At 46.8% G+C, this 281,146-nt stretch overlaps 8 protein-coding genes across 32 annotated transcripts; 5 read left to right on the top strand and 3 right to left on the bottom strand.

The window, feature by feature from the left end:
- Positions 1-30,509: 30,509 nt before the first annotated feature.
- LOC126048936 (galactosylgalactosylxylosylprotein 3-beta-glucuronosyltransferase 1-like) lies at positions 30,510-59,829 on the top strand. Of its 4 annotated transcripts, XM_049824512.1 has the most exons (8): positions 30,510-31,031; positions 48,808-48,864; positions 49,008-49,293; positions 50,489-50,637; positions 50,963-51,501; positions 52,812-53,108; positions 53,614-53,721; positions 57,347-59,829. In XM_049824512.1, the coding sequence occupies exons 4-7, from the start codon at positions 50,526-50,528 to the stop codon at positions 53,698-53,700; spliced, it is 1,035 nt and encodes a 344-aa protein (XP_049680469.1). In that variant the 5' UTR covers positions 30,510-31,031; positions 48,808-48,864; positions 49,008-49,293; positions 50,489-50,525; the 3' UTR covers positions 53,701-53,721; positions 57,347-59,829. The 4 variants fall into 4 exon arrangements, with proteins under 4 accessions (XP_049680469.1, XP_049680468.1, XP_049680467.1 ...); XM_049824511.1 differs by lacking the exons at positions 48,808-48,864; positions 49,008-49,293 and having other exon boundaries at positions 50,493-50,637; XM_049824510.1 differs by lacking the exons at positions 48,808-48,864; positions 49,008-49,293 and having other exon boundaries at positions 30,511-31,031.
- A 4,348-nt stretch (positions 59,830-64,177) lies between these two features.
- Positions 64,178-85,715, top strand: LOC126048935 (beta-1,4-galactosyltransferase 3-like). 6 transcript variants are annotated; one of them, XR_007509045.1, is made up of 10 exons: positions 64,178-64,805; positions 71,746-71,981; positions 72,893-73,083; positions 73,277-73,399; positions 76,223-76,327; positions 77,315-77,896; positions 78,894-78,982; positions 83,084-83,374; positions 83,467-83,489; positions 84,274-85,715. XR_007509045.1 is itself a non-coding variant. In XM_049824507.1 (6 exons), exons 1-6 carry the CDS (start codon positions 64,568-64,570, stop codon positions 77,454-77,456), a joined length of 1,035 nt encoding a protein of 344 aa, XP_049680464.1. In that variant the 5' UTR covers positions 64,178-64,567; the 3' UTR covers positions 77,457-78,014. The 6 variants fall into 6 exon arrangements, 3 of the variants coding, with proteins under 3 accessions (XP_049680464.1, XP_049680465.1, XP_049680466.1); XR_007509044.1 differs by lacking the exon at positions 83,467-83,489; XR_007509043.1 differs by lacking the exon at positions 84,274-85,715 and having other exon boundaries at positions 83,084-84,236.
- On the bottom strand, positions 79,027-110,861 carry B4GALT4 (beta-1,4-galactosyltransferase 4). 10 transcript variants are annotated; one of them, XM_049824497.1, is made up of 8 exons: positions 110,781-110,841; positions 110,375-110,520; positions 92,100-92,579; positions 90,294-90,526; positions 86,583-86,770; positions 82,805-82,927; positions 80,156-80,260; positions 79,027-79,727 (listed from the first exon to the last, which is right to left on the bottom strand). In XM_049824497.1, exons 3-8 carry the CDS (start codon positions 92,365-92,367, stop codon positions 79,586-79,588), a joined length of 1,059 nt encoding a protein of 352 aa, XP_049680454.1. In that variant the 5' UTR covers positions 92,368-92,579; positions 110,375-110,520; positions 110,781-110,841; the 3' UTR covers positions 79,027-79,585. The 10 variants fall into 10 exon arrangements, with proteins under 10 accessions (XP_049680454.1, XP_049680455.1, XP_049680456.1 ...); XM_049824498.1 differs by having other exon boundaries at positions 110,375-110,530; positions 110,781-110,837; XM_049824499.1 differs by having other exon boundaries at positions 110,375-110,489; positions 110,781-110,833.
- Positions 110,862-118,610: 7,749 nt separating this feature from the next.
- On the top strand, positions 118,611-139,758 carry TMEM39A (transmembrane protein 39A). Of its 4 annotated transcripts, none has more exons than XM_049824517.1 (9): positions 125,843-130,090; positions 130,887-131,080; positions 132,612-132,834; positions 134,217-134,300; positions 135,755-135,897; positions 136,360-136,708; positions 137,528-137,715; positions 138,240-138,360; positions 138,908-139,758. In XM_049824517.1, the coding sequence occupies exons 1-9, from the start codon at positions 130,052-130,054 to the stop codon at positions 139,139-139,141; spliced, it is 1,575 nt and encodes a 524-aa protein (XP_049680474.1). In that variant the 5' UTR covers positions 125,843-130,051; the 3' UTR covers positions 139,142-139,758. The 4 variants fall into 4 exon arrangements, 3 of the variants coding, with proteins under 3 accessions (XP_049680474.1, XP_049680475.1, XP_049680476.1); XM_049824518.1 differs by lacking the exon at positions 125,843-130,090 and adding an exon at positions 130,246-130,755; XM_049824519.1 differs by lacking the exon at positions 125,843-130,090 and adding an exon at positions 130,246-130,786.
- Positions 139,759-140,101: 343 nt separating this feature from the next.
- LOC126048937 (uncharacterized) lies at positions 140,102-157,939 on the bottom strand. Of its 2 annotated transcripts, XM_049824515.1 has the most exons (20): positions 157,725-157,939; positions 157,585-157,641; positions 155,984-156,021; positions 154,600-154,740; positions 152,951-153,013; positions 151,675-151,795; positions 151,191-151,283; positions 150,053-150,213; positions 148,857-148,942; positions 148,556-148,639; positions 147,292-147,354; positions 147,073-147,150; positions 146,892-146,980; positions 146,111-146,147; positions 144,691-144,839; positions 144,414-144,476; positions 144,016-144,091; positions 143,289-143,373; positions 143,023-143,110; positions 140,102-142,443 (listed from the first exon to the last, which is right to left on the bottom strand). In XM_049824515.1, the coding sequence occupies exons 1-20, from the start codon at positions 157,878-157,880 to the stop codon at positions 142,333-142,335; spliced, it is 1,839 nt and encodes a 612-aa protein (XP_049680472.1). In that variant the 5' UTR covers positions 157,881-157,939; the 3' UTR covers positions 140,102-142,332. The 2 variants fall into 2 exon arrangements, with proteins under 2 accessions (XP_049680472.1, XP_049680473.1); XM_049824516.1 differs by lacking the exons at positions 155,984-156,021; positions 157,585-157,641; positions 157,725-157,939 and adding an exon at positions 154,821-155,616.
- Positions 157,940-158,016: 77 nt separating this feature from the next.
- On the top strand, positions 158,017-189,490 carry CHD1L (chromodomain helicase DNA binding protein 1 like). Of its 3 annotated transcripts, XR_007509061.1 has the most exons (24): positions 158,017-158,153; positions 159,504-159,616; positions 160,383-160,489; positions 161,749-161,863; positions 164,019-164,050; positions 166,195-166,276; positions 167,375-167,537; positions 167,875-168,030; positions 169,265-169,357; positions 169,819-169,915; positions 171,342-171,415; positions 172,519-172,629; positions 174,243-174,357; positions 174,794-174,947; positions 176,047-176,212; positions 177,553-177,698; positions 178,071-178,234; positions 178,942-179,150; positions 180,219-180,317; positions 181,076-181,146; positions 181,405-181,519; positions 181,769-181,877; positions 182,579-182,923; positions 183,851-189,490. XR_007509061.1 is itself a non-coding variant. In XM_049824655.1 (23 exons), exons 1-23 carry the CDS (start codon positions 158,057-158,059, stop codon positions 182,655-182,657), a joined length of 2,667 nt encoding a protein of 888 aa, XP_049680612.1. In that variant the 5' UTR covers positions 158,017-158,056; the 3' UTR covers positions 182,658-182,927. The 3 variants fall into 3 exon arrangements, 2 of the variants coding, with proteins under 2 accessions (XP_049680612.1, XP_049680613.1); XM_049824655.1 differs by lacking the exon at positions 183,851-189,490 and having other exon boundaries at positions 182,579-182,927; XM_049824656.1 differs by lacking the exons at positions 158,017-158,153; positions 159,504-159,616; positions 160,383-160,489; ... (1 more) ...; positions 164,019-164,050; positions 183,851-189,490 and adding an exon at positions 164,793-164,876 and having other exon boundaries at positions 182,579-182,927.
- Positions 189,491-189,976: 486 nt separating this feature from the next.
- VANGL1 (VANGL planar cell polarity protein 1) lies at positions 189,977-234,990 on the top strand. 2 transcript variants are annotated; one of them, XM_049824726.1, is made up of 8 exons: positions 189,977-190,057; positions 198,447-198,738; positions 200,518-200,644; positions 203,480-204,087; positions 222,428-222,561; positions 225,898-226,030; positions 228,062-228,296; positions 229,560-234,990. In XM_049824726.1, the coding sequence occupies exons 2-8, from the start codon at positions 198,656-198,658 to the stop codon at positions 229,818-229,820; spliced, it is 1,581 nt and encodes a 526-aa protein (XP_049680683.1). In that variant the 5' UTR covers positions 189,977-190,057; positions 198,447-198,655; the 3' UTR covers positions 229,821-234,990. The 2 variants fall into 2 exon arrangements, with proteins under 2 accessions (XP_049680683.1, XP_049680681.1); XM_049824724.1 differs by lacking the exon at positions 189,977-190,057 and adding an exon at positions 197,552-197,710.
- A 9,699-nt stretch (positions 234,991-244,689) lies between these two features.
- Positions 244,690-278,848, bottom strand: CASQ2 (calsequestrin 2). The gene is made up of 11 exons (XM_049824551.1): positions 278,470-278,848; positions 264,549-264,633; positions 262,972-263,072; positions 260,690-260,801; positions 259,253-259,326; positions 258,656-258,786; positions 254,264-254,309; positions 251,755-251,809; positions 250,948-251,048; positions 250,508-250,582; positions 244,690-246,767 (listed from the first exon to the last, which is right to left on the bottom strand). The coding sequence occupies exons 1-11, from the start codon at positions 278,701-278,703 to the stop codon at positions 246,567-246,569; spliced, it is 1,215 nt and encodes a 404-aa protein (XP_049680508.1). The 5' UTR covers positions 278,704-278,848; the 3' UTR covers positions 244,690-246,566.
- Positions 278,849-281,146: the final 2,298 nt, after the last annotated feature.

Below are 281,146 nucleotides of genomic sequence, written 5' to 3'. Positions count from 1 at the left end.
TTGACCTTTGCTGGCACCCTCCTCCTAGACTCTGCCCAGTTGATCCACAAACGTTTTGAAGTGTGATGCCAGTTGTCGAGCTGCGTTCGTACCAATACTAGTGCTGAAGGATTACTTCCCAAGTCATAACAGGAGTCTAGCCATACTTCTTAGTATGGTCTTACACATTTTCACAACAGTGTGACATTGATGATTCACAATCTTATTTTGATCTGGTGGAAACCCTTCCCACCCACCCTTTTCTCAAGTCCCTCTATACAGGTCTGTTACATAGACGGCAACAAACAGTTGCTTTTCAGTAACTAAGGGACTTGCTTCTCTTTGAATGTTACTGACTTTCCCATGGGAGAGATGAAATATCCCCTGTAGCTCCCAGATACACCTTAGAAGAGCAATCTCCAATATCCTCAAAACCATTACACCAATTTGCATAGCCATTCAGATAAAGGCTTCTCCATGTGAGGTCCTTTTAACCCCTATATGAAGCTTTCACCCTGTTTTGGCTGGCACTAGCTGGGTCTTGGCCCTCCCTGGCAGCAGAACGGAGCTCCCTCCAGCAATGGACAGGTCAGGAAGGGCTTGGCTTGAGCTGCAGCATCCCATGAGTATGAGAGAGAGTTTTGTCACCCGTCCTGCTGGAAGGGAGGACCCAGCACAGTTTAGAGGGAGAACACTTATGAGAGCCCCTCGTTAGAAAACCAGTAGTACAGTTAGCATATTATCTTCTCTTGTTGCTTCATCATGCAATGGTGAGCTGCAACGGTCCCTTTAACATTTCACTGCAGCTTCAAGGAAAGGCGCCTCTCAGTGTTGTTCCAAGAGCTTCAGAGCAGGCCAACAAAAACAGGCAGGGATGATTAAACTACAGACCAGCTGAGGTGAGCTTGACACAACTGCTGATGTTCAGGTCAGCCAGTGCTTGTCTTCCATCCAGAGGCTTTTCCCTTTGACAGAGGAGGGTCCTGCCTCCAGTCACACAGCTTGCTAGGCTGAAACAGGGAGACAAAGCTCAGAGAGGAACTCCTCAGCGGCCCAGGGAGGCGGATAACATCCAAAGGGGCTGCTCCACCATTTTCATGACTGATAGTGTGTGTACGTGGCTGGAGGTGAGTGCTCAGGGGAAGGTCCGTAGCAAATGCTGGCTCGATGGCAGTATGAGGAGGACGTGGCAATGCTCTGCACAAAGCAATAGGTGGGTTACTTCTCATCTCCACAGTGTCATGACACCACCAAGAACATCCTACCTGCCTGTGGACCCCCCCTTCCCCTCCCCATGATGCTCAGCCAAGTTCTTTGTCCTCCACACTCCCCACTCGGCTGACAAGAAAACAGCCCTGCAGCAAGGCTGAAGACAACGCAGAATTGTCAGCCTCCACTGCTGGTGTCAGGGTCAGGCCAGCTGGCGGACAAGGAATCATTTGAGCTCCATTCTTTGGCAAGCCAAATGAGCAGCGCTGGGATCGATCACACACAGGCCTGTAGATATTCACCATGGGCTGGATGCACTGTTCCCAGAGGATGGTGCTTCACACGAGGGGCATCCCTGTCTCAGCCTCTGTAGTTAAAGAGCTGGAGTTGGGGAGAGGACCTGAACTGTATGGAGAGACTTCCAGGAAAGTTAATGCCCTACTATCTTTCAAAAAAACTTTTTTTTCTCAACAGAAAATCTCTAACTCTTTTAAAATGAAGTTAGTTGCTGATCTAATTCCAAATGCTCTCTGCTTGACTTGAAAGTGATTTCAGCAACGCTTTGATCTACACCCAAAAGCCACTGGGAATAGCACCAACTGCTCAAACAGGCCAAAGACAAGAAAGGAAAGGACCCCTACACTTAAAAAAAAAAAAAAAGGCATCCTGGTTCCAAGGCCTCCACCAGAGTCACCCTGCACCCAGGCAGACTCACAGGCTCTTGGGAATGCTTCTGTTCAAAACCAGCAATACCCTCTGGAAGGTCCTGTGCTGTTGGGAATATTTCCCTTCTCTTTCTAGATCACTCTATCCAGCCTTCTAATTACAGCTGGCTAGATTATTTTTACAAATAAATTATCCGACTAATTCAACCCTTTATCCAGCTCATGAATCATTAGCAAACAGACTTTGCTTTTTGTTGCTCTTGGTAATTATTTCATGAATACTTCATGCAAATAAACTTCAGTCTGTGGGAGGTGTCTGCAGCTTGCTCCCCTCTCCTGTTCAGGCCACATAAGTGGCTCCCTCACCGATGTGCTGTGCTTTACTGCTCTCAAACTGCAAGTCAGAATGCTTTTAATTACAAGATTTCTCCTTCCTCCTGTAGAAAATACCCCTGCCACAGCTGTGTCCCAAACGTTACATGCCAGGCAGAACCCCATTCACACCAGTCTTTATGAATAAGAAACAAAAGAGAGTGGGGGAGGAGTGGAGACGAACAGCTGTGCAGAATCTGAATAAATATTCACTGATTCCCTTTTCTGCAGCATCTGCTGTCTACGTCTCCTTCTCATGTGCAAATAACACATGAAGTGTGTGCAGGGAGAGCTAGGAGACAGTGGTATGCCACATTTTTCTAGGGGCGGGCCCACAGAAGTTAACAAGTCCTAATAATGTTTCCAGACAGAAACAAAGATCCTTCTGATTATTATAATCCCTGTTGCTGCCTCATCTTCACACCTTATGTTTTCGGCTCCACCAGCCCCATCTCCCTGGGGCATGCAGCTTGGAATATCCAAAGGAGCCAGAGGAATAGCAGAAGTTTTCATGCTAGAGCAGCTCTGTTCATCATCTATCATAGTATCCTCTCCTGAAAAATGATCAGACAGATGTGTTCTAAGATGTAGTAAAATAGCTAATGACAAATCTCACGTTTTCATGTATACTTTGGAAAGAAACGCCTTCCTGACAGTGATCCACTTAGACCTTAACACATGACAATTGGAAGCCATGGTTGTTTTCACCTACTTGGTAGCCCTGCAAATTCTGCTTTTGCACAGGCTAACCTCTTCTCCCCCTGCCTTTGATTCCTCCCTAATATACCTTGCTGTTCTGTGTTGAATCCACAGCTGTTCTGCTGAGTGATGTGTATCCTTTGTGCCCATGTATTACTGCCTGCAGCCCAATGCAAAAAGAAAATGCTTTCTGCCCTTTACAAAAAAATATCTGGTGGGTTGGGGGAGAGAATCAGAAGAGCAAAAGGGAGAAAACTTGTGAGCTGAGATAAAGACAGTTTAATAGGTAAAGCAAAAGCCGTGCCCACAAGCAAAGCAAAACAAGGAATTCATTCACTACTTCCCATGGGCAGGCAGGTGTTCAGCCATCTCCAGGAAAGCAGGGCTCCATCACGCGTAATAGTTACTTGGGAAAACAAAACACCATCGCTCCAAACATTGGCCCTTCCTTCTTCTTCCCCCAGCTTTCTATGCTGAGCATGACGTCCTATGGTCTGGAATATCCCTTGGGTCAGTTGGGGTCAGCTGTCCCGGCTGTGTCCCCTCCTGACTTCTTGTGCCCCCCCAGCTTCCTCGCTGGTGGGTGGTGTGAGAAACACCTGTGTAAGCACCTGTGTAAGCACTGTTCAGCAATAACTGAAAGATCCCTGTATTATCAACACTGTTTTCAGCACAAATCCAAAACACAGCCCCATACTAGCTAGTATGAAGAAAATTAACTCTATCCCAGCCAAAACCAGCACAACTTGGAATAATCGATTCACACTGTATATAGCCCCTATATGCATTGCAGCCATTCACAGAGACATTTCTGCCATGGTATAGGGATTTCTATTGCACAGTAGCCCTAAGTTGGAGGTGGGATTGTGTCTTGCAGAAGCCTTGTAGGAGCTTGCTGTGCCCAGTTTGTCAGTCCATAAAAAGCCATCACAGGCAGCTATCTGTTTTAAGAGGTTGTTTGGCTCTTTTTGCTTCCAGAGGGTTTCATTTATTATTGTGGTTAGAGTGAGCTGCCAGTATGTTCATCAAAGGCTTGCTTTTTTTTTTTTTCTGGACAAAAACTGGGTTTTCAAAGGAACGGATGCTCATGAGAAATGTTTGTTCCCTTAGAGATTTTAATTCTTCAGAATAAAAATCCACTTGATTCTTCTCCAATTTTTTGTTTGTTTAGGCTGAGGAAGGGGTATTAAAACAAACAAACATTTTTCTATTAGAACTGAAATAGGATGAAATTGCTTGATATGACTGAAGAAAGATGGTCCACGTGAAATGAAACAAATTATGATTCAGTGTTCATTCCTAAGTGAAACAAAGTTGGGGGTGGGGGAAACTTTGGATAAAAAAGAAGGCTATATATTTGTGGGGGACTTCATGCATGGAAAACAGCCACCATATTTTGCTAGTCCTAATAAAAGGTAAATACATTTGGGTAAAGTGATGGGAGTTTGTAGTTACTGTTCATCAATTTTAGTCCAACCTCTGGCTGTGCATTTCACAGCCGCAGACTCCCTGTTGATATTCTTTTTCTAGACCTTTGGCTTCATTGAATGCAGAATGCTTTCAAAGTGTACATTGCAAGGAGTGAAACTAATAGCAAGATTGCAGACAGCTAAGGAAGCATGCCAGACTGCGAAGATATTCTGGCATCAGAGTACTGATGTGGGACCCTGGCAACAGGATCTGTCAGATAGCTCTTACTGAGTTGTAGGCTCTTAGATATTGCAGATTACTCTTGTCCCGTCCCGCCCCCCCCCCCCCCCCCCAAAAAAAAAAAAAGGATCATAGGGTAATTTAATTCAGGTTGAAAGGGACCTCAGAAGGTCGTCTGGTAAAATCTCCTGCTCAAAGCAGGATCAACTATGAGATCAGATCGAGTCGTTCAGGGCTTTGTCCAGTCTGATCTTGAAAATGTCTCCAAAGATGGAGACTGCACTTGACCCATCAAACTAAGGGTTAATGACCTGAACCATATCATCTTGAACCATACCATCCATTGTATGCATCTGTTCATCTACTCATCTTCCCACCACAACAATGTATCTGATCATAGCAGGAGAATGTGATGCTAAAAGAGCTGTTCAGAGAGGAACTGTCTCTAGCAGATAGCTACTCTGCCGACTGACCGCACTTCCCTGCTGTCTCACTGCAGGATTTGCATGCATTCACTGTTAAATATTCAGACTCTTTGGTGATAAACATGAGCAAGATCAAATAAAAGACTGAGCAGCTCTCCATGTCACTTTAAAATGCATCATGTCTAGCAAACTCTCTAAGATGCTGTTTAATCCACAGGCATCTGCATGAAGTCCTAACCTCCTTAGACATTACTTTTTTAGATCCGTGTAACCACCTGTACTGCTTGCTGATAGGTAGGCTGACATCAAATACGTGCTGTGTAAAATTCAGAGGCACAACTGGTCTTAATCCCAAAGATACACTGAATGTTAGAGATCCATATTTCATACTTGCAAGTCCATTATATAAGCTCAATGCTTGTTATAAGCACCCTGGGAAGATCTTTGTGTATAGGAGACCTGTCTAACACGTGTGGTGTCACGAGTGAATGGTAAAGTTCTGCAAATTCCTCATGTTCATTTCTGTAGTCATGGCTATAATGGAGGTTGGCGTTACTCTCCAGGCCTGGATTGGTTCTCCACCAATACCAATAACTTCAAGTGGCTTTCAATAGCCAAAAAAAGAAAATTAGCTGTGTCATTATTCACACAGCTGCCTATTTTTATTAGGACTAAATCCTGAACCAATTAGTGGACCATGCAGTATGGCTGTACACTGAGAAACTGTAGTATTGGACATGGGAGAGGACAATAGATGGAAAAGTGGATGCAAAGTCATCTTGCTGCCTGTTTCATTACATCCTCCGTGAGACTGGCCTCCAGGTTCGTGAGGGTGATCCTTGTTGTCTAGAAGACACTTGGTGATAATGACAACGGTTACATTTTTCATTTATTTCTTGTCAATTGGCTCTAGCAGACAGCTTCAGCACATAGTCATATACTCTTTTATCTACACTGGCATATGCCAAGATAGATAGAGTCTAAGTGCCTGTATGTCTAGAATCTTCATCCTTAAGTCCTTACAGGAGCAGAAAAATCTGAGAGTCAGCAGGAAGGCTGCCAGCACTCAGTCCAAAACTGCCCGTGAGGGTGTCTGCACTTCTGCTTTAGGGACACAAGGAGCCTGCTCCCCCTGCTCTTAAAGTCCAGCTGCACCTTTTAGGGATCCAGAGGCTGGAGAAGAAGAGCCTGCCAAGAGGTGGCCAGAAGGAATCAGTGACTCTTGACTGCCTAAAAGTTCTGGATTTTTTTTTCCACACGATACAGGGGCAGGGTTTCTCCCTCCTTTAAAATGATTTTTTTTTTTAGCCCATAACAAACTTTTAGTCTGCTAATGTGTTTCATACCCAGGGCTGGCATATTCACAGGGGTGATTCTTAGACAGACAGAAATTTCAAAACAAAGGCCCTATAGAAAAAGAGGTTTCTAATACCTAATCTGAGTGCCTCTGTACATATTCTGGCACTGGTTTCAGGAATTCAGAGTTGCTATATATTTTTATGCCACCATATTTATAAGACATTATGTTATGGGTGACCCATATATTCCATACAAAAGAAAAATCCTTTGTTAAAACAGTTACAGATGCCTAATGCTAAAATCCACCTACATAAATGGTTACTGGCAAAGAAAGTCCTTTATCATCCCCTTCTTTAACATGTCTCAGCCCAATAAAAGATATTCACATTTTCAGCTAACTGAATCCCACCTCCATAAATAAGAGACAGGTACTTTGAAAATGTGCAGTAACACAATAAATGCCAACTTTCTTGAAAGTCGCACTGAAAGTCAAAAGTTCACGTCTCTGAAAAGTCAAGATGGATGTGCACTTTTTGCAGCATAGAGGGTGTCAGATGTGTTACTTTTCCAGGGGGAAGGAAGAGATCGTACTTGAGATTTTCCATTTTAGTGCATTTGAAAGACATTTTTTATCCATTTACTCTTCTAGCATCAGTAGCAAGAAAGTGTGCATGAAAGAGATTACTGAAAATATAAAGCCATTCAATAAATCAATAGTGTGCTATCACTTGGAATATTGTGTTCAGTCCCAGTCACCAGCCATCAAGCGGTTGCAGTAGAAATGGAAGAAGTTCAGAGATGGGTGACATGAATGATTATCTGCTTGGGAGGCTGCTGCTAAAAAAAGATTGAGAAGGATGCGATCCTTTAGTTTAAAGAAGAGGCAAATAAGAATAGTTAGGTTAGGGAAATATAAAACAGCAAATGGAACAGGAAAAGTAGATTTAGCATTTCTTAAGACTCTTTCCATTAAGACAAATGCTGTGAAAATTCCCAGCCTGGGTCATTTTTACAAGTGCTTTATTATATACTATTATAATAACTATTGCTTCATACAGAATCATTTAAAGCTGTGTGCTTTATAGACAGACTTAAAGACAAGAAGCACCCCCTCAGCATTCAGACTCGCCGTCCTGCAGGACAGTTGTAACCACCCTCGGTCAGCACAAGCCACCACAGAATGAAAACTCTGCGATCACAAACATGAGTTTCAATAAATATTTCTGCCAACATCTGTGAAAGTACTGTACCCTTTTTCCTTCCTCTGTCTGTTTGGTTTTGACTAACACTGCAATGAAGCACAAGTTTTCAATAACCTGATCGTCAGAGACAGCTAATCTAGGTCCCGTAACATTTAAGGCTCAGTGAGATGATTCCTTTGAACTTGTCAGTGTTCAGCAGCTGAACTTTCTCTGCCACTACGGCAGTTTTTGCCTCTCTTTGTTTAGATGCTTCAAAGTCTTTCATAGTCTTTGGTCTTATATTATGTGGGGGTCCAAGGGAGAGAGGGGTCAAGCCAACATAGCTACTTGGGACTTGCTTAGTTTATAGGAAGCATTGTGGTACAGTTGCTTTTGTTAGCAGGAGCTAGGTTAAGTTGCCCTGGAGAAGTTTTGCATTCATATGTTCCTAAATTATTGCACACCTAGCTGCAGAATTTTCCAGCTGTCTAATTAATAAAGTGTGTCCAATATGAAAGCCTGCAGCATTTTGCCCCCTTCCAAGCTAAACTTCTGGTCATATTCCTGGTTCTTCCTGCTGCAGGCTAAACATCTGACCCACAGGACAGTTTACTTAGTTTCCTTAAGTGTTATCTGCTATTTCTTTTATTCACTCAGCTTATTCCCTCAGCTGTCCTGCTGAAATAAAGAGAGCCACTAGTGATGGAGCAAAGTACAGCTACATGCTGGGGGAAGTGGTGGAATTTGTAAGACCTAGTTGAAAACGCAAATTTGTCATATTATCTCAGAGTCTGGTAGAATAACTCTTGACACTTCAGTCCTGAAGGCATGGAGCACATTTGCACAGGGAGGCTTGGGGTGCAAATCGCGCTTTGCTCAGAGCTTAGGCAGTATGAACTGTGGTGCCCGTGTCCTGAGGTGGCTCCCTGCAAGATCTCTCTTTGAGCACCACCGAGGCATGCTGCAATGCAATGCCGTGATTTTTTTTTTTTTTTTTTTGTCTGTAGTCTTCACTGGGACATCAGGACCCCACAGCTCTGAGGGCCAGGGAAGGTAACAGCCACCTGACACCATATCCCCATCAGCCCAAGATTTCACTCCAGAACCCCCCGCCACCATCGGGGAGCCCTAAGCTTTTGTGACAAATATGTTTCTCTTCAGCCACACTACTGTTAAACCTTTTTGCCTGTAGCGCTGCTGACAATCCAGCCCTGATTAATACTGTTCAGATGGAGCTGAGCTCCTCTTCCATTTTATCATGCAGGCAGCAGTATGAAAGGCTGAGGAAAGAGCTGATGTGCCCCTTCCTCTGATGTATTCTCTGTTAAATGCTTGACTCAGCTGAGAGGTGACCAAGCATCTCCCAAATGATTTGCATCGGAGCAGGCACCTGAGATTTTCCTCAGCCCAGAGTGACATAAGTGCTGGTACTTGGTGACTTGATTCTCAAAATGTGTTGAATGCGACAGGGGAAGAGAGGAATCACAGGCAGGCAGAGAAAGTGGTTGCAATCTGGAGCAAAGGAATAAGGTACATAAGGTACCTATCCTGACCTATGGTCAATGGCAATGAAAATTATGGCTTGCAGCAAGCTGGACAACAATATCCCATGTGGTTTTGCACAGAGGCTGTGTTGTGTACACACACTCGAATCAGATTTTAGACTAATTGCCATTTTACACACTGCATTTCCCAGATAAACCACTCATTGCCCTCCTGGGTGTTTACTGTTTGTTTGTTTATGCTGTACAAGAGCAAGCTGAGGCATATGAGCAAATAAGATCTCCGTCTGTTGTTGCACTTAGTGATAAAAATGTCAGAGATTGTGGCTGAGAGTCTAAACTAATGGAAAGCATGGACCAAGAGCAAGTTTCTGATAAAGGTATGTGTTGTGCTAGGGAGATTGGTTTGTTCTTGCTTTGGTTTGTTCCCTATTAGCCACCGCTGGAGGAACACCAAGCAGTGTAACCAATGAGTCTTTCCCTTACAGAAGAGGTGAGGACACTGGCTGGGTAGATGCTTGTCTTGCTTCAGGCAGAACTAACGCTGGCTCTCTCCCCGCAGCCTGCTCCGGGAGAACCCAACAAGCCTGCTATGGGTTGGGAAACCACTTGTCAGTTGAGTCAACTTCTCTTTCCTGGTGATCCCAAGGATTCGAAACTGATGGGTGACATCACATCTGTGGGATTGACTCTTTATAAAAACAAGAAATTTTTCAAGGCATTACACTGAAATTTTAATCTATATTATCACTCTCTATGTATATGACTATCAGCATTGCAAGATCTCCCCTCTCAAATTCATTATTTAGTATTTGATGTCATCTGCTGCAAAGATCTTTCTCCCATCTAACTGTCTGTCGCCTGCTTGGCAAACAGTCCTTGTAACCCAGGCCCCAGGGAGGCTACAGAAGAGAGATCCTGTTATGATGGGCAGTTGCTCATCTGCCTCAGAAGTTCCTGCCTGCATGACTTAATACACTTCCCTCTGAAAACCCATGGGAAGATGGACAGATGTCACTGATTCCCAGTCTATCGCTAAACAACTACGCATGTGACATGGCCAGCACCACTGGCCCAATTGCAATGAACCCTGCGATATTTAACTAGAGGGAGAGCAACTCAGGCAAGCAAGACATTTAGCTGGAGCATAGAGGGAAATAATCTGACTTGCCTTATGGCTACTAGCTAAGGGACTCCCTGCCCTCCAGAGCGGTTGCACAGATTCAGCTGCATCCTGGACTGTTTATCTCATCATCTTTGGACCAAAGTACAAGAGGTACCTTTTCCACTAACTCCCCACAAAACTCCCTGCAGCCGTAAAAATGAGAAGAAGAGACATTTTTGCCTTCCTTTCTTTAGTGCGTCTTGGCATTAAACATCATATCATGAGCTTACTGAAGACAGACAGACTTGACAGGTGCCAAGTTCCAATGCAGTAGTGTTTATGGTTCTTGTAGGCAAAAGAGAAAGCCGTCTCCAAAGCTAGCCTCTGGCACTGTTATAAAACAAGGATGCTGATACAATCCTGATACCAGATCACATACTCCACACCCTGAGAGTCAAGCTATAGAGCGCAGGAGTGAAAAACTGACATTGAACTCAGCTCATCACAGATAAACTGCACTGATGTGGCAGCGTATATGGGAAGAAATGTTTCAGCTGCTCATGTTGTGGTGCAAAGAGACTCTGTAACAAGCAAAAGAAATTAGAAATTCTCATTGATATAATTGGCATTGATGAAACCTGGTGGGACAATTCGCATGACTAGAATGTTAAAATCCATGGGTTTAATCAGTTTAGGAATAAGCGAGCAGATAAAAGAAGTGGAGGTGGCAGTCTGCATTAAAGACATCATTACTTGATTTAGAGTTATTGATAATCCAGAACCAAAGGATGTTGAATGCATACGGATTAATGTGTTACCTAATAAAACCCAGGAGGCATGCTGGTACAGGGATGTTCCAGACTGCTAAATCAAACCAGAAAATAAGGTGAGTTATTCTTTAAGCACCTGTCTCTTCTTCATACCTACTGCAGAAGGAAAAAAATGAAAGCACTGTTTTAAGGAGTTTTGATTGTAAGGTTATATGCCGGAGCTGATAGAGTTTAAAGGTTTCTAAAATTACAGATTATAATGACTGTGAGATGATTACATTAAATGTGGGCAAACAGAGGGCAGTTGCAAAGAGCTAATTTTTCAACAGTAGAAGAAAAATACAAGCAAAATTGATGGGGGAAAAATTAGGCATGAAAGATGAATGAAAATTGGCAGGTCTTACAGAAGAGTTTGTTAGAAAAAAGTACGGCTTTGCAATCAACAAAAGACATGCTTTGGCTGAAAGCTCATCATCCTTATTCAGCTGCAAAGTCAAAGCAGCAATCAGGAATTGGAAAGACATGTCTGATAAATGGGTTATACTGTTTCAAGAAACAGACGGCAGTCAATATAAATTAGAAGTTATGAATATAGAAAACTGATAAAGGAAACTAAAGTTGAAAACAAGTGACTAGTAGAGCTAAGGACAATAAGGAGAATTTTAAGTGTTTTAGGAACTAAATAAATTCTATCAGTTGCATAGGTTTGTGACTAATGGAGGTAATATTTTATTATACATTGGAAAAAGGGAGACTGACTTAAGTACTTCTTCTGATCTGTATTAAAAAAACCCCATCATACGAGGATGAAGAAGTACTTTCCAGTCCATTAGTGTCTGAAGATATTAAACATCACTTACTAAGGTTAGGTATTTTAATGTCTCCACATCTGAACGACTTGTACCCAAGAGTCCTAAAGAGTTCGCAGTGTTACCTATTGATTAGAGACGGCAACCTACAGTAAACAAATCTTGGCATGGAGGGAAGATCTCAGAAGACTGGAAGAATGCTAATGCCACGTTAATGTAGCAAAAGATGCAAGCAGCTTGTTCCAAGTAATGGTAGGTCAGATAGCCAGACGTCAGCTGCTGACAAAGTAATGAGCAGAAATATAATTAATGCCAATCAACATGTTCTTACTGAAAGAGAACATGTCAAACCTGTTGTGATTTTCTTGGATTCGCAAGTTTAGCTGATGAAGATAACCACACAGGTTTCTGTTCACTTAGTAGCGCATGATATTCTGATTAAAAAATAGACCTGTGATGATTTTGCAACATCCATAAAGCACATCATAAATGGATTAAGAATAAACAGCTGTAAGACCTCTAAAAAGAGTTGTCAGGAAGAACAACTCTTCAAATGGGGATGGTATCTCACACAGCTCCACAATCAGAACTGGGCCTGATGCCTAATGATCTGGAAGTAAATAAAAAATTGCAGCCAGCAAAGTTTATAGAGACATAAAGTTTGGCAGACTAGTAAATACAAGAAAAAAGACGGTCATGGACCCTGAATTGCATTCAATAGCAAGTGGGTGCCTACAGACAAAATGCATTTTGATGTGGTTCAATGCAAATCTAAGAAGAAAGAGCACATGCCATCCCTACCAAAAGTGCCTCTGCATACACTGACTGAATAGGATATAGTGGCTATGCCAGACAAGCAATGACTGTCTTGTACCATCCTGTGATAAAGGGGGCTAATATGAGCTTCGAATGCAGAAGGAAAAAATGTTTCTTACTTCTCTGGTGTAGAGAGGTTATTTTATGTTTGTGTAACAGTATTAGTGAGACTAAGCCTAAAATATGTTCAATTCTGGCGTCCATCTCTTAAAGGATGCTGAAAAATCAAAGATGAAAGAAAATAGCCACTAAATGTTTAGAGTGCTGGAGAAAGTGCCTTACAATGGGAATCTCAGTGTTTACTTGTGACCTGAAGTGCAACATACAAGTACCTTCATGGGGAGAAAATGCCAGCTACTAAAGGAGTCTGTAATCTAGCAGAAAAAAACAGAGCAGGAGTCAGTGACTGGAAGCTGAAGCTGGACAAATTTCTGCTGGAGATGAAGCATGAATTTCAACAGGGAGGGTGGTTAACCACGAAACAGCCACTGGCATAAGATACGGACGTCCCATCCCGTGCTGTCCTTAAATCAAAACTAAATACTCATCTGAAAAAGAGATGTTTTCATCAAACACAAGTTCTTCCTGTCATTACAGCGGCAATGGAGTAAGAATGCAAAAGACCCGCAGTGCACAAAAGGTCAGACTGCTTGATCAAACTGTGATTCCTTTTAGGCTGAAACTCGGCAGAACCAGGAATTGCATTTGTGTTCACCTGGTCAAATGAGCCATGCTGTAAAAATCTGATCTCCAAGAAATAAAGAGAGGGTCTATCCCTTTACTGATCGTCTGCTGTGGAAGCAGAAGGGGACCTTGAAGAATCACAACTAACACTGTGCTGCTCCTTCGTCTGTCTTCCTTTTTGTTGCCTTTAGAGGTATGGGTAGCTATCCCTAAAAATCAGCAAAACATGAGCATAAGATCATCTGTGGTGTAATGTTGTGGAGAGTGTTGCACTCATTTCTCTCATCTGGAAGACTGTCTTTAACCAAAACCCTTTGGTATTACTCGGTAATACTGCCTTGTGCTGTAGTGTAGCAGGGAAAGAATTTGTACAACGCAGGACCAGCAGAGCCACGGAACGTCTTTAATTCCCAGGACGAAACAGCACTGCAGTCCAAAATAATACTTGCAAAACAGTTTGGGGCTGTTTTAGTCATTGAGTCAGACTGGCTGCATAGCACAGACCATAGGAGGGTAAGAATTGCTTAGATTTGGGGGGGATCTCCACCACTGACAGACCACGTACTGGGGTGCACTAGCCAGAGGACACTGCACCTCTTCTCCTATTTGAGGCATAAACGCCTGTGTACTGTTTCTCTGCCTGCCAGCCCAGGGACTGGCTCCTGCAGGTCAAACTGGCTAACTTCTCCCTGCAATCTCAGCAAAGGGAAAAGAATGGAAAAAGCCAAAGGGAAGAAACCCTCAATTCCATCTTGCAGCTAATTATTAATCGTATGCGGTTTCCCAGCATTTCCAGAGTGGTTCCTTAGTCCCCTCAGGACTATGCCTTAGACTTATGAATCAGAAAGAAGCTTTTCTCTTTCCCTTTCTTTTGTCATGTCTTTTCCCATTCTTTTGCCTCTTTTCGCCTCTCCATCATCATACACCTTCATTCCTTTCTCTGATCCTTCTTTCCCCAGCGCCTACTTTCCAGTTTCTCTTCCCTGTATCTCCTTCTCTTCCATCACCTCTTTTGCTCCATACTGTTTTCTCTCATAGTCCCTCTCTCACAGCTCTACGACCGCAGTGCCCTGACACAGAAAAAGTGATCTGTTCCTATAAGAATAATACAGCTGCAGCCCCGGCCTATTTAATGAAAGCCTTGAGTACATGGCAAGAACGGCTTGTGAGTCCCTGAGGTAGAGGTAATATTTTGTATTAATATTTGATATCTTATTTAGGATGCTAAATCAGATGCATGAAATCTCCCAGGAAGAATTGAAGGCAGGGTTCTGTTTAAATGATATAGTGCTAAGCCAGGCTGCCGGACCACCCCTTCTTGTCTTCCAGCCAGACCTCTTTGAGCTGCCCAGGTTTTAGATGGAGCACAACCTGCTGTCAATCTGAGAACCAGGGGAATATTATTTATGAAGCTCTATATTGCTTAGGTTAAAATTCCCTGCAACTGTGTTGTCCTCCAACTTTTGTCTTGAGTTATTTCTTTCTCTGGTGGAGTGCCTAACCCCAAATGCTGAGTCAGATCCCTTCCCACATACTTTAGATCAAGCAAAGAAGATGATTGTGCGTTTTTTACTTTCTGTCTCTCACACACACATGCAGAGGGGCTTCACCTCCTGTCTGCATCCACATATATGTGGCAGGGGGAATTAAAAAAACCCTATCATTCACTGTTTCAAAATGCACAAAGCCAAAGTGATTTGGCCCCTGTTGAAGACGAAGAGTTCCCAGCTTTCCCCTCAAAGCTTCATCCAACTAGTGCTTTTACCTTGCCTCGTGTTATCCTCAAAACCCATATGTGCGCCCTTGCCTTTCCTGCAGATGATCTGGAGACCTGCAGCTCCAGAGCAACCTCATTCTTCCAGATCTGCTCCTGCAGCTCCTGGCTGAGCTCTTCTCTCCCCTTTCTGAAACCCTGCATCTCAAGGTGGCACTAGCAATTGAGGTAGCTCTGGGCATGTTTTTTCTCATTGCATTTTTCTGTACTTGGAGGGGTGGGGCCGAAGGTAGATCCGTTCTCTATTTGTCTCTCTTCTACCCCTACCTTGAAAAATATCTCCTTTTTTCCTGAGAGAAGATGATGGGATGGGAGGGAGTAACGAACTGGGGGCAGAGGCAGAACCTGCCTCTCATTGCGTTTTCTGCCGCAGGCGAGATTGGGGAAGATCAGTCCTTCATGCCACAGGCATGGCTTGTGTTCAGACAGGCACTGATGCTGCAGGACTTGTCATCAGACAGGAATGACGAGGCTTGGGAAAAAAAAAATTTCTGTGGCCTGGAGTTTTGGTCTCAAGAGGTCAGATCTATAAGAAGCTATGATCTTTGTGTACTGCTTCTTGAAGGTAATGTTCCCATCTACTCTGCCCCAGAGAAGCCCTAGCACAACGGCTCCTCGCTGTGTGTCTACTACCCTTCACGTAGGCACTTTCCAAAAATGCTGTACCTGACCGGGTTCCTTTCTTGAGGATGCAGAATCTCAGCATAAGAGCCACCTCAGCAAATGGGGCAGTGGGAGAAGGGAGGTTACCTGCCCCACAAACACCCAGAAGGGCAGTAACAGGAGCAGCGAGAAAAAAACCATGCTTTTTTTTTTTCTTTTCTTCTGGGCTTGGGCAGACTGACAGGCACAATGAAATGTGTGGGTGTCACTTGGCAGGTGTGAATCATTCAGGCAAGCTACAGTACACATATTTAGTTGTTTTAAACTGTCTTCATACATCAGACCTCGCTGCCCCTTACACAGATTTATTGCTGCAATCTTTCATTGAAAGGATTAATGTCATCCAGACCTGGCTGCTTTGGACATTTGCATCAAGGCTGCCAGCCTGGTAGTCGACATTTCCTCCATGGCCATTTCTTTCCCGAGCCATTTAGGAGATCAATGCAGGGAAGGGGAAATTCTGGCATCCTTCAGGTGAAGCACTGTCCTGTCAGTAAAATGACTGACTTTCTGTGGCCCCTCTCTGCTAATACATAGTGCGTTGCCAGGGCTGAGTACAGAAATCCCACCCAGGGCCTGGGGACAGGTTTGGGGAAGAGGTGTAGCCAGAGGTCTGGGCACGCATCCGGAAAATCACACGTTCTCTCGTTAAACTCTCAGGCTGACTCACTGCATGACCCTTGCAGGCAAATCATCTGCCTTTGCTCAGCTTGTTTTCCTGCGTGTGAGTTAGGGCTGAGGGCAGTGACACAGCTAGGTGCAAGATGGGGGGTCTAAACTTACTATTGTGAGCAAAAAAATCATTGTTGAGCAATTAGGCGTGTGTTTGTGTGTGGTGGTTGGCAGAGTCTGGCATTAGAGCTGGCTTCATACAATCAGAGGATCTTTTTTTTTTTCCCCCTGAGGAGTAGTGATCAGTTTTATCTGAAGAATAAATTGGAATAACTTTCCAGTTCTTCTAATTTCCTTATGGAAGCAACACAAATATTTTCCCACCCCAGAGCTAGCACTTCCTTCTCTCTCTTGTTCACTGCTGGCTACGCAGGAGCCGGTAGGCAATTAGCTTTCTTTTATCAGGCTGCCTGCCAGCAGTTCCTCAGCAGAACCATTACACTTTTGGGGAAGCAAAAAACCACTGCCACCGCGGACAGGCAGCCCTGCCTCCCTCGCTCTGCACAGTGCACCCGCACGGTTGCTCCCTGTATGCACGGATTATGTCCTCCCCGTGATTAACCATTTTTACTGTGGCTTCTTCTTTGGTTTTTCACCTCAGGACTGCGAAACAGAGTGGCACCTTGTTATATGCGCATCCTTATCTCTCTGTGTATTTAAGCAAGCCAGAGGATGCTGGCTTCTCACTACGACAAGCACAGACCTGAAGGCTCTGCAGAACTGTGTTACTGCCAGACAGCCTCTCTACAATACTGTACCATAGCTCCCAAGGGCACATTTTCTTCCTGATATAAAATACACTGTTCTTCATGTCCTTCTCTTGGCTACTGCTCCCAGTCCTATTTTGGTCATATACATTTGTGCTATAAATGGTCTCCTAAAATCAGAGCTTATCAACATTGGCTCTGGGCTCAGAGCTTCTTTTATTGCATCAAAGGTGCATTGACATTCTTCCATCTAATTTACTTCTCTTCTTTTTGGCTTTTTTTCAGTAAATTGGTCAGAGGCACATGGTAATAAGCAAAAAATTCAAAAATAGATCACTGATAATAACCTTCTACCCCTAAAATGGTCTTGCTTTTTGAAGCTAGGAATTCAGCACTTCCCCTACAACTCCCAACTTTAGAAACTACTTGGTTTTGATTTTCCCAGTGCCCATCGGATACCTTAAGTATTGGCTTTCTGAACTAGCCAGTGTATGTTTAGCAGGGAAGGTAAAGAAGGCAGCAGCTGATAGTCATGCCCACTTTGACTATTTAGTTTTTGAACTAATTTCACTGGGGTCGAACACTGCTTCCATCAGTTCTGTAAGAGATTATGTCCTCTACCTGGGCTGCCATACCCTCCACTTGGAGCTGTAGAAATAAATCCATGAGGTGCTGGAAGGCTGTCTGTGGCCCCCAGAGTCCAGAGAGCAGTGTAGCCTTTTAAAGGCGGCAAAGCAGATTTGCATTTGCAACCCCTACCCCAGGGCAATCGGCCATACACACTGGCAAGGTCCAGTACGGTAATGTATCTGGCTCTGGTTTGCAGATCTAGCAGATCATTTAGGTGAAGCAGAAGGTAACTGGTGCTTCAAAGCAGAACTTAGCTCTTGGGAAGCACCGAGTGCTGTGAAGAGACAGCAAAGGCAGTGATTCTGTTAGCTGCAGACATCAACACCTGCACTGCTTCTTTTCTTCGCCCAAGGTTTGGAGGACTGTTGGTGGGGGGGAAGCATGTATTTTTGATATCACGCATTGCCCTGCATCGATCTGCCTTTGTCTACATACCAACACCTTGCTAAACTTGTTAAGGCTGGGAGCTCTTCCCGCTAGCTGTCCCTTCGGCTGCATACCCCCCATTCCCCTGATCGCTGTGTGCTTCCACCTACAAAAATTAAAAAAGGGAGGGTCTTGGGTTTTTCCACCTCTGAAGTACAGTTCAGAGCTTCCTGGGATTTCATTCAGGCCAGAGTCATAGTAAATCAATTTCCAAGATTCTCCTCCCTGCTCAGCCCAAACAGATCTTGCCATTTTGCTAGTAGTTTATCTTCAGTTGCAGGTAGTAACAACAAAGCTCTTCCTCATTGCCAGCCTGATTAGTTTTATCAGCCAGCCTGCCTTGCTGCTTTTGTCTGAGATTTTTCCCCTACAAGCTTCTCTCTCTTATCTCTAAACTGTGGTGGAAGCGTTTGGGGTTTAGCTTTGGACTGAGGTCCAGGAGGCTTTAGGCTATCAGCCATTCGATACATAAAATGGAGAAGATCCTGCTGCATCCTGCGCAACCTCCCAGTGGACAAACAAAATGTAGGACAAAAATCACCTGAGCTCCGTTCACCTGCTTACTCTTCTTAGGGCCTTTCTACTAATTTGCCCATCCAGTGATGATCAAAAGACATTCGAATGGCTTTTCTTGGGGATGGAAATCCTGGGAGTAGTCCTCTACTCCGTCAGAGTTTCTCACCTACTCAGAAATGTTTAACCAAGTCTTGCAGAGCTCTTTCTGCTATAGTGCTGTGTAATGGAGCTCCCTCTGGCCATCAGGTCATATTATCACAGACAATCAGAGCGTATCAGTTTCACACAAAGCTCAGGCAGACAAGCAAGACAAGACAGTCTCCAATGCACCATGAATCTCTCACTCACATCGCACATCATTTTGCTTTTAGCAAGACCACCCTGTCACAGCATATAATGTACAGTACCCATCTTACAGGGCAGCAGTGAAAATCAGGTTGTAGCTGTAAAATGTTTTATTGCTAAGGCCTATTTATTCCTTTTATCCTTATTCTGAATCAGAACATCTCGATATCTATGTTTCTGTGTTTGTTTCAGGTTTTTTTCACCGTCATGCCTCAGAAAATACTTCCTTCTGCTCAGTAACACCAGAAAACAAGAGTTTTTCAGACTCCAGGAGGGAAGGAACCAGTGTGCCACAATACTGATGATCACAAGGCAAGGAAACGTGGCCAGGAACCAACACAGAGTGCGAGAGGATTCTTGCCCAAAGGGAAGTCACACGGAGGAACAGGGTGAACCTGCACCCACCTTCCTCTCCATCTTTGAGACTGCAACGAGCAAGGAAGGATCGTGTGGGATCACAGAGACGTGGTGGGATGTTACTCACAACTGAAGCCATGGTCACGGATGAGTTACAGGTTGTTTAGGAGGAACAGGCCGGGGAGAAGAGGACAAGGAGTTCAGTCCTATGTAAAGGAGCTCCTTGACTGCACAGAGCTGCAGTCAAGGGAAGTGCAGTCAAGCTGCAGGGAAGTGAATGAGGCTTTCTAAAAACACCTAACAGAGGTCTCCTTACTGCAGGCTCTGATCTTCCCAGGGGATGTCAACCACCCAGACATCTGCTGGGAGGGCAATAGGAAACCCAGGAATTTCCTAGGAAGCTCAAAATGCAACAGGGACAAAGCGATGTTCTTCCTTCTGCTCACAAACAGGGAAAAATGGTGAGAGAGTAGTTTGGACCACAGTAAGCATACAATAATTGAGTTTAAGATCTAGAGGATGGCTGGGAAGGTAAACAGCAGTTAATACTCTGGACTTTCATAGAGCAAACTTTGCCTTTTTTTAGAGACTTTCTAGGCAGAATCACACTGCCATGAGGGGTTAAGATACCCACGAGGGCTGACTGATTCTTAAAGCGGAATTATTGAGAGCTTAGGAGCAAATGATCTTACTGGGCAGAAAGACTGGGTATTTCAGCATAAGGCCCACTTGGATAAGCAAGGAACTTCTCAATGAATTAAAATGCAAAAGGAGAGCACACAGGCAGTGGAGACAAGGAAAGACATCAAAGGAGGAGTATAGAACCATTACTTGGGTCCTTGGGGATGAAATAATGAAGACCAAAGCAAATAAGGAACAGAGAGAGAGAGAGACTGGAAACCTCAGCAAAATGTCCAGATGGGAGTCATTTTAAAAAGTCAAGGCTAAAATATTGCTAGCACATACTCAGCAAGCAGAAGATATGTGAAATGTTTCTGGTAACAGCATAGGTCCTGGGGAGAGGAAGCACCAACTAAACAGAAGGGTTTAATATAAAAATTTGCTGAAAATGGTCCTTGTTGCTTTGGGTGCCTAACAAAGATGGGGAAAAATCTGACTCTGGCAAGAGTTTACATCAGCTGTTCACTTGTAGCACTTCTGGCAATTTCTGGAACCGGAGATCTGAGAAAAAATGATGAGACCAGTCAGAGGGCTAGAAGGTCAAATTTACAGCAAGTATTACAGAAGTTAAATCTATATCTGTGGGATAATAGATGACCAAAAGCGAACAGAGCTATTCATCAATAGCTAAAGGGCAAGGCTGCTTAAGGAGGCAGGGAGACAAACTGGCATAAGTAGGAGCAAAAGAGGGTATTTCTGACTTGGTGTCAGGAAAGCTACGTGACCAAAGTTGCACTGGGTCATGGAAAAATTTCCTGTGGGCAGAGACGGAAGCTCTCTCTACTTCGTTTCATTTGTATGGGGGCCTCTGCGGTGGGTAACACAGAGTGATCTGTGCCAGCAGTGGGTGGGAGGTTTTGGAGTCAGGACGTGAGAGGGGCAAGGAGAAAATGGTGTCAGGTCCTAAGAAGGGAACAGTGCCACTACATTTGATTGCCCTGGGTTTCTGCCCACCATATGCTGCTCTTCCACCTTCACCTGAACCAAAACATCCACCAAGGATTGCTGGAAGAAATCAGGGTTTGGCTCAGAATACACACCTGATTTCTCATAACCCTTATCTTTTGGTCTTATTGTAACAGAACTGACTTATCTCTACCCAGAATGACACAGCACAGCAGGAGCTACAACCATCTCCCATGGACCCATTTCCCCTCTCCAGGCAAGAGCGTTAGTCAAGTCCCTGAGTTCCTTCACAGTAAAGTCCCATTCAGTCAGATGACAGGGACACAAACAGGATTTGGATTAAGAAGGTGTTGGAAAGGACTCGGGAAGGGTGCTGGATGTCTGGGAGAAGTGAATCCTTCCTCACTGAGGGCCATTTGGGGAGGAAAAATCAAAGTGGGGCCATATAGACGTAGACCCCAGGAGCCAAGACCTGCCCATTTGGGGTGAACTGAGAGCTATGTCAGGTAAGGAGAGGCTGCATCATGGTTCCCCAACCCCGTCCCCTCTCCCCACCACATACACCCCCTTCCCAAGGGGCTGCCTACTAATAATTTGCATCCTATCTCCTGGCTCTTCCACAGTGGCCCTGCGACTGCAGATTTAACTCTTAACACACGCTTCAGAGAGAAGTGGCAGCTTTGGGTAGTTGCAGTCTGGTCAACTGGAAAGCTGCCCTGCCCGTGCGGATGGCAAAAGGTGGGTGATTTCCCCATCTCCCCCGGCCGGCTTCACACCTTGCGGTGCCCTGACTGAGCGTCGAGCTGCCAAGAGAGGAATTCCTCACTCGCCCCTGACAACTGCCGAGCCGTTAGAGAGAAGAGCACTCGGTAATGATGTGCATGCTTTGCTCTGTCAACACAAAGATTTGTCCCCCTGCTCCCCTCCCCAACCTCACCCCGCGGCTGGATTTCAGCCAGCGGAAGCCCTTTAGAAAATGGAAATGGATGCATCTTTCGCAGTCATTAGTGTGGATTGTGCTAATGGGATGTCATGATAAATACTGACAGTTAGCTGAGGGCAGCGGCGTTCACTGTGAGACTCCAAATGAGAGGGCAGCAGATGCTACAACAAGCTCAAAGCGTGCCTTCGGAGGGGGAGGATGCAGTGGGAAGGCAAAGGCAAGCTGGCGGGCAGGCGGGCTGGTGACGAGATAACACAGCTTGCCGCTTCAAGGTCACCAGCCTGAGAGCGGTCCTGGGTGCTAGGAATGCTGCAAATGGAGAGCAAGGGGAGGGGATTTTGCGTATTAGAAAGGCGAGGTGCTGCCGAAACCTCAGGAGGATCCCGCGTTAACAACAGATGTTAACACATGTGCGGGGAGCCCGGGAAAGGCTGGGCAAGGGGCTGCAAGGAAGGAGGGGATACGGGCAGGATCACGTAGGTGCTACCGAGCACCGCTAGCGAGGGTAGTTTCAGGGAAGAGATGAGATGCTGATGTTCAGGGGAGAGGATTACTTGACTTGCATTATCATTTAAGCTCGCATGCACACGAAAAAATGAGCTTAGAGCTTTGGTACCTCAGGGAACTGACCAGCATAACTATAGTTAGATAATTATACCATTAAATCTATGCTAATACTACTAACGCTGGTCATGAATTTTTTAACAAACCAGTGTTTCACTGGAAAATAGCAACTGATTTTATCAAAGATGAAACTTTTCTCAAGGACAAGCACATTTCAACAAAAAAAAAAAGAGACAGTAGGAGTCAGAACACACACTTTGTATAGTGAAGTGTTTTCAGGACATGTGTCTGCAAGCATGATTTCCAGGTAAATGTCCATCCGTGAATCAGACAGCCAAGGGACCTCAAATGGTGGATCCTCCACCCATTGCAGACACTGATCAGCAGGCTGCTAAGGAGCTCTTCCTCACCACTCTGATTAATTTTCCCTAAAAAATCTCAAAAAAATGTGATTTTCATTGTGGTGCAGATCAGAAAACAATTTTTGCATCCTAAAGTTTGGTAAGGCAGGAAAAACTAGTTCAGCCTCTGTTCTTAGTATAATTCACCCTCGGGGAAATGCTGTTCTAGAATAAAAGCATTTTCTTACTTTGGAGTAATTACTCCTATTCCAGAACAGATTATGCACATGAGGGAGTTAAAATAACATAGCTAGAGCAATAACTGTTACTCTATTGCCACACTATATATTCAAGTCTTAAAGGATACAAAAGTACTTTTCTTATTGAGAGTATTAGCTCTCCTTAGATCAATGTTGCATAGAGACAAATGTTCCCTATTGACAAAATTAGTCTTGCCTGACAAAATTAGACCTGCAAAGACAAGGTGAAGGATGAACCATGACTTGTTCGAGGAGTTAACATCGACTTGACTTCTTGAGCAGCGCTGGGGTGCAGTATTGGTGTGCACACATGTCCACATATGGACACACGTGCGCGCGCACATACATGAAGCCTTTGTACATTCGTGCATATTTCATGTCCCTGGCCTGATCCTTGGCTGATTCTGAGATGGGAAGCGCAGAAATAACAAGGAGGCCTTTCATCACGGATAAGACTGAAATAAAGAGGGGATACAAGGTGCATGTGGTGTCAGCACATTACGTTACATCCACCCATCATTTTTCTCCCAATATTTCTCACTGGAAGTAGCACTGAAGATACCACAATAATGACTATTGGCAGGATTTGTGTGGGCGAGGTGCTGAGAGCCAAACAAGCCCGAAGTCTGAATTGCCGTTTGAATCTCCCACGCAGAGTGGCCTCTTCAGCGCTGAGATGAGGTCAACAGATGGAGGAGGATGGAGAGGAAGGGAATTCCATATCAGTGCTCATGAGCTCACCCCATTTCTTTGCACAGAGAGTATTTCCACCTGTTTGAGGTCGGGTGGGACTGCCTCTTCTTCTTAAAGGCAGCCCATCAGCATAAGTATAACCCATGGAGAGGATTGTCCAGGGGTCTGAAGGTTTTCTGAGCCCTCTTATAGCATTGTCACATCCCGTTGTCCCAGCACCACTTTGTGATGCTCTATTTCAAGCCAAAAAGAGAGTTTCATTTTGCAAAAACTACTTAATTGGCCATGCATTACAAGCACTCAAAAGTGACAGCTTCAAGGTTGAGATGCCTTTAACAAAAAGCCCAGCACAGTGGCCTTTCCATTTGCTAGTGTAGCAATCACCAAGAGTCCTTAGTTCATCTACAGACCCTTACACTTGCAGCCTGTTGTCCTATTCAAGTCCTGGGTTTGCCCATGGACACATACTTCTTCACTGCTGATTGACGTGGAAGCAGCATGTCTTGGCATTCTACTCTTTTTTTTTTTTCTTTTTTTTTTTGCCACACCACTCAGCATGGCTGTAATCACCTTGGCCTGAACAGGACTCAGGAGATTTCCAGAAAGCAAGTGAGGAATGTTAAATGCTCTGACTCAGTAATGTCCAAGCTCTCTCCCAAACAGAAACCTAAGCAGGACTACATCGGAGCGGTGGAGGCTGTCCACGCTGAGGGAGAGACGCAGGCTTAGAGGAAATCACGTTGCAAAGCAAAACACACACCATATACTTCTCTGCCTTGACAAATTCTGCTCTCTCATCAACAGATTCAGACCTCCCATGAGGGAAGGCTCTGCCCAGGCTCAGCCTCGCAAGGCTGGTGTCAGCAGCTGGCATAGCCAGAGGGACCCATATGCACAAGAAGACTGGATGAACAAACATCTAAGTGTGTACCAGCAAAGACCAGGATGCATCTTTCTGTGTGTCCATAACCCACAGCAGGAGGCAGATTCTGTTCTAGCAGAGGGTGATCAAAAACTTCGGTCGCATTTGTGAGCTCTCCTTGCACACTTGTTTTGGAGGAGGCATGCAGCTGAACTCAGAGAATCCATAGGGATTCATGGCTGCCTCTCATTTAAAGACCAAAAATCACAACTAGAGCTGTTATCCAGATTGGAACACCACCACATCGAGACAAATTTCCCATCTGACCTCCCAGCATTGGGCTTTCATACGGGACTTCACAGCTGCGAACTCCACCAAACCACCGGCACGCTCAGATTCACATCCAAGCACTAACCCAGCGAGCAGGTGGTGGGGGACAAACACCAAGCGTGGAAAAGTCCCGCTCGGCCAGTGGATGTTGCACGGTCGCAGCGCTGGACGTCGCAGAGGGCAGCGCTGCCCTGGCATTTGCCTCTTTCCCCGCCTGGAGGTATGGGCTCTGCCCTCCAGTGTCCAGCGCCAGGAGGGGAGACAGCCTTGGGGGCACATACAACTGACGGTGATTGTGTGTCTCCAGGACAAGCCCATACTGTGTGAGGCAGGTTCCAGCCTGTGCAGGCAGTGCTATTTGACCCTTACGCGGACCATTCATTCCCCTCGTACAAAAGAAAGTCTTGTTTAATTTGATGTCGATGAAAGACGGGGAGCGGAGCGAAGCTCGGAAACAGAAGCCACTTTCTCATATAGCCGAGGAGCTGGGTGACAACTGCCCTCTGTTCTCCACCCCCAGCCTCCCTCCGCCTCCCAAAGGGAATAGACAAAGGACGTGTCATGATCCGCTTTTGGAAAAAGGAGGACTTGACAGCGCTGTCAGTAGAGCGCTTGGGGAAAGCAAGGCCCTTCGCATCCTTCTGGACACGAGATTAATATTGGCTGTTAGGAATGGCGACGCAGAAAGATCTGCTGCAGTCGGTGTGTGTTGAGTGGCAGCGTCTCCTCGGCGAGACCGGGGTCTGTACGACAACGCTTTCAGAAGCTACTCCTGCATTAATTCAGGGTAATGGCACGGAGGATCTGGCCTGTGCTTTCAACAGATAGCTCACTTAAGATGCAGTTTCTTATAAAAGCAGTTACTTACCTTTATGGAAAAGCCTTACTGAATTTAACAGAGATGAGACTGACAGAATGGCATAGAAATTATTCTTAAAGCTGACATTTTAATAGAGAGTGACTTTCTTTCTTTTTTAAGCCATCCTATAGAAATCAACCATCAGGATATAACTCTCTGCTCAACATTACAGGATGGCTCATAAATCGATTGAAAGGGAAATGCATATTTTCCCTCTGCAGAACTTTTCCAGAGGGGCAGGATGCTGAAGTGCCATCCCCCGGGTGCACATGGAGCCCGTGCCCAAACAGCTCAATAGTTCAGGGAGACCAGAAGGGCTGGCTGCCTTCAGGTGATAGCTATGTATCTTCAAGTTTCTCACCTGCTACTGAGGCTAGGGAAAAATTCAATCTGAATTTGTCGCCTGAGCTTGGGTTTCTTTAAACTTCTCCATCAGTGCAACACTCTTTCTCACCACCCCACTCCCATCCTGTTCTCCCCCATCACACGGGAATATTCCCTGCTGCTGGGGTGAGACCAAAGCTTGAGACTTTCTTTTCTCCTGCATTTCTTTGGCTGGTGGGCAGGAGTGACTTAGTTTTGTGGGATCTGGGGAAAGGCAGTCACTCAAGCTCTCTCCAGCCTTTCACGGACAGACCCCATCCCTTGGGTGCAAGGTACGCGCAGAGACAGGCAATTGCTTAACCCACGCAGAAGGTGCGTGAAGGCTCCGGCATGCACGTCAGCGACCCTTACACATGCTGTGAAACTGTAAGCCGATTTCCAGGATTTTTTTTTGCAAGCTTGGAGTCCCTCCGCAGCAACGGTGCCTCACGGATGGCTAGGAAGGAGGCAGAGAGCCCTGGGATCGCCGAGCCGAAGCCTTGTCGGAGGCTGCGAGCCCCGACCTCGCAGCGGCTCCTTGTTGTACCTTTGGAGTTGCGCTGCCGAAGGAGCCGCCTCCCAATTGAAGAATAACAGATGCGTTTACCATACATCAATATGTCTCTGTCTGGGTCCTTACCCGGCCCCCATCATCATCCTATTCAAGAGTCTGTAAAGTATTTAAAAATAGCATTAACACTAACAATCTCTCTTTCTTTCCTCCCCAGCTTGTAGCAGAAATAGCTTGATTAGTGTATGGTTCTGGTGCTTCAAGGGGGAGAGAAATGAAACTGCAGAGCTTGCAGAGCGGCTTTTCAGCTTTCTTCAGGCAGCAACTGCCGGCTGCTTCGCTGAAGCACAGGCTCTTCAAAGGATGGCAGGTTTTAGATCAAGGACTGCTTGTTCTGTCACACATCTTCTGAGGCAGATTTACAATGAGGAGAGAGGCACTGCTGCAGCTTTGGACCTTGGAAGAGACATACCTGACCCCCCCTCCCCACCTCCTGCCGTCACTCCTTCACCACCCCCAGAAGGCTGGGAAGAAAAGGAGTTGGGAAGGGGCTCTGTCCTGGGGACAGAGGACTGCCTAGGCAGAAGGTAGCTCAGCAAGCCCTCTGAAAACACGATCAGGCCGTAGCCTGACCAGGGACTTGGCAGACAAGACCACCGGTGCGTCTCATCGCATCCCTCAGATACGGATTTCAGGGGTGACTTTGAGGGAACCGCTTGTCTTCTCCGGGGCTCGTCCTCACTCTCGGCAGAAAGGGGGTGCTACCTCCTCCACTCCCAGGGAAGGTGTCACTCGCTTAAGTACCTGCAGTGTTTTGAGATTTGTATTTACAGAGGCAGCGTGATGCCGCTCCCTAGAAATGCTTTACGGGCCGTGTCAGCTGCGGGCACGACTCTTGACTGACCTTTTCAGTAGTGCCTCCACATCACTTCTCTGCCCTCCTCCAGGGCTGCTGGAGGCTCTTCCTCACCTTTTGTTGGTGAAATACACCACGGCAGCCGGAAAACAGCAACAACTCTGCTTGCTTCTCCCCTACCTCAAGTGCAATGAAGAGGCAAGTTCTCAGCACAGCTGCTACCAGACGGGTACCCACAGCACAACATCACACACTTGCCCTCAGCAGAGGACACCGTCAAGGTCCCTGCTGCTGTGTAGCCAAATCCCTTGGCAAAAGGGAGGGTGGAAAACTCACTCCCCCAGTCCTATAAGGTGCCTCAGACACGCACGGTGCCACGCATTACTTGTAGGAGCAGCAGCAGGAGAGGGGAACTGGGAGAGCTGGGAGCAGCTGCAGCCACTCAACCCAGATGGAATAAGACCTCGGGAGGCTGACGGCGCTGAGGCACAGCTTACTCCTTTGCAGCACGAGTCAGGGAACGTTTTCCACAGCGGTTCATCTCCTATGACTTACTGCTGCGAGATTCAGGGATGTGGTCTGTGGGTCTGCCTCAAGGCTGACACAGCATCAGGCCCCTTAGGGCACGGCAGTGAAAAAGCAAGTTGCAGGAATAAATTGTGTACAGATTGCAACAGTAAGCTACCCTCGCCGGCAGCATCTCTTCCAGGATCTCAAAGCGCTTACCGCTTGGGAAGGAGATTAGCTTTTATGGCAACCTCAGGATGGAGGTTTCATGGAGCTCTTCACATCATGTTGTGACACCCAGAGCACTGGGGTGCGGGTACCTGCATTTGTCTGGGCTGGACACAGCTGTGGAGGCGGTGGAAGGAGGAAGATCTTACCAGTGCAGCAACTCCACTGCCATGTGACTGGGAACACAGATCGCCCCAGGCAGTGCTTTCAGGAGGGATAAAGAAGGTTGTGGCACACTGGATACCCCACTGTCCCCTCCAATAAATCTAATCTACTCTGGCTGTTCTAGCTGAGAGAAATGGCTCTGTACTGACAGCCGCCCCCCCAGACCTGAGTCCCAGTTCAGACTCTTTTTGGCAGGAGCCGGTTCTGACAAGGTGGGGGGAGCATATTCCTGCAGCGCTGACCCTCAGCTCAACCATGGGATGCACTGCCCAAACTGTGGCTCTGTGTGCAGCAGTGAAACAGTCGTGTCAAAGGTTGTGGACACAAAAAGGGAGAGCCTGGAGCATGAATAAGCAAAGCCTGAGTGGTTTGGGCTTCCAGAGTTGCTGGCAGCCTTGGATCTGATCTCTTCTTCCTGCCTGTACACTCGGAAGAGATCCTCAGGAGTCAAAGTCCTTCTTAACCAACCTCTCCCAGAGAGGTCCCTGGGGTTAGGGTGTTCACCCAAGGATCCTCTCCAACTCACTGACCACACAAGATATCTGTGGCTAATCATGAGTCAATTATCTCCTCCGCAAGTCCCTTCCCCAGCCACGGAAGGAGGATAAAGTCTCTGTCCTGTCTTGGGGGATGCCAAGAGACTCAATGCCTCGCAGGGTTAGGCAATCGATTTCTTTGGTGCAGTTTGCCTAAAATCAAGGTGCTGCAGAGCCGGAGCACCCCAGCTAGCTAATTCCTGGAGCAGGGTAATGCTTCTGCCAGTATTGCCTGAGTAATTCAGGCTTCTGCTGAGCCATCTGCGGGGAAGCGTCTCGCCATTTCCTGACACCCACACGCTGGCTTTCAGCCCTGAGCGCACAGGACTCTTCTGGGCCGACCGTACAACCTGGGGACTTTATACCTCCAACATTGAGGATGGCTGGGTGGGTGGGTGGATGCCTTCCTCCCAGTGAAGGCAACCTGGGATGCCAGGGCAGGATAGTACCAGCCCTCGACACACTTGGTGAAGAAGAGGGGTGATTCATGCCCCGCTCTGGCCGAGGTGGACGTGCACGAGGACACAGCCAGCGGGTCCGCAGGGCCACGAGCACGGCAGCGGTGAGCGTGGCCGTCGGTCCTGCTGCGTGCCGAACCCATCCAGCTCAGAGAATCCCTTTGGCAAGGGGAGAATCAGGTGAGGGAAGGCACTGGCACGCACGCGCCTGCCGCTTTGCCTGTGTTGGGTTCGACTCTGTGTTGCACTTTGTAAATGTCATTTGGGCTGTAAAATGTCACTTGATGTCTTTCTTTCCGGGGTGTTTTCAGCAACGTCTGCTCCAGAAACGTGGCCGAGACCTGCCAGCTAACCCGAGAAGACAGACTTCTCTTGTTTTTCTCCAAGAGCACTTTCCAGCCAAGGATCTCGAAACATTTTGCCCTGCTTAGTGCATCCCACAGCGGGAGCTTTGTTACCTGAAGCCAAAACTCGATCAACAAGCCCCAGCCTGAGCCTGGGACTGTGCTACCTTCTGCACCTCATGGTTTGCTGAAAGCTGTGGCAACCTCTTCAGGAGAAACTCCTGGGATGTGGCAGTCACAACCCTCAGGAGAATAAGCGAGGGAAAAGATGTCTGCTGCCCAGCCCTATGCGAGAAGGCTGGAAAGAAGTCTCAGAGTAGGGCTAAGGTTTAACAGCCCTTACTTCTCCTTCTGCCCTCTGTGCGTTCAGCCCCAGCTGAGAGGCTGAAAAATTGCTTCACCCCCCCCCCCGCTTCAAGCAGCGTGGTAACTTTATGACCGGGAGACGCAGCTCATAAGGGAGGCAGGCAGGCAGGGCGAAACCGAAGCGGGCCTGTCTTCTGCTCCCACATAACCTGCTCCGAGGCAGAAGCTGCCGGACAAAGTGTTGGCCGTGGCCGCTCACGCGGCCAAAGCGAGAAATCATCCAGCGGCCACCGCAGTGGGAAGCAGTTGCCCTAACTAACACTCCTTGCCTAGCCCAGAGCTAGAAGGGAAACTGAGGCACGCAGCAGTGACGCGAGCCATCAAGCAGCCAGCGGGGAGGCCGAAGCCCAGAAGCATTGTGGCCCCCCTGGCCCCGTAGGTTGCCATATCGTCCGTCAACCCTCACTGCCTGTAGCGATGGCAAGTGGCTTCTCCTTAGAGCAGCCGGAGCCTCGGTGGGGAGCGAGAAATCAACCCAGCACCCTTTTAAAAGCAAAACGAGCCACCCGGGGATGGGGAAAAAAAAAAAAAAAAAATTAAAAAAAAAAAAAATCCCACCCCCTCGCTTTCACCGGCCAGGGGAAGGCAAACGTCCTCCTTCGAGGGAAAAGGCCCCCTTCGCCTTCCTCCCCCCCATCATCCTCATCCCCATCCCCGTCGCCCCTTCCCGCCTGGGCTCGCCTCCTCGCCCCTTCCCCTTTTAAGGTGGCCCCGCGGGATACGCGGCTACGGGCGGCCCTCGGCTCTTTCTCCCCCCCTCCCTCCCGCCCAGGGTGGCCTTAAATCGGCTCCGCGCCGCCCGTAGCCGCATCGCAGGCGCCGGTCCGAAGGCGGGCGCTGCCATCCGACCGTCCCGGTCCCGGTCCCGGTCCCGGTCCCGGTTCCAGGGCGACAAGGAGGACACACCTCCTGCCCGGCTGTGGGTGATGCTTCCCCGGCAGCCCCCGGTGCGGTGCCGCCCCGGTGCTCCGGCATCTCCGCCGTGATCGGTGCATCTCGCCAGGTAAGAGGGAATCCTTCGCGTTTCGGGTACCGGCTTGGGGGGTTTTTGTTGGTTGGTTGGTTGGTTGGTTTTGGGGGGGAACGCCAGGGATGCAGGGGTGACCTTGCGGTCCCATGGGTGCCCAGCGGTTGGCGCTGGGAAGGGGGGGGGGGGGTCCCCCAAACTTCACCTGCGCTTCACCGGGACCCCCCACCCCCCCCCCCACCCCCCGTCCTTGCACACCCTCCCCCGGGCACCTTCCAAAGGAAGCATCATCCCATTCCCAGGCTGGAATTTTCCAGCTGGGGGGGTGATGCCCCCAGTCCTGGTGTCTGTCCACCCGTGGCTGCAGCAGCCACCGAGTCAACGCTTGCCGGCATCTCCGACCAGGTTACCAAAAAAAAAAAAAAAAAGGGTCCCGGGCAAACAGCTGCCCACCTCCAGTCTCCCTCCCCCGAGAGGTTTTACGGCTTCTCTTCGTGATAGATACAGGGGAAAACGAAGTAGAGAAGGGCAACCGGGTTTGCGTGCAGGCACACGCAACCCCCGTGGGAACCGACCCCCGGGTGGGCATCCCCTGTGAGGAGCTCTGGAGAGATGGGCTGGGGAAGGTCTCTGTCCCTTTTCACCCCTGCCTGGCACACGGGGTGGCTGCCGAAGGGATGCGCTTGCTGGTTTTCCGGAGCAGAGTTTGGGGTGGATGTTCCTAGGTGAGTTGGAAAGTACTTTTTTTTTTTTTTTTTTTTTGCCCTCCCGTTCCTGCCACTCGCTCGCCCAACCTGGGGACAGGAGAGGAGGAATAGGCTCAGCAGCTAGTGAATGAGAGGGAGAAACCCCCAGGTGCTGCAAACCTGGAGAGAAGCACCTGGTTCCTCAGTAACAACTCCTTAGGCAAACCTGCCAAGGGGCAATTTCTGTGCGCGCTTGGGAGAAGGGGTGCTCGGTTCAGCGGGGCAGCACCAAGCATCTCTGTAGCAGAGCAATAATGACAAGCAATAAATACCCATCCGGCAACTTGAAGCCCGCACAGCTCAGCGAGTGAGTGGGGGAGCATGAACGACGCAGCCTCTGCAGGTGCTTTCAGCTCTTTTCCTGGACCCGGAGGCCTCCTTGTGCAAAGCACGTATGCAGAGAGCGTAGCAGGGTACAGCGGCTTCACGCACGACTCTGATCATCCACCTCTGCTTGGGCTTAAATCTCATCTGGTGCAAAAAAGGAAAAATAGATGGTGAGGTTCATGCCTTGCATCCGCGGACCACCAAACAGCCTCAGACAGGGTTAGGACCGGGGGCCGTATAGCAAATTGGGAGATGGGTGCACACAGACAGCAGGACGGGATCCTTGCAGAAGGAGGCCGTCGTTACTCCGAAATGAGATACCTTGGTAGGAGATTATGGGCAGATCGGTCTCAGGTAATGGAGAGGCTTACAGGGCAGGAGGGGGCCACTGGCAGAGCTGCATCTGACAGCCTGTGCCGCATCTGCTTGCAGCCGCGCGCGCCGCCAAACCCCTTCTCTCCGTGCCTTGAAGCGGGATGCGGGGGCCGGGATCGCATTCGGTCGGCGGCTTGCTCCGTGGTTTCCTGGAAGCTATCTGTTAGCGGGCGCGCCTGGGACACGGACCGAACGTGAGTGCCGGCGGCCGAGGGCACGCTGTGCCGGCCCGGCGTGAGGCCAGGAGCTCGGTGGCTGTGATTCCTTGTCTCCCTCCCTCCTGGGAGCGACTTCAGTATCGCTTTCAGGGCACTTCAGTCTGCACTGAGTTAAGGCTCCGCAGGGCAGTTAATGTACAGAGGTAGATGCGCTGAGCAGCTAATGCATGGTATCGGATATTTCAGGAATTGGATGAGATCAAATCAAAGCTCTTGGCTTCTTTGACATTTTCAGCGTAGTAATAATAATAATAATTACAATAACTGATAAATCGTTTAGGCAATCTTGTCATCCCAAAGCAATTCAGCCAGCTGACACAGAGCACAGCTGAGATGCGGCCACCTTTACAGCGAAGGGCCTCAGCCTGACTTGCAAGACACTTAGCAGCCACGGGATAGAAAGTAAAGCGGTTGGGCGGAGGACACTTGCTCCCATGGCAAGGATTTTTAATGAACGAGGTTCCCGCACCTCTGGGCTTTGTTACGGTGTCATTTGGGAAGACTGTTGCCTAGGGAGCTGCACAGAGCTATAGAGCAGCTAAATGTATGCAAGAGAGAATTTACTTCCACGATGTGCAGCCCTTAAATTCACATTCTTTCCATGGTTTGGGAACGTCTTTGTGACTAGTGCTTGTGTCCTCGAACCACATCTTCCCTGTCGAGCATCCGAGGGGGTACTGGACAGCTCAAGGCTGTGTCTCCTGCGTACCCAGCATCCCTTCTTCTTGCCTGGTGCCTTCTGGCAGGGAACTTTTCCCTCCGCTTCAGCGGCAAGCCAGGAGATGTCCTTAGTATCAGAGAGCAAATTCGTACCTAGCAGGCAGCCTGCTGGCAGGAGCCTGGAGTGGATTCACTCCGGCCGTACCCCTGGATGGTTTTCTTCCCCTCTTCCCCATGGTAATCACCTGCCAGCGGCACTGCCCTGCACAGACCCCTGTTTCTCAGTGCCATCACAGCTCCAGCCCCCCGCTGCCCCTCTGCCTCGGGGGGCTGGTGCCGCTGGCACGGTCACCTCCAGCTTCCCACCGATGCCTCGGGAGGCAACATTGCTGTCCCAGCCGTGAGGAGCCACCTCACAGCCCCATCCGACACCCAGAGCTTCCTCCAAGGTCTCTTCTTCCTCCTTTTCAGCGCTCTCAATTGTCTTTCCTATTCCCAATATTTGGGAGCAATAAAGAGATCTCCTGACGTGTGCTGCAAGCCTTCGTACGTATGCCTACGAGGGATAAGATATTTGATAGGCTCCAAAGATGCCCTTTACTGAGCATGCAAAATTGCTCTGGGAAAGCTCTGCGATTATTCTGCAGGATGTACACAGGAAAGATGATATCTGTCCCCTTCCTCCTTGTACTTAATTGTTCCTAATAAAAGAAGAAGCCTAAAAAGGTGGTAATAAGCCAGACTGGAAGCCGGGTCCCACATGCCTGCAGGGCCCTGGAGAAGTCTAGAAGCGCTCTGCCCTTTTTGCTCCTGGCCTTTCTGTCTAATAATAAGCATTATGCTCGTCTGCGCCGCTTCCCATCCCGAGATCTCAAAGTACTCCGCATACGTGATTAAGAGCACTCCCTGCCCACATACAGAGCTGTTTGTCAGGATGACTACCCCCACTTTACAAGGGAGACACTGCAGCTGATAGCGTCAGAGCTGAGACAGCCCCAGATCGTCTGTCTCCCAGGCAAGGCCCCTGTATCTCTGAAAAGCACTTGCTGGGAAGCAGCTCAGCCTAACAGGACTGCGATTTAAAATCTACCGGTACCATAAGAGACCAATAAATAAGCGCGCGGATGAGATCTGTGGCTACCGACGTCCTCCTCTCAGGCGCAGGCACGAGTGCCTGAAGCCTGTTTTTTGAAAGGGACGGTGGTCAGACCCTACCGATTTCTCCGGGTCGGGGTACGTTTCCAAACTGCAACGCGACCCATGGTGAGCACGCTTATAGAAACTTGGTCCTTTATCCTTTCACGCTGTTTTAAGCTGTGCAGGCTCGTAATTAAGAGCTTGAAGTCTCTTCTAGCTCACTCTCATGTGACATTAGTGCTCCCGAAGGTCCTTCCTTAAGAGCTCGAATTTATCTACTTTGCCAATGTTCCCAAGTGTTCAGTCAACTGCCTGGCTGGCTTCCCCTGCCGCGCAGTGGGGGGGGGGGGGGGGCTGAGATCCTTCTCCCCGAGATAGATAAAAAATATTGCACTCTGCAAATTCCTCAGATTTATAAAATGTGAGCTAAGTTTCCTTGGGAGACACGGCCTCCCAGGGCTGTGACACAGAACTGGGATCCACAGCCTCAGCACAGGGACCTTTAGAGTTTGTTTGCTGCTCATCCCTCCTCTGAGCAGGTAATCCCACTAATGCCTGATGCACGTAGAGAGATTCATTAAGATGGGGCTAGTTGGCTCGGGGAGACAAACGAGGAGGGACATCGGGGTGAAAAACAAAGCAATCAACAACATAGAAGAGGGAGAATGAGTGCTTCTCTACATGGCTTTTCTTAGTAGAGGAACTGGATCGCATTCAGGAAAACGTGAAAGGTAGCAATTTGATGATAAAAGTAAGTATTTTCACATGCTGTGCATAGTGGCATATGGAACTCGCTGCTACAAGATGCTGCTGGTGCTGAGTGTAGGATTCAGGAAAATCGGAGACATTTTGATGGATAATAGATCATTCATCACTGGACAGGACAGTCCATTTGAAATAGATCTAAATCTTCAGGCTTCAACCTCTCACAATTGTCTAGCATAGGATTTCTTGTACCTTCCGAAACCCACAACATCGATCAATGTAAGAGAAAAAGGACAAAAGGAGACAGACATGTTTGAGTGAAGATCACTGGGGCATATTTTCATTTCCATGCAGAAGCAAAAAATATGTGTTTTGCAGCCTGTGTGCTGACACTTAGCTCTCACAGGTTTGGTTTCTGTCAGCTGGAGCAGGTTCAGGTTAAGTTCTGATGAGATTTGAGCTGGTCCAGTGGTGCTTACGCTGCCGTTTCCCCTGCCTGTGCTCTTGATTTTAATAGACTGCCAGCATCCTGGCAACTTTGTGTGGTGCTGGTTTTTGAATACTGCTGCATTACAAAAGAAAATTGTATTGTCCTATTCTTTGGATGTTACCCCTTGGCAATGAGAGCAAGGGCATTTATTCCCAGGACAGTCAGCCTCTAGCCAAGCAAAGTGCTGGGATTACTTAGAGCTGAACAGGGTTAGCAGTCAGACAATCTCGGCTCCGGATAAAAGATTTTAGAGCAGCAACGTTGCCTCGTTCTGTAAGTTCACGTTTGTGGGTTTGTGTGTGGGAGTACAGGGCACATGGGAACTGCGTTTTGCTAGCGAAGCAGGATTGCTCCTCGGCAGCCCTTGTGTGGGAGAACTTGGAGAAAAAGCCAAGGACCGGGCAGGCAGCAGTAGCTTGCAGACCCTGCTTCCCCTGAGGTGATGCTCCCCGTGCGGCACTGCAGGGCAGCCTGGCTCCTAAGGTCCGTGTCTCTAAGGGCAGGGGTAGAGATGCGGTTTTAGCAAGGTCCTCTGTGACCCACTAAAACCTCCCAGTACCTCTTGCTAGAAAGAGCACAGTTGATCCTTGCCTGGCAGGAGCAGAGGTTGCTGGCTCCTCTGCCCCTCTGTGCCCCAGTCGTTAAATTAAGATAGTTAATATTCATCTCTGCCTGAGCCTTCCTCATTCCGAAAGCGTGCTAAAAAACCAGCTGTAAGGGGATATTTCTCCACTGACCGGCAGATTGAATTCTTACGGTTATGTCCATAGCTACGGGGCAGGCAACAGCGAAAGCCCTGGCTGTGACCACAGCTATCGCTGCCATGTATTACTGCCATTCATCGGGGCAAAACTGCGCAAAGTGCCACCTCGGAGACCGGTGCTGGGCGAACCTGGGTGCCAGCAAGGGATCTCGTCCTCTCTGCCGTGCTGGGGTGCCTTCCTCACAGGAGGTGGTCCAGCCCGGCACGCTCGTTGCGTCCTCCCCTTCGCTTTCTCCGGCGCAGATCGCCAAGGTGGTCTTAGCTTTCTCCCGCCTGCTACCCCATCCCCTGGATCCTTCCCTCCCGCGGCCCTTCCCCCAGCCCAGACCCACACAAAGGTGAAAAGGAAGGAGGCACCATGACTTTCCTGTATCTGCCAGCTTCCCTCTCCACCTCTGACGTGAATGAGGCCCTTCATGTGCTCCTCTTGAGCAAACACAGATGCTTTTGTTTTATGGGCTGGTGGGACGGGATGGAATTAATAAATCAGAGCGCCAGTGCTGCGCTGCCACATTCCTGCAATTTTAAGGCCAGATCACACACACAAAAAAAGGCAGAAGCAAAATAGGCAATCTCTTCAGAGAGAGCTCAGATGCTTTGACTGTGCCTCCTGCTTGCTGTCCCACTTGGTCCCGTGCTCCCTCACCCTTGTTCATTCCTCCTTCTCCTTTCTCCCACTCTCTCATTCCCATTAACCTCATTTCTCCTGTTCCCTCTCCCTCCCTCAGGAGCCACTTTCAGTCATACCTTAGTAACCCACCTACATCCATTTGTCTTCCCTCACCTGCCTTTCATCTAGCTTCCCTCACCCCCACCCCACCCCAAGGTCTGCCCAAAGCTTGGGCATTCAGGTATGAAATTCAATGTCCCGCACGCAAGCCCAAGAGCCAGGAAAGCTTCGGCTCTTATACCATGGACCGAAATATCTCTTTTTATACCTGCTTCCTCCACCCCGCTTCAGTTTCTCCTCATAAGGCGAATGGTGCTGCCTGGGAGATTCAATGAATGACTCTGGGAATAAACCACACAAATTATTGCTGTTCTCCTCTCAGACATGGTATTTAATAGTGTTACCAGGAGGAAAATTAGATCCCACCCCAGAACTGGTGGGCCTTCTTTCTCCTTGAAGGGTAACCAGAAATACTTTGCCAGGCTTTGCCCAAAATTAATTTTTTTGAGCCCGATAGCAAATTTTTAACATCTCTACTTGGCTACCATCAGGTGGTAAGGGGCTAGGAGAAGATCTTTTTCCTCCCCTATAATTAGCTAACTGTATATCAGGCTTCAGGAAGGCAATGCGAACCGCGTGGTTAGTATAAGCTACTGTCAAGGGGCTGAGACACTCTTTATTCACTGCAAGGGTGGTTTTTCCTCTAATGAGCTTAGGCACTTGAAAGTCATTTCCCCAGAGTGCTTATACATTGTTGTGCTTATCTCACCTGTGGGGGAACTGAGGCACTGAAGCAGGTGAAATGATTTGCCCAGATCCACATACTTACGCATAGTTGAAGCCAGAAAAAGAACGAAGAAATCTTGTTTCACAGTTGAGTGCTTTATCCTCTGGCCTCGGAGGAGGCCAGCAAAGACCTTTATCTTGTTTAGATGAGGGGATAGTTGTTCTAAGAGGATGCCGGGGCAAGGGTATCTTTCTGTACTAAGACATGTCTTAATGAGTCCTGTTGCTAAGCGGCTTCAATGATAGATCATGCATCTTCTTCACTAAGCATTGAAATAATTTTTTCATCATTAAAGCTAATACAGAATCCTCAGAAACATCCAAAACTCACAGCAGGGGCTCAAATTAGCAAGCAAACAGAAACCAAATCCTGATTATCCTTGTGCACCTCTACAGAGCCCACAGGCAGCATCAGCTGAAGTCAAACAGGAGCCCGGCTGAGCCGTATCTCGGGGCTGGGCTGGGCAGTCCGAGGCAAGCTGGCAAATCCTACCGCTCGCAAGGTCCACAGCAAGTGTCTTTCCGCCCGCAGACATGCGTGCCAGCTCCTTATCTCTGTGGAAAGGAGGTAGGGGTGTTAACTACTGACTCCAGGTAGCTGAGGTGTCCCCTGGCGGGTCTTTAGAAAGGAGAAATTATCTGCATTTTGGCAGATCTCAGCCTGGCCAGCATTTCTCCCCCACCCTGTTTGTTTCCCCCCCCCCCTTGGAACCGCCTCCTCCATCCTACTCCCATCAACCTCTTGCAGCCTTTATTTTGTCAACAACTAGGTATTTCAGGTGTCCTCTCCAATCCAGCCCCCTGCTCTGCCTTCACCCACACGTCTTCCCTCCACGGTGGGATACCAGCACTTCTTGCGCTGTAGCAGCCCATAGGCTTCTCCATAGCTCCTCCAGTAATCCCAGTCCATTTCCCGTTCTGGTTAGCAACTCTCATGCCATTTCCCGTTTTCCTCAAACCTACGGCGCTTGGCAGCACGTTATCAAATGATAACAGGAGTTTTCTTTACAGCAGAAATTATGTTTCTAGCTTCTATCTTAGAACAGGACTCTTGGAGCATTAAGGGAAACATAACAAACCTCTTATTACTCGATAGGCATCAGCAGCCCCATTACAAGGGAAGGCACAGGACACTGCTAAGCACTTTGCTAAGATCCAGTCATCACTGCTGACCACTATGCTAAGAAGACTTTTGTGGGTGAATATAGTTTACCCCAAAGGATAATTAAAGGAAATTAAAAATTGCTTCCACCACCTCCACGAGCCTTCATGTATGGCGCACCCTTCTCTTGTCACCCTCTTGACAACAAATCCGGTACTGTTCACGTATCGTGACCAGTGTCTCCACTTGCGCTCCCAGTCACATCAGCTTGCACACTTCATCTCACCTAGCAGCCTCTTCTGGAGGTGCTGCAGAGGACCCTTGTGACTCTCCTGTCAGCACCTACTCCTATTCAGCGGTAGATAAGCTGCCATCAGCAATTTTTGTTCATAGTCCAGCAAGTCAAGCCGTGCTTGGATTGTAGCTCCCTGGAAGTCGAACCAAGTCCTGTAGCTGTTGAACACTGGTGCCAAATAGTCACTGGGCCTGTTTTCTGCTCTTTTGTACTCCCTTCTGCATCGCACTTACCAGACAGCTAAAATCTGATACTAGGTATTTCTCTCCTAACCCTAACGTGGGTCCTGACCTGAGCATCAGGACAAACACGAATGGCCTAGAAATTAGTTTCAGCAGCAGAACTGGGAAGCCAGTTTCTTCCTTCTTCCTCCCCAAGAGGTTTGGGGATGTTTCCCCTGCCTAGGAGCTGTTGCTGGCCCTTCGGGTGTATGCTTTGCAGAGCTGGTAAGGGATGGAAATAGTTCACACGTGCGTGTGGGAAGCTGGGAATGCCTCACTTGGCTTGTTGACCTCCACAAACATCTTCGCAGTGAACTGCTGTTGGCCTTGTCCTGCTGTAACTCAGAAACACCAAGGCGTCTGTCACGCTGAGGACACACTGACAAGACGACCGTGGACCGGCATGCCAGGCTCCAGCCAGAGATGCAGGCTGCGTGCACGCTTGCAGGGATTTGGGAAGGAAGGGGGTAGGATCAACCTTAGTAACACCATCCTAAGGTTAGCCCAGTTTGGGTAACACCCAACATCCCTTTGCTGGGAGAGAGTTAATAAGTTGAAGAAGGAGACTTGGCTGCAGAAAGAGAGAAAAGACTATTCACCAGACACATAATATACAGAATCTGTTTAAGGACAAAGACTGGGAAAAGCAACCAGAAGTGTGCTCCGTGGGTGGGAGATCATTGTCCAGCGAGGACAAATCAGACCCCTGTTTTAAGAGATTCCTGAGTTTCTAGAGATCCAGTTTCTAGTTCTGCAGCTGCCACTTTTACCAGCATTGCTGTCTGTGGGGAGACAACGCACTGACCCAATGCTCAGGAAGCTTTTCGACAACCAGAGGGTGCTTTCCTCCTCCCAGCACAAGAAGAGAGCTAGATACACCCCCAGAACCAGGAAAGATTCAGATCCACTTCTAAGATTTGTAGCAGGAGCCCATTTCTTGTTTCAAGGAGAGACTGCTCTTTGTCTGCCCTGATGTTTCAGACCAACCTGATCTGCCTTTGAAGTGAGCTCAAGAGAAGCTTTATAGACACCACGTGCAAAGACCACTTTCAGCCCAGGCTACCTTCATGTGCCATCAAGGACCACAGCAGAGAGCAAGCCCTATACAAGCAAGCCCTATGCACTCTTAAGAGAGAGAGCAGAGTTTGTTTCTCGTGCTGTGAGCTAGTCCGCTCTCAGTTCCCTCACAGCCTTCCTTGCCTTCCCATCAGACAAGCCTCTTCCATTTTAACGTGAGAGACGTGGAAAACCAGAAACCAAAACCTACACCTTTCCTTCCCGGTAGGACTGGACTGTTGTCAGAAAGGGGCATTTGGCTTTTGCTACTCCTCAGCTCCTTTCCTTCGTCCCAATGCATCCACCGTGTACTTTTCCTACAAAGAAAAGCTTTTTTCTACCATGATGTAGGGTTATCTTCTGGCAGCTGCTGCCAGTGCCTAAGATATTTCATCTCTTGCACTGACTGCTCCCCTGCCATTCCCAGAAGGTGGGAATTGCATATGGGTCTCTTGATCTCAGATGCCCTGGCACCTAATTTGGATGTGGGCTGCCTGTGGTCCGGAGTCACCAGCTTCCCTGTTAGGACAGGGAAGGACAGCAGGACAACCTCAGCAGGGCACTGGCCATCACCTTCCTGCCCCTTCTTTCCTTCGCTCCCTTCCTCCCTTTTCATTTCATATGCAGCAGGCAGAAGAATAAACACTGTAGTCTTCTGACTCTCTAATTTTCATTCCGGTGTTTCTTTTCATCAAGCCCAAGCTATACAGATCGGCTGTGGCATTTAAGGTACAAATCAAGCAGCGGACCATAACGTATATCTATTGCAAAAGACAATTCTCTAGGCGCCACTTTATTTCTCAATTCTACATTTGTTTTTCGAAGTGTCTGCATGACACTTGGATGCTGCACAGCAAGTGGCAAATCTAATGAGTGCTGATGATTTATTCGGAGGAAGAAATCAGAATTAGCATTTTGGACCATCTCAGCTTGTTATGGAGTGAGCGTATTTCACACAGCTCAGAGAGCTGCAACAGCAAAAACGTCCATCAAGGAGACCAAAGTGGTGTTTCTCCTCTTTCCACTTCTCACTTAACCAACGCCTGCATGATGTGGTGGCAACTCATCGGTGCTGGCCAGCTGTTAATCTGTGGAGTGGCCACCCATGAAAAAGTTCTGCCCAAATTTGTTGTTTGCTTGAGGCTTTTATTGATCACATAATTCAGCCAGCGTTCCCAAATAAAAACTCCAGGGGATTGTTGCCCATACACCGCACGCACCCTCTGTGCAATTTGGGGCCTGGACTCGGATTCTTCAGGGTGCCAGCACACACGTGTAACCGTTAAAATGTCAGTATTTCCACAGGTTTTGGGAAGCTAGTAGACATCTTTAGCTATGTCTGTGTCTTAAATGGCATAATTGCTATTCCACTCATTTGCAGTGTGATTTCAGCCAGAGCAGCTTCTCCTTCGGTTTCTTTTGCCCTCCCTAGGAGTAACTGGGAAGTCCAGCAGGGAAGAGCATTTCGACATTGCCTTTGAAAAGTAGGAGGAAAACAAGCTGTCTAAATCAATCGAGAGTGTGCATTAGTGATAGTATGTTCCTCCGGAGGTCTGCATTTGATGTCATATTGACACATAGCTAAGATCAAAGCCCATCTCTGCACCCTGGCTGCTACCAGAGGAACAGCGTTGGCCTTTGGGCCCCGGATCTTTACAAGGAGCTTGTGATCAATGTGATTTCCCCCCCCCCCCCCCCAAAACAAGCACCTGTGAAATGTAATTATCCATCAAATAATGTCTAATGCTTTTTTCTCTGAAAAAGTAATTCTTCCCTGTCTTTGAAAATGTTCTGGAAGCAAATACTATGGGTTCTTCCTTTCTGCTTTTGTAAGAAACCTGTAAAATGACAGCTCCCACTCCCACCGAACAGGCATCAGCTTTTAACTCAGTAGGGAAAGCTCTGGATGAAATGTACAGATACTTTGGAACAATCCGGTATTGTTTTTGCTTCCTTAGAATTATTTTGCCTCCTCGGAAGAAAGAAAGCTTTTTTTTTTTTTTTTTTTTTTCCGGATAATGCAGATATTGGGCTGATTCACGCTGATACGTTTGGAATGATTATTCTGTAATAGTCATCAGCGTCTAAAAAGCACCGCGGTTCTGCCAGAGCTTGGCAGCAGGGGAGAGAAGCCGATGTTTGAATAAGCCCCCGACTTCCCTTTCAAGAGAGGGTAACTCGAAGCAGAGAGGTCTCTCAGGAGAGAGCTGGCTTTCTCAGGAGACATCTGGTACCTCCTGCTTCTGTTTGGGCCTGAGCTGCCAATCTTTCTCCGGGTATTTCTGGCACCCCTGGATTACGGCTCTGCAGCGCAGGAAAATTGGGACGGGGCGGAGGGCTGTGTCCCTCTGAGTCACAGCCCACCTTTGCCAAAACTCAGGGGGACGGGAAGGCGGTGACGGGTCGCGCGGGTCAATCGGGAAGGACGTTTGGGTCCGGGCTGATTAAAAATAACCTCATTTAGACCTCCTTTTCCAGGCTCTGGAAGGCTCCCTGCATAGCTGGGCTTTGCAGCCAAGTTCAAGGTCTAGTCTATATCCGAACTGGGTTATCTCCATTCCTGCTGATAGCCTAGATAGTGCCTGGATACCCTTGATCTACCTGGGGATAGCAGGCTGAGCCGTACACTGTCTCAAAAGTATTGGCTCCCACGGGACCTAGCCAGCAGATTTAATTAGCTTCGTCAACGTTTCTTTTTTGTTTTCTGTAGGGGTTTTTTTGCTTTTTTTTTTTTTAGCTTGGGAACAAAGCACTGTATAAAGCATCACCCTCCCCCACTCCGTGCTGCTCAGACATGAGCCACACGTCTGGGATAAGGATGCTCCGGGGAAAGGTGCCGTGTTGAGCTGTTTATGGACCAAGGTTGGAGAAAGATGCTTGACTTGGGTTCACGCGGGCGGTGGAGGGATGGGGGGGGGCTGCGCACGGCGCATTCCACAAGGATGAGCCTAGTTTCTGGGCTGAAGGAACTGCAGTCCCATATGGCGAAGGGATCAGTGCTGGCAGGGAGAGGATGAAGCCTTTCTTTACATCTGAGGAAGAAGCACGGGGGCTTGGGAAGGACGGCTGTTTCACTGGGAGTGACTCACTTCCCAGGGAAGTCGTCCCCGCAGGAGCCCGCGCACCGAGTGACAGAGTGTAAATGGGGCTGAGCCTTGAAACCCCACAGCTGCTGGGAGCTCCGCTCTCCCTGCCCTGGGGAAGGACCTGGCCACCCTTTCCCGTACTGCTTTATTATTTGTAGTTCTCTGGGTTTTGTCTCTCCGGGGGGCTCGATTAATTTTGCTTTGCCCTCTGTCCCCACAAGCGGTAGGGAAGTGCTCACCTCATTCAGATGGCCGGCCTCGCTTGCCCAGAGCTGTTCATAAGGTCTGAGGCAGAGGGGCGATCAAAACCCCAGCAGAAGAGCACCCTTCCACCTTCGGACAGGACCGCAGTGGTCTGCACTGCCTGTGCTACTGGGAGGTCAAGATCCCAGTTGTGGGTTTAGGAAAGAGCCTTTCCCTTCCCTGTTCCATCATTAAAATTTCCCTTCCTAGAAAAAAATCATAGAATCGTAGAATCATTTAGGTTGGAAAAGACCTTCAAGATATACTCTTCCTTCTTTTTTTTCCTTTGCTTTTCAGCCACCCATTTCGAGCAGTTTAGGGGAGAAATTGCTATTTATTGAGCAGAAAACCAACCCTCCCTTTTGCTCTTCTGTTTCCCACCCCCACAAGAAATACAGCTGGATGGGAACCCTCGGGCACTGCCCTTTAGATCTGGCCTCTCCTTTCCTACATCGATGCCATTCCTGCAGACCTGTGTCAGGTTCAGAGGAGTCCCTGCTGCTGAGAAATGTCCTGTTGTGGCTGTGTTTGCACAGTAATTACCCCTGCTTATCCCAGAGCAATAGCCCATTCCACCCACTGCTGTGGTTCCTTGAATCCATCCTCCCACTTTATTCTGCACGTCTCCAACAGGCAGGAGACTGCCCGGCGAGGGGAAGCGCTGCAGCATCTTAGCCTGTCTCAATTTTAAACAGTATTGAAGTTTCGGCTGAAGGCTCTGATGGGCCCGAGGGAATGGAGGGAGAGGGGACAGCCGCTTCCCATGGATTTCAGCAAAGCAGAGACAGAGCCGTTGCTGATCACCACAAATACTGGCGCTGCCATGAATTATGCATTCCTTGTTTAAAGAGAGGTCGCTCTCATCAATAATTGAAAGCTCCCTGCTCTGCCTTCAGCATCACATCTCCCACACCGGGAGTTAGGGAACTCATGAAATCTGCATGGACTTCCTCAAGGTGGCTAGGGGCTGACGGAGAGAGGCAGCAAAACGCAGGCAAAACAAACCCAAAACCTTGCTGATGGTTTCGGTGCGTGAAATTAAGAGTCGGCAGCTCTGCTTCAGTTCTGCCCCTCACACCCCTCTCTCCTCCCCTCTCCACGCCTCTCTCCTCCCAGGGTACGCACAGAACGGCAGGTTTGCAAACATGGTACAAACCAAGATGAGAGGGTGTTTCTTGAAGCTTTTGGCTCCATTAGCTGAGACTAGTTTGCTTTGGGTGCTTGCCTAGAAAATCTCTACACTGGATGGCGGGATGTTCCCAGGGGACGGTTTGAACTGTGAAATTTGTCCCTCTGGGAAGATAATGATCCTTAGAGTCTGTGTCTCAGACTACAGACATACAGTCCTGAGGCTGGGCTTGGTCCAACGTTCAGGGTCTTGTAAGCCTGGCTCAGACAGGCTGGCTGCCCTGATCCGGAGGCTGCAAAATCATCTTCCTTGCAGAGCAAACTTTTCAAAAGGTTTGGTTCTCGTGCTGTATCAGGCAGGTGGAGGGCAGAACTGAAACCTCAGAACAGAACTACCAAAGCCCACGTGATTCTAACCGTTTCTGAGTTACCAAAGAAGATGTAAATTGAGCAGCGTTTCGACAGGGCTCTAGGAAAATCACAGGCACCTGAACTCACACGTCAGCCTTATAAAACCCAGTCAGTTGGACCTTTCCCCAACTTTCACCTTTCTCTACCATTCACCCGACATGTCCTTTCAAACTATTCTGCAACTCAGGGAGAAAGTTACATATGTGCCCTCCTAAAGTTGTGCCTGAACGGTGAGGCCGGCTGGGATGTTCTCCAGCCTGGGAATCCTTATCCCTCTCCCAACACCTGAGCTGCCCTGCCTGGAACAAATTGGTCCCTGTTGGTAATTTGTCAACAGCAGATGAAGGGATCGGTCACATACGATGCTCTGAGCCTCAGCCAGATCTTACTTCTCCTCAGCATCAATCTGGGGCATCCAGGCTGGGGCTGGGCTCTTCCTCCTGTGTGTTTCTTTCATTCTCTTCTCCTGCATCCTTTCGGATTAATGCCCCCTGCATGAGCACATGAGCTTAAACAGAGACGGGATGGTGTTGTGTCCCGGGAATTGAGAAGTCTGACGAAGCAGCGTGAAGCGACAGTAGTACAAGAAACATTTTGTCTCTATCATACTCAGCTTTGTGCTCTGTGTGTGTGTGTTTGTTTATTTTTTAATGGAGAACAGAAGATTGATGGATGAAATTAAGAAGAGGGATGTGTAATTGGAAAACAGCTCAAGAAGGCTACAGGCAGCATATTGAAGGCATCCATCAAACATTCTGCTAATGTTGTTAAGGGTGTGTAGCACAAACGAGGGCTGCAGGAGGCACTGGGAAAGAAAGAAAAGGGAAGAGAAAGTGGGATAGGCAGGACAGGGGAAATAGCAAGGGAGGAGAAGAGCCAGCAAGAGACTACAATCAATAATATTTGTATTGCAATCGCATCCAAAGACTCCTCCTGTTGGGATCAGTGCAGGACTGTACAAGCACATTAAGAGACAGTCCCTGCCCTCTACAGCTAAAACCCAGGAATTACGGGATGATCGCTGGAGATGCATTTAGAAGAACACAAAATTTTCTTCTGATCTTGAATCTCATTTAATAGCATCTACTCTGAACGGGTTTAAAGGCAGAAGGAAGGTAGCTGCTTGTGCCAAGAATACACACAGTAATGCCTGCCAGCCAGGCATGCAATTAATCTGAGCCACTTAGGGGACTTTGTTTTTAATTATAAAAAGTAGGTAAAATATGTGCAGTAAACCTCTGTAAGCCCCACTGGGGCCATCAGCAGGCTACCCGGAGGCACTGACATGTGACTGGGTTTGGATGCTGTGTTTTCAAAAGGATGGGCTGATGCTTTAATGGACCACTTTGTGGGAAATATTCCATGCGGGGTAGACATTAAGAAAATGCAAAGGGCCTTTGTGTGGGGAAGGAGAGAAGACAAAGGCTAAAATTATTAGTAGGCCAGGGGATTCCTCTAGTCCTGGAGACAGGGAAGAAGGCAGACTCTTAAGGACTGAGAAAAGGCAGGTGAAAAATGTAAAGAAACAGAGAAAAGCAGAAGCATGATGGATGCAGGGGGTGGCAGTGGGGGAGAGAAGGTAACGTTTTAAAAAGAAAATAAAGTAATCCAAGACAGATCTTCTGAAAACGGGGTTAAAGTCAGCTCCTCTGTGAGGTTCACAAGTGACCTGGTGCTTTATGTGGGGTTTAACTTCTTCAGCATTGCACGCTTTGGAAAAGCAATAGAGAGAAGGTGCATGTAGAAATAAATGAGCAAGGAGCACCAGGGGTATTGCACACGCAGACAGCATCTCCACTTGTTTGCAGCGTTCGGGAAGCATGAACAGGGCTGGCTGTGAGGAGGAGGAGGAGAAAGAACTAGAAAGGGAATTCATTAAAGCTTTTCTAACTCTGATCCGCTCTCCTCTGTGCTCTCTTGGTAACACAGCTGCCACCGCCGCCTCCTCCTCTGCTTCCCTCCAGAAGCGACCTGAGTTTGCAGCAGCGGCAGGCCCGCTGCATAGAAACTGTGCCTGTATAATTAAGGCCCTTTATTAAAGGCAGAAAATGCTGGCTGCCTGATCCTAGTGCAGGGACGTTTGTAATTGCGAGCGTACTAGAGGAAGGAAGGATCTGCGATGCCCCTGGACCAAGGTGCCTGCTGCCCTTACGAGGCAGCGCAGAGCCCTCCTTGGATTTCTTTGGTGGCTCCGTTCTCACGGTCCCGGACTGATGGGAAGCTTTGCTCTGTGCTGCTAAGGGAAGGGATTTCCCGGAGGGCAAGCAGCCCCTGGTGTGGGTAACACCATCCTGCCCTGCGTCCAGCCTAGATCTGGAGCTTACCAAACACCTACGCCTTCGGCGCTAAAGCTTGAAGGTGATTCTTGTGCCTGCCCTGGACCCAGCCATCAGAAAGCAATGGAGTTACGCAGAGCCAGCCTTTTTGCTGCACAAGGCTCCTGCTGGCATCACCAAAACTCAGCCACACAGGTTCCTTGGCCCACTTCTTCATCGGTTTTTCCATAGCTTGAAAGTAGAGGAATGGGCACCACGGTGTTCCCTGAGCGAGGAGGTAAGAAGCATTGGAGATTATCGCCATGAACGGTTGGTTTGGGGAGCAAGAGAGATAGGTTCCCTTGAGGGACTGCTCCAGCGTGGTACTAGCGGTGTCTAACAAGGAATGAGCTCATGTTGCAGCAATTTCCTTTATAGGGCTTGTGAGTATCTGCTTGACTGCCAGAAGATTTGCTGAGACGTGCTAGTCTTCTGTCAGATTTGGCTGAAATGGGTTTGATGGTTATTGGAGGCGGTAGGGCACTGATGAGCCCTGCAATCACATAATCCTTGGGTTTTTTCAGGACACCAAGGTAAAATGTCAGGGAAAGAATTAAAGACAGGTCTTAAGAAGGTCCCAGAGGATGAATTTAGAATAGCATCCCCTGGTATCTTCCAGGAGTACCATGTGGCTGCCGTCACTGCAAAGCAGAGCCCTTTCGGACCAGTCGTCTGCTCTCACACAATTCTCTAAGGCTGAAGCAAGGCAATCCTTCCCCTTTGGACAGATGAGAAGCTGCCGGGCGCAAATCCTGGGCAAGCAGTTCCCTTTGCACAAAACGTGCCTATGTCCCTTTGAGGACCTTGGTTTTAGGCAACTGGCCTTCAGCACACCTAGAAAACCCCCGACAGAGCAGGGATTTAGAGGCAACCGATTTAAACCTCCTTTCCATCCTTTGTATCGGTGTGATGCCATCGCTCTCTTCCCTCAAACTGCCTTCAGCCTAGGACAGAGAGCAAGAGGGCCTGCTGGGGCTGTGCTGTTCAGCAGCGTTCCAGTTCCCAGGGCGTGCGACTGTAGTTTCCCAACAGAAATCTCTCTGCAGGAGCTTAATGAAAGTTTTATGCTCCCTTTCAGCCTCCTAATGAGCATCGCTGTGGTAGCGAGGAAGGAGAAGTATTTGGCATCAGAAAGGTAATCCCAGAGGAAACGGATTACAGATGTTACCAGGAGGGAGAGGGGAATAAAATCCAGCTATCAAACACCAGGCAGCCTGCTTGGAGCGATAGCAGAAAGTCCTCAGATGGTAACAAGTGACTTTGCTCTGTACCCTTCAGTTTTTCCCGAGCTGCTGTTCCCCAGCAGCAGAAGTGGACCCCTCTTTCTGGAGCACTGCTTTTGTTGCCGGTGTGCAATAACAGTATCGGGAGATTTCATACCCAGAGAGGGACCAAAGCAGAAGCTAGAAGTTGGAGGAAAATGTTCCTGACCGTGCCAGAGCCATACAGAAGGCAGCACGTGCACTAGGCAAGCCCATTTGATGTTGGACTTCCAGAAGTCATCTCTGGGATCTCTTGCTTGTATGACTTACTGCACACAGGCTGTTAGGGGTCTTTCAAACAGGTAAGCCAGGACTGGGATCTCATCACACTATGACTTAAACCAGGAGTGAGTTATGTCCCTGAACAAGTGGTCTGCAATAGATGTCCAAATACATCTGTATTTTCCAAACTGATCATTAATGTTGGGTACTTTGTTGAAGGCAGGGCTACCTTGAGAAGCCAAGGATCTGATTTTCAGACAGACTGACTGCTCATAAATCATATTAACTAGTGGGAGCTGAAAGCGCTCAACAATTGTGAAAAATCAAGCACAGGACTACTGTAGCCTGGGCCATCTGTAAATAAGCCACCCCCTGTTGTCAATTATTCCGGATACTTTGTCTTTTATTGGTCTTTATTTTCTTTTAGTTCCTCTCACCTCATAGAAGGAGTTTCGAAAACAAAGGTTAAATGTTGCAATTCCTCAGATATCATGATCCTGTACATTACAGAAATGCTAAGAAAGAAATTAAAGTATTCTGAAGTCTGTGATTTAAACTAAATGCTGCAGGGACCAAACACTGCAAGCCAGGAGTAGAAAGGGATGTGGAATGATTAAACTTTCAGCAGGCATCACCAGTACTGTGGAATGACTGAGGCAGGGATTTTGCGGAAAACTTAGTAGGTGTGCATCCTAGCATGCATCCCGGATTGCCTCAATGTGTCTGCATAAGGAGGATGAACTAAACCTGCAGGAGTGAAAGAAATGCTGGCTGTCTTGAGGATGCCTAACATTTTCTGTTTTGTCCACTCGCATATGCAGGAACACAAATCTTGCACACGGTTTTAAAAAATTCTACAAAAGAAGCAAGTTAAATGGTCACCACAAAGCTCAGGATGAATACCAGCCCCGGAGAGGGGGCAACTAAAAGTCCTCTCTGGCTTCAGAATCGGCAACATGAACAGCCCTACGTCAAGGACAGTGGGTTCATCACGGGGCAGCGGGAGGTTCTTTATAGCAACATAAATAGATAAAAGCTTCTATTCGATAGCACAGGAATTGGCTGGGGCAGCTGGACAATGATTCGGGCCTGCAATGTTAACGGGGCTCCTTGTAAACTTAGACAAACGCTTTGCTGGATCGGGGCCCAACATTTATCATGCCTCCCTCCAAGCAAGCCGAACTCAGTCCATTAACTTGGCCTCTAGACTCACTGTCCTAATGTTTGTGGTGACCGATATTTCGGAGGCCTTACTCTTTTTTTCTGCTCTGAAAGGTAGAGAGATGCCTGGGCATTGGAAGCTCTCTGCAGCATGCTGAGGAGACGTAACCTACTGACCACGCTCCTGATTGCCTTGCCATGGGCTCTTCTCCTAACCTTGTGGCACCAGTACCCAACCACCCACTACCTCAGCCTGCTGAGAAGTAAGTGCAAGAGTTCTGCTGTCAGCGTCCCGGTGGTTGCGATGATTGCCGGCGCGAACCCTCGGTAGGAGATGCTCTCTTACGGGACGGGTTAAACAAAGACAAACTTGCCTGAAGGACCCCTCAGGGTTTGCCTACAGCAGGCACACAAACTGTTCTTAAGAGCGCGTTAAACACGCACCTTAGGCTGGCTTTGGGGAGAGGATGCTGATGTGCTGAGCACCGACTCCAGGCAGATGTGTCCCCAGCACTCCCTGGAGAGGAGGCAGCCCGGCAGTGATTAGTTCTCTAACATCTTTCTTCTTCTCCCTTCCTTTTGTCCCAGAAGAGACAGATGAGAACGTGACTTCCAAAGCTCTCCTCAATGGTACATCTGCACTGAGAGAAGAAGGCTTCCCATCATGCATTCGGCAGCAGCAAAGCACAGGGGCGACGCCTAAAATCATCCAGAATTACGTGTACTCCAGGCCTCCCCCATGGTCAGACACCCTGCCGACCATCTTCGTTATCACCCCTACCTACACCCGGCCAGTGCAAAAAGCTGAGCTGACCCGTCTGGCCAACACCTTCCTGCACGTCCAGAACCTGCACTGGGTGGTGGTGGAGGACTCGCCCCGGAGGACCAACCTGGTATCCAACCTGCTGGAGAAGGCAGGGCTCAACTTCACCCACCTCAATGTGGAGACGCCCAAAAGTCTGAAGCTGGGGCTGTCCTGGATCCCATCCCACACCCCGAGGGGGACACTACAGAGGAACCTGGGGCTGCACTGGCTGAGGGACAGCTTCAGCAACACCCCACCACCAGAAGGGGTAGTGTATTTTGCCGACGATGATAACACCTACAGCCTGGAGCTCTTCGAAGAGGTAAGAGCCGTAAAATTACACGGGACGGAAAAGCAGGATGCGGCCGCAAAGCCTCTTAAGGCCAGGCGCGCTTGCAGAGACCTCTAAGATAGGGCTACCATGTGGACTTCTACCATCGGCTGGGAGAGAAGGGCTCTGGCAGGCTGCCTAGAGGCTTCCTCGCCTGCCCTGCGCTCAGTGGGAGCTGGATATAGGCGAGACGCAAGCCTATAGTTAGGCAAACCCTGCAGCCATGCTCTAAAGGGCTGAAAGAGCAAAGAGCACATCTGCCATGGTGTAGGCTGCAGACGGGAATAGCCACTCACGCACCATTGCAACAGCTTGAGCCCCTTTTGCCAGGGGCCAGAGGATATATAGTCCAGAATTTATACCTCTCCTCAGGGAGAGCTGACCCGATTTAAATAAGCACCGAAGACAAACTTCTGGCAAAGCATAAATCTGCACTGTTGTAGGGGTGTGATGGGTAGAGGATGTTAGAAAAGTTGACTGACTTTCCAATCCACCGTTTCTCCTTGGCTGCCCTTCTGTACTCCGAGTTCCAGCCACCACAACAGGGCTGTGCCCCTGGGATCACTGAAGCTTGCCCAGACTTCTGCTGGAAACCTGGCTTTTGTGAAATGCCAAGCCTATTGTAAACTTGCAAAAATTCAGTAAACTCCCGTGTCACCAATTTGAGCCAAACTGTACAGAGTTATGCATCAGAACATATTTCCAGTTTTCAGAATTTTTTAGATCTCTGCTAAGCTCATCCTTTCTTACTTCTTGCCAGGTCCTTTCTGACAATTTCAATAAAAACCCACTCTTTCAGGCAGTAGCCATGGATGGAAGAACAAGGGTGGGAGGAATTTGCAATAAATGAGGACAAAGATGCACCGGTCAGGGAGGGAGATTACTTGCATGAGGGTGAAGTTGGACTGAGTGGAGTTGATAATACGGAGCTAGAGGCCTGGTAGAAGTTGTGTTTGGCACTTACAAAAATGATAACATTTTACAAAAAAAATTATAAAAGTTCAGAGGAGAACAGAAAACCAAAGGGGTTCCTTCTTCTGAAGGACTGAACATGGGCACGGAAAAGCAGTGAGTTTGGTGTGCAGAGAACGTGCTAAAACAGCCTTGTGGCTTTGCAAGCTGTAGGTCTTCAAGCCGTAGCACAGGCGAACAAGCGCTCGTGCTGCCGAGAGCGACGCGACCGTGTGGGCAGTCAACGGGGGAGGACGGGTGGCAATGAACGCAGAGGATGGTACGCTAACGAGCTGGGACAAACGCGGCGGGGTTGAATTCTCACAGCACCGTTTCTTTTTGGCACACAGATGCGCTACACGAGGAGGGTGTCAGTCTGGCCAGTGGCTTTCGTTGGGGGGCTGCGATATGAATCCCCAAAAGTGAGCCCAGCAGGGAAGGTGGTGGGCTGGAAAACTGTCTTTGACCCTAACCGTCCCTTTGCTATTGACATGGCTGGATTTGCTATAAGCATCAAGCTGATTTTGGAGAAGCCTCAGGCCAGTTTCAAGCTGGAGGGAGTTAAAGGAGGCTACCAGGAAACCAGTCTGCTGAAGGATCTGGTGACCATGGATGGGCTGGAGCCCAAAGCAGCCAACTGCACAAAGGTGAGTAGGACAAGAGACCTTGAAGAGACATTCTCCTTGCTGGCTCCTGGCTGCTTTTACAGTCTCCTGCCATGCTCCTCCACCTTCCACCGTGCCTGTCCTGTGCTGGCACATGTCAGTGCCAAACAGTGCTGGGACAGATGGGCAGAGCCTGCCAAATTCTTCACAGGCGCAAAGCTCCTGAGAGAGCACTGAGGAACAGTTAGTGCTATGCACTCTATGTTAACAAAGAGCCTCGGATGTATAATTCGTGCCCAGATTGCTTCTCCAAAATCCAGGAGGATTGGAAGAGGGTTGAGTCTGGGGTTTCAGTCCAGAATGATCCCTCCTCCTTGTCACTGATTCACACACCTGTGAAGACTCTTCCAGGTTCAACCCCTTTGAATCATGATGTCCTTCAAATAGCTGCAAGCCCTGGGTTGCTAAGGTTCCCAGCTGATAGACGCGCTGCTCTTGGTGTTTCTGTTGCATCCAGAGCCCCTGAACTCTTTGTGATTCCCTCTAGGTGTTGGTCTGGCACACAAGAACTGAGAGGCCCACTCTGGTTAACGAAGGCAAGCGTGGATTTACAGACCCCAGAGTAGAGGTGTAAGCAGAGAGCCAGCTCCAGGGTGTGAGTACCTTTGTCTTTATTTGTTTTGGCAAGGTAAATAATCTGTACCTGTTTCCTTATTTATGCTATTATTTCCTCAAAGACTGCGTATACGATTGTCCCAGTAACTCCTTTACCATGCCACCCTTTGCACAAGAAGTAGGTCCTGATCTTTACCTACTTATGGTCTGCATTTCATACTTATTCAAGCACAAGAAGTAGATCCTGATCTTTACCTACTTATGGTCTGCATTTCATACTTATGCAAGCCTCCTTGCAGTCCACATGGAAGCTTTGCCTGCACAGACTGAGAGAGAAAAGTGGCAGAAGAATCCCATGGTTTCACTCAGTAATAATGACAAGCCAAATTCCTTGCTCCCCTATTTCTGCCAGCTCGAAACTCTCTTTAGTGTGGGAGTTGTCCTACAGTGTGCAGAAAGAGATCACGCTCCTGCAGAGGAGCTTTTCCCCCAGCAGCCCTGCCACCTCTGCCATGCTCCATGCATCCACCTCCAGCTTTTATCCTGCAGGAACAACTGCTGTGTGTGTGCAGCAGGGAAAGGCTGATGGGACACTTAGACCACTTCAAAACGGGAACCAGCAAAGCGCAACCTGCATAGACTCTCACAGAGTTTGAGGGTCTTGGTACCAATATTACCAGAGCTAGGAATGCATCTGCTGGTGAGGAGAAATAGTGAAGCCACCAGCAGTACCTCTGTGGTCCACAGGTGAGGGCAGGAATGTATCTGAGATCAGCGATGTGTTCTCAGAAGTAGAGCTTGATGCAGAACAGGCTTCAGAGGAGCTGTGACCTCCTCTGCCAGCTGCCCTCTGATCCCAATGTCTGCCCTTGGCAGATTCCTAGCCCCAAAAGAATAAAGGTCTCCAATTTGGCAGTACCCAGTTCTGTCTGGAATGACTCCTACCTGTGGCAGAATACGGGGTGATGAATGATTTACTCCTACTTTGGAAGGTATTCCAGGGCTGCTTTCAGTCCTGATCCCAATATACACCTCAGGTCAGCTCTACCAGTGGAAGCAAAACTGACAGCTTTTATACAGGCAGTCATGAGTATTTCAACTTCTGCACTGCTCTGCTGTGTGCATTACTAGTAGCTGCACACAGCATTTCCACGTCATCTCCTCATCTCTGAGCGAGAGCCGTACAGAGTGCAAAGCAATCCCAGCGCCCGCACACCCAGCAGCAGATGGGTCACGTTGCCTAAACACAGACACCTCGTGCCACCACAGGGACCCTGGGGGAGTCTACCCGTAGGGCACAAACTCTGTACTTTATCTGCCAGCTCTTCATTAATATCTCAGATAACCTAGCAACCCATAAATGATGCTAGACACTTATACTCAGGCAGCAGCCCTTCTTTTAACCTGTGCTTCTGTGAAATCCACGGGCGGTGGATCCTTTTACATACCCACCCATGCTGCCTCTGCAGTAGGCTAAAGCTATAATTGCCCAAATTCAGCTCATAAGGACTCAGAATCCGGTTAACTGGTCTGGAGGTACCACCTACTTTGTAAAGGATGAGCAGGCTTATGAAAACTCAGACAAATTAGACCTGCCTTGCCTACTTGAGGGGTTGGCTGCTCCACTACAGGTGCAGAGTGTGGATGTGACATTTTCATAAATGTGCCGTTTATGTATTGGCACTTTTGTCCTCACCCTCTGTCCCCAGCCAAACATTCAGCCATCCTCCACAAGAAATGCAACACACCTCCTATGGATTCTCGTGGGAATGGCTCCCCATAAATCATTTCTTGTGGGAAAGGGAAGCACCCGGTCTGAGAGATCAAGACACAGCCGCTCATTCACCAGCAGGACTTGCACCCTTATCTAGAGCCATCCTCTCTGGTGCTTTCAAGCCAGAGTGTCGGCTGGGCCAGCTCTGGATTTTGAAGGAGCTTTCCACTTGCATTAGCAGAGAATTTGACCACAATCCCTTCTGCACCACCGTCTGCCATGTGGGCAGCTGCTCTGAGCTGCCAAGTGGGCAGGTGGCATCTACTCCGGGAGACACCTGCAAGGTAAATTGCTTGACTGGGCAGTCAAGGAAATGATTAGATTCTCCCCCTTAAAGTTTTAAATTGAGATCTCTGCTGACGGCTACAGTGTTTTGGAGGTCCTTACTATCAAGGCTGCTGAGCTTCAGAACCTTGACAGACATGATCTAGATAAGCCACCACTGAGGAAAAAAAAAAAAGAAAAAAAGAGATAAAATTGCTCCCCTGAGGATGTTCTATTCTTAGACATAACAGGGAGAATATATCTGTCTTTCCCTCCTGGCAATTAGCCCTCACTGAGGGTCAGATCCAGCCAGTCAAGTCCCAGACCTCCCAGAGGCCACTTTCCCCTTTAACGCCTGCAGATGTGAGCCAGGCAGATGTTGCCTGGTGCAGGATTTGGTGCTCTTGTTAATCTCTAGTTGGACCACTTGCACGGCTGCTTGGCACATGTGCCTACTCGGTGGATTGCCACAGACACCGTGTAAAGGCACCTTCTGATCATGAGAACTGTGAAGATCGGGCTTCGACAGGTGCTGCGTAAATAGCAGTTATTTTCTCCCACCTGGAATCCACTCTCTTCCTTGCCCGCATTTCTTCCACCCTTAGCTGTGTCCAGCTGAGTCTGGGAGAGAAAACTCTGTGCACCAAATCAGAGCAGGTCTGCAAAGGGGGAGCAATAAGACACATCAGGGTTTTGCTTTTCACGAGAGACAACAAAAAGAAGAGCTCAACATTTAAAAAAGGAAAGTGTTTTTCTTTTCTGCAGTAGAAATTCTGCTTTTTTTGCTGCCCTGGGAACAACCGGGCAGGGTCTGAGATGTGCTGGGATTGAGGACCGGGGGTGAGAGCCTCAGCTACTTCTCCAGCCTCTTCACGCCAAGTGGAGGAGCAGGAGGGACAAAAAGGGGGTCTCTGAGCCCATCCTCATCTGGACAAAGGCTTTCACTGTGAAGATGCTGTGGAAAATGGCCGTAAGCCTGGTCTCTGCGAAACACTGTGGGGACATGCAGAGTAGGAAGGGGAATGTGGAGGATGGGGAAAATCCTTGGGATTGTCTGTATTGCAACAGAGGCCACAGAGCAACCAAAAGCTGTCACAGCATACGTCTCTGCCGAATGTATTGAAACCTCCTCAAAATGCAGGCTTTGGCTTCTGAGAGCAGGAGACGGAAATTAATTTCACTTCATATTTTTCTTTGTTAAAGCCCTGAAAACTATCACTCAAGACTAGTGTTATACAACCCACCTCTTCTTATTGCTAACTTCTATTTACAGGCATCTGAAAGAGAACAGTTTGCTTAGATCAGCACAGGACTCTTGCTGCCTTGTGATATTTGGAAACAGGGAAAGTTCATCTGCATTTCAGAGCTTCCAGACAGACTGAACAAGGATCCTCAGATCTCACCCTCCTGCTCTTTCTTTAAAAAATTATCAGAGAGGTTAAAATAATGATTTTAGGGAGAGAAAGCAAAAAATCCTTCAAAACCTTTTTCCAGTTCAGAAATAAAATCTCCCAGCTGGGACTCTGCAGTGCGGATAGAACAAGCAGCTCTTCAGCCATATCCCAGCCCAAAGCTGTGCGTAGTATCTCTGTCTCCTTCTTACCTCATTTTGTGTTCGTTTTGACAGCGGCAGCGGGCAGCGATCGTTCCCGAAGTTCGTCAGCAACCACAGCAGCTGCGCGCCCTGCCTGTTCTGCCCGGCGCTCTGCTCCATCGCTGGAGGACGATAAACATCCCCAAAAGTCGCCACGCCGATCAGCCCCCACTGCCCAAAAGGTGGTAACGAGCAGGGACAGAGCTGACGTGGTGCCCTGCGATCCTACCGCTCTTCACCCTTGACTTCGTGCACTGGCTCCGTTCCCCAGCTGGGAGAGGAGTGCTTCCCTTCCCCTGCGGGCTCTGTGTTTTTAACCATTCGTTAAAATTTATTAGACGCGTTCTCCATTCTCGGCTGTGCCAGCTCGGTGGCTGAAATCCAGGATGGGTGCTTCTGAAGGTCTCTCCTGGCGTATCGTAGAACCTGAGCTTCGGTACAGGGGCTGCGAGCTGCGGTGGTCCAAGGACAGGAGTTGTCGCAAAAGCACAAACGCAGACCTGTCGGCCTGAGGCTGGTATGCTCTCAAAACAGCTTTAAAACAAAGCTAGCCTGAGAGAGGCTCTCCCTCTGAAGGATGCACTCGGACACCTACACGGATCAGCCTTCAGTGTTGGAGAGGGAGCTGTGCTGAGACACCTCATTTGGGGTTTGGAAGTTCGGATGGGATCCGGTGCCTACGCCTCGGCTGAGAACTTGAACTGCCCTCACGTAAGGTTGTTTTGGAAAATGCCGGCCCAGAGCCCTCTGGATAAAGTTCCTCTCCTGCTCAGGGAGACCCGGCGGGTACTGTACCTCAAAGACCATGCCTCCATGTCTCGCTGCAGAGACCAGAAAGCAGGGGAAAAGGTGGGTGGACTTGAAGGCGTTGCTCCTAGCCAGGAACCCTGCTGCAGCACCACCAGGCGCTTCAGTAGCGTCAAATCACATATACGGATTTGCTTCCTAGACCTCCAGAGAGGAAGACACCTTTCTGAGGTGGAGGTGGGTGAGAAGTCCTCAGAGAAGAGGAACCCTCAGCCTGCACCCATCTCCTGTGAGAACGTCGAGGAATGCGGCGAGGCATCGCTGGGAAACATATCTTGAGCACGTAGACGACAAGTGAAATAGCAAACGTGACGAGGTTTTCCAGCTGAACTTTGGAAGGCACGTATGGCACCGTGAAGAGAGAGGAGATAGTGTCATGCGGATGGGTTTCCCTTTCCCTCAATAAAACAGGGAGACAGCCAGGTGGAAGGCAGCCCACAAAGGAGGAGGTGGCAAACGAGGACTGAAGGAAGGATGCACTGGATTAAAAGCACAAGTGTTGGTACCATGTGTGTGCGTGGGGAGTGGTGTCGCTGTGACTTTTCCAGGAAGATTCCTTGAATGACCCAGAAACCCCTCTGAGCCTACCCTGAAAACCGTCTTCACTCAGGCCCTGAGAAACAAGGCTTTAGCCATTCGAAACACATCGAGGATTTCACAGCTGGGGGAAAGTTATGAGCAATTGAATCATTCCCCTGCCCAAGAAATTCTGGGGTGGCAGGAAACTTATTTATTTGTTGATTTATTTATACTAGAGTTCTTCTCTGCCTACTCCTTGTTTAGTTTTGGTTTTTTAGCTTAGATCACCTGACACGTTCATGAAGAAAGAATATTTCCCCCCTCGCCCCAGAACAGTAGAGCATGGCGTTGATCGATGAATGTCCTATGTTCTGCGCTCCCTGGGGTTTCTTTAAAATGGTGTCTTAAACTGGCAAAATAATCAGAAACACAGCAAGGAGGGGAATACAGCGAAGGGAATTACGGTTCCTTTATGCGAGAGACGTGGGTGGCACTAAGTTTCTGGCTCCCGAGCAATGATGGTGAGGTAAAAACATGTGCAAAGGAGTGCCTCACTCAGCAGATAGTCCTCATGGGATCTCAGGAAGCCTCCGTGAAGGGGGCTTTTTGAAGGGTATCTGAGAGAGGGAGTCGGCCTGTGTTCCCTCAAATGGGAAACGAGCGGCCGCGCATCCTGCTGTAGGAGGGGGGGGTTAAAGTACGGGAGGGGGCAAAGGGGATGAGATGCCTCCGGGCCCCAGAGAGGTCCTTACACAGCAAGGATCTGGCATACTGGCACTGGATAGCATGAAGGAAGCCCGGCGCCCGCAAAACGCTTTTCATTCTCCATTTGTCAGAGCTTTCTGTCCCGTTCTCTGCAGGAGGTAACAGGCTTTTGCACTCCAGTGGGCTTTGCCAACCCATCCTGCCACCAGGCAGGTGGGCTCAATGCTTCCACCCAGTATTAAACCAAGCTTAAGTCCCCTTCATTGTGGTTTCGATGAATGAGCAAGAGCGAGGGAATAAAGGAGCTGATTTATCATCCTCCATTTTCTCCTCTGAGATGGGCAGGGTTTCTGCCCGTATGAACAGGAGGGGGTATGGTGATAGATTCCCTGGCCTTTAATCTCGCGCAGGTCCTACATAGGGTTTTGGCACTGACGGTGGGCATTTGTAGCAAGAATCTATTCCCATTGCAAAGGATAGCCTCCCCCCCTTCCCCCCCCCCCCCCCCCCCCCCCCCATGTTTTTAGAGAGTTGTCTCTGCGTCCCTATAAGAAAGCAAAATTATTATTCCTGGTTTTCCCACTGGGGACCTGGATTCCAGTGATATGTACTACGCTGTTCATTCAGTGCCGGTCGGAGTCTGCTCTCAAGACCAGCCCTATCACACCATCTCCATTCTTGCCCCGGTCTGACCCTGCGGAGAAGAGTTTCTGTGAATCAAGAAATCAAGAAATTCTGTCCGTCACTAAATTGTGCAGGACCAAGACCTTGAATGGACAGCGTGGGTGTACGCAGCTGATATTCCAGGCTAGCAGATGTTTGGACCTGTTCAGCACAAACACTCTTTTCCCTGTAGAGCAGCCTAAGGTCAGCAAGGACTGCTGCTGGCCAAGGTGTATCAGCTAAGGGTGGGTGAGTAACAAACACCACAAGTTACAACGGCTGTTCGTTAGCAGAGCTAGGTGGGAGAGCCCAGGAGGGGAGCAGTGGTCAGAGTTACAGGCTTCAGGCAAAGTGAATGCAATAAGGAGGGAAGCTGCAGATCAAGCCTGAAGTATTCGAAGAAGAGAAGGCATCCCAGCGCCTGGTTTTTACTAGCATATTAGTATCTGATATTCATGTTCTTTGAGATTCATCCAATTCACCCACCAATGAATATTACTAACATTTCCTGTTGCAGAAAATACTATTGACGAAGGAAAGAGAATGTCAAGAAAGTACTTTTTAATGGTTATTTATTTATATTGAATGCTACTAGAGCGTAATTAAATATGATGTGAATAGTACAATATTGCACCGTTGTCTTGTCTTGCAGCGCTAGTGCTTACTCCTTTTACAGGAAAACACAGTGGACTCTGTAATGGAGAATGTATCGGTTTTAGTTGTTCTCATTTTAAGGGTACTCACTTCAGCCTTCATCTGACCCAAATGCTACAATAGAAATTCAGGCAAAAACATTTCAGGTCCCTGACACTGGTGCCTGCATTATGGAGATAAAGAGACAGAAGGAGTCAGGAGAATATAGCCTAAACTCTGTAGTCTCATGGCACCTCTAGATGTCATTTTGGTGACATGGCGACCATCCCTACTCAGATACTGCTCTGCAAAGGTGCTGACCACAACTCAGAAATGAGTGGTGGCCAAAACGTAGGGCAGGCAGGCAGTTCTCCATCACAAGGGAGAGAGGAAAGGTGCCACAAGCTGTCTGCTGGGTGACGTTATTGAGCTCTGCTCTGCAGGGTGCACCGTATCCACTCGAGCTCTGTTGGGCCAGGCAGCTCCTCCAGCACCCTGTCCTCCCCTCTGGGAAGAGCCAGGACCAGCTCTCCTGGCAGCAGTACGGTAAGACATAAGGGATCTCCTGCAGGAATGTGGTGCCACAGTCTCTCCCAGTTGGTTCTGGGGGTCAAGAGACGTTTTTCAACTTCCTCCTGGAGGATGATCGGTTATTTAGGAGAGCATGCGATGGGAAACGGGCGAGGGCAGTAGCTCGTGGTCCTCTGCAATACAGTCCACTGCATCTTCTGGGCAAGGGGGGGACATCCAGGAGCAGCACCAACAGGGTAAGGAAGCGCCTGCGCTAAGTCCTTACAAGGTCCAGTCTAACCAACCGCACGCCGTTTCAGTCCCTGCTTCTGCCAGTCCCTGTGAGCTACAATCCACTGGGAAAAATGTATGAACTGTCATTGGGGCAGTAGGTGTCAGTGCAATGGGATCAGGTAGGGAAACAACTCTAAGTCTCTTGGTTCTTCCTTCTCTCTCTCCAGACCAGAGGAGAATGGATGGGCCTATTTGACAGGAGCCCACTGTTGGCTAATCCACAAGCTGGGAGAAGCTAGTAGACCCAGGTCCTGTTTCTAATGCTCTCCCTGATTTACTCTGCCATTTGGCCAAGGTACGTGACATCAGCTATCTGGGGGGTTTTTTAACAACAAGGGACCTACCTCCCAGAAACATGGAAGCACTGCTAAAAATTTAGCATGCTAGAGTACAAGCCAAATCCATACCTCTGTAATAAAAAAATCACGTTCACAAAACTGTTGCTTAAAGTGCAATGTGAAGTTTACGAGCCAAGATCCTGCGAAAGGCTGAGAAAGAACTGCCGTGGCCAAAGGTACCCAAAACATCCACCCCACTAGAAAACACAGTCACCCCCCCAAAAAAGAGGGACAGCTCTGCTTGGCTGTAGTGGCTGGAGGCTTCTACAATGCCTGTACGAGGTCTAATGCTACCTTCCCCTTCCCTTGACGGAAACCCTGGGGACCGGGAGGGCAGTGGATAAGACGCATCGGCCGACACTGCATGAGCACCCTCCTTGATATCACTCTGTAACACCAGCACATGGTTCCTCCCCTCCTTGGGCTCTGCATTTTCAAGGCCAAGCTTTCCCAGCCGCCCTGCTGCAGGGCCCAGGAGGCAAAGGAGGAGAACGGGAAAGAGAAAGAGCAAGCAAGAATGAATCTTATTAAATGGAGCGAGGTACTTCTCTCCGTCTCTCATCATGTTCGGGGCTGATTGGAGATGAAATTGCACTTCGAGGGAGGGGAAGCCCCCTCCCCTGGGACATCCAGAGGCTCTCGCACAAACTTAATTTCAAGCTCTGTTGAAGACGGTGTTTGTCTTTTTTTTTTTTTTTTTCTTTATGCATTCAATTTAATTTCTCAGGCAGACGTGTGAAAATGAGAAAGGCAGACCTTTGACTGTGAAGACAGCCCAGTGCCTGCTTCTTACAGATCCAGCCTCACATTGTTTTCCTCCATCACTGCCCTCAATAAATCTGTGCACAGGGGTTGCTAAAATGCCCGCCACCTCCCTTCCACGCTTCAGTAGAGACAGTTAAATTATTATTTTTTTTTTGCATTTAAGCTATCTGATTCATTTTTAATTCAGAACACACCCCAGCTTTCCACAGCTCTGTTTAAAAACAGGAGAGCTGTGACCTTGAAAAGGCTCGGGCCTGCTGGCACCACGAAGTTCTGATCCGAACTCTGCTCTCCAGTCCATGCTTGCTTGCTCTCTTGTGAGAAAAAAGGCTCGTGGTGGTTTCTGATCCACCCATTTTGGTGACGATGGCTGAAGGGGAAGGAGAGGAGCTGCATTTGGTTTTTGGAAGGCTCCTGAGGGGGCCGTTCTTGGAGATTCAGCTCTCCCAGCCCACACAAACACACGCTCTTTGGCTCCTCTGCAGACAGTTGATCTGGCTAATTGTATGTTAGTTTTCCAGTCTCAAGAGCATATACACACACAGGTGAGAACACACATCGGGGTAGACTGTTGCCTTTCCAGCCGACCTGCTGCTTCTGCCCGGGATCTGACACAGGGTGACCATTTTTTACTTGGTTCCTTTATTTGTTTCGTGGTTGACACAGGGATTAATTCTTTCCTGTCCACGGCATTGTACTCGCTGGAGCTTTCGGCAGAACAGTAAGCGTTGCTTTGTTTTATGGAGGAGAAGACAAGAGGGTGGGTTTGCCGTGGTCACGGAGGGAATAGCACGGGGGGAAGGTAAACGGTAGAGACTCCCAGCAGCGTGCAAGAAAAGCAACCTTTGCACCAGCAGCATTGGAGGGGGGGTTTCAGTAAAGCAAGACTTTGCCCAGCCAAAAAAAAACGTTAAATACATTTATTTTTTTATTATTTTATCAGTGCAAACCCAGCCGCTGACTTTTCTTGGAAAGCCCGTAGGAGTTTATTATCTGGAAGACTGCTTTTCCTCTGCCAAATTTAAGGGAAAAAAGGCGACGCGTTAGGAACCCGTTACGAGAGCAGGCGGGTGGACTGAGCGCGCAGTCTCATAATCCCCAGCTTATTAAGAAATCAGCCACTAAAAGCCAAATTTTTGATGGGCGGTGCGGCCATGTGAGGAGGCCCCTCGCTGTGGAGGCTACGCTGCCGTAGTCCCTTCTGGTGTCGGAAGCTAGCAGCGTATTAATTAGCCACCTCTGCCCAGTTCAATAACAAATTTAGGGTCGGGGCGGCGGCTGTGGGTTGAGAGAGGAGAAAGGCCGCGGTACGGCTCGGCGGCCGCCCCCAGTCCGCGGACTACAACTCCCAGCATGCCCCGCGGGGAGCTCAGCCCGGCTGGTCTCCGCCCTGCCCCGCTTTGCATGCTGGGAGTTGTAGTCTCGGCGGAAGGCGGGCGAACGGCGCCGGGGGCGGGGCGGCCGCCGGACGGTTGGGTCGAAACGAAACGCGGCGTCGGGCTGGGGGGGGGGGGGGGGGAGCGGTAGGCCGGGCTGCTGGGAGCCTCTGGGAGGCGGTTACAGCTGAGCATTCCCCCCCCCCCCCCCGCCCCGCCTTAGGTGGGCCGTCCCGCCGGGCCGCACCGGCCGCCCGCCGCTCGGTCGCCAGTCGGTGGGTTCTGTCAGCGGGCGCGTTTCCCGCCGTCGCCTCTGCCTCAGGGAGCCTGTCCGGCCGGGGTAGGCGTCAGGGTGTGTCGCCGCCGCGGTTCTTCTGCCGTGAGGTGGCCTTGAGGGGCTGCTTCTACTCCCGCAGCCCGCCGTGAGGAGGTGGTAGCGGGAAGGGGTGGGTTGGCGCCGAGCCGCCTGACGAAGCTGTGGTGGAAGAGCGGGCTGCCGCCTCGGAGAGTGTGAGGAGGAGGAGGAGGTGGAAGAAGAGGCGGCCTGGTGTGCCCAGCGATGTAGCCCTGAACGTAGAACAGCAGCTTGTGGAAGGCGGTTAAAACTCCTCACCGGTCTGGTTCCAGAGCATGGGCTAAAAGCTATGTCCCTCTCTCGTGTCGAAAATCCTTGCTTTCTGCTGTTTCTGTTTGTCTTCCAAGCCATATTTATCCTGATCCTCTACCGAGGTGGGCCTTCGAATGTGTTGCGTGGGTTTTTAGACTCGCATCAGGTTCTGGATTACTCCAAAACTCATGATGTGTATACAAACCTCAGCTTGTTCACCCAAGCTCCCGATGAAGAAGCTATGCCGTACTGCTCAGCACAGTCACCGATATTTGGTAGGTATGAACCGGTAAGTGCTTGAAATAACTGCTTTGGTGCGTGATAACGTTGAACACTTTGCAAGTTGTACGTTTTTCAAACTTTCCCACTTTTTTAAACTGGTATCCTGATGTAATACTTACTCTGGCAAAACTTTCTTGTGTTAATTAACTCATTTTTATTGGTTATCCGAGGAAAAGTATTTTACTGATCTAAAACCTGACAATATTAAGGATTTGGCTATATAGAGATTGTAGAAGGAGTGAAAACAGCGCATGGTCTTAATACCAAGTTAGTAACACTTTTTTGTTGTTGTTCTTGGCGGTCCTGTATAAAATATGCCAAAGCTTGTGCTTTGGTAAGTGCATAGTTTTGACCTCTGACTCACTGTAACTTCTGGGTTCTTCGTCTCAGCCTTATATCAAGCTCATAGTTCGATATAAATTGATTAACTGATTAAGTTGGCTTTAAATATCGTTTGTATGAGCATGTAGCTTGGCACCTTGCTCTTCGTGGTGATCTTTTTGGTCTATGATTGTTTCACATCCTTTAGACTTAGAAACTTCTCCCTTAAAGTCTGGTCGCAGGTTAATTTGTATTTACACTAGGACCAAATTAAAGCTGATCCTAGAGGCAGCATTCATCCAGCTACTGCATTACTAGAACAGTTGGGAAACTTTAAGTAAATACAGAGTCACACCTGTAAAGCATGCTTGTTGATAGTAAAGTGGTGCATCTCCGGTAATAGTGAATCAGTTCGACTGAGCCACCCAAGAATGGATGAGTTCTGTAAGCATGTGCTTACAGCTGGTTTGGGGACACCTGCTTCTTAGAGTACTGTGTAGTAAGTTACCCTCATCTGGTTTTCCATACTACACAGGTTTCTGCATGTGTAAGTCTTGCATATAACTAGTCTTGGAGCACTACTTAGTAGTTGTCCTGCTGTTCTAGGAAAGCTGATCACCACATGTGGAGAACAGTTAAGAGCAAATGGCTGACCTTGGTTCACAGGTGGAAGTATTGTGGAAAGTCAATGCTGTGGTTACTCTTGTGTTGAGTTGCTTAATTCAGTTAGAGAACTCTGCTGGGATGCTTTGGATGAGCCTTTTTAGACTGCAGTCTTCATAACGATGCTTGTACTTCTAGGAAGTTTTCTTTCTTCCTCTGTTGCTGAAGTTAAATGAAATACATGCAATATGTATGATGAAATTGTATGATAACTTTTGGGTATATGCCTCAGCATTTCCCTTGGAAACAGCTCTACTAAGTAACTACTGACATACTAATAGGACAGACCCTTTTTGCACAGGTGCCAGTTCTAATGGTCTCAGTTAGTCTCTGTTCATCACTAGGTACAGCCCATTGGTTCCTTTGGGAAGCTACAATTCTGTGTTTCTGACTTAATTGTTTTATTTGAAAAAGAACAGCAGAAATGTGCCTGTACCCTGCTTGACTCTTTTCAGGACAGCGGATTCTCATCAGTAGTGGAGACAAATAATAAAGCTTTGGTCTCAAAAAAAACCCACCACAAACCACCAACAAAAACGAAGAACCCCACCAAAAAAAACACCAAATCCAAAACTAGGTGCAATTCTGTGCAGCTTGCAGGCAAACCATCAGATAAGCAAGAGTAGTGACGTATATAGAGGAGGCAGACGCAGGGTAAAATTACACCAGTCAATGCTCTTAGAGCTGTGAAGTCTTTTTAAGACCTCTTCTTCTGCCCATCCCTGAGAGTGCTGAGAACAGAGGGGATTGGCCTGTATGTCATACTTTGAAGCTAAAATGAGAATGTAGTGTTACTTATAGACAGAAACAAACAGTAAGTTCACTGGGAGAAAAAAAAGAAAACAAAGCAAAGTAATTGTGGAAGTTTTGCTGCATAAATTTAGAGTTGAGCATATGAAGCATTGTTGCTGTGAAGCACAAATTATTTGGAGTATTGGTGCAGATTCAGCTTAAGAAAAATGAGCAGTCTGCTACAACTTAACTTTTACTCAGTGATATTCCCCTTTAAATATGAAGTAAATTATTCCTCCTGGTATTACTATATACCAGCCTCTTCTGGGTGATTTGGGTTTTTTTAACCTGAGAAATGCATGCTGCTCTGCAAGGTAGTTGCCCTTTGTTTTGTATGTGATGGGCACATATGAATAGATGTATAAATACTTTACAAATATCTTCATTGGTTGTTATCGTCTTCTCTCGTGGGACTGATCTCTCTTGGAAGCGTTATATCAGAGATAACAATGTCTTTTAATTTTAATTTCATAAATTCCATTAAATGAGATTTCAAATCAATTCTTGAGGACTCCAATCTCCAATTCAGAGCTGGTAATAAGTCACTGTGTCCACTCTAAAGTGTGTTAAAGTCGCTGGAAGAATGCCAAATGGCTTAAATGGTTTCTTCATCAGGGCTTTTATGAAGTGCAGCACTTTTTCCACTTATGTATATAGTAGATCATTTCAATAACTGTTGGAATGTAAGATTAGCTTGCAGTTCATCTGTCTTTTTCCTACCTCCTGAATCTACAGCATCTTGGTTCTTCCAGGGCTGTGAAGCAGGAAAGTGTAATTGCTAAACACCTCTGCCTTGGATGAACTAGGCGCTTGCTGACTAATGTTACTTTTTTAATGCTTAGTGGTGTCCATTGAATCTTTCGTGACCAACAACTTGAAAAGCATTGTACTAGATATTCAGTGTCTTCATTAATATTGTGAATAAATTAGTCAAAGGTGAATAAATTACTAAAAGGTTGAAGTTTCTACACAAATATCCAGTTGCCTGTTTCTTCCTCCTTTGTTTTTGGAAAAAGCAAAGTGTTTATATGCTAAGTTATATGCAAAACTTAACAAAGTAGCATTTAAATTCAAAATCTGACTTTCTCACATTGCATGCAAGATGTGTTGTTTTGGTTCATCTTTTCCTCTTACCAGGAAGTAGCTTGATGGTAGAAGACGCAGATTTAAAGAGGTACCTTACTTTATGCATGGTATGTGCTGAATGAGTTGCTTTGGCCCTTGAGGACTTTAATAGTTGAAAGTTCTGACTGTAACTCCGCTGTTTATCATTTGCTCATGTTAAGGAAGAATTTTTTTTTCAAGCCCTTCTTATAGTAGTTACTGCCTTTCACTCCCATCTGTCATAACCTTTTAATGAGTGTGACCATCTGTTGTGGTAATGAGTAGCTCCTGCTACATTTTCTGAGGGATACTCTTCTGCTAGTTTCTTCTCTCAGATTTAAAGAGAAGTAAAAAGGTGGTAATGCTGAGACTTATTTTCAGCTGTAGTTGAGGCAGCCTTGTATTCTGTCATTAGAAACTGGTGCTTAAATTAAGGCTATTGGTCTGGTGTTTTTTTTTACCTATCATTCAAACAGTGGTAAAATCATACAAATATGACTTTATTAATGTAGTGTGTGGTGCTGCACTTTCTCAGTGAGGTATTCATCCATGGTACTGTTACCGTTCGTTTAGCTTTTGTAAGTTCTGCTTATTCTGGTTGAACTCAGTAATTATAGCTGCTAACTCTAAATGTGTAGCAAGTTGTTTAGAAATCATATAGTTTCTTTCTTAAGATGGGACAGATCTGGTCAAAATCAATAGATCCCCCGATAGTCAATTATGTTGCCTAGAAAGTAAAGCAAGCAGGGAGTATGCTGTCACTGGCACCAGCTAACAATACAGACGGGGAATCGCGAGTTTTAACTCTACACACTAAAGTTTCATATTAATTAAACACCCTGCGTGTGATGGTACAGGCACAGAAAGAGCTTAGGAACCAGGCTACGGAGAAGTTGCTTGGACGTGCCAGGGTGTTGATTCTGTACCTTGTCTGAATTGGGATCCTGTGCTTTCTAGAACATCTAAGACAGGGTTTTCCTCCTTTCCCAAAGCTGTGCGTTAGCAGTTTTGTTTTTCCCTATTTGGTACAGCCTGCAATGGTTCTGTTCACATCTGGGATTTAATTGGATTACAGTGCATTAGCCTTTTGTTAGTTGGGCAGGAAGGAGATCCGAGAGCCAGAATTTAGCTTGTAGCAAAGGATGTAGGGCAGCCAGAGTTTTGGGGCTATGTCACAGACTAACTTTTTTTTCTGTGTTTCCTTGGCGTATACTAGATTGAATTTCTGAGCTGAGTTTGAGGTATGGAGCCAGGCAGGTTGGGAGAACATGGCATCTTGAAAAACCTGAAAAGTGCAAATTTTACCCTCATGAATCGTATGCTTGGGTATGGAAGGAGGCAACAGAAGTGAAACTATTGCACATTATCTTACTCATGCCCTTAAGTCTAAATTTAGATTTCATTTTTTTGGAATTTAAGGATTATCGCTACAAAATCTTACTCTGCAATACAAAGAGCCCCAATTGCTTTATAGGAAACAAAACCGTGCTTTTGTGGGAGAACAAATGGGATTAATTCTCTTTTTTACACCTTCCTTGGAGCAATGATCTGTAGTTGAAATCCAATCTGAATGTAACATTTCTTTAGCAAGCTCCAGTTGTCATCAAATCAGTGGTTAATGGTGCTTTAGTTAAAAGATCTGATAATCAGGCAGTTCATAAATCTAAAAAGCAACATAAACTACAGGTTAAAAACAATGTTGGACTGAAACGTGGTGGTCTTAAAGGCAGAAAAGGAAACTGTCTGCACAGAAGTAGGTAATAACATCATAAAATGTTAATCATAAGTGTGACCTAGATTCATGGGCCCACAACATGATTCTCTGAAGAGCTGCTCTTCTGTTTCGGGTACAAAGGTATAGCAATGCACTCCAGTTTCCTACTGGGGGTAACACAGTCAAAATCAAATACCCCCTGCATTTCAGATACTTGGGGAAGGACTGAAAAGTGATACTTGAGAGTCAGCTATTGCAAGATCTTGCTGACAAGCAAAATTCAGGTTTTCCTTTTAAAAACAAACAAGCAAAAGCCAACCAACCAACAAAAACAAACCATGAAGTGGGATTCACAGTGGCTAGACCTTTTTGACAGCACGAGGAATGGGGTCAGTGCTTGTTCAGACCAACCTTCAGGAAATGCCATTATGTGTGTTCCTTGAGGAAGAAAAGGACACACTTATTGAGTATCGGTTTGCCTATCACAAATGTGAGGTATACCAACATCCACATACTAGCAAAATGTTTCCCAATTCTGAATGGACAGCTTGAATCTTATGCCAAATTTAGTCCCTAAGCCTTGTTAGTGCTCAAAAAACCCCAACCCCCCAAACCAGCGGAGGAATGTTGCTTTCTTCTGTGTCAGTTAAACAGGATGTGGGTGAACGCAGGCTCAATTTTCTTCGTTAGAATTGTAGCAGAGACTCGAATGCAAAATGGGCTGGAAGAAGTATCTTCTGGACTCACCTGCGTAAATACTTAATTAGATGTAAGACACACCCATACCTTTCCCTGCTCAAATGAAAGCTAGAAACACCAGGCCTAAATATTTGCTCTTTCTCTCTCAGGCTTCATTATCAGAAGTTTTTTGAGAGAATAATTTATTTCAGTGGTTTATGAGGGAGTCTGATTTCCAAGATACTGAAAACTTAATCTTTAAGACAGCCATAGCAATAACTGTGAGCTTGGAAGGAAAAGAAAATCTTATTTGTAGCTATTTAAAAACCAACAACAACAATAAAACCCCAACAAGTTGCCTCACAGGCTTCTGGTGCAAAAAAATATTTTGTCTTTGGGTAGCATGGCCTGCAGAGAATTGTTGGTCCTACTTAAAACTGTCATTTGAAATTGTCACCTTTTAATTGTGATTTAGGTGAAGGTTTCTTCCTTGTTCATTTAAGTCATAGATTTTAATCTTGTTCTGCATTTGTGCTTTATTTTCTTAGAAATTGACAGTGGTGGGAAACCACTAAGACACACTGGTCTGTGTATAAATATAACTCTTCTGCCAGTTCTGGAATCTTTTTTCACTACCCAGAAGGGCAGGCATTTAAATAATTGTAGAATTTGTTTATTCCTACTGTAACAATATGAGACTTGTGTTAAAATTGTGATTGACGCTTTATATTAATTCTTTCTTACTTGTGACTTGTCAAACTTTTTCCATCTGAAGAATGGAAGAATTCATATAAAAACACAGATTTTTTAATATTTTTTTTTATTAGATAAAAACTGTTGAACATACCCAGTATGTTTTGTATTTAAAATTGAGGTGCTGAGTAGAGGAACTGTCATACATAGTTTCTTTTGCTACCCTGTGCCTGTTCCTGAAAATGTAACATCTCTCTTCTTCCTTCTCATTTCTGTCATCTGATTTTCCCAAAACTTTGAAGTACTGCCCGCTTATCACAGCGTATATAATTAAATTATATAGCCAATACAGATCTTGTGGCATGTGATTATAAAATCAACTTGAAACTTTTTTTAAGATAAAGCTAACATTTCCTAAAGCATTTGTATTCATCCAGGCTTTAAACTATTTCTCCCCCAACCTGCTGAATATTCTTTTGGACATCTTTGTCCTAGAATCTCCTCTGAAAGAGGCTTGGAGACTTTCTCCATATGGGTGGTAAAAGCAGATACGTCTGTTCATCTTGATTCCTTTTCAGTGCTATTCTTACAGTGAATACATTTATTCAAGGATCCCATCTAAGCAACACAAGACAGGAGGTTTGCTTGTGTAGTAGGGAGCCAATACCAGGAAAAAGCAAGCTGTGCAGGAGCTTGGTGAGACTTGCTGGCTGTGCTGGGACTCGGGATGCCTCTGGCAGGATGAGTGCTGTCCTGGTGCTGAGCCCGGCACCCCTCGGTGTGGAGCTGTGGGGAGGTGACCAGCAGGCAGTGGTGGAATTCATGATGTGGGCACATCTGCTTGGTGGTGTTAACTGTTCTGTGGTGGGGCTGGTGTCTTCAGTAGTAAACATATATATAGGTTTGAATGAAGGTTGAGAAACATCACTGATCTTTTTCTTTTTCTTTTTTTCTGTCTCTCCTTACAGTTGGTCCATTAACCATCACCTTCAGGGTGCTCCCTAGTGAAAAAATGATCATCAAAAAAAATCCTTTTGTTCAGTCGGGTGGCCGCTACAGGCCACCTCACTGCTTGGCCCGCTACAAATCGGCCATCCTTGTAGCATACAAGAACCAGGAGAAGTACCTTCACCATCTTCTCTACTATATTCATCCTTTCTTGCAGCGCCAGCAGCTCAGTTACAGTATCTACTTGATTCAGCAGGTAAATCTAAATCACATGTGCCTGATGGTGTAGCTGAACTTCCCAGTTAAGGGTTAGGTTCTGAACAAGAAATGGGAATCTTCTAATGTGGAAGTACCATTCAACGCATGGGTTTAGAGCAGGTTGGTTATGTGCTGTCCCATCTCCATGGCTGCTAATGATTGATATGTCATACCACTTGTTAAGATCATCATCCTGCTATTGATTTGTTCTGCCTTTTTTTTTTCTTCTAGAGGGATAAAGTTGTCATTAAGTGGTAACTTGTATTTTCAGCTGTTCAAGAGTTGGATGTGGTTTGTCTTGTAGCTTGTCAGTGTGGCTACTGAGCAAAACTGTTGAGACTAAATGCTAAAGTGAAATTGGCTATTTTTAGTCTGTATCAGATAAAAACATCTGGCTTGACTCTGCTGTGGGGCAGGCCTATGCAGTTCAAACAGCCGTTTTGAACTGACGTGGACTGGTGTTGGAAAAGATCAGTGGTGTGAGAGCACGTTTTTGATTCATTAATTGAAACTGATGGTTGATTGGGAGGGAGGAGAAGCTTTTTTTTTGACCCAGATCTTTTTTTTCTTTTTTTTTTTTTCCTCATTTCTAAGCTTTAATAAGCAGTAGTCAGGGCAAAAGTGTTGATGTGCAGATGTACAGCTAAGGATTGACTTACTGGTCTCCTAAAAGTCAGCCTTCTTCAGGAGCCTGCGGTATATAGCACCTGACACAGCAAAGCTCACAATTGCTGAGAATATTGTGAAGAGAATGGATGAAAGTTTTAAGAGTCTGGGGCATGGAATTTGTAGCCAGTATTGATTCATTCCAGTGTCATTCATTTGAATAAGGCTTTTTGACTAACATAAATTTTAATCGAGTTATCCTCTTTGTTGTTTTGGTGAAGAAATGTAGGTTTTCTTTTCCAGGTGGGGAATGGTACATTTAACCGAGCAAAGCTGCTTAATGTTGGCGTCCGGGAAGCCCTGAAGGATGAAGACTGGGACTGCCTTCTTCTGCACGATGTCGACCTAGTACCTGAGAATGATTATAATCTCTATGTTTGCGATGAATACTATCCCAAGCATATGGCTAGTGCCATGGATAAGTTTCAGTACACGTAAGTGCCCCCATGTGCTTTGGATGTACGTATCCCAACTTGTTCACTTTCTGCATAGCAAGTATTGAATGGGGACAGTGAAAGATACAACCTTTAAGAGGTTTTCTGTTAGTTTTGCAGTAGTGACTTCACCAGAAAAGGGTATTCTTGCCTTCAGTATTGAAGCTTTTTTTTTTTTCTCTTTCTCTTTTAGTCTGCCATATAAGTCCTTTTTCGGGGGTGTATCTGCTCTGACTCCAGAACATTACATGAAGATGAATGGGTTTCCAAACACATACTGGGGCAGTGGTGGTGAAAATGACGACATTGCTACAAGGTACTAATGCACAGGACAGGCTCAAAATAGAAGGGAGCTGGCTAGTTAAACACGTAGCATTACTCTAAGAAAGGAACTAAGATGTTCCTTAACATGCTTGCAGTATCATTATAATCCAGAATGCTGTTGGCATTGGGAATGGTTAATGTCAGAAGATGTTCAGAATATATGAATCCACCCATTGTGTGCTGGGAGGACAGAATGTTACTTCACATCCTTGCGCCTTCACTCGCTCTGGAGTGCACCCAAGGGATTATAACCGCCCGTGGTTGACAAGTGACTCCACTGACATTAACAGCCCCAAGGGAAGGGAGGAATCTGCAAGCTTGACAAATAAGAAAACCAAGAAGGTACTTACTAATTTTCAGACAGTTGGGAACGTAAGTTATGTTAAGGGCATCTAGGTTGCTCCAAGTATTAGCTAATCACCAATATGTGGATTAAGGAACACAAGGAATTCTAACTTCTGTCTTCAGTGCTGGGTGATGGAGAAGCCTGTGTACTACTGTGAGTCAGTGACAGCAAGATCTGATGTTTTTTCTTATGCTTGAGTTGCCATGGCAGCAGCATGCTATAGAAGTGAATACAATGAGTTTAGTTCCAGGTACTCCGCCTAATGCAAATTCTTCAAGTACAAAATCATAGCTGTAGCTTCTTTATTCAGCTTTGTAGTTGCACTGTGCACCTTCATCATCCTGCATTGAGGCAAGCTCACGGGCAGTTCATAAAACTAAACTGATGATAAAGGCCTTGTGTGTTTTTTGGTCTTGCACAGCATGACAAGTTACACAGTTTCAGTGGAATGTTGTATTTGAGGACCGCAGGAGTTTTTACAAAGCACTATTCTGGGAATTGAAAGTCAGATTTTCTAACATACAATTCCTCTTTTTCCTTTCAGAGAAACCTAACTAAAAGGGTGTATGATTGTTTAGAGATTCAGCATTTACTAAAGGAATAGAATGCCAGGAAAATAGATTTTTTTACGTCAAACACTACAATGCTGGGTCTATTCAGCTGTTCTTAGTACAGCTTAGGCATCTGTTGGGGTTTTCAGTACCTGTGGTAGTCATGCCAGTTATGCACAGGAACGTTCTTCCTTACAGAAATCTCCTAAGGCAAGTAGGTTATGTAGATCCCAAAATAGCCCTTTCTTGAAGGGATGTAAATCATGTGTCATTTCTCTGAAAACTTATGCTAATGATTAGCAGTGTTCTGGCCCATAGGTACATGGAGGCCATGGACAGTGCCTGCTCATGATTTAATCACACACTGACGTCTCAACCTGGAGAAATTAGGAATGGGCTGACTGTTTTTGAGTAGCTAGGTTGATGCACCTACTGGGACTTGGATTTTAGGAGGTGCTCAAGCACTTCTTACCATGTAGCAACAAAATTAATTAGTATTTGAAATTTGACATTGAAATGTCAAAAACCCCTATCCTGTGTAAAGATTTTTTTGCTGGGATACTGCTTATTAAAGCAGAGTTAGTGAAAAAACATGCTGACTGCTATTTATATTGTACAGTACTGCAGCCTGATAACTATTAGTCCTAGCAAACACCAGGATCTACCTTTTATTAGAAGAAAATACTAATTGGAACCACTTACGTGTTAACATTATCAACTACAGGAAAGTGTTGGTTTTTTCTTAACAGTAAATGAATGTATTAACTGTTTCATAATATGCTTTTAGTTTAATCTTGCAATGCAAAATCTGTAACAGCAAAGCTAGTTTAGTGTTCTTGCTTTTTCTTGTCTTTTTGACTGAATGTGCAATAAGCTTATGTTCAGAAAACAAGAAACCTTGTCTAAAACTCAATCTGAAATAATAGTATGTCATACTGTCAGTGAAGTGTTGTAATCATTTGATGGCTCTAGACTAGCAAATATTTTCAGTTCTGTAGCCTCTTTCAGCTTTTTAATATTCCTGCTTCAGTGCAGCTTGCTGCTGTACCAGATCTCCGTGGAAGGCAATCACATGTTGCAAATGTGCAGGTTAGATAACTGCAGTTGAGCAAACATTGATTCTTACATTCACAGGAATTTTCTCTGTGTAAGAAAGAGCTGCCCTGTGATAACAGAGGTTTGCTAGCCCTAGCACTATTACAGGCACTTTGGTAAACTAACACAGATGCCATCAGCAACGAGTTGCTTGAAAGTCACTCAGAATGCTGTTTTTAGGAGCTCTGTTCTGGAATTCTAAGCCTTCAGTTCACTTTTATCTAACTGTCCTGCAGCTGAGCAGCTCACATTTGTTTGTCTGGTGCCTGTATTTATCACTAATCTCTTATGAAGCCAGTCCTCTAATCAGGCCAACTGAATGAACGGCACTTCTCAAAGAACAGAGAGAGGCTTAATCTGGATCTGAAACTCAGGACTGGCTTCCTTTCAGAAACTGCAAGTTTGGTGGTTTGTTGGGTTTTTTGGTTTTTTTTTTTTTTTTTAAAGTTTAGGTGATGGACGTCTAGGCAGTAAAAGCTCTGCTCTTACAAGGAAGTGAAAATAAAGCCCAACTGTCAGATTCATGGGAATTGCTCTTGAATGCTCTGTATGCTGCTGTTCTTTCCCTGCTTGCTATAATCCTCTTTGTACCCTGTTGAAGCATACTGCAGCTGGGAGCTTTCTAGCCCAAGCCCGGTTAGAACCTGCTAGAGAAGATAATGCGGCACTGTGGTGGTGTTAAACTTTGCTCCCTTTGGCTTCTGCATTTTGCTTTGATTGCATTAACACCGAAAATGATCTCTGACTTTGAACTTCCCTATAACTAAGCCTAGAAATGGCATCTTTATGCCTAAGCAAACATTTTTTTTTTGTTGTTTTAAAGGATTCAGCTAGCAGGAATGAAAATAGTCCGGACATCACCTCACCTTGGACGCTACAAAGTGATGGACTACAATGAAGAGACAGAGACTCAAGAGCCTTGGAGAAGGTAAGTGTTTGGGGGGAGCAGTTAGGAAGCTGCTCTGAGCCTTGTGGCAGGTTGACTGTTACCATCGTCTTCCTCAGAACAGGCAGTAAGTACACCTAATGCCACTGCTTGTTTTTCTGCTTTAATGTGGCCATTTAAAGAAGGCTCCCAGTCAGTTTCAGCTAAATCATTCTGTATCTGTCTCTGCATTTGAAGGGTTCCTCCCAGTTTCCTACTGTTAAGGACATGTGCTAGCTAGGAAGCTGACACATATCAGACTTAAGCATCAAATTATTCGGGGAATAAAACTTAAAAAAAACCCCACCAGTGCCTGCCTTGTAAATGGGTAGAGCTCAGTTTGAGGAGGCACTTTGCTACAACTTCCCTGTAATAAAAACTTGTTCTTCAATTGGTGTGGATTTACAATGTACCATTAAAATAGCAGAAGGTGGTAATCTAGCTTGAAGACATGAGGAAGGTCTGTGAGACCTTAGCAAAGACTCAGTTTTATATAAAAGAGCTGGAGGAGGGTGTTGGGTCAAGTGTGGTGGAGGCTTCTCATACTGACAGTGCAGACTTCCCTCTGTCACCTCAAAACCCAGGTTTCCATAACAACGCTGTCTTAAAACCTACCTACAGCAGCCTATGTACACCACTGCTGCAAGCCTTGGTGTTGCACTCCCAGGTCTCTCTAAGCTGCTGACAGTTTCTTGTTTTTTTTTGTGGACTGTAGTTGCTACCTCCCTTGTCAACCTGTCTGACAGGTTCTAGTCCAAATTGTCCTCCTTGTTTAGAATAGTCAGCATGAACTTACTCTAATCTGTTTAGTCTTATAAAATGCCTTCTCTCTCTAGTGTGTATTATGTGAGAAGAATTTTCTTGGGGCTTTTCTGCTAGCAGTTTTCATCTGCTAAGACCATGCCACCTCTGGAAGACTACTTCTTCTGCAGCTTCAGCTGTAACCATCACCTTTGCTCTATCTAACTGCAGGTATTGTTCCTTTTTCAGGCCTACTTCTCGACACAACACCAGAAAAACATGGAAAGATGATGGAATGAATTCATTGGAGTTCAAGCTCCTTTCCAGGACAAAGCATCCTCTTTATACCAACATCACTGTGGACATTGGATACGTTCCCCCCTTTTCTTAAGAGAATGAAAACAAAACCAGAGTTTGGGCTCAGCGTGGCAGCATGTGTATGGGCATTCAGCCTCTACCTCCTGTTGTGGTGTGGAGTCTGCACCACCTGAGACTAATCCTATTGTCTTTCATGAATTTCACTTTTCTTCTTGCTGTTTTAGAAGAAAAGGCCTTGAGAATAAGGTACGATAGCAAATAAACAGGCTGTGGCTTACTGTAAAAATTGTCAAAGCGCTGGAAAACTTAACTACTGAGCCAGACCCACCTCCCAGCCTTTGGGATCAAGGTCTCCTTGACAGTAAGCTGACCCAAGTTTTCTGGAACTCGTTCCAAAGCTGGATAGCTCTGTGCTGCTTTGTACTGAAGTGTTAATTGGGATGCAAGCCATTCTGTCAGATGGGCTTCTGAAGTGCTGTACTTTGAGAAAGTGTTGAAGCCAGTTACCGTTCTGTAAGTATCTTTTGTGAATTTGAGTAGAATAAATTGAGTAAGGTGTTTGGATTAAGATTTTCTAGAATATTTAATAAGAGTGTAATAAACAAGAAAGTTGCCCTGAAATGAGGCAACACCAGAGCTTAAGTCTTTGTTTTTTCTGGCCTGATGCACCTGTGTTTAAAAGTTTCCCTTGTAGCTGTAACTAACTCGGGCTGAATGGGGCCTGAGACTGTCACCTAGTCTAACCTCCTGCTCAGAGTAGGGAAATTAATCTGGTATTTCAGCTGTTGCTCAAACATTATCTTTCAAGGTTGATCTGTCTTCAAGATAAAACACTAGTTTTCCCTCTAAGTCAGTCAAACATGTCAACAGTGGAGCTGTGACCCTGGCAGGAATGCATTTGTACTTACCTGACTGTGAGACTGACACAGTCTGCCCAAGACCTTGCCCCTTCTGTAATCTTGCTTTCCCTATAAAGTCAGTCAGTAGCACTGCCTACCACATCCAGTTATTTTGCAAGCATGACAGGGTATTTTTGCTTGATTTTTGCCCTGTTCACTGAAAAGCTGCATCTGTCCCACTAACACTTAAGAAATTATTTAAAGCTTTGGTCTTCTCTACAGTTGGACTAATGTGTCAACCAGCTTCAATATTTTACAGTAAACAGAAGTTGCTTTTTGTAATGTAATTAATATATTGTGTCCTAAAAGAAACTCTCTCAAACCTGGCTTCACGTTTACCTGTAAGGGATGCATAACTGACAAGCAGGTGTAAGGACAGTTAAGTATAATGCAGCAAGGAAAGTGAGCTAATTAATTAAGATTTTAGCAGAAATGCTGCAGCATAGTGGAACAGTTAGTTATCCACAGACTTTCACCAGTCTCCTAAAAGAAGAATCACAACTAATAATGGCCTGGGTATGTATACAAATATGCACTCTAAGTGTGCTCCAAAGCATTAAACAACACAGGAATTTCTCTGTGACACACTTGGCCACTGTATTTCCTTCCAGATCTCTCCAGAATAACACGCAGCCTGCAGCCTACTGCAGAACTGAGACTTTCATTTTGCCACAGGACACCTCAGCCATCCTGCAGCAGGGTAAGCTGAGCTCATGAAGGACAAGAGAAGCCTTTTGAATGCAATGGGGTGTATTTATTGTGAGAGTTTTAACATCTCATCCATTACTATTATTGCCCTTCCCTCCCCCATAAGCAGTTTTTCCTCAGGCTGGAAAAAATTAGCCTTTCTCAGCAAGTTTGTAGTTGGTGAAGAATTCTTGTGCTTTTAATGAGAAAAGACTGGCCTGGTCCTTTTGAAGTCATGGCAGTGGTGGCAGTGCTAGGCAGCCTTCCCCCTACAACAAATAGGAAGTTTAAGAATAGTTGCAATAACAAATGTTTTTCCAGGAGAGTTAGTTCAAGTCCTTCCACTGGACCAGCCCAAACAAGGACACTTTTGCAAATGTCCCAGCAGAAAGTCCATAGAAGAATGTGAGGACCTGTTGTCCCTCGGGTCAGTCCATAGCCCCAGTCCTCACAAAAGGAAATGACCAATCAATTAGATGCTGTCAAGAGAAAAAAAATATCTTTCTTCTGTGCTACTGAAGTACTCGTTCAAGCAGAATGACAGGAGTCATCTGCTGTAACAGCAACCACAAATGAGATCTGTTGCCATTTCCTGTAACCTGGGTGGTGCTCACCCTTATGAGATCTTGGGCTGCGTGCTGAAATCCACTGTGATGTTGACATATAAAGGGTTATGTTCCACTGAGAGCAGTTTATATGAACATGAGTTCAGCCCATCTGTTTTCCACGTTCTCGATACCTGACGTAGAAGCTTCATCCTGAGGACAAAGAGGAGAAAAATCTTCATTGACAAGTGTAAGAGAGGAGTTTTGAGCTCTTTCCCACTACTAGTAAACTTGGAGGCAGAGCTAGTGCCTGTCTGTATCTACTGGGAACATAAAGTCATGCTTTTCCTGTCCTCAGCATGGACAATTGGACATGGGGAAAAAAAAAGTCCTTTGGTTTAATCTCTGAAATCATATGCTCAAATCATATCCATGTAACTAACTTTGGAAGTTTCTCAGGAACATCACCCAGTCAGTTCTAGGCAGATCTCGCGTACAGAACGCCAGCTGTGAACAGTGGTGTCGCAGGGCTGTCCCCCACAGCCCTCTGGGTACCACAAAACACCAGTTTTGGCCCCCAGGTGCCTGGCTCCTACCCACACACTAAGACAATGCAAGGTGGAACACTGTTCCTGACTCACCTCTCTCCATTCTCTTCATTGCCATGGTCTCGTTTGTGGAAGATCATAGTGTACCTGGCTACATCAGCAGACGGCCTCACCACTCTCATTTTCTGTATCTCAACCCTGGAAGAAGGAATAGTGCATGAGCAAGATGTCACCTATAAACAAGCTCTTAAGGAAAAAAACCCCAACATTTGAAGACTCATCGCTTGTGGATGCCATGGAAGCAAGCACAGAGAACTGTAGGAAACTCATCTGCATCTCTTCTACAACCCATTTTGCCAGAGCAATGGGGCTCAGGGTTGCGTTTCTGGAGAACAGGTCCAGTAGGGTGGCCTTTCTTTGAACAGAAGCAGGTAGCTACTACAGCAGAAGTCACATAGAGCTTTAAGTACACAGTATACAGCAGAGTACATTTAGATTAGTATTGTCTGGTCTAGTTTGTACTGCCCTGTATTAAGCTAGGAGGTCTGTAGCAAGATTCCACCTGTTTTTCAACAAGTTCATCTCAACTACGGCAGTAAAGCACCTATACTTGATAGTTCTCCAGTTAAAAAAAGAAAAAAGCAAGCTTGTTTTCTTTTTTAACAGGTGGCAGTCAGCTGCAAAATTTTTACTTGTTCACATAAAGAAGAATTTCTTTCCGAGAACAGTGCCAGAAACACTAAACCCCATGCAGACATCAGGCACTTGATTGGAACTTTTGGCCTTAAACGTATCTGTGGAGCACAACAGTTTTGCTCTGTCAGCAGAAAGGGTTAACTTAATGACAATAGAATTAAGGAATAACCCAGGTCTTTGCCAGTCACATCAGCAGCTGAAAAAAAGCAATAGAAAACAGAGAACTGAAGAAACTGAGCTCCTTACAGATTTCCTGTGACTACTTGTAGCAGTAAATTATCAAAAAAATACAACAGATGATCTGAAAAATCTCTTTGTGATCCGCACCTTAGGAAGAGGCCCAAAAGAGACAATCACATTTAGAGAAGCAAAACAGCAGGACCCAAGAGCACTCCGGCCCGAGTTCTTGAAGATACTGAAGGGGATGCTGCCATCTGCCGTCTTTGCGGAGGAAGTCTGCAAGGATCTGTCCGTACAACAACCCACCGAGACAGCAAGCTTCCCATTACCCACCACTGCAACCTCTGTAACCAGCCCCGTCCAAGGTCCACCCGAGAGGGAAAGGCGTGAGCCAAGCCCAGTTGCAGCGTGCACTCCGGGTCATACAAATTGGTTGCCACACCAAGACCTCAGCAGCTGCAAAGTTACGAGGTACCACACACAAGCAAGCATCACTTTTGATTCCAACCATTTGCAAACATTGTAGAGACCCTCAGTAAATCCTGCAGATCTGCACAGCTGCTTCTCTGCTGCCCACAGGAACATTTGAAAGAACACCACTACCACCTTTGCTCATTAACGGTGACACTTCTCAGGAAGCTGGGGAATAAGACAGTACCAAGCTATCCCCTACCACAATAAAAGCCATCTCCCAAGAGGTCACAGGGAAGTTGGTGTCTAGCTAGGGGTGGGGAGGAAAAAATAGTTATGATTAAGAAGGGACAGAAATCCATGTCTCCAGCAGAGATTTTAGATTTCTTGAGGTACAGCTGGCTGATCTGCTGAACTGACACCAAGAAAAAGTTTCATTTGGAAGTTCCTAATTTTAACAGACTTGATTTCACCACTGTAATTATTTACCATCACCAGGGATACGAATTCTATGTAAACAAACATTTAGGGGACATATTTAAGCAACTGAAAAGGATAAACACTTAAGAATAACAGAGCATACCCAAGTTACAAATTGACAGGCTCTGCCAGCAGAGCTTGCAGGGTTGTGCGTTTTTTTCTGTTGGTTTTGGTGGGGTTTTTTTCCCTTCCTTCACTAACAGCAATGCAGGATTAGAGGTTTCTTCCTGGGCAAAAGATCAACATAAAAGTTTTGTTGACTACTTTGTCCCACTAAACCTCTCAAACTATCAAGTTTCTCCTACTTTGACAGGCATGTCTGCAAAACAAGTTTTAACAAGAGCAAAGGGCATATGCATATATATGCAGTCTTTCTAAAACTAAAGTTATTCACTATCTTAACTATAATCAACACCACCTACATACAGACTAAGCCCTGCTTGGACTAAATCATGGGAGTCAATGAGTGCAAAAAACCCAATCCCACCAAAACACTCCCACGCTCTTGCAAAGTATTGGAACACAATACATTTGTGTCTCTGGTTGGCTTGTTTTGTTTTTGTCTCAGCCACACAGTATTTGTATTCTTGCTTCGAAGCCGGTTATAACGGAAATGGCAAGATTGAAGTCTGGCATTTGATTTGCCAAAAAACCAAAACAAAACCAAAAAACACCAAACCACAAAAACCCCCACACCCAACCAACAATGCTGTCAAGAGGAGCAGCAGGTCTCAAGCGTGCCTAACCTTTGCAAAGAGGAAACTGTTCACAGAACTGCATCTGGCACTCCAAACCCCCACTGCAATACTGTTCTGAACTAAAGGCTCCTGTAGTGCTCCACCTTTGGAGACTAGGTGTGAAGTCATGCCAATTTTTTTTTAATTTTTTTTTTTTTTTTTTTAAACCAATTCTTCCACCCTTTAACATCCATTTCCCTCTAGCTTTTTTTTTATATATAAATTATTTATTTTTTACCTGATTCGAAGGTCATCATCTTCTCCACCCCAACCCCAGTACTTGTTAGAGAATCCATTCACCTTGGAAAACTGATCTCTTGTTAGAGCAGTTACACCTCCAAAATATCCCCGGTACCGTAACCTAGAAGTACACAAGAAGAGAGAATGAAGAATTAAAAGTCAAATTCTACCAACAATGAAAGTATCACCCTGAAACTCTGGATCTAGACTTGTCTTTAACAGAGTTCAGGGTACACAAATCCATGAGGTTGGTCTTGTTCTCTTCCTCTTTTCACAGAAAGATGATTTGCTTTAGGCCAGAAAAAGTCAGCTCTGTGAGAACATGGAGCCTTCTTCAGGAGTTTCTCTCTCTCTTTACACAATTCCCCTTGCCAGCCAAAAAGACGCTTCACCTCAAGGACTCTGATGACTAGAAAAGCAACAAAGCTATGCACTAATATAGTGGAAGCTTTGCAATAATGACAGCAAGCCACCATCTATCTTAAGAGCTGAATCTGAAAATCTTGGAATGAAATCAGATCCCAGCAAGGGGGCATGTGGTATGGGATATTGCAGGACCAATTCCAAGGTAAGGTACAGTGCAAGTTACTTAGTAACCTAATGTAATGGAGCTCAGCTCTAAAGGAGATTAATTTCTAACTTCTACCTTCCCTATCCTAGAAACTGCATCTACTTTAAAAAAGGTATTGAGATACCACGCTTATTTATCTTCTTATACCATTTTGCTAATTGCTTTTCACAATACAATACCCTCCTCTTTCTTGGCATTACAACACAGCTTCTACTATGTTGCCACTGCCAGCTTCAGAGGTGATGTGCACATGGCTGCAGATCACATTTTGATTTCTAGATGTATGTGAATCTAAACAGATGGACAAATTGCCAGGGCTAGAAAGTATCCATTATGGCAATTTACATGCCAGACAAGCCTCACAATGACAGCCATCAGTTCCCTTCGCACTCATGGATACATCCCATCAGGTAACATGGTTTTATGGTGTACACCCAGTTCAAGTATTCCTTAACTTGATCCTCCTCTACCAAGGGTAAGTCTTGGTAAGTCCAGACTTTGCCACTGGTATCAGATACCTGGGATTCCTGAAGGCAAATCTTGCCAATAAGGACCAAAGCAGATAAGGCATTGAATATCTTGGCCTTTTTCTTGTCTTTTGTCACCAAGTCCCCTGCCACACAGCAGGTACACGTTTTCCCTAGTCTTCCCAGCAGCTGCTGTACGTGTAGAAGCCCTTCATGTTGCCTTTCATGTTGCTTGCGAGACAACTCCAGAAGGACTTTGGTTTTCCTAACACCATCCCTGCACGCTTAGACTGCATCTTGTGTGTCCTCACAGGTCACCTGACTGCTTCCACTTCTTTCATGCTTCTTTTTTCTGGATTTTTTTTTCCCCTCGGGAGCTCCTCGTTGCTCCATGCAGGCCTCCATTCACCTTTGCCTGACTTTCTGCAGGTGGGAATGGACCATTCTTGAGCATGAAGGAGGCAAGCCCTGAAGATCCACAAGCTCTCCCGAATCCTTCATCTCTCCAGGTTCATCTCCCAAGTGATTCTTCCAAGCAGATCCCTGAACAGGAAGACGGGGGTTGTGATCCTGCTATTCACCTCATTCCCTCCTTGTTTCTGACATTCACATCCCTGACCAGTTCTTCCTTGTTTCCAAGTATAAAGTTTAGCAGAATTAATGCAGAACTTTATGCACCCCATTATTCCCCTCCACCACTGGAGAGGCAGACACGGAAGCAGCCAGAGCTGTAACCAGGACAGTGCTGCCCACTCAACCCTCCTCAGGCAGAGCAGAACTGGCAGGGCCCAGGCATATCTTGCTCCTAGGTGACATCGTCTGCAAAAAATGCACGTCTGTAACACTGTTCAACCACCTCTTGCCTGAGGACAAGAGAATATCAGCTCCTTTGGGATTTTAAATATTGGACTGAAGAAACCATACAATAGAAACAGTCATTAGGAACGGATGTTGTGCTGGTCTCAAGGAAATAGCTTAGCTAAGAGAAAAAGTTTTCCCACCCTTACCTCCAAAGTTTTAATATATAAACCTTTTTTCTAAAGAATCTAAAACTGAGTTGTAGTTTATGTAACTAAACATAAGGTACTTGCTCTCCAAAGGAGCATGGCTGCTAAGATTACCACGCACTGCATCACCATAGAAAATATCCCCCCTGGAAGAAAAAAATAAACAAACAAAAAGCTCCAGGAAACCCACAAACCCCCCACATTCCTGCCCAGGATATTTTGTGTTAATGCAGAACACGTATGACTTCAGTTTTCTCAACCTTGTCTGAGTAACATGTCTCAGTACGCTCACCTCAGCCTAAGCAAAACAGTGAGGTCACCCAACTGGGATTTCAACCTGTGGTCTCAGCTCAGTTTAGGTACCATTCTTGAGCTCAGGCTCTGAATTCCTTCAGACGTACCCAGGAATTCCTTTGGAAGTAGAGCATTATTATCCCCACTTCCCGGATGCATAAACAGAGGCAGCAGACACAGAAAAAGTATGAATCAAATTCAAACCACCAGTGTCCTAGTGAATACTGGTGCAGGGCATTCACAACAAAAACATTTTGTCCGTACTCTTTAAAGCCAAAGCTTAAAGCTGACCTCTAATTAACAGCTCCTTTCCAAAAACAGGAGAAACCTGAGGAAATTAATAGTAAGAAGATCCCTTAGTAAAAGCAAGAATCCATCTGCATGCTTAAGTAAGCAAAACACTTGCAGTTACTAAGGCACAGAAGGTTAAGGAAAGCACCTCAAGCTTTGCGCCATGTTATTAGCCTGGATTCTACACGCCTGTCAATTAACAAAAGCAGCATTTCTGTTGTTTTGGTGCACTAACGATCCTGGAGGCCTCAGTGTTCTCTCTGCAAGACACAGCGCTCCAGAAGCCTGTCATGAGCCTAGTTCATTTGTGCTTGTTCCAGTTTTCACTAAATGACTGGGAAGTGAATATTATTCTGTATAAGAATTTGCACATCCCACCTCTTTCTCATATATTTAACAAAGGAAACCCAGAAGTGAAGCAGAGCTTTACTTCAATGTACTTTGAGATCAGCTTTTGAAAAGCCCACTTCTAATTAATATTTAGACTGACATAAGAGGCAAGTCTTCAAAGAAACAAGTTCAATGAAAACACTCTAAGTCATTAAATTCACCAAGCTCAGAAGCCCTTTTTCTCTGAGGTGGACTGAACCTGACTTTTCACTTTAAATTATTTATATCATACTGGCACTTAGGGTACCCATTTAAAAATCAGAACAATCCTGTATTAGACACTGTCCAGCCAAATAATTAAAGGACGACCCTATCCTTTGGCAAATTCTCATACTTGAGCTCTCAATATTAGCTGTTACCTCTTCAACAGCAAAAGGTAAGGGGCAAGTTTTATTATAGTAAGATCACACCCTCAAATCACAGGACCAGGAGACTGCAAATGCATTTCTAGCTCTGACAGAAGGTCTCTGCACAACCTCTGGCATGTTGCTTTCCTCTCAGAACACCCTCGACCTCACCCCAGGAACCAGAACGATGACAATGATCATTTGTACAGGTGACCACGGGGCGGACTTCAGAGATGTCCGTACAGTTCTCTTTTGTCAGAAGGCACTCCAGAAAGGCAAAGCATTACCACCAGAAACTTGGTGCCAGGAGAGAGGGTAGATACCAGCATATGGCTCCATCAGAAGAGGAACATTATCAGTAACATGGCATTGCCCAGTTGGTATTCTTTCCATATTCCTGGTTTCCTACCTGTATCCAGTATTGTTCCTGCCAACTACAAGGTGCTTTGGTTGTCTGTCACACATGTAAATGTTAAAGTCATTTTCTGGCACCAGATCCACATCATGGAAAATGAAACAGTCCCAGTTTGCTTCTTTTAGGGCCTCTAGGTATCCTACATTCAGCAGTTTAGCTCGATTAAATTTGGTGCTGCCAGCCTGTGGAAGAGAATGGAAAAAACCTCTGAAGAAGGTGTCAAACCTTTTGAACCAGAACTGCTCCAGGGCATTTGTCCTGATCACGTAGTTTGCAACCACGTTCATGTGTCACAGCCTTTACAGACAGTGGGTACAGCATCAGAGCGGCCAGCGATGCAGTGTTTCTTCAGTTTCTACTTATCATGAACAAACACAGCCAAGGCCAGGAAAGCCTACGGTTATCTGGGCACCAGAAGTATGCATGCTGCAATTTCACTACTATTGCTGCTCCTGTCCTGGAGTTCCCATCGGGCTACAAATGAGGCATCAGCAAACAGTTTAGAAACTGGTGCTCCATACAACTGTGTCAGTAAGGCTTATGGAAGTTTTTTAAAACAAAAGCCAAAAACAAACAAACAAAACCCCACCAAAAAAACATTATTCCCCATACTAATTAGTTTATAGATGTCAGAGCACCTGCCACAGATGATTTATGCTTGTCCACTCAGTTTAAAGGACAGCAATGCTTAAAGAGTTCACTGTATTTCCTCAGGTCACACAGTAGGTGGCAGAGTGGGAAATAAAAAGCAGGTCTCTTCATTATTAACTCCTATCTATAACCTAATTATTATGCTGCACAGGGACTCCCCCTAGCACAGAGCTTCACCTGACTTTTACTAGTCTTCATTGTTTGCTTTTGCTATAAGTTAGTGTGTTTTGTTTCAAAACTATCCTTTTTCACTTCTGAGATATACATATATACACACATACCTGGCAGTTTTGTAAGCTTACCGTGTCACCATTCACTCTATAGCATGTGTCACATTTCACTAAGGTATGCTTATCTTGCTAGGTATCTTTTACTGGGCTGTACACACGTGCCAGCCTGTAGAAGGCTTTCTGCTCCTTGAGGACAAACAAGGTGGTGAATTGCCTCAAGTTCCCACTTAGGAGTCAGAGGGCCAAACTCTGCGCTCCCAGAAATTGTCAGGACAGACATTTTCCAGAGCTAGGAACCTGATGTACTTGAAAGAATAAAAAAGCAATTTTCAAGAGAAAGGGGTCATTTGCTAGAAGGTGCCTGGACTGAAAGAGGCTCCATGGAAGATGAAAAAGAAGCTGGCCTTCCCAGACTCAGGGAAGGTTAGGTGTAGGTAAAAGCAGTTGTATACAAAGCATGTTTTATTATTCTAAAAAGTAACGCTTTGCTCTGAAGCAGCAATTTGTTCACCATCACTAACGGCCATCTGCTCCTGCACAAAGAAGATTCCTGGGATTTATGGCTCCATACCTGCAGGTAGGGAAATACAGCCCAGTGACCACTCTGAAAAAATTGAGAGGGATAATCAGTTGCTTCCATTCTCAGTCAGAGAAGGACTTTTCCAAGGAAAACTTAGATACAATTCACCCAAAATCTATGATCAAATTTGAGTGATTTTTTTTGTTGTTTTTTTTTTGTTTGTTTGTTTGTTTGCGGTGGCGGTTTGTTGTGGTGGTGGTTTGGTTTTTTTAAAGTGTCCTGTATATGAAGATATCTGTCAGATAATCTTCTCCTGATGATGAAAACATAGGTTATTGAGTGAACAGAACAATTCAGGTGACTGGTAAAGAACATGCGAAGAACTTCAGTTGTATCGGGTATCAAACCCAGCCTAGTTCAGCAGCAGCGTCTACCATCTGCTGCAGTTGTCTCCCCCTATCAGTACAGTCAGCCACCACAGCCCACCTCCTGCACGAAAGTAGGCAAACAACAGCTAAATTGCTTTCCAGGAAGGGCAGTTTTCAACGTTAGACCATATACTGAACAAATAGCAAAGTTTACTCTCATCTTTTATTGAGAAGAGAGTTGTCATCCTCTGTTTCTATGGAAGAACACCACTGACCACAAGACAAACTTACGTTGAGAAAGAAATTATTCACCCTTTAGGGATTACAAACTCACTTTTTTCAGCACTGCACCCACATATGCACACATTTGTGCAGAGAAACACGATTTTCAAGATGTTACAAGCAGACCATAAAGAAGAGATCTGGAGTACGCCCTTCAATGGCTCACAGAGAAAAACATAAAAGGCTCACTTCTTAACCTTCCTCCAAAGTAAACTCTACATTTTAACAGTTAAATACTGGTTTTAACCATTTCTTTCCTCAAAAGATACTCATAACAAGTAACAACATCACAAATGCAGAGTGAAGATGGATTTGCCATTGAAGAGTTTTGGTAGACCCACTTTCAGTCTTTGGGTATGCCTATTCCGGCTAAGCAAAAGCTTCCAATCTTCCAAGTAAAAACTCTGATAGAACAAGTCCAGTCTCAACATTGCTGCTCCCATCAAACAAAACTTTCATCCTTCTGTATTACTTTTTGCTAACATGACAACAGCCATTCTCCACCTCATGTTTCAATAAATAAAGAGCGTATGCCCATTCTCCCAGTGATTTATTACTAACCACCGCTTCCTAGCTGAAGTGAGCCATTATACGTATGGTTACAGTACGTATCAATGCAGAAAAAAAGCCTCCGTTTTTCCACTCTACGGGCCACATGATGACTCTAAACAACAAAAGAACAGTCTATTCCAACTGAAAGTATATATCCTGCCATGACTTTTGTTGCTATTCTGCTGTGCCACTGAGGAAAAGTGTAAGCTGTCACCTAGAATGCACTGCCTCATACTGGTTAATTGACTCTGGCCTCTTTAGACAGAAGGGAAGAGAAACTATTATTAATTTATCACCTTTTTCTCCTGCTGTCTGAAAAGTCTGTTAGAGTTAAAGCAGAACATATAAGTAAATGATAGTAAAAGAAAGCAAACACAATAAAAGATCAAGACAAGAGACATCTAAACTGCTTTTAGCTCATGTGACTAGAACATAAGCACCTTAGATGAAAGACAACATAGCACAAGTCTGTATGTGCAAATTTTAGCCACTGACTCAGCAGAGCTAGAAAGAATGCAAATAAAGAAATTAATAAATTTTTCAGGAACCAACTGCTCTGCCATGACTACTTCTTCCCACAGCTGTTGCTGAGCAAGTAAAGCATCTACAAGCCGTAGCTGTCGCGTTTAGTTTGAGACAGCAGAAGTAAGTACAACCACATGATACACACAGCTTATAAAGCACGACAGCCAGCAAGCAGATGGGAGAGAAAAGCTAGGTACAAACTGAGGCCTTTGATCCAAACAACTCCAAATTTAAAGACAGAAAGCATGTCAGCCTAGCTAAGCATGTGTATACTGCAAGAAAAGCAAGTTGCATTAGTAATGCAAAAGATGCTAACTCAGAAATAGTAAGTTAACTAGACTGAGAAATGGATACCAGTTAAAGACACTGTTAATACTTCCCAGCTTTGCTAACAGCAGCTGAGATCCTGTAGTGCTACCAGCAATGGCTGGTGGAATGTTGCATCCCTCAAGAAGTAGAAGTGTTCGAAGCAGGCTTGGAGGACTGATGCTAGACAGCAGAGGCAGCAGCATGCCTCTCCTCAGACTGCAGACCACTGACATCCCTACCCAAACATGTCTCTGCACAGTTGCCTCACCTGGTGAATAACGTAGATGCCATAGTCCAGCTGCTGCCTTTGTAGGAAAGGGTGGAGGTGCTCCAGGAGGTACAGCAGATGCTTCTCTCGATTGCGGTGTGGGATGAGGATGGCCACGTGCTGCAATGCTGAGCACTCTGTAGGGTGATACCGGCCCTTGACTACCTGAGGGTTCTCCTTTTGCACTTCTTCTAGTGTGAGAGTTGCTTTGAAGGTGAGTTTGCTGGCACCTCCTGTAGGAGAAGCACAAGAAGCTTTCCTGAGTCATTTCTGGTTGTGGCTAGTCCAGTCACCTAATGAGGCACTCTGTAACCAGCATAAAAAACCCAGGTTCAAGCCCCAGCTGGTTTCCCTGCCTTTCCCAGAGAAAAGTACAGCTACAAGGATATTATGTGGGCAGCAGCAGGAGAGGGTATCGAGCGTTTAGTTGCTTAAACCAATTATAGAGTAGTGATGATAAAAAAATACACTTAAAAAATAATCAAGAGAAGTTCCACCACACTGCAGGAGGATTGGCCAGAAACAGCTGCCAGGGCAAAGCAGAGGAGGGGGAAGTGGAAAGAGGCAGGACTGTGGCCATGAGAAGTCATCTCTACTTAAAGCTTTAACAAAAGCATCACAGACTTCAGGCTATAAATGTGTAAGATAAAATGTACCAAGGCTTTCTGTAGCCAAATGAAATTTTTATCACTTCTCTTGCACTGAGCTATTGTTCCAGACCCTCCGGACTTGGCAAAACCATGAAAGAGAACAATGCAGGCAACTGTGATAGCTATGGCCACAGTGTGTTTACTTAAAAAAAATATGTCTTGGGGGCAGGGGTGGGGGTGTGCAGCTAGACAGCAGCTTTTCGGACTACATCAGGGAAGAGGGAAGAATCCAGCTTCCCCAACAAATCCCTAATCAGGTTCACAAAAAGGAAGAGGAAGACGACAATGACATGATACTGCAAAGCAGAAGCCTGGTGCTGCTACCAATACCAAGACAAAAAAAAAAGTGGGCAATTAAAATGGCCAAACCAAGGAAAGAGTCACCTATTTAGACCTTCATCATAACTAGTGCTAACCCCAACACAGCTGTGCAGTCCTTCAACTGTCAAGATAGAGAGGTGAAAGTACATCTAAAATTGAAAGGGCAAAAAAATTAAGGAAAGGTGAAAAAACTTGTGGTTGAGATAAAAACAGTTTAATAAAAAAAGCAACTGCTGCACATGCGAGCAAGGCAAAAAGAGAAATTCATTCATTACTTCCCATTGACAGGCAGATATCCAGCCACATCCTGGGAAGCAGGGCTTCAGCACATATAGTAGTTGTTGAGAAGACAAAGACTGTAACCATGAACATCCCCCCCTTCCTCCTTTCCCTGAGCTTTTATTGCTGAGCATGATAAATGGTATGGTCATATGGTCTGGAACATCCCGTTGGTCAGTTGGGGTCAGCTGTCCCAGCTGTGTCCACTCCCAACCTCTTGCCTACCAGATTTTAGGGGGCTGGGAACAAGAAAGACGAAGCCTCAACAGTGTGCAAACACCGTTCAGCAGTAGCCAAGTCACTGGTGCGTTACCAAAGCTGGTTTAGGCACAAAGACAAAGCACAGCACCATACCGGCTCCTATCCCAGCCAGACCCAGCACAAGCACTCTGTGCCACAAGTCGCTTCCTCACCCAGAAGCGTTTACTGCAACTGGTTGCGTTATACTTGTTTCACAAGAAAAGTATCTAACTAAAACGGCTAGGAAGAAAACCAAGTCAGCAGTACCAAAGCAGATGTAACTTGTTAGAAAAGAGAGGAAAGCACCATCACTTACGCAGGTATGGAGACAGAGTGGGGCAGTGACCCTGAAATGACTCCACCGTGGGAACTTTTGCAACTGATTCAATCTCCTCTTCCTTTTGACTGTCCTCCAGGCTAGTTACCTTTCTGAAATCTTCCACCATGCTCTTAGCTTTAGAAATGTCATGTCTGGAGTCCACAAAGTAACTGAATGTGGCCCATAGCACCATCAAACACAAAGTGACAAGCACCAACACTTTGAACTTATAGAAGAGGTGAAAGACATACAAGCTCAAGGCCATGGCACTCTCTGATCCACAAACTGCTTCCTCTGCTCTGATGCTGAGGCAGGCCACTGTGCACCCAGTGGAAATGAAACCAAAGGTCCCGAGAAGAACGTCACAGTAAGGAAGAAAAGCTGGAGGTAGGGAGGGCTGCCACACTTCCTGGGGTTTTGCAATTCATGGAGCTGTGGTGCTGCTTGCTCGTCAAATGTCAGAAAATACAACTTAACCTGGACAAAAAAAAAAAAAAAAAAAAGAAAAAAAGGTGTTAGTTTCTACCACTCTTCACTCCTGTACCTTCACAGACTTCATGAAAATAGCTTATGGCAAAACATGAAAGGAACAGCAAGTATGAACTACTGGTCAGAAATTAAGACACTGAGCTTTGGTCCTAGCTCAGCCACAAAACAGCTGCATGATTTTAGGCAAATTACCTTCGTGCTTTGTTCTCCACTCCCAGTCTTTTTTTTCTCTCTCTCCCCCCCCCCCCCCTCCCCCCAGACCAGAAAGTGCAACTGCTGCCCCATGTTATGTCTGTGTACAGTGCCTGGCAATACACAGGCTTTACTACTACTATTCCCACCAAAATTAACAAAAGGTGCAAGGCAAGAGGTTCTCCTGGCTATGAGTAAAGTTAGGTCCCCCCCATCAAAATGAAAACCACATCAATCTCTGCAGAATTAAACTGTTTTCTTCTGAAAAGAGAGCATTACTGATGCTGTGCTGCTCTGCACAACACAGTGTGAACCCCACAATACCTGACTGGCATCAGAAATCATTCCTCCGTGTTTGCTGCCTGCCAGTACCACCTTGTGGATCTTTGCCCAGTATGCCCTTTCACATGCTGCTGCAGGAGGCAAATACTCATGTTTTTCAAGGGGAAGGTTTGTTTTTTCAGCGTTAGGTCTGTGATGATCCAATCCTTTGTTCTCTTCCCTGCCTTCTTTCAAGAGCTCCACTTTCATACAGCCTTTCACGGCCATCATACTATGAAGTTACCATGCTAATACTTTTGGCTGTTATTATCATCTCACAGCAGATAAAGAATGAAACTTCAATAACAGAGAGCTTTGATATGGAAAACACACAAGAAAACTGCCACCTGTGAGAAGAACAAGGACTGAGGCTAAGTGAAGCAAAGGCAGTGATTAAAGACAATGCACACGGAACAGGCTGGATCAAAGAGAAGAAACACAAGAACGTGGAAAGTTATTTTATAGCAGCTTTCAAAATATACACGAGACCCTGGAGAGATATCACAGCCAGAAGGAATACAGTAACTCCACATTCCCACTAGTTTAGCCCAGGCGTCTTCCGGAAAAGTTTGCTGATTCACAGGGATGTACGTGGGAGCCAGACCTAGGACTGACAACACGAACTACTCAATGTACTGCCCGAGCTTCTCGAGGTTCATTGGGAATGATAAGCTGCTGTCCCTCCTAGCAAGCACCACACGGAGTGGCTAAACTGCTCTCTCCATCCACATGCAACGCACAGTGCTGCTCTAAGGAAGCGACAGAAGAGTTTTCAGTGCCATTACCACTAACAGTGAAGATTCCCCACATCCACTTCAACCTCAAACAGAGAAGAGAACAAAACCAAAACAAACAAAAAAAAGAGATGCTACAGCAGAGAAGAGAATTTTACTTACAAGGAAAGGGGGCAGAGGGGACAGGGGGGGACAAAAAGAGGGAAGGGGAAAAAAAAAAAATAAGAGAGGAGAGGTTCTCAAGAAGGAAGAAAAAAATTAGTATGCAACCATACTAATAACCTCAGTTTTTTGAGGGGTTTTGCTGGGATTTTTTTCCCCACCTGGTCTTCAAGAACACAAGGCCAGAATCACCAAAACAAACAAGAAGGGAAGCCTGAGTTCCTCTCAGTCCTCCCCTCCTTGTCTCCCAACCCTCAAGACCACATTTTCCAATGAATTCTTTCTGTTCTTAGATAAATTACACTGGAGACCACATAGGCATCTGCCTCATTGTTTTAAAACACACAGAAAAGTTAGCTTAGTGCTCTCATTTACATCCTTTCCCCAGATTTTCCACATGTGAAATCATCAGTATAGTCTGTAAGGTATTGATAGCATGGGTCTCTACTACTCTCCACAAGAAACCTGAGAGTGAACAGAACTAGTTTTTTTTCTGTTGATACCCATCAGCTCTGTTGTCAGAACAGGAAAGAAAACACCAGCAACAGAGCAACACCTAACATCCAACTGACCTACAAAATAAGGAATCTACACAATTCAGGATAGCTATATAAATCTAAAAAAACCCCAAACGAACAAAAAAACCACAAGGATCAGCAAATCTAAGTTGCATGCTGACAGCACACACTACTTTTTACCATCAGCTTGTAATAAACAACTGGAAAGCAATTCTGAGGGGCAGCCGGTAACACATTTCACAGATACAGTAAGCTTGACTACTTGTTTCTGAAGGTAATTCATTTTATAATACTAAGAGGAGTAAAACAGTATCCAGCTTCTACACTATCCAACAGAACAAACACAGACTTCAGATCCAAATGCAAACAAGTCTCAGCCTCAGTTATAAAAAACTTTACACTCACTTAGCACACCTCCTTGGTGTATTTACATACATACTGGGGTAAAACCATACCTCCATCAATTCTCTCTCCTATGCAGCCAACAATGACAACAGAAAAAAGAAGTAGAAACTTTTTCTCCTTCTGCACCACAAGAGCTGTTCAACAAATTCTTACTACAGAATTAGATGGCAGAGGTCTCACATACCTGTAGAAGAGCACTGCTCTCACTGCTGACAGCTACCCCAGCAAGCCATGTTTCTGCAAACACTCAATACTCCTTTCACCACAACCCTGGGACAAGCAACATTCAGCCTCAATATCATGCTATGTACCACCACCACTCTGGCAGGCACAATACAGTCTTGTACTAAAAATACACATAGGAAATAGTAATGTCTCAGAACCACCACACACCCCCCAGAAGAAGCCCACCCCAAGTATTTTGCGGCATGCTTTTTGACAATCTGCTACAGATGCCAGATGATGCTAACCCTGAGCAGCATGCATGTGAGCCTGTCTGCACCAGCTCACCCAGCAGCCTAATTCTCTTTCTGGTACCTGTCACACAACCTTTGTTACTTACAGCACAGGGTAGACATGCTGATTGAGCACTGGGGAGTGTACTACCACCACTGTAAAACCAATTCTCAAGTCTCCGATCTTTCCGCAGCACTCAGCAACTTTATCCCGAGTATTACAAACAAACCTGGACCAGAATGCGACCAGATGGAGAGATTAATGGTGATTAATAGTCACATAGCTATCCGAAAGCTTGGAGATCAATGCAAGAACAGCAAGGATTTGTCGCCCGTATGATTTTCCCCCTCAAAAGGGCACACAAACCTTCTTTTGACCTGGTAGCCTTCCTAGTGGTTCTGGGTTTTGTGAACAACTGTCCTAACACAGCCTTGGTGGTATTCAGAACAGAATTCATTAATCCAGAGAGATAAGGAAGATGGCAGCAATGGACAGGGATTCTCCAGCTTCTACCCTTCAAGGGGGAGATGTGACAGATCTGTTCTACAAAAGCTCCATCACATTTTAAAAAGCGTGGTGGTCCTCTGTATTTTAAAACCAGTGGTTGAAACGGACACCTCACTCCACTCTTCCCTACTAAGACCAACTACAATCAATCATTAGTCTAGGGTCCTGCAAGATCAGAATCTCCATAAACTCCAAATACTAGTTTGTTTTAACCACTTTTTTTTAAGTATTCCTGCAGTTGCTGTCAGTAACCAATACTATTTATTCTGACAGTCTTTATTCTGCTTTTCTTCACAACAGCTGTAGGCTATAGCTGAAGTATTGACACAATATACAAAACACACTACTGGGAATGCGGGCAGATGGGGGCAAGGGGACTAAGATATGAAAAAGCAACAGGAAAAGAGGGAAGAAGAAAATCTCAATTAAGGAGAGAGAGAGAGAGAAAAAAAACACAGGGGCATTCACTTTCCAGCAAACAGGACCCTCCAGTTTGCCCAGGAAAACAGATGAGAGTTATCACTGTTTTACAGTTAAGAAAAATTAATCAAAAAGTTTGAAGTGGGCTCAAGCAGAAAATGGATTAAACCCAGTTAAAAAATCTCCCCATGTTATTAGAGTCTCAATTCAATCAGTCTCTGCAACAGGTATAGAGGAAAAGTCCCCCAACTAAACAGGAAAATAAAAGTAAGTAGAAGGAAATCAAATGGGAAAACTACACGAATGGAAGGGAAGACAAAAATGTTGAGATTTTCAATGAATGTATTTTGTTTCAGCAATTAATTTTACTTCTTACATTTTGCTGAGTCTTGCTGGCAGACATGCCGTAATAATATAAAATTAGTAGCCATGGTGCCCTACAAGATGACAATAGAAATATCATATTGCTACACTTTGAGTTAAATAGTTCCAGCTTTTAGCTCAACTAATGAGCAGTAAACAGGATAACATTTGTTTTTGACTATTGCCAGCTGAAACATCAGTGAGTGCCTTTCAGCCCAGCATTACTTCCTAGTTTGCTGTCATTAGCTGTCATACCAGGGAAAGACTTTTGCAGGACAGAAGTGATTCTGAACTGCAGCTTTATTCAAATTTCAGATAGGTTGCTTAGGACTCCAATTCACAACTGCAGCAACTGAGGACATAATGGTCCAAAATGCTTTATGCTATTACCCCACCATATAACATCACCAAAACAATAGGGATTCAAATAAAAGAGAAAATGTCCCCCGCCCCCTACCAGTTTATACTCTGCAATACTTGCATACAGGAAATCAGTGATAAGCTATAGGAATGATCTAAGAACAGTAAATACTGTAGACCCCATGGGTAATATCAATGTGTAATAATTAAATCAAAGACCTTGTAATTTGCTCATTGCAGGTTTCTATGGAATTATCTAAATTGCTGCCTTTCATAACTTCTCAGTTACTGCGCAGTGTTCAGCAGGTGAAGCACTTCCCCTAAGGCGGGTAATCTCTCCACAATAAATCAAGGGTATCGTTACACAAAGTGCGTGCATGAAGAGGGAATTTCCTTCTCCACCACCCAATCTAAATGTGTTCCAGATTAATCTGGGCTGAAAAAGACAACATAAAGTTAAGATACTGAATGACTATCAACAGGTGTTTGCTAAAAATCAATTTCTTAAATTCATAGCCTCCCACTTTATCAGAAGTGGACTGCATCCTTAAAGTTAAGACAGTTGCTTGCCTCTGATGCACAGACTAGTGCAGATGGGCCATCCCCATAAGAAATTATTTTTTTCCACAAATAAAATAAAAAAATAAAAATTAACTATCCGTGGAAAAAGACATAATGAAATATCAGGAAGCAATCAGCATTATTAGTCAGAAGAACAAGCATCCAAAATACTTTTTTTTGTAAATGTCAGGAAGAGCACACAGGTGTAAAATTGCTAAGGTACAAGATGTTAAACTATGAACATAAACTCTGAACTTACTGCACTAACCTTGTTTCTACCCTCCTTCCCTACTATTCAGTTCAGTGATATCTCACACATACCAGTTTCCTTTGTCAGATGTGCGAGATTCCTTTATAAGCAGATGTTACTAAAAGTTCACAGTACTGGCCTCTGACAAATATTCAGACCGTACTGTTGTCAGCATGAATTATTTCCCACGATAACTAAAACCACATCTCCACTGAGTTCTATGGCAGTGACAGAATGATGCTCTTGCTTAAAATACACGTGAGCACTTCAACAGAGCAGCATAAATACACATGCACAATCACAACAATTAGTCACTTTCAACTCATCACAACACACACCCAGAAGGGCATAATTCATGTTTCATAAACTTGCAGTTTGGTATTTTGATGTATATGAATATAGTATGTATTTCAAAATTTGGAAAGCATCAAGATATTTTGGGTATCTTAAATGGAAAAACATACATGAATCAATTTACCTTACATTATTACTTCATAGGTTAAAAAGTGTTCATTTTTTTTCCCTGAAACACAAGAATGGCATGTGCACAGAAAGGCATGTCTGTATCTACTAACAAATTATGAAGATCTGTACCCTCATGAATGAAGGCAACTGAGAAGCACAGTGAAGAGCTGGCACTTCTACGACTCCTGGCAAAGATGAAGAACTCGTGAACTTAAGAGGACAGTAACTGGAAATAAAAGGACAAGCAAGAGGTTAAGCCTCAATAAAACTTGTCTGTCAGAGAAACATAAGGAAAGCTTGATCATTGCCCCTCTGGAGGGTCTATGCTTGGAGAAGTAGTATAAAAGCCAGCATTGTAATACTTCCATAAAATCATTATTAATGGAATAGTCTTAATAAAATACTGACTAGAATAGTCATGCAGAACCTACCTACTCCAACCTTAATAAAACCAAACAGCCATTCTGCAATTCAAAGAAAATAACGGAGCAGATGCTTTGCACTTTGTAACTGCCAATTAGATAAAATTAAACCCTTACCAATTAAGTAAAGGTTGAGGACAGGCAAAGCACAACCACAGAATGGTTGAGGTTAGAAGGGACCTCTAGAGCTCATCTAGTCCAACCCCCCCTGCTCAAGCAGGGCCACCTACAGCCAGTTGCCCGTGACCGTGTCCTGATGGCTTTTGGATATTTCCAAAGATGGAGACACCACAGCCTCCCTGGGCAACCTGTGCCAGGGCTCAGTGATCCTCACAGTAAGAAAAGTGTTTCCTGATGTTCAGATAGAACCTCCTGTGTTTCAGTTGTGCCCATTGCTTCTGGTTCTGGCACTGGGCACCACTAAGAACAGCCTGGCTCCATCCTCTTTACACCCTCCCTTCAGGTATTTATACACATTAAGAAGTTCTTCCCTAAGCCTTCTCTACTCCAGGCTGAACAGTCCCAGCTCTCTCAGCCCTTCCTCACAGGAGAGAGATGCTTCTGTCCCTTCATCATCTTCACAGCCGTTCATGGGCTCTCTTCAGTATGTCCATCTCTCTTATACTGGGGAGCCCAGAAATGGACATAGGACTCCAGGTGTGGCCTCACCAGTGCTGCGAATGGAAGGATCACCTCCCTCGACCTGCTGGCAATACTTTGCCTATGTAGCCCAGGATACCACGTGCCACTTTTGCTGCAAGGGCACACTGCTGGCTCATGTTCAGCTTGATGCCATCACCCTTAGGTCCTTTTCTGTCAAGCTGCTCTCTGGCTGGGTGTTCCCCAGCATGTAATGGTAAGTGGGATTGTTCCTCTGACCCTCTGGCGTATCTGCCACTCTTCACAACATGGTCCAGTCTGCAAACGTGCTGAGGGCACACACTGCCCCATCATCCAGATCATTAATGATGATGTTAAGACAGGACTGGACCCAATATTGACCCCTGGGGTACAGCACTGGAATTCATGCTGCTGATAACCACCTTTCTGGTCCTGGCTGTTCAGCCAGTTTTCAATCCGCCTCACTGTCTGCTTATCCATACATCAACAGCTTGGCTATGAGGATCTTACAGGAGAGAATGTCAATGGCCTTCCTGAAGTCCAGGTAGACAATATGCACTGCTCTCCCCTCATCTACCATGCCAGTCATTTCATTGTAGAAGTTTATCAAGTTAGTCAGCATGACTTCCCCTTGGCAAATCCACACTGACCAAGGGTACAGCTTCCTTACTCCAGGCCTTCACCCTGGTTTCTGGGACCTGGGATTCCTGAATCCCAGTCCTGCTAGTAAAGACTGAGGCAAAGAAGGCATTCAGTAGCTCAGCCTTTCCCACATCCTGCGTAACCAAGTCCACCATCTCACTGAGCAACGGGCCCACATTTTCCCTCGTCTTCCTTTTGCTACCTATGTACTTAGAGAAGCCCTTCTTGTCATCTTTGATATCCCTAAATCATGGCCGATATATTGGTTGGTGGGTGAAAAAAGACCACCCAGTCAGACATTAAAACATGCAAACAATAATTCAACCAAAAATTCAGTACTAAACAAATCTTGTTATAAACAATAATCTGCAAGACACTGGAAATGTGGTTCTTCCTTCTTCTGGACTTTGTAATTCAGGGTGGCTAACCCTTAAATATGGGTGGCAAAATGCCTGTGGTGCAACTAAACTCTTCTCATAGCTCTCAAACCTGACTCTAGCTAGATCTGACCTTCAAAGGTACCAAGAAACTTTCATCGGAATGTAAAGCACAGCTGCTCTTGTGAAGTAAATTCTCAGTGAAGCATAACCAAACCTAGTTTAGAAAGTTATAGCTGACTAGAAGGGCACAGCACTTCAGGCCACAAGGTTAAAAACACCATGATACCCATTTCAAAATCCATGAGAAAAAAAAAATTAAACGGAAAAAACCCAGTTACTAAAATATGACATCAGCCAGAATTCCAAAATCAATGAAAAATGAGAAAGGTCTCCATCTATATGTAGACATACTCATATCTAGACAAGACACTTCAAACGCACTTCTAAACATATCCATGATCATATTGAGGCACATAAATACTGCATGATCTCTGCTCCCCAACATCGTAGCTGTAGCAGTAACTGCCCCTGTGCTTTGCAGCTTGTCTGCCAGCTCAGGTTCTGTAGCCTGCTACATGTTTTGAAACGCATGCCAAATCCTCTTTGCTTGCTCCAAGGTTCCTAGCACTGTTCAGAACAGGCTACCTGTAGGAGCCGATGAGAAACGCAGTGCTGTATGACTCCTCCATGAACAGGAGTGTTCAGTTCTGATCCTTGAGCCTGCTGGCACGAACACAAAGCCCTAACTTGCCCCTCTCCATCCAGGAAGGCCAAAATAATAAGCGAGGTTCTAGCATGGACAAGACTTCTTCCAAAGCAAACTAGGAAGATCAGAACCCCATCCCTTTTCATTCAAGGTTTTCCCCAACAGAGATACACGTGTGTTGGAGTCTGACATGCTGTGCAAGCACAGAGCAAGGGAGCAACGTAGGTGCAAGCTGGTTCCCCAGGTAAGGGCTGCAAGGTCATCTACCCATTTGCCTAGCAGCCTGATTGAAGCCACTAGCATTACCAAGCTCAGAGATACCCAGAAATTCTAGACTAAAGGCTATTCTTTTCCATCTAAGCAAAACTTCTAGGTAGACAAAGACAATATCAGCAGGAAGACTGGTTACTGGTAGCCCTTATCTAGATATTAGTGAAGGAAAGCAATCTTGTAAACAGAATTGAATATGTAATTGGAGTTGATAAACACTCATTTTCCAAACACTTATTTTTCCCTGATACGTTTTTAGATAAAAGTTGTCATTATAACTATGCTAAAGCCTAGATTCACATGATCACTTCAAAACAAGTTAACATTTAACAGTATAACTAATCAGTGAGAACAAGCTGCCTAAATTTTATTTTTCATGTATTTGTATTTAAAACAATTCACCCTATATGGAACATCTGCAGGACAGCTCCTGAGAGATACTTTAATTTGGTGCATGGAAAATTAATTTTTCATTTACACAAACTAACTTTCTGACTCTACCTGTTTCACAGTGCCCAGTAAGGACAAGTTTCTTACCATGCAGGATTTTCCAGAAGCCTCTGCAACCTCCTCAAGCTCACGCACAAATTCCACAGACAGCAGAACAGGTTCAGCAGCGAAAAAAACTTTCAACAACTTTAAAAACCCTTATAAGTTCAAGCAGGAAATGAAGCATGAAAAGAGTTCCTGGGGACTGCATTTATGAGCTCTGTACTATGCAGACTACTATTTAGTATTTTATCTAGGCCAAAACCAAAAGCAGCAATAGGTTAGCTCTGGGAGTATCTGAAGAAGTATAGCAATCTTCATTAAGCCTTCCAAAAAAGAATTAAATTCTTTACAACTGACAAGGTAGAAAGACCACTGTACAGCATCAGCTTTTCTACGCAAGACCTTCAAGTCCTCAAGTTTTACAAGAGTCTAAACCTGCTCCTTTCACAGGCATTTCCTTCTTTTCAGCAGATTAGTTTTTCAGTAGGGCATTAAGCTAATAGTTTTTAGCATCTCTTTTATACAACACTTATAATCCTATTACCTCTTCCTATTAAAAACCTCACCAACTGCACTGCGAAATGGTGAATTCATGGGCTATTTAAAAAAACCCACCAAACAAAAGAAATCCAACCCTCAAACACCCTTTCCACTTCTCAGGATTTGAAGCCAAATGAAGCAAGCACATTAAACCACTCACTGCTGCTGCCACATCCCTCCTTCCTGTAGAGCAGTGACTCCAAAAAGTATGGAGAGTGCTACGCAAGCAGCAGGCACTTTTCATCCAGGAAACCCCACACCATAAAGAGACCTCTGTTACCTCTCACATGCTGCAGGAAAGAGTCAGCTCAAAACTCACAGGATGACGGGAAAAAAAAAAAGAAAAGAAAAAAAAAAAGAAACGAGCCAACACATCCCGCTTTTCCCCAGCCGTAAGAGGCTCCCCAGTGCCATCCCACACGCCACTCCCCCAGCTCATGTCCCAGCCCGGGATGGCCAACAGCCTCTCTCCTTTCCTCCTAGCACAGCAGAACCAGGCATATCTTGACAGTGCACTGTGCCAGAAGCAATACTGCATACAAATAATTACTGTAACAAACCATCCGACCGGAAACAAAGGCTCAAAACTTTGCTCCTGAAAGCAAATCACAATTTCTAGTGCAGCCCTTTAGGCATCTGCTCCATTTGGAGATTTTTAACGATAGAGATGCCGTTCTTCTTGCGCAGATCAAGCTGCCCACCCTCTTGTCCATACCTGTGGAGAAGCCCAGGCACTCCCACTGTACTCCTCTCTGTTATCACCCAGACATACCTGCAGATGACAGCAACGTGTACTTTTGCAAGGGTGTTCCACCAGCCTGGCTCACGGACCAGTCTTTTCTCAACAGGTAACTTAACTATTACAAGGCTGTCCCTCACTGGTGCTTTTTCCACCACTCTGCCCCATAACACTCCTCTAGCAACTTCACAGAATCAGCAGGATGGAACCAATGGAGGGTGTCTCTTTGCCATCTTGCCCATCTGGGGCTCTCCCAGGCTACCAGGACAGCAGCTCCACAATGTTAGCTGTCCTTACTGAGCTCTGGTCCGGTACACAGCTGCCTGGAAAACTTTTGCTGCCAGCCTACCTAAGCCTCCTCCCTAGCTGCTATATATTAAGCTAACAAACACACTTCCTTCAGTAGAATTGCACCTATGTTAGAGTAATTTATGAGCACATCTATGCCAGGTAAGGGTGGGATTTTCTCATGCTTCCAGTCAACATTACTGATAATGACAAAACACCATAAAAAGGACAAGGCCTGAGTACACACAGGCTACATGGCTAAGATGGATTGCCTTAGACGTGGGGAGAGAAAGGATAGGTACAGCCTCGTGACAAGTGTTAATCTCCTGTAACTCAAACCTGTTTGAACTCTTTGTGCAATACGTACATTCCAAGCAGGTAGGTGTTTCAAAGCTTCCCCAGTAAGCCTCCTCTATGCCACAAAGATCTTATTTATTATTAGGACTGCACAAGAGTTTTGGGGAAAAAACTTTCCTGTTTCAGACACCTAGTAGCATAGAAAAAACCTTCAGGACTACTGTGTGCTTTAACTGGTCAGCCACAAAGTCAAACGAGTCTGGATCTCGACCATCACTGTCTCACCTTCCTCTCCGCTCCAGTCCCCAAACTATATTTTCTCTGCACCGGCATCGGCTCTCATGAAAACATGGGGTTAGGCAGATCAGGAGGCAAGCAGTATTTCTAGCAGCCTTCTGTGATCCTATGCCTACCCCTCCCACTGAAGAATGTCAGAAGACCTGGTTCTGTGATTCTATGACTACCAGCAGAAAAACAGTAGCTCAGCTTTCAGTTGAACAGGAAGGGTTATTTTAGGAAGATAACAATATACATTACCAGCCACTAATGGGTAGCATTCTACAAACTGCCTTGAACCAGACAATTTTAAAGAGGAAAGGTACGAGTTAAAAAGAAACAGACCAAGGTGCATTTGTGGGGCCTGATCAGAATAACAGCTACTGCCAGCTAAAACATTCCAGTTGTGTCGAGAATACAAACAGATGTGCTGGCTCCACACTTTGTCTTGCTATTTATTACTTGATAACTGCTTGATACTCAATGTAAAAGAACAAAAGTACTGGCAGCTCCAACTCCCTGAATTACAAACTAAAAAAAGATAAAGAATACATAACACACCAGGAAATAACCTAGATATTTAGCTTACGTAACTTATTGTCTCCATGCGTGTGGGCATCACAGAAGAAGTGATTGCAACAGATGTAAATGAGGAAAGGCTTGGCAGGCAAATACAATAAATCCATTTCCTACAAAAGGAACATCATGGCAGAAAAGCACTGAAAGAGGACTCTCCATACAGCTTTAACTCAACCATGCAGGACAGAGAAGAAAATAGGAGCATCTCAGAATCTCACGTAACAGGGATGCCATTGTTCTTCCACCCAACATTACCCCAAACGAGCAGCGCTATTCCTGTGTTCCAACCTGCTCTGGTTTATGATTGAAGAGCTGAACAACTTGCTCCACAAGGAACACACTGGGCAAAAGCAGCAGTCCCTGTGTACTGGTATGTGTAAAGCCTATTGTCCTTTGAATGTGTTTCACTGATTTTCCAGCTGCTGGACACCCACCCAGCCACTCTTTCACTTTCCCCCTCCCCAATAGGACAAGGGGAAACAATAGGATGAAAAAGCTCATGGGTCAAGATAAAGACAGGGAGATCACTTACCAATTAGTGTCACAGGCAAGACAGACTTGACTTGGGGAAAATGAATTTATTGCCAATTAAAAGTAGAGTAGGATAGCAAGACACAAAAACTACAACACTTCCCCTCCACTCCCTTCTTCCCAGGCTCAACTTCACTCCCTCATTTCCACCTTCTCTACTCTCCACCCCACAACAGTGCAGGGGGATGGGGAATGGGGGGTCAGTCCATAACAGCTCTTCTCTGTCACTCTTTTCTCCTAACATTTTTCCCTGCTTCAGCATGGGGTACAGTCCTTCACAAACTGCTCCAGCACGGCTCCCTTCCATGGGCCACAGTTTCTGCCAGAAAATCTGCTCCTGCGTGGGCTCCTCTCCAAAGGCTGCAGACTCCGCCAGGAGCCTGCTCTGGTATGGGCTCTCCATGGGCTGCAAAGTAGGCATCCGCTCCAGCATGGTCCTCGCCACAGGCTGCAGGGTGGACATCTGCCCTGCACGAGGAGTGCCTCCTCCCCTCCTCCTTCTCTGGACCTTGGTGTTCACAGAGCTGTTTCTCACTTTTTTGTTGTTTTTTTTTGTTTGTTTCCCCCCCACCCCTCTCTCTCTCTTCACCCCTCTCAGAGCTGCTGGGCAGCATTTTGCCCTTTCTTAAATACGTTTCCCCCAAGGCACCACCAGCTTGGCTGGTGGCCTCAGTCTTGGCCAGCGGTGGGTCCATTTTGGGGCTAGCTGCAACTGGCTGCGTTCAGCACAGGTGCAGCCCCGGCCTCTTCTCACAGAGACCAGCTCTACACCTACACCACTGCCAACACCTTGCCACCTACACCCAATACAGTGTTTCATTAGCTGAAGTGAAATACCAACTTTAAAGTGGTTTAAAAGATCCAGTGCATTGCTTGATACGTAGGGCTTCTTAATAACTCATACCTATTTACTCAGAATATACATCATTTTCTGACTAGTACGCCCAGGTGACAGAGTCCTCTCCACCCTGTACCTCCAGCCACAGCATGCACACACCTGTGATCTACACCTCTGAGCTTCGTTGTCCTCTACTGATGTCCAGAATAGTAACTACTTACTTCTACTGCCTCAGATTAACCAACTGACACTTTCTGACTGTTAATCTAGACAGCCATTCTACATGGCATAAGTATCCTGCCATAGCTATGCTAATCTATCTTCAGGCAGACAAACCTGAGGCAACAAATTCACCAATCCAGAAGAAATTTCAGTTCACTTAATATAGGGCCCTAGAGGAATCTTGGCTTTAGCATTACTCTTGTTGCAGTGCTTTACATCTATCTCAAATATTAGATAGTGGATATACTTTTAACATATCCAGACAATCTGGTGAGCAAGGAGCAGACATTTTTATATAGTCACATTTCACTTCTAAAACAGAGGCCTAACTCTTGGCAAACACCCAGTGCCTAAAACATCACATTAAGATTTCTGAGATTACCAAAGGAAAAGCATGTGCTTTCTTTACTAAGCAAGTACAGAGCCTTTGCTGCAAATGACTCAACATCATTATCAAGCACAGGCCAATCGAGCAGGTGCTACTCCAATACTCCAGTACAGTTTTCAGTTTGCTAAGATGTAATGAACTCTTATTTTATGCTAGGAAATGCAATCTAACATCTCCAGGCCAAGACACACATTTATGAATGGCCTCTCTTGTTACACAGCTACAGCTGAGCCTCTGACCTCACTGTAAAAGACACAGCACTGTCAGACTGAGTGCAGTCAAAGAGATGGAGCAAGGCATACAGCAAACAGCACTGGCACAGCCTGTAACTACCTAACTGCTTACCACATAAGTTGTCTTTTAAAAAAAAAATACAGCACAATTTAAAAACATCTTCCCCCCCAAGTTCAGTGGAATATCCTGAAAAAGCACATGGTAAAACAGATTTCTGTGAACACAGTAATCTCATGTATAATGGAAAGCTAAGGTCATGATTCAACTCGGCAATACCCTATCTTTTTCTGGCAGCTGCTGCCTTGCTGGAGTGGATGCCAGATGTCAGAGAACTTGCCACTTTACAAAAAAACCCCAACGAAACAGAAGAAAAAAAAATTCAACACATTTCTGGCCAAATTCCTCACTCACCTCTCTGCTGCACAAAAAAATAACATCCAAGAGAAATACTATATTAAAACAGCACACATTCTTACTTTAGCTTTAAGTACTTCACAATTAATTTTTTTAACCAAAGTGTCAACCACTGATAGCTAAAGCAATACAGGACAGAAGTTGAAGTAAGTGTATAGACCTGTGGCTACTTAACACATTTATATTTTTCAGTTTACAAGTGTCTACAAACAAAATCGTAAATAAATGAAAACTAATAAAGTTGTAAACATATTATGAATGCATAACTAAGAACAGAATCCCATTATTTGTTTCTCATGGAGGTACTTCAGCATGAGAACTGCACCAAAGACATTCCAGTTGAAGCTTCCTTAGGCATGAAGGGATTTTACTTTTTTTTTTTTAATTTTATTTTTACAGTCTTATCTCAGTAAGGATTACAAATTGTCAGTGTGGACAGCTATCAAGACACTGTGTAGGCAGCACGATTTTGTTAAGCCATTAAATGTATGGGACCTTTTCAATGTTAGAGCACAGTTTACATCTATGCAGATTTTCAACCAATCTGCAGATGGATTTTTATGCAGGAGGAAAGTTTCAAACACACAATTTAAGAACTCTAACTCACATCCTTTGGAAGTGTTATGGCCTAGAACAGCACTTGACAGAATTCAAAACTGTTCCAACAATCTAGTTCAACCTAGCAACAAGCAATTTTAATCAAATGCTTGTGGAAGTAATTCTAAAAATATATCCTCTGAGAATCAGGATACTATTAAACCTTTTGGACAAGCAGCGCAGTAAAATTCCAGGCAGTCGGAGATAGTGTATCATTCTTCCTCACACTCAGTTACTCATCTCTTTTCCCCATCTCACTGGATCTTGCTGGGGGGTCCAGAGAACTAAAGGTGAGATGTGATATGGACTCCTCCTCTCCTACTCGCTCAGGGTTAAAGAGCTCCCGTTCCTCTACAACCCTCCTCCTCTTCACTCAAGCAGCAGCCAGGCTTTAGCTCTTTCCAGGAACAAGAGAAGGTCAAGGGGGATTGATACTTCACTCAGAAGCAGAGTAAGGGAAAGTGGCTCCTTTCCAACCCTTCACTTCTCATTACTGTGCAGGTGTTACCACTCCCCATCTCACTGAACTAGCTGGAAGAGTTCAGAAGTCAGCTACAGGACTGAAGACTGAGGCGGACACAAGATTAGTGCTGCAGATGCCCCAGCAGCATCGGATCCAAAAAATTTGCTATTATTTATAATTGCGTACATTTAGAATCATCATGGTATCAGTTTAAAAGGGTTATCTTAATTATAATGCATGATAAATTTATCCCACAATTCACTGCCTGATGAATAAATATTACCCAGTTGTTGCTCCCAGCAGCAGCACTGCATATATGCTAAAAAAAATTAAATATTTAAGGACACCAAGATGACATAATCATAGCTGTAAGGCATGTTACTTGTAGGTATGCCAAAGCACTTCCAACAGAAAAAAACAAAAGCACAGAGACACAATACTTATAAAAACCCCTAGATATGTCAAAAACTATAAAGAAAAAAAGTGATGGAAGCTCTCTTCCATTGTTTTACAGTATTTTCAAGGTCCCATTTATCCACAGTTCAAAAAACACAACCTCTGAAGCAAAAAACCACACTAGCCCAGTTGCACACCTGCTGGGTGTCTTTTGGACTAAGTATTTGCCTAAACAAGTAGGTTTTTAACAGAACTCTTTCATCAAAGCAGGCAGTCATTCGACCAGGCTTCAGAATCCCCAGGCATACCACCTTCAAACTAGCAAAACACAAGGTCACCAAACTCATTCATGCAACTTAGATTTAGGATCATATAATAAAAACCAGAAGTCAAGCACCCCTCAACTTCTATTTTTTTCCTACATATCATTTAAAAGAGAAGAACATGGCAACTCAAACCAGAGCAAAAAAGAAAAATGCAAGCCTTCCTAAGCTGAAGTAACCAATTTCTTACTTCTAACTGAAAAGTATTTGTGAAAATGAAATACAGCTGTTACAAAAATGACAAGGAAATAACTACACAAATCAAGAACAAGATCGATCACACTTAAAGCATTTACCAAGAAAACTCATTTACAGTATCTTGTATGAAAGGTGATATAATTCAGTGTTAAAGAAAGGTTCATGAAACATTATCAAAGTTGAATAGTGACAGAGACTAATACGAAACCCCAAAGCTGTGCTTTTCAGTATTCTAAATTTAATCAGAGTATTTGTATTTAACAACAGAAGACTTACAGAGTCCTCACTGAGTTGAAAAGAAAAAAAATCTTTAGAGAAATAACATCTCACATAACTGCCAACCTGATAAAAAGTGTAAATATTTATAAAGAATGTGAGCAGATCCTAAAGTGTATTTCTTTGTTTGGTTTTTTGTTTGTTTGGGTTTGTTTTTTTTTTTTTTTTTAACGTTAGCCATCTCAAAGACCTCAAACTTTCACCTTCCTTTTCTCTAAAACCCTCTGTTGAAAACCAAGCCCTTCTAAACCAACTCTGATGTCCTTTGGGAACTTCCTTAGCTCCTAAGTAAAAGGGTGGAAAGAACGTTAAATCCACAAGAGATCTTCACTATTAAGTCTTTGAGACAAGCACATACTCGTAAGGTATTCCCCTTTTTGATTATTGCTACACCATAGTGCTGTGAAAGTCTTAAGTCCTATCAGGACATTTATCAGGACTTTAAAGGCATTTGTATTATGACTCAGAAACCAAACCTTCTCAAACACTCTCACTAGTAGCCCCATTTCTGCTTCCCCTCAAGACCTGCAAACACATATCCATCATCACCTGCAGCACTGTCATCAAATGAGGGCCCTCATAAACCTGTGCAAGTCCCCTCTCAAGCCCTCTGATCACTATTCTCGTCCAAAATAACACCTAGAGCAATGAGTGAAGAAGTTTATGTCTTATCAGTGAGAAAATTATAGCAAACAGAATGACTTGCCTGTGCTCCAGGTTTCTCCACGTGTGAAACGGAGAAAATAATACCAAGTACTGAATTTACTTTGCCACAAAACTGTTAAAAAGCTTTCGTTAAAGTGAAAACTCCAGTGCTCTACATCTGGCCTCCTGACTTAGGATCTCTGAGCCCGACAGAGTAAGTACTTCCACCTGGTATGTAATGTCTAGATAGGGCACTGTTCCGACTTAGTAACCCTACAATGAAATGACGTACCGGCAGGCTTATCTGCAGGATCGCAACCTCAGGTCCTGCCTTCGATGTTCACAAGGGATGACTGCAGAGGGATGGATTCCCTGCGTACACAGCGGACTGCCTATGAAGCGATGAGCTGCAGAAATCGGGCCAAATATTTCCTCCACCTACCAGATGCTCAAAAGTACGAGGCACAATTAATCACACACACCCCCTCCGCTCTTTCGCTAAGGGTTTAGAACCGAAACACCGTCCGGGAATTCGTTACTCCCACCTCCTCACCCCTCTCACCACAGTTTAACCCGGCCCCGACACCCCCCGCTCCCGCACCCCTCCCCGCCCGTTGGCGACAGGCTCTCACCTCACCGCCCGGCACCCTCCCTCCCCTCAAAAAACCCACTTTTTTTAACCGAAACTCGTTACTTACGAGGCCGGGACGCCTCTCACCCCCGGCGCCACACAGACGGACGGACTGACGAAACACCCGCTCCCCGCGCGCGCCGCCTCGGCACAACCGCCACCCTCGCGCGCAGGCGCCCTGCCGCGCCCGCGCGCCCCCCTCCCCTCCCTCAGCGCCGCGTGCCGGGGGCGGGGCGCGACCGCCGGGCGGCTGAGGGAGCGGCGGGGCCGGGGCGTGAGGCGGCGGGGCCTTCCTTCTTTTTTCCTTCCTTCCTTCCTTCTTTTCCTTCCTTCCTTCCTTCTTTTCCTTCCTTTCTCTCTTCCGGAAGGGGGGGGGGGGGGTGAGGGGCCGCGGCTCAGCCCTTACCTGCCGGCCCGCCCTCCGCACCGCCGTCGACCCTCAGCCCCCGCCCAACCATAGAGCGCGGGGGATAGAGCGGCCCCCTCCCGCCATAGAGACACCCCCCCCTTCGCCGGTGGGATAGAGCGACCTCGCTATGGTGGTCGTCCCTTTCCCCGTCATGGCAACTGCTCGGCGGGGCTGGGAGGAGCGGGCCTTAGCCGCTTGTTTGCCTCAGGATTTCGGAGCAAAGTCGGGGAGCGTAACTGTATCGGCACAGATCAGAGGGTTGCCGGCGGCTCGGCACGCCCGGGATGCTGGTGGCTGGGCGCCAGAACTCTCCCCAGGTCTTGCCATTTGCGGGAACGCAGACGTGCCGGGGCTAGAAGGAGTAAGTGCCGGGGGTAGAAGAAGTGCCCGGGCTAGAAGAAGTGCCTGGGGTAGAAGTGCCTGAGTTTTTGGAAGCTGCAGGGGAGTTTTGAGGGCCGTGGGCATCGCAGCATTTGCCTCGCTGGTACTTGTTGAGAGTTCTGCTTCCTCTCAAAGCGTATCCTATTTAGCGCGTATTTACAGAGAAATTAGATGGGGTTTGGCAGGAGTTCTTAGAATCTCAGAAATCGGAACTTAGAAGATGCCTGCTTCCAAAACCTAATTGCTCAGGAAAGAGAAAGGTGTTCCCCTTCCTGAAGTCAAATCACAAAAGGGCTTTCTGCATTGAACCCTCATGGAGTGCAAACAAAACCCCTTAAAATGTGCGTGGCCAGATGCAGATGGCGGAAAGGTTTTAGTGTGTTATTAATAAGTTTTCTTAATATTTGAAAAATGCCTCAAAGGTATTTTTGCCTAGAGTACAAATTAGATCACTGTATAGATTAACCAAAGTTCGTATTGCTATAACACAACATTTGTTGTTTCTCCATGCAAAAACTTCCCAGCATAACTGCCCCTGCCCTCAAAAAAGGAACAATGAATTTAACTTATTTGGCCAAAATATCAAAGTCGTTTCACTGACAATGGCAATACGAGGAAAAGGGCAGCAGTAGGGATGGCCACAGTGCTGTCCTGCTGAGTCCGCTGGGCTCTAGGTTAAGCCTGCACGCGTGCCCATCAGGAGCTGGAATATTCCACCCAGACCTTGTAACGTTGCACCCAAGAGGGATCTGCTGTCAAGCACTAAAAAAGCCCTTCAAGAAAAAAGCAAAATTCATCTTTTGTGGTGAGAAATTACTTCTGTTAAAAGAACCAGAGAGGAGAAAACTTATGTTTAAAAGTGTAAAAAATTAAATGAAGCAAAATGTTGCAAATGTTTTTGCAATAAAATAATAGCCTTCGCTGACACTGTCAGAAATTGGATCTGAGGGAGAATGAAGTATAGTCTTAAATTCCTTCTGTTTGTAAATAGTGAAGGATGTTGAAAATCCAAAATTAAAAGTTGTGTGAGTAGTTGCCCAGTAAAAACTGTATGAGTGACCCCTTTTCCAATGGTCTCCGTCACACCTGTTGAGAGTTTTAAGTCAGGTTTTATAATGTTGCATAATTGTCAAATCCAGATGCTACTTGCTGATTGTAATCAAATCTGGCAAGGCGGCATCCGTCTCAAAGATAGTATCTGTCAGTGCTGTGAGAATCAGAGCTATAGAAGACACTCCACTGAGAGAGTGACAGCATTAGTCATCGTTTGACCCAGCCGAGACTGTACTGGCGTTATCTGGCTCGTCAGTCCACACACATGCCGCAGATTTAATTAGCGTGTATCTTCACTCCCAACACAGACAGCAAGTGACATTCTTGCTCATCTTACAGGCCAACAAAGCTAGGTAAGCAAACAGTGAGAAATGAAGCTCTTCTGGCGGTGGTCTTGCAGGATAGATAAGGGGAGAGAAGAGGTGGCCAAAAGTATGTCTGGAGATGCTAGAAGCAAACGGGATATGCAGGGGATCTGCAAGTGTTGTGTGGACTTGGAGGTATCGGGGATACTGTGTTACAGGGTATAAAGGATGTGCGAGAAACTTGGGCTACTGCAGTAAAGGCATCGTGGGGGATGTGGGAAAGAAATGCACTGAGAACAGCAGTTAACTCCATTTATGGCCCATGGAACACTGTGTTAAACTGATAAAAGCACTTCTATGGCTACATTTCTTTTATAACAGTCCCTCTGCATGTTTTCCTCCACAAGCGTTCTTATCTGGCAAATTTAACATTTGCCAGACTTTCCTGAATCAGGTTTCTTTCCTCTGGACTAAATGTTATGCTTGTTCCAAAAAATAAAACCCTCTCGTGGATCTCACGAGAACAGTCTGTGTTGAGAATAATCCTGAGTCTGGGATCTCCTTTAGTGATCTATCTTTAATTTTTTATTAAGCAAAACCTTACATTTTCCCCTGCCTCAGAAATTCAGGTTGTCCTTGGTGAGATCTTTAGCTGTTGATTTTAATCTCACTTGTAGAATATGACCAGAACTGAACTTAAGCTACCCAGAATATCAGCCATGCATCACTGTGCCCTACGCCACATGCAAATGTAGTACAAGCTATTTTTTCCCCAAATCTCCCAGTAACTCAAGGTTTTCAAAGGGTAAAATGATATTTTTTAAATCTTTGAAAAAGACCAAAGATCATTCATTAGTTGTGGAAATAATGCCATCCAATAAATAATTATCTGTAAACTTAGTAGTAGGTATTTGAGTGGAATGCCATATCTCCAGTTTGGAGGAGGACGCACAGTATATGGCATGTTGAGTAACATCATTACATTGAAGTGATGAATGGACATATTTTTTTCCTGTCTGGGAAGAGGCAGTGACATCAGACACAAAACCTGATACCTCATCAGTTTCCTTAGCACAGCACAAATGGTTTCCCTCAGAAATCAACTCCATACCAGCAGGTTCTTTCTGCTACTCAAAAATTACCAGTGAAGCGATCCTGGATGTAGTTTATCTCAATGCAGCGTCATAGAACTAGCGGAATTTCTGAGCAAACAGAATCAGAACATGGGTCATTTGGGTCTGTTTCTGTTAGTGTTGCTATTTGCTGAGCAGAAGTAAATTTTAAAGCCCTGCAAGTTAGTTTCCTATTCACATAGACATCAGTGACCTGAAGTAAAATTGTTCCATAAACGGGACTTGCAGAAGATATGTCGTCCACGTCGGACGCTTTTCCCTGCAGCAAGTGTGAAAGCAGCCTTTCTTTTTTCATCTCTGTTCTTCAATCTCACAGTTTAAACAAAGGCCTTTTACCTGATAAAACTTTTGGATGAAAGCCATTTGCCTGATGCAATGTGGCCTTGAAAGGTGAACAACAGCAGTGACCCTTTCTTGCATGCTGATGTGATACTGAGGAAAACTTTGGAAGGGAGATTTGACTTCCCAGGCGGAGGTTTGCACACAAAATCCGACTGGTGTTTGTGCGGGCACAAGAGGAAGTTCTGCCTCAAGTGTTTAGACATCAGTGACTTGTGATCCCCCTGACACTAGTATTTTCTGTAACAGTGTTGATATAGCTGTGTTAAATCCAGTGTTCTGTGCTCCTATTTTTACTGTGTCTTACACAGCTACACCCTTATTTTAAACCTCAGAGCCCAATCCTAGCACACGCTAAGTAAACATTCTGCAGCACAAAATCACTTCCATGGAAACACGCCCTGACGGTGATGACTTACTGTCACGGTTGTACAAGTCAGCACAGCAGAGCTCACTTTAACATGGTCTAGGTGCTGGTAACGGTGTGGTGTCAGCAGCAGGGAGTTTAGAGCAGGCTTCAAAAGTCATCCCCACAACTGGTGGATGTTCAAGCGATTGGTTCGTGCTGAATTTCATGTCACTACAGCTACACTGTTAGTGGTACCCAACCTCGTCTGGATATGTGTACACAGGAGGGCAATTAATGCCTTGGCTTTGACGAGGTAAGGCTTTGACTCTCTGAGTGAAGTAAGAGCTGTATCCCAGGGTAAATTTACAGGACTGTTCCGAGTCACACCCGCTTATGTCCCTCAGATTGTGGGGCAATAGCCCTGAAGTAAAAGGATAGAGGAGATGTTTGATAAAATGAAAAAAGGAAGGAGTTAAACTGGAAAGGGATTTGAAACAGGAGGGAGAGCGAGTGACAAAGAAAAAGGCTTTAGGTCTTCTAAAGGACAGCAGAAAAGAGACACGAAGCATGGCAGAAGTGAGAAGCAGATGAAAAGGGCATTAACCTGAAATACCAGAAAGGAAATGAGAGAAGAAAACAGGAACAAAGGTAAAGACAGGCAAAATCAAGTGTGCTATTGGCTGAGAGTGTAAGAAGTTTTATACCGTTGGTGTTTGCTGGTGTACCCTCTGGTGGGGAAAGTAGTGGTACAGTGACTCAGTATGAGTGTTTTACCAAAGTTCCTGTAGCAGTTACACATTTAATCAGAGAGGAAGGGTCTTTTTTGAATGTGGGCCTCTGTACTTTCCTGCGCTTCTCACAGATGTAATCCAGTGTTTCACCTTCTCACAGATGTAATCCAGTGTTTCACGTGATAAAGTCCCACGCAAGGATCAGTTAAAACACTGGGGGATTTCACAAAATGTAGCAAGGATGGTCTCATCTTTCACATTCTGCCTGAGCTGCTCCTTGTTCCTCAGTACTAGTTTCCTTAGCTCAGTCTGGATTACAGTTTCCTCGCAAATATGAGGAGAGCAAGGACCAAAGGTTCCCACAGCTCTCTGATGAATTCCATGATAAAAATACAGCACACCATGGATTGGCCACAAGGACCCTGGCAGATAAATGCAAGGTATTTCTGAAATAGCGCTATCAAGGATAGATGGGAATAAATTGTCACTCCACAATTGTCCCGGGCTCATACCATTTCCATGTGAGAATGAGAAAGGAAGAGATGAGGCGCCCAAGTCTCCATATCATTTCAGTGAATTCTTTAGGCATACCATTAATAAGTAGTGTGCTAGGGAGGAGGGTGTGTAAGCCTTAAAACATCCAGCCAGAGTTGCCAGGTCATTAGCCTAACTTTTACAAGTAACACAAAGTTACTTCTTCAAGTCAAAAGCAGCTGTAAGATTCTTCTGCATGTATCCAGACTTAAACTGGTGTTCGGATTTGCAGCTGAGAAGGAGTTTCCCGCCTGTTGAATTACCAGAGACCTCCGTCACCTACCTTACTGTGCCCTGTTGCACAGCTCCATCAGCTAAGATCTCCTGGGCATATTTTACACAAAGACAAGCTTTCTTTTGGAACAGGGGCCTCGTGCCTCAGAGACACCTGGGCTGAGGTTGAGAAAAATTTATTTTTTGAAAGATTTCACATTTTAGTTTGGTTTGTTGTTTGGTTGTTGTTTTTTCTTTTTTTTTCCCAGCTGATCCAGAACAATAGAATGCTTTGGCAGATTTCCTAGTACAAGGTGTGTATTTACAGAGGTGCAGACACAGGACTACAGCCACAGTCTGCTGGTACAACTGAAACGTCACTGGTCATTTCTGTGGCTACAGGGAGAAGGATGAGCAAAGCTGAGGTGCGAGGGCAGCGAGGCAGGCATATGCAGTCTGTTCAGAGTGCGGCAGCTGTGGTCCGGTTCATAGACATGAAAATTATCTGAAGATGCTGCTGAGGCTGAAGGAAGGAAAGCGAATGCATGAAGGACAGACCCTGATCTGCTGGCAGGGATTGAGGAGGGAACATTCTGTTATCAGAAACAAGCCCAACAACACTGATAAAGCCCATGAGACTTTACCAGAGCCCCTTCCAGACCATTGCTTTCAAAGTAAAACAGAACAGCGGGGAGGGTCGGTCAGGCCGGCTCCATCCCATTTATCATAGACTTGCCTGGCCTGAGTTACCAGGTTCTCGGAGTGAAACTTTTAAGCGGTGCATGCCCACACAGAATTGTCTGTTGCTCCCACGCAAGATTGGTTTTTTTCCTCCAGTATTTCTTCTCGCTCCCTAGAAGAGCTTTCTTGTTGCGACTGTGAAAGCTAATCCCATTCAAAGAGATACTTTTCCACAGTACAGCTCCCCAGCTTTGGGCTGGCACTTACAAGCTGGCCCAGAAGTCACTTGCTGAAAGCAGCTCAAGAAACCCTTGGGTTGGTTTCGTGTCAACCACTGCCAACCTTTGATTATTTGCTGCCGCTCGGTGGTTATTGCAGATAATAGCTGATGTCCCTACTACAACATTGGCTCCTCAACAGGTCTTTCGGAGCCCTGAGGCTGTCCCGGGTACCTGTGACTACCTTCAAACACATTCAGAAAACAAATCAAATGCTCATATCATTGGGTTCTGCCCTGCGATGCAAGACGCCAGAATTAAGAGACACAACCAACTGTGTGATTTACTTGTAACTGAAGTTAAAAGGAAGGATTGGATTGTATTCCAAGGGCCTATACTAAAGGATGAACAAAATGAAATCTACCAGCCTGATCTCGTATTTGTAAAAGGAGACCAGGCGATGGTTATTGATGTAACAATTCCATACAAAAGTAAACTGTCATCATTGGCAGACGTGGCGGCAGAAAAAGTAAAGAAATACTGCCATCTTAAAAGTCAAATTCAGGAATTGACGAATGCTAAAAATATTAAATTTAAGGGATTCCCTGTGGGGCACGAGGTAAATGGTATTCTGGCAACTACAAAGTGTTAAAAGCATGAGGAATCTCAAATTCCTGACAAGACAAAATTGCACAATGTATGTCAAGAAAAGCTTTATTTACTTCTGTTGGTCTTGTACATGTTTGCGAGTCATTCGAGATCTATTGTAAGAACTTAATCATCTGTTACTGTTCTGTTTTATATCGGTTTTGCTATATTACTACTTGTTGTTCTTATTGTATTTACTGTTCTGTCTTATACTGTCTTTGCTGTATTACCGTTTATTGCTTTGCTGTATTACTACTTAATTCTTTAATAAAACTCCCCCTGGTACTCCTGCTCTGTTACCCTGGCACTGGAAAGGTCGGGATAGTAAATTGGAACTCGTATTCATGACGTGTCACACCAACCTAAAATTGGACAAAACACTAACTGGAAATGTCAAAATTGTTACCAATTCGGACCACTTTACTGGATTTGACACAGGTGGACAGGCCACCTTTACTTAACTCGGAAAAGAAACATATGTCATTTTTATGTGTTTGTTAAATGGCCCAGGCCTTCTCCGGTGAGGTGCCTGCACCGCACCTCAGCTGAGGGTGGCAACGGCAGCAGGACTTTTCAGCTGTCGATGTTCCGTCACGGGAGAAACAGCTTTTGCTGGCGGACCATCTCCCCCGGAGACTCCTGCCTGCCTCCACCCACGCTGCCGGTGACGCGCGGCTTTAAAAAACCCCAAAAAACCCCAAAACCCCCCTCAGAAAAGACGAACCGGCTGCAGCAGGCACCGAGCCCGCCCGCCCGCCTAGCCCGCCACTACCAAGATGGCGGCGCGGCGCGGCCGTCCCGCCCCTCCGCGGCGCCCTTTCCCTCCCTGGGCCGGCCGGGGCCGGCGGCCGCCTCGGTGGCTGCTGCTGCTGCTGCCGCCGCCGCCGCCGCCTCCGCCGCCGCCTGTCGCCCTGTGATGAGAGCATCAGCCCTCACTGCCACGTCTCCCGGGCAGCTGCGGCGGCGGTGCGGGCTAGCCGGCGGTGCGCAGGGCCGCTCCGAGGCCGGGCTCGCCCGCCCTCTTCTTTCCCTTTTCCTTTTTTTCCTTCACCCACAGGGCGGCCGCGGCTGCCCCCGTCCCTGCTCCTGTCCCCGCCGCGGCGGGGCAGCGGCGAAGTGGGGCTGCCCGGCGGGAGGAGGGACGCTCCGCGGGGTCAGCAGCAGCAGCAGCAGCAGCCTTCTCGTCCCGGCGAGGGGAGGATCGGGGGGGGCTGGCCGCCGGGCCGCTACCGCCGGTAAAGGGACCCCGCTGCCGGCCGATGTCCGAGCCGCGCCGCCGCCCGCGCTTGGATGTGTGAGTACCGGCCCCGGTTCGTTCCCTCGGGGCAGCTCGAACGACCGAAGAGGGTGGTGGGTTCAGCCGGGCCGGGGGGGGGGGACACGGACACACGGACCCAGCCCCCGCCGGAGCCCCCCGCAAGGCAGCCCCGGGTGTGCGGGGCCGCCTCCCGCCTGTCTCTGTCTGTGTGTCTGTCTGTGTGTCTCGGGGGGGCTTCTGCTGGCTTTGTTTCGTCCCGCTGGTAAGTTAATGGCCCTGGGTCCCGGGCTTCTCGTTTTAGACGTTTCCCGATGTGTCTGGGTTAAAGCGAGAGGTCCGAGCAGGTTGCCGAGAGGTGGGTGCTCCCCGATACGAGGGGCTGAGGATTAAAGTTGGTCTGGGGTCACGGGTAGGTTTGCTTTGGGCTTTTGAAACGCTGACCCTACGTAATCGGTCCTACGAGGGAGGCGGGAGAGGGCACCGGCCTCTGGAAGATGAAGAGCTGAGATAATTCTCTGTAAGTCTAGGCAAATCAGACCTGCCGTAAGGAACCGTTTCCAGAACAGATGTGGGCGCACACCTCTACGGCCCTTCTGTTTTGTACCGCTAAGAAAACAGTGTATCGGTCATCCTCCGTTATGTGGGATAGCAGTTAACACCGATGATTTTCCTTATTACACGAGGTACCTCCTTCACTACTCCAGCATCACTTTAACGCACGAACGTGTAGCGGAAACAGAGGCCGCTTTGTCTGCAATTTATGATCGCTCTCGTGCGTGCTTTTTCGCTGTGAATAACAGGCCCCTCATAGCGCTGGCATCTGTTACGGCTGTAAGTGAAAGAATGAGATGTCTATGTTACAAAGCGGTGAGTCGTAAAGTTTTTGGAGACGAGGCATCCCTTCTGTAACCAGCTCAGGTCTGTTAACTCGCTGTGATCAGAAGAGATTTTCTGGGAGAGGGATACGGTAGTATGGTGATGGGACTGGAATGGCTCAGCTCCAGTTTCGCGGGACGCTGAGAGCAGAGCGGGACACCAGCCCTTTAACCCACAGTCTGCTCCTTTGCTCGCCTCCCGGGCACTCGTGTTGTTGGGGTGGCTTTTTCTGACGCTCGTTTCTCCTTCCAGCTGCTCCTCTGGAGGGCCAGCTCCTTCAGCCAAGGTGCTTGGTATTGCCATGGGATGATGCTCTGCTGGTAAAAACTGGGCCCTCTGGTGCCAAAGTGGTAGCCAGGCCATGCTGACCTCTCTGGCAGTTGTGCTGAAACTTCACCTGCTCCTTGTTGTCCCTGTATCGGACTGGAATTTTTTTCAGGTGTAGATGCAGCTACTCCTTGTTTCTGTTCTTGAGTATCTTTGACTCATGTTTTGCAGTGCAAACCAGCACGCAGGGTGGGAATGCTGTCCAGGTGTGATTTATTTGGAACAACAGAGGAGCTCAGGTAATACCACTGACACGGTTAACTGTGTCCAGTGTGATGTGTACTCCTAATCTCGAGACCATAGAACACCTGTGCGCCTCCCGTACAGCTCATTCCTCGCTGTCTCTGTGCAGACGCAGGACTTGCAGGCATTTGAGACCTGATTTTCAGAAGGTCTGGGTAGCCACACTTCTACTGATAGAGGTGTCTAGATTGCCTCAACCTGAGCATCCAAAATCGTAGATAATTCAGAAAAGGCAGGCCTTTTATCTTTATTTTTTACTTGAATTTCTTACAGTCTTTCTGACTGCAAAAGGGGGATAAAACATTTTGCTTCCTACTTTTGCAGAGTATGTTTCTATTCTGTTTGAAAGAAGGTAAATTCTTTTAAAAACCTCTTGCAATGTACAGGTTAGCACCTTGCTGAATTATTCTTCTAACAGAGACACTAATGGTGTCCTGCAGTAGCTAAGGAGATAAAGCTATATCTTATCTTAGCGGCCCACCTATATTAGCAATATTTGTGCTGATGTAACATTGCCAATATAGTTACACTGTTATGTATTACTCAAAAGCAGACAGGCCTAATCACTTTTTTGTCTATGCTTTCTTCAGACATTGCTTTTTGGTCTGAAATTTTGGAGAGAATCGAATTACGTATGTAGTGTTTGAGGGGGAGAAAACCTAGACATTTCTGCTGGTTTTGGAATTGAGCAGCACTGAACTCAAATCTTTCTCTGAATGTGTCCATATTGCAAATTGACTTGGGCAACTCAAGTCTGGATATCATAAAACTAATATTTTTTTTCTTCTGCAGGCATCAAATCTGGATGTTTGAGAATACAGAAAGAGCATATATGCTAGAAATGTTTTTTAAGGTGGCTTCCAATTTCTATGAGTGTTCAGTTCAGAAGCCAGTCGGGCCACTCAGTACGACACTGTAGAGTTACAGCTCCTAAAGATGGATATGGTGCAAAGCAACAAGATAGTACTGATTCTGAGACCATCCTGCTCCTCAGTCTCCAGAGGAGCTTTTGCTGTGCCTCAGTATCATGAAATCCTGGAAAAAAGTTTTCTTCTGGCAGTTACAAACATGTGGTTCCATTTTAGTTTACAGATGTGAAACTCTTGAGTTGGAGGGGTTGGATTTGTACTCTGGATTTAAAGAAGAGATATTTTGTCAATATGAAGATGTATGTGCTTGTTAGCACTGGTGAAAATCAGTTAGAGATTTGGCTGAATTTGTTTACTATTAGAATGTTTGGTCTTAAAAATATTACTGATTTCCAACCATTCTTTTGTTTGTCCATTGTGAAATTTCATGTCCTGGCATGTTTATGGACTGAGAAATACAGAGGAGGGTTGAATTTGGCTTGCAGAATCTACTTACATGCTTGGGATCTTTAGACTTTAGTATTACTTGATCTGTCGTACTTACTTGTGCAGTATGATATTCTGTTACACATATTTTCCTTTTTGAGGCCCAATTTTTGTTCACCTTGCACTGCCATTCAGTTGGAGAACTGATATGGTTTGTTGACAGCACTGCAGTGCTAGCTTACGTATGAGAAACTGTAGGGGAGATACAAAATTATGACAGTTGACCTTCCTCTTCTTTTGGTGGTCCCTTCCCTTTGCCATCTCCTTAATCCACTCTCTAGCTGCAGAGTGTGGCCTGTCACGGTAATGGATGGTGCCATGAAGTTAGCGCTCTCCTCTTCTTTGTTCACCTACTCGCAGCTTGTCTCTTGTGCTGATGGAAACTTTAGTCCATTTATTTCTAGCTGTACCACAGTTAGATAAGCAGTACAGTTTTTAGCAGGTGGATTTTTAAAATCAGAGGTAAATCTCTGGTAGCTGTGTGACTTGGGCAAATAGTTCATGAGCTATCACAAACTTGCCTGAAAGATTTCCTGCCATTCTTCATGGGGTGTAGTCATTGGAGAGTTATTTCCAACCTTTTTTTGACTTTTTGGGCTGAATGTGTTGCAAGCGGAAAATGAGACTTCTGGTGGGAAGTGAGTATTATGCAAGCTAGTCAGAAAAGCCATGCTAGCTAACATGGTGCAGCGGCATCTGTGTATGCTGGCAGGTTTGAAATGGTTGATTTAAACCAACCAAGTAGACGTCTGTGGCCCAGAAATACTTATAAGGGAGCATGTATGCAGTTTTAGACAGCTAAATTAGTCTTGGTATAATTAATTATACCAGTGATTAATGTATCCTATTGCATATTCCTGATCTGCGACATCAGTTGCTCTGTAAATGGTCATACAAGGTTCTGAGTGCTGCCTACCGGAGTAATGCAAGTTGAAGACCTTCACTGTTTTGCAGGGAACTTGTGTAGCTGTTATTTAAGAGGCAAGTAGAGGGGAGTTTATGTATTCTCTCATACGTGTTTTATATTTAATGCAGATTTATGATTTATGCAAATTACAATTTATTTAGAATTCCTTGCAATAATTTTGCTTTTCCATGGTGTCAGGGATATACAAATTGTTGTTGCACTGGTATTTTCTGATATGAATCCCAGTGCGATGACTTGGGGTAAGGCTCAAGGAAGTGTTTCTTCCTTGTGTTTTACTCTGTGCCTTCAAACTCATTGCTACAGATGGCAGATGCCTGCCTTATTTTTAGCTATGTGAGGACAAAATAGAAAAATCCTAGTGACTCCCCATGATTTGTCATCATGGCTGATCTCCATTAAATTAAACATAGGGATTGGCAGAGGAGCAAAAACAGCAGGAAAGCTGCTTCTGTTTGTTTTAAAAAAAGCTTGTCTAAAGCACTAAAATAATACTGTAAAAAGTATTCACTACTACATACAGAGACCCCTGGGAGGAGAATTACTTGCTGAACAGTTTATCCTGTTTGGGATAAGGAAATTGAGGTCTAAATCAGTAAAACAACTTCCCTGGAAGTCAGTTGAAGAGAAGAGATTAAAAGCAAGGAGTTCCTGGCTTGCAGTCCTGTATTCAGGCCATGAGACCATGTGTATGTATTCAGGGTTTGGAGGAGAATGCGTATTTTGGTGGCTTGCTTGGTTGAAAATTATAAGATGGGCTCTTAAGGCAAGAGCATCTTTTCTTCTTTTTGTAACACCCCTTCCTCCCCCAGTAGCGGTCTGTTTTGTTGCGTGTTTGCCCCTATAAGTTGGAAAAGAGTATCTCAGTGGCCATAGCTAAAATTCCTCTCCTTCCCCGGTCAGCGGGCATTGCACTGTGTAACAGGGCAGTATCTCTGCTTTCCGGCAGTGGCTGTGTTTTAGCAGTGCCGTGTGTGCAGTGTTTACTGAAGAGCTTTGGTGCAAGATGTGTGTGGGAGTGTGTGTTGATAAACTGTATTAATGGCCAGCTTTGATGGCTTTGCCCGTGTTGTGTCTGCTAATACATCGTCTTTGTGATTTAGCATTATTTCCCAACCAGTGTCCCTTTCTAAAGTGAACTTTTGTTTCTGTCTGTAACAGCCACATGGAGTTGGAGCTTAAAACTTTTGTGTTGTTGCGTATCCAAATCCTGTTTTGGATCTGAAGCTGAAACTCTCCCGAGCTTCCAGACGACAATGCAGGCTGTCTTTGAGAACCATACATCTACCTCAGTAATTCCCACCAGCTCTTTAGTTTGAGCCTCTTGCTCTGGATGAGGCTGGACCTGCTGTCCCTCTCCCCACACGATTTAGAAGCATGGGAACTGTAGGACCAAAAATAGGCCGTGACCCAGCTGTTCAGGCCTGCATTTCCCTCTGCTGCTGCAAAAGCTCAACTTTGCAATTCTGTCTTGCTCTCACACAAGAACAAGCCACTGCTTTCTTTATTCCCAGATCCAGTATTTGGCTCTGAGTGTTGCTGTATACATCAGAAAAAGCCAAAGAAAATGTTAATGTCTTGCTAACTGTGTGATACTGTTGTCTTGGCGAGAAGTGTGTTATCAGCCACTTGTAGCTGCTGAGCCCCGAGGACTTTGTGTTGTGGTTTTTTGGTTTGGGGTTTTTTTTTCCACATTTTGGAAGATAATTTCACTTATCTTCATTCATAAAATTATTGTAGTCATTCATTAAAGTCTTACTAAGCTGTTTGCTCTGACCTCCTGCAGCAGTTAGTTGCACAAGGTAATTATATGGTTACGAGGTATTATTTTATTACTCCAGGAATCGCAGCTTTGTTGTTGTACTTGTGCTCTTAATGAACCTCTGGCTTAGTGTGTGTATCTCCTTTCCTCCAACTCACAAAGACTTGAACTCATCTGTATTATGAAGAGGACTGTATCACCTGCATACCTCTGGGAATTTCTTCCTTACACCCCCTAAAGTAAGGTCTTTGAGGGGATTTTTAAGGAATGTGTAGGATTTGGGTTGGGAATCCTTTTCTGTTTTTAAAAATTGCTTTTTCAAACTCTTGGATAATTTTCTTGGTCTAGAGTATTAACAACTTAAATCTATGTCCCATCCTTAAAAGAGCACGTCTGCAAAATGAGCTGAACTGAGCTTACTGCACTGTAATGTGGAGAGGCTTTTCCTGGAAAACTTTTCTTTCCTGTTCCCACTTTTGTCCGTGGGTATTTGAAATACTCTGGCAGCTACAAATGGCAAGTGCTGCCTTCACCTTGTCTTTAGCTAGAACTTTTGTTTTCCCCACTTATCTGCCTGCTTAGCTCTAGCCTTCCTTGCTGATGATGCCTGAAATGAATCATACAGTGTATATGCCGTTTGTGAAATCTTGCTGCCTTCTTGCTACTTTCACCCTCCGGTTTTGGCACGTGTGTAGAGGACTGATAGATGAAGCTTCTTAGGCCAGGGTTGTGCTGTATCAGAAAAACCTACGCTGACTTGGTCTTGCTGGGTTGGTTTTATTATTAGAGTAGGTTCTTGGTTCTTAGTCACTGAGCAACAGTTAGTATTGCTGGTGCATCACCTGACGGCAGTGATTCACCGCCTGGCTCTTGTCCTCCTTGCCCGACTCTGGGCTGTGCTTCAGGGGGGTTTCTGTCTCTCTCCGCACCAAATCTCCTTCTTAATCCGTCGCTCCGTACGGCATGAGGACGTGGAAAATGTGCTGACTTGGGAGACCTCCCTCCTAACCGGTTTTGCCTCCCAGCCCGGGGCTGGGGCTGAGCTCTGGGCCAGGTGCCTGGTGTGTGCCTTTGGAGCCAGCCGGAGTTGAAAGGTTGTGTTGACTTAGCACCGGGGGAGCTCTGTGCAAGCCAAATATTTAGCTTTCCATCTGATAACCTGTTGGTTGTTTCCTCCCTTGCAACAACCAAATGCTTTTTTTATTCCCAAACCAAGCTAGGGCTTCCACAGAAGTTTTGCAGCTTCTCGGCTTTCGGCGTGGCAGATGTGAGGGTGTTGACAAGGTGGCCTCGTGACCGAGGCATGGGTGCAGCCATTGCTGTTCCTAGGCTCCCTTCTCGATTTTTTTTTTTTTTTTTTTTTTTTTTTTTTTTTTGTGTTGGGTGAATCAGTTACCAGCTTTCTGTCTCAGTTTTTCCAGCTGTCAAAATGTTTTTGTTTAAATAAATAAATAAAAGGCTCACGCTAAAAGGAAGTAAAAATAAGCCATAGTAACTAGGACTCACAGCAGTTCAAAAGAAAACTTGCCTATAAGGTGAACTTGCTGATAATCTGCAAAGACATTAGGATTGCTACAACTGCAAATTGGGATGAGGTTGACCAGCTACAGCGACTTGAAGTGAGGACATTAGTAACGAGGAGACCTCTCTACATGGCTTGTTTCAATTTCAGAGACTGATGGGTGTGGGAGGGAGGAAGAGGAGAAAGAGCTGTTTGTCTGCCAGCTGAAAGTCACGACTGTTATGGTATGTATTTAATCCCAAAGGTTAGAGAATCCTACCCTATTTTCCTCTTCCCATCCTTCCAGAAATGGTTCCACCAGGGGCTAGTAACTGTCTTTTGCAGCCTTGCAAACCAGGTTTTACAAAATAAGCCACTGTCTGGGACACGGTGAGTTGTTGTAGAAGCTGTACAGGTGCTGGCTGCGCTCTTCAGTGGCAGCCCTGGGGACAGAGCCTTTCACCCAGGCCAGGGTGAACTGTCCAGGTCTTAAATGGTCCCTTGCCTTTGTGGTCTGGGAGCTCATGCCTCAGAGCTTAATCCAGACAGTCCAGTTCCAGGATTTATGTTTCTTTTGGAAGGAAAATGACGTAGAAGCCAGTGCCCCTGACAGCAGGAGGACAGGCGGCTGCTGCAGCAGAGGGAGGAATTGCCAGATACCTGGATGCAGGAATGCTCCGGAGATGGCAGTGCTGCTTGTCGTGGCACGGAATGTCTGCTTCTGGCACTGCCGCTTCCACGCTCCTTCCTGCGCCATTCCCAGTTCATTTATCCTTTTGTCCTGCACTTGATGCTAGCTGTGGTTCAGAGTATTACCGCTAGCACCCAGAGGGGCTGGCAGTGTTGATGGTGTTTTGTCAGCGCTGGTAGTTCCCCATGCTTCGTGTCAGTGCTCTGCAGCCGTGTCGCGGGGGTGGCCTGCTGCATTTCCCTGCAAGGGAGCACTGCACAGGTGGCAGATGCATTTCCGTGCCTGCGTAGCCGTAAAGCACGGGCACCCCGAATGGAAAATCTTGCTAGCAACCCAGACGATGCTGGGAGCTCCTGTGCTGCTGAGGAGGAGGAGGAGGTAGGCAGGGCTCCCTTGGGAACAGTCACAGAGGCAACGTGTTGCTTCACCCCAAGACATCACATGCTTTCTCAGCAGGAAGAAGGCTGCTTTGATCAAGATGGAGAGTTGTGACAAGAGACCTGTGGTCGTCTCAGGCCACGTTGCTGCAAGTGAGGATGACCACATTTCCCTTTCTGCTCTTGAGAGTATCTGGTTGTAGGACTTGTGGAGCCAAGGAGAGTGTTTTGAATGTTTTCCAGGCTCTGAGAGTTCTCACACCTCGGTGCAGCAAGCTTCCCGAGAGGATTGGAGGCTGTGAGTTTTCTCCAATTAAAAAACGTTAATGCCATCAAAATAACTGGCTGAGCATTGTAGCGTTTCAGCAGAGAGATGGGGAACCAGGCAGACTTTTCATTCTGATGAGTCACTGACTCTCTCCTGATTTGCCTCTCCTAAGAGCTGTTTGGGCAGCTGCTGATGCAGGAACATGATTCTGAGTGATGGTCCCTGGGGAGCAGGACAGGGCTGCGTGCTGCTTCACCTCTGAACTGGTGGATAGTTTGTCTGCCTAGCTCTTCATCAGTAAAGCCTTGCTCACAGTTGTGCTTCTTGCCTGCCTTGATCCTGCCTCATCAGAATAGCTGGAGAGCTGGTGGGGAGGAGGGGTGTTGGTGCAGAGAAACAAAATGCCCAAGTGCTTTGTGTAGTCCTAAAAGCATGAATTGGAAATCAGAGTGTCTGATTCCTGACATTCCTGGATCTTCTTAGAACCGTGTCACAGGTGAAGGTTCTGTCTCTGTCCCAAAGAAAGAGCGTGGTCCCTCTCGAGGACCCAAGAGCTGTTCCCTGTGTGTGGACAGGACCCCTGTCTGCTGCTCTGTAGCTGGTCCCCAGATCCTTCTTGTGTGTTTTTATGATGCCCACATCTGCCTGAGAAGGGAGATCTTGGAAGCTAGGCCGTTCCTATTCTGGGGATGTTGAGGATGGAGGGACTACAAGTACGTGACTCATTTTTGAGGGAAATTACAGGTGAATGGGGAAGAACAATGTGGAATCTTGTTAATGGGCTAAGAGTCTTGTCAGGAACAGCTTTTAGCTTCCATTACTCACTTTTTGTACCTGCGACTATATATAAAATGAGATCGCTGATGGGGTGGGGACTCTGCAAACAGAGAAGGGAGCCTGGTACACTCCCAGCTCGCTCTGTGAGCTCTCTAATAATACTTGATATGACTTGGATGCACACAGGAATCTTATCTGTTGGAGTAATGGGTCATGGCTGCTTTTTTTTTTCTTGTTAGCATATTTTTCACAGTAGAATCATGCCTTTGTTTATTAATTGAAAACTATAAAAAGGCTTTTTCCCATGTCTCCCTCCTCAAAAAGGAGGACTGTTGATTCGTTCAAGGCCAAAAAAAGCAGACTTGGAGTCAACTGATCTGTAATCTTACTGCTTCCTTTATCTGGGGAGCTTCAGTTTTGTGTGGCTAGTTTTAGAAAAGAAAAACAAACAAAAAAGGAATAGTTCTTTTTCAGAGGCAGATTTTTCTCTAACAGACACCCACCTAATTTGATGAGACTCCAGTGCGGTTATTTAAAGCTTGGCTTGAGGAACTGCCCAGTCTATATGTTCATGGCTCACTGTGAAAGGGCTTATTCAAGTGCATTTAAAATAGGGTGCACTGACGTTAAGGAGGGCTCCTTTCCACAGGCATTCTTTTTTACTGGTAGAAACCTGCATTTTACTGGTTGCAAAAACCAGAGGGTGGAAGTGTGATTACTCAGTGTCTAAGTGTCTACATTGGTGAGCATGTGAAGCATACTAATGGGATAATACTAATGAGAGCTGTTAAATTATTTACATGAATTATTGAATGTGGCATAAAATACCTTCCACTGTTATTACCACTAATTAGACCACCAACGTATTGCATCCGTTATCATAAATATCCTGTAGGTTGAATCAGACCAATTGTTTTAGCTTCCACAGTCCCTGCACTAGTTTAATTTGGCTTAAAATGGCTTTCAAAGTTGCTCCTTTTAGAGGTTTTTCTAATTTTTTTTTCTTCACCTTAGCTGCTTATGTGAAGTGTCTGGATGCCCTAAATGAATTCTGCATTTTCTGTTGCTGCCCCTGCTCATCTTGTGCATGCAGGAGAATTTTCTTCAGTTTATATTTAATTCCTGAAATATAAATATTCCCCAGTAAAACTCTAGAACATCCTAGGGAAAGCCCTCTAAAAGCTTTAGAGTCTTGACTAGAAAGGTAAGGAAGGCTTGAATTACCTGTTGTGTTGTCACTGGAATTATAATGAGAGTTTTGAACTCTGCCAAAACACATTATTTTCCTGCAAACTGAAATTGTCCAATGTTTGTTCTCTCCTTTCATGCAATTTCACAACTCTTTTTTTTTTTTTTTTTTTTTTTTTTTTTCCCCAAGTGACCTTCATGTGGCTATGTGGAAAGCATTTGTCTTTACAAACACTTTGATTTTTGTTGAAATTCTGAGAATTGGTTATTGGAATAGAGAAAAAAGATGGGAAATTTTAATAGAAAGGATGATTCTTTGAGGGAGTTTTTTAGAATAGTCCTCCTGCACAGTGTTTATGGTGACAGTGGTGTGACTCATTTAGCAAACTTCCTGGCATTTCTGTCAGCTGTGATTTCTCAGGATTTTAAAGGAGGTGATAACTGAATTATAAATGGACAATAGGTTCCATCTGTAAATTTCAAAGCTAGATCCAGAGACTCCCAGAAGGTGGGGGTGCTTTTTTGGACCCTGGGTTGGTTCTGGCTGTGATATTTTGCCAAAAGGGCAGCTGATTAGTCTCCAGACATGCAGACACACCAGAGCCCTTGTAGCGAGATGCTTGCTCAGTGTCTTGATTCTGTACAGCACACGTGCTTGGAATGACTTCCAGATTCACACTTTAATTCAACCCCTCGCTCTCTTATGTCTTCTAGCCATCAGAAACGTACCTGACTGCTGAAATCCTTGCAGTGTCATGTAGGAGACCAATGAAATAAAAGCAAAATCGTATGGGAAATGATAAAGTCTGTGCCAGAGAATCCACCTTTGCCACTGGTATTCTGAGTTGCCCAGCCTCTCTCATACTAGTTCATTTTAAGGAACTGATCACTTATATATGTCCTTTAAAATAAATAAATATTTACAGGCTTACTTTTTACTTCCCTGGCTCCCCCCCCCCCCCCCCCCCCCCCCAAAGGGCTGGGATATGGGATTGCCTATATGTGCCATTTGAAGTACATGCATACACGTGTGTTTTGCTGCAACTACTCTGCTAACTAGAACCACTTTTAAACGGACCTCCTCCCATCGTGTTAGTCGGGCTTTCTTAGCATGGAAGGGAGCTGAACCATGCAGTTAACTTCATGGAGACCAGTCTGTCCGTTCAGACCTCTGGCAGAGGGTCCCAAATTACCTTTCAGCATCAGAGCCTGTCAAGCAACGTGGTGGGTGGTTAAAAAGACCTGCGCAGCTCTAGGACCTCCTTGCACCAAACCAGGGAGAGGGCTCTCCCCAGGCTTGCTTTTGAAACGAGGCACGCAGTTGTGTGGTCTCCAGCACTGGAGATGCTCGGTGACACTTTCCAGCTAACAGGAAGCGCTAGCAGTCACTGATGGCTAATTTAAGCAGACGCTTTTTAAAGACACAGTGTCAGTGGCGTCCGTTCTGTGTACGCAAGCAGACGCCGATCCGGTGCCATTGAAATGGCACAGTCTTTTAGGGTGGTGATGGGTGTCCCGCAGGGCTCCGAGTGTACGAGAGTGGCTTCCTTTTGCATGAACTCGCTTGGCTGGGGTGCGAACTAGGTGACCAGCAGTTTGCAGCTTCAGTGATGTTTCTGCCTCTTTTGCAGACCTGGGAAGGCTTCGGGATCGTTGTCTGGGTCTCAGGGCACAGCCTGCTGCAGGCACTGGAAGTGGATTCGTTCCTGGTCATGCCCGGTGGAAGGAGGGGACCCAGCCGGCAGCAGCTAAGCCGTTCAGCTTTGCCTTCTCTCCAGACGCTGGTTGGCGGGAGCTGCGGAAACGGTACCGGTTTGAGAAACAGGTGAGGGCAAAGGTAGGGTCGTTGAGACACCTGCGGCTACGATAGCACTAAAAGCTGGGAGCCTTGATCCACTCTGAACTCTGCACGGGAGCGTGGCTTCATGGTTAAAGCAGGGAACTGGGAGACGGGAACCTCGAACCCTCTGCTGTGGCATTAGGAGATGAGCCATCCAAGAGGGAATGTGCCCTGCGTAACAAAACCTATTCCAGCTTCTCTTCTCAGCTCTGCTGTGGCACCTGCTTCCCTCTGCGGCCCCTCTCTTGACTTCATTTATTAAAATCAGCCCGTGGAAAGTGGTCTCAGCCACTCTTCACTGCTCACCATCGTCACAGTGGCCAGGGGTGGAAATCGCACAGTGCTCAATTTGTCTTTCTCTGCAGCAGTTCCCAGAGCAGCGAATCCTAGCAGATAAGTCCTTGTCTCTCTTGCTCACTTGCCTGCAATGCCACAGGGAGTTACCGTGACATGTCAGAGCTCAGCTGTGAGTCCCCTTCCTATGTGATGGAAAGGCAGGGCAGGAGGATGCCTATATTCTGTTTCAGGCCTGCTGGCTGCAGATGAAACTAATTCTCGCAGTTGGCAAAGCTCATCTGCGTTTTCTGGGGAAGTGGGGCGCTGAAAAAGGAACACAGTGACATTTCGATCTCCACATTTGGCATAAAGACTAAAAGGGCCCAGCATTACTTCTTCCATATAGAAGTCAGCAAACTGGAGAAGCTATCTGCTGCATCTTGAGGGTCTGATCTACTTGGTATAGGTTCGTCCTTACAGAGTAGAGAGATCCAAGCCACTTAGCTTTGGCCTTTAGAGACTTCTTTGGCTGGGACAGATGGATGGATGGCACAGTCTAAGATTCCTGAGGAACAAGTGACTGTTGAGACCATGGAGTCAGTGGGTCCTGGTTTCAGTCAGACATAGCATAGTTTATGTCTGAACTTCCTCCATCAGTTCAGTCTGCTGGAGCTTTTAGTTGTCCTAGCCTCTCCTGAGGGCTAGGAAAGAAGGAAGTGTGAGAACACTTGAGAGGTCAGCCTCTAGGAAGTGGCTGCACTCCTCTGTTCCATTTTTCGTTACCCCTCTTTCCAAGAGAGGAACTGCGAGCAGAAAGATGATGGGCACCTAGCAATACTGGAGGAGGAGGCTGGGTGCTGCTGTAATGTCTTAGTGATGAGTGGAAGGAGCCAACATTAAGCACTCAATCTGGCACAGTCCTTAATGATTTTTGCTTGGAGTTGCTTCCTTGCTCTGTACCCCTGTTCCTCCACCTACAAGTTTACTGAAATATTGCTGGGCATGTCACAGTAGACCAATCTGTTGTCTAGAGAAAATGCTGGATAAGGGTTTTGTCTGAGCCAAGAAGATGATGAAGCTTGCCACCAGTCTTGCACCAGAAATGTGAATGCAAGACTGCTGCCAACTCTTCTCTAGCAATGCCCAGTCCCAAATTCACAACCTCAAGCACTCCCTGTCCTGTAAAACGGTAGAGATAGCGTAGAATGCTTACCAAGTGAGTCGTATCTGTCTGCTTCAGGAATGGTAGTGCCATTAGCCTCTCTGCGCCTCCGATCACAGCGCTGATTACTCCAGAGCCTGTACGTCACTGCCGGATCCCTGAACTGCCATTGGATGGGAGCCTTCTCTTTGAATTCCTGTTCTTCATCTACCTACTGGTAGCCCTCTTCATTCAGTACATCAACATCTACAAGACTGTCTGGTGGTACCCATACAATCACCCTGCTTCCTGCACCTCACTGGTGAGTTCCCCAGCAAATGCCATCACTTGTGCTTTTTCATTATGCAGCTTCTTTTCATGCTTCTTCAGTCCAGGAATCACCAAGCATTTGACATTAAGGGAGTGAAGGCGAGTTCACATGCACCCCCATCAGCCAGGGCCATGTCATCTCCCATTTTACAGGGGAGAAAATATGTGGAAGGTGAGAGAGAGGTGTCAGCAGGACTCATTCAGTGGAAATTTCTTGCAGATACTTGCATGGTCTAGCTAGCTGCTAGGGTTTGAAATGGAGTTAAGACTCCAGGAGCCTGCTCTCTCCTGCTGTGGTTGCCCTTTCCCAGTGGAAACAACAGAGCCTGAGAGAAGGGAGATAATGCAAGTTTTCATTAGGATCTCACAGCAGGTCAGCAGCAGAGGAGTTGGGGAGGGTGTCAGATCCTCAGCTTATGTAAACCTCCCAGTCTCCTCAAGTTTCAGTCTTCTTCCTGGCCCGATAAGGTGGACAACCTGGCAGTGACCTGTACCTGAGTCAGCAAACCTCATTTGATCGAAGCTAGCCTCTGAAGTGGTCCTTCGGTTTATATTGTGTCGTGCCGCTTGGAAGCATGAGGTGGTTCCTTAGTTAACAATGCCGACAGGTGGTGCTGGTGTTCCAGTTATCCGTTTCAAGTTTGTGATGCTGGACACGAAGAAAAAGCATTCTGTTTTAGGCTGCCTACCTGAAAGGATTTAATGGTCATTTGTTTGTTCCCATCAGAAGTCAAGCCTTCTTTTTTACTCAAAATGTCCTCGAAGTCCTACACAGCAATATTCGGAGTCTGCTAATTGTTCTAGCCGGAACACGTTTGATAACTGAAAAGTCATAAGGGGTCCAAGAGCTGTATCTAACTTGATGCAGCCAGAGCCAACATTAAACTTCTAATACAGATCTATGGCCTGTGAAGATGACATTTCTCAGATCAGCTTGATTATCAGGGAGCACTGATCACTACAGACCATTTCTGAGACCAAGAGCTAAAGTGAGCTGGTGTGCTCACTCTGGACTCCATTTTGGCTGCCCTTGCTCTGGTTGCTCAGTGGCTTTTCCTGGGAGAACTTGCAAGCTGTTCTCCATAGTAAGATCCTGGTCCTAGATGTCCCTCTGACCCCAGGAATACCTGCCTGAAGGGTGGGTTTGTTTTGTTCTCAGTGGAAGGAACCCCCATGTGTGGAAGATCTTGCTTTGGGAGACATTCCCGTGTTACTGATGTTTATCCCTTCTCCCTCATCCCTAATAAAGATCTTTGGGGAATGCTTACACAAGGTCCTAATGCGCTCTCAGCAGCCAGCTTTCTAGTCCCACCCCAGCTGGGTGGTTTCAGAGTCCCTTCCCCTGGTGAAGACCTTTTTTCTTTCCTCCTTCAGAATTTTCACCTCATTGACTACCACCTGGCGGCGTTCATCACAGTGATGCTGGCGCGGAGGCTGGTGTGGGCCCTCATCTCTGAGGTAACATTCCCACTGTTCCCTCTCCTGCCTGTAGTACTGACTGCAGAGCATGACCATCCATGGCCTGAGAAAGTTCTGTGAGTTGGGTAGCTGAAGGGTTTCTTCCTCCAGAACAAGTCTGGGTGTGAAGGACTAAGATTTTGGGGATGCCCTTCTGCCTTGGAGTTTTCTCCTTGAGTCCATTCATGTCCTGCAGTATTGGGTAGCTCTGTTGCCTCTGCAGCTTGGAGATGATGAAATGGTCCCACTTGCTTCTTTATCCCTGTAGGCGCAGTACTGTACCTCACTATCTTGTGCCAGAGAAGTGGCTGAGAGAATTGCAAGTCAGGTAGCAGAAAGGCAAATAGACAAGTTGGCTAGCCAAGACTGGAAAAATGGACAGGAGATTAGAGGCAAAATGTCAGGAGGAGGATGTCTGAGTACACTAAAGTGAAATAGGAATAGCTAGAAGAACTGTTTTTCCAGTCCTGGTTATTCAGTAACTCTGAGACTCTGGTCATGTCACCTCAGACTTTGAGACCCTGTCTGTGATTGTGAGAGCAGAACCAGGCCAAATAAATGTTTGAGAAAGGTCATTTTGAGGCAAATAGAAGTTCTGTCCACTGAAACAGTTAATCCAACTCCAGGCTAAGCAACTAAGCAATAAGTTTAAAAATAAGTAAATAAAGGAGCAGTTACGTCCTGTTGAATAGGTGAATGGAGAAGACGGGATCTCTGAAGTTCTCTTTTCATCTCTGATTCCTGCCATCTTCATTTATGTTCATATCCTCCGTAAAACTCCCCATAGACTGAGATTTCTGCATTGAAACCTTCCATGCAAGTTCTCGCACATCCCATCTATTGGCTCTAACCCCTAAGAATCTTCATAGTTCAGTTGCCTTCTCCCCTCTGGAGATTGGAACAAGCTTTCTTGCTGTCCTTTTGAAGGTGGTGCCTCCTTACTGGACTGCAGCCTGTACATCCAGTAGAGATGAGTGGTGGAAATTAGTTTGGGGATTGCCAAGGTGCACCATCTTCTCTTCCCTTGGCTGAGAACTGTGACATTCCAGTTCTTTAGGAAAATGAGTGCCGAGACCTGGTCTTTCTAAAGGAAAGAGCAAGGGGAAATGTGTTTCAGGCTGTCCTGGACTACCATCAGAGCAATACAGGACTTGAGCAAAAAGATTTTTCTCCTTTGCAGCTCTGAATTTTTTTTTGGTTTAAGGCCCTATTTTAGTCATGCCCTACAGCTTATGCTTATTTGAATCTTTTGGATTCTATCAGTCATTAATAAAATCAAAAGTGTTCACCTTTGTAAGAGAGTCAGTCTCCTACTTCTGGGAGGAAGAGGGCAGCCATCCCTCTTACAGTGCCTCCCGACACCCCTCTCCCCGCTCATTCTTCACAGGCACCCCCACGCTCATGTTCTACCACTAACATTACAGGGCTGCTGAATGTTTCTTCTTCATTTGCAGGCCTCTCAGGTGGGTGCAACATCAGTGATTCACTACATGGTGCGCCTGGTGCTGCTCACCCTCTGTGGATGGGTGCTCTGCTGGACTTTGGTCAACCTCTTCCGCAGCCATTCTGTTCTCAACCTTCTCTTCCTGGGCTACCCGTGAGTGACACCACCTTGTACCTTCAGTGCAGGGGGAGCGTAGCAGCTTGGGGGTGGCATGAGCCACCACAGAAAGCAGAGCTGTTGGCTGTAATCTGTCTCCTCATCTTACAATTAAAGGAGAAGTAAGAGTAGCTGGGGGATGATGCGAGGTCGTGGTGCTGAGCTGATGAAGCAAATTGCTTCAGTACACTGTTTGCGTGAGGGGGTCTTTGCTGTGACTGAAGACTGAGCTGTTGGGATCGTTGGTTCTACAAATGGGACTTAAAGAAGCTTCTCTGCAGTTGTTGAAGCTGCAGCCTCTAACATTTTATGGGGGAGAAGAGTTGGCCACTAGCTTCTGGAGCGAGGGTTCCTGTGTGGTGTCCCTCTCATAAGGGCCAACATCTGTTGAGAAGGTGGCCCCTGCTTCATGTTGGGATGGTTGTCATTTCAGCCCTTTTTTTCTTTCTTTCCCTACAGGTTTGGTGTCTACGTTCCTCTGTGCTGCTTCCACCAGGACAGCAGAGCACAGCCCCTACCTGCAGACTGTGGTTACTTGGTACAGGACCAGATGGTGGATGATGGGGCTTCAGCTGTCAACAGCCTGGTCAAACCCAAAGATTTCCTTTCACTTCTGTGGGAATCCTTGAGAGAACAGTTCAATAATCCTACGTCTATCCCCACCCACAGCTGCCCCCTTTCCCCAGATCTCATCCGCAACGAGGTGGAGTGCCTAAAAGCAGACTTCAACCGCAGGATCAAGGAAGTTCTCTTCAACTCTCTCTTCAGTGCCTACTACGTGGCATTCCTGCCACTGTGTTTTGTGAAGGTAGCTCTTGTCTGGCTCTTTCTCTGCCCCTGCCCGCCGTCTCCTTTTGAATGCTGTGTGAATTGCTGCCAGGCCAGATTCCTGGTTAATTCCCCTTTTCTCTGTCTCCCCTTTGGCAGCCCGGATAGCGGAGCATGGCTGCATCCGGAGTGCACTAGTACTGCTCCTGGTTGGCGGATAGGTATTGCCATAAATGTGATGCACCTCTAGTCCCATCACCCCACTTACTAACTCCCCTTCTCCCACCCCCTGTCCTAGGCAGATGGATAGCTGTGTTCTTCCTAGAAAAGGGAACCTGTTGTTACCTGTCTCAGATCCAGCATCCTGGCTTTTGAGTGCTTGGATTAGAGGCTTTGGTGGTCAGCCTGTTAGAAAACAGAGCCAACTAGGATGCTTGGCAAGCTAAATCCAGGAACCTCTTGTCAATGTGGGGGTTGTATTTTTCAATCTGCTGTTTTTCAAACTTGAACTAGCTCCAGTTGGTGTAGGGAAGTGGGCAGGGCTCCACAATCCATGTAGCAGTCTTGGTGCAATTGGTGCTCCTGGGGCAGTTCTGTGGCAGGCAAACCCCCTTGTTATCTGCTGCTGGAGGAGGAGATGCACCAGCTGCAGCCGAATCCCCTGCCCTTTCTCCTTCAGGTCAAGGAGAAGGGAATCTTGAGTGTTTCCTAAGCTGTAACCCTCTGAAATCACCGGTCCAAAAGCGCATGCCTGTAATGTGTGGTGTGGGTCTGCTGGATGCACACGCAGTACGTCCCTTGTCATTCCTTCCTCTGTTTTGTGACAGCAGTGCCAAGTTCTTGCCTGGTCTCTTTCCAGAGCACTCAGTACTACGACATGCGCTGGTCCTGTGAGCACCTCATCATGGTGTGGATCAATGCCTTTGTCATGCTCACCACTCAACTGCTGCCTCCCAAGTACTGTGACCTGCTCCACAGATCAGCTGCCCACCTCGGCAAGTGGCAGAAACTAGAACATGGTTCCTACAGCAATGCTCCACAGCATATGTGAGTGGGGGGACGAGGAGGGGTTGGCATGCGTAGCAAGGGGCTGAGAAGACATTCTAGTAGATAAGCAAGTATTAGCAGTGCTTATCTATTGAGGACACTTATCCATTCTCCACGATGCCAGGGGTCACAGATGCAACTCTCCTGGTCTTTCTGTTCCCTAGAAACAGAATCGTCTGCTCTAGAGAGCTGTCTGAGCTCCTCCGGTCAGTGCCGGTTCCTTCCTAGAAACAAATGCCGAGATTATTCTTGGCCACTGGAGAAGTAGCTTGTGCAGGGGCAGGGGGTGGCCCCCTCTGATGCAGAGGGCTAGGTTCTTGCGCTGGGAGCCATTTGTTCCCGTTACTCAGTCCGAGTCCCTCTGGTGGGCTTGTGATCACCTCTCCGTGCTTTTCCAGTGGGAGCTACAACATGTCCTTGTGGCAGAGGCTTTGATACTTTTTAACATACAGTCCATTCCTGTGAACCCATGTTCAGGGAGTTGGAAGCACAGATGCTAATGCTCTGGCATTCTTTCCCCACAGCTGGTCAGAAAACACAATATGGCCACAAGGAGTTCTGGTGCGACGTAGCCGATGCCTGTATAAAGCAGTTGGGCCTTACAACGTAGCAGTGCCTTCAGATGTGTCCCATGCCCGCTTTTATGCAAGTATCTCTTCTCTTGCTTGACGTGTTACGATTGTGGGAGGGAGGAGAGGCTCAAACCTAGCTGCAGCAGAGCAGATTATGCGTAAGAGTTCAGTGCTGCTCAACAGCCTGTTGCTGCCGAACAAAATACCTGTTTGCAGCAGAGACGCTTTCCCGTTGCAGCAATGTCTGGGCAAGATGGAAGCCACGGCTGCCTTGTCAGTGCTTTCTCATCATGGTGACACAGCTCTCCCATCAGGCAGTTGCATATTCTTAAGAGGGTTCTGGTTAACATCTTTCAGGGAAATGGGAAAGTATGTCAGCTGGCCAATAGGTTATTTCACCAGCCTCCCCTTCTCAAGCAAAATCACACTTCTACGTGCCTTGTTTCTTACGCTGCTTCCCCTAAGTAACAGCTAGCGGTGGTTGGAGTACAAACATTTCTTCTGCGCAGCACAGTGGTCAGTAGCTCAGTGGTGCCTGACAGTATTATGTACGTACCCCTCCCCACTGTAACACTGCAACAAATTAAAGAAATCTGTCCTTTTTAACTGTTTCCCTGCAGTTCCTTTTTCACCGTCCATTACGGCTGCTCAACCTGCTGATTCTCATCGAAGGCAGTGTGGTCTGCTACCAGCTCTACTCACTGCTGCGCTCAGAGAAGTGGAACCATACCCTCTCCATGGCCCTCATCCTTTTCTGCAATTACTATGTCTTATTTAAGCTTCTCCGGGACCGGATAGTATTAGGCAGGGCATACTCCTATCCACTTAACAACTATGGACTCAAGGCACACTAGGCCGGCCAAACGTGTACCGCTTCTCTTTCCCTTCCCCCAGGGCAGGGAGGGAACCTCAGAAAAAAAATATTTTCGTACAGTTCTATTTTTTTCTTGCGGCGTTTATAAATATTTAAAATATTTTATATTTTGTATACTATTGTTTTTGTGGGGTGGGAAGGGAACCAGTGGCAATTAAATGTCGCTTTATAAACAAGGTGTTATTTTATATATATCTAAAAAAAAATCAGTGTGTATATACCGTATATCTATACCCATACATATATCTATGTGAAGCAACAGGATTGTGTGTGTGGTCACTGTGTCCGCTTTGCTCACACAACTGCCTTGCTAGTGCATCTTGTAGGGATAGAAGTGCCATTAATTAGGAACTGGTCTGCTGTAGAGAACCTGGATAAGCTAACAGTCAGGGGAAGAAAGGAAACACAGGGGCCTTTCACCAGGATGAGTAAAGTTTATCTTAGTAACCTCAGTACCAGGGAAGTCTTGCACTGGAAATGTGCACTGATGCGATACTGGTTTAGGGGAAGGGAGGAAGCAGTGTGCGGAGAGACAGGCTAAGTTACTGTCAGTCAGTAAAAGCTCTCAGTTCCTTCTTCTTCCCACTGGTATCAGGATGCAAGTATTATTTTTAAAAAATAAACTTTACTTTAGCTGCTATTTAGCCTCCTAGTAACTTGAGCTCTCTCACTCTACCCAGAGGATGAACTAAAGATTGAAATTTATAATTTCAAGGTAGTGTATTATTTAGGAAGATTTTTGAAATAAATAGCATCATCTAGCAGGATGGTAATTGATTATTTTAAACATCTATGTCTAATCCCTTGAGTAATAGCATTAAATTAGGGAACATTCAACCATTTCCTTCAAGCAGTAATGTTCCTGGCAGAAATTCTTGTCAAACACTTATCAACTCTCTTATTGCTATACAATGCATTTCAGTGGTGTTTCACTCTAAGGTATGTTGGTAGAGTTTAATAACTTATCATTAGTAATAGAGGAAATACTTTGCTTTTAAACTGTGTTTCATAAAGCTGAACTATACTAGAATCTAGTGAAAAAGTTGTGGCAGTATCACATAGAAGAATTGAAGATAAAAGACAGTTATCAACCATATAATTAATTTAACTGTGGATGCTGGTGACAGCTGATGGTAGGTGTTCATGCTTTAACTCAAGTAATTAAGGAGGACACAGCAATGCAACATTCTTCCATTCAGATGCCATCTGACTTAACTTTACTAATGGCTAAAGTGCTAGCTCTCTTTAAAGAGGGGGTATGTATGGGGGGGGGGGGGGACGACCCCCAAACTATACAGAGTTTAGGAGAAACTGCAACTACTTTCTGTTCCTTCTTTCCTTCCAAGCTAAGAACACAGTGATCTTCTCTACTCCTGTCTGTAGGACAGCTTCTCCAGCAGCCTGATCACAAGCCCAGGATACTTGATGAGGTAGGCAACAGGAGATGCCTCTGAGCATTAACCCCAAGCTACTCCAAAGCAAACACAAATGCTTAGCTTTAGTTACTCTTAGGCCTTTTCTTATCTTTCACGTGGCCCTAGTGCTGCTGGCAGGACACAGGTACTTGGCAGTTTACAGTCAGGGGCCTTCTAGCAAAACACAGTACTGTGGCTTAGAGCCTATTCTTGTAGGAGGATAGTCTTCTCTAGCTTTTCCTCTTGTAATGTCATGCTTTATGTAGTATACCCTTACCTTTAATGTGTGTCTTAATTCTACCTTGATTGCTTCAGGAAGCACATTTGGGATAAGAAGCCAACCCCCCTCTGATCTAGAGCAGGCTCTCTGCTGCACATGGCTTTGTGCAACACCTTTCTTGCACCCAGCTTCAACTCTTGGAATCATAGAATAGTTTGGGTTAGAATGGATCTTTAAAAGTCATCTAGTCCAAGCCCTCTGCAGTAAGCAGGGACATCTTCAACAAAATCAGGTTGCTCAGAGCCTCATCCAACCTGACCTTGAATGTTTCCAGGGATGGGATATCTACCACCTCTCTGGGCAACCTGTTCCAGTGTTTTACCAAAAAATTTTGTCCTTGGATCTAGTCTAAATCTACCCTCTTTTAGTTTAAAACCATTACCCCTTGTCCTATCACAACAGGTCTTACTAAAAAGCTTGTCCCATCTTCCTTATAGGCCCTCTTTAAGTACTGAAAGGCCGCAATAAGGTGTCCCTGAGCTCTTGCAGTAGCTCAGTAGCATTTCCTACTTTCAGTACCACACAAATTTCACCTGTCTGTAATAGCTGTCTTAGCACCCCTTAAACAATACTTCACAGCAGTACCAGATAATTTCTTCCATTTACACACCTAAATGACAGTAGGCTTATAGTTAAGCAACCAGTGGGAGAAAAGAGGCTCTCCAAGGCTTAGCTTGGGAAATAGAGATGTGCAACAGAAAGCCAGAACCTTGAACCAGGGCTTTGGGTCACAGAGTTGATGAAGGTTCATGCTGTGCTTTTTCCTCCCCTTGCATGTAAGGCTGAAGGTAGGTAGGACTACTCATGCAGTGAGCACAACCAGACTTTGTGCAACGGTTAGACTGACCTTACACTGTTTGCAGCGTAAGGGACAGAAGCACAGTGACACTTCCATAGCTCTAGGCTTTCTATTTTGCTCTGAGGGACTAAGTAAGGGGCCACAACACACACTATCTAATTGGCAGGTGTGTTAAGATCCTCTCCTTCCAAGGGAGCTAAGCATTATTTCTTAAGGGAAGCTGCCTCTCCCCTTCAAAATAGTACCTTTGTTATACCCTGGAGCAGGAAGAGTTCTGCGAGGTTTAAGGGCTAGGATTGTACCTTTCCATGCACAGTAGTATGAACTGCCCACATACAGTCCTGTAGATGTGGCTGTCTTCCATGTTTACACAGGGCCCCTACATAGAAAGATGCCACAGAAGATAGTTGCAGCTTCCCCTATTGGCGAAAACACAGCAAGGAACTAGCTAGCACGGTTGGTCTCCCCAGTATAAACTGGGCCACCCAGTAACGATCAGGGAGCAGAAAGGATGCCTGCTCAGCATCAGTGGCTGCTTAGATCAGTGTTCCTCCCCATTCCTCAAATGGGACTGCTACTAAGCCTTATTCAGATGAACATTGAAAACAAGTCCACTCTAATACTTGGTCAGCTCAGACTAGGAAAAAAAAAATTTAGTCCCTATCTTAGCCACTCTATCATGCAAGGATGTCATAATAAATGGATGGTTTTTTTGTCTGGTAACGAAACTGCTCTAGCTTCAGGCCAATTCTCAGAAGAACAGCTTCATCCCACCATTTTGCCATGACCTGGGAGAAGAGGAGAGAAAGAAAAGAGAGAAAAAAAAAAAAGAGAAAAGTAGCATACTCTTCATCACATACAGATGCTCTGCAAAGCCCTGCGAAACTAATTTTCACCACATCCCCCCCCCGCAACAGCACCAAAAGGACACATGCTTTTTGCTTTTACCCCGGTAAGTGTGGCATCAGTGCAATTGGGATAAAGGCAGCTGTATGACTTAACTAAAAGACACGGACCTTTCATTTACATGAGACCCATTTCAAGAGGGAGGAGAGCAAGGAAGGACTTAAAGAAGTTACAGAACTGAGAAATAAGGAAAAGAGAGGAAAGAGCAGTGACAAATAGCAGGTACTGATGCAAGTAGACAGGGAGACAGAGAAATCTATCTCCCAGATACCTGAAGAGTCCCTCTGCCATTCAGGAGTGTTACTCTGAGGCAAGTCTCTTCATCCGCAACTTAAAACTTTATTACCAGTACCTGCCAACTCCTCGAGCGTGCTGTGTGGAACAGCAGGAACGTGGTTATAGCGATTCAGGACAAAGGTGGGGATTTTGTGACCCAGCATTCACAAAGAGCCAATACTCACCTGGAAGCTGACAGGAAGCCCAGCAGTAGAATATCCAATGGGGACCACAAGGCATGGAATCCCAGTGAAGTTACCAAGCTGCATGAACCTGGGGGAAAAGCTGTCATCAGCATTCCTGCCCTAGGATAGCAGTAAAGTCATCCTTTTTTGGGAGAGGCAGCTAGGATCAATCTCTCCTGCTCCAGAGCCTCTCCTTCAGTTAGTACAGCTAGTCTCCAGCTGTTCCCAAACTTTTGCTTCCGTAGTGCAAGCAGCACTCTTCTTACCTCATGGACCGGACTGTGAATGATGAATCGCTGCTCCCAGTCAAGAGGTCAGATTCATAGATTCTTGGGGCAGTGGAAGCAACAGCTGTGGAGGAATCCCAGAATGATTGAGATGATTGAAAGGGACCTCAGGAGGTCATCTTGTCTAACCTTCTGTCTCAAGGACGGTCAGCTAGAGCAGGTTGCCCCAGACCATGTCCAGATGGCTTTTGAATATCCCCAGGGATGGAGATTCCACAGCCTCTCTGAGCAACCTGATCCAGTGCTTAAAGAGCAAAGGAAGAGTCAGGCCGTGGGCAGTCTTCAAGGAACAGCTCAGTTCATTAAAGCCACATGTTTGATATACATTGGTGATGCAAACTCATGCCCCTGAAACACAATCAATTTGCTGGGATTTATGAATTAAGCAGTTAGTTTCTATTTAGAGCAAGAACATCTTCATACATAAATAGATGTCCAGTCCCTCCACTGTAAACGTGCTGGCTCTGCAGCTCCTGTTTCAAGTACCAAGGAGTTTCTCATTGCCATGGATATAGGCAGTAAGTCTAGAAATACACAGCAGTCTTTCTAACCAGGCTGCATTTTCTTCTAAAGGCTTGAGGCACAGCAAAGTCTTTGCAAAAAGTCATGCTCTTAAAATTGGGAAGGGAAAGTTACTGGAGTGACTGTTCTTAAAATGCACCACAGAGCTGTTGGGGACCAGCTCTTTGGCCAAGGCTGCCAATACCTGGTGTAAGGATACAGTTCACAGTGGTGAAGATCTCTCGCAAAAATCTCATGCTCCGAGTTCTCTGTCGATTTGCCTGCAAGCAGAGAGACTACTGTCTGACCAGGCCCTCTTGGTTCACAAGGCTCATGTTTGACGATGATGGACTCTGCCCATCAGAACCTGTGCCTTTGCAAAAGATGACACAATTGCTGCAGTTTGGAATCAAGGCGCAGGACACCACTCCAGGTGGCATGTCCTCTGTGGTGCCCCACCATTCAGCATGTTTTCACAGGAGAGGGCAGTACAGCTGGATCATACCTTTTGGCATGTATGGGGAGGTTAAGAGAATCCTCTACCTCACCTTTACAATTTCACTAGGTGCCTCCCTTCAGCCTTCACCACAGTATGTTTCTTACCGTAATGTAATCCAGAGCTGTGAACTGGGAAGCCAAGGCCAGGTTAGCCCGAGTGTCCAAATTCTGAAACAGAAAACATCGATCATGGCTCTGCTTGCAAGAAACTGAGTGTGACAGCCCAGGAGGTCTTCCAGATCTGCTCTCCTGTATCAGTAGTCATCCAACGGGTGGTTCATCATACAAAAAGCAGGAGAGCCTCAGGTTTCTCACTGATGTGACACTTGTTCTGTATCAGCCGGGACAACTACTGGCATTGATCCAAGCTGCTGGTACTTACCATTTCGTGGAAGTGTTTATTGAAGTCAGGTTGCAAGAAATCCCTCATCTCACTGAGAATGCAGATTACATGTGCTACTCGCACTTCCTCCATCTCTGGAAGAGACACGTCAACCACACTGGCTCCCAAACCCTGCAGGTGCTCCACAGCTGCGTACAGAACAGGTAAAGCACAGACAGCATCCCTGAGTTCACCAAACTTTATAGAAGGGCTGCAAATCCCCACCCCCTTGAGAAGCTAAGAGACCCCATAGGCCATTACAAGGCCAGCATCTTCAGTGCATCACGTGCCATGGAGACTGCTGCAGCTGCTTCTCGTAGGTAAAAGCCTTCAGTCTAACTAGATCTCAGTATTCCAAAAGGGCAGGGATAGGGGCTTGCAGATGGCTTCCTAACTTAACTGCTACATTTCTAGCATGTTCGTCTCCTCCATCTAGCCCCCCCAGTTAACCCAAAGAGTAAAGGTGGACAGACAATGCTTCCCCACGCATTTGACTTGACCAGTATTCTATCAGCATGAAGTGATTATTTAGCATCATGAGATTCCCATTCAAAGCCTCTTCTGAACCATAACAGTAGAGAACTCGGGGGATACTCAAGAGACCAGGTCAACAGTACAGGTTCACTAAATCCTGATGCACTTTAGCAAGGCTGAACACCAAGACTTTGGGATAAGTGAATCTTTTGCTGTCTGAAAAGAATCCCCTTCTTTGTTTGACCCCAGCTTCCTCATAAATACCCAAGCTTGCCTGTTTCACTGGCTTATGGTGCATCTCTCCTAAGAAAACTCTACACATGTATAAGCGTGAGTGTCTGTGGAAATAAGGAGGCTGAAGAAAATCCAGGCAAACAGCCAGAATAACGTGAACTATCTCGGCTCCAATGCATAGGAGGCCAACTACTATACCAGGCATTGTAGAGTCTTTCTGCCTCAGCCCCAAGCACTCACCAGGGTCAATTTTTCTTAGTCTAAAATCTGACAAAGCCACCCTAAAGGCACCATTTGGCTGATTTCAAGGAAATACCAGAGGACTGGATACATCACAAAGATCTAGCCTTGTCTTTCCTACTGAACATTATATTGTGAAACAAGTCCCTCCCTTAGAAGTCTTTTACCATTAAAGCTTGCACAGTAAGTATTACTGAACACAGATCTGTCTTTATACAGACAGAGGCTTAGCACACTGGACTGCATTCTTCCATTGTAACCCAACAAGCCTACAACTGCAGAGCGTTTTAACCCTCAGCAGTCAGGAGGGCTTCCCCAATACAAAGCTACTGCTGTTTGTCCAGCCAGACCTCTTTAAGCATCTGCCTTTAAGGACTTCAGGCGAGATCTTTTTAATGCATACATAAGAGGAGCACCAAGTGATACCATGACATCACACAGAATAAGAGACTTACAGACTTTTCCTCTTTACCTTTCTCACAGATGGACAGGACTTCAGCATCACATGCCTAGAGAATAAGAGGAAAGAACTAAGTAGACTTTAGTAACTGCTCTCCTCTCCTTGGTGAGCACACTCACCAGGACTTTGGTCCTCATGGAGCTTTCCTTGTTCCTGTCCCTCATGGTAGTGAAACACAGCCCTCCAGGACTGCCTTAGGCCACCTACTCCAAAAGAACAGCTTGCAGGTCATACCGCTAAAGAAAAGGGAAGGTTGTCTTTTCCAGAGGAGAGAGTATTCCTCCTCTGCACTGGGGCAGAGCCAGAAAGAGTGCTTGTTTTCCTCCAGGGAAGAAATTCTGAGCACGTTTTTGGGGTTGCATTACAATTGCCAAGCAGTACTAGTTTGCAAGCCCAGTTTCTACATTGGAATGATGAAATACCACTCAGCAGTTACAGCATCATCAACAAATGGATAAATTAATTTTCCTCATTTGATTTTAAACTGTCTTTTGTAATCAGTTCAGAAGCATTGCTTCCAATAGAAACAGCAGTATGAGGAAGCATACTGCCATCAGCTGTACAGTTGTTACCTTTCCTCGTGTCTCCAACAGACTTTTACTCAAAAGGCTGCCTTAGGGAAAAAAAAAAAATCTATCCCTGTAGATGTTTTCAACCAGGCTATATTCTCTTCCAATTACAGGACTAAATATGAGAAGTTCTAATGATAACAGGCAAGAGAACAGTGGATGCACTGAATTCCTTTAGAATCTGATTTTGCAAAGCAGCGGAAAGAGAGAGATAGAACAGGCACCTTAAAAAATGTCCAGTCCACTCCCAGTTTTAAGCCTTTCAGGTCAGGAGCACACATACCAGATAGGGTTGCTTTGGGCTGTTTTAGTCCTGCAGGGAACAAACAAGAGTTCCTCCTTTTATCTAGGATGCCTCTAGGAAGGCAAAGCACCTGGGCTCAGGGAGGGAGCAGGCTCACCTACCATATGGATAGAGCGGATCTGGCTCAGCAAGGATACTGTAAACAATGGCTGCATCTGCCACTGAGGTACAGATAGGGCCTGTAAAAGAGAGATCAGTTGTAAAAATCTGACGAGGCGTAAATAGTACCTTCCTCCCAAGGTCTTTTGCAGGTACATGTTGCCTCCCCTATAAGACCACCACACAGCAAGGTCCCTGAAGTGGAGCACAAGTCCTCTTACCTACACTGACCGTGGAGTAGGAGAGTGGCAAGCTGCCTTGAGAACTGATGCGCCCAAACGTACCTAGAGAAAAAGAAATGGGCAGTTAGCTAGATATCAGCAGTCACTGGCAAGATCTGACCTAGATGGCTCTGGTGCACCCAGTCAGTAAGCAACATACCCCTGTGCCAGTTACTTCTATGTCTGCCATTTCAGAGCCCAGTCACTCATCTTTCAGTACCCTGTTCTGCTGACCACGATCTGTCTCATTAGTGAAACAGATGCATTCAACAGTGAAACTGTTTTCCCCCATAAGAAATTATTTAGTTGAGGGGAAATATTTGCAAGGACGTTTTGAAATACATGCATTTAAATATGTAGAAGCAGCATATGGTATGGAGGATGGAGACACAGGAGCAGGATTATCAACAGCGGGGAGATGCCACCCCTTGGGAGATCTCACACACTTTGCCAGCAAGACTTCATGCCTACACCAGTTGTCTTCTGCGAGTACTTGTATCACCTTTCTGACCAGTTACATTTTTGTCATCATCATTATCATCTTCCTCAGGTGAATCAAGATTAATCAAGTTGATCACATGTGAAGGATGGAAAAAGAGTAGTGGCTGAGTATCTGGTCTCAGATGAAGCAGCTGAGATCCTTTGGAATGATAAACCATTCCCAAAAGCCAGCATCTCTTCCAAGTGACAATCCTGCCTTGCCACCTTCCACGCTGTAGACACTGCCCTGTGCATTTCTTATATCCTCTGCACATTCTACTTGATTACATTCTTACTGCAAAAACTGCGTTGCTACTTCTTGTAATACTGAGATAAGAGGGAATGGCTACATCCTGGTTTCATACAAGCCTATTACCAGGTTTAACTTACCAGATACAAATCTGAGCAGCATCAGCCTCTCCATATAATTGGGATGATGGTAAACCATCGTGGGTGGAGATGCTTTTCACCAGCTCACTACAGATGCCCAACTATGTTGTGAACAACGTCCCAGCAAAGAAGGAAGATTGAAGAGGGACCAATAGGTAGAAAGAAAAGCAGCATGCACGTTTTATTTATCAGTAAGTTAGGGGGTTTTTTGCACATCTGTTCAATACCCGGTACTGAAAATACTTCTGCTCTGTCAGTGCAACCCATGTGACTCTCAGGGTGTTAGAAAAGTTTTGCTTGACAGGAATTAATGGACTATGCCTGACTTGTTTGTGGCATTCTATCTGATACAGAAAACAAGACACACATCCCCTCCACAATTAAAGGGCTCTACCTTTCAGGCCCACCACACCACAGAACGAAGCAGGAATCCTCACAGAGCCACCTCCATCTGTGCCAATAGCCACCGGGCAGAGACCTACAAAAAAACCCCACATGTTGGCTTGTGATCAGAGAGACATCATGTTGCCCTGTCCATTCTACCAGCAGCTGTAGCCAAGACAGCACACAGAGTGCTCTGTTCAGCTAGGAGTTCCTTCCAGCTTCTAAACCCCCCTATAAAAACTAAATGCCTAAGGTACTTTGGCTCAGGACCTTCCTCCCACCACCCCTGAACTCCATTTAGGACCACCTACCTGCTGCTACAGCTGCTGCTGACCCACTGGAGCTCCCACCTGTGAAGTGGTTAGGCTTGTAGGGATTCCTAGGGATCTTGTGGTACCTGAAGCAGACAAATAGTGTTGAATCTTTTCCTAGGAAGGACCATGTGCAGTACAGGGCAGGAAAAGATCCAGAAACACAGCTCAGGGATTCTGATCTCTTAGTAAAGAGATACCATTAAAACCCAGATAGTGCTATGTCCATAGAAAACAAGATGCAAAAAAGACTTCTGCCTCAGAGTCCAATCTCTTGTTGTGATAAGCAGCCTACCCAAAAGAGACAGACTCAAAGCAAGAGAAAGGACGCCACTCCAGCTCTTCAGCCTGTGACAGCACTGTGCCATTACTGCATGCCACAGTGCATTATGCAACTCCAAAAGGTGGAGCAGTTGGTGGCCAGCAATTCTCACAGACAAGCAAGTCAGCATCCCCAGCTCTGCCCTCTATCCCAGAGTAGCAGCTCCCAACGTCTCCAGTCTGACCACAGTCCCCAGACACCAAAGAGACCTGCCAGGTGGCAGGGTATCCAGCTGACCTCACACAGTGAGGAAATGCCCTGGCACGTTGTTGCAGCTGAGGGGGAGCCCCAGTTCTATCCAGCTCCACGGGCACAAAGCGTGGCTCTACACATGGCTTATCAAGGTTGTGAGGACCACGGGTCTGGAATAGCAGTTCTCAGCTTGGTTATAGCTGGAGAATTTACAACAGTAAAGCAAATTCCAGTGAGCCTGGTTTAAATAGGAAATAAATTACTATGTTCTCCTGAGATGACTGTACTTTTTCTCACTGTTCTGGGCCTTCAGCCATTACTGTGACTGAGCGTTAGATTACTATTTATTTGTTTTCTGTCACCGCTTTTGTCTACCACTCATCCTGTAAACATTCACACCTCCAGGCCTATAGGGCCCAGCAAACCAAGTTCCTTACTCAGCAGATGCCACTTGGATCCTCTCCTTCCTTTGGCTTCAGGAGCCTTCAGGCTTCGATGACTACTCTGACCCTCAAATATACAATGCTGCGTTTTCATACCCCTGGGGTTCTCCCTGCACAAGATGCCTTCATCAGTTTTATTCTCACATGCTTGCTCTATTTTTGTACCCTTCCCTGTCAGTTCTGGACAGACTTTTAGGTACTTCTAGACCAGGGGAAAGAGAGGAGAAAGGGATTTTTACCTATTAGGGTTGCATCCAGTTGTTCCAGTCCCTAGTTCGTGCATGTTTGAGACCCCAATAATGATAGCCCCAGCCTCTCGCAGCTTCTTGGTCACAGTAGCATCTTCTGTTTCGGGCTCTGTCCCAAGATACACTGTTCCCACTCGGTGATGGTAAGGTACCTTAGCAAGAATACACCTTATTACTCATCCTAAAACCCTGGCAAGGTAGGCAGGCAGATGTGCATGCTCCACGTGCACACTTCAACTCCACAATGGATCCCCGACATTAGGACCCACAGAAGTAAGTAAGGGCTAGGAAGCTTCACTCTTTAACTTATCCTGTGTTGGAGAGACGCTTAACCCTTCAACATTTGGTCCTTCTCCCATGCAGAGGAGTCCTTTTAATACCACGATACAAATGAGCAGAAACATGTAGATGGTCAAAAAGTCTGCCTCCCTGCAGCGCTCTCTTCAATTTTTCTACAGACAGAGCTGCAGCATTTCAGAGCTGCAGTGTTTTGAAGCAAGGCACCAAGATTAGATGAATGCCAAAATACCAGATGGACTCATTTTCAGGGTATGCTAAGTATTCTTCACTTTGAGGCAGCAATGGAAGAATCTGTACATAAACAGGACTCCCACCCTATGGGTACGCCTCTGCAGAGCCTATGACAGCTTGACTGTACTGCCAGGAGTATTTTATGGTAACTGTTGTTTGGCCACAGGCAAAACTCCTTGTGAGTGGTGCTTTTCAAAGTAACTTGCGTATTTCTGACACATGTCCTTTAAGGTAAGGAGAGAGGGATGCTTTGCCAGTGGAGCAGAGTCAGTGCCTGAGAAATACAGTTATACCCACTGCTACAGATGCTTTTATACATTCTCATTTCATCACAAGAGGGACTGTTTCTCACCCCCACCCTCTACTCCCCATGGATTAAAGAGATCAGTACGAGTCACAGAACACATCTGTTGTACCCAACATCTGTCTTCACCTGGCAAAACTTGTTAATCCTACTCATTACAAACCCACATACTACACCTTATTACAAACACAGTCTTAGGCTTCTGCTGAGGAGTTGGCCTTAAAAACTTGTCGCAGTGAGTTGTCTAGTTTGACCACCTGCAGCATGAACTGACAGCTAGACAAGGAAACTCACCACTTTGAACTCTTCTTTCAGACACACTGGGATACCATCCAGATAAGACAGCGTACACTTATTTCTGTAACGAGCAGTGGAGGCCTCAGCCATCTGCACAGAGGAAAAAAAACAAGTGTATGTTATATATATTTAGTTGAGCTGAAGGTCATTACCAGTATCAGAACAGATACAAAAACCAGTTTTCTCAGGCTGCTACTAAGCCAAACTATAAAAGTTTCTTTCTCCTTCCACCATATGCTGATGGGAAACTACTACTTGGAAGCATCTATGCTGATGGATGCCACATAAGCACACAACTCCCATTTTAAACATAGTTGTCCAGCAGGAAACAGATTGCTTTAATGCTACCTCTCTTTGCAGGAAGGAAAGCAAACTTGTTCGTAGTCGTCTACACAAGGAGGGAGGAAAAGCGTACATATTTTTCTGTGCAATATATCAGCAGAAGAGCCTCTGCTTGTTTTCTACCAGAGGCAGACATTACCAGCATTATTTGCTCCTGGTCCCATTGCACTATCGCTCTGAGTGGGGGCGTGGATTTGTCGCAGTCCTCCAACATGGCAATGATGTTCTTTGCTACCTGAGATGGCGTCAGCTTCCCACTCCTACAGGACAGGAGAAGTTGGGACCTTGTTACAAGACGCCCACACACCACACCAACACACAGGTTTTGTCTCTCATGAAGCAAGATGGCAGCTGTCACAGCTGTAAGTAAGAACTAGATAAGAATCTGTGTGTGGTGACAATTTCAACACAGTTGACACCATCAAGAGACACTCCCCTCCTTAAGGGGAGAATTTGCCTACACAGCACACCCCCAACCCTTAAAGTAGGGGCAGGAGGTAGGAGAGTTACCCAGATAAACAGGGAAGGACAGCTGACAGCTTTCAGAAGAGTCCTCAAGCTCCTGAAAGCCTGAGGCTATGAAACTCCCCGTATCGTGAGCTGAGACCAAGAGGCCAGCCCCCTTTATACAGGCCTTCCATTACAGAGAAGGGGCTCCCAGCAGTACCATCGTAACTCCCCTTCAACAAACAGGCCTTCCCTCCCTCCTGGCAAAAGGCTAAGTTGCACCACAAACACATCTAACTCTGGCTGACACAACAGCCTCACAGTCAGGATGCACCTATAACACCAGACTGCAGTGTCAGCCTTTTGCTCCAAGGCCACAGCCTGCTGGCAGAGGTCGTTCTTGACGAACAAGGGCCAGGAGGACAAGAGGATTTATCTGAGCATTCCACAGCTGGCACATGTCCCAGAGGCAGCCAGGAGTTACCGAGCAGACAACAGCTCACAAAACCTCAGAGTCAGGGATGTGCTTCCAGCTCTTTCCAAGCTGGACACACTTACTGGGTGAAAGCAGGGAAACTGCTCACAGGAGCACAAGCAGCTGGGGAATCAAGGGATTCTTCAGAGACCCACAGTATGTGCAACTCGCATCATCCAGATGAACCTTCCTCTCCTTCTCACTCATGTCTGGGTAAACAAGGTACGTAGAAATCTCTCCCAGTGAAGACTGACAATAAGCCAAGGAAAGCAGCATTTAAATATCCTTGCAGGGCTTGTAAAAGTTGTGCCAGCTCTCCCAGTTGGCTTTCCTTCATTATTCTATTAGGGGGAAAGGACTGCAGAGGGTGACGCTAAACATTGGTGCCTCAAGGACAATCCTAACAGAGACCCCTGAGAGCTTGTGGAACAGTACTAGCCCACAGCAGGGGAACAAGCGAGACAGGTTGCTTCCAGACCATAATTTCACCTACCGGTAGCAGTCCAGGTAGTCTTTGATCCCTCTGAAGCTAAACCCATCGCTAGCAGAATCAGACCTGCAAAGAAAGAATTAAAAGGGCAATTGTGAACTGTCAAAGCCACCTCTGTTTAGACCTGTAGACTTCAGCATCACAGTCCGATGCAGGCTTGGGCATCACTCACTCACAGTAAACCTGCTGGTCACTGTTTGGACCACTAGCCTATGGATTTCAGCTCACACTCTGTCAGACTCCTTGCACACATGCAAGACACCAGGTACACTAAGGGTGCCAAAGAAATATGGGGTCAGTCTTGCTGACATGTTCTAGTTGCTTCATATTTCTACTGCAACACAGCAATCATTAAACTGTTCAAAACTTTTTCCAGGTTTACATTTGCTACTCACCACTGCAACATTACAGAACAGCTAGAATATACTCATAAACCTATTCCCAGGATCTCTGTCACAAGTTCGATCCAGAGATATACAGCAGCATATACAGCGTGTGGTGCGGGAGGGAGAAAAGGCACTATACAGCACACACAAGGATACACATCAGCAACTGCTTAAAAACTAAGTCAATGGCTCTAGCACATAAGAAATAGACTATTTCTCATCACAACAGAATGACTGTAAGATCACCTGAAGAGCTAGCTACAATTACTACTCCGGTGATGTCCCCATATCATCACCCAGAAGCCATATCCTGGAATAGGACAGCGTACGGCACCATGATGGTCTATGCAGGGAAGAGGTAAGGCTCCAGTAACCTGCCCTGTAATACTCAATGTATCACTGGTGGAGCTGGGGACACAAGAACCAAAAGGCTGCATTCACCCTGACCAATGCCTAGAGGAAATACATCCCTCCCTCTAAAGTGAAGGAGCGGAAAGTTTTTCCTTGCTCTAGCTTAAGAACTCAAGCAGGGGGCAAGCTTAGTCCTGCTAAAAGCCCAGGTACATACAGAGAACCCACCCACCGCAATGCTGATGAAGTGCAGCTCATAGACATTTTCAGTAACTATTGGATAGGGTCACAACTAAGAACCAAAACCAGATGGGGAGAGCATTCGTAGCAGCTCAGCTGCTCCCACCTCAGCATCAGACTACAGTGAGACATGCGAGTCTGAGTAACGTTTTGCCTGGAATCTAGTGGGATTTAATCAAGTACAGGCTGCAATCAAGAAGCTGAACCAGTTTTTATCCAAGCAACCTCACTAACAAAGCCTAATTTCTTGTGGATCGTTTTCTTTATAACCTGTGTTCCTTCTCTCCTCCACGCAACCCCTGTGTTCTCTTTGAGATTCCTTGCAGGCAAGAAACAGCACATCTGCAAACTCACTTAAAGGGATGTATGCACTTACTAGCCAACCACTAAGTGTATCTGTTCTAATAGTGCAACCAGAGCCCTGGCAAGGGCAGAATTTGGTCTCTCTACAATAAACAGACTCCCTGAAGCTTGTAGAAACTTCACATTGCTTGTAACTACCAGTGATTTATAAGTTACAACAGGAAAGATGACTGACAGCACTGTTTGTTTTGTAAAGCAGGTGGGTGTGGAAAAAGATTTTAATCCAGATTACTGACAACAACAGCTTCCCACTAACATAATAGTGCCAACACATGTTTTCTTCCACTCCACTCTTACCTATCACATACTGACCTTGCATCTATCAGCTGCTTGATAATATCCGAAGTGCTTTTAGCTTCAGACTTGTCTTCTGTAACCTCCGCAGCAACCTCTGGGATAAAGGTGGGATCTTCATGAATGTCAAGTGAACGCATGAGCGAGAAGTTGTTCAGCCTGAAAAAGAGTCACTGCTAGAGTCTGCAAGCTCTACCATGACTAATTGAAATTTTCAGACTGTTCACAGGGAAACTTACCCAAGAACATTTTGTCTTGCTCACAGCAGGGAGTTGCAACAGTTACAAGATAATCTCTCACACCTTTTCTAAAGGCAGCATCAAATCTACTCTGATTGCTTAACAAAGCCTCCTACCACTTGACATAAGGCCAGCCAGCCTCCATAAACCCAAACTAGGAAAGAAATGGTGAGAGTTTTCAATTCACTTTAATTAGTCATATCACCCACAGACCAATAAAGACAGGACTGGAGAGGAAAAGAAAAGGAGAAAGTAGTATAAGCCATACGTTCAAGCACTAACCCTGTTAAAACAAGCACCTCTTCAGACTTTTCCGTGATTTGCTTCAACACAGCTCATTTGCAACCAAATACAACAGGGATTGCAGTGCAAGTCCGGGGCTTAGAACATGTAAAGCAAGGAAATCAAGACCGTCTCATAGGTGTCAAGGAATAATCTGCTGTATAACAGCAGTGACACTTATCTGGGTTTGATTCACTCAAAAAGCCCATGCTCCAAGTAAAAATTCACAGGTACCAGTTGTGTGTAATGCATTTCTCCGCGTCCTGTGATCTGCATAGCTGACCCATCAAATAACAGGCAAACCATGTGAGCCAAGCGTAAGGCTAAGGTTTCCGCCACCTCTTACCTGAGCAGCTCTCAGTGCAATGTACACTTGAAAGCACAGTTTCTAAACAACAACATAAGTGAGAGAGAAGGAGAAAAGGCTGACATAAAATAGTATCTTTAAAAAGAACATACTAAAACCTCTGAACTTCACGTTTGTCCTCATTTCTCCACTACTACTATTCTTTTACCACTACTGGTGGTAAACACAGCAAATTTGCCCATCAACAAGCTTTGAAAGAAAGACTGCTCTTTCGCAAAGGAACAGAAAGGCAAAGAGGCAAGCTGGCAAATTTGGTTTCTGAGCACCTGCCTGAATGTGAAAAAAAGTTAATTTCTTCTGATAGAGACCCATTCAAACCAGAGCAGTTAAAAAAAAATATATAAAAAACATCTACGAAATAATCTTGCTCATTCTCCAATCAAGTTATGCAGCTTTCCTCTTAAAAAAGGTCATTTCAGACAACCCGTAAGTGGCGTGCAATGCAAGCACCTTTAAAAAAAAAAAAAACAAAAACAAAAGACACTTGGAGGGGAAGAAAACTCCCCACTCTTACCTTATTAACAGTGGCAGTAAGCAGATCTGCCCAAAAGCCTAGAAGAAAGTAAGCAGAAACATTGGTTTGCAGTAACTTTGACCCAAACACCTTCCCCACTAGACAAGGAATGCTGAATGTGCTCACAATTGCTGCAGTTTCAGAGCACCCTAGAGAGCATGCAATGCTATGTAGTAAAAAAATAGCACAAATACTTGTATTTCAGGCCACAAAATTGGCCCAAAATGCTTTCCCCCCACCTCTCCTTTATATAAAGAGAGTATTCTTCTGGCTCTCCTGCCTTTGTCCATCCCCAACTTGGCGCAGAAAGCCTGCAGCTACAGGCTGCAACCCTGTTAGGAGGCATCTACATAGTTCCCATCCCTTACTTTCTTTGTGTTCTGCAGATTATGCAAACATTGGATAAGGTAGAAGCTTATTATTATTTTGCTTATCCCACTGCTAGGATCTCTCCTGTTGCTCAATGAGCTCCTGCAGTAAACCAAGTCAAATTGGAAAAGCATGAGAAATTTAGAGACTCCATGGTAGCAGACATCTGAAAACACTCTTTGAATACCTTGGTTCCCAGTGTAGCAACATCAGAGGTCCCAAAGAGACCAGCCTTGTTCTAGCCTGTCTTAATAGCTCAACAATGGACTTCAAAAACATATTAAGGGATACACAAATACAGTAAAGTCTGAAGCAAGGCTCACACCCCCAGATCCAAGAAATGATATGTTGCCTCACACATTGCATAAGAATTACAGTTCTCTTTTTGAAAAGGCATTGCTCCTAATCTACATCTAATCTTAGACAACACAGTCCTGTAGGAGATTGAGAATCTCACATCCCCCCTCCAAGGGGGACGTCAGGAAAGGAAACAAGCCTAGGGCCACGCACCAGAAGCGGCTGCAAAGCAAAGGATAAAAAGGTATTCCGGTTGTTATATCCTGGAAGAAAGCCACTTACAAGGTATTCTCACAAATAAACACAGCCCATTGCTAGCTTTCACTCCAAGCCCAACCAGCCACCAAGCTCTGTAGCAGGTCACGCTGTTGAAATGAGACTTTCGTGCCTAACCTTGACACCGGCTCAAAAGCAAAGGCCAAGCAGCAGCAGCAGCAGCAGCAACAAAATCCACCTGCTTTCAGGTGGACGATGCTGCAAGGCGCTCACCGCCAAGGGGACGCAGGCTTTTCTCCCCCCAGCACCCTGCCACGACAGAACTCGCACCTCGTCCACACCAGCCCCAGTGAGAATCAACCCGCAGGCTCGCTGGCACGCCAAAGCCCACCCGAGGAGAGCAGTGGCAGGACAGCTGCCTTCAGCCCCTTCCCAAAAACCCCCACTCGAGAGGGCTGAAGGACCCGAATCCCTTCGTGTCTGAGGAAAGCCAGTGGCGGCTGTATTCCGTATTTGAGGTCGGCTTCGGGCCCTCCGTGCTCAAAACCACTCGTGACACCCTCAACCAGAGGCCAGCTCCCTCCCTCCCCACAGCATCCCACCCTGGGAGGGGGACAGGGTGAACCCGAAAGCACGCAGAGAGCCACAACCTGCCTACAATTTCCCAAGCAACCCCAGCTTTTACCGCCTTGTTTACCCGGCCCCTCGCCCCTACTCACCGTATTAGCCACATGGACGAAGAGGCGCAGCCCGGAGCCGCACAGCCGCGGGGCCCACTGTGGAGAAAAGGCGTGAGGTAAACGCCGGGCCCCGCTTCCCGCCGCCCAGCCCGCCCGCCCGCTCCCTCCCCGGCGCTCACGGGATCCCGAGGCGGGCTGCGGCCCCGCGCCTCGGCCCGGCCCGGTTGCCGGCGGTACAGCACGGTCCCAGGGCTGCCCGTGTACCGCCTCACGCAGCACAGGTAAGCGGCGGCCGGTAGCAACGTGAGGAGGAACAGCAGCAACAACGGCGCCATGGCGACCCTTTCCTTCCACCGAGCCCGGCGGCAGCCAGTCCTCCCGTTACCGGGGCGGTCCTCGGCTCTCGCCCCGCCTGATGGGCCGGCCCTGCGGGCGCCTGCACCCTTCCCGGAGCTGGAGGCGGGGGAAGAAACAGCGCGGTGTCTGCCGGTGCCTGACAGGCTGCACCGCCATGTCTAGCTTCTTCCAAGCGCTTCGCCGTGCCGTCAGCGCCCGGGCGGCGGGTCCGGGAGTGGAGGAGGCGGACATTTACCGGTGGGGTCTGACAGGTTAGTGGGCTGCCGCCGGTAGCCGGTCAGGCTCCGGGCTACCCGAGGGGAAGGGGGTAGTGAGGGAGCGGTAACGCGCGTCTGGGGGCGGGAAGGCGGATTCTGTGAGAGGATGGCGGGAGGCGGTTTGTGCGAGAGGGCGGCGGGAGGCCCTGCGGCTGCCCGGTGCCGTGCAGCTGTAATGGGCTGGGTTCCGCGTTAACAACCCCCAGGTCTGAAATTAAATAAAGGTGTAAATAAGGGTGGCTCCCCGGCCTGTAAAAGCGGGCTACAGCTGCTTCAGATAGCGGTGATTGTTCGCTGCTCTGTGTAAATCTTTCCCCAGCTGCTTCAGTCACGCTCTGCCTCAGCTTTGCGGTGAGGTGGGTGGTTGAGGCCAGGGGCTCGGCTCCCTGAGCTCTGCTTTTACCACTCCCGTGTCTCTGAACAGTCTTAGACAGCCCTGTGCTGCGGGAACAGATCCACGGGGCAACGTTCATCCCCCTCAAAGTGGGTCGACGTTGAGCGTGAATGCTTTAAAGTGCTTTCTGCTGCCTGAAGGGTGGATGCTAAAGGGGAGCGTCTGGGCTATCCAGCCTTCTCCTGTGTTTTCCTTAGCTGTGGGGAGCCCATATTTCAATCCCTGTGCTGGTTTGGGGTTTCTGTTTCCCGAGAGATGGTGAGTTACTTCACATGCTCAGTGTGTGCATTTCCCCGGGGAAGGAGAGGGCAGTAATGGCGTAACGCTATTAACAATACACAGCATTTGATTCTGGGTACGAGGAAAGATCTTAAGAACTCCTACTTGGCTTGTTTTGTAATTGTTTTGATTATTGTGCTCCATAATAAGGATTGCAATGGTGGTAGTAACTACAGTGACCTACACTTGAGGTCTGTCCTAGCTGAAGCATAGGAAAGCTGGAAAACATCTTGCTCAGAAATTATTATTATACAATAGTAGAGTGTTACGAGCATTTTCAGTAGCCTAAAGTGCATCCCTAGATGTAGTACTTACCTATTTTTAAAAAGCGGTGGGAGCTGAAAATCAAGCCGTCTTTTAGGAATGCAAAGTAGCGGCTTAATTATTGGATTAGGTTTCTTGTACAGGCCTTTGTAATGAGTCGGGGCATTTTTTTGTGTGTACAAGTTCCTGACTATGGTTTAATTTAATGGACTTGCTATAGCACTGGTGTGTTTGCTCTCCAGCCGGGTAAACCAACTTCTGCTGAAACCTGGTGTGCTTTTCCTGTAAGGCAGATGTTTGGGAAGGCCTGTTCTGGGCAGGACCTGTTTCTGGTGGCTTCAAGCTATAACTGTGTATAGAGTGTATTGAATGACTGTGTAAATGTAACAAATTGCTCTTATTCCCAGGCATCCAGCTTCGCCCTTATCAAATAGAAGGTGTAAACTGGCTGGTGCAATGCTATGAAGTCCAGCATGGCTGTATCCTGGGTGATGAGATGGGTCTTGGGAAGACTTGTCAGGTGTGTTGTCTTCTTCTGGAAAATGATCTTTGCCTACCTGTGTTTTTTAGCCCAGTGTTTCTGCAGAAGGAAAAAGAAAAAACACCCTAATGATTGGTCAGTTAAGCAGCCCCTTTCTGAAGTCCACTCTCAAAAGAGAGAGCTCATTGTTTCTTTCATTCCTTAATCACTTAAAACAACTGTTAAGTCCTGAGTAACACTCCAAAAAGGTTTCAGGGTTTTGTAAAAAGATGAGTGGCCATGTTATACAGACACCTTAATGCATAATTCATAGTGTGCAGACTTGAAGGCACAGCACACAGCCAGTACAGAGAGGATGATGTTATTTTGATGCACCTGCAGTAAGATGATTTTTGAGTTTGTTAACATATGGATTAAAATTTACAGGTGTAAATTTTTCAGAGGGTGGGTTGGTTGTTTTTTTAAGTTTTTGGAAAATGACTGTGTTTTGGTTCAGTGGGTGGTATTCAATGGGTCTTAAATAACAAACTGGTAGTTTTAGAAAGTGATGTATGGTAGATCTTTTTTTTGACTGTGGGAGAAAGATCTTTGGAAAGGGGCTCCAGATATCGAGGTCACGTTTTGGGATCTAAACTTTTTTGTCATGATGGTGGATCTCATTTGATATTCTGTTAGCTCTGCTTTGTGCTAGAGAACCTGTGGGAAGTAGCTACAAGGCTCAACAAGGAGACAGTTTATGTAGGCTCAGGCTACTGAGTTGAACCCTTTCCTTGTTATAAAAAAATTTGTTTTCTTTGCCTTCTAGACTATTTCTCTACTTCTTTATTTGACAAAAAAAATAACAAACAATGAGAGATTTCTCATACTTTGTCCTCTGTCCGTTCTGAGCAACTGGAAGGAGGAACTGGAGAGGTAAGTTTCAATAGTTGTCTGGCTCATCATATTCTTGCACAGCAAGTTACAAAGATTCTCTTCTAATGTGCTAAGTTCAACAGTTTTCTTCCTTTCAAAAGAAAAAAAGTAAAAAAGGAAGCTACTAAACCAAGAAATCAATGCAAACTATACCGTTAATGCATAGTCTTTACAATGCTGTGGTATACATTAATTCATCCAGCTTGCATTGGCTGACTTTCAGTCCAAATGCCCCCACTAGCTCCTTGCTTTTTATTGATTTGTAACCCTCCATGCTCAGCCTCTCTTAGGCAAAATCTGCTAAAGACAACCAGGATTCTGTATGATGAAAGGTAAGACCCAAGTTGAATAGTATCTTTCTTGGCATGCTCACATATGCATGCAAAATACATTACATCTGTGCATGCAACCCATTGTCACTGGGGTGCAATGACTGTGCTGGTGGCACATTTGCTATGTCCAGAATATGTATATTTTTAAGCTGGAGCTCAAAGATTCCTTTTAAGAGGGAGAGCAGAAAGTTAAAGATTAGAACAGAAGCCTGTCTGTGTGGCTGTCGGGCAATGCTGTCTCTCAGCATCTGAAGTCATCCAGGTTACGTTCTGAACTGAGCTGGCCTGATTTGGATACACTTGCAGTTGGAATAGTTGGGGGAAAGTGCATTCCTTCATAGATCGGCAGCGAACAGCTATCCAGGAGGAACATTAGGCAAATATCAGTGGTGGGATTAAATGAGGAAGAATTTTATGGTCCCAAGTCTTCCTCCATGGAACTGGTTTTATCTGCTTTTTGACTAAGAGGATAGATTTTTGAGGCCCTGACTTGGACCTGTTTGCTCAGACATTGTTTGCCTTTATTTTAGCATGACTTAGGCCAATTCTTTGGTCCCAACTGGGCAAACTGTATTCATTCACCTGCTTCTCATGAGCTTTTTCAGTTCAGAATAGCAGATGGGCCATGAGACTGGTTTTCAGTCATCTGCTTTGTACTTTGAGACCTAGGAGAACACAGTTTACTTGGGACTTGTCCAAACCAGAACTGGCAGCTGAGGTGCCAACCTGAGATGCATATTAATCAGGAAGGGCTTAGATTCAAAAGCTGAGATCCAACCACATCTCACAGGAGGGATAGGGTGTTTGGATAGGAGATTCTCATTATCTGTGCAGTAGCTATGTTCGATAATGGGGTCCAGGGTCATAAACACATGAAAGACTTAGCTTGGCTCACTGTTTTTGCTCTTGTCTTTCTCCTGACAACAGGTTTGCTCCAGGTCTTTCCTTTGTGACATACATAGGCAACAAGGAGGAGCGACCCAAACTGCAGCAGAACCTGAAAGAGCAATCTCGCTTCCATGCGCTCCTGACAACATATGAGGTACGTGATGTCTTTGTCACTTGAAAAGAGGGCTCAAGTTTTTCCTCATCTTTTCCATTCCTCTGTACTGCCCAGCTCATGCCTTGTCCTCCATAGTCATCTCTGACCTTCTTCAGTGATTTTCTACTCTGTAACCCATTTCACCAACTTATCTAAGTTGCTGCAGTTTTTGTGTCCCTAGAATAATCTACTTTAACTCCAGCCTTACTGCATAGCTCTATTGCACCTTGAGTAAAGAAAACAGACACATCCATCCCTAACTAATGCTAATGGTATCTGCATCGTCTTTGTATGGTGCCTTACAGACCTTTAACATTTAATAGAAGTGTACACACATGTGACATTAAGATTCTATTAATCAGGCAATGCAAGTTGGAAAGAGTTTGCCTTTTTTGTGCCCTCTTCAGTGTGCCCTCCTCTGACAACTCACTTCTGGACTGCAAAATGGTGAGGTTCCGGTTACAATTGATAGGACTTTGGGCTGAATCTGATCAGAGCTCGCCTAAGAAGGTCCTGTCCTGCTCTAAATGGAATCAGCCAGAAAAGGGTTGCTTCCTTGGGTCACTGCTTTGGACTTCACATGATCTGATGCTTAGTTATCTGGAGTGGGGAAAAAGCCCTTATTTTTGTCTTATGAGTCAGTCCCACTCGGGTGTTACTTCATATCAGCATTTGATTTTATTTTAACAATCTCTTGACAAACACACCAACTTGAAATTAGGTGCAAAGCATCACTTACAGCTCCTGGTGGTGTGTCCCCCCCCCCCCCCGCCCCCATCTCCCTTTCCTGTTGCCCTTTTGCATTCCTTCTCTTCAAGTATTTCACTGTCTCCTGCTGGGAGCTGTGTGACCTGTGCTGACCACTCTGAACCTGCATCTTTTTCCACGTTGCACAAGTAGGAATGGGGAGCAGTGATAACCCTTGTCTTGAATGTGATAAATGGAGGTGCTCATACTGAAAGAAGACGAAGAAAGTGATCAACTGTATTGAGATACTCACTTAGCTAGTATTTTTCTTGTCTCTGTTGCTTTTGGGGATAAAATTCTGTGTTGGGGATTTCTTGAGTGACCTGATTTCTCTTCCTCTTTGAATCTGAAGTTGGGCAAACAATGCTTGCACTTTAGGATATTAGCCAGTCATTGTAATAGCTTAGATTATCCACTGAAGCATGTGTTTGCTTAGAGTCAAAAAGATTGTGATGCTTGTGCTGGTTTTGGCTGCGATGGAGTTAAATTTCTTCACAGTAGCTAGTATGGGGCTATGTTTTGGATTCGTGCTGGAAATAGTGTTGATAATACAGGGATGTTTTCCTTATTGCTGAGCAGTGCTTACACAGGTGCTTCTCACACCACCCACCAGCGAGGAGGCTGGGGGTACACAAGAAGTTGGGAGGGGACACAGCTGGGACAGCTGACCCCAACTGACCAGAGGGATATTCCAGAGCATATGACATCATGCTCAGCAATAAAACTAGGGGGGAAGTTGGGAGGGGAGGAGCTGCTGCTTGGAGACTGGCTGAGCATCAGTAGGCTGGTGCTGAGCAATTGTTTTCATTTGTATCACTTGTCTTTCTTGGGTTTTATTTCGCTGTACTGTAGTCCAAAACATAGCCCCATACTAGCTACTAGGAAGAAAATTAACTCTATCCCAGCCAAAACCAGCACATTCTCTCTTTGTTATTTTCCATTTCATTACAATTTTTTTTAAATTCCAATTATTAAACTGGTTTTATCTCAACCCACAAGTTTTCTCACTTTGTCCATCCCTCTGAGAGGGGGGAGTGAGCAAGCAGCTGTGTAGCACTTAGTTGCCAGCAGGGGTTAAACCACAACATGCTGAAGGTGCATGCTGTTTCATACTGAAAGAGAAGGATATGAACAAACTTTACAGAGGTGAAGAGCATTTATGGTGTCTGTAAATTTCTATTAATTCTCTGAGGTTCTACTGCTTGTGCTTTGCCAGAGAAGAGTTAAAAAGTAGGATCACAACAGCTTGTGGTTACAATAACTGTCATGTTACTTTTCTCAGGTAGTAAGTGGCTTCATTCCACTCTGCTCCATTCCACCATAGTTTGCAAGTTGACAAAAAGATGCTCTGTTTCTTAACTGGTGTATTTACTTGTCAAAAATAATGGTTCCTTTTCTTTCATTGCAGATTTGTCTGAAAGATGCAGCATTTCTAAAATTGTGAGTCTGGTTTTAATTTTTTCAAATTTAATTCTGCATGTCTGTCAGTGATTTCTTAAGTGTATATTTGCATGTGTGTGAGATCCGATGGTTGTTTTACAAGAGCCAAGGATGTTCTTTGCTTGTGATTAGAGCTTTGCCTTTACCAACTTTCAGTGAAGAATCTTTAATGTCAACTAATGCATACATGAACTTCCCCCAAGGACAGTTTTCAAGCCAGTTAACTCAAAATAATATGATACATAGTGACTTAAAGCAGTACACTAAATATCAATCCAGAAACCTGATATTTAGAACGGAGATCTTCAAGAGCTTCAGATTATAAAGGTATTGGATGCAAAATTTGCTGAAATTCACCTGCATTATACTATGGTGATCATGTGCTATTACCATATCCTGAAGTTTATTGCCTCTTGCCACCAGTCAGAACTGTGGAGGGCTTCTGGAGCATTATGCTTTCTAGCAAGACTGATTATACAGGTGAAATTCAGACGGTAGGAAGTACTGTAATGGTCATGCAGGATTTTACAGAAGCCTACACTTGAAATGGGGAGGAATTTTCATACTTTTTAGCAATAGTGCCAATGCCTTGCAGTAGTGGTAAGTGCTTTGACAAATGCTGGGGGCAGACGTGAATGGCTGAGGATCTTTGCAGGAGCAGAAACCCAGTGCCCCCCAGTGACGCAATTTTGGATCTCCCAGAACTAGTCAGGCCTTCTATGGGCACCCTGTTGTCTTTCAGGAAAGCACCTGTCCTTGGTCACTGCTGGAAATAGCAGGTTTTGCTGGATGAATGCATCATGGTAGAAGCCAGGTCTAACAACAGGTAGCTATCGCCATACCGTCCTTACAGTTCCACATCATGTCCTGCTCTGCTGCATATGATTCTGCTTATTTTGCAGTTTAGCCCTGGTATGTAGTACCCAGGGAGAGCAAGTAACTAGCCCCGGTGTGACAGAAATGTCAGCTCCAGTGTAATTTCCTACTTCTAAGGCTAGCGCATAACATCAGAGCCATGTCAATCAAGTTTGGTTGGTTTTGCCCTCTAGTCTTCCTTCTGAAAGAAGTGGTTACTAATCATTTGTACCTTGTCCTGTGTAGGAGCACTTGAAGCACTTTGTAAAGGTGGGTCACAGTTATCAGATGTCCCACCAATACCACTCCTTACAAGCAGTGTAACAGCACAAATGAGTTGAGCAAGAGCACTGCTCTAATGTAACGCAAGAGAGATCAGACTCTGCTCTGTGCACGAGCTTCTGCAATGCTTCACGCTGCAGCGTCCCCTCTGCATTTCAGCTGCTGAGCCTGTAGAATAAGTATAATGGTATTTGACTGTCCTGGCAATGGAGAACTACTCTTAAATAGCAGAGGGGAATCAAGGCGAACAAAAAGGCTGTGGGGAGAATGTAGGTCACTCTGATTCCAGCCCTTGTATTCCACTGGGAAGAGAAGTGTGTGGGTAAGAAAAGCTGGAGGGTCATGCTTTCCCTCCCTTGCCTACCGATCAGCCAGACTTGACTGTGTGGAAATCACTCTGCAATGTGTGAGTTGAAACCCTAGTGATAAGCAGGCACAAAGACTGAAGTTGAAAAGGTCTGGAGTTTGTATTAAGCCTAGTGGATCTACTAGATCACCACTGATTCTGCAGCCTCCTTGAGCTAAGCCTACTGCATGTAGCTGTATGTACCCAGAATAAGTTGAAGCTCCTGTCTTGGGTGGTTTGCAAAAGACTTGTAATCACTCTGCCATCACTACCTCATGATAGTTGGTTTTTTGCACAGATGCTAGGGCCTAGTTTCATGTCTCTTTTTCCAAATCATAGACCTTGAATGTTTGACTAACTTGTTCTTATGTCATTTTCCCCATAGTAATGGGGGTGGAGAGAAAAGCAACAAAGTGAAGTGAATTTACTTACTTTCGATTTCAGAAAAACTCATCCAGGCTATAGTTAAGAAGCTGTGTTGGCTCTTGAAAACCAGTACCTGTGAATTCCTCCCACCCTGCTTGTGATGTTTGCTTGTTGTTCATGGGGTGGGACCATCTCAAGTTCAGCCAAGCAAAGCCACCATTTATTTCAGTCTTTTTGTACTTATAAGAATGAATTGTCAGCCCCTATCTGAAGATGCTGTTTTGTGTTTGTTCAGCTTTAACTGGGCTGCCTTGGTTGTAGATGAAGCTCACAGACTGAAAAATCAAAGTTCTCTGCTTTACAAGACGCTTTCTGAGGTAAAATAACTCATCTATCTTCTAGAATCTAAAGGCTTTTTCCTCTTTGGTATAGCGTACAGATTCCCTGTTTGTTCCTCTGAGTAGTTATCAGGCTCTGGGCCACAACCAGTTTCCATCAGAGTTTGTGAACAGATTCCCCTATTTAGTGGCAGACAGATAAAGGCCTATCTTGTTGGCTTTGCATGGAGGTGGACAGTATTTGGAGCTTATCTCTCATTCTGACTCATGTTTGGGCTTGACACGCTGGAGCCATTTGAGAGACTTAAAAATGTAAAGCAGCCAGACATAGCACTGAACCACAGCTGTGCTACTGAAGTAGTAGAGGTGTTGCTGACCTAAGACAATATGAAGTGACAAGAGGCTATCTGCAGCTCTGGGAGGGTGAAGGAACCCTTGCCTAGTTCATGGGACCTCAAGTCATGAACTTCTGACTTCCATTGTCCCATTTAAGGGAGCCACCCTTGTTAATTGAAATTAGTAGAATTGCTCCAGCTTCCAAAGCACCCTGCCAGAGTACAATGAATGCCTGAGTGAAGGCTGCACTTCTTGTCATGACAGTGAAACGTGGGCATTAGGTGTGGGTTGGCATCAGCAACAATGAGCTACAGTACCTTGGAAAATAATTTTTTTTATTAAATTCCTGAAAGTCTTACATCTTCTGAACATATTGTCCATGATGTCTGTATCTCAGTAGCTTTGGCTGTAGTCACAAAGAAATAGGCATGATTTACCTTAGCTCTCCTTCTAACATATTTTCTATTACCAAAGTTGAGAGAAGACTTGTATTTTTTCAAAGGTAACCATATTCCCCAACTCTCTTTACAAGGATTACTGTAAGCAACTTGGACCAGATGATGTTGCTGTGTTCATCAGTTAGCCAGCAAATAGAAATGGAACATAGGCTTTCGCAGTTTCATTTCACTGCCTTATGTTGGATGGTTTTGGCAGACATTTGCAGAATTCTGGGGGCAGTTCTGTGCCAGCTGTCATCTTTAAGTTAAGCTTAGGAGTGGTGTGGGCGGAGTTGTATATTAAGTTACTTTTCATTCCAGTTATTTTCTCCTAATAATTTTGTTTTGTTGCTGGTTCTTTCAGTTTTCAGTAGGCTTCAGCCTGCTACTCACAGGCACTCCAATCCAGAACAGCCTTCAGGAACTGTACTCCTTACTCAGCCTTATTGAGCCTGACATCTTTCCTAGGGAACAAGTGAAAGAGTTTGTTGAGTATTACCAAGCGATCGAAAAGGAGAGTGAGCCAGGTCAGTAATAAGCAATGTTGTACTTGAATCAGAACCAGCTGTTATCTTGACTAGGAAGCAGAAATGTTGTGTCCCCTTTATTTGCCTTTTTTTTAATGCTGACTAGCTTTAAAACAAAGCCACTAAAAGTAATGATTACTTACTTTAATGTAGCTCTTATGTATTTAAGGTATGCAGCTGTGTTTTCGTTTCTCTGTAAAATCGGGCTTGAATCATTGCACTGATAGATGTAAAGTTCCTTATATATTTATTTTGAAAGTATAGTTTTGAAGGTACTGTATAAATTCCTTACGTTTAATGCAGTAGTTTGCTCTTTTTTCTCCCTGCGTCTGTGTAGCCAAGGAATTGCACAATCTTCTGCAGCCATTTTTGCTTCGAAGAGTCAAGTCTGAGGTGGCTGCAGAGCTGCCAAAGAAGGTGGAGGTGGTTCTGTACCATGGAATGTCAGCTCTGCAAAGGAAGTACTACAAGGCCATTTTGATGAAAGATCTAGGTAACTGAGGGGTTTCAAACCTATCAGCTAATTTTAAAACCAAAATTAATTCCTTTTGTAAATCCATGCTCTGTTGTGAAGGAGAAGGTACTTTGGTCTGCAGAATATGCATAGAATGAACATGCCAAATTCAGTGCTTTGGGCTGCTTGATTTGTGATTTTTTAACTTGTGATAACATCAGAGACATATAAATCTAGAGCTGAGCTTTTGCAGAGCTGGGGAGGGTCAGCTTCAGGATTCAGCTTTGGGCAAGCCTGTAATTAAAAATACTTATTATCAAGTAAGTCTGCTCCTATTCCATGTTTTTGTATTCAGAAAAAAGAATAGTACAGGAAATTTTGGATCTGTGTTTTTTTGCGAATTTTCCAATAGTAGTACAGATGCCATGCAGGAAATTTAAATGTACTGGATGTAGATATGAGTTTCTTGGGAAAACACAGGGCCATATAGACAATGCATCCACAGACTCTTACTGTTATAGCTCACTCCTTGTCACTTCACGCATGAACTAACTGTAACAAAGCATCCTGAGGTATGAGAGAGAAAGTATTTGCTTCTCTCTCAAATCCTCCTTTTCTATCGAGGCATACCACATCATATGGCTTGCCAGTGCTTATGTGTTGTAGGGGAAGTAAAACTGGGGGGATGGAGACCTTTTGTTCTTCTAGGGCTAATGCCTGATGCATCAAGGAGCCAATCGCACTTTGCATGCACATCACCAGGCAGGCTGAACCTTCTTATAAAGTCAGCATATGTGCACATATGTTCTTTTCCTCCTCACAACAGTGCAACCCTTCATAATTTCCTGGTTGCCCAGTAGATCTTGACTCTGCTGCATTACTGTTTTTTGTTGGAAAATTTGAATGAACTGCACCAAACTTCTTCACTATTTTTGATGATTTCTAGATCTATAATTCACTCTTAGAAAAATGACAGTGACTCTTTCCAGGGAGTCCAGAAAGTTTCAGGGAATTTGACAAGGCAGAGTAGTTTTCATCAGGGTCTTTTTCTAAAGGCATGTCCAAAAACTGTGAGGGAAACTTTGTTTGGTCCATGAAAACAGATGTGTTACTCTTGAGATGGAAATTCAAATGCATATGTGATATGCAGAGAGAAATACTCCAGTGCTGAAGCACTGCAGAGGAGTGCTTGGTGCCCAGGCATTCCCAGTCACACCCATTGATGGAGCATGGGCTTTCCTGCTCAGATCTTTTTCTGTGCTCTTTGTTCCAGATGCATTTGAAAGTGAAACAGGAAGAAAGGTTACACTTCAGAACGTCTTAATTCAGCTTCGGAAGTGTGTTGCCCACCCATACCTTTTCAATGGTAAGAAAGCACTCCTCTCTCTTGAAATAGAAATAAGTTTCTTGTTTTACACAATGGTTTTTTATTATTGCTTGGCAGTGTAATACTTAGAAGCAGCAAGTAATAAACAATGTTGTACTTGAATCAGAACCAGCTGTGAGTTTCTGACCAGTTCCAACTTATGACAGCTCATCAATAATGAGGAATAAAGTAGGGGACTGTGTGAAGTCTGAGTTTCTCACTGCAGCTCTCCACTTGTTTTCTCATCAATGCATTTGCTCTCACCTAAACGATGAAATAACAATGCTTTGTGAACTACTGAGCGTGTTCTTTAGAGACAGAGAAGGATCATGACTTCTCAAGCAAGCATCATGGGGATCTGCTTGGCGATAGTTGGCAGCGCAGACACACTAAAGTTGACCGCTGTTGAGTTGTTATTTGCATGGTATTAGGTCTGCTTCTGAAACTCCTTTCTGTTCTAGGTGTTGAGCCAGAACCGTTTGAGATTGGAGACCATATTGTTGAAGCCAGTGGCAAACTGTGTTTGTTGGATAAACTCCTTTCATTCTTGTATTCTGGGTATGTCATGTTGGAGTGAAGAAGACAGGGCAGGGTTGGCATAGGGAGACAAGGTAAACTGGGAAGTCAGACTACCTTATTTAGCCATAGATTGAGCAGATATTCATCACAACACAAGCACTGCCCTATTTGTTGCACATTACTGACTACCTGAAAGAAGTCATTTCAGTATAAGGAGCTGCATTAGAGATGGTAGAGGAACCTCAAGGATTTTTATAGCTTCCCTTTAAACATTTCTCAAAACATTTCACTAACTCTCTCACATGTTCTCATATTTGGCAGCCTGGGAGAATAACCATCTGACATGGTATTCAGCATAGCTGGTTTAACTGTGGGTTTCCTGCGAGTAGCCTCCAATGCACCAGTTGAGTGCCTTTGTGCTACCATGCCTGTGTTAGTCTGGGAGGCAGAATGCATAGCAAATGTGAAAAAGAAATTTGACTGAACCAAAAACCAAGAAGCAGCTGAAACTTTACCTTTAGGAATGGCATTCAGAACTCCTGGTGCTGGGCTCTGGTGACTTCAGAACTTGGAACCAAAGGACCTTGGGTATTCACTTCCAGCTCTCCAATGGGAGGCAAATCAAACTGCGGTTTACATTTTTATGCAGTCTGTGAAGCAGTGCCTCCTGCATGATGCAAACTCAACCTTCTCTCTTAATTGGGCTGCGATTTCCCTTTGACTACTTCCAAAGGACAGAGCTTCAACAGACCTTCGGAAGTTCTGATATGGTTGTGGAGGTCTTTGTCCTTCTGCTGTGTAGCACCTTGTGAGTGGGTGTCTCTCCCTTGAATGCCTTTGCCACAGGAGCAGCCCTGTGCAAATTCTGGACTTGAAAACGCCTGTGTTCTGCTCTACAGCGAAGTCTGATTTAAACAGAGCACTGAGGCCTAGAGCTGGGAGGGAGGAGAGTTGATTTCTCACTTACACGTGATTGTAGGCAGAGTTTGATCTCTGAGGGTCATTTGCTGGAGGAGAAAATGCTCTGCTGTCACAGAGATGCTGACACTACATTTTCCCAGCATTTAAGATGCTTTGTAGTGTGTGATTTGAGAGCAGTCTGGTGTGGCAGGTCACGTGGTGAGGAAGATGTCGTGATGCTAGGTTGAAGCTGAGGATCCTTTTAGACAGGCTTCTTTGGATTCTCACCAGGCTGCATCCAGCCAGCAGTGGAGTTGTGCCAGAGCCTTGTTACATCTCTGCGACTCTAGGCATGGCAACTGATGATGGCAGATGAGGCTGACTGCTTGCATCTGGATGTGGGGCTGAAAATGTGGTGAGGGAATGGGCCATGGCACTAGTGTACAGAGCTGATGAGGCCTTGCAATGTAACAGTGACTGGTTAAGCTATTGTAACCCCTCTACCACTCTGTGAAATGCTGTCACAGTATGTTGAGGCTCTTGGTGTCTCGTGTTCCTCTTCCAGTGGCCACCGTGTCTTGCTGTTTTCTCAGATGACTCAACTGCTTGATATCCTGCAAGACTACATGGACTATAGAGGTATGCTCTGTATGCTTTTGTGGCAGAGGTCTTATCCTAATGATCTCTGCCATATATTGTTCCTCTGATGTGGTTGATCTGCCTGGAATGGAGAAGGGACTGTGATGAGGACTTATTTCTTCTTAGTAGCTAGAAACCATAGTATTGCAGTGGTGCTGTGAGCTGGAAGGTCTTGAGTTCAGTTCTTTGCTGTGTTACCACCTGCCTGAAATGAGCTGGCACTTAAATGTTCTTCAAAGTAGTTTCAGCTTTGGTTCCTCAATAAAATGGAGCTAAACAGATGGCAAGGTAGCAATGTTTCATTATATACCTGTGTTCAATTATGTACCAGAGTGCTGAAGTAGTAGCACTGAAGGCGATAGACTTGCTCTAGATTCAGTTTGCCCAGCACAAAACGCAAATTGGGCCACATACATACCAGTAGATTAATTTTTCATTTAAAAAGTTGTTGGCAGTGGGGCCCCAACATGTCTGCAAGGACAGGTTGGATCAGACCATTTTTGGCAAGGTTACCAAAGTGTTCTTGGGACACTTTCTTTTGTTTCAATCCACATGGCTCCATGCCTACGTAGGATTTCCCATGAAAGAGGCTTTTGTTTGGTGTTTATGGTTTTGGACAACTAATAACATAGGATAAAGCCAAATGTAGGGCCATATCCCATACTGCTTGCTCACAGGAAAGCACACATTGAAGTCTGTGGGAGTTTGCATAAGGAGGATCCAATGGTTGTTGGCCTGTTTTGTGGGGCCAACGGCCAGCACGGCATAGTCTGAAATGAAACTGTGTGCTAATGTTCTTTTGCTTTGGCTCTGAATTTTCCTGTTGTGTTTCCAACCAATGAATTAAATGCTAAGAGTCTCTGCTTCAGACTTAGCTAAATTACCCTTTGCCAACAGTCAATCTGGAAGTCAGGGTCACTATTTCAGTTTATACGAGGTTTAACTGGGAAAGAATGAAGGAGTTGAAGGCAATAAAATGAGAATCAGGGCAGGAGGATTTGGCATAAAAAGATTCAGGACAGCAGTGAGACAATAGAGAATGAGGTAAGAAGGTAAGAATATAGGCAGAATTTCAGAAACATACATGTTGCTTGTTTGAAAAGGCTACAGCTATGAGCGGCTGGATGGTTCTGTTAGGGGTGAAGAGAGACACCTTGCCATTAAGAACTTTGGTCAACAGCCCATCTTCATCTTCCTGCTGAGCACCAGAGCAGGTAAGTAAGGAAAGGTGAGACAAACAACCCATCTTGCTTCTGCACTCTTCTTTGGCTTGCTCTTGCAAGATTTCAGGGAGTTCTGAATCCTGCAGAGCCTGTTCATGTGGGGGATTTTTGAGGGAGACAAGACACATCCTGAACTTGGGTCTCTCAGCTAGGATATCTGGTTTCTGTGCTTTCCTTTTGGCAGTTGATGTTAAGATGCTTTTCATATTGCAGCCACCTGAGTTACTTTTTTTTTTTTTTTTTTTTTAAATTGCAAGTCCCATAATGCCTGTCCCTGTATCAGGTTGAGCTTGAGGAATGTCACTAGCATCTTATTTCTACAAGGACCAGACTTCAGGCAGGAACAGACTTCCTTTAAGTAAGCTGGTGGAATTGCTTCTCAAGTTTGCTAAACATGGACATGCTCTCTAGCTGGCAGACACACTCAAATGAGAGCCTTTTACTGTCCTGAGACTGCAGAGAACGCAATGGGACTGCCATCTGTGCTTCTTCCCCTCTTAGTTCCTCAGGCAGATCTGTGTCTTCTACACAGTTTCAAACTTACCCGTCTCTCTCTTCAAACAGAGGCAGGCTTGTCTCCAGAGGAGGGATCCACATTGCTTGATCTCAAACATCAAACTTGAACTAAGTTTTCCTTTGGGCTTCTGGTCAGACTTTCCTGGATGATCCTGGCTCCAGTGATACTGCAGTGCATTGAGGGGATTATGTAGAGAGACTGAAGAGAAGCACCTAATGCTAGATAGTAGGAATAAGTGTGTCTCTTGCCACATTGCCTGAACTCTCCCTGCCCATGTCAGCTATACTTACATTTGTTTTTTTCTGCACATTGCTATGTCTGGCCAAAGCATCTTGTATTCAGCTGGGAACGAGTGTGCTAACAGTATTTCCATTAGTGTTAAGGATAGAGATTTTTCAGGTGCATGACTGTCTCCACTTGCAGGGATGTTCTGATTGCTGTGAAGAGGTGCTTGGCATTAGCTGGAAGAAGTGTAAGGCAGCAGGTTCCCTCCTCTTTACCTATAGTATGTAGTCACAATAGTGGGTATTAAAAAAACACATAATTAACTGTAGGGTTTGGGGATTTTTATTCCATGAGAGCCCAAAATCTAACCTCCAAAACTTTTAGATCATGTAAATACCTAGGCTCTGGTTATTGTATAGTTGGGCCTAGTGTTTTCCACTGTTTCAGCAGTGTATTTACATGTTGCTTCTGTATGCAGCCAAGTCATGACTTGGGCAGTCCCTTATAGCCTCAGTGAAGCCAGTCCTTGCTGGGTTGATCTGCCTGCCAGCAGAAGAATATGTCCGTGTTCATCAGTCTTGACAACCAGTCCCCTTTGCATTGGTTCACTTGCACCCTATATTTTTTTATTACATTGCACAGTACAGCTTAGGTTTGGGCTGTTGCAGAAAGCTAGAAGCTGGAAATGGAAGGCGTAATTACCCATCTTTTTAGATCCTTAAGAGACTTAGATTTGGGCTTGAGAGATGGATTGAGTTGGATACAGTTGATCAGATCTGACAGAACCTTGCGTAACGTAAATTTTCCAGCTTCTCCTTTATTTTCTGCTGGTGACTTATTTTGTGACCTTCTTTGTTTGTAGGTGGAGTTGGCATGAACCTGACAGCAGCAGATACAGTTATTTTTACCGATAGTGATTTTAATCCACAAAATGACTTGCAAGCAATAGCACGAGCTCACCGAATTGGGCAGCACAAGTGAGAAATATTGCTACCTCTGGTTTGATTGCTGACTCTCTTGGTCTCTAAGTATTGCTTTCCCTATCCATAGGCAATGGAGGATTAAAGGACAATAGATGGAAGATCAAAGAAGGAGGGCAGAGAGAATTTTATGTCTTCGTTTTTCTGTTGCAGCCTCATGCAGTCTTGTCCTTGTCACGTGTCTAGGGTGGGAGCTTTGTAGATTTGGAGGAGGAAAGGGAATCTGGAGGTTTGCTTGCACTTCTGCAGTGAGCATTTCTTCTGTGTCACGAAGCAATTGTTATCAGCATTACATTTCTGCTGACTATTTTTGTTGATTTTGTTCTTGCCTTTTTTCCCTACCAAAGGAGTGTGTGAGGGCATAGTGTGAGGAAGCAGCTTTAGTGCACCTCAAAAAAAGGAAAATAATAAGAATTTTCTTAAACTTTTCAAGGCCTGTCAAAATTATCCGCTTGATTGGGCGAGATACAATTGAAGAAATAATCTACCGAAGAGCTGCTTCTAAGCTTCGGCTGACAAATGCCATTGTAGAAGGGGGTCAGTTTGCTCTGGGAGCACCCAAGCCTCAGGGAGCAGCAGAGTTACAGGTAAAGTAGAGCTATATCCTCAATTTGACTCCAGTAATGTCTTCAGAAACAATCTGGGACATTTCTATATTCATGTCTGATATGAACCTAGCCAAACACTTATGTTTTGGAGAAGTTGTGCATTGACACGTCAGCTTTTGCATGTCTCAGGAACCAAATGACATTCCAGGTCTAGACAAGATCTGAAGTTTGAAGACAGGTTTTATGATTTTGAGACTCATCCATTGGTGAAAAAGTGTTTGTTTTCTTGGAGAAGAGGGGAGAGCAGAACCTCTCCTTGTTTTACTTGTTTATTTTTAATTATAACAGGTCTACAGTGGAAACTGACTCATTGTTTCTAGAACTTACCTGTCTTTGTGCTTTTCTCTCACAGAGAGAGCTGATGATAAGTACTTAGTCAGCTTTTGGTTGCTAGTCTGAAACTCGGTCAGCCTTCTGTTGACGTCTTGGCAAATTGAGTATCTCAGGAGTCAGGGCATGATTTATAATTCTGACCTGAAAGCTGAGGTTTGTGCTGAGAACTTGGGTTGAAAACCTTAAGCAAAATGGCATTTTGGGGAATGTATCCCCTGTATGCGGCTAAACCTGGGAGAGGTTTTGAATTAGTGTATCCTTTCCCCCGCGGCCTCCCCTCCCCGCCCTGTCAGCATGTATCTCGGCAATTATAGTTTCCATGGGAGAAGTGGAACTGAGCCCGTAGGAAATTCCATGCTGATATTTTTGTCCCCATGGATTTTTGTAGTATTTAAGCTTTTGTTTTAAAGGAGTTGGGGGCAAAACCAAGCCTGGTCTTTCTGGCTACGAAGAAAGCTGCTTGAATGCAGTCAGTACAATGCTGTTTTGTCATTTAGCCCTGAAAAAAAATGACTGTTCAAGTCTGGATGAGTTATGTTTGAGGGAGACACGTTGTAGGGGCCTGTCCCATCAGGTGTTGGGAGAACTAAGCATGTTAAAGCATAAGTATTTTGACAGGTAACCTTAAGGCTTAGATTTCTCCACTTATATATCCTTTGCATTTAAGCCTGAGGAGCTTGAGACACTGGGATTGGCATGGTATTAGGAGATATTAATACAGAACTTCCCCTTCTCTTTGTTGAAGCTGAGTGAAATCTTGAAATTTGGCTTGGATAAATTGCTCTCCTCTGAGGGGAGTACTATACAGGATGTGGAACTAGAAAACATCCTTGGAGAGACAGAAGGAGGGAAGTGGGTCATGGATGTTGTGCTGCCATGCAAAGAAGAGAGAGAAGAGGAGGATACAGAGAGTAAGTTAATAATTTAAATACCTATGAAATGCATGACACTTGGGTGCACTTAGAGAAGGCTTCCCAGGCAGGGGTGGTATTTCTCAGGCAGCAAGAAGAAAAGTGGACTTGTAATTGAGTAACTTGGATTTTGTTCGTGGCCTATCAACAACTTTTATTTCCAAGCCTTTATTGGTCTTTTTCTTCTTTTTGTGTCCTTATTTGCCTATTTGTAAGATAATAGTAACAATACTTTCCCAGTTTAGTGGCTGGGGGGCTGAATTCCTTCATGTACTTCAAATATGTTGAGAACTCAGGTGAAATTCATGAGAAAAGGGGAAATACTCAAATTGCAGATGCTGTTTTTCCCACAGAGAACCATTAAGATAGCTCTACAGTTTTAGACATATAAGGGTAACTTCAGGAAAGACTATGTAGCAGGTGTGCTGTATTTATCTCCAAACAAAAGATTATTGGCCATGAAGATCATAAGTTAAAATGACCTTAAATTCCAAAATGTGAGATAAGAAATGCAGAGTCATGGAGTCTAAGCAACTAGAACAAACCTACTCTGTCTTCAGTACTCTACCTTCCAGTCCACATGTGACACAACTGCAGTTAGTTTTTCATAGCCCCATACTATATGAGAATAAATTCTAAGGATACTTTCCCTATTCTAGTGTCAAATTCAGTGAGAAAGACTGAATTTCTGTTTTGAGTACACGGTAGTACTTAAATATAGATCTGTAACTGAAGTAGAAATACAGCCCTGCAGGTTAGGTATTGCCTGTCCTGCAGCAGTTGCCAGCAACCAGTAATTATTTGCTGAGAGCTAAAGAGTGGTATTTTCTGTTGGTAACTTAAAGAGGAGCAGTGGAACCACACTGTGTAATAGTTATTGGGAAAATAGCTCACCTGATGAGCAGTAACTCTGGGCTGCCAGAGTTCTGTGCTTTTATTTTGTTTGGGAGCTCAAAAGCAAAAGTTTACTGTCCTTTTACAAAAGTTGCCTGTAACTAGATAGCAAAGCTAAATGGATTCACTGCTGACAGAGATGGAATGTTCAAAAAAGAACGGTGATGGACCCACAACTTAAAATAGTTAATTGACCAAAATAAGAAGAGAGGTTCTTTGCCAGTATGACTTAAATTAAAAGCTTTGCCTAAGGAAGTAAATCTTGATTCTCTTGTTTCTGTGTGGTGCTGACACTGGTCATACAAAAAAATGATGAGAGAGAGTATCTTTTTCTGCTGAGGGTAGAACAGCATTACAGAGAAGCCAAATTTCTTTTGATCTCACTGTACATTTTAGATGTTAGTGGCGTTCAGTTCCTTTTTACACTTTCTAATCATTTTTTAAAGATCACATGTATGTGTATGAAGGCAAAGATTATTCAAAAGAACCCAGCAGAGAAGATAGAAAAGCATTTGATCAGCTTTTGGATCTTCAGAAAACCTTGACTGAAGAGACCAGTAAGGAAGGGAGAGCTCTCCGGAACAAAGCAAACGTAAGACAAAAGACATGACAAGGCACATGATGCTCTTTCATTTGCTTGTGGAGAACAAGGCTGATGGTTTTCTCTCTTTACCTATGACTTGCAGAAGGCACGTTAAAAGATTTGGATGTCAATGTAGTAAAGTTGGCTCTTGAATGTGAGGGCTTGACAATTCAGCAATTCTGATAACAGATCAGAGATATAATGTGCAGGGCACTCGTATATATTTAGGTCACAGAACCACATATTTTATGACAATTGGGATCTGATGATTAAGACCTGTGGACAAGTACACAAATGGGAAAGGAGTGTAGGTTAAGGTGGGCACCAGACATGGCTTTAAGATGAGTAATTTGTTTCCATGATACTTCTTTCTTTCTCCAGGCCCTTCTCACAGGCCTCCGGGAACAGTCAACCAGGAGGAAGCACTTGTTGAGCCCAGAGGAGCTGGAGGCTAGGAGGAAGAAGCGCCAAGAAGCAGCAGCAAAGAGAGCAAGGCTCATGGAGGAAAAGAAGAAGGCAAAAGCAGAGGCAGAACACAAGAAAAAGTATGGTTTGTACTGCATCTACTACTTGTAAGCTGATGTCTGTTACACTATACTTTAGAAATCCATGTCTGATTGAGGAAAACAAGTCGTGCTCTGTACCCACTCTGGCAGGTGGGGCTGGGGATAAGGGAAGGAGAAGATGACAAAATGGCTGCAGGCCACCCTCATGAGAGAGTTGACTTCATACATCAGGATGTTTCTCTCTGTGTGCTCAAACTGCATAATGTAGGGATGTGCAGGTGGAAAAATGGCTTGAGCCCCTAGGAAGGGTTCTTTTCCCCTGAATACACTGCCTGACCTCAAATTTAATTCCTAGAGCGTGGCCTGAGTAAGAACCCCATATCTGAATGTACAATGAGCTTTTGGTAGAAGCTTTCTGAAATGTCACAGTTGGCTGCTCTGTATTGGTCTGACATCTGTGACTGTCTGGCATGTGTCTTAACTTTCCCCTCCTTGTTTCCCAGATGTTATTCCTTTTCACCACTATGCTCGCTTTTTCCATGCCTGTAATTGGCTTATGACACTGGCATGTGACTCTTAGTGTCACAGATAACTATGGTAAACTTTCTTCCAGTCTAAAGTAGGGGAGGGGAGCAGAGGAAATGCAAGTCTGGGTCTCCTGTGTTTCAGTGCAATGATTTAAAACAAGGTGTGTGCCCCCCACCTTTGTTTTTTGTTAAACATCATCTTCTCTTGTTTTGTTTCAGGATGGCCTGGTGGGAGGCAAATCATTACACATCTACTTGCCTTCCTTCAGAGGAAGGTGATTCTGAGGAAGAATTTGAGGAGGATGAGGCTGGGCTGAACATGGATTTAGATTACAAAGATGCAGACCTGAACTGTATCAAGTACGTCATGGGAGATGTCACCCACCCCAAAGCAGAAGAGGAGGATGCCATTATTGTCCACTGTCTAGGTGGGACTTACAACAACAGTAATGTTGGGTGGGGTGGACAAGGGGGCTGAATTGTCCCTACTAGCTCAATAGTTTCTAATTCCCATCCAGACTGAAATAACTGGGATTTCAGTCTGACTTAATCTTGGGTGGCACAGAGGCAATACAGCCTCTACTCCACCGTGTATAAGCCACAGAAGTGCTAGCAGGGTGTACATCGGTCTCTTCATGCCCTCTCTGGATTTATGGGTGAGCCTCTTGAAAGGTGCCTGTATGGCTTGAAATTTTATGTCTGTGGCCAAGTGGGGACAGTTCCTCCTGAGAGCAGGGCCTTTTCTTCATCCCATGGAAGCTGTAGAGATTGAATTGAGATATTGAAAATCTTCTCCCTTATGCAGTCAGCAGACACAGACAGGCACTTCCAGAGGCTCAGGACAGAGTTTCTATATCTCAGTGCTCATATCTCAACACTGACAATACAGAGGCTCTAGGCTAGTCTTTAATTTAAGGACCTCTGTTAAGACACTAAAGCTGAGGGAGAGAAAGTCACATTACCAAGTTCCTCCTGAATGGGTGTTGGAGCTGCTCTCTGACCAGGGATACAGCAGAATGTTATAATCTGCTTTGGCTTATGTTAAACTTGGCACGAAACCTCATGTTTAAAATGGAAATACCAACTCAAAGGGAAAGCCTACAAATAACAAACATCTAGTTGTGGGAAGCCCAAGGCACTGGGGACATACTAGGTGCATGCTCTATACACCTATGTGCATATATGTGAGTATACCAACAGGTTTATATGCTCGATGACATGGTTAGTGCTTGTTCAAGCATCCTCAATGAACAGTAAGAAGGAATTCTTCCTGCAGAGTTTTTCAGGGAACTGTGACAAGTTTGTTTTTCTCAAAGGCTGAGGTTTATTCCTCTAGGATGGTCCCTTGAGTACTGGTTGACTTCAGTTTGTGTGTGGTTCCCATATCTGATTTTTTATAATAATTCATTGCATTTGTGTGGAGTAGGTCCCTTTCCTGCAGGGGTGGTCTTCAACCTCACTTTCTAAAAAGAGTCTAACTTGTCATTTCATTCTAGATGACTCCGGCCGCTGGGGAAGGGGTGGTTTATTTACAGCTCTGGAGGCTCGTTCTGATCAGCCAAGGAAAATATATGAGATGGCAGGAAAGATGAAAGGTAAGAGATTAAAACTTGACCCTACACCAAGATACTTGAAAGAGCTTAAATCCCACTGATGTTGCAGGAGTGAGGCGCCTGGATACCTTGATACTCATGGTTTTTTGTTTTTCTCTAGTTATGTGTATCCCTAGCTCTGAAAGTAGTGATACAGTGGGTGCTTTGACGTGACTTGTTTGGACTGTGAGAACTCTGTGTAAGGGTTGGTCATTCCAATCCATGCTGCAAGTTCATAAAAAAAAGAAAAAAAAACCCCAAACATGTTCATTATTCGCAGGATGTTTTTCACCATGTAAGACAGAGCACTGCATCTTCTGTCAAAGTGCTTTTAAGAAGGATGAAAGCCACCTCGGGCAGTATTCAGCTGAGCCTTTGGTTCCCTCCACACACTAACCTTCTCCTAAGCATGTATTAGCTGTTTTGAGCTACCTGCAGCTGGTGAGGAATGCACATGTAGCTCTAAGGTGGACCTGTTGTTTTTTCTAATTCCCTGGGAGATGCTTTCTTCTTGTTCCAGTGTCTCTCTTTCCATTTGTGGTCTTTAACTGGGATGCGTGTGTGTCTGTGTGTCTTGGGGAGGGTAACATCTGTCTTCCTTCCTTGGGCAAAGGGTCTGAGTGCTGAAACCATCATGAGGAGATCAAGAAAGCCAAGGGGAATAATACAGAACATGACAGTGAAATCACTGCTGCATTGACTGCCTGTTGACTCTTCAGGACTGATTTTTTGGTTTTGTTCTGTTCTTGTTTTCTGGACAGACCTGGAGTTAGGAGGAACCCTGTTATTCCCCATTGATGACAAAAAGTCCAGGAAAAAAGGACAAGACTTGGTGAGAATGAGAAGCTCCTTTTTGTGTTGCTCTGTCTGCATGTTTTTGAAGCTGTGTGAAATGAATGTTATGTCTTTTTCCCAATAATAATGACACTGAATACGGAACATGGCTAAGTTGCAGTTAAACATTAGGGAAAAGGAGATCTCTTTCTCATTTATTAAAGCTAATAGTAATGCAGTTTTCCAGCAGCTATCACTGCATCTCTTAGCACTGTATATACACTCCATTTCATTTTTTTGTGTGTTTTCTCCTTAGCTGGCCTTGATTGTAGCTCAGCACCGGGATCGGTCCAACAACTTGTCTGGCATTAAGCTGTCTGCTTTGGAAAAGGGCCTGAAGAAGATTTATTTAGCAGCCAAGAAAAGGAATGGTAAGTGTCTGTGCAGTAGAACAGTGAGTCCTTACATGTGTGATTGCACCTAAAGATGATGACCAAATTCCACCCCTCCTGTACTGTTTTTTCTGAAGTGAAGTAAGAGTGAGATCTCCATGGCAGATATGTTGTGTTCCAAAATATTTCTTCTGTTCTTGTTGGGTAGCTTGAAGTCCTTATCTAGATTGCTTTCTATATGTGTATCTTGTCCTAAAGAGTTTGCACTCTCTGTTCCCTCCTCCTCAGCAACAGTGCATCTTCCACGTATTGGGTATGCAACAAAAGGTTTCAACTGGTATGGTACCGAGCGGCTCATCCAAAAATATTTGGCAACACGGGGTATCCCCACTTTCATGTATCCTTTTGAAGTATGTCTTACTTTGTTCACAATCTTAATATTTAAATGATCCCCTAAATATCTTGGTGAATGAGAAGCAAGGAAGCAAAGCAAGGCACAGGTGCCACAGTGCAGCTAAAAACTTGGTTTCTCTGACTTTGCTGTCATCCAGGTACTCATTCCACAGTGAGGACTTACCATTTTAGGTGATAATGACAGATTAGTGTGATTCAGTATGCCTGTCAGAATTTGTTAGAAATAGATGCTAGTCTTCTGTTGACAGCCATCAACTTACCTGTATGTGCCATGTCTGTGGGGGAGATGACTGGAATTGCAGAATAACGGAAGTGACTCAGAAAGCAGCAAAAGTGAGAATGTGAAAAAAGCATTACAATGTCCCAAGCAAGTGATAACCTGCTTCCTTGGCTTAACGTGGTGGAGCTGGTGTGTGTTAGGGCAGGCTCTCGTAACAAAACAGCTCAGTGCTCTCACCTTCCAGGAAAGGAAACGGGTTTACAAGGAGGCTCTGTTTTGTCACTTCTCTAGGAAGACAGGGATTTGCTATACTGCCACTGTCAGCAATTCTGTGAAACTGAAAACCTGAAACAGAGACAACAGTATTCAGAGTATTCTGCCTCCTTCCTTGGTGAATCTCATACTGGACATGTTGTCTGGCATTCCTTGACACTTGACAGTATTTCCTTGACACTTTTTATTAGATACTACTTCCCTAGGAATAAAGGCTTTTCCTCGGCTTCACAACCATATTCATCTTCCATGACAGTCTCAAAGCCATGAAGATGCAGTATTTTTTTCTTGAGAAACATGTGCCAAAATCTTCTCAACATCACACAGACAGTCTGTATGCATCCAGTTCAGAAGCATGGCTTACACAGCCATTATTCGCCCCTGTATCTCTCTGCCTTTGTTGGCCAAAACGTTTACATATTGTCAGTGGCTCTGGAGGGGAATGAGACTGTGTCGGAGTTCAAAGAGTCTTTGGATAAGGATGTTGCTCAATCCCAGATCTGTTTTGGAGGTGGATAATTAAACTCCCACTGATGGTCAGTTGTTATCCCTTACATTAAGTTATTGCTAGGGCTCGGAATTACAGTATTGTTTGGCCGTATTCCCCCCCCCCCCCTCCGCCTTTCAAATTTCATCCCTTGTCTCACTATAACTCTTTTCAGGCAGCTTTTTAGAGGTTACCTGGGACTCTTTGTATGTGCCCATATAGATGTCTCAGTGGAAAGGAAGTTGTCAACCGCATGACAACTGCATAGTATAAACTGTTTATACTGTTCCAGTTTCCCAGAAGTCCATTTGACTTGCATTTGTTCAAATATAAAATTTAGCCACGTAATCACGTGCCTACAATCTAGCAAAATCCTGACCATTATTCTTGGCAAAGGCATGCAAGGCTGCCAAAATTTGAGACTTTATAAATTACACCTTTCCTTCTCCCACAACTGCTTTTTCATTACAAGGTTCTTTGTTGCAGCTGTAGGGCAAAACCAGTACCTTATTGCTATCCAAAAAGTTGTGTGAAAGGTTCCATGACCCTTTGATTCGCTTTAAGGAAATCTTAATGCAGAGTTTCTGATGTTGGTTTTGCTCTATTGGAAGCGAACTTTCCTGGTTTTTGCATTGTTGGCACTGTGCGCTTTAGCATATTTTTAGGGTAGTTTTAGTACAGCCAGGCAATAGCAGCTCTCCTAATAAGTGTTTTGACTATAGACACTGTGAGGTGCCAAGCTTAATTCAATTTAAAGTTCAGCTTCCAATAGGAAATCACCCCACAAGCAGTGGAACGTTCATCTTTATCTAATTGCCAACACACATTGCGTTGGCTGCATTTACATGGCCTCTGTAGCACCATCTGGTTACTTAGTAATTTCAGGTCCGATTTTGACATGGCTCGTCAGGTTGACTGGTGTGCTCTGCACTAGAAGAAGGCTTCCTGAGTTGGATATTCTGTCATTCACTCTTAGCTCTACCAGAAAACACCAAGTGATTCATTATCTCCTTTGACCCTGCTGAATCTTAGGTAAGCTACTGGTGGATATCACCGCTGTGGGTAAGACCTTGCTTGCAGCTGCTCACAGGAGCAGCCCCTATGGATTTGCCAAAGGGCTTGCAGGATCAGAGTCTGACTGTGAAGACTTTCTGGGGTGAAAGGTGGCGGGCGGGTAGATGTACATTACCTTGTTTTCCCCCAGTCATGCGAACTGGCACTCTTCCAGCAGGCCGGCTGGTGGCACTATTAATCAGCTGGAGCAGCACATGTTGCTCTTCGACCTGCTTTCAGAGAGCAGGGCAGTGATCTCCAGCATGGAAAAACACTCCATCTCTGCCAGAATTCAAATGCCAATTATGCTTTTTTTCTTTGCCAGCTTGACTGAACACGTAACTTCAGTCTGCAGATTCAAGGCTCTGTTCCTCCACCTATTCTTTTCCTGTATGTTTATTGCCCTTTAAAAGGTTTCATTCCCAAGTGTTCCAGTGTGTGCAGTCTTTTCCTCAGCTTCACACACACCTATGGCCAAATCCCAGCCCACTTACGGGTTCTTGGCCACCATGCAGTTACACGTGGACAGGATTTGTCTTGCGGCTGAGTTGCCCCAGGATAGGTTGAAGTAGTTCATCTACCACCACTATGTCCAGGTATTCCTATTTGAGGCCTTATGCTTTCCTTTGTTTCTACAAGAAGATGGGGCTCTGCCTCTGTCCTGTGCCCCCCACCCTGCTAGTACTCTGACTGGACTTATAAAGGAGAGGAGGGCATGACTACCTGTTTGTTAATATCCATTACCTTCTAAGATAAGGTCCACAGGGATCTGCAAGGTTCCTGGCATACATGGAGGAAAGGTCATATAGATTCTAGCCCTCTAACTTAGGGGCGAGTCAGACAAAAGATGTTCTCTTTTTCCCTCCGTAGTCCTCTTGGCCTGTGCAGATGAAATCTACTACGATTTTTTTCCTTTAAGTTTAGTTAGGAAATGCTTCTGCAGTGTTTTGGGTTTGGGTTGGGGTTTTTTTTTTCCTTTTTTAAACAATATTCTTCAAATCTGCTGAACCCAAAGAAAAGTCCTACTTCTATCTGTTTCGAAATGGAAATGAGATTTCAATTGAATCCTGAACTGTGTTTTGCAGAATCTTAGCCAAGTGAAGTCTTTCTAGTGTTTGCTACCCACCACCGTTTCTCTTTATTTGGGCAGAAATCGTGTATTTTGGATAATTAATTCCATAAAGGGTTCAGTAGCTTTTATGCAAGTTGCTATGCAAAATAAATGTGTCATGCTGTTTCTTCAGCTGTGCAGTACTACGCATTTTCCCTTTCTAAATAGCAACCACCCCAAAAGGGAAGGAAGGTGTTCTTTTGTAGTCATGTCCCTCTGGCCTCTCTCTTCCTCTAAACAAGATTTTCTGCAGCCTAAGAGCTGAAATGTGGCTCCTTGTGCATATCTGTCATTGTATGTTTACTTAAACTTTAAATGTATGCTGCTAGATTAAGGTCAGTGGGAGACAGAGCAAGATCATGTACAGTTCAGCTTGGCTATACAAGCAGTTTCATCAGATAGGACCTATGAAGGGGCATCCAGTCCCAGTGAAAAACTTTCCTCTCCACCCCATGCTGGAGGCTCCAGCTGATGCTGTATAAGAATGAGCAGTAAATCAGAATGACATTTACACTTGTGCTGCCTCAGCTTATGCTTATGTTTCTTACTTGACAAGGCACTGCCTCTGATTCTCAAAGCCTTATGCAGACAAATTCTGTCTCTCATGAGGAATCTCTATGGCCTGTAACTTAAAAATGATCTTTTCATTCTACTCGGGAAACAGTAAAAAAAAAAAAAAGAGAGAGAGAGAAACCAGTCAAGTTTTATGGATGTGTGTAGATGGGTGATTTTGTCACTGAATTTTGTCACAGACAAAAATTATCTGGACATGTCACTGTGTGTTGGGGAAGGTGGAGTCTTGATTTTGGGGAAAGAAAGAGGAAGACTCATTTTCAAGATGATGGAGAAAATCTACAGCAAATTCAACCTCGGTATCTTAACAAAAATATTGTATGTATGTGCCTCCAAACAAGGCAGAATCTGGCCCACAAAAATGATAGGTAGAAAAATATAAGGATAAGTAGATGGATTTATTTAAATTAAGTGGATCTAATGGTCCTGGAGGGGAAAAAAAGAAAGCAAACCTTTGGGCAAAGAGCTGACTTAAAAGCGTAACCTACACATCAGGTCCTGTGAAAACTCCCACTGCTTTACAATAGATGATTGTAGAAGAGGCAGTGTAGACCTTTATTTAGCTAATTTGACTGGATCGCAGGTTTGTTGTGCACTGTTATCAGCAAATCAAAATGTAAGACCAAGTGATTCAAAACACTAAGTAATTTGCTATAAGAAGGGATAGTGTCCACATTCTGGGAAGTACCTCTTCTAGTACATCTAAGATCATTTGTGTCCTACAGCTGTGACTGAAAATCCATCTCTCCCTGGTCTTCTGTCCAACTTGTGCTTTTTAGAGTGAAAAATACAAGCCTGGGAATGCAGTAGTGGGATTAGTAGAATTACAGATGAGTATTTCCTATAAAAAAAGCAGATCTCTTATTGTTTTGAATTCTTTGCATGAATAAGTCGGCATGTGTTTTCCATGCTGCACTCTACCATCCGCCCATCCTTGGCCTTGGTCATATGGTAATGCATTTGTGGGAAGACGCCTAGAACCTTCTGAGAATGTGATGAGGACAAAAATTGTCTGGATCCTCATGTTTCAACCAGAAAAAGAATGTTCCTGCTTGCACTTCCTAGCATTTTCTTGAGTATTTCTTCAAAGTTGTGGATAGAAACAGTCCCCTCAAGGAACTTATATGAAGTGAGAATGTCAGTCATGTGTCTATTGGAAAAACAAATCAAAGGAGGTTAAGGGAAGCCAGAAGCTGCTTCTTGTAAGATCTGAGAAAGTCTCAGGTTTTGCTGCCTTGAGCAGAAAAGAATTATTTTCTTAACATTTATTGAAGTAAGTGCAGGGCATCTACTAGCCTTCCTCTGCTACTTTGGTGAACTTGAGGCTGTAGCACTGGCATTCACATGATAACGATTTTTTTTTCCCCCAAATAGGAGGAGAGAGACAAGTTTGGATCAAATTAAAGGTATTTATGATCTCATGCAAGTCCACTGCAGAGAGGGATGAAGAATCAGAGATCATATCCCTTTTCTGTGTGCCACATCATGAAACAGGCCAAGTTTGGGCCTGGCTTTCTATGAGGGTCCTACCTCTTTATCTACCTCTCTGTATGTGCATCTAAGATCATGCCATAAAGTAGTGCCAGTCCGTGTACTTGACCACTTACAGATCCTTCCTAGAACATCTCCTGGCCACTGTGCCAGCAGGAACGGGAAAAGATCAAAACAGAAGGTAACTGAACAGTAAAGGTGTCTTGCATTACATGGAGACAGAGCACGCTCTGGACTAGAGACCATCTTTGTTTGACATGGACATACCGGAGTGAGTCCAGCATAGGTCCACTGAAATGATTCGGGGATTGGAGCATCTGACATGCCAGGAGAGCTTTTGGGATTTTTTAGCCTTGAGAAGAGAGGTTTCAGAGTGGAACCAAATGTGTGTGAATGTGTATCAACATGTATAAATACCTGATGGAAGGGAGTAAAAAAAAATGGAGCCAGGCTCTTCATGGTGGTATCCAGTGAAAGGAAAAGAGGGAACAGGTACAAACTGAAATACATGAAATTCTATTTAAATGTGAGGGGGAAAAAACCCAAACATTTTTACACTGCAGGTGTTAAATGCTGGAACAGGTTGCCCAGGGAGGTTGTGGACTCTGTCTTTGGAGATACTCAAAACCTGAGTTGGCACAGCCCTGAGCAACCTGCTCTAGTTGACCCTGTTCTGAGTGGAGAGACAGGACCTCCAGAAGTCCATTCCAACCTAAGCAATTCTCCTGTGAATCTGAGATCCATTCTGGATACTTAAAAAAAAAAAAAAAAAAAAAAAAAAACCAACTCTAATCTTGCCTATTCAGTAGTGTACAGGAGCATAGCACCTCACAAATTTCTGAACTATGACCTTACCACACAAGTAGCTTGACTGATGTGAAACATTTCCTCATCTCAGTGGTTTAAAGAGATGATGAGAGATAAGCATGTAACAGCGTCTCAGCAGCTGCCCCCGAGCCCATCTTCAGTGTATTCCTCCTTTGCCAATATTCTGGACAGGCTGTAGGTGCTGGTCCTCTCTGAGGTTTGTGTACATCCCCAGCTTAGATCTCTTAGCAGTCTTCTTTCCACGGAGTACTGCAACAAGTCCTGCTGCTCTAGACCATGAAACCAGTATTTAGGAGTCCTCTAACTATTCTTGAGCAGCTCTGGGGTGGTGTAGTCAGAGAATAAATACAGACTTAGCAGAGGAGTTTCTTGGTCACTTCCAAAGAAGTCCAGTTAAAGACCTTTGAAAAAGTCCCCTCTCCCTTGTTGAAGTTTTCCCTGAGTTTCCGTAGCCTTTCAGGCAGGGCAGCGTCTCCCCTTGTCCTTTTCCCTGCACGGCACAGGTAAAACCTTGCTCCTTGCACTGAATCTCTCCCCTGCGCCAGATGTATGGCCTACATAAGCTCTAGCCTGTTGCCTTTCGTCACATTTCCCGCACCTCTGAGCAGGGAGGAGGTAAGCCCCGTTTCAGCGGGGTGTCGGACGCTTTCCAGGGCAGGGCTATTACCTGGAATGCAGCAGAGTACTCGAGCCTTGGGCAAGTTTAGACACATGTTGATGCATAATACAAGATGGAGCCTATCACTTGATATCGGCCTCTTCCAGTCAGTCAGGGGGTTGGGTAAGCAGCTACGCCATGCAAAACAGGAGGTAATGTAACTACCAAATCAGTGATATGGAAACGTTTCTTCTAATTCCTGGCTAACTGTTGCATTGTAAAGTCATTCCATGTTGTACGGACCTTGACTAGGGGGCAAGCACCACAAATAAAACTGATATAATTTTAGAAAAAGGGAGTGAGGGGAAAAATAAAAGATGCAATCTACAGCAGCCAAGATAAAGTTATTCCTATCAGGTAGTTTCTGTGTTGAATTATCTTCTGCATTTGTTCCCTTTGTAGACTGGATTGTTCTTGAGTAGTTCAAAGCGCAGGACTGGAATCTAGGAGGTCTAGATTTTCTTCATGCATTCCCAGCTGCTGGTTCATTGTACAGCCTGAAAACTTAACTGTTCGTAAAGGGTAAGACAACCCAGAGGTGAAATGAAAAAGGAGCAACATTTGAATACAGAAAAGGTGACTTGCACGGCACACAGAACTCTGCCCGTTTCCTCCCCAGCTGCCCAGAGCGAGCGGTGTAAGGAATTTGGTGCCCAAGGCAGGCTTCGGGCAGCCTGTTAAGAGGCTTCAGGCAAACCAGGCCCTTCTCCCTGGGGGGCAGGATGTCCTTCCTCATCGCAGACCTCTTGTGACTGGGGGGGGGGGGGGGGAATTGCACTGCAGCTGCAGGCTGTGGGTGGAGGAACAGACCAAGCAGTCCCCAAGGCTAGGCGTTACAGTGCCTATCAATACACTTAGCCTTGGAGAAAACCCAAGAACGTGGTTGTCCTGGATGGGAGAGCTCAAAGGGACTTGGTCTTTCTGCCGGAGGAGAGCGTGACTGGCAAAAGGAGAGGTGAGGGGGAAGGCTGGGTGGAGGAGAGGTGGAAGGGGCTCAGCCTTGGAGGGGCTGCGGGGGTCCGGAGGTGGGCACCCGGGAGCAGGGAGGGAGGCGATGGGAAGGTCTCGGAAAGAGGCCAGCAAGCGGGATTTGCGAGGCAGCGCCTGTACGAGCTGAGCTGCGGAGGAGGCAGAGCTGCAGGGAGAGGTTCCAGGGGTGAAATCAGGCCTCGACGGGGGGGGGGGAGGGGGGTTCAGGGGGGGACTAGCGGGTCCCCACCGGGAACGACCGCGGCAAGGGCCGGCCGGGAGAGGCCAGGCCCCGGGAGATGCCGGTGGGAGCCAAGGCGATCGCTTCTCGGGGAGCGAAGCCTCGGCCCGGGGGGGGGCGGTGGCTCCGGCGGGGGAGGGACGGCGGGGCGGCGCCGGGCACAGGAAGCGGAAAGCGGCGGCAGCAGCGACGGCGGCCGCCGCCGGGGGAAGGCGGCGGGTCGGTGCCGGGAGCGGCATGGGGCGGCCGCGGGAGGGAGGTGAGTCCGGCCGTCGGTCGGTCCGTTTGCTCGCTCGCCTTCCTGCTCGTCTGTCTGGCCTGCGCGGAGCGCTGCCCCCCCCCCCCCCCCCCCCGCCGGTGGGACCCCGGCCGCCGTTCTGCCCCGGGGTACCCGGGTAGGGGCAGCGCTCGGGCAGTCTCTCTCGCCTCCCCCGCCTGGCGACGGAAGGTCGGTCCCCGGCCGGGGAAGGGGGGGAGCTGAGAGCCCGGCTGGGCTGCTGTGATGCCGGCTGCGAGGGGCTGGGGGGGGGGGGGGAAGAGCCCGCTGTATCCCCGCTCCCCCTGCCCGTCGGTTTCCGGGGAGGCTGGGCGCTGGTTCCCGGGGCCGGGCGGAGGGGGAAGGCGGGCGGGGGCGGCCGCCGCCGGGCCTCCCTCCTGCCGGCCGGGGCTCTGTCTCGGCGCTGTCCTCGCCCGCGGGGAGGCTGCTGGGGCGGCGGGTCCCGGCTCCGATACGGCGGGCGGGAGAGGTTTCGGTTTCCCGGGGTAAAAGCCTTAAATGCCGGCGAGGGTCGAAGGGGTAGCCCCTCCCGGTGGGTAGCGCTTTTCTCTGCTGAGCCTTGCCGTTGAAGGAACCCGTGCGCTGTTACTGCGCCAGGGTGAGTGGATTCACGCTGGTGCAAAGGTTCTGCTGATGCCTCGCATGCCCAGGCCGTGTAAAACCAGCTGCTTTATGTCTGGACTCATCCCGCTGGACAGCAAGGCGGTACAGAAGTGACCGGGGGGAGGGAAGACACAATCGCACTTCTCTGCTTAGAAGCTAGTTTGGTCGTTGAAGTGATGCCCGAAGTCATGGGCTTTCAGGACCAGACGGTTGTTTCTGTTCAGCAAGTTACGGCCTGGGGAAGGTCCCACGGCCGGAGATCTATCTGCTCCAACGACAGCGTCTCCTTCTGCGCCTTGGCAGTGCTGGCCTGGGATGCATACCTGCACGCTTCTGAGTGCGCCCAATAGAGGGCAAAGCTATTGCATTAGCTGTTCAGTAATGGCACGCTGTGAACCGACGTTGTGTTCTTGTTTAGAAGATTGTCGGGGTTGTAAACTAACTCTGTTACGCCAAGGGCTGAACTCTTTGACTTGCAGGGTCTGTGAAAGTATATATGACTTGATGGTAGGGATTTTTGTCTGAGGAGGCAGACTCAGTGATTGAATGACTGTTTGAAGCGGTGGGGTTTTTTGGTCCTGAGTTTGTCAATAACGACTTGCCCGCGAGATCTTTGCAGCTCTAAAGCGTTAAGAAATCAAGTCACCTTAGCTGGAAGAGCAAATTAGAATGTTGTGGCACATGTTCTGTGATATTATTGCCTGTGAGCCCGTCACTGGGGCATCCTGACTTTGAGGAGAAGAGTTGTGGAAAAGAGAGCTTTAGCAGCGATTTGCCATCTTTGAAGAGCTTCATTTTGGCCATGCTTGGCTCTTTTCCTCCTCTGGGGTTTGGCTATATAGCTGGCCGCAACTACGGGACCAGTGTTGGCTCTGTGATCATTTCACTTGTTAATTTTGAAAGATAAATGGTGAATAGAGTCTTACAGAAAGCCTCCCTTAAGAACGTTCCCTACAAGCTGAAATTTTGGAAGGATCCCAGCTTGTGTCAGAACCACCCAGGCAAGCATCTAACTGCCCACGGTCGTTGGCCAGCAGCAACCTGTGGCTGCTGCTGGCCTTTTGGTTTTGATTAGTAGTGGCAGTGTCCTTGGTGGCCCTTATCTTATGGATATTTGCAGCTAGGGAGGGCTTACCATTGCTGGGAGAGCGGCACGGTGTACTAGGAAAACGCTACTAAGATGACTGCGGTTGTCCTAGCAAAACTGCATGTCGTATTGTTGTGGTAGCCTGCTTTCCTTCCACCCCCATCTCTAGCAACTAAAGCAAAGAACGGTATCATAAATGTGGCTTTGCTGCTATAGGGTGTGTTTTGCTGTGTAGGGATACCTGAGAGACAGAACTGAGTGGAGAACTGTGATGTCCAGTTCTGGTGGTGGGAAACGGTAAGTGTCATGCTTCTGCATATCTGCTGTCATCACTGGGGAATTTGGCGGAAGGAGAAAATGAACCCTTGTGAAAACAATCTTATGACTTTTTTAAAGTTTTCATTAGCCGTTACTTCAGAATTATCTGATTTGGGTCAAATTAAAAAACAGCGGTTATTTCCTCAGGGGTCAACACCCTTGCCCTTTCTCCTTGCAAGGTCAGAATGGCATTGGCTTTGTACAGGGTTGGCCAGGAGGAGGGAGATAGAGGGAGACTTCGTACTGTGGAGTCCCGCGGTGTTGCGTACTGGGGATTTGATCAGGGTCTGTAGGCTTCTTTTTCATTTTAAATTCAAATACAAAATGCAGGGTAGACATGCAGTATCCTAAAGGAGGGGGTAGGCTTTCAGTGGAGAAACCTTTTGCAGTTTATAGCCTTTAATGCTATCTCAGTATCTAAGTGCTATGGCTAAAAGTAAACTTTGAAAATAAGGTACAGGTACTGCCTGCTTGGACGGGCAGAGTCTGAAGAGTCTTGCAAGAGTCTTTCCCCTGTTTGTTTCAGTGAGGCTGTCAGGCTTTAAACGTCAGTGTGGAAAACTGTGTTCCTGTGCACAGTCCCAGGTGCTCTAGTACCATGAGGGTGAGGGCACAATATTTTCTACCATGTTGCATGGCTCTGGGGTTAAGAGGTGCACTTGAAGGTCTAGCAACACAGGAGAGACATACGAGCGAGGAAGCTCAAGCTTTCGCCAGTCTGTCAGGATAGCAGCTGGGGTACAATTTGCATGATAGACTTGAACGCTGCTTGTGCTTCAAAAACTTGGGCAGCGCAGATGCGGTTCTTGGTGTGGGCAAAGGACATCCTCCAGGGACGTGTTTCACCGATGGGTCCTATGTGGAGAACTTCCCAGCTTCCAGCTGTGTAACAGGGAGGCAGGAGGCTGTGGCTTACTGCTTAGAAATACTGCTTGCTTGGGTGGCGGTTTTGGCCGGGCATTTCTGTTGTCAATTGAAACAGTCTCAGTATGTTTTCAGACCTGTGTTGTTGCATGTTCTGATTAAATGTGCGGGTGGATTGCTTCAATAAACCAAGTGACTTTTCTTTTTGAAATATCCATGTCATGGAATAATGGCTTTCAGCCTAGGGGCTGGAAATTCCTGGGGGTCTATGAAGTCTTTCTAAGAAGCCTCTGAGAAGCAAAAGAAAAGAGAACCTATTGCTAGAGGGCTTGAATTTGCTGACCACTAAACGTTTTTTTTTTTAGGATGAGGGGCTTGCAAATCAAGAGTCACTGCCGTAGAGTAAAAGCCCTGGTTTATATATACATAATGAAGGCCAAAATTAACCTTGTTTAATGACATGCAAAAATAAATAGAAAGTTTTTGGAAAAACCCTATTTCCCAAAGCTCGTTGGCCGTTAAAACTGAAAGCCTTGGCTCTGCAAGTAGATTAGCATGAGTGAACTTCTGTGCTTACAGATCAAATTGCTGGATTGGGGCCTGCTCAGGAAATTCAAAAGCGAAAGGTTCCTGTGGCATTGCTCATAGGTCTTACTATATATGCAGTTGAACATAGCAAGTTGCGTAACTTCTCGTTTTTCTGAAGTGAATAATAGGAATATGCTGCAGCCGTACCGTGCGCCCAAGTTAATGCCAGAGCTGGAAGGCTTCCTCTGCTTAGCTATCTTTTAACTATTTTTACTCTTGAACCCTAATGCTATCCTGCAGCTTAGCTCTTGGGGTTCTACATGTTTAATTTGTAAAGCTCTTCATTTCACTAAACGAAGAAAAAAGATTTCTTGGCACGATAGCTCGTGGGCATCCGTTACCCTATAGACAGCTGGTGCCATTTAACAAGTGAGGCTGACAGTGTACGGAGCTGAATGTGCGCACATCCTCATGGACACTTGTGGCTGCTTGTGCTCCAGATGGCACTTCCAAATATATGTAACTTCATGAACCGACTGGTAAATCAACTCTAATTGATTGCAAGTTTTAAACAGAGTAAGACTGAAACTGTACAGACAAGGATTTCAAAGCTGAGCTGCTTTGGAGTTATTTGCCTCCACTTCACAGAGGAAAATCCATTGGGAAAGCATGGGATGTAAAAGAGCGCTCTTGTTTGCGTTTGCCCTCTTTGATTTAAAGATGTAACTTGCTCTTTTAAATTTCCCTTGGGCTGGGAGCCAAACTGTGCTCCCTTGAAGACGATCACAAAGCGAACTTCATTGGAAATGGGATTGGGCTCCCAGCATGGAAAATAGCAATTCAAAAGAACTCTTTCTGGAGATTTATGAGCATATGAAAAGAGGGAGTTACAATGAGTTGTGTAGCTGCGTAGAAACTGTAATTACAGTGATCCCTGCGATACTCAGGGGTCACTACGTTTCTCCACTGTCACGCAGGATGCGGCCATCCTTCTTACCAGAACAGGGTCCCAAAATTTTCTTTTGGGAAAATTGTTTTCCATCTAGTACTTGGCATCCTTCTGTCATGGGTGAGTAAGCGAAAAGGCAAAGTGAGAGTGCCGGCCCCACTGCGAGCAAAGCGCTGGGTATGCAGTTAAGACAATTGTCGTGGCTGGAGCGGAGGAGGCATTCCCGTCTCCCCTCTAGCTGTTAGCTTGCGCTGCTATTCACCCTGGTGTTGGTTTTGCTGTTTGGGGCTGTGCTGTGAACTAGGTCACGGAAAGGATCCAAGGCAAAAGCGTGGCGAGGGGGAGAAAAGGGATTTTTTTGTTTTGTTTTCCAGTGGTGCCGTTTGCTTGCTGAGAATTGTGTTGACACAACAGAGAGTGGTGAACCGTGGTGTGGAGGTGGAAGCTACTTAACACCAGCTTTCTCGTTAGGGCTGAAATACAGTGCAACTGTACCCTCTGGCCGAAGGAGCTTTCTTTCACACAGGGCCAGAAGCTCTGCAAACAGACCATGCCTTCAGTGGAGTCCTGCGAGTCGTAATGATCTTTTGTGAAGCCGTTTTAATTGGCTAAATTGGGCTTTCAGTTCACACTCGTTTGTGGAGGGAGGGGGCTGCTTCTTTACGCAGCATTCTTGTCCTTGCCCAGAGGAGTAGGGTAAGAATCATCATTCATAGTGACTTAGTAGCGTTCAAAGACTGTGCTTAGTTTGGGTTTGGTTGTGCTATGAAGGATACACTTACAGCTTGTCTTCTCTAGCTTTGCTCAGGCTCTAGTGGTGGGCACTATTGGGCAGGTGGCTAATCGAGGGTTGACTTCTGTCTATGCCATTGAAAGAGCTCCAACCCAGAGGTGTAGTTTAGTATGTTACTTGTCTTTTGGTCCCCTCCCTGTCTTTTCCCCAGTAGTTCCAGAAGCTTTTCTGGGGTAAGGCTGGTCCCCTTCCTGCTGTAAAGTAGACCAGGAGGTAGGTAACCAGCTTGGCTTGGCTTGGCTATGAGCTGTGTGTGTTTGGATGGTGCTCCTCCCTCCTTGGTTTCTTCATCTCGTCCTGCTCAGACTGGGAGTGGTGTCTAGCTAGCAGCCCAGGCTATCCTTTGTTGGCCAAATCTAGGAAGCCTTGTTGATAATCAGCCTCGGTTGGGCACCAGACAAAGCTAATGGTCTTCTGCTTTTTCCAGCTGGAGTTGGGCAGATAGATTTTATTCCCAGGAACTCCGTAAATGCTTTGACAGGAAGATCTATTTAGCTACTGGTGTGTCCTGCAGCTGGGGGAAGGAGGTGGTGCAGAGTCCCCAGGTTCATCATACTGCTTTTGACAACGATCCAGGAGACTTAATGTTTTTTGGGGGCCGCCTTGTTGACTTTTCACAGAGCTGTGTCAAAACCGTTGCTCTTGTTTACACGGAAAACGAAAGTTGGCATGATCCAGCCTGCCCTAACGTTCCTGTGTTGGTCTTCCCATGAGTCTGCTTTCTCTGCCTGGTGCCCAGCGCTGCCTTGCTTCATCCACCATCACATGGACACTGCTCATTCATGGTTCCTGTCTAGGCAGCCTGTGCATTTCCACAGCAGCCTCCACTTGCCAAAATGTTCTCCGACATCTCCAGAGAAGTGTGACCCTGTGCTGTTGGGAGTGAGAGGGGTCAGAAGAGGAGCTCTGTTCCCAGTCGCTGTCTCAGCTCTGATTCTTCTGTCTGGGAGTCGGGGGATAATTCTTTTATGTGGTTAGAAGAAAAGGCTGGGAGTTGATACTTTCCTAGAAGCCTAGGAAGAATGCATAATCCTTCCTGATGTATGCTGGCAGCTCTCCTTGCTTTTCCTATTCCTGTAATGCGGTGGTATGTGTTTGCGAAGATAGTGGTTGTTCTCAAAAGGACTCCAGTAACATCACCGTCAGTGGTTTAAACCAGTAGCACTTGTTATCACCTTTTGTACAACTGAGGGTGTTTCTGGTTTGTAATGCCTGATGATTACAAGGTCCTGTGTAGACATCTCCTCTGTTGGAATCGTAGCACTTTTTGAAGGTAGGGGGGTGGTGGCCTCACCCCCATTGATTGGAGAGGGACAGACAAAGAGGAAGGATTTTTCCATGGTTGCCTAGGACAGTAGCAGGACAGAGGTAAAAATCAGCTTTAATGAGTCCCAGCCTATTGCTGGAGCCATCAGCTACAGGCTATGTGCAAGTCTAGGAAGTTAACGAGTGTTAAAATCATGTGTCCCAGGCTGGGGGATTTTTATTCCTGTTACAGTAATGATGCCATTTTCCAAACTGTGCCGTGCCTTGGCTTTATGTTTCACTGTGTTCAAATCCATCCTCATTCCTCCCCTCCCCAAACCGGGCCTTACGTTCCATCCTTATTTGTCCTTCCTAGCTTCTCTGCTGCCTTTAAGCAGCTTTCTCGAGGCACGATATGCACTTAGAGCTTGGGAATTCCTGTACACAAAAGGTCCCCCCCGCCTTCTCCTTTCCAAGAGCCCTGGCAAGCCCAAGTGTTGTGCAAATACCTGCAGCTCTCCATGCAGCGGGAACGCTTCTTTACTTCGTTGCAGATTGCACCGCCAGCCAAGGAACCCTGTGGGGAAGAGGCTTCATTCTTTGGCACGGCTTGCATGTGGTAGAGCTCTCTGCTCGGTTACGAGCTTTTCTGGAGGTGTTAGTGGAGGAATCTTATGGTTGGAAAGAATAGTTGGCCAAGTATAAAGCCCGATTTCTGCTGTTGTCCCTCTGTGTTTGGAGAGGGAGAGGGCTGAAAGCAGTGGTCGACTGTTTTATTGCTAACAGCTTTGAAAACTGCTGTGAACAGAAAATGACGGAGGGATCTAATTTAATTTTTAAAGCGGTCTTTTGCACGCTCTGGAAGTATAGCATGGCTGTAGTCCTGTGCTGGCTGGAGGTAGCAGGCGTCTGGGCAGGAGGCATGTGAGTGCTCCTGTGTGCCAAATGCTGGGCTGTGCCGAAGTACCTCCGTCCGTAGCTGCAACCCCTCTGTCTGCACCTCTTCACCGTTTGCATGCGTTTCCCCAAACTGATGACTAACTCCCCTTCATTCCATTTCTCTTCTCACCTAACACAGGATGTGGATTTGGAAGGCAGGATGGTGTCTACCCCTCTTCCTCACAGGGTTCAGGGGTTTTGACATGTCACCGTTGGGAATTGTACTGATGTCACCCTCTTCCTGTTCCAAAAAACATGACCCTCTTCTGCCCTTTACAGATGGGACTTAAGCTTCTGTTCCAAATGGAAGTACGTTGTAAGAAGTGTTGGCCCATATAAGCTAGAAATGATCTCTAATCAACTCTCCCCAGTGTTACTAGTGTGTATATATAGAGACAATTTTTAATAAAATTCAATTCTTCAAGGCCCAAATTAGCTTCTGGAGGCAAAGGTTACAAAGAAAGGGAGGTGCTCATAGTACCATTGATTGTATAGTAACTAATGCTTGTAAAATGTGGGCACACCTTGCAGTTTAGAAAACAAAGCAGGTTCAGACATGGTGGTCTGATCCTCTCCTGCATTTCTCCCAGGAAAGTCACCCTCACCCCCCACCCCTTCCCCCTATATATAGGCTATAATGCTGCCGTTCAAAATCTGGAGGGTATTTGGGCTGTGCATTACGCAGGTGAAGAAGTGGGGGTGTGGAAGTTGAGCCTGGTACTTTTTCTGGGGGTGAATTTTTCTACCTAGGCTGCTGAGCCTTCTTCAAGTTACTGTCTTTTCCAGGTGACTTACACTGTTTGTTCCGGATTTTTAGATGAATGGGCTAGACTTTGCAAAACAGAGATACGTTATCAGTTTGCTTAAAGCTCTACAAATGCATGTATTTCACTAGACCAGAAAGAGAGATACCGGCCAGGACAAGCTTGTGAATTGGGCACAGTGAGATGAGTGGTGACATGTGGCTAGGGTGAGGGAATTGCTGCAGTCGGAGTGATGTCTTGCTTTGCTTTGAGTGCACTGCCATGCCCGTTTCTTTCCTCAGGTCGATCGTGAGGAGCCGAGCATCCTCCCTCCCCTCCCCTCTAATCGGATTCCTTGTAAGTGAAGCTCACTCACTCTTTGAGGACCAGACCTCACTGATGACTGGGAAGCAAAGAGTACCCAGGAAAGCACTTTTACCACGGACTCCACCTCAGGAGCACCAGGAACTCGTCTTCTAAGTAAAATCGGTGCCCCTTCTGTGCAGACCTGATGTCTGCTGCAATGGATACAGAATCAACATATTCGGGATACTCCCACTACTCAGGTCACTCCAAAAAAGCCCACAGACAAGGGTAAGGAAATGTTTATTTTTAATTACTTACTGCTCTAAGCTAGGACATGTCCCGTGGTAAAAAATTGTAAGCCAGGATGAAATCAGTGGGGTCACAGCTCTGGAGGAGATGCTTGTGGAGAGTCCTTATGAGGAACATAGTGAAGAGACTGAAAGCACTAATGCTGGTAATTTAATGATATTCAACCTGTTGGATGCAGGCTGGGGTAACGTATGGCCAGCAAGATTGGGATAGTGCCAACAGAAGGATAAGATCACTTAACTCTGCTCTGGAAGTGTGAGGGATGAGTAGAGTCTCTGGGGAGAAGATGTCAGTTGTCCTAAACCAGTAATTGCCAGTTTTCTCTTCTGATGCTGTTTCTTTATTGTGTAATAAGGTTTTCTATCTCTCCCCACCATCCTCCTGGCTATTCTGTTGCTGATGTGTTGGGTTTTTTTAATAGAATTTGAGTGGTACTTGAGTCCACAAGTCCTTTATCGGCATTGATTGGATTAGAAGTCTGGCTTTTCTGAGCAAGTCCTCTCTCTTGTGGTAGTTCAGCAGCCTCAAAAACCATCTTGCTCTGAAACTTCTGATTACTTGGAAACATTATCCTTTTTTTCCCTGCATCATCATTAGTTTTACATGCAAAATATGTGCCACTTACAGTCTTTGCAACTTAGAACTGAGCTGGTCCAAAATAGCTTTGCATTTCAGAAGCAATTATCCTGTGTGGTTGGAAAAGTAATTCTTCCATGAAATGAAGTCTCTTTGCTCGCAGTCCGGTTATTGAGTTAAACATCATTTGTTTGCCTTTTCTCCCTTCCTTAACACCTCCAACCCCAATATGGATGGCCCTTTGAAGCTTGGAATGCCATGTGGAAAGATGCCTTCAAAGTTCCCAAAACAACATAAAAATTCTAGAGCCTCTTACTGCGAACAGGAAAAAGTCTCATCCCAGGAAACCTTTGGGCTTTGGGAATTCCAAGAGAGATGCAGTGGAGAGAGCAGAGCTGGGACACTGGATGCTCCTGAGCTTTTAAGCCAGTCCCTGAGCACAGTGAGGTTCTCTGGTGTAAAGGCTGCTTTCCTGTCCAGGCAGGAAGGGGGAGGAAAATATTGATGAGCAGATTGGTGGAGCTTAACTCATCTTGACAAATCCTCAGACAAGAAGCTGTGAGGTCTACAAGGGTATTCTGGAAGTAAGCACTAACCTGGTACCCTTGATGTTCTTGCTGTCTTTGTAAGAGGTTAACTGGGGGTTATTAACCAGTGGAAATAAACTTCACCAATTGTCCTACAGTGTTAAGGTCCTAGTTGGCAAGACTCTACGTTGCAGGAGCTAAAGCTGCCTTGATTAATTCCTTCTGTTAACTGCACATGTCCCTGTGAGACACTATTGCAGGTGCAGAGCTGTGTAGACCAGTTAATCCCCAGTGGAACTGCCAGTTTTTTGGAGAATGCAACCTTCCCTTCCAAGCACAGCACTGGCAGAAGCTGTTTTAAGAGAAGATGAGGTGGTGGGGGTGTACCTCTGTCCCCTTTGCTCCCCTCGCTGATCACTGAGAGGGTAGACTGTCCCAGCCACCAGGCTGTAGGCTGCTCTGGGCAAGGTCCCTCTCTACCTCTTCCAAAGCTGGTTTTGTCACAGATTGGGTCAATATTGATCAAGAGATGGGCAAGCATGACTATGACCTAATGCTTAGGGCACCTGCTGCAGGCAGAGGTGTAGCAGATTCCAGACCCTGCTCCAGAAATTTTCTGGTAACGTTGTTCTCCTCTTGCTCTGTTTGGAAAAAGGAGTCGGGACAGGCACAAATCACCGCGAAGTAAAGACGGCAGTCGGTCTGAGAAGTCCGTCACTATCCAGACACCTCCTGCAGAGCCGCTGCTTGGGAACGATGCCTCTCGGGCAGAGGAGGGCCAGGTAAGGAGGGAGTCAAAGCAAACATGGAGCGTGATTTCGGGAACAGAGCATGTGACTTACTGGCACATGGGTAGGAAAATGTGTTGCTCACATGCTGTTAGTAAAGAATCATGACTTATGGGTGCCCTTTATTCATGCATAAAGCCAAGGTCTCAATCAGTTTTTATCTTTTCTGAAAAACATTATTTTTGACAGCACCAGTGCTTATATGACTACTCCTGGGACACTAATCTGCCTCTGTCTCCAGAGTGTCATCTGCCAAGCTCTGTAGAAACATCTGTTTCCATCATCTCACTGTGCATTATTCAGGTCAACCCTTTCACCTGAATGTGCAGTTTTGTTTTTAAGCAGGATTTGCTCTAGGTAATCGTGTAAAGCACATAAGGACCAGGATCCTGGTAGAGAAAGGAGGCAAGAAATGTAAAACTAATGTGAAATAGCTGGGAAGGAGGATGAACTCAGTGAAAGTTACTACATTAACACTGGGTTAAATAAAGAATGGAATAATGCTGGGTTTAGATTGCACCTGGGATGGATCCAGTACTCTTTCTGCTCTAGCAGTTGATGTGAAGGTGCATATTCATTTTCAAAGAATGGCTGATGCTGCAAGATATAGAACGCAGGATGTTTCAGTGCCTCCTGGGCTGGATTTGGGGTGTATTAATCCTTAGCTGTGGGGCTCCACCTCTGCCCTTTCAAAAAAAAAAAAAAGAAAAAAAAAAGTGATGCCTAGTTTCCACCCAATCTGTGTATGGTAGTACATGTAACAGTACTCGTGTAGCCACAGGTGGGCTCACTTCATGTACTGCCATTTGGTATTTTGTCATCAGATGCTTGTTTTCATGAGTACCAGCTATTACTTCAAATAGATCTAAAAGTGCTGGTGAATTCTTAAGCCCTTATTTTCACACTGACCTCCTCAATTTGAATTAAAGCCAAAGCGAAATAGGTTGATGCATGAGCAAGACTTCTCTGCTAGGGAGCAGGGTGCCCTGGGTTGGGTCCAACAACTTTGTACCACTAAAGATTTAGACTTATATTTCCAAATAACTGCACTTTTTTTTTTGCTTATGCTACTTTAAAATGGGAAGAGCTGTTAGAAGAGATAGACTGAGACTAGGGTTGCCTGTTATCTTCAGGGCTGTAGCCTTAAGCTGCTGTGGTGTTTCTGTCCCTTCTGTCTTCCACACAGTTTCTCAGTTCATCAAATGGAGGAAACTATGCAGAGCTATTTCATGCATAAACATAAAATAGTTGAAATGCTTAGATTGCTTTACTGAAGACACTGGCAAAGAGGAAAATGTGATAGGATTATGCTGCTTTTCAGGACATACTACAATGCAGATATATCTTCTGGGGCCTCTGTTTTGGTGAGAAGCAACTCAAAAAACCCCCTCGTATTAATTCAAGATGCTGACTGTTTGTGGTTGGTCTGTCTCAAAACCCTACTGCTCTAGGCATGGGAGGTATTCGTATCTTGGAGTGCATTAGAAGTTAAATCCCTGGAGTTGTTCAGAGTAGTCCTGCTGCCTCTGTCTAGTCCTTTCCCAGAGATTCTTGAAGAGTCTTTCCTCTAACTATTTTAAAGAAGTGAATAAAGGTTTAAAATGATGCCTCTTTCTTTAAAATGAAATGCTTTGATCAGCATGTGTAGCTGCAGAAGTCTGGGAGAAGGTGTTAATCCTATTAATGACACCGGCTGCAGGAAGATATAGTCAGGAGGGTAGGAGGAAGAGCAAAACGTGTGCTTCTGAGTGTTGCAGCTACAAAGGTGTCAGGTACCAAGCAACAATGCGCATGTATTGCCACTGTTTGGTGTGTGTTTGTGGGAAGCATCAGAAGTCCTCATGTGCATGAGTCACTCCATCAGCAGCTGTGAGTCAAATCCATACATGTCAGTGTAACTCTTTGGCCGTGCCAGCACCAGGAAGGAGCAATTGGAGGCATCGTGGGATGGGAGAACTAGCTTGCAGAAGTCCCCAGTATTAGCTAGGGAAGAAGTGAGACTTTCAGAAAACGTAATGTGATCTGAAGCTTGACTATATGGCGACTGTATTTCAGGTAGGCTTCTTTGTGCCTGAGTGGCTTCTGACAATATCCTGGACTCTAATACCAGAGCTACTTGGTAGTCTAGGATCCTCTAAACTTAAAGCCCCATGCCTGAAAATATCCTCTGTGACCACCTGTGATTTGTTGGTTTAACTAAACTTTTATTAGAAAGTCAGTTACTGAGGGCAGCGCTACTGTAGAGGAGAATAAAAGAAAACAAAGTGGAGGAACTTGCTGGCAGTGCGGTTGCTTCTGTTACGGATGGAAAAATAATGTGTGAACATGTTTTTGATTGTGTAACAACAACAACTGGCTTGAAACACTGAAATGAAAATTTCCCTTCCAGGTGCTTCTGTGGTGCACTTGCACCGCAGAATTTGTGGGCTGGAAGAGTGCTAGTCCTTGCCCTGCACATGGGAACTGGTGATTACTGCAGTTTCCAAGAGTTAGGTGATATTACTTAAGTGTGCTGGAAGAGGAACTGCTGGGGTACAGTAAGTGGCATAGCAAGCTGAGCTACCTGCTCTACAGTAACAAGTTTTTAACACTAATGTTTATAGTCACTGGTTTGGACAAGTTGCTGTTGTTTCCAAACCTTTCCTGATTTTCAGGGTTGATTATTCAATATGTTGACAGTGTTGCTTTTGCTATTATTTTTTTCTAATTTTTTTTTCCTGGGACTTAAGTCTGTTGTAGCAATCCCTTTCCGGGCAAGAAGACTAGAAGACCTAGAAGGAATAACCTGATTATTTCAATATTATTTTTGTTTATCTCTTCCTCTCTCAGGATGACAACTGGGGTGAGACCACGACAGCAATCACAGGCACCTCTGAGCACAGTATTTCCCAGGAGGACATTGCCCGGATCAGTAAAGATCTGGAGGACAGTGTTGGGTTGGACTGCAAACGTTACCTGGGCTTAACAGTGGCAGCTGTTCTCGGACTTCTTGTCTTCCTTACCCCCATCGCCTTCATTCTGTTACCCCAGATCCTGTGGCGGGATGATCTGGAGCCGTGTGGTACTGTTTGTGAGGGACTGTTCATCTCTGTGGCATTTAAACTCCTCATTCTTCTGATTGGGACCTGGGCTCTGTTCTTCCGCCAGCCCAAGGCAGATATACCAAGGGTGTTTGTGTTTCGGGCCCTTCTGTTGGTCCTCATATTCCTGTTTGTGTTTTCCTACTGGCTCTTTTACGGCGTTCGCATCTTGGACTCGAAGGACACCAACTACCAAGGAATAGTACAGTACGCGGTGTCTCTGGTGGATGCTCTGCTCTTCATTCACTACCTGGCCATTGTGCTGCTGGAGCTACGGCAGCTGCAGCCCATGTTCACTGTCAAGGTAGTTCGGTCAACGGACGGAGAGTCACGATACTACAGCTTGGGGCACTTGAGGTAGGTACAACGCCTTGAAGTCCAGCGGTGTAGATAAGCGTGGCTATGCTGTAGCACGAAGCATCAACTGCTTTTGTACATGCGATATTGCTGGTTTCTGAATCTTCCCCCGGAGGAGTCCTAGAGTCTCTCCACAGTTACCAAACTGAACCTCTCTTCCCCTCTGTGAGTGTGGGAGAGGTTGTCCCTGCTTCAGAGGAGTCTGTGCCTTTCTGTAAATGGAAAGAGCTGATGGCACAACTTCAGGCTGATCATTGGGCTAAGCCTGATGAGATCTTTAAGATCCTACTCTGGGCTTCTTGCCCTGTCTCCTTACTGGAGGAAAGGGGAAAGGCCTCCTTGTTTAGCCAGGGCTGGCTTATGCTCTTCGGCTCTGTATGGATCAGTTTAGGTGTGGGTATAGATCAGTTTGCTGGGTCAGATATATCTGGGAGCGTTTGGGAGCTGTGCAATATCCATAGGTGTGACACCTGCATGCCTGCTTCCACCTTTCTGCTGGGGTTAATGCTTCCCTCAGCAAAGGTATAAGAAAGGACAGGTGGCTCAATCTCCTTAGTTCCCATGTCCTGTGAAGCTCTCTAGAAATCTCTTAGTTCCTGCGCCCTGTGAAGCAGGCAGCTGAGCTCTGAAGATGATTCCCCAGACTGTATGTGCACTTAAACATCTGTTCTGCTTATCCTGTCCAGACCCCTATGGCATGCGTATCTATTGCAGATGGAGAGATTAGTGTCTGCTGGTTTAAGTGGGTGTAGGAACAGTCTCCTGCAGCCATTAGCTGAGCAATGGAATTGCTTTGAAGCAGATTTAGTGGTTGAAGCTCAAGTCTGGGAGTTGACTCCTGGATGTTGTTTCTGGCTTAATGGAAGAACTCAAGGCCTTTTGGGTGGACTAGGTCTGGATTCTACTGTATTTTCCTTGTCTGTAAAATGTGAAGGAGAGCCCCTCTTGTGTAATGGAAGTGTTCCCATTGACTTAATGAAAGGTCACCTTCAGGGATTAAAAAAAATGAACTACTCTCAGCTGGTTTTCTTGTGAAACCCTTTTTTTTTTTTTTTTTTTTTTTTTTTTTTTTTTTAACTTAAAAATTACTCTGTGGTATGTGGCAGATCCAGCCTGGCCTTTAAGACTAGGGAGATGGAGAGATGACTACCAAAGAGTTCCCCTGTGCCACAGCTTTGTGGCTTGAGGTGTGCTGCAGCGGTTCTCTCATAAGTGAATTCCGCACAGAAAGTTCACTACATGTATATATACACCTATATGCACACACAGTGTGCAGGTTTGGTTTGAGAGAGTTTGCTGGTTGCTTGGTGGTAGATTGTGGGTTTGTGTTCAGTTTGTAGTTCAGACTACGCCTGCCAAAGTCTGCATGCCTGGCTTTAACCATGTAAGTAACCTTGCCATCGGAGGCAAAGAACTTGCTTAAGAATAAAGGCCTAAATATTTAATAGCACGTGTTAGAAACAGTGTTCTCTCCAATTCTCTCTTTGTAGCAAGGTTTTGAAATGCCTTGGGTGATGCGAGGGCAGCAAAGAGTTGTAAAACCTAGGGTGAAATCTGAGATGTATGAAAAATTAATAACTTTTCATTTGTTGGCAAGCTGATTGCAATTTTGTTTGGCATATTGAATCCAAACCATGCAGCATGTAGATGCTTCAGTGTCTTGTGTTACAGGAGAGTCTTGCCAAGCGTGTCCAATAATGGTAAACTAGTGTTGCTTTATCCTTAGTTTCTGAAAGATGAGTATAATATGTGTTGACACGTGTTTTGAAGCCTGTTTTTCCATCTTTACTAATGTAAAGGTAGAACTGTGTAGGTTTGATCAGTGGCCAAGTGTCTCCCAACTAAGGGAGAGTTCATTCTCTCTCCCTCTCACTACAATCAATAGGGAGAGTTACTTGCGCGTTAACGGTGAGAGCTGCTGGTCTTGATAGAGAGTGTGGCCCCAACGTGACAAACGCTGTAAGAAGTGTATGTAGTTGGTATCTCCTTCGACTTCTAAGGGCTTAGGATTGTGAGATATTTATGTAAAACATGAGAAATTTGGGAACTTTTGAGCATCTTTGCAGCATAATTTTGCAAAGTTTCCATAAAGGTCTTGACGTGCTTTTCGGTGAATTGTCAGGGTCATGAGGGGCTGCTTTCTGCCTCTGGCTGAGGCATGGGGCTGGAATGGGAGGTCTGTTGATGGGAAAATGTGGTGACATGCAAGGACAGTTTGGTTTATTCAGGAAGACTGGAGAAGCAGCCTCACGGGTGTGCTGAAGAGGTGGTTGTAGCTATGATGGAGTATGGATATACTACTTGTTGCTGCCTCTGGGCTCTCCATTTGCCACCATGCATGCTTGCTTCACCCCAGCACTTCTTTTAAAAGGGTCTTAGGTTGTGGGCTGCCACCTGGAAGGAGCAAGCGTGCTTTAACAGGTATAGTAATCTGACTGCCTCCTGAAATCAAAACCTTGCAGCCTCAGTCCAGCCTTTTGCCTTCTTCACGCTCTCAGATATCGTCAAAGTTTTGCTCCCTGGCTGTTCATGGAGTCTGTCTTGCTCAACTGTCCAGGGTGCTCTGGAGAAGCTGGTGGCAAGAAGGCTCTTGAGACATCTTATCTTGTTCAATGTTGCTTCTTGGAGTAGCTCTGGATTTTCCGCAGGAAAATTGTTGATATCAACTTTTTTAATCCAAGGTGGAAGCTTTCAGATTCTAGGTCTTTTCTGATGAGGCAGAGGGACCTGCTATGTAAGTATGAGGAAGACAGACTTTCTGGGGGAGAAGGGAAGAAAACAATAGCTCAGCCACCCTTTTCTGGAAAACCATGTTTTTGCCAGGCAGGGTACAGACAGGATTTTCCACCCTCCCTGGCTCCAAATGCAGCAAAGAAGCTGAAAGTGCTGAGTTAGGTATTCCACTCCACCCCCGAGGGCTCTAGGTCCAGGAGGGTAAGCATATTTGGGAGTAGTTCCCCAAATTCATATTATAATCAACCTATTAATAGGCTGGCTTGGTCCCACCCCCAGCACTTTGGCTGTAGCTTTTCTTCTGGGAGACTTGACTGCCAAAACGAGCATTCCCTTTGGCATTGATTCAGGAGCTTGGGGGGGAGGTAAAAATTAAATTGGAGTCCCAGTGAACATGGTGCCAAGTCTCAGCTCACTGATTGCTCTGCTGCTTCTGGTAGGAAGGGCTGCCACGCAGGGGGAATGTTTTAAGGTGGTATGTATGGGTAAAGAGCGGGGAAGAGAGTAGATGCAAGAAAGGTCAAGCCTGGGAAAATGCGAGAGGTTGGGTGGGGATGCTGGCGAGACTTTTGGAAGCAACAACAAAGGTGGGGGAGAGCGACAGTAGATAACTTTTTCAGTTGAACGGCTGATACTTTTGTGAGCTGAGGCTTGGATTTGCAGCCGAGGATTTGGTTTGTCCCTGCAGATAGGGACACTAATGGAGCCTGTCATCCACGGTTCAGTACCTTCTGGATAGCTCAGAAACTACATAGGAAGGATGTCGCTGGAGAAAACCCTCCTTTTCTGTAGTTAGGGTGCTAAACATATTCCCTTCCTCTCCAGTGAATACTCTTTCCCCACCCTAGAGCTTTGCTAGTCTAGACAGCTCAAGAAAATGAATGGCTTCAAACACATGTGGTAATTACTGATCTTACACATAGACTGAATGTTGGGCTGCAGTATAGCCTTGGTTTTCTGAGGTTAGAAGTGTCTGAGAGTGGGTCTTTCCTCCCTTTTGCTCATCCTTGCAGTAGGGATATGAGGCGCAAGGCCATGATAGTTAATCATGTGTCAGGCTGTATGAAGTACTGAGAGCTTCAGCCTGCTTTTCTCTTTCCTGGCATGGGCTTGCCTTTATGAACCAGCTGGCTGAGAAGCTAGTGGGAGGCCTCCGTACGCCTTTGGAATAGGGGTACAGTTTTTGCAGATGGCTGTGAGCTGGTTGATGTTCTCTGTCCATCTAATCAAGAGAAGCTTAGTACTCGGAAATAGCAGCCCTGTATAGAAAAAGTCTGTTAGAGCATTGCCTGTACTGCGTTACCCATCTGCATTTGGACAGATGTTTTCTGAACTGTGGTTTAAAAATCCAGGAAGGGAGCAGCTGCTTCCTCAAAACAGGTACCTGTCACTGAACAGCCTGTACCTTCCCTGCAGGCATTATCAATATCTTATTGGGAAATCTCATGCACGTGCTCCCAAAAAGTAGACGCATACATGTTTTGCAGAAGGGGAAAACATCCAGCCTGTCTCCCAGCTGAACGGGAGTAGCTGTTTCTTAGGTGGTGTGCGAGTCTTTAGCTTTAATACAAACCAGAGCTGAAGCAGAATTGCGTGGTGGAAGCTGGTGTCAGTTTTGACCCAGCTGTTTTGGCTTGGCAGTCTTGTATCTATTGAACCTGTTGATTATAAAACTGATCTCTAGGCTGTCAGTACGTACTGATCTAATCTGGTGAGTGCTCTCTTGTCTGTGTCCCTTGGTGCCACTGGGGCCGTGTTCCCTAGTCAGGGAGTGTGTAGAGGGCTAAGGAGTGGAAATAAGCTTCTTCCTACTCCAGCCTGCATTTGTAAGCCTTGCACATCTGATCTTGCAACAATGAGGTGTTGCTCAAGTATGTCTCGCCTTAGCAAGGGTGACATCTTTCTAATGAAAAACACCTGGTCAACATTTGAACTGTACAGAGTGCTCTTGCCTGGGGTTGTGTCAACACTCCTCTCGAGGTTGTGTTGTCCTAAAATCTCCCTAGGCCTCAAAAGGAAAGCTTCCATGGCATATAGACACCTTGTTTCTGTTTCTAGTATGGTGACATGTATCAGCTCAGCCATGGGTTTAGGAAGCTGCATCTTTTGCCTGAGGCAACAGCTGCTGAAATCTTGCTGTTTTCTGGTGAAGGAACTTCATAATATGTGTCTAATTGCATTGGTTGGTCATAGTGTGACTGATCCCATACGCTTGTGGGCCATTTCTGTTTCCAGTCGGGCGGTCAGAAATGGGACTGCAGGACGAGCATAGGTGCACGCTAGTGCAACGCTGTACCTGCCCAGCTAAATCCTGCTGGAGGCACTCTGGGCTTGCACGCTCTTCCTTCTACCTTGTGTGCAATTCGCTTGGTCTGCGTTCCCAGGGAGCAGAGAAGTTACACTGACCTTCCTTTCTGCTTGGGGTTTCTTCAACCCTCACCATCTTCCGTAGTGATAAACACTGGGATGAAAGAGATTGAGCTGATGAGTTTTTACCTTGTTCTGTAGCAACACACCTTATTAACTGTCCTGATGCCTTGATTACAGGAGCTTCCTAGAACAGCATTTTCCACAGACTAGCGACTTTGCAGAGCAGCTCTGTCGCCAGAGCCTCCAGCCTGTGTGAAGTTAGCCTGGTTCCTGAATGCATTTTCTCTGTCCTGAAATCAGTGCAATGCACCCTGATGAGCATTTGTGTGAGTGTCCCCTGCCCACCACCAAACCTGATGAGCACCAGCATTGAATAGTCTCTCCTCCCAAGAAGTTCTGGGATAGCCGGCTAAATGGGCGTTAATTGCATCTGCAAGTGTGAAGCTCCTTGAAGAAACTGAGCTGTTTGCTCCAGAGCAGCTTCTTTAGCACTGAGAGGTGTCAGACTTGTGACCTCCAAGCCAATGTCTTTCCAGCAGCACTTCACATAGCTGGGTGTTTACAACCACCTTTTTGCAACTCATCATCTCTGCAGCTGGGCTGTTTCTCCATGCTCCCATTCCTGAGCTTGCAGAACTCTCTGTCCACAGTTGTGTGGCATGGGCAGTTGAGCATCAAACACTCCATGCCATGGAGTAGCCGTAGAGTAGGGAAGGAAGATCTGATTTGGGGCTGAACTAATAATGACTTAATGGGAAAAGACGTGCAACTGCATTCTTAGTCACAGGCCATACCTTTCCCCCTCCTGCCTGTGTCTGCTGCCTTGCATCCAGGAGGATGGTGCCGCAGAGAGCAGTTCACCTGATTGCTCTTGCCATGAGGGTACCTGTGGAATTGCAGAAGGGAATTTTCCAGTAGCCTCTGAAAAAAACGTGTGCTGTTCCCTGCTGCGTAGGGAGCAGTCTCCTTTGATGCTCCGGATGAGTTACGGGAATGGTGCCTTGTTCTGTTTTATGAGGGTCGGTTTGGTGGTGCATGGGGTGTGCTGTCAGCAGAGTTCAGCTAGGACTTCTTACTTGGGTCAGAGCAACACCTCATTAAGAGGATGTTTCTTTGTGACGGTAGTGAGCAGCAGACTCCAGGAGTGCCAGGTGCTTCTCATTAGAGGGGAGGGGAAAGTCTAGGATGGACTGTCAGTATCTGACTGCATGCACAACTCATCTGGGAGTTTCTGATGTGGTAAAGCCTGTCTCCAAGGCCTGGGAGGGCTCTGCTTTTCTGAAAGGAACATGTTTTCCTAGCCCCATGCCTTTCTGCATATGCTTTTCCGAAGATTTTATATATGGCTTTACACGTGGAGCTGCTCTTCGTTTTGATAAAGATGACAGAGCTCAGGAACTGAAGTGCCCACAGTCATCTTCCTACCCCTCTCCTCCCTTGTTTGATCTTGATCTTTGATCAGCCCCAGCACCCCTTGTGCACGCACCACCTCCCCTCTCCTTTTCAATGGGACAAGTGTGGAATTGAGTGTACGAGACCACAGCCCAGGTACCAGTCGTATTGTGCTCCTGCAGATGTAGCAGGCAGCAATGGCGAGTGGTGCAGGGTGATTGTTATACCCCGGAGCAGTCTCACGTTTTTTGAATACTTAATACTTTAAAAGTTTACAAGCCTACTTGTAAGTGAAGGGCCTGCTGTCAATTATTAATACCCCTGGCTAGTATGCTATTACTTGCTGCCTGACAGGGAACTGCTAGGCTTTGTCCTTCTGAAAGAGATGGTGTGGAGGAAATGCCGTTGGTTTCAGCTGCAGAGATTTTGCTTCTCGTTGGTTTGTCTTTCAGAATCAACGCTGCCCAGAAGTACAAGAACAGCATGTGCTCCAGCTTACCCTGTACTTAAAGGGTTTGTCATGTAATTTCTTTTCCCCTGCTGTCGGTGCCCTCCAAAGCGCCTGTGTGTACCACCCACAGAGACAGATGGTCTCCCTAAGCTGCTGAACAAATTTTGTGGCCGTGAAGATACTTTTATCTTCAAATGCTGCAAAAAAAATAATAAAAATCCACCCCCTCAACCTTTGACATCTGTTTCTTGTGGTGAATGATGAAATACAAATATTCTGCAAAGGAGTGAGCTGTGTGCCCTTTGGGGGAAAGGAGGAGGCTAGCTTTTTGTTAAAAGTGTAAGAAATTGTGAATTTACAGTTCTCGTACAGCCCAACCAAGTAACGTCCAAGAAAACTGGAAGCTAATTCCTGACCCTACCCTTGAAGAAATAAGGAAGAGTTAATAGGGAGCTGGGTAGTAGTAAAAGAATTCACACACACACACACACACACACAAAACTGAGGGCAGTATTTTCGCTTATATCTTGATCCCCCCTCCAGCACTTGCTCCCCTTAAATGAACCTCTGTGCTTAAATTCCCCTTGTGCAGTTTAGGTCAAGAGGGGACCTCAGCTGACGGGGGAGAGCTATTCCCCGGCTGACAGCAAAACAGGCTCCCGGCACAGCAGTAAGGTCCTTAGCTGCGGTTTGGGGGCTGCCAATTCTGGCTTGCGCTCCCGAAGTCGTGGCAGAGGGTCATCTGCATCCTTGTTGGGACTGGATTTTTGATGCTTAGCTTGGAACTGCAGACCATGTCCCTGCAGCCCTGGCATTGTTTGTAGGGTTGCTCTACGCTGGCTATAACATGTGGTGGCTCTTGCTTGTGGAAAGCTTGCTGGGGTGGAGCTGGGTGGTGGAGGGATGCTGTGCAGGGAGGGCTGGGCTGTAGTTTAAGAAGGCTTGCAGGGAAATAACACTCGGAGGTGTTGTGAAAGAAATGCTAGAAGAAGTTAAAGCTGCTGTATTGACTCAAATGGCAAACTTCATTCGAAGTCTGGCCATGTTAATCCTGTCCCCGGCTGGGGGTCAAGTAAGAGGTGGTCCTCTTTCCTGAGAGAGCATCCTACCAGGCTGCTGTTGGAACAGGAGCTGAATACTGATGTTTCATGGCAGCAGCATCTAAATGTAAAGTCCTATTACAGCACTGAAGTTTTTCTGCCAGTAGAAACTTTGAACACTTTCTGTTGTTTCATTGGAATTAAAGTTGTGTTTCTTAGCTTTCACTTAAAAAAAACACCCAACCAAACTGCGCCCCCCCCGCCCCCCAAAAAAAAAACCAAACCCAAACAACCAAAAAAACCCAACAAAACCCACCTTGCCCTTAGTTGTTTCATAACTATTAATGTAACTCAAAGAATTCCTTGTCTGAAGACTCTGGCCTTATTTGATGCATGGTCAGGCTTTAAATTATCTTTTGAAAATGCAGACTGTTAGAAACTTCTTGCCATACCTGCCAGTCCCTGCATATTTGTCTGTTTTTTCTTTTGGGGCTCAGACTAATCAGAGGCAGAGCATACATGTGTGTCGAGAAGAGGAAATGTATTGCTGTCATGGATTATGCTACTCCCTGGGACTGGAAGTGGTAATCCAGGGTACCATGTATTGCCTGCTGCAAGGTTCCAAGGCACTTGAGCAGCTCACAAGCTCAAGCTGGAGACTAATGAGTGCCCTGTAGCTCAGGGCTTGGGAGTCTGGTATTTCATCCCTTATGTGTCTGCCCTAAGTGCCTGTTTTCACTCTTGCATGCAGGGTAAGCTCTTGGTCTTGCTCCCAACTCCTGTGTTCAGGAGGTAAAGCACACCTTGGTGGCATCCCCGACTTGTTTGAAACTCCTTAAATCCTAAATATAACCAAGTGTGTAGAAACTTTTGAAAGAGGTTAAGCCTCCCTCATAAATACTCGGTACACCCCTCAATTACATAAATGTTTGATGATAGTTTCACATCACTTAAACTAATGCTGCTGCAAAAAATACCCTGTCAATGGTCTGATCCTTCCTCGCCCCTCCTAAAGAAATCTTGTCTGGTTGCACAGGGATCTGAATCGTGGAATTAGTAACTTGCATCTCTATATTATCTCTGTAGCTTTATAGTTTGTTTGTGTATCTTTCGTCCTGGGTTATTTAGCCTAGCTCAGTTTCTGCAGTCTTTTTAACTGTCCTTCTGGTGCTTAAGGGTTAGAAAGGCTTGTGGTGGCATAAGAAAGGTGCAATGGAGCAGAGGGAAAGAGGCAGCACAGCATCCTCTCATGGCAGTGATGGTTTAATTGAAAGCAATCCCGCTGCTGCCTGCGTGAGGAGACAGATTGCGCTTATGCGTTGCTGCAGTCTGCCTGCAGAGCAGGACCAGTCCTTGGTGGTGCGTGGCTCTGTCTGCAAAAGTGTGCTCCTCTGCTGAGCTTGGGGAAAGGAGACCCTCGAGTCCTTGCTTCTCCTCTGCTACCCAGCAGGCCTACAGGGGACCAGCTGTGGCCCAAGCATGAGGGACAGGTCTCTTGCCCCAGGCAATGTCTCTTAAGGTGCAGAGCCAGACACTGTGTACCACAAGGATGGCAGCTTATTGCTGTGGTCTTGGTGTAGAGTCGTACCTCCAGCTGTGAGACTGGACTCTAAATTATCGTCTTGAGCCATGCAGGTCTCCTTCCACAGGGCTCGTTGGCCTCAATAGTCTGCTCAGCTGTGGAAATTGTTATCTGTAAGACAGACTTCAGCCTTGTCCCTGACACTCTCAAATTGGTCACGGGTCTGTGTCGCGTTGGGTGCGGACAAGCGGAGCCTGCTTGGGCTGGTGGCAGCTGGGTGCAACACCCCCAGGTGCCCGGGGAAGCTGGCTTGCCCCTGCTTTGTCAGCACCTGCATCTCTGTGGTGTGCCTGTATCTGCCGTGCTGTGCAGGCTTGTGGGGACGGCTTGACAGCAGCTTCCTCCCATCATATGTTCACTGAAGTTGTCCCCTTTGTGCTCTTTCTCTCACTGCCCTCCTTCCCAACCTGCCACTTTGCTCAACAGATAAAGGAAGCTTTTCACAGCTTTGGTTTTGCTTCACTGTGAGCAGATGGTAGTTGATATTTTTTTTTTTCTCTCCTAAATAAGCAAGTTAGTATTCTCACTAGCTCCCTTGAGGATGCCCCACCACTTTGCAAAATTGCGGCATGGAGGCAGGCTGCTTGGTGTGCTGGCAGTGCACTTGGAAAACCATTTCTGAGCTCTAGCGCGTGGATCCAGTAGCTTTTGCTCTCCAGATCTGATTCAATTATTACCGGCTCCTGAGGGTGCTGGGCTGGACTTGAGGGGTGGATGTCTGGCCAGGCGTTGGTTTGGTTTGCTGTGGGTGTCTAGGACATGGCAGATACGTGGCTGGGCACAGGCAGCTCCTTTGCTCTCATCTTTCTTCTCTGCATCGTAGCAGACCCTGGGGCAATGAGGTGCTGGTAGCAGGGGCTTGCTCTCTGCTTGATGAGAAGGTAGTGCCTTTGCCTGTCTGAATGTGTTGTATATGATCAAAGAGAAGTGGATGCCTCTAGTTTGAGAGCTGTTGGGGCATCTGCTTGTGGTTATTGGTGTGCGAGGAACTGGTTGAAATCCAGCCCAAGCTGTTAGTGCCTGAAAGCTGCTCTTGTCCACCGGCTAATCCATGCGCTATGCCGTTTAGATTTAGTGGTTCTGCTAGGTATCTGCATGGCGAGTAAGTGCTTGAAAACACCCACCCGCACACACTGTTCCTCTTGGAGAGGCGGTCTTGGCGTAGGAGGATGCGAGTGGTTTGCTTTGGAGCCTGCTCTCCTGGCAGCTGGCTTCTTCAGCCTTCTGGGGGAGAGGTTTGTTGTGCCACACGCTCAGACTTTCACAAGCTGCTCTTTCAGATGCAGCCCCTGAAGCTGCTCTTGTTGTACGCTCACGTACCCGTTCCAGTGGATGGGCTGAGGTCATCAGTGCAGCGTATCTTTGCCGCATGCTAACGAACTCCCCTTGGCTAGTCTGTGAGGGGGCTGGAAGACAGCCTCTCTGGTTACCTAGGCTGACCCGTTGCAATAAGGCATGCTAGGATTGCATACAATGAACCTGGGAAGAACCTTAGGCTCCGTAAGGGCTTAAGTCTTTCCTTTCTTGTGAAGAGTCCCCCTGCCTCCCATAGGAAGCTCTTCTGGTGCCCTGGGACCTCCGTTGTTTCTAAAACTCATGTTAGGCTTTTGCAGCTTGTTTCTTATTTCATTTTCTGTCTGTTGAATATGATGGGGGTAACAAGTGTCCCTGTGATCTTTGCCTTCCTTGGCAATAGGATGTTCACTGTGTTACTGAGGAAGGGAAGTGTGGTGCTGTCACAGCATCTGACCTCAACACAGTGACTGTGTTTTCCTGGTAAATCATATTACCGAATCTTTGGGACCACATTTCAAGCCAGAGGATTGTGCTCTCCTCCTCCTCCTCTTCCTTCTCGCTATATATCACCACTAGTGTCTTGGATTTTTGTCCTAGTTAATTATACGAGCTGCCACCTTTAGCTGTTGGAAGTGGAAGCAAGGGCAGCGTGGCTGTTGGGAAAGCATTCATTGAAATTTGAAGTTCTACCAATAAATGTGACTGGGAAAAACATTCAGCCCATATGCTGGTACCCTAAAGACCAGTTAACTGCCTGAAATATCAGGCTGGAAAGTTTCTCAGAAGGAGAATTGCAATGGGAGCATGCCTGTGGGTTTACTGGGATTTTATAGTTGCTTGCTAAAACTTAGCACTCTGTACTTCTGTAGCAGCATCTTCTTAGTACTCGCCTGGGAATACTTTTATAGGGTTCTTCAGGGAGACTTAAATAAATAGCTTGTTTGGGTCATATGACATAAAGGAGTGGATTTCTGCCCCCCCCGCTCCCCCCTCCAACCCCCAAGTTTGGTCATACCCTCCTGTAAAATCCTCTATTTTAAAGCTCTCATTTCCATACTCACAGCTTCTCTTCCAAATAAAAAGATTCGAACATAACAGCAACGTTACTAGTAGACTTGCAGGGGTTATTTTCTTTTTCATCCATACTGGAGGGCTTTGGCTAGGCTGCTGTTGAGGAAAACACACCAAAAAAAACCAACCTGAAAATGAATCCTACTCTCCCTCTCTCATTCAGAAAATCCATAAGTTGAAATCCTTTCTGCATCACCACTGAACTACTGTATTGCTCAGCTGGTGTGTTGATTCTGGTTTTTTGTCTTAGGAAACATGAGACTTGGCGTAGAATGTGTGTGTTGGAGAGCACAGTGTCTTGGACCATGCAGGGCAGAAAAGGGAAGATGTACGGCTGGAAACCGGCCTGGTGCTCTCCTTAAACTTGGAACATTCATGTGACAGTTGTTCAGATGTCCAGTGTTGGGGATGGGTGGGGACACACTTAAATTCATGTTCTTTTCTTTTTTTTTTAAAAAGGCTGGGAGGGGAGAGAACAGATGGGGACTGGTTGCTGCAAAACTGTGGGACAAACCCTGTACGTGTTTGGGCTCCATATACATTGCACCATTAATGGATGGATGTTCACTTCCATGGGGGCAGCAGCCATGCTGCCATCACAGTGACAACCTGTTACTGTGCTGAGGTTTCCTTCCCTTCCCCGTTAAAGGCTTAACCTTGCAAATTCTCTTCCCTGCCTGACCAAATGCCAGAAGTCGGGTGTCTAAAACAAACTTGCTGCATCCCAGTCACCCGGTGCCTGTTCCGGGGAGGGCGAGGATTGCGCTTGCCTGCCTTAGCCGAGCGGAGACTTCAGTTGTGGTTGTCTGACAAGAAAATGTGGTTTTCCTGTTCCTAGGGGCTGTGGTCTTGTTCTCTTGACTCTAGCAAACTGAAATGCTGTTGTAGTTACGACGATCAAAAGGCATTTTTCTGCTCTGCTTGTTTGGCCGCAGCTGCTGAAGGAGAGTTCCTTGTCTTGGCATCTCTGCTGAGATCTAACTCCAGCTCTGTTTACTGGAGAGGACAAAACTGTAGCTAAGGCATTGGTGCTACTGCCGGCGCTGCAAAGCGCTTCTGCACAACCACGGTCCTCTCGGGAGCCTCCCTCCAAGGTGCTGCTTGGGAAGGACAGTGAGTACCAAATCCCCCGTGCTGTGCCAGATGCAGGAGACGGCCCCTGGGGTGGCACTGCTGCCTGGGGAGCATCTGTGTGGGCAGCCTGTGCTGGCCTCCCCCCTAGCTATGGAAGACAGAGCAGGGTAGCAAGTCTGCGTAGAGGATGGTAGAAATACCTTCCGAAACTATTTTCAGCAGGGATGTTGGTGCGGGAAGCATTTTAATTTCAATTGTCTATTTCCAGTTTTATTTCCAAGTGATTTTGCTTTGGAAGAGCAGTCAAGCGTGGTGAAGGAGCAGGAACTTGATCCCCAGCTCTGTGCCTAGCAAAAGAGTATGTGAAGGAAAGGGATTTTCTGGGAGGGAGGTGTGATTGTAGGGTGCTTCTGGGAAGGCGTAGAAGTTTTCTGAGCCTGTTTGGTGTGAGCTGACAGCACTGCCAGGGAGTAAGAAGTGCTGTGGATGAGCCTTTCGGCGTTCCAGGAGACCTCAGCACCTTCTGCAGTAGATAAGCTTGCTGCAGTTGTAGGCTGGCGACTGCTGGAAAGGCAAAGCTGGCTCTGTGTGGAAGGTTGCTTTGTGCAATCCTTGCTCAACTTCTCTCTGGGGTGCCAAAGCTTCCCAACTGGCTGTGGCATGTATTTTGTGTTCCCAGAGACTTTGGCTTGTTTTCACGCTGTGTCTGTTTTGGAGAACATAAAAAAAAATGTAGTTCGGAGGAGAGGAGCCTGTGTTGGGAACCATTTGATTAAATAACCCCAAGCTTCCTTTGCCCTCAGCCCTCAATTAGCACAGCAGTGATCAGGCCTCTCTGACTATCCCTGTGGATTTTAAGTGTGTGGCTCACCTTAAACTCTGATGCTGCAGGATTTGCATCCATAGCAAGGTAAGGAAGTGGGTGCTCTGGCAGCAAACAGCTCAGCTCTTTCTGGATGCGTGTTTATATCTGTATCTGTTCCAAAAGCATGAGGCACTCCTCTGCCTTCGATGATTAACAGCACCTAGCTGATGGTTGATATAGTGCCATGACAGGCTACATTTCTAGCTTAGCAGGAAAGCACAAAACTGCTAAAACCATGTGAATGACAGCTGCTGCAGCCTGCTGGGTTTGACCGTAGTGTGTCCAATGGCAACTTTGGGTGTAGAGGTGTAGCTTCAATCTTTTTTTTTTTTTTTTCCTTCTCCTTATTTTCATTTTCGCTAACCCTTCCCCACTGCTTCAGAAGACTCAAAACGCTTTTTCTAGAAATGAGCATGGCCCAAAGCCAGTATTTTGACATTATAAACAGGCTTCTTTCCTTGTGCTTTGCTTCAGTATAGCACTGGCTTGTTTTCCTGGAAATCCTCTAAAAAAGCCAATTTCACTATTGGTGTAGCTGTGTCACAGAAGGAAAATACAAAGTCAAAATGGCCTCTGAGCTACAGAGTATGGCAAGATCTCAGATATCAAAATTCCGTGTAGCAGCAAGTATTCAGGCAAAACTGCTCCTGACTTACCTTTTGAGAGAAAAAAATTGGCGATAGTTGCTGCCTTTGTGTCACTTAGTCCCCTCCTCCACTTCCTTGGATGCCCTGTAAAGTTAATTCATTACTGTTTGTAAAGGTCTCTGCACTTCTCTGCTGCCAAATGCCACTGAGGTACCCTGCGCTTCTGTTGGGTCTGGTTGTTTGCTTTCCCTCTTGGCAGCATGCTGTGACACAGCCTTCTTCAGGGTAGTAATAATAATTTAAATAATAAAAAAAAAAAAGCAACCCTCCAACTACACAAAATGCAAAGCAATGAAATGTAGACCCTTACTGCTATTGCCTGCAAGGAAAACTGGGTTTCCAGTAGGCCACTGGCCTGTGCAAGAGGCTTTTTCTCATGTCATAGGTTTTGAGTCTGAACTGTTGCGTGAAAATGCTTTTCCTGTCCTGATATGCTTTTCTGTATTCTGGTAGTTTGTTACGATGCCTGAAATATATTAGGCTGCCAGATCCTCTTCGTAGGACGTGAGGAGGATGCTCGCTCTGACCTTCTCCAAACAGGCAATTAAGTATTGAAACTTTCTGTTCGTTTTCTTCCTGCCCCTCCCCATTCTTCTAAAATCGTAAACGCAAGGAAAGCCTCAGTTAGCCGAAGTGTGGGGTGAACGAATGCAGTGACCGACATGGTACTGAACTCCTCCTGAGACACTGCTGCGAGGAAACAGCCTCCGAACGCGGGCTTTGGGAAGGCTGCCAGTTTCCATTCCCCTCGGAGCTGGCGTGTGGGTGGAGAGGAGGCTTGCTGCAGCCACTTCACCTTGCTCGTAAGGCAGCGGAGGGTCTGCCCTGCAGTGGAAAGTCCCAAAAAACCTGAATTTCTGTCGGGAGACAGACAGCAGGCTTCCTTAGCATTTCGCTTTGCTCCTACTCGCTCCTCAGGGCATCCTCTGGTTGCTTATTTGCTTGAGGTTACCCTCCTCCTTGCACGTTGTGTTGCACAAGTGTGTTGGGTCCCTTTCTGCCATGTTTGGGACATCTGTGTCTTTTTGGGGGGGGAGTGGTGGTTCTTGTTGCTTTGCAGCTCCCGCATGGGGCAGGGCTGTCCTGCACTTTGCAGGGTGAGGCTTCCCCTTGATGTGGGTGAAGAGGTTGAGCAACACGGCCCAGAAGGCTCTGATTCAGCAGCCTTCTCGCTCTTGCTAATTATTGTGACCCTTCTAATTTTCTTGTCTGCAGCATCTTCTCTTTAATTGTTTTTTTTTCTTTAAAAGACAATTTGAGGAGTTGCAATACAGCTGTCTTCCCAACCTGCAACGCTTAGGATGGACTACATGGGAGACAGAAATGGGCTGGCAGAAATTTAGGAAACTGATGTTTATTACAATTCTCCCCCTAAAGAGCAGCCCCTCTGTGATTGGGGTATCTCATATGTGAGACTGAGCCTGTACCAGATTTGCATCAGCAAAAAATAGCTGGGCTTTAATCTTCAGGGCAATAATGGTTGTTTATTGCAATATAAGAGCTTCATTGTGTTTGGATTTTGGGTGCGTGTGCCAATGGATTGGTGGGGTAGGTTTAGTGAGGGGATGGAGGGGGTCGTGGGTGGGGAAAGCTGGCATCCTGATGATAACATTCTCTGTGCGGTCCAGGGAAAATGTGTATGTATTAAAACAATTTATTCTGTCCTGTGATGCAGTATGTTTTGTTCTAATAGAACTAGTTGGTCAATGGGGCACCTCCCAAACATTTCCCACTGCTGGGATGGAAGTCCCAGCGCTGTCTGAAATGAGTGCAGTGTATTAGCAGAGTATAACTCTGTTCATTTTTATCTTCTTGTTTTTAGTTGGTCCTAGCTTTCCAAACATTGCATTTTGAGATGAAACTCTATGGAGTTTTACCTTACTGGGAAGCGGACGTGGAAAAACTTAGTCATGTTTGAGTGCAGTCAGAAGGGGGAATATGTGCTGCTGCTGCATGACTTCTTTTATGAAATTTTGTTTTTAAGCTGCAGCAAATTCACAGTAGAAATCAGAAGTCTGGCAGGGAGAAATAAACTGGCTTTCACTTATTCTGTGTCAGTGCCTACGTGTGTGTGGCAGTGGGTCAGTCTGTACTGCTTCATTAAAGGAAAATTATTTCCTTGATTAAACAGTGGCTTTTGATTACATATCGGTAGCTGAATGCTTAAATGGAGTTGCTTTTAACAAACCTGATACGAGGAAATAGGAAGGACCAGCACCTGAAAGGTAAAGCTTCTTTAAGATGCTCTAGCTGGATGCAAAAGACCCTGCCAAATGGTCCTAAGGATGGAATTTGCTTCAAAAGCTAAATTCTTCATCTTAAAGGTATACAGCTAATGAAATATATGGCACTGTACCATAAATCTGACTGATGAAGGTACGTGGTGAACAAGTCCGGGTTTGTTCTTTTGTCTCAGAATCTCGTGAATGGGCTGGCATCTACGCTTAATTCACTGATCAGTGGGAGGGGGGCGGCTGGAGAATGAGGATGGCAGAGGGGGGGTGTGTGTTTAAACTACTGGGGTGTGATGCCGAAGTTTAATATAGCACAAGGCACAGGAAAATTTAAATTGCTCCTCCGGGAGCGCGCGTTGTATCAGTGGTAGTGCTGGGAATTGAATTTAGGTCTTAATTTGTTGATGTCTTTTTTTTTCCCACGTACCATCCTTGTAATGTTTTCTTCCTGTGTTGTAACATGTGTGAGAATACTTGGTTGCTTTCCTTAGGAGAGGCTTTGTTGGTAAGTGTGAACTTTACAATTAACTGGCAACAAATGTGTTGGCAGTTCCCTTATAATTTTTGTGGGTTCAAAATGAAATTAAGTGTGGGTTCTTGGCAAACTCCAGCTGGCTGAATGGGTGATCTCGGTGATTTGCTGAGAATACTACTGCCAGCCGGACTCCACGCTGCGGCACGCAGCCAGAGCAACGTGGAGAGAGCTACGTCCTAGATCCCGCAAGTGTGTTGGCATTTTTAAACACTGTTGGCATTTTAAAAACTGGCTTGTTTGGAAATACTGTCCTATTTGTTGGTAGCAGTGCCTAAAGACATCTCTCTCTCTGTTGTCGAAATGATTGCAAAGGAAGATACCTCTGGGTTGAGCCTTTGCTGCTGCTGGCGCGTGTGCTGTTTTGCTCCCATGTGTCATCGGTTTAGGTAGAGGCATCCCTTCAAAGGGATGGAGGGAGTGTCACTGCTCCTTATTCTGTCCCTCGTCTGGGATTTAACAAGCAATACTGAGGTAATCCCTTCTCCGGCAGCCATACTCCTCAGGCAGCGATCTTATCTTGCTGTGAAAGCTTGAAGAGATTGGGCTCTTGTCAGTGTTTGGATGGAGGAGATCTGAGGAGCTGTGAGGTGCGGCTGGAAATGACTCAAAGGGAAAAGCATCCATCCTGAGTTGGTCCCTCCATCTCGGCTGACCAGCTACGGCAAAACCAGCGTGGTGCTCTGATCCTCAGCCTGGGCAGGGTCTCCACAGCTATCGTAGCACCGAGGCAGGCTGAGCTCTTGTTCTGTGTTTTCCCATAGTGCAGGCAGCCTAGTGCTTCGGTTTACGTGCTGCCCTCGTTTAAGGATTTCCTGTCATTCTCCTATGGAGGTGATGGCAGAGACGTTTATCTTGCGTCCCAAATGAAATTTCGGGTCCTAGAGAGAGTAATTAATATTCTGCGTATTGCACAATTCCGTGGGCGTGACAGCCCTGTTCCAAATAATGTGGCTATTTCTTCTTTTTCTTTTTTTTTTTTTATTTTAAGGGAACAAAAGAACTTGTTGCATTTTGGGGGGTTTTGTCTTGTTTTTTTTCTTTTTTCCCTAGCATCCAGCGAGCCGCACTGGTGGTTCTGGAAAATTACTACAAAGATTTCACAGTCTACAACCCAGCCTTGTTAACAGCCTCCAAATCCCGTGCAGCCAAGCACATGGCTGGCCTGAAAGTCTACAATGTTGATGGTAGGTGAGGTAAAATGCAGTCTCTGAGACTGGGTGGGATGGGGAAGGGCTGGGCTGGCTTTATGCTTTGTTATGCACACATTCTCACCTTTTTGCTTTGCCAAATCCTTGTCTCTTGCTGGAAATCTTCCTAACAGTGCTGAGTTTGCCGGTTCCAGATGACTTTACAGATGTGTTTAGCCCACAATAAGGCTTTTGTCTTTGCCAGGTGAAATGGCCAAGTTTTGGGTCAGGTTTAATTATTACGGGGCTTGACAAGGACTTTTCGGCACCACTCTTTGTTTTAGGCAGCCTCTGCTTTTTGTCACCCTTGGGTCATCTCCTTGGTTGTGATAGTACAATAAACACAATTTTTAACCTAAATGAGTTCCCCGGTCGTTTATTGTGCTGCTTCCACAGGCAGCCTTCAGGGAAGTGAAGGAGGTTGATATCAATGTGGGAAGAAGCAACTGTGTAAGCAGCAGTTGCCAGCGAAAGCAACGCTCGTCAGCCTGCAGCCTTAGCACTAAATTAGCTATGCCTGGCTTATGCGTGGCCATGCTCCCAAGTCATCATGATGCTAAGCAGTTCCTGGAAATTCAGAGACCCGTAACTATCCCCCTTAAGCTTTGCCATTCTACAGACCTGTTTCAAACTTTTGGGCTTTAAAGAGACCTGTGGGAGGGTGGATGGGTGGATCCCTGTAGACACTCAAAGCAGTGAAAACTGGACTTAATCATTTGACACTCTTAAACCCTGTCAGTGAAAGCTAGGCTTGATAAGCAGGGTGTGCCCAGCCATCACAGCCTTTACAAAAGTGCACATTCCTTTGATGGAAGAGCTGAAGTTGCGTAGGGAAGCTTTTATGGTGAAAGATGACTGAAGTCCTGTGACGAGATGTGGTAAGGCACATCCTGCCTGTGAATGCATTAGTATTGAAAGGCTTTGAGAGCTGGAAGGGAGAAGGGACCGAAGGGACTTAGCTGGGCAAGGTGGCTCTGCATGCAGGGTGTGGAAACTGAAATATGAAGAATATCTGTCACATGGAAAAACATGAGACGTGATTGTTTTGCTTTGTTTCAGTGCCTTATGGGTGTGGGTTTTTATTTTATTTTTTTTAATTTTTCATGACTTCAGAAGTTTCAAAGACCTTATTCTAAATGGTTTCCCAAACCTGATGCAGCACTCCTGAGTCTGTAGAATTAATTGGAGGTTTAGATCCTTACAGTGGGATGTCCCCATCCTGAAAGAGGAAGGGGAAAGGGGGAGGCAGGGGGGAGGGAGAGGGGCAGGCTTGCCCATCGTGTGTCCCCTGCTATCTGGAGTGAAGAAGCACTGAGGTGGGAGAGAACGAGTTGAGTTAGAGAGGGGAAGCAAACAGATTTGCTCTGCACTTTTCTAGAGGTGAAATCTTTAATTCCAGCTGCTCAGCGAGGCCTGGTGTGTGGAAAGTGAGGGCTTCCCAATCCTACGGGTGTCCGCACACCATTCAAACCCAACCGCCTGCCAGGCTGGCTGCGGGACATGCCATTCTCGTTGCTAGCTGGCTTGTCTTCTCCTGCGCTGCAGCATCTCTTCAGGAGGTGGCAGGGTCTCTGTTCCTGCAGCACCTGCTGGGATGTTGGGACTCCCAAGCTTGGAGGAGAAACTGCTGGTCTGGTAGCGTTAGTAGTGTAGGAGGTGCTAGCTCACAAGACTTTGTTGGAAGAAAAGGAACCAGAAGCAAGCTCCAGATGTGGCTGGCAGGCCTGCTGGGAGCTGAAAACTTGTGCCTTCCTTTCTGGGGCAGTACTGGTTGCCTGGGCTGTTCCTTGTGCAATGCCGCTCTCTTTGCGGACGTGGAAATCTCAGGCTTAGAGGCATGTCCTTAAGAAGATTCCCGTCCATTTTATAAAGCGGAGTGTAGTTCTGGCTGCAGCTTATCTTGGCATCCTGACAGTCTCTTACACCCTCCATGTGAAAAGACAGTAATGCTATTAAGGCAGCCTAATTTGTTGGCAGCTTTTGTATTTGATACCGGAGTAGCCAGGAAGGAAAAACATCTTGCTGTAATCTCTCTTGCAGAGTGGGGAGGCTCACCTTCAAAACCAGGATTTTTGTCGGCAGGCATACTCAATGAGGCGAATTACAGTTCTAACCCAAATTTGGGAGATGGTGTCTCCCTCGAGTCACATCCTCCATTTTAGGGCTGTCAAACAAAATCTGAAGTGTTTAGATGCTTAAGAAGCTGTGTGAACGCTTGTCCTTCCCACTGCTGCGCTTCAGGCTTCTGCTTGGTACCTGGTTTGTGCTTTTTAGGAAAAAATTATAGAAGTTGCCCTTGCATGAGAACGATGTTAAGCATGTCTGTGCAGTTGATTGGCCTTAACCACTGCCAGTTGAGAGTGTGCATTTTCAGAGCAGTTAGTCAGAAAAGCAGCTCTTGGTGGTTTGGAGGCAGTCCTAGACTTCTCTTATTTCCCTCTGGGTAGACCCACCTCTATCTTCTATCTGGGTAGAAGGGTTGGTAGACTCCTCTGGGGCAATGTTTTTTCCTCTCTCTGCCCAAACAGCCAGAGCTGTGAGCTTCATCAGGGAGCTGCAGAACCTACTACTGTATTTTAAGGTCACTACTTAAGGTCTTGTAGTAGACAGCTCTGTCACTTGACCGTGCAGATTGCAGCTTCCCTGTTCCTGTAGCTGTGTAGGATCTGTTAAAAGCAACAGAAACTGTAACGGCAGGTGCTGCTCAGGGTGCCATGAGAAGCTGCTACACGTTCAGACGCCAGCCTACCCTATTTGCAGGACTGCTGCTTGGACAGCACCTACCGTTGTGGAAAACTCTATGCTTTGTCTAAAGGTGACCCTGCTGCCTCTGCATCCTGTTTTTCCTCCCCATGTGTAACTGTCTGGAGTTTGGCTTTTGTTCATTCATCTCCACGTCTCATGATGTTCTTGTGTTTGTCTTTCTCCTCTTTCCAACTCCTCACTTCTTGTGCTCTCACACTGTCTTGTTGCTGAAATGCGGTGTGTTCCAGCTGCCCTTGCCTTCAAACTGAAAACATATATAACGGGTGGTAAGTTGCATCCTCGGCATGTGCACCTCACCTCTGCCTTTGTGTATGTTGCGTGAGATCCTTCATCCCAACTAACCTCCCTCGTCTGTGTGCCGAAGCCCCCTCTCAGCCCGTTATGCTTAGCAGGGTTTCTACCAGAGCTCCTGAGGACTGGGGAAGGGTTTATAGGTTTGGCTGGGAAGGCTGGAGCCACAGAGCACTTGTGACAGACGCTGTGGGGTGCTGGTCTGTCCCAGCCCCAGTCCTGTGACAGTAACGCTGCCTTTCTTGTCTCCTTGTTGCTCGTCCTCGCCTCCTGAAGGCCCAGGGAACAACGCGTCGGGGCAGTCTCGTGCCATGATTGCAGCTGCAGCCCGTCGCAGGGACTCCAGTCACAACGAGCTCTACTACGAAGAGGCTGACCACGAGCGTCGAGTGAAAAAACGCCGTGCAAGGTAAAGCTGTCCCTTCCTGGGTGCCGTGCCGCTCCTCGGTGCTGTGCGCTCAGTTGCGTGGGGCTTGCCAAGCCTGGCGAGAGGGGGGACCCGTGATTAAGGGCTGGGGCTTGGTTGTAAATCTGTCACATCAAAGCAGCATACGAAACCCAGATGTATAAGGGATGGTGACAGCTTGCAACTGGAATTATCTGAAGAACATGCGTAAAGCAGAGCTCATGTATATTATGCAGATAAGCTAATGCAATGTCATGGATTAAGAAACAGTCCAGTGCTTGACAAATCTGTAGTTACTTGCTGTAGGAAATCCCATTATTTTCCCCCATGCTCAGGCTTGTCGTCTTAGCTCAAGTAAATCCAGGGACAGGATCAGTGGAGCACTTGGTGTTGCCTGTTCATGGACAAGAATATTTGTGTTTGCAGACTACTGAAAGGGGCAGTCTGACTGCCCTTTTCAGTGAGTTGGGGAAGAAGGACATGACCAGAAGCAGTTACGTTTTATTTTGCAACATAGGTATGTTTTCTGCCAGTCGCACTTAGGCTGCAGAGTTGATGCTTTGTTGAGGTGACCCGAGATAGTGTCTGTATTTGCTGTGGAGCCTAATTACAGTTTGTAGTTAACATACCTAACAGTTTGAGGCAAGTTGCTTGCAGACAGGCACCCCTGAACTGAGCTGTGTTTAGAAGGACTGTGCCGTAACTGGAAGGAGCTGGCTTGTTTTGTGTTTTCTTTTGGCAGATTATATTTCATTGGGAAAGTGCTGGCACGGTGTCCCCCACCTAGCCTGCTTCAGTCTGACCTGTGCTCTTATAGCCACTGTCTTTTGGGCTCTCTTCCAGTCTCGGAGCAACAGGAGCTTAAACTTTTCTTTCCATGCAGTGTAGCATCCTAACTCAGGCACCTCTCCCTCGCTTGCTGAGTTTGGTTAGAACAGCTGCTTAGTCAGAGGAAAACAATCAGTCACTAGAAGATCAGGCCATATGTTTCAAAGGAGGAAGGTTAGAGCTGCAACAAAAAGACAGGAGGAGATTAGAAACCGATTTCCACCCCCCACCTCCCCCAAGACAAATTAAACAAAATGGGCAGGGGTCAGGGCTTCTCACGCTGTTCCTTGTATATAGTCTGAATGTGGTATGCTATACCTCTGCCTCTCGTGAGGCAGCTTCCCCTGGCTTTAAGATGCTTTGGATATTGAGGGCAGCGTGGACAGTAGTTGGCGACTTGAGTGGAAATGTAGTGTGGAACAAGTCCTGTCTGGAGGGGCAAAAGAGTTTTGTTGGGTGACTCTTTCATTATCGTTGCTTTTTCCTCACTAACTGCAGCGTGGCTCCTTACATGTTACTTAGTACTGGGTTAACTTGCAAGTGCCGTATGGCATCTGTTTGCCTTTTTATGGTGTGGTCTTGGTGTTTACTCACCTGTGCCAACACAGGAATGCTTTGCAGAGGATGTCTCTAGCTGCAGCGAAGACAGGAGTCCCGTCGCTGTTCAGCAGAAGGGTGCAGAGCAATCATTCGGCAGCACAAGTTCTGTACCTGGGTGGTGTAAATCGGAGCAGACTGCAGCTTGAGAGCACAGATAGTCTTGGAACATTCTGTGTCCCGGGTCGTGCTCTTTTATAGCCAGCCTCTTCCTGGCCTTATGCTTCGCTCTGCAGTACTGTATGCTGGAACCGTTGTTTTAAAAGACATGCATTGAACGCAAGGGCAGCTGTGTCTCGTTTGAGTCATGTAGCTGATGTTTATGCTGTGTTGGCAGAACTAAGTACGACACTCAGGCTTTTAAAGTCTTAATCCTGGTTTATGATCCTCAGTTGCTGGATGGCTCGGGCAAGGAAAGAAAAGCTGCTATCTACCCCTCAGACTGTCAGCAGAGAAGATTTTATGTAGATTGCCTGATGGCAGGCAGTGACTCAGTGGCAGAGATGGGAATAGGAGCTTGTAAATCCTGACTCCCAGGCTCTGCCTTAACCACAGACCCATCCTACTTCTCTTGTTATGACTCTTGTTGTGCTGATTTTCCTTCTGCAGGCTCGTGGTTGCAGTAGAGGAGGCTTTCACTCACATCAAACGCCTCCAGGCAGAGGAACAGCAGAAAGCTCCAGGAGAGATGATGGACCCCCGAGAAGCAGCCCAGGCAATCTTCCCGTCCATGGCAAGAGCTCTGCAGAAGTACCTTCGCACTACCCGCCAGCAACAGTACCACAGCATGGAGAGCATCTTGCAACACTTGTCCTTCTGCATCACTAATAACATGACACCAAAGGTAACGCTTTCTCTAATGATGGTGCGAGAAGGAGGGAGAAAGGGATGGCACATCTGCGTGTGCACGCAGAACACAAAATTGTCAAGGGAGGTGAGTGGTGGTTTTCATAGTTGCTGCCTGTGATATCAGTGCATCGTAGGTTGCCTCAGGTCTTAAAGGGAAGTAACGTTGCCTCTACAGCATCTTTTGTCTCTGTTTATCTGAAAGTGCCTATGAGATAATTGTTCTCCTATCCAGTTCAGCAAAAGGAGTACCAAAGAAGTGTTTGAGATGGTGGCCTTGAGTCGCAGGGAATTCTCCCAGGTGGCTCATGGTATAGCAGCATGATGCAGGTGGCAACCTGCAAAGGACCGTTTTTGTTTTGGTTTGGGTTTTTTGTCCCCTCTGCAGTGCTGCATTTTGGACTGCTTCTAATTACTGCCTAAATCCCTGTCTGTCTGAATGTTTCTAATTCGTGGACCGCTTGGTCAAATGTCAGTTTGCTGCTTCACGCCCTGACTGTGACTGTTGACTTGCAGACACAGAGAGGGACTGAATGATGAGGGAAATGGGTCACACAATCCCTCTCCGACTCTCCACCTTCCCCTCTAAGAATACCCCACAATCCTAGAGAAGGCTTAGAAATGCGAGAATTTACTCCTGGGCATTTACCCCAGACTTACTACACTAGGAGCAGAAATGCTGTCAAGAGATGGGGCTTAGCCATCCCCTCACTGGGATCCACCTGGGACCTCGCCCAGGTATGCAAGGGGGAGTTCTGCTGCCATTAAGATTGCAAAGGAGACTTTAAAACACAAGCACTGTCAAACGGCGTTCCCTGTTCTGCTTTCAGTTTTGCAGCCTTAGTCAGGCTGCAAACATGGAAACCCTCTGCTTTCCACCTTAGCTTGGCCTGGAGAAGGGAGGGCCAGCTAGTCCGTGTTCTTCTCTGGGGCTGCAGTTTTGGGATGTTTTATGGGGCTGGTAGGGGAGAAATGACCTCTACTGAACTGCTGCCGCATGGCAGTGCTGACAGCACAAGTCAGGGCTATAGCTTTGCAAGCTTGCTGGGATGGATTGAAGGAGGATCTCCTGGTGGTTGTGCTTCTGGGGTCTGAAAAACTGGGAGGGACTGGGGAGACGATGTCTCCTGAGGTACGGAAGCTGAAACAATTTGCAGCATGGCAAGCCCATGCTCGCAGAGCTGTATCTGGGGATGGGAAGAGAGCATCAACGCAGGGCGAGCTGTGGGGCCGGTGCTAACGCGTGTCCCTCTCTCGGCAGGCATTCCTGGAGCGTTACCTCAACCCAGGCCCAACCCTCCAGTACGACAGGGATCGCTGGTTCTCCAAGCAGTGGACTCTTGTCAGTGAGGAAGCGGTCACAAGCGGGTTACAAGACGGCATTGTGTTTGTCCTCAAGTGCTTGGACTTCAGCCTTGTTGTTAATGTGAAGAAAATCCCCTTCATCAAACTCTCAGAAGAGTTTATAGACCCTAAATCGCATAAATTTGTCCTCCGCTTACAGTCTGAGACTTCAGTCTAAGGGATTTTGAGGGTGGGTTGTTTGGGGATTTTTTTTTTTTTTCAATATTGTGCTTTTGGGTTTAATTTCCCCAATGCTGACTGAAACTGGCAGATGATGGACCAGTAATATTTGACCATCTGCACTTTATTTGGAAAGGGGAGGGGGGAGTTGAGATATCTTATCTAGAAAGAAATATCTTAAGAGGCGACAGGGTGACTTGGCTCGGTTAGCTCAGCCTTGGAGACGGAACAGATTTTTATTTTTTTTTTCCTCCCCCCTCCCCAGCATACTGTAAATCTCGCGCTCGCTCTTTCTCCGCACGATTGCAACGTTGGTATTTTTGTTGGAGCGCTGCCTTACGCTGTGTGCGCGCCTGCGCTTTTGCATCTCTGCTTTCACTACCTGTAGCTGTTTCTGAGAGTGCGTTGCTCACCTCTCCGCTATAGAAATCTGCTTCCACGGGGGTGTGGCAGGCCCTGTTCGCTCGGAGACGAGAGGGTATCAAAGGGTGGGTGTGAGAGGGCCGCTTCTGTGAGCCACCTAATCTGGAGACTGAAGTCTTTTATTCTTTTCCACCTCTCCATATGCCCTCTTCTGTTGGTGCTGGACCTGTATGAGCATAGTGGGATGGTTTTGCTCTCTGTGTCTCTGTGAAGTTGCTTGTCTTGAAATGGATCAGCCCATCTTGCAGCTGTTCAAACTTAATTTTTTTTTTTTTTTTAAAACCAGTGCTAGTTAGTGAAACTGTTCCGTGTGACACAGATCCCCTTTATCTCTCACCTGCTTCCCTCTGTCCTGCTTGCCTGCATCTTGGTCGGGCACTCCCACGGCTCCCCATTTCTGTCCTCTTCTGTCTGGCTTTCCAAATGGGTTTCTCCAGCCACAGTCCCCTCAGGGTCTGCCTTACCACCGCTGCCTTTTGCACCTGCAAGGGCTGTGTATTTGCACTGGGACAGGGTAGGTAAGTAGCTGGCTCCTCAGATAAATCACAGACCCTCCCTACGTCTGACAGCGTCTTTGAGGGGAAGGGGGGTAAAGGCAGGAATGTGCCTCTCCCTCTCTAGCCGGCTTCAAGTGTGTCTGGAGGAAAGATGGGCAAAAGCGCTTCCCTCCTTGAGGAGAGGAGCCGGGGAAGGGCCGACCTCTGCCATGTGCACTTGCTTCGGAGAACTGCTGTGCTCTGGAAACACTGCAGTGTGTCCTTCCCCACCGTACGCCTTCAGCTATAGCTAAGAAATACCAAACTATATCCGAATGTTGAAAACCTGCCTGCCTTTCTTGGCCTTTGTGTACTGCAGGAGCTTCTGCTTGGTGCTGGGATCTGCTCCTGAGAGATGCAGGTTTGTTTGTAAGGCTGCCTTTGTCCATCAGTGCAGCTTTCACATGCAGCTTCAGTGTCACCTGAGTTTTATGGGGTTTTGGCAGGTTTGCTTTTAACGATGAGCCTAAAGCAACGTCTGAAGTCTGATTGCTGGCACAGGGCATCGCGTGACTCTGGAGCCAGCTCCGAGGCTGGCAGTGACCTGCCTTCTGTCAGGTCCCTCCGAGACACCCCCAGCTCTGTGGCAGTGGATTTGCATGTGTGAATGCAAATGCTCGATTCGTTCTGCCTGGTCTTTTGCCATGCAAATAGCTCTGTCAGGCGGGATCCGACCTGCTCTCCATACCGATGTCTTAACACAGAGGGCCCCAATTCAGCGAGGTACGTAAGCCAGTGCCTTTCATTACCAGGGTGCGTTGTCTTCTGAGGGGGGCTGTGACAGCCCCTCCTGTCCCCTTGGCTTTCCCTGGGCTCCTCCAGCAGCTTGTGAGGTTGCCTCCACGCTCCCACCAGCACAAGGTGGGCCGGCTAAGATTGGGGCTCTTGTTAGTCCTGCGTGGCACGGCTGGTGTGGGCTGGCCAGTGCCCACCAGAAGCTGGTGGGAGGGAGCAGCCACCTTAAGCAGGCGTGCTGGGGACAGGGGTCCAGCTTCTTCCAGCTTCAGCAGCAATGGAGCTGCATGTCCAACAGCACCTGCAGATAGTCCTCTTGGGGTCAAGGGAGCACCTTGGTGAGCGAGGGTCCAAAGTGGTGATTCCCCATCCAAGTGACACTTGGCGTGTCCCGCACCTTTCTTACAAGTGCACGGTAGTCACCTGGATCCTGCCTTCTCCATGTAATGTGCCAGATGCGGTTGTGAAGAAACTAGATGGTGTGGTACATGACGGTATCAGGCCCACGTCCCTTAAGGGATGGGAAGTAGGTAGAGCTCTCCCTTCTCTAAACGTAGTGTTTGGGTTTTTTTCTAGGTCAGGCTTTCTGGTAGTCTGTATGGGGACTCCGTTATTGACTGTGGCCTTTGCAGTGTTTTATTTTGAAAAAAAAAAAAATAGATTGGTTTATTCCTTTTCTTTTCTTTTTTTTCTTTTTTTTTAAAAAAAAAAAAAGAGGCGGAGCATGTAATATCTCACACTTGGCTCTCCTAAAGGTGTGTGTATCTGGCTTTTATGATGCGCATAACCAGCAAGGTGGGAGAGACTGGGAGTAGCTTGGGAGACTGTGGAGCACTTATGCCTGTGTGGAGGCTACTGCCTACGGCTGAATTGGCTCATTTCTATGAAGCCAGAACAAGAACCACCTTGCCGGGGGCTTGGGTGTGCCGTATGCATGAGAGCACCTTGTCACAGGCACCTCTGTAAAACTTTCTTACTTTCCCAGGATTTCCTTTCCCTTTCCTTCTCCCTCCCCCATGAAGGGGTTGTCTGACAGTATCTGCTCAGGAAGCTCATGTCTTAATTGCGTTAAATCCTTGAACACATGGAGAACCAGACGGAAGCGGCGTGTGCTCGCTCTGGGTCTGCTTCCTCATCTGTGTGCTGTGGTTCAGCGCTGCCTTTTCTGCCTGCTGCCGAAAAGGACACTGTCAACGGGGGCCAACTCCTGCATTAAACGCTCTTCCCTGTGTCAGTGGCGTGAATGCTTTGCCTGATGAAATCTGAAGGAGAGGACTTGGTCTCTCAGTCTCTTTAGAGGTGCAGCCTGCTTAAGGGTGAGGACAGGCTAAAAGGGGAATCGGGACTCCTGAGTATTCCCTGTGTTTGTTTTTTTATGACGTTTTCTTTTTCAGGGTCTCTCTTGCTTCCTCTCTCTGTGCAAAATCAGGGGACCACTGTCATACCTACCTCACTGGGGTGTTGTGAGGCTAAACTCAACTTGTCGTCAAGTGCTTTGAGATCCACGGATAGATCTGTGGCATCTATAGGAATTCAGACTTTTTAGAAAAAATACTGAGTGGGGAGAGCAGACTGGTTTGTTTAACTCTGTTTATAGCCAGCTAATGAGTAAGAATCGAGTCACAGGGAACGAAGCTCTGATCCAAATCCTGCAGTCCTTAGTTCTGCAGAGCTTGCCAAGAGTTGAGCGTAAATAAGGCTTGTAGGGTTTGCCAGCCAAGTGCAGGCTGTTTTCCTCTGAATCCCTCTCCTATCCTGCACTCTCTCCTTGCACATATTCTCCTTCCTTCCTCCCAGCCGGGATCCTTGTACCTGGCTGGGAATTGGTTGCTTTTTTAGAATTCAAGTGGTTTATAAGACAACCCTGTTGGTAGTGAAGTGGACAATGCCCCCCTCAGAGGAGATCCTTGCACTGGACATCCTTCACTAAAGGCTGAACCGTTCGATAGGGTGCTGTGTTGCCTAGCCAGGAGTGGTGTTGCCCCACTCCTTTCTTCCATGTTGGCTTTTTTCCTGTGACTCTCAAGTATGCTGCTTGGATACTTTAAAGGCTTTGGTTTTTTGTTCTCAGATTTGTTACAGCCTAAATCCAAAGCCATGCTGAGATCTTCCAAAACCAGATGCAGCTAAGACTTTCAGCTGTTCCAAAGCAGATGAAAACGGCTGTGGGTTTCCACGAAGACTGGCTTTGTCTTTCATGGCTAAAGAGTGAAAGATTTGCATTTCTTGCAGCTTCTAGGAGCGTAGGGGCCAACATTAGACCCTTAATATCTTGCCAGTCCTGTCACTAGGCCTGGGCAAAGGTTGTCAGCCTATCTGTTAGCCTCTCATTGCTGCTTGGCTGCACCCATCCGTGTGTAGGTCCTGGGGGGCTGCCCCAGGTCTCAGACTCCTTTCCTACTCACGGGAGCAGAGCTGGCAGCGCTCGCAGAAGTGCAAGCATTCTAGCACTCTCCTCCATAGTGTGCAACTACCAGTTTGCACCCTGCGAAGGGGGGATGTTGCCACCCACACCCCCCATAGGCAGCAGGGTGGCTGGGGAGGGATGCACCGTGCACGAGAAGGTGGTGTGATGCAGTTTGCTCACAGAGCAAGGCCAGCTCCTGCTTCTGGGGGTTGTCTTGGGTGCCTTCAAGAGCAATTCCCCCTGAAGGGGGATATCGGAGAGAAAGGCAGATCTGATTTCAGCCTCTGTCAGCTATTCGTCTGACTTCTGCCTCTAAAAGTTTCCCTGCCAGCAACTTCAGTCACTCCAGCTCCATCCCGTCCTCCCTGGTGGTTTTTTTTTTTTCCCCTGAAGTTCCCTAGTGAGGCAGAACAAGTATCTGCTGGGATGGGAGGTGCTGGGGCTGGAGTTTGGAGCTCACGGGCAGCTCACGATAAGGCGCAAGTTTGGGGGAGATCTGAACAAATCCCAGCCCTCGCGGAGCCTCTTAACCTTTTCCTTTGGGATGGGGATCTCCATGCAAAGCCTCGGGAATCTGCTGTTGCCAAGTATGCCAAAAGCTGCAGGGAAGCAGTTTCTGAAGCTGGCCCTGCATAAGTAGCTTTTAAAAGTCTTGTTTGAGATGTGGTCATTTCCAGCACTTGCTGCTGAAGAAACTGAAAAGATCCATACTGTGCTAAACGTGGAAACCTATTCAAGCCAGTTTCATCTTGCTTAGCAAAACTTGTAAATCTGCCCTTTTCAAAGGTAAGACAAAAGTCTTGCAGTCTTTTGCAAAAATCCTGTAGTCTGGTCCCAGACTCCGCTGTTCAGTTGCGCTCGGTTCTGCCCTGCTCTATGAGCGCTGTTCAGGAGATGTCAGTTTTCTCATTCAGCTTGTGCGTGTCTCTGTGCTTTTTCCCTTATAGGTGTGTGCATTATACATGTCTAAAGCCTCAAGCCAGGCTTGGTGGTTCAGTGTTTAAACTGTGTTAAGAAGAAAGTGCTCTTGGGATTGAGCTCTTTGGGTGTTTTGTTTGTTGTTTGTTTTTTTTTAAAAAAGTAACCCCCCTCCCCTCCAAACCCCAAATTTCTGTTCACCTAAGAGATGGCTTTGGGCCATGAAGTCTCCTACAGGAATACACATCCTCCTGCATTCAGGCTGCTGCCTTTGATAGACGACGACCAAAAGTTGCCGTTTCCGACAGCCGCTCCGTGACCGGTGCGGATCGCTTTGGAATACTCCTGAGCTGGGTCCCCGCCACACCAGTGGTACAGCTGGTGTTATCCGCCCCTCTGCATCCCTTCAAGAGACTGCATTTTTATTTTTTTTTATCCCCATAACATACCGAAGCCGTGCGGGCAGCCAGCCCTGCCCTATGTGTGCTCTGCCCAGCGAGGGAATCCTTCCCTCCGGCTGCTTCCCGGGCACCTCTCACCAGCGCTAACGATGCTTGGGGGTATCTCCTGCGTGCACGGGGGGATTGCTGTGGCTCGCTACCTGCACAGATGTAACTGTGAAGGAATCTTACACTCTTCTGTGCCTGTTTCTTTGATTCAGCATTATTGTGTCTTGGGGAAGGGGGTGGGAGCAAATGCCCTTCCCTCGCCCTCTTTTGATCACTGTGTAATACTCTTTTTCTACACAAACTGTGTATAGTAAGATGGGTTTTGCCAAGGTTTTCTAATTAATAGACACTAACCAGCATTTCTCTCTCTCTTTTTTTTTTTTTTGTTTTGTTTGTTTTCTCTTTGCACATGTGACTTTAGCTGCAATGGTACATGGTCTTTCTGTTCTTTTTCTAATCGTGAACTTAAGTAAGCAAATTCCTGGTGTCTGTGACATTAATGCACTGTGGGTCTAGTCTAGTAAATTGTTCTGTTCCAAGCTGGGTTCTCTTAAGTTATAGCTGGATGGGGTTTTGTTGTTTTTAAACTGAAACATAAAACCGTTTTACACTTTGCATATTTTGTACAGTAAAATTCTGGAAATAAACTGAAACCAGATTTGATTGTCCCACTCCTTCCTCTTATCCTTTCAGACAAAAAAAAAAAAGAAAAGCTTTTCTGGCCTTCAAGCATTCCTTAGCTGTGGCTGGGAGGGGCCCTGCAAACATGTGGTTTAACCTTTTTGAGGCTGTCTTTTTGTCGTTCTAGACCTTTCTGATCTGCCCTGCCACAGTGAAATGCAAACTCATTTATCACTCCTGAAGAAAGACTGGTAGGTGACTGCTTTGAACACCTGAAATCTCAAATGATGGGGGAGCAAATGCAGCTGGGGGGGGGGGGGGAGGGCATAACTGGAGCGGGAACAGGTTTTTCTGCCTCCTGTCTTCTCATAGTTTGCACACAAATTATGAAGCGCAGGATTCATTGCCGAATTCCTTATTTGGACCTGGTGAGGAGGAGGAGTGGCGAGAGGCAGAAAAGCCAGTGCTCCTTGTTTGTGTGGATGTGAGCTTGTGCTCTGCTCAAACAATGCGCGGGGATCTCGCCTCAACAGCACCCCTGGGTGCGGCTTTCCCCACATCCAGTTTCCATCACCGGCATACCGAGAGCTCGGAAAGACCGAGGAAACGTGGGAGCAGCCTTCTTCCCTAGACAGTCTTTGGTACCTGCTTTTCAGGAAAGCCCCCTTTAATGGGGAGTACCTGGCCTGGCAGCTTTGCCCTGCCCAGCAGAACTCCTCGGTGGCTTCGACTGCTGGAAAAATCCACAGGATGCTGCTGTGCAGTGAAAAATAGAGTGCAGCGGTTGTGGAGATAAGCAGCAGCATGCGTATAAACGCTGGTGGAGAGAAACAGCCAAATGGTGAATTCTCTGCTTGGGAGGAGATGGATTTATTTAGGCTGGAGAGAACCGAACGGAGGCCCAGGAGGAAGCAGGAAGGGTGGGATGGCGGTGTGCTCGGTCCTGCCTCCTGCCCTCCCTTGATCTCTCGGCTTTTGATCTGTCCCCCTCATCCTGCCGGTGCTTTGGCCGTGCCCAGCTCTGGGCTGTTGGCAGCGCGGCTCCTGGAGACGGGCAGGGAAAGGAAACAACGCTGCTACTGCCCTGCAGAGCCTGTGATGGGTGCACGGCCGTTGCTGGTCCCATCCTGCCCCTCGGAGGAAGACCTGACTTTGCCGGACCGGAGCTGTGTAGGGAAAGGCTCCGTGGGAGCCGGCCGCAGGTGTGTCGCGGGAAGGTGGAAGAAGCAGGAATTTGGCACAAACAAGATAATGGGCTTGTCGGCCTCGTCCTGGGCTCGTAGCCTTGAGAGTTGTGTCTTTACATACAAGTTCAGCACGCTCTGTTTTCATTTGTGGCTTAGTGCTGATACCGAATCAACACCTGATTGCTGCCGTTCGTGGCACTTTCTCTCCTGCCGTGGGTTGTGGAGGCTGATGGAAGGAACAGGCTTTGCTAGAGGGACTAGTTCCCTTGGCCTTCGCCCAGAGCTTAGCGATCTGAATCATAAGGGGCTGTGGTGCGTAGCTCAGCAGAAATTAGAGCTGAGGGTGCTGTTCTGGTTCGGTCAAGTCCTTCACTGGAGTTGCGAGGGTCTCTGAGGTGTGGTGAAGCCTTAGGTGCAACGTTGGGTTAAGTATTACCAACCCAAACCTCTGACAAAAGGGGGATGGAGGTTTTCACTGGTAAACAATGCTTGGAGGGAGCCGGTGTGCTGAACTAGAAGTAAGCACCTTCTGCCCGAAGGACACACCAGACAAGGGTCACTTGAGAAGGAGATGTCCCTCCTGCAGTGTCCTTCTCGACTGTAAGGGCATAAGGCTGTGGTAACCCTGAGACAGCACAGCAGCGACCACTGGGGTAGAGTATTTGGTGGCTGAAGTGTGGCTTAATAACCGAGAAGATCGATGGACCCCAGTAGGTGATGGGACCAGGCCACACAGTTACGGACGGTCAGGGAACATCAGCTTTGGGGAATTCAGCGGGGAGGTACGGGGTAAAGGGGCTGCATGCAGTCCGGGTGTAACAAATGGGTTAAGAAAGGGGTTTGTCACCTTAGGCAACTGGCTCCAGAGCCTTGTGTAAAGCAGTAGGAATGCTCCACTGTACAATATTGTTAGCCAAATTAATAGTTCAATGAAACATCTGGCTGTGGAGTTGGGCAGGGCTTCAAACCCCAAAACAGCTTCTGCTGGGGCTGTGTACTGGTTCTGCCATCTCAGCCCCAGAGCTGTACTCCTGGCAGGTACAGGGAAGGACTGAACTTGAGGGCTTCCAGGGGACCCTGGGGCTCGGGGCCGGTGGGGTGGGTGAGAGGGGAAGGGCATCTCTCAGCAGGACACGGTGTCTCCTAACAGCATGCGGGAAGGGAAGGTGTGTTGGGAGTTGGCCAAACAGAGGGCTTTGATTTGTCTTTCAGCACCGCTCCCAAGTTTATGTTGGACTGGGAAGGTGGTGGGTTTAGGTTACAGACCTTTCCGGCGCTGACAGATAATCCGCTGGGGCAGGGGTGTCCGTTCCCTTTTCATGTGCGCATCCATGCGCTGCTGGGTCGGGAGGTGCCGAGAGAAGAGAGAGCGCCGAGCGTAACAGGTCTGCAGATGGAGGTAGGGACGGTGTAGCGGGGTGGTTGCATATGCATAAATCACTATCTCTGAACCAGGTTACCCGAGTTGCTTTGAAATGCTGTAACAAGTTTTACAGCCCTGCTGTGAGCATGTGTGCTGGTTTATGCTGACGTGTTGCTAGAAAAATGGAGAGTACCTGAAGCGGGAAGAAAGCTGTTTTCCTCTTTCTCCCCATCTCCCTGCCCCTCTCCGTAATGAACTTGGAAAAGGTTGTGCACTGTGTTTTGGTTTTGGCGGTTTTTTTCCCTGGCCACCGCTTATATAGTGGTCTGTGATCAGGTTGAGGCCCACTGCAAGACTGCCAGCCTGCTCCAAAACCCTGAGCCGATCTTCCCTTCCTCCAAAATCCGGGGAGCTGAATGGAGTGAAGATGGGCACTTCTGTACATGACCTAAGGCTTGCTCTGGTTCCAGCTCAGCTAATGCCAAGAACCTGAGGACACGAAGAGTCCTCACGCAGCGGTACCGCTGTTTGCCAGCCTCCCAAAATCCGTGGGTCCTGCCCGCGGTTGTTTGCTGGTGGGGCCACGGCCAAGACGAAGGGAACAATCAGGTTTTGGGCTCTGCGTGGGCAGCACTAAATACAATTTAGAAGAGGCAGAAGGGACATATCTTTTACCTTGTGGATGTGCACTTGGGATAGCTCACTGCGTCCACCTTGCTTATGTATCAAAATACGGAGGAAGCAGCAAAACCTCAAGAGAGACAGTAAGACAAGGAGGAGGCAATGTGAAGTCAGTGGAAGAGACCTTGGAGAATAGGGTGTGGTTTTTCCCTCCAGCTTCCTTAGAAACATGAAGGTACAAAGATTTTAAAAACAGACACCACAAATTGCTCTAGGCAGGAAGCTACTCTGTAAATTGAAACATTTTAAGTCTCTTCCAAAGGCAAAAATCAGGCTTCCAAATGCTTAGACATCTACAGTCTTGGTTGTCTTCTTCCCTTCCCTTCCCTTCCCTTCCCTTCCCTTCCCTTCCCTTTCCTTCCCTTTCCTTCCCTTTCCTTCCCTTTCCTTCCCTTTCCTTCCCTTTCCTTCCCTTTCCTTCCCTTTCCTTCCCTTTCCTTCCCTTTCCTTCCCTTTCCTTCCCTTTCCTTCCCTTTCCTTCCCTTCCCTTTCCTTCCCTTCCCTTCCCTTCCCTTTCCTTCCCTTCCCTTTCCTTCCCTTTCCTTCCCTTCCCTTTCCTTCCCTTCCCTTTCCTTCCCTTTCCTTTCCTTCCCTTTCCTTTCCTTCCCTTCCCTTTCCTTCCCTTTCCTTCCCTTTCCTTCCCTTTCCTTCCCTTTCCTTCCCTTTCCTTCCCTTTCCTTCCCTTTCCTTCCCTTTCCTTCCCTTTCCTTCCCTTTCCTTCCCTTTCCTTTCTTTTCCTTCCTTACTACTTGAAAAGGTAGCATGAGTGAAAAGCGGATGCATGGAGAGAAGGGAGTTCTTAATAAAACACATTTGATTCAGCCTCTCTGGAAATTTTAAGAGACACTCAGAACTTTTTAGCTTTTTGGACCTCTCTTCAGCACGAGTCAGATGCTGTGGGCATGCTTTAAAAGAGGGAATGAGAAGGAGCTGATTATATCTGGGCCACAGATGTGAAACAGATCTGCAAACCTTTTAGCTTCTATTTTGTAAAAGCTCATTCTTGAGTACTCATAATACCAGATCCTACAGTTGATTATAATTTTGCTTTGTAAGTGGTTGGGAGAAACTGGTTTAGTAATTCAGTAACTAGTCTGTGGGAAGCTGTGCAAATTCCTTCAGCGATTTCATTTTGCGGGGACTAAAATGTTCTTCAAACATTTAGTTACTTTTGTCATTCAACAGCCTCTTTCTTTGTCACTAACAGGAGCAGGGCTTTGACATGCTGGATTGAATTTTAAAGCAAAAAATCTAACACCAGACGAATTTCAGGGATGCTCTCTGGTCAAACATCATTTTATTTTTACCTGTGTTACTGAGGGAGGGACCTGATTCAAGCTGGGTTTCCTCCAGATCCAAAAGCGGAGGATGAGGTCGCCCATGGCTATTTAAGTCATTTGCCACCCACGACCGAAGGAAGGCTCAGTCAGGACAACTACTGGTCTTCTCGAGTGGGTCGTTGTCTTTCTGGCTGCTGTTGAAGTATAGGATAACCCCTCCAGCAAACTCGTTTAACCCTCGAGGCTTCTGCTCAGGTGGTATAGCAGCACGATTACTGGTGGTACTGGGGGTTACCGATCTCTTCCTGCAGTGCCAGCAGTTGAGGCTTGGTCGCAGGGTGGTGGTTCCTCATCTGGATTTGGGGACAATGGGAAAAGATGCCCACCCCCCCAAAACAAAAATAATCCTGGTATTTCCTCAGTGCCCAGGCTGGTGAAACAGCTTCGGCTTGAGCATGTCCCACCTGTCCTTCCCAAAAGAAAAGCCAGTCTCAGCCTTGTCCGGTCGGCTTTCTCCTCAGGAAGGAGATGTTGTCCGTCCCCGTGTTCGTAGCCACATGGCATGGGGGTCCACCATGGCCGGTTCCTGGCGGTGGCATGAAGGAGGCTGCTGTCTCCCTGGGCTGAGCTCAAGCAGTAGGGGCAGGGGAGGACCTTGTCCTTAAGCGCCCCTCCATACCTTATGCTAAGGGAGTGGGTTGAGGAGAAGAGGAGGACAGACTAGATAGAAATGGAGAGAGAAAAAAAAATTAGGGGAGCTAGTGAAGACCAGAAGAGTAGTAAGTCAAGAGGGATGGAAAGAAGGTGAAAAAGCTGTTTTCTTCTTGTTTTCCGTAGCATTAGCGACAATACCAGAAGCCCTTTGAGTGCTTTGCTGATCTCCATCATCACAGGGACTCAGCAAGAGAAGGCGCGAGGGGCGAGCAGAAGCGGGGAGCGAGGCACCAGAAGGGTCTTTGCTTCCGTCCCAAAAGCTGCTTGTAATCCGACTCTCGAGACGGGTCTTCAAGCTTCAAGAAAGCTCTGTAGCCTTTTTTTTTCCTTTTTTTTTTTTTTTTTTTTTCTTTTTTTCCTCCCCCTTTAAATAGTTTAGCACCTTTTAAACCTGGCTGGGAGTGTTCTGGGAGCTGGGCCAAGAGGGCTGGCTCTGCCCTGGCCCCTGCCCCATGGTCTGCATCATCGTTAGACATCTTCTTCTTCTGCCAAAGAGGTGTGAGAGTTGTCCCACGGCTGACCCCGAGGGCTACTGACCACTGAAGGGCTGCTTTGCCCAGATGTCGGTGGTACGAGGGAGCAGGGAAAAGGCAGGGGATGCTGCACCGCAGTGGGTTGACACACAGATCCTTGGGTCTCAGGTAGGACACAGTCCTGCTGATGCAGCCTCATTACCGAGGTTAATTATCCTTCCTGCTGTGCTTCGCTGTCTCTCCGTTTTCTACGGGATGGTGTTGCGCTGCGTGGCGCGGATGTACCTGGGGTGTAAAAGTAGCCAGGAGGCAGTTTGTTTTGCCCTGGAGGGCCTTGGTGCTTGTCGCCTGTTCACCCATTCCACCTCTTCAGCCCCCCGAGTCCAGGCAACTGGCTGCGTGGGGGGCTTCCCCAAAGCCAAAGCTTTGCTGGGGCAGAGAGGAATCCAGATGTAATCCTGGCCTATTTTCACAGCACTGCAAGTCAGTGGCAGCTGGGAAGTGATATGTTCCTGTCTAATTAATTATTTCCCTGGGGATAAAAGGCAATGTTTTTTTGTTTGGTCTCAGTAATGAATCAATCATTTCCGAGGTACGATGTGCAGACGGACAAGGAGAAGCAGCCGGTGTCCTCAGCTGTGCGTGCGTGTTGGCATCTGGCTGCTCAGCTTCGTTCTGGGATGGGAAGCAGCCGAGATCTCTGGTTTCACTACGGGGCCATTCCCCTCTCAAGGGCAGCACAGGAGATTCTCACCACTCCTCGTAAACATCATGAAAACTGCTGACCCTGAAAATATGGAGTAATCTGCGATTTCCGGAATGCCTCCCTTGTCCTCTCCTTCTGGAGCTGTTTCCCAAATGGTTGACGTTAGCTCAGAGGCGTTTCGAGTTCCCAGAGCCTCTCCATCAGTGTCCTTGGGTCCGCTGCAAAGACAGAAGCTTTCTCCGTCGTGCTTCTGTACGATAGCTGCAATATGTGGCTCTTGATGGGTTTCCCTCTCCCTTGATCATTGCCCGTGAGCGGTACTGGGTGGCCTGTAGTACACAGAGCACACCAACCAGTCTGGGGACTGGGAGGAGGTGGGGTACTACTGCGTGTTCTTGCCACGTATCACTTGCGAGGGGGGGTCCTCGTTGTCGTTAGGGACTGGCAAGACTAGGTTTGGGGTACTTTGAAGTGACTGATCGGCTTGAAGCTCTCGCAGTTGGATAAGGGCAAAATACAATTCCTTATCTCTATGTGTATTAAGACCCATTTAATATGAATGTAATTAATGCTTCGGAGAAAAAGAACTGTTTGCTAAGAGCGGGACAGTCTTAACAGACTTGCCTGCAGAAACACTCAGTGCTGCCCACATGCACTTTTTTTTTTTTTTTTTTTTAAATAAAGTATGGGTTTTTTGCTGGCTTCTCATGCAAACGTACTGACCTTTTGCTTTTCAGTGTGTAGTGGGCAGGATTAGGCTGACTTTGCTCCTCAGGGCCACCAGTGCCTTTCAAATGCCGGTTGTGCCTATTTCTGACAGAGGAGCCCAGGAGTTCACCTGCCTGGGGTCCTGCATGTGATACCTCCCCATACCACCGTCTTACCTGTCCCTGCGAGGAATACACTCAAGTTCAAGCTGCCATCTCCTTCACAAGGGGGATTACCTCCTTCGGTGGTTTGGTCACTATGAACTCAGGACAGACGAGGTGTTACAGGTGAACGGGAAAGGCTTTGCTTCATTACTGCAATCCTTCCTCTGTTGCAGCGTTTTCTTAACTTTTTCTGTGTTTATCCCAAAAGCTGAAGATAAAAAGTTCCAGTTTGTGGGCAAAGAGAACGATGAAAACTGCAATGAGGGGATGAGGGAAGAGAGAAGCGGTGGCCCCCCTCGAGGACCGTGCTGGCACCGTGAAGGGGTGGCAGCCGTAGGATTAGCCCGTTCTCTCACAACTCCAAGGAAACTTTCCATAAACTGCTGACACCAGCCCACCACCCTCAGTACGAGCCCAGCCAAAGCGGCCTCCATATAAGCCTAAGCACCACTACACTAATTACTTTTTTCCGCCCAGAGCTCTGTTGCTTGATGCATTGAAATGTGTACGTGCCTGTGAAATGCCTGTAGTGGTGTTTGCAGGGTCTGCCCGTGTAAGCTGTGCCCCTCGGAGCGTCTAGAGAGGGGCACGTCAGAATAGACGGGCATCCACAGCGGCAGGGGAGGTACGTGGAAAGTACCCAGGCAGTCGGGATGGCCAGAGACTGCCGGTTAGGAAAGGCAGTAGAGTAACTCTTCATTTATTCTTCATGTTTATAGAAATCCATGGCACTTTGCAGTGACCCATCTGGAGCTGCAGGGCCTGTGCAGGGTGAAACTGTGTGTGTTTTACTCCTGGGAGTAGCCCCAAGGTAAAGATAAACAAGTACTTTTCTCAGGTAAGTATTTGTTCCTTAATCACAGACTAGGAGACTACTAAATGGCTAGTTTTGCCCATTCTTGCTCCTTACGGATGTGCATCAATGAGACCTTGAGTCCCGCTTGCTCCTTCTCTCTCTGAGCCAGGGTCTTCAGCAAACCACTTGAAGAAACAGCTGAAAGAGCAGAAGGAGGGTGCTGAGCACCCCTCTGGCCAGGAGAGAGGAGGTGCAAGTGAAAGAGAGGAGGCGACCTCCAGGCTGAGAGCAGCACTCTGCATTTCCAGGCTTTTGGAAGTCTCCACCGGGTCCTCTGGGATGAGGCCGAGTTGTTCGTAATCCCGGCACGACCAGGTGGATGGTTTCCCCAAACACACTTAGTTCAAGTCTTCCAGGCAGTGTTTGTGCATTGTAAAGAAGCAAGAAAGGGCAAATAGTTGATCTGGGGGCTTTGCTGTCCTGTCTATTTTTCTAATAGGCTGTGTCTTAAAAGCACGGGTTGAGTGATGTTCAATGAGGAGCTGACGTGGCCTCCAGTCGTATACCGTGTAAGCACAGTATTCATGCATATACATAGAGATACATAGATATCCAGCTGCGTGTTGTTCATGCTGGCACTTTCCACCAAGGGGATATGGCACACGTAGGAATATATCAGTACTTCAGCTTTTTTATACCAGGAGTTTCAAATTTCTATTTCGGCTAATGTAGAGAGAGAGAGAGAGAGAGAGTCAAAGAGACTGATCAACAGGCAGGAAAAAAAAAAAAAATCTATAAAATCTTGCTTTGCAGTTCATCTGATAAAAGAAATAGATAGTGTGTAAACCTTGTTTCTCATCAGGCTGATTTGCATTCGTATAACGAGCTCTGATTCTCCTGTCCCTCGCACAGTTTTTTCCCCTGTCCCTCGCACAGTTTTTTCCCCTAACGACTCCTACCTCTGACGTAAGCCAGTATAAGAAAGGTCAGAACAATGTTTTTCGCCTGTAGCAAGAGAGGACCTGTGTACCTTACCTATGCTAACAAGTCTGAACGACTGGAGAACATATTTATAAATGTATTTATAAAGATAAAACTATCTCCAAACTCTCCATTCATTGCACTATTGTCAAACCTAATAAGCTAAGACAACTGAAATCTGCCGGCATGGGAAAGCAGGGAGACCTAACGCTGTCGCAGTGACCTGCACGTGGATGGTGCTGCACTCGCCAGGACCGAGTTGCTGACTCTTGGCTTTGCGAGCGACCTCCTTGACCGCGAACTGGTGCCCTGAGCTCCTTCTCAGTCCGCAGTCAAAAGAGGCTTCTCGCAGCCTACCGTGGGACATCCGAGTCTCTTAAACAGGGAGTAACTGTGCAACTGAACACTTAAAAGCCAAACGGCTTCAATCCTTTCACCGCTCGTTGCCCAACGCGTGTTATCCAGCATCTAATACCGTCGGATGGGTGTGTTCCCTCCCAACATCTTGGTCATGGGAAAAGATGCTACGTAGGCTTTGGGTTAAAAGTCAGCTAAAGCTGGAAGGTCAGGGGGAATAGGAGAGCTTCAGGGTGGGCCCCTGTGAATGCTTCCACGGGCAGGAGAGTATGCCGTCTATCTCGTGTGCAACACCTTCAATCCAGCTGAGGGTCACCTGAAAGGGAAGGTAGACCCAGCCCAGACCTGGCTGCAGAGGTTTGGAACTGGCCTGGAGTCTGCTCTGGTGTTTCCTTGGGGTGAAAACCCAACAGTTTGGCTCAGTGCCATGACCTTCAGCCTCGAGAGTTTGGGCTCAGACCTGGATCAGCCTTTCCAGCAGTTCAGGAACTCGCAAGCTTTGACGGCCCCTGTCAGACCGACCACCTGCGTTTACCCTGTCTTTGGCCTGAACTTTCAAAAAGAAAGAGGTTCAGACAGGGACTGCGGTGTTTGGTCTTGCATTGGGCTGCCACACGAGAATAACCTGTCGTTATACGGAATCACTGAAAACTCGAAATAGCATCCCTAAAACCTTCCTCCCCTCCCAAAGCTTTCTGCTGCTCCTACCATGCGAATGAGCAGCTACAGCCTCCCGCAGCAGAACTTGCAGGATTGAGTGGTCTTGGCAGAGTAGCTGCAAAGGGCATTGAGTTTAATAAAAGGACTTAATTTTACAGTGGCCTTCCCTATGTCTCGAAGTGAGATTTGGTCTTTGGATGTTAAGCGCTGGGCCGACGAGCACGGAAAACACAAATTGGCTCCCTGTCTCCCTCTGGCAGCGAGCAGGCGGGCACTTTTCTCCTGCCCTGGGACACTCGAGGCAGATTCCCTGCAGATTCCTATTGTCCTGACTAAGGAGGCATGATTTGCAGCGGTGCTGGGTGCCCGCAGGGGCAGTCCCGGTGGCTCAGCACCACCGAGAATCAGGCCGGGGGGGGGGGGGGGGGGGTGTCCCGGCGAGGGCAGGGGCAGGGGGAGCGGGGCAGGGGGGGGAAAGAGGAGCAGCGGTGCTTGCTGACGCTCAAACACAGGTCTTCTGATAGAGGGACCTGCCGCAGGGGGAGGCCTCTCGGCCCCCACAAGTCAAACTGCGCAGAGTCACGGTTAGTCATCGTCGTCGTCATCATCGTCGTCGTCGTCATCATCGTCGTCGTCGTCGTCATCGTCGTCGTCATCGTCGTCATCGTCGTCGTCATCGTCTTCGGTGTTTATCTTCCCGGAAAGCACGTCCTCTATCCAGTCCTCCAGCTCCTCGGCTGTGGGCAGGTCGTCGTCGTCTCTGATCTCCATCCAGATGCTGTCAGCCTGCGGGGAGAGGCGATGGGGGATTAGCCACCCTCGGAGGCAGAGGGAAGAGATGGGGTCCACTGCTATTGCGGGGGTAGGGGTTGGACCCCAGGTGGGATGCAGGAGGCGGCGGTCCCTCTCCGCCACAGCCTGTGGGCAGGCTCAGCCACGGCGTCTCTCTGCCCACGCGTTGGGATTACCGCTTCCCCCCGAAGCGCCGTTGCTTCTGAGCGGTCGGTGGGTTTACGTGAGTGGGTGGTACCGGTTGCCCTGGGTTTGGTGTGCGCCCACCGCCTGTTCCTCTCCTGCGCTGCCTACACCCGTGAGCGAGAGAGCACTGCCCACCTGATGCATTGTCCTCACCCTGCCTGGCCCGTTCTGTAGACTCCAAGTCCACGTAAAGGGAGCACGAAGAGACCTACGCCAGCTCGCCCTGCATCACCTCAGTTCACAGGACGTCTCGGCATTTCCCTCCTTCCTCCCAGAGCCCTTCTGGGACCTCTTCCTTTGAGCCTTTTTACAGCCTGCTGTCAGCACCCCTTCTTGCCAGCCTCTTTCACCATCACCTTTGCCTTAGGATGCTGCTCTGGACCCTCCACACGTGGTATTGGTTCCTCCTTTCGGAAGAGCCTTTCCTCAGGTCATTTCAACCGTGCTCCGGCTGAAGAATGGTGAAAAACACCGATGCCCCGGACTACAGGTGCTCCCTGTTCTTTCTCTCCAGCTGTCTGCATTACTTCCATAAACTGGAAGGGATGGGGGATTCAGTAAGAAGATGCTGTCTAAATCGTGGCTGTTACCCAGGGACAGGAGGCATAGCTTAGGTGGTCCCTGAGGGCTGGAACTGAAAGGTTTTCTCTCTGCTTTGCCATAGGTTCCTTGGGTAAATGCCTGGGTAAGCCCCTTTCCCTTCACCGTCTCCCCTCCATAAAATAGGATCAGCCTCCTATTTTGCAGAGGTGCCGTGAGGTTATCTCCTTCAGCATTTGATGTGGCAGAAGCAAGTGCTTTTCATATGTCAGAAGATAACTACCGGCTTTTGCAAAAGCACCCATCTTCTTTCCCTGTCTGTGGTACCTAATTCTTTTTGGTTTATGGCTTGCTAAAAAGCCAGACCAATTTCTGCTCAAGGAAAGGCGTTTCTCCCTTACAATATTTTCCTTCTAAAACACCAAAATTGTAATAAAAAAGAGCCATGGAGAGGCACGCAGCTCTTGCTTCTTGCAAATGATCTTGTCCCCAGCCTCAGGAGCATTCGTGCGGCAAAAAGCGACATCTTTAAATAACGGGAACAGCGGTGGGCCCATTGCACCCAGAGAAGATGCTGTGCAAATAAATCAGCAATATTTTGCATGGCCCTAGTCGTGAGCCACTACGATGTGACGGGCTGGCGGGGGCCGCTGGGAGCTCTGGTGTTTGTATTGGCAGGTTTTTAGAGAAACGATGGGGTCACAGAGGTTATGTCCACCGAAGCCAACAGCAGTGTTTATTTTTACTCTGTTGTGTAAGCCCCACTTTGTACCTGTGTAACTTGGCTGAATGCAGTGATGTAACACTGAAATAACGAAATGAGCTCAGTGTTTGTTTTAGATATCACCCGCCAACCTAGAACTTTCTTAAATCTCTCTCTTGAGGAATAGGAAACAGACTTAAGAGGAATGAAATAAAACCTGCAAATACTATAATCAACAACCTGAAACATTTACTATATCAAAGCTAGATAATGCATGAGTTTTTGCAGGTCCCGGAGTGACTGCTGGATAATAAGGCATATGTTCCTGCTTTCTATAAGATCCTCTTGCCACTGACAGTCCCACTTCCATGAATTTCCATTGATAGCTGTTTAATGTAGCTTTGACATGACTTAAACATGGCCAGCTGCAGTAAATATAATCAAGGGAGATACTGCGGACTAGTAATAAGGGCAAAAGACTGGAGGACTTGGGCTGTATTTCTGGCTTGTCTGTTCATTTCTCTCATGATCTTAGGTGACGGATGCTATCTTGGCCTTCTTCCCTTTTGTCTGCCCCTTAACAATTCTGCCAACAAGCCTTAACCCACTGAGTCCTCACTCTCTCGGTGTCTGTCCCACGGTCTGGCGGATGCTGCTCTGCTACAGGCAAAGCACCGCTCACATCCAGCCAGCACCCCATCTACTCCGTGACTCCCAAGCCAGCCTCTCGTTCCGCTCAATGGGACGGGCAAGATCCAGGGCCTCCGCTTTCTTCATAACACCGTTACTTTGCCTTCCTTACCGCGTCTCCCATCTTGTGGACCTGCAGCATTTGTTATAACAAGAGGCACAATTAGCTGATACACCCTCGCTGTCCCTCTTTTTCTGGGGAGGTACAGGAGAGGGGACATGGGGACCGGGAGCAAGGTCGGTGGTGGGGCCAGAACCAGTACGCAGCTCCAGATAGCTGTCCCAACTCTAAATCCCTCTCTGCTCTCTTCTAATGAAACATCAGGTTCTCATACAGCTGAAATTTCAAACACGAAGTCAAGCACCGAATTACAAACACTTCTGCAGTGGAGAGCTTTCTGCTTCCAGAGACACTTACATACCCACACAGGGTCATTTTAAAGAGATTAAAACACCCAGCACTTAACCATCAAAAATAAACTAAGGTAATAAGCGAGCCAGGCTGGAGTGTGCCTCATTACGGCTCTCTGCTCGTCTGGAGTGTTATTGGCAGAAAGAGGAAAAACGGTTCCTCTGGAGTCGTGACGCACGTTACATTGCACTCAGCAGCTCTCTGGTGGGGGTCAGCCGGGTCCCTCTCCCACCTGCCTTAAAAGCTAACGGTGCGTGGGCAACCTGGCATCAGTCCCATGCCTTACTGGCTTGAAGACAACCATGAAGAAAACAGTAGCTGCTAGAAAGCTGGCCCGATAGCCCAGCTGTGGGTCCTGTGGGTACCTGTGGGTACCGCCATCCCTGCAGCCGTGCCGATGCAGCACCCGCCTGCGCAGCTTTCCCTCGGGAGCGCTGCCGGCTGTGGGATGGTGCGAAAACCCTTCACTGCCAAGGGGCATGGGGCGGACGCGTCTCCTCTTCCCACCCAAATCCCTCCAGCACTACCCACACGGCAGTGGCTGAGGAGGAGGAGGGCCTGGATGAACCCCACTATACCCTCCTTTCCCCAGCAGGATCCCTCCGTTACCAGTTTATCTTGTACTCTTAATAAAGCTGTGTATTTATTTGGTTTTTTCCAAGCTGCGCGGTTTCTCCCTGTCATCTGTCGGGGACCATCTTTTCCTTCCTACGCTCAAGCTGTGCTGTTCTGCTTCTGCTGCAAAAACACCCTCCTTTTTCTCCTCTTCTCCTCCCCTAACCGTGGCTCGCTTTCCGCCCCTACACACACACACTTTTCCTCCACCAACCCACCCAGGTTCAGTCAGAGCGGGGCATGGACAAAGGCGCACGCTGCCGATGCAGGTGGAAACGTGAGACCTTGAAACCAAAACCAGGCAAAGCCCTGAAGCTCAGACCACAGGGGCTGGTCCTGTCCTCAGCAGATGTGGTTTGTGTGCGACTCGGCAGCAGAAACACGCTCAGACTGAAGCCCGACGTCGGAGGTGTTATGAACCCCGCTGCACGTGGGAATGGTGAGGGCTTTACGCTTTTTCCCTGGGGAAAAGCCAGGTCTACCTGCACTTAGCAGAAATCCCACTGATTCCAGCAGACCTCAGACCCCGTCCTTTCTAAGCACCCTAATCTTGGGTTCGCTGGATTTTTCTGGGCACATGCTACTCACGTCTGTGACGTTCACCACCCCAATCTGTGGTCTGAACAGGTCAATCTTGAAGGTCTTCTCCCAGTAAGTGATCAGCTGCAGGAGTGAGAAACAAAGCTCAGACAAGGGTATTTGCCATATCCCGTTGCATTAATTCAGCCAGCTGGGCTGCGGTGTGGGGAACGTGCATCGATGAGTGCGTGGGAGAGAAGAAAGGCTGAACGTGAGCTTGGGCCACCACACACGGCAAAGGAAAGTGCTGAATCTCGGGATGTTCCCAAGATACCACCTTCATGGGAAGCAGACCTGAACGAGCAGCTCTCAGGGATCACCCATGGTCTGGTTTCCCATCCTTCCCTGCCCCAAATTCCCTGGGACAATTCCTGTGCTTGTGCATACACACACACCCCAACCCCATCCGTGAATTAAACCAAGAAAGGCAAGGAGCCCCTGCCGCTCACCAGAGGAAAGTCGTCGGGGTCAATCCAGACAATGCTCAGGTCGGGATTATCGGTGTTGTCCCTGGCAACCTGCTTCAGGATTTCCAGGAACTCAAAACCATCTGAAATGATACATGAACCGCTGCAGCTCTCTCCCACAAACATGCAGGCACTTTTCGCTTGTGGGGTTTTCAACTTCCCTCACCCCACCCCCACTATGCACACAGAAGTTGTTTATAGTTCTCATTAAAATGCTGTCTCCCAGCTCTTTCTTCTGATAATAAGGCTTTTAATTTCCAGCATCCTCCCCGGGTATTGAAATTAGTTACACATGAATTAAGTCTCGTAATCCTTCCATGGAGTGGAACAATGTCACTATTTTCTTGTGGTGAGGGAGGAACTGAGCCCCCGAGAGGCCAAAGCCTTTCGGAATGCTGATGGCACCGAGAAGCACCCGTGCCACGGCTTTTCAGGAGCTGATGCCCACGGGTATCCCGCATGCCCACGGGTTTCCCGCGTGCCCATCACACACCCAGCCCTCAGCACTTCCCCGGAGCCACACAGCAAGATGGATGCAGAGTTAGGGAGCAAATCCTGGTGCTGGGATGGAGGGGATGACTTTTTTTTTCCCAGCCAGCCATCTGTTTTTATATCCAGAATTTGAATCCCGGCTAGCATACCTGCTAGCGTAAACACCCAGAAGCATCCCGTCTCCCCATCCCAGCAGGCTGGGGGTCCCCATCCCAGCTCCCCAGTGCAAACAAAGTATGTGAAACTACACTTTCCTGAGTGATGGAGAGTCAGACGAGGAGGAAAACGGCCTCCTACCTGGGTCGTCTTCTTCGGCAAAGGCCACGATGTGGATTCCCTCCATGTCATCCTCCTGGAAACGACAGAACTATTACCGATGGGCCAGGGAGGGAGGACAGAGTCCAGGCGGTTGCTGGAGACAAGGAGTGGTGGGATGTCTTCAAATGAACAGGATGATTGCAAAGGGAGGCTTGACGGGAGCCCCACCAAGACACCAGAAATGGGAGCCGAGGTGAGGCCGAGCCATGGAGGTATTAGGCGCTGAAGCGGGTAGTTTGGGTAGGGTTGCTGAAAGCCTTCAGCTAAAAATGAGGTGGGCACCACGACGGCAAAGGCGAGGGAGCTTCTGATGGTGTGAGGCAAAACCTTGCCTGCAGACAAGGTCGAGGGCTCTCTAGCATGGGAATATAGGCTCACCCTCCATGCCTGAGCCCACCTACCCTCGTAAATGTGCAGCTGCCGGGGATGGTTTGCGGGGAAACAAATAGCTGCCACCATGCTCAGCCCCCAAACATGCTCCTTTGGGGCCAGCCAAGGAGGTTTCCCCACAATATGAGAGGCGAGGTGGCTCGCTTGGGTCCCTTTTGGGAGGTGAAGGGTCTCCATGAGCAGTGAGGGGAATTTGAGTGGGAGGCTCGTTTCAGGGCTCCAATTAGCGGAGGACAGAAATGATGGCCTGGTGGACGGCTTTTCTCCATGAGACACATGAATAATGGGTAATGATATTGGCAAAGGCCAATGGATCTGCCGGCCGGTTCATCATCCGTCTGCTATGAATGTCATCTCTGAATTATCCCACGGATCGGCTTCGCGTTCCTCGCCCGCTGCCGGTCCCGGTTTCCATTTCAATTGGTTTTAATGCGAAAAAAATTTCCCATCTAAATGCTAATTTCTTTTCCCTTCTGAGCCCAGAGGTGACAAAGCCACCATCAAAAACCGAAAGGAAAAAAAAACCCTGAAAGATTAAGTGGAAAACATTATCTTTAAAAACAATAGCGGTTGTTGGGCCTTTGCTGGCGTCTTCAGGGAATACGTTTTCAGTGGGGCATTCTAGGCAGATTTACTTGGGATTCAGGCCACTCACAGCTGGAAAAATCTACACTGTTGCTTTTTCTCCGTATTTGCCAGCAGCATTGTCAGACAGCAAAATAATAATAATAAAAATAATATATGCAATATATAATTATATATATAGCTACATAATGTAGCTCTATTCTGACCTCCAAGACAGCAAACAAAACTGGAGTAACTCCAGTGAAGGCATTGAGGATGTTCTGAACTTGCAGCAAGATCAGAATCCAGCCCGTTGTCTCCTGTAGGGACAAGTCCCCTGCTCATAGCGGAGGCAAGCTCTGTATTCCCAGGCTGCTGGTAAAGCAAACATTCCACTGCTGAAAATTTACAATTTTCCTGAGCTTATTTTAGAATATGTTCAGTATGAAAGCAAAACCACGGCATGTGAAATTTGTGTCCCGCTGAATCCCCATGGAAAAACTTCGAGGGACTTCAGTGGATCTAGGAAGCCACCTTCTACAGAGTCTGTATTTTAAAACAAAATGAAAAGCTATCATGCCTAAGTGACTCATAACTCCCAGTTCAGTTTTATTACCTCTCTCCTTGTTGCATTAAAGACTCCCAAGGTTTTTGGTGCTTCGGAGTCCCGCAGCATTTCATGTTACACAGCCAAGCAAGGAGGCAACAGAATGCTGTTATAAATGTGCTGAGCTTTACGGAGAAAAGCCTGCATCTTCCTTAGTGCCTGTAAAGCACCTGTTTGGCTTTGTTTTTCAGCATTCAGCTGGCACTTGAAGGTCCCTGACTGGCTATTAACATCGTACTCATTCACACTGAAGGGATAATTTGTTATACAAGATTTTTCTTTCACCCTTCCCTTCTTCCCCACCCTTGCGGACCAGGAGAGTCCTCTGCGTGTCATCGGTGCCAAACCGCTGCTTAGTTCTTCACAATCACCGACTTGCAGCTTGCTCACACCGTGAGAAGCGCAATCGATGCGCGATTTGCTCCGTAATCTATATAATTAACTGAACTGCCTGCCCTTGCTTGCATTTTGAATTGTACAACTGCCCTGGTACAATTTCCATGAATCGCCTCTTCGGTACCATCTCCGTAGCTCTCCCAGCGAGCAGACCACTGAAATCACCCCACCACCAGCACCGATGCCCATTAGATGAGACGGAGCATCCTCGGGAAGGATGCTCTCTGTAGCTGTATCACGGCCGCTACAGAGGCTCAACACCCGCCTGGCGCACTTAATTAGCTTTCCCTGTTCTCCCTGTGGAGCAAACGGGACCCAGGTCAGCTGTTGAGCAAAGTATTCGAGCACGTTGTTTGAACTCAGGCACTGGGCATCGCAGCCAAGGCTTTCCCTTCTTCCCAGAGGAGGGAAAGTGGCTTTGCAAGGCAGGAAAGAGAACGTTTTGCCCAGCCGGAGGCTGAAGCTCTTGAGCAGCAGTTTCTTGTTGGAAGCTAGCAGGGGATGGAAGGCTTCCCACCCGCCCGTGCTTACCCACGTCTCAAACATGTCCTCTGGGCGCAGTTTTCGCAAGGTGGCCCTGGAAGGAAGACAGAAACACTCTTTGAGGACACGACCAGCACCGTCACCCATGATGCTACCAGCGTCACGGAAAAGGTCGCCGTGCCACGTTTGGTTGGCGGCTGGAGTCAGCGCCGTTGGCCACCACGTTTTGAATGCAAGCGGCGGGGACAGTAGGTCAACTTATGCTTTTATTTATGGTGATAAAACCCTGCCCTTGCCCCCACTGGAGTCATTGCAGCTGCTAATTTGTGCTTGGGAGGATGAGACGCCTCTCTGTGCTGGGATGTGCTGGTGAATTAGTCCCACACATGGCAGATTGTTCTGCCCGTGCTGAGAGCGCGAGGTGACCCATTCACTTCTGTCTTCCAGTTCCTGGGGACGTTCCTAATGGGCTTTGTTCCCTTTTTCTCCTGGTTTTACCCCAGCATAATTCCACCACAAAAATCCTTGCAAACTCTGCTGAAGCAATGAAGACAGAATAACCTCTGGGAAGAAAATTTAGATCCTAATAACCACTGGCAAGAAAATGTAAACCATAGGACTGGCCAAAGCAAATTTTTTTGAGAAGTAGTTTATAAAGGACAAAAAAAAGAATAGTAATTATTTTCAGACATGTCCATAGCAGGAAGCGTGTCAGAGAGCCTGGCAAGCTGAAAGGTGATTGGGGTGTTAAAGGGACACCCAAGGAGCACAAGGCCATAGCAGAGAAGCACAAATAATCCTTTGCATCTCTGCTTGCTGTGGCATCAGGTGTTCGCAGAGGCTCCTCCAGCAGAGCAGGTCTCCCTGGCTGACCAGCCCCAGGAGCTGTTGCAAGGGAAGTGTCGATCGACGAGGTCCTAGAACAGATTGGTAAAGGGAGTAGCAACGTGTTGCCAGAACCAGGTGGCATCAATGAGATGTGTAACCTGTCGCTTCAGTTTGCCTGGCTACCACAGCAGGGAAAACAAGGAGCATTTTTTAGGGGTTCCTAAAGGACCTGAGGAGCCACGGATCTGGAAGGGCGACGTCCTTATGGGCACGATGCTACCAGCAAAAGTAAAGTTAACAGACACTTGAAGGAATATGACACGATAGCACAAGAGATCCATGGCCTTTAAGAAGAAAGTCACATCCGTGGATCTGCTGGAGTTCCCAGAGCAAGTCAACGAGTGGGCGAAGGTACGCTGGGCAATGCGGTGAGCTGCCTTCAGAGGACCATTGGACAAGGTCCCTTACTAAAGGCTCTCAGAGGAACCGAGATGCAGATAGATCAGAGGAGGGGTCCTCCTGTGGATTAATGTCATTGGAAGGTGAAGGGTGGAGGTGGTCGGTCAGTTTTCACGACAGAAGGAATTAACCAATTAAGATTCATAGCCTATGTTTTGGCATGATCTTATGCATAACATACTCTCACATAATCTGACAAAACGGGAAATAGGAATATGGCAGCGTTTGCTTATCATATCCAATTCTTCAACGACCAACACAGGCCTGACTATGAGGAGATACAGAGGGATCTCGTGAGACTTGAGTGTCTACATGTGAGATAGGTATATAGGAAGTAACGCACTTGCAGAAAAACAACCCTGATTATACAGGCGCAACAATGGGTTCTAAATTAGTTATAATTAATTATTGCTTCACAGGGAAGGGGCCCGGGTGTCACAAATTGAGAATGCATCAGCTCCAAAGGCAAAAGGCAAAAAGAAGGTTACAAACAGTTGGAAAATGACTGAGTGAAACACATCATACATATTATGGCAATGGACAGCTACACTGTGCACCTCCACAGTGAATGTATGTGTGGTTCTGGTCATCCCATCACAGAAATTATATCTAATTACTGAAAAAGGGTTGTGGAAAAAGGGCAGTGGTGAACGAAGGTACGGAATGACCTCTGTTTGGTGGAGATTAAATAGATAAGAACTCTTTATCTTGTAAAAGAGGTGACTGAAGAGGGGCTTGGCAAGGAGGTCTAAAAAATCGCGAATGGTGACCAAAAAAAAGTGAAAGAGGGAACATCTAGTCATTGTTCCTCTTAACACAAGAGCTAGTAGGCACACAGCAGAATTATTAGGTAGCAGGTATAAACTGAACAAATAGGAGCGCTCTTTTGATGCAATGCATAATTCAGCCACTGAACTCATTACAGTTGGAGACTTTCAGCATCAAAATAGAAATGAGGTAAAAAAATGACTGTAGAAATTGAAGAAATTGCCACTAAGCACACAATCAGGGATACAGTTTTTGACCCAGCAAGTCTCCTCATTGCCGATTGTCAAAAAGTGGAGATTATAGCAGTTGAATGCGTATTATGTACTTATGCATACGTGTACCTGGCTTTCAAGACGCTTTCCCTAGCCATTTTCTGGGGGCAGCTCTTGGAGAAAAGAAACTCAGTGGGAAGGATTTGATCACACCCACATGTACTGATTGCCGCAGAGTTACTCAAGATTTACTCTGGTTACTTCCCTATGCTGGAAGAAGCGGGGTAAGTGGGATTTGGGTGAATAAGAGGGAGAAGAATTCAGCCCCCATGTCGCTACACCACAATAACAGAGAACAGCAGCAGGGAGCACATTTTGGAAGGGCTGTTTAAAGCATGCCGAGGAGCCTGGGTACTGCTGAGCACCGCGAGGTTTCCCCAGTGATGTGCCAGGGCAATTTCTGGGGGACGGTGAGGTGGCGGTGGGGATTTGCACCTAAGCCCATGCCTGCCAGCCGGGGTGAAGTGAGAAAGTCTGGTGTGTGAGGAGGAGGAGGCGACCGGTCCTCTACACCTTCCTGCAGAGGAGAAGGTCCTGCCAAGTTGTCTACAGGGAACCAGCGCGTGGTAGCTGCTGAGGGCGCTTTGTTTTTCTCTACGGACCTGATCATCTCCATGTCCTGTCTAATTCCACTTCCAGCCTTCGGCTTTAGGTCCTTGACTGGTGGCAAGGCAGGAAGAAGCGCTTCTGCTCCGACAGACTCAGCTGGGAACGTATCACTGTCACCCCAGGCTTTTTCCCCTGCCATGGCAGCACCTTGGCATTTCAGGCATCCGATTTCATGAGACTCCTTTTAATTCCTTTCTGAGCCTTGGCACTCGGAAAATACATGGCCCGCTCCCTCGCTCCTACCAAGCACCACATAGCATCTTGAAATATGTAAGACTTGGGGGGGTTCCACTGCAATTTGTGCTGGTGGAGAGCTTGCCTTATTAGGCTAGCATTTAGCTGACTGTGTTTAATCAGCCTCTTGATGCTGCTGCTTGACAGAAAGAGCTTGGGAAAAAAAGATGGGAAGGACTGAGGTCAGGAAGTCCAGGAGGTCAGCAAAGTGACCTGCAAGTACATGGGAGACAGAGGACCCCTTCACGTTTCAGAAGAAGCAGAGATCTGTTTCAAAGTCTGGTGACTTGTGGATTCCAGAGATGATCCTGTCTCTAAACCCCCTGTGTGTGAACACAAACCTCCAGCTCAGCCCAACTTGGGGTCCCCTAACTGTATCGATGGCCCTGCTTTTCTTGAACTCTTTTCTGGTCCCTTGAACGTCTGCTGGGAAACGCAGTTGCAGGAGCAGCAGATAGCCTGTGCGACTGCACTGAGCTGTATTTTTAAGGGTGTAAAAATACAGCACCTCACAGGTAGTTGTGGCCTTATATTTAAGCCTGGGCTTTTACACAGGATCAGCCTTTCCAGTCACTTCCAGACTGTTGGTAGCTGAGTGCCTAAACAACTGTGCAATAAACCTGATAGCAAAAAGCATGGAGCATGCACAGCTCCTGCTGAGTCGATCAAACACTGTAGGTGCTCAGCACCATCACCACATGAGGCCCAACATGGCCATAACAGCAGTGGCTTTCTCTCTGAGCCTGCGGTCAGCAGGAGCCTTTTGGTCCATTACGGTTCCTTCGAGCTTGGTCTGAGCTCAGAGCCTGCCTACACACATATCTGACATCAGGAGAGGGATATATCCATTAGTGGAGCTGTTTCGGGGAAGGAGGGGACTGGACAGAGTTTGAGTTTGGCTTGAAAGGCCTTGGAGAAGATCGTCTTCTGTACAGACCTAAATTAAAAGCATGGACAAGTAGGGCACGGTTTCTGCTCTCCGCTGCCTGCAAGCCTCCCTGCTCTTTGAGGGTGGCCTGACGAGGGAGGAAGAGGAGGGAAGCTGTGTCGTCACAGCCCCATGGTGGTGGGCTCTGATTGCGGCACGGGTACTTGCACCTCTGGGAGTAGGAAAAGACCAGCCAGAAATCTCAAACCTGAGTCAGCAAATCACCAAAAGGCGGTCATCATCCTAATTTTTTCTGAGAGGGATGCCCTAGAGGGGCAAGCCCACGATTACAGACACTTTTACCTGCTTCCCACGGCCAGGCTTGTCCTGTACGCTACGTACCTTTTGTGCTCCTTCACAAATTCAACCAGCTCCTCTTCTGTGTAAGGCTTGTCAGGGATGTGAACAGGCTCATCCATAAACGGTTCATAGAAGTCCACCTCGTTCATCTTCAGCCCTAGCTTCTTGGCAACCTGTTGCAGTGCAGACGGTCAGAGGTGAGCGAGCCTGACGTGGGTCTTCGCCTGCCCAGTTTCTCCCAGTAGCAGCGCTGAGGTCAAGGTGCTTGCTCTCTCTCAGAGCATGCACTCTTAGGGGTGGCCAACTAAATATGAATGGATCTTTCCTTGGTTAAAAAACCCCACTGATGCTCTCTACACTACTGGTCTCAAGCACTGAGGCAGAACAAGGCCAGAGTCAAAGTCCGGCAAATCTAATGGGGCTGGTTTCCAAACCGAGATCAGGACCTGCCTCCACGCTGCAGAAACAGCCTTTTATCTTGTACCAGGGCCAAATCCAAATGCAGACACCAATACCGCAAATTACAGGGACACTGAAAACGAGAAGCTGGAGCCAGATATTAAATCTGGGAACATGCTGAGCTTCTGGAAAACAGTTGGTGGAGTCTGTGAGCTCTCACAGAGGTCCGTGGATGCTTACCCCTTTGTCGAAGGTGGCAAAGAACTTGATGTACGGCTGGAAGTGTTCGGCGGCTTCTTCAAATGCCTTGTAATCTGGAAGGAGAAAAGGGGAATGAAGAAAAGATTTCCCAGGCAGCTGGCCATGCTCTGATCAGCACAGAAGGCACCAGGGAAGAACAAACACAAATCATTGCAAAATACATCAGATGACGGCGCTATGTTTCTTCCACCCTTCCAGGGTTTACAAACAAGGACCATTTCACGTGGAGCGAACAGGACACATGTTGTACAGCCCCACAGTGCTCAGAAAAAACTACAGATCCCAGCATGCCATGCTCAACTGGGGCTGAAATCAACAGCCCTGTCAAGCAGGTTCAAGGGTTAAAACTCCAGCCTGTTGATAAGGGTGTTTACAGCTGCCTTCTTGCACAAGCAGTAGTTCAGCCTGGGAAATACATGGAGTTGTTCCAGCATTACTGATCGCTGCCATTGCCTAAACAGTCACCAAGCGTGATTAGGCACGCTCCTCCTGCTGCCGGAGGAGGGGGCAGGAACGAGGTACATTTTTACTGTTACTGGTATCAGGTTCTCAGCTGGGGTCAGGAAGGATGTTCTCAGCCTGGTGGGAGCTCTTTACAACAGGTATTTCCCACTTTTCTTCAAAATACTTATTACCGAACAGCATTAGGGGCACAGCGCTGCCCTGCAGCCCATTTTGAGCGGGTGAGAAAGCTGAAGGGAGAGGTGGGAGGGCTGTTGCGATGCATCAGACCTGGTGATACGTGTCTTGTTCAGGTAAGAATACCTGTCTTTTTGCTAAAGGTAAGCCTTGCAAGTGTGGGGTGCACACCGTCAGCACCGCCTGGAGAGCAGGGCTGGCAGAGGAGACTGCTGGGGCTTGCCAGAGAGAGTCCGGCAAGGGTTTCTCCAGATTTGTGAAAGCTGATGGTTTTGCCAGGAATGGTCCTTGAGTTGCACATCCCTCAGGGCGTGGGACCTGCATCTTCTCACTCTTGGGGTAGAGCGAGGAGAAACAGGTCAGTGCCTCTGCTGGGCTGCCCTCAGGTGTCCTGCTTACTGCTGCTGTACGTTTGCCAAGTTAGTATTTAATGTGTGTCCCCCCCTTTCCCTTTGCCTCCCTCTCTCTTTCTTTGACCTTTCGGGCACACTGCTCATAAGAGGGGGAGCTTAGACTTACTTTACTTCAGCTGCCCTGGGATTATCGTCCCCTTCTTTTGCCAGCAGACACCTTGCAGAAGGGTCACCGCTGTTGGTGTAGGAATGGGCTCATGCATAGAACTTGCCTGCCACCCCACCTCATCCTCCAGCAATTTTGGCACTGCCACAGCCTGACATATACCCCTAACACCCTTAACATTCATGGGGAAGGACAAATGCCCGGCCCCCAGAGCCCCCAGCCAGGCTCCAAGCCCCGCAAGGATCATATATATCTTACGTTCAGAGTCTTCTCCTTTGAAGTAGCCGATGAGTTTGATTTCCTCGTCAATTTGGTCAAAGGCCTGAAGCTCCAGCTTGTTGTTTATGATCTCCACAGGGTCTTCTAGCAGCTGCCATGACAAATGCATTCGATAACGCAACGATTTGCACCACCAACCTATGCCTGGCAGGGTATGTCACTAGCAGCCTAAGTGGGGAGAAAGAGGTCACCCAATTTCTCTGCTGCTGGAAACCCTACTTAGTGCTCTCTGCCTTAACGTGAGGAACCGAGAGATGTAGGTCACCTTCAGAAGGAGCCATTAGTAGGTTCACTGCATAGGTTGAGGCTGCGAGGGGTCTGGGTAACCTAAATGGATGCTGAGGGACCTGCTGTGATGAGAGATAAGGGGTAGCCGTTGCAGCTGGCTTTAGAGAGGCTGAAAAGAAGGGAGAGCAGTTGAAAGGGGCTGGTATGGGGACTGTGAGCTTCTGTGAACGTTGGATATATTTGCTTTCAAGTGTCATTTGCTGGAAGAGGTCACTGCAAAGAACTTGCTTTTGGAAAACATTAAAACCAGCATGCTAGAGGGTGGCCAAACAGTGTTTTGGAGCAGTGGAAAGTCTGGATGTGAATTTTCCTGGCTGATCCTCCTGTGCAGAATGGGTTGAACCCGTGCTTTGGCCCCGGACATGTCACAGTGTTGATGAGGAAGTTGGAAGACCTATCTGCCGCTTCAGGCTGTTGTTGATCCAAAGTTTGTTTCTGTTTTCTTAACTAGCTACGGCTGGTGAAAAGATTTGGTCTGATTATTTTCCCCAGCAATACTGGTGTAAATCAGGTGTGGTTTCACTAGAAAAAAAAAAATGCTGGCAGGCCACTGTACAGCCTACAGAGGAGTAGAAAGCCTCTGGGTTTGTTTTCCTTTGAGATCAGGCTGCTGAGGCACCAGGGATGTGTTTGTTTTTACATCCCTGCTTTGCTGGGTATTTTCCCTCTTGAGGGGAAAACACACAAACAGAAATCCTTGCTCTTTTCCTTTGTTCGCAGAAGACGGTTTTTCAGCGGCACACCACAAAGCACAGCAAGCAAAAACTCACAGAGCACCTTACGCCGCATCCCTTGCGAGCGATGCTCCGGCATCTCCCTGCTGCCGTAGTGTCCTGAGCCGTGGGAACCAGGGATCCCACCGCTGCCGGGGTCACAGCAAAGTCCTGCTCCATCTATCTGTGGCCCTCCCAGGTGGGGCAGATGCCCATTTCTGTCCCTGAAGCCACTTGCATGTGTTTTGGCCACAATACCTGATGCACGCAGCCACAGACGTTGCCGTAGGAGAGCTAAGGTCCTAAGGACCTGTTTCTCTTCCCTGGCCATGCCTTGTCCCACCGGCACTCCTGCACCGCAGGTGACCATTTAGGCAACCTGCCACCCTGGGAAACAAACCCTGCCAGCTCCACTGCTCGCCTTATCTCCCTTATCTGTATTATTGCACGGCTGCTCCTCAAGGGAGCCTCATTTCCAAGGAAAGCCAAGCCGCTGCAAAATGTTTTCACTACAAAGCAAAGACCAGGTTTTGGGGCTGTCGCCTCTCCTAGGAATAAAATGTAAAGAAAGAGAAGTGCAACATGTGGATGAGGGATCCAGCCTCTCTTTTGCATTTGGGCACAAAGGCGAGTACACGGTTGTGCCTGTGCACAAAATGACCCGAGAGCACCAAGTCCTGGGGCCTTGATCTTCTCTAACTCATGGCAGTGAAGTCTGGTAAGTTCACTGAAGAGGCAGTAGTACACTATGTTGTTTGTGCAGTTGTGTCTAGAAATGGGCAAATAGTTTGCAGCACATACCTTCTTCAATGAATTGAGCTCTTTTTAGTTGCTCTATGAGAACGCTACTTCTTGGATTACTTTTTTTTTTAAATAACTCTTCTTTTTTGGGGAAAAAAAAAGAGTGAAGGATTTTGCAAATGGCAAAGTGTTTGCACGCCAGCTTGCTAACTGAGGTGGGTGACTAGCACTTAGTTAATGTGGGATTTTTGCTTGCTTCCAATGAAATATGCCATAAACAGGAAAGAGAGCAGAATATCTTTAAGATATAAGTGGTTGGTGGCATATACAGGTACCAGCTTTCCTGGGAACTCATGGTCAGACAAGTATTTGGGAAGCTGGCAAATGTCATCTCTACTAGTGTATAGCAAGCAGGGATGGAATTTCAAATAAAGATAAACCCACGGTTTTTAGCAAAGTGAGTATTTGCAAGGTCTTCTCTGAGAGGCTTTATCTAGTTCTGAGCTTATCTGTACTTACATCCAAGAGGAATTCCACCAAGACATCCGTGGCCAGTTCCCCATCAAATTCAATCAACCGCTCCTCCTTAAAGACATAGAGGCTTCCCTCTTCAACCAAGCCTGAAAGAAGGAGACAAGAAACATAATGTGGGTCAACACGTCACTAAAAGCATTTTTACTACAGAGTATATCTTGCTTGTTTGTTCTAGCAACACCTCCTGGGAAAATGCAATTTTTGATTCTCTGTGTTGGCCCAGCTAGAAACACCCCGAGTGTTCTCCTGACTGATGTTTCACAGCATGAGGGACAGACCTCAGCCAGAACTTGTGCTAGCTTCTTCCCAAATGTTGAACTTTTCGTTCAGGTCACAGTTTGGCCTCAGCTGGAAAAATTCTGTATCAGGGACTTGTTTCAGCTTGGCTGTCTCTCTTGCAGTAAATAATACTGGGCTCTACCTGACATCCCAAATTTTAACAACCTGTCATGAGATGGAAAATGGATTTTGATGGGGGTTGTGTTTTCTGCCCAGAGAGGGCTGAACTATGTGAGCATAAACAGTGACCTGAAAGTCAAACCAAGCTTCACTCTCTGAGGCTTAGCTAGCCTTGACAAAAGGGTTAGAAACCTATGGTAGAGATGCTGCAGATGGCAGGCTGGCAGATTTGAGTGGTAGATCACTGGACTGAAGACGGGGTGCCACAGCATCTCGCTGGAGGCTCCAAAATCAGCAGCACTGAGCTCCCACAGTGGATGATGGCAGGGTACCACCAGGCCAAGTTGGTTGGTAGTTTGTTCCTTTTTGCAGAGGCAGAAGCTCTCAGCTTTAGTTTAGCTTCCACCAGCACACACATTTAGGAAAGAAAACTACAATCTGGTATACAGTCTGGTATGCTTAAACAGTCTCTGACCTTAAGCCTAGTGGTATATTTGTGTGCTGTTGTATTTATATGTCATAGTATTTCCATATTGCTTTGTGGGCTAAAATATGAAGGGATTGCCAGCCCCTGGAAGGCAGCTGTTTCCAGGGGTGGGCAACACAGCAGCCTTTCAGCTTTACAGCAGGTTTCTTCTGCTCTGGGGAGCAAGTCAGAAGGGTTGGCACCATTGCAAAACCATTGCAAGGCTGTGGCTCCCCCATTAGTGGCCAGGGGTCACCCTGCCATGGGGCTGGTGACATTTGGGGGCCTACGTGATTTCCCGGTAGGTTTCGGTTCTGCGCTGCTGTGTCAGACCTGTCTCTGTGTAGGAAAGCGTGGAGTTACTCCGTGGCACCTATTTACAGTTTCTGCTCAGCAAGTTAGGAGCTTCCACCCTATCATCACTATGAATTGGCTTTCTTTCTGAGTTGGTTTGGTTTTGTTTTGGCACTCTCAGCCAAGAAGATTTTGCTGGAAGGGTCTCGGCTCATCCCTCCAATCCTTGCCCCCCGCCTTGATCCTGCCCACGTTGGGGTGGGCAGGTGGTCAGTGTGCAATTGCCACCATCACCCCCCCATCCTGGTGACAAGGATTTGGCTGTCCTCTATGGGGCTGGCTGCTGGGCATCACTCCCGCACTCTCTCCAAGCTATTCCAGAGATATCAGATATGGCACTCACCTAACTTTTTGGCAAGTTTGGCGTCCTTCTTGGAGTCCACCATCCCGAAGCCGATGCTCCGGGGCTCCAGGACCTGAGCTGCCAGCTGTGGGAGGAACCAGAGAGCCCAACGTTACCAGCATTAACACCACAGGGTGGCTAAAGGGCATCGTGCCCTGCTAGCATGGCACAACAGGCACAAGTGACCCATATTCCGCTTTCGGACAGCACCGATGGGTGGGATGCATCACATGCTGCCTCCTCGCTGAGATAACGCTGCCCAGAGGTCACAAGGGTTGGGTTTCTTCCCACTGTGTCACAGCACCGAGTTTGCTGGCGATACCGTGTGCTGTTAAATGCTGTTTGACACCCTGGCATCGGGAGAGGGCTCCTGACCGAATCGGGGACACCAAAGCAGTGGCCACGGCTGGGAGAAAGACCTGTGCTACCGACACGAAGCAAAAGCTGCCTCCTCTTTTGTGCCTCGGTGGCATCCTGCGGGAGAACGTGACATGTGGGCACCGTGGACATTTTAACTCTGGAAGTGCTTGGTGTCAGGCAGCAGTGGCTGCAAACTGGAGGGGATGCAGGGCACTGCAGCATCACGTTTCCTTCATACATGTGTTGCGGTGGCCAAGGCAGGCTCCCAGCAAAATAAAGCAGAGGGACTCCTGGCTTTGCAAAAGTGGTCCCTTCTCCTATGAAATGCTTTAAGTCATGTCTCCTGTCCAGGCTGTGGTCACCCCCCCAGTTCTTGGTCCCCTCTTTTCCCTAAATAAATGAGTCTAATCATAGACACGCTCGCGTTTGGCTCCTCACAGTTTTGCAAAACCATTGCCCCCCCGCCCCCCGTTTCCACCATTTTTGACGAAGGGGCCTCTCGAAGATATCGAGTTCCTGCCTGTTTTGTGAAAATAGATATGTGAGGAAAGGAGAGACGCTCTGCAAGTGCCCCGTGGTGGGAGCGGCCCCGGGTGAGACCCTGTGAATTCCAGCTGGGCTCTGTAGAGATGCAGTGACCCTGGGAAATGAGCCTACTTACTCACCAGATGACTGACTTAGCCCCACCACAAGCACACCAGAGACCCTACAAGGCAGTAACAATGCTCTGAGACCACCAAGCGGCTGTAAGAGCCCCGTCCCCCTCCTTTTCCCTCCCTTCTCCACAAACGCCTCTGATGATGATGGTCTTCTTGCTGTGTCCCCCCCCTCAACCCTGCTGGATGTTGGGGGACGATGGGGACGAGGGGTTCAAGGGTCTCCGGGATGGGAATGTCCCTATTAGGGGACAGCTGCCTGCGCTCGGTGGCAGGAGGCTGCAGGAGAGCAGAAGAAAAACCATGGCCAGAGAGATGGCGGGCTGATTTATGAGGACCACCCTCTCCCCGGACCCATTTTGGCACCCTCCTCCCAGCTTCAAAGCCGGTTTGAATGTCACCCAGTGGTGCCCGGCCCCTTGGCTCTCCCGCTATAAATAACCTCCGCCTGCGCCCGGCCGCCGCGAGAGCGAGTGGTGATTAAAGGCGTCGGGGGGCAAAAACTGTGGGGCAGCCCCCTTGCCCGCACATCGTCGTGGGGCTGGCCAGCTCCCCATGCTGGCAGCGCACAACCTTTCCCCGAAATCCTGGGGGGGATGACGGCGGGCACCCCGGCGATCAGGACTCAGGGACCTTGCTTGGGTGAAGGGGAGCGACGGAGAACGTGGTTGTATTCTCCTTTCCACCAAATAGGTGTCCCCAGGCCTGTCCCGAAGCCCTCCAGAAGGACATATTCTCCACCAGAGCATCACTGCAACCTTGATCCCCCTGCGGCTACTCAGCCTGTTGTCTTTGGGGGAAAATGCCACCATGTGAGGCAAAAGAGGTGCTCGAGTTATGCAGGGAACAGGTGATCTCACTGCTCTTTCCTTGCTCTCTGGCAATGATTTGAAATAAAGGTGGGGCTGCACGTTCAGGGCTTGAGTTTACAATGGATACTGCCTGAATGGGGCAGAGCACTGGTCCGTGTTTGCACATCCATTGATAAGGCATCTGAGCACTGGTCTGACCGGTCTAGCATCCCACCTCCCGGTGCAGGGCACGGCCATCCACGTTAGAACACCTGAGAGCAGCTGGTATCCAATAATGCAGGGAGAGATGGACACATCTTGTGCGCTCCCTTAACATCTGCAAGCTGGCAGTGGTGAGAAAAGCTGTTTTCTGTTCCCCATTACGGGGATCTGTTTTACTGGACAAAGTGATGGAGCCTGTAGGATCTTCAGCTTTCAGGGACATTGTCAGTATGTCCTCAGTTGCTGGCAGTTGTGTAGACCAGCAAGAAGTTCCTCGGAGTCTATGCTTGAGGCTCTGGCTGCATTTTGATAAGAGGTAAAACGCAGAAAGCCCAAGGCAAGAAGACTTCAGTCATGTCCAGTCCGGTCCATACTTCATCTAGCTACTTACTTACAGCTACGTTAGCCACGTGCCAGACAAAGTCAAGGCAGTTTAAGCCCAACTGTTCTTGACTCCTGCACGCAGGAGATGGTTAGGGTTTCTTGGGGGTGTTTGAAGAAGCTCAGAAATGTGCAGAAAAAGCTGCAACACCCGCTACAGGCAAGCGGTTGGGCGTTTGCAAGAGAGGAAGCATTGATCGGGAGTAACGTATGTCAGCACGCAACGCGCACAAGGTAGTTCTTCGGATGGGTGTGGGTGCAGCTGTGAGCATGGGAGCTTGCTGGGAAAGACTAAACGTGCAAAGAAAACGTGGGTGATGGGATGAAAGCCTCGTTGTGTGAGACTGGGAGCGCGCACTTCGTTAGGGCTCGGGAGGCAAAAAAGGTCACGGTAATGCTGGAGGTGTGCCTGTTGGTGTGGGAGGGCTGGTGTCACTGTGTCTAGCGAGACCACCTCTAGGAGGTGTACGTACTGGGGGTACGAGCGTTTGGAGGTGTTCCTCTGAAGAGGCTCATCCTGGTAGAGAAGGTGTGCGGCAGCGTGCGCGTGTACGGCGGGAGCCTGCGGGGACGGAGCCGAGAGCTACGCGGGCAGCCGGCCTCCTTCGCTGGGACTTTCACGCTGGTGAGATAACAAGGTGAGCGGTACAGCCTGTGCCCATCCGCAGAGTCTCGCACTGGGGAAATCTTCGTGCAACGTGAGACTCTCGGGAGCTCTCTGTGGCAGCGCCTGGAGGCAGGAGACCTTTGCAGGGTGTCAGGACCTATGGTGGCTTTTTCAAGGGCAAGTTCTGCAGGGGCTGGACGTTGCTCCTGCCCTTGCTTTCCCTGCTTTCCACTGCAGCAGGTGAGTCTGACCAGTGCTTAGGTGAGGACGTATTCCCACACCTATCTTTGAACCCCATAAGGCAGCAAAATATAGAGTATGCCAGAAGCACAGCAGCTTGGCTAGTTGCCCCCTGCTCATTACAGTATCAAGCATTTATATATCCCCTTACAGTATTTTCTGATTCCATAATGCTAGTGGGATTTGAATGCAGATAATGTTTCTAATCTTGACAATCCTCTTGGCTCAGGACCTTGGGACAGAGGTGGCTGTAATATAAGAACACAGCCCCTCCTCCTCCTCCTCCTCCTCCTCCCTTTAAATTCATATCGCTTGAAGTCTTGGCCAGCCAGAGCCCTTGTCTTTGTGTCAGCCTCTATAGTGAGTAATTTAGCTTCAACAGCTGCATGGGGAGATGGAGGAGAGAAACTGCCCTGGAAGAATTGGACCTAACTGGTCATGCAGTCCTTGAGGTACAGCAGGAGCTTTGGGCAGGCAGAGCTGGCTGAGAGCATGAGCAAAGATCTCAGTAGCTTGTAAGCTCATATCCCATGCACATTTTGCAGCCTTCCTCTTACACGCATGAAGCCTTTGCAATGCACACTTTCTAGCCACAGGATCACAAGCTGTGTCCTGTGCAGCCTTGGGAAAAGGAAGTGTGAGTTTGGGAGCACCCCTCCTTTTTCCCACTTCCCTCAGGTAATAGCCATATTTGAATTTGGGTAAGCATGAGCGAGGGCATGGCACTCTGAGATGTTTAATAGGTGCCAGCCTAAAGTGAAGCTTAAGGACCACCTCGTCTTGGATGGTGTCAACAGTTACAGGCAACCTGAATATTGGGGATGGAAAGAAACAACTCCCTGCGGGAACATCTCAGCTTCACACCTACTATACCTATCTGAACCTAGCTGTGATGCTGGGAAGCTTTTGGGAGATTTAAGAAGTCCCACGGGGTCATTCTGAAATCCTGGGTTATAGAGCAGCAGAAGCATCACCGGCTGCCTGACCACACTCCTCTTCCAGCTGCAGACACTGATTGTGCCAAACCCTGCATTTGGTGTCAGTTTTGCTGTTAAATGGCAGGCAAAATCCAGCAGAGAGGGTTACAAAGGGGGGTGGGAGGGGTGGGTGTCTCAGCATGGTCAGTTTTCATAGTGGCGTGACATTACGGCTTGCTGGCCTGGATTTTCTTCCCACTTCTCTAGCACCTGCCTGAAGCTCCTACAGACAGTAAGGCTCATCTTCCCCAGCCGCTCAGGCTGGCAGGCAGGGCGCTGGGGACATTTGGGTCTCTACGAGAGCCGTCACAAGTAAACTTCTCTTAAGCATGGGGAGCTTTCTGTTTCCCTAGCTGGCAGCAGGGGAAGTATAAAACTCAAGCAATGCAAGGAGGAGAGCAAACTGGAGAGGATGAGGGAACGTCCCTCAAGCAATCTACACTTCTCCACTGTTTCTCTCCTCCTCTCTTTAAAGCTGCAGTTCACGTTGATGGTCAGAACCTGGTTGATGTAACGACGATGATTTTACATCCCCAATTGTTAGGTTTTTATTTTTGCAGCCAGCAGGAGGAGATGGCAAAAGTCTAGGGTATTTCCCCAAAAGCTTTGAATCCTTATGCAGGACTCATGCCTTCATGCTACGGTTGACTTCTCTGTTGTTTGAGCTGTCGGGCAGTTTGTTGGAGAGCAGAGGGGCTCATCTCTCCTTCCTATTGCCATGCTGTCTCCTCTAGCATCCCCTTGCATATCCCACTAGCAACATTTTGGGTTCTTGCATAATTCAGGCTGGTGAATTAGGGGTCCTGAAGCATCACGGTGACCAAAGAGAAGGGGCAGAAGCCTGCTGAGCAGCTGCCACTAGAAAAACCACCCTGCTGGCAGCAGGGACCAGTCCCACCTTCCTGCCCTTTTCCACCACCTGAGCTGCCCAGAGAGGCTGTTTATTGCTGAACCTGCCCTCCCAGGGGGGTCACTGCTCCTCGGACTAAAAGGCAAGTCCCCAAATATGGAACACCCAAAGGTCACTCCTGCGGAGGTGGCTTTCACAGGTAACGCTCCAAGAACGCCGCCCCGGGGCTTTAATTGCTGCGCGGCCGCTCAGCCCGGTCAGACGTACGATGTGCTCTTTGGCTGCCTCCCTAAAGGTTTTGCATAGTTAGGGTTGTATTTTTATCTGCACCAGGCATCCCTAATTTTAGCTGTAAGCCAAAGCGCAGCCTCCCCAGCCACGAGCTAACGGGGGGCCGATGCCCGTGCCACTGAGCACCCATGGGTGCGGGGGCCACCTGCCGCTGCTCCTGGCCAGCCCTCGCTGGCTCTGCATCACAGACGTTTTGCCGACTCAGGTGGGCAGCTTGCCCACCCAGGACAGCTCGGGGTGTGCGTGGGCGCATGCATGGGCTGACCCAGGTTGTGGGGTCTGGGACGGTGCCTGGGGGCTGCCCTGCTAAGCTCCTCTTCGACAAAATTTTACTCCATAACATGGTTTAGTGGGCATGGATGATGGTTGGACTCGACGATCTTGAAGGTCTTTTCCAACCTAAATGATTCTGTGATTCTATGAAAACAGAGACCAGAGGTGCAATCTGGGGGCTGTCCTTGACAAAAGTGAGACCATCGCTGCCTTCTTGTCTTTCTGGCCTCAGAGATTCTGCTTTGAAACCGAAGGCTGGATGCTGACGTGAAGCCCGTGCAGGGCACAAGCTGGCTCCTTTCAGTGGGCGCTGGAGGAGGGAAGAATGCTTGATATTCATCCCGTTCACCTCCGCAGACCATTGCCCATGTCATTCCTACGCCTCCAGCTCCCAGGAACAAGCCAGATTTCTCAAGTTTCTGACAAAGTGGGTGTAAGCCAGTGCCTCCGAAACCCCGGAGATTCCAGGATGCTGCAGGCGAGAGCCAGGAGCTCCCACCCTGCATCCACAGGATGGATCAGCGAGGGGGGGGCCCTGCGGGAATGGAGGGGTCCTTGAGACAAGAAAGGCCTTTTACCCAAGGAGTGAGCAGAGAGAAATAAGAACTGAGGAAAGCTTTAAAAATACACAGCCCCCTTTGCGCAAGGTTCGAGGTGTCAGAGGTCTGCTAGCTGACGGCGGTCCGTCTCCTGCCAGGGCCGCAGAGGGTTCCCAGAAAAAAGACGTATCATGTACGGCAGCTTCGCCAAAGCTGTGCCAGAGAGCGCGCAGGAATGAGCACCATCAGCACTGCTTAGGAGAGAGCACTGGCCGTCCCGGGGAGCCGGGGAGGGGAGGAGCAAACGCCTGCTCTGCGGGCCCCCCCTGGGGAATTCAGTTCTTCACTGCCACTGCTTGTTCTATTTCCTCGGGCAAGGGTTTTTTTCTCATGTATGTAGGTAAATCCCAATGTGCAAAGGAAAATAAAAAAGGAGAACTTGGACCTTGCTAAGTCACTTCTTTCCTAGGCAATAGATTGCTTGCCTGGGTGCCTGTTATTTCGGGACAGAGGCTGCAAAAGGACATCCTTGGTCATCAAACCCGAGACCATGTCATTCAATCTCTGTCACAACCTGGTCAATGTCCATTTAAAACTCATTGGGCTGTTCTCCCCTTGACGTCTTCCTCCTCTGGTGATTAGGGACTTCCTAGTTTCCAGACTTGGTTTATTCATAGCCCATTTGTCCTTAGGCTTTGTGCTTAAATAGCTCTCCTCCCTCTTGGGTGTTTAAAGAGAATTATTGTATCCCCTTTACGTTCTCCCCACAAATGAAGCTCAGGCATGAAGGAAGGGCAGTCACAGGTTTTGATTAGTTTGCTTTTAGATGAAGGGCACTGGCAGACCAAGTTCTGGAGTAAGGTCATGGTGGGCGAGCACGGCATGGCCCACTGTGCCCCCTCTGCCTCGCAGAGTGACAGCTGCCCCAGCCCGCAGGCAGGTTCCTGAGAAATGTCAAAGTCCGGGGTGGCGAACATGAAATGATAACTATAAAAGCCACACATGTCCACTGAGTAGGCGAGTGTGAGCTCAAGCTAGTCCTTTTGAGGACCCCCCACTCAGGACGGGGCAAAGGCACCTCATTATACAAGAGTGAGATGCTGCCTCCTGGGAACCAGCCCAGCAGAAAGGCGCTGGGAACCCTCGCTGACACTTTTTTGGGAAGCTGACTAGCGTGGCAGGATGGCCAAGACCTAAGAGGATGGGCTTTTCAACATTTTTCCCCAATTGCAGTTCTGAAGGGAGGAGTGACACAGAATGAGTCTCCGTCTGGCTTAAGGTCATGCATGGTACATACAGATGTTGGCTGCAACAGCTGGACAGCCAGAAGAGCTTCTCACTTCAGGGCCAAGAAAGCAAAGCCTAAGCAGCCTTGTCCTCACACTGTGTCAGCAAGTGGTCTGCCATGTCTCTGGGTGACATTTGGATAAAAGTTGGGTCTCTGGATGAAACCAGCTTTAGACCCTGGGATTACAGCTGGTCTCTGCTCTGAGAACTGCTGTCAGTCTACCTCTCTTGGATCATACTTTAGCTGCTGAGAAAGGTGCCTTTCAAAGAGTGATATAGCGTTGAAAGTGGGGGTTTATGCTAGATGCTGCTCATGCAGCCAGTCCCAACTCACTGCTGGGAACTGACAGAGAGACTTCAAAGAAAGAAACTAGGCAGTAACAGGTAAAGCAGCCTTGGAAATTGTTTCTGCCACCGTTATACAGAAAGACCAAAGCACATACTTGTCCCTGGATGTCAATGTGCCCATCTGTGAAATGGGGAGCTCTCTTTAACTTGTTTTTGTGACTGGTATGTCAGTGAGTGAAATCCTCCTAGGTGCTACTGCTAAAAATCAGTTCTCTGCTGGCTGTTGATGAATTGAGACCTACTTACATGGTCTCAAAGGGCAAACTAATCAGTGCACACTTTTTCCTTTTCTTTCCCTTCCTTCCTTATTTTTGCATTAACTTATCTATACTGGAAGCCACTGCTTTAGTAGCCATGGAAACCAAACCACCTCTTTTATTACAGGTATTTATAAGGCACGTGTACTGTAGGCTTCTGCACATACATATCCAGCCAGGTGTGCCTCGTCTCTCACCCTGAGGATTTCTTCTGTAGATACCCAGAGACCTGACAGTTTCTGTGACACTCAGCGAACATGTCTTCTATAATGTGTCTACCCAGCCCAGGAAATTGTGTCGAGACACTGTCTCATGAACATGCCTATTTTCAAAGAAAAAGATGGAAATCTGAGTCTGTGAAGCAAACAGAGAAGGATGCTTAAAGAAAAGACTTGGGTTTATATTTGTATTTGTATTCATATTTGTACTCTACCTAGAGATGGGGTTAAATGAGGATCTTGTCTCCTGGTTCCTGTAAATTTCTGAGATAAACTACACAGACCTAAACTTGTAAATCTTTTTTCTATGTTGCATCAGAAGCAGAGAAGGACTTTTTGCTATACGCTACATGGCTCTGAACTCTCATGGGAACATCTGCTCTCAAGAGATTTCAAGACCCTGTGGGTGGAACTACCCTAAAACCAGCTGACCTTGCACCAGTTTTTCCATCCTGAGCTGAAAGCTGCAGTACTTTCAACACCTGAAAATAAATCCTTGTTCTCAAGTGAACCGGGAGGTAGACCTTACACCCAATTTAACCCTTGCCTTTTACTAGATTCAAAATCTATCTTTCCCTCTCACACCACAGCTACTGGCTGTGGTTGGGCATTGGGAGGATCTCATGCAATGTAATCTCAGGGATTTATGTTCCCAGGTTTGTAGGAGAAATTTTCCCTTGTGTTACAGAATTGGCCAAATATGTTAAGGACCTTCACTTTGTTCTGCCATTTATTGCTAGAGGCTGGGCTGATCCTAGACCTCATCTGGAAAGGGGAGTACCACGTCCCTCTTCTCTTACCTCTAATCAAGACTGGTTTGTGCTAGGGCACTTCACGAATTTTCAGCCCAGGGGCACTGTCGCATTGAAGGGCCTAAAATATCTGGGCTTGACGAACGTCTTTTTTTTTAAAGATATTACACATACACACAGATGACAAGGCAAGAATGACAGGGGAGCCAGGATTAAGCGAGTTTCAGCAGGGACACAGCAATGGAGACAACGGTCTGCATTGCAGGCAGCCTGCTGCGATGCTGAAGAGAGCTTCTCAAGTGCAAAAGGAAAGCCCCTAACTCCACTGCTCATTATTCTTGTTGCATGATTCCTAAAGACAGGGGCCCACCCACTGGAAAGCAAAACTATCCCAATATTTAGGAGGTTCAGAGATGAGAGGGAGAGGGGAGAAGGTCTGAGAAGTGGTGGTATGAGACAGGACGAAATATAGTAGGGGAGCTAAGGAGGAGAAGAAAAGCAGAATAGATACTTCTCAGCTTCACTGCTTTGGTCTTTTCCTCTTTTGCCCCTTCTTCATTACAGCTGAGACCTTTTAGGACAAGTAGCTTTTTTTCTTACTTGTCTGTTAAACACTTATTGTGAAGCCTCATGCCTGGCTCTTTCATTTTCTTCTTCACTGTGCTCAGCTCACAAGGTGTGCAGGACTCTTGTAAACATCACCGCAGAGTAGGAATAGCTACTGTTAGCTCTGGGACAGCCTGCTTCAACCTCTGCATTGCCCAGTACAGAGGCTTTTCCCTACTCCAGCTGCAGGTGCTTTTCAGTAGTCGGTGCAGAGTGGAGACACAGGAGAAAGGCAAGCAAAGGAGAAGAGCCCTTTAACCCGAGCTGTGAAGCACCCTGTGCTCATGCTGTCTCTGCCCTGGGTTTCTGTCTTATTACAATCCTTAACCGATCCTTTTCCACCCTAGCCAGCAAAGCAGTAGGCAGCTTGGATCTCCGACCGTTGCTTTGACTATTTTCCTGACAGACTAACCCAACAGCCCCCAGCTTTCCCACCCCGACCTGAGGGGCTGTCACTGCCATCCTTGGAGCTGTTGTTGTGCACAAAGGATGGTCCAAAGAAGCTGCTGTTGCTCCCAGAGGGGCTCGGTTGTCCCCAGACCGTGTCCTCACCAGGTGGCACCCAACAGTGTAGGTGGCAGGAGCTGTCAGGGCTGCTTCGTGGTGGTCTTCGCCCTCATTCCGTTTCTAAACTGGAAAGGGACCCTGGGCTGCGGGGCAATCTGGTCACAGTTCCCAGTACCCCTGGGTGCGGGGAACTGAAGGCGCTGTGTGCTGTCCCACTGTAATATCAGCTTAATGATGGCATCCCTTTTCTGGTGATAGCTGGTGTGCTTTGACAGTGTCAGTCTGTCCTGCATGCTGGGTTTTTGTCCTGGGAAGGAAATTTTCCCTGTTGTATCACTTTCTCCTCAGTCTGCTCTTTGTAGTTATGGTTTGGTAAAGTCCTTAAATATGTGCTTAGCTTTACTCATGTGCTGTCACGTTTTCAGCTAGATTTTCTAAGGATATGAGACGTGTGTGATTCTCTTCTCTCTCCCTCCAGGTCTGTCTGTCAGCTGCCTCCCCTTCCCTAATAATTTTTCTAGCTATTGGCCCTGTTCAGCTAAATTTTCCAGAGGCAGGGATCTCAGCATAAAAAAGTCATTGCAAGTTTTGTGAAGAGCAAGGACTTGAAAGGGAAGAGACTAAAGTGCTCTGAAGGAAGGAAATGTCACCACATGAACTCAACCCCTGTTAGAAACCAGAGGAACCCAGGTGAAAGAGACCCTCACGGGCTCCTCACTTGTGGGAAAATCCCCAGTCAGAGCTTGTTACTGACCATGAGCTACATATTTCAAGGAAAACATGCTCGTGGTCAAGAGAAACATATTTCTAGGTTGGAGGAGTGTTTGTCTGCAACCATCTTGCCCTTCTTGGGTGCTTTGTAGCTGTGGATTTTTTCCAAGTGCTGAAGTCTGAGCTGGTGGATGGATCTAGAGTCAAGAAGGAACTGGTCAACCCTGCTGAGACTTTTGCTGGCTTCAGCAACGTGCCATACTATCTGCTACCTGGGCACACCTGGGAGTTTCTCCTAGCAAATTTGCAGGAACCGAGGCATTGGATGTCTCTTGTTCTTTTCTTTGTGTCTAAGATATTTCTTCAGGTCTCTGGTCTTTGGAATTATAAATTTCTTATCAGGTACATGTGGGAGAAACAGAAAGGGTAGACATTTGGGTTTTTTCTGGACTTAACAACCATTAAGCCCATTCCCTTCCATGTGCACACACACTCATGTTCATCAGGCAATAGGACATAACAACCCTTAACCACCCAGGTCAGATCTTTGCTTAGCTCCACACCTGCCTGTGTTTTGGATGAAGGCTCCCTATTACTCCTAGCGATGGAGACCCGTGCTATTTTATGGATGGGAGGCTAAGGGCATGATGTTTCCCAGGCTGCGGAAGCAGCACCTCTTGTTGTAAGTCCGTAGGTAAATTCTCAGTACAGTAAGATGGAAAAAGATGAGATGCTCCAGAAAGGCATCTTACCACACGCAGCACCCTGTGCTGGGAACCCCTGAATCCTCTACTGCAATTAGATACATAAAGCCCTCCTGAGTGAACTTTTCCCAGGTTTGGCTGGAAGAAGAGGCCCTGTCACTGCTCCTGTGCCTACCCAGCACCTCACTACTCCGAGTAGTTGCTCAAATTATGGGAGAGCTGGGTTCAATTGCTGACTGCCTCCAGGGAGACTGGTCCCAGGCAGCTCATCTCGCGGGTGAATGGCTCCACACCTCAGCCACGGAGCCACTCCAGGCTTTTCTTTCCCTCTCCCTGTCCTGGTGCAGCGAAGTCCCACAGCTGGATGAGGTCCGGCAGGGGAGATTGAGAGTGACCCCCATGGCACAACACGTTCTGGTTTGAGGTGAGGGAGGTGAACGCCGTCACAAGAGGGAGCAGATTACAACCCCTGGCTTGCCCACTCCTTTCACGAGTGCTCCCATGGTTGAGTTAGTACAGAAACTGGGAGCATTAGCACCTTTCTGGGCTGTGTCCCATGCGGGATAAGACTCATCCTATCTTCTCTGTTGCCTTCTGAGACCCTCTCCTTGTCCGATTCCCCCAAGTGACAGAGGCAAAGGAGTGCTCAGTCTGCAGATTGCTTTTGTGCTTGGGCTGTCAGATTGCTGCTGCTGCAGTTCCCAGTCCAAGGGGGGGACCGTGAAACTTCGAGACATGCACTGAATCAGCATTGCAACTGGTTGGGAAATTTTGAGGTCAAAGCCACAAGTGCTGGTTGCGCTGTGGCACGGTTAGCTGGTAGCTGAGCGTTAGTGGACTGGAACACTACAATTATATAAAGTCTGCTGCAGATCTAATCCTCAATCTCTTGCCCAAGGTCACATAAGAAGTCCATGGCAGAGAGGCAAATGGAAACCAAATCACCAGAGTCCTAAGCTAATATACTCGCTGCTGAATCGAACCCTGCAAAATAAAAGCTTTAAGCCAGGTTGTATTGTAGCCATCGCACCCTTGATATGGCTGGTTGTTAACATGCGTATAGGTGTCATGGGGACTAAAACTGATAGTACCCAACAGATACCTGCTTCTGTCAGATTTCTATAAATATGTATTTAGCAACTGCTTGCCATCTCTTGAGCATGAAATAGCTATCCTATTAAATAACAATGCAATTATACTACCAACCATAAACATTTCAACTGGAGTTCCAGTGTTATTTTTTGTTTTCTTTGTCAAATGTTATTTTATTGCTCACCTGGAGCAAGTAACTGTCTCCTGACAGGTGAGTAAAATCTGGTTAGTTTTTGAATCTTTCTTGTTGTCAGGCTTGCTGAGGAGGTCAGTAGATTTTGAACTTGACATTAAACTTTTTCAGGTCCTAGCCCTCAGCAAGTGTATTTTCTAGTTCACATTTGCTATACTCCTAGGAGTGCAATCTATGTTCTCTCTGGTTCTGATAAATAAAGCTTATGTGTTTCTTCTGCAATTCTCACTTTCTTTCTAAATGTGTCTTTTAGTTAAGAGGGAATATTTCTAAGCCCCTGGTAGGAAACAAGCACCTGACAATCCAGGCTTGCAGCTGTATGATTCCCTAGATTACAGCTACACTACAAGAAAGAATGCTGTGAATCTACCTCACAATTTTTACCATGATTTATTTTACTGATGATTAATTAATCACTCTTTCACCAAAGAATTAACAACACTTTTTTTCCAGCATAGAAGTGAATAGTTGCATTAACAAGAGGCTACAGACTGATTCCAAGCAGGCAATCAAGTGTCAGAAAAACAAAAAGGGATTTAATGCTGTACCAACGGGGAGCTTTTGAGATGGGGAGCTAGGATGCCCATTTGCAGCACAGTTTGCTAACGCTTCTTGGCTGATTACTCCTAGTGGGACAGAAAATGGGACTGAATCCAGAATACAAGGGGGATACTGGCTTGCACAGAATGAGAAAGGATCTAAAAATGTCAAGCTTCGGGTTCAGGTCTGTGTTGAGGTTTGGGAAAGCTCAGCTGAGCTGAGTTCATGTTGCTGAGGTTTGCAAGGTTACTGGCTATTGCCTGGGTTTCTGACGCGCAATACAGAAAGGCTATTTCCCAGCAAACAACTCGGAAAAGCACAACAGAGGCTTTTTCCTGGGCTTTGCAGAACTCAGGGGGTAACTCAAACCCAGGCAAACAAACCCGAATTTTTGGGTGCTCTCCCGCCTGTCCCTGGTTCTACACAAGACCCTTGGACTGTCCTGTCCCATGGCTCCTCTCCACACCTCCAGACAGCGCCGCGGTATCGACCCCGGCTGGGACATGCAGCGGCACTTACCTCCAGGACCATCTCTGTCATCTGGAACTGCTTCTGGGAGACCTTGTCAGAGCTCACGGGCTCGTGGAAGAGTAGGCAGAGCATGTCGTACTTCTTCAGGGCCTGCTTGTAGTTCTTCTCGTTCAGGTCGATCACTCGGTCTTTCCCATCGTAAGTGGGGAAATTCAGTCCCTCTTCTGCTTTGCAGCAGAAAAGCAGGTAAAAACCTGCAAGGATCCAGCAAGTTGCCTTCATAGGGGAGCCCTTGGAGTGCAGCAGAGGGGAGGTAAACGTCCCTCTCCTTCTTAATTTGGGAAGGGGGGGAGACCAAAGGCTCCAGGTGAAGTTCAAACCGAGTTTCTCTTTCTGCTGCCTTCCTAGTGATCAGCCCAAACGCTGCAAGGCTGGTGGGGAGCAGCAAACTTTGCTGTCCTGAGCTTACAACAAAGAGACAGACAGGAGAAGCTGTCAGGCCAAGCCCTGGATACCTTACATAGCTGTGTCCAGCTCCCGTGTCATTAGGAACTCCATTTTTAGGAAGCAGTTGTTTCGGGCTAAAAATAAACCCTGCAATGAATAAAAAGGACAGATATGACACCATTGAGGGACTTGCTGGCACTCTGCATCATCTGAGAGAGAGGGAGCGAGCGAGAGGGAGGGAGTGGAAGATGTCGATGCTGGGAATACGCAGGCAGGGTTTGCGAAGGGACAGGCTTCACTTGCACAGAGAACCCAGGCACAGCCTGTCCTACTAGGGCTTAACAAAAATAGAAGGTATTTACTGCATTTTTTAATAAGGGTATCTCTCTTTGTAACCCCTCGGGCATCACAGTGATTAGGCTTTGGATAACAGATCTCGGGTTAAACAGTTTCAGAGACTCCTCTGCACTGCTGGAGGAGAAGTCCCCTTTCCTCCGCAGCAAAGGAGGTGAGCGCTCGTGGGACTCCCTGCCTGCGGCATCGGCCGGAGCTGCCGGCTGACATTCAAGCTCTTTTCTGAAGCACCTTCTCTGCTTGCAGGGTACCAGGAGAATCGCTGGCCCTCGGACCTGTAATCCCAAAGCAGAAGGCAGCTTACATTGCAACCTCCCATGCCCACAGCAGCTACCGAGCCCCATACATTGCTGGCGAGTGGTTAAAACCTTATCATGCTAAAGGGGATGAAGGGCAGATGATGGACAGATGCCACCATTACTGCTGGTCTCCAAGCCAACGGGACCTGCCTGCTGGCCCCTGAGGGTTTTTTTTCACACAACCCTGTTGCATTTCCCAGTATATTCCTTCCTCTTTGTTTCCCGGGAACGATGACCCATTCCCCTTTCCCCAGGAGCTCAGGACCGGCTGCCGCTTTGCTGCCTGGTGCCGCTGGGGGGGGAGAACGGTTCGGTGGCACGCTTTTTCAACTCTTCCCCTCCTCTGACCGGGTTGTCACCGCTGCCCCATGACTGGCAGCGACAGGCAGGTGGAGGAAGGCCAGCTGGCCGCAAGCCATCACCGGAGCTGGCGCGGATCCGCCGGAGAAGGCACACTGAGGGGCTGGCAGAGATGAGCTTGACAGAGGCCAGGGGTCTTCCCCCAGCACCCCCCACCGCCGAAGTGATGTGCAGACACGTGGCCTTATCAGGCCAACTCCTTACATGTTGCTCCACTGCAGCCTTGCTCCATCCACAGCGGGGAAGAGGTGATGTCCTTTCTTGGTGTGTGCAACTCTCTCCCCAGCCAGCTGTTCCCATTGTATGGCTGGATTTTTCAATGTTTGGGGCAAAAGACAAGCATTACTTAGCAATTATATCCATCTCTGGAGTGACTTAGGAGCACACATCCCCTCGGCTTTCACTTCCAACCTGAACAGCCCATGACGTAATGGCTGCACCTCTGTGGGTGACAGTTTCCAAGTCCGTCTTATTTCCAAAGCCTCCCCTTAGTTTCTGGCCATGCCTTTTCAAAATTTCAACATTTGCCTGCAACTTGATGTCCTAATGACAAAGCCTGAGAAATCTGGGTAGAAGCCAGAGCAAGGCAGCCTCAGAAATTCACTCCCTACTGAGGCACCCTTCAAGGACGGTCATTTTTTGGAGGGAGATGTGACAAACCTGGATACGTCTGATTGCTTTTAGTGGGAGACTCAAGACTTGTGTCACAGTGGGTGGCATTGGCTGGCTAGGCTTTTGCTGAATGGTTAGGCTGTAAAATGCACAACCGAGTTTGTGGGATGACCAGGCACACACCAGGCTGGTTGGTTGCCTTTGAAGGACCCCATGGATTTGGGGTGCAGGAGCAGGCTTCCACTGGCATCAGAGTGTGTTTTAAAGCAGGCACACATCAGACAGGGCTGTAAAAATGAAAGGTGCACAGCTACTTCAAAATTGGTTTCCCAGGCTCCTGCCCTCTTTTTATTCTGGTAGATCTTCAGCAAATGCTCCACTTTCATATCACTCAAGCTATTTTTGAGGCCCTTTCTCTCTAGTCTGAATAACTTTTTAATCTGCCTAAAAATAGATACAATCCAATTTTCATTTTCTCCTCTTTTTGCTATCAAAAAGGGAACAAAAAGGCTTTTTATTCACAAAAAGTGTTGCCTCGTTAGCCCCAGACCCATATATTTTATCTGTCTGTGGCATGAGTAGCAAAGATCTGTGACTGTTAGGCTTCACCTCTGCTCCAAAGGGAATTCCTCCAGCAGATTGACACTGGATGT

Source organism: Accipiter gentilis, chromosome 21, assembly GCF_929443795.1.
Source record: "Accipiter gentilis chromosome 21, bAccGen1.1, whole genome shotgun sequence".
Taxonomy (NCBI): domain Eukaryota; kingdom Metazoa; phylum Chordata; class Aves; order Accipitriformes; family Accipitridae; genus Astur; species Astur gentilis.
This window is presented reverse-complemented; position numbering and strand designations above follow the sequence as displayed.

Excerpts from the sequence above, each read along its gene's own strand:
- LOC126048937 (XM_049824515.1), bottom strand. The coding sequence starts at position 157,880 with ATGGCGCCGTTGTTGCTGCTGTTCCTCCTCACGTTGCTACCGGCCGCC. Across the intron at positions 151,284-151,674 it reads ACCAGGAGCAAATAATGCTG|ATGGCTGAGGCCTCCACTGC; the intron begins GTAATGTCTGCC and ends TCCTCTGTGCAG. Across the intron at positions 147,355-148,555 it reads TGGTGTGGTGGGCCTGAAAG|GTACGTTTGGGCGCATCAGT; the intron begins GTAGAGCCCTTT and ends CTTTTTCTCTAG.
- LOC126048935 (XM_049824507.1), top strand. The coding sequence starts at position 64,568 with ATGTCCCTCTCTCGTGTCGAAAATCCTTGCTTTCTGCTGTTTCTGTTT. Across the intron at positions 73,084-73,276 it reads ATGGATAAGTTTCAGTACAC|TCTGCCATATAAGTCCTTTT; the intron begins GTAAGTGCCCCC and ends TTTCTCTTTTAG. Across the intron at positions 73,400-76,222 it reads AATGACGACATTGCTACAAG|GATTCAGCTAGCAGGAATGA; the intron begins GTACTAATGCAC and ends GTTGTTTTAAAG.
- B4GALT4 (XM_049824505.1), bottom strand. The coding sequence starts at position 92,367 with ATGGCCTTGAGCTTGTATGTCTTTCACCTCTTCTATAAGTTCAAAGTG. Across the intron at positions 86,771-90,293 it reads GCATCTACGTTATTCACCAG|GCTGGCAGCACCAAATTTAA; the intron begins GTGAGGCAACTG and ends TCTCTTCCACAG. Across the intron at positions 79,728-80,155 it reads AATGAAGAGAATGGAGAGAG|GATGAAGCTTCTACGTCAGG; the intron begins GTGAGTCAGGAA and ends CTTTGTCCTCAG.
- TMEM39A (XM_049824517.1), top strand. The coding sequence starts at position 130,052 with ATGATAAAGTCTGTGCCAGAGAATCCACCTTTGCCACTG. Across the intron at positions 137,716-138,239 it reads AGCAATGCTCCACAGCATAT|CTGGTCAGAAAACACAATAT; the intron begins GTGAGTGGGGGG and ends CTTTCCCCACAG. Across the intron at positions 138,361-138,907 it reads TGTCCCATGCCCGCTTTTAT|TTCCTTTTTCACCGTCCATT; the intron begins GCAAGTATCTCT and ends GTTTCCCTGCAG.
- CASQ2 (XM_049824551.1), bottom strand. The coding sequence starts at position 278,703 with ATGAAGGCAACTTGCTGGATCCTTGCAGGTTTTTACCTGCTTTTCTGC. Across the intron at positions 264,634-278,469 it reads TGACAGAGATGGTCCTGGAG|CTGGCAGCTCAGGTCCTGGA; the intron begins GTAAGTGCCGCT and ends TTCCTCCCACAG. Across the intron at positions 254,310-258,655 it reads TTTGTGAAGGAGCACAAAAG|GGCCACCTTGCGAAAACTGC; the intron begins GTACGTAGCGTA and ends TCTTCCTTCCAG.
- VANGL1 (XM_049824726.1), top strand. The coding sequence starts at position 198,656 with ATGTCTGCTGCAATGGATACAGAATCAACATATTCGGGATACTCCCAC. Across the intron at positions 200,645-203,479 it reads CTCGGGCAGAGGAGGGCCAG|GATGACAACTGGGGTGAGAC; the intron begins GTAAGGAGGGAG and ends TTCCTCTCTCAG. Across the intron at positions 222,562-225,897 it reads GAAAGTCTACAATGTTGATG|GCCCAGGGAACAACGCGTCG; the intron begins GTAGGTGAGGTA and ends CGCCTCCTGAAG.
- LOC126048936 (XM_049824511.1), top strand. The coding sequence starts at position 50,526 with ATGCTGAGGAGACGTAACCTACTGACCACGCTCCTGATTGCCTTGCCA. Across the intron at positions 50,638-50,962 it reads CTACCTCAGCCTGCTGAGAA|AAGAGACAGATGAGAACGTG; the intron begins GTAAGTGCAAGA and ends CTTTTGTCCCAG. Across the intron at positions 51,502-52,811 it reads GCCTGGAGCTCTTCGAAGAG|ATGCGCTACACGAGGAGGGT; the intron begins GTAAGAGCCGTA and ends TTTGGCACACAG.
- CHD1L (XM_049824655.1), top strand. The coding sequence starts at position 158,057 with ATGTCTAGCTTCTTCCAAGCGCTTCGCCGTGCCGTCAGCGCCCGGGCG. Across the intron at positions 176,213-177,552 it reads AGAAGAGGAGGATACAGAGA|ATCACATGTATGTGTATGAA; the intron begins GTAAGTTAATAA and ends CATTTTTTAAAG. Across the intron at positions 179,151-180,218 it reads CATTATTGTCCACTGTCTAG|ATGACTCCGGCCGCTGGGGA; the intron begins GTGGGACTTACA and ends ATTTCATTCTAG.